Below are 253,601 nucleotides of genomic sequence, written 5' to 3'. Positions count from 1 at the left end.
AATCACATATTTTTGGGCAGAGAAAGAGAGAGTTATGTGGTTGGTTAGAAAAACACACAAACAAGATTTCTGCAGGTTGCTTTATTTGCTAATGAGATCATTATCCAGTTGGAAAAACATATTTCACCCCAACATCAAAAGAAGAATGTGAACGTTTGTTTTGTCTGCGGAAAACAATGTATATTTTAATATGTTTTTTGCACTGTGACACTATTTTCACCACCTTTCCCCCAAATTGTCCTTATTGTACATTAAATAAATTATTTTCATATTGAAGATAATCAATAAAACTAGATAATAATAATAATAATAAAGACATAGTTTAAATTGTAAATTATTTATACATCATTGTAGTATTTCTGGGTCTATTTAATTAAAAAATAATAATTACTTGTTCATAGATAGGATGGTTTATATTACTGAATTACGTTTTTTCCACTTTAAAGTAATGAGAATTTTAGGGCTAAATTTACATAATTGTCTTGACAGTAATGTCAAAATGCAAAAAGCTTATTGGTCCTAAAATAGATTTCATTGTCTTCATGCAAAATATGTATTTTTTTATTTTGGGCTGAATCATGACCTTTCAGGATATTTCTTTGTAAGATTCACCCCACCGCTAAATGACCCATGATAGTCTTTAACTAATCATACACAGAAGCCTGACCTTGCACATATATGGGGTCATCAGAGCTCTCATAAATCTGCTAACAGACATTCAGATGTCAGAGCCCGGTTTCCGGGATAATTCCCAGCTTATTCCCAACAAAAAAGATACCAGGACTGCACTGTCAACCTCTCTCTGTGCCCAACAATAAAGAGGCACTAAAAATACCAACAATCTGCAAGTGAAAGAGACAGGAAAGAGAGATGACACTTCATTTGTGAGAGTCTTGTGTGAGTTTGTTTTATGCTTACTACTGGATACACTGAAGTCAGTGTTTGAGCTATTGTGTTTGTCATTTAAATACAGATTGCGTGTATACCCTTGAGTATGTGTGTGTGAGCATATGGTGAGGTCGAAAAGTTTCAGATCGCATGCAAATCTGGGATTGAAAATCTATATAAAATCTGGAAATTTTTAGGATTATAAAAATGAACCAAATAAAAGCTATGATGTACAATGAAAATGTTTTACTATTAAAAATGATTCTGCTGATTATATAATTTGTTAAAAAAGTGCTGAATTAAAAAATGGAAAATAAAAGCATTTCCACTGATGGCCTCAGACTTTTAGACCCCACTGTATGTCTTTTTCCTGCGGAGCTGTGCATTGTGAGTAGAGTAGAGTTGTGTGTGACTCTTGACCCTGAGCTGTGCTGTGCAGACGGCCGTCTCCAGCTCTTCTCAGCTACTTCCTGTCCATACACACCCCTCTTCCTGTCCATAGAGTGAAGCTATTTTAAAGCCAGTGAAGGCCTGGAATGGCATAAAAGAAGCAAAGAGTGGAGACGCTGACTGTGTGTGTGTGTGTGTGTGTGTGTGTGTGTAAGAGAGGAAGGATTCTATCAGCTTTATGGCTGTGATGATTGAGGAAATCAGGAGAGGACGAGAACAATGACCTCACTGTTCTTCCTCAATCCTCTTCTAATAAGGAAATTACAGTTTTTTTTCAAAAGATTATTTTTGTAATTTGTTGATATGAGAGAGCTGATTACGAAGACAAAGACCTAAATTAACCAAATGTAGAATGACCCAGTTTTACCTTGGATTTGCCAATAGTAATTTTGTTATCTTAAAGACATAAATAAAAATGATTAATTATAAAACCATTATTCATTCCTTTAAACTGTTTTTCTGCTTTAGAATATTAATGAGTGAAGAAAACTGCAGTGCCACAGAAACATCAGAAGCAGCAAACATAGTGGACACAATAAAACCACACAGACATACATTAAGGTAAGTGTCAACTATATAATGAAGGTACATTTTGACCAAAAATATATAAAGATAGAGATATGGAGATATAAAGATTAGTTTGTTTTAAATTATCCTTATCTTATTTCATGGGCAATAATGGCAAATGTTCAGTAGCTTTTGTGGAGAGATCAGCGTTCATAGAGCGTTCAAGTTGACTTCTGAAAAGATTTTGTTCTTTTCCTGGTAGTTTAGTGAAGTAAAGCAGGTTTATTTTGTTTACTAATGTTGTGTGGAGAAGGCCGGAAGCAAGTGGTTGACATTAGCACCATCATGCTCTGCACACTTACAGAACAAACACACTCATGCATCACATGATCTTTTTGAAAAGATCAGTCAGAAAGGAATGTGCAGAATGTAGAAATGATGAAGTGTGATAAATGACCAACAGTGTCACTTTGCAAGCTGGTGATTTCACAATGAAATGCAAAGGGAAATGCAGTGTACTGTGTAGATATTTCTGAACAGGAAGAACATTTCAGAAGTTTTGTAACTGTCCTCTTAACGTGGGATTAAAGCTGTTTGTCAAGACTGATGGGTATAAAGTTACTTCATGTTTGGCTATGAAGTGATATATTCAACATGCATTCAAGATAATTCATTAGAAAATGTTCATGTTTGTACCCATATTCCATTTGAAATAATTGTGAATCTTAAATTTTGATCCAAAAAGGTTTGTATAGAGCTTTTCACAATACAAATGTCTCCAGTGCAGTTTTACAGAGAATATAATTGGTGCCCTACAAACCACCATTGTGCAAGCCAAAAGACCACAAAAAAAAAAATCCCTCTAAAATTAAAACAGACTTTTTTTTCAGAAAATGAGCAGAATCACAGCAAAATATATATACAAATAAGAACTGTAACCCGAAATCAAATGCACATGAACAATAGACATATCATCACGATGATAGACGAGATGTTTCATCATGTCCAACACTTTCTACCTAAATGTTGACATGCACAAATATTTTGACAAGAGAGGCAGTGACCTTGCTGTTGTGTAATATGGTTGTGGAGAGATGATTGCATTAGTGGTCTCATTCATGTACACACAGTCTAAGAGGCCATTGGCCGTCATTGTGGACATTGTAATCAAATTCACCTCAGGAATCTGCCCCAAACTAACACGAAAGAGAAAAAACACAACATGGAAATCATAGACATCACTTGAGCCCAAAAAAGGGCAGTTAGACTTTTCAAGGGTAAGTACAAAGGAAAACTATGTACAAAAACTGATTTCAGAAAGACCAATTATTGCAGAATCTACAAGATAGAACTGAGATACTCACACATGCCACATTCTACCAGCATCAGATAAAGAAGATGCTGATTGTCAGTCTTACATAAGCCAGGCTGAGAGAGAAAGAGAGGACAGTCTGTCTCCTCCTGCCTTTGGCCCTCAGGGTGGAGGGAACCGGCTGATTTACCGTCTCTTCAGTCCCCTTAACAAGCACAGCAACCCCCCCCCCCCCCCCCCCCCCCAAAAAAAAAACCGCAGGTTACACGAGGATCTTCACCAGCAGTGATTCACAGTGGTAATTTGTCTATGTTTTTAGGATCAACCGTAAGCCCTGAATGTCCGGGACTGGATGTGATATTAGAATTTAACTGTCTTACCATCATTTTTATTTATTTTACTAGCTTATTTTGTTTATAAAGATGATATTCTGCAGATTAAAATATAAGAAGGCAGCCAGAAAAAAAAGAAGAGGAAGGGAGGAATAAAAGAGAAGACGGCCTAACAAATAGAGCTCCTGCAATAGACAGTTATTCTTAATAGATAGCTGTTGGTGATGTTCTTTGCTGAAGTTTTCCTTACTCTTTGTACGTTCTGAAATGTTCTGTGAATTTGCATTCTAAACACTGAAGATGGGAGATAATTAAATGCTGCTGTCACCGGCAATGAATGCATCTGGAATAAGTGATAAACAAACAAAACCTTCATTTTATCACAGGTAATTGCCTCTAATCTAGTTTTCAGATTTGTTTTTTTTATGGGTTGGTTAGCAGTGTGACACATTGCATCAATTTATATGAATTATTTGTGCTACCTTGTTGAAATATATTCCAGAGATGTGTTTCTCAGCAGATCAAACTGAATTCAGTTTTTTCTTCAAGTACCAAGAACACATATTTATACAGGCTCAGAATTGAGGAAGTTTATTGCTCAGGGCGATATTTAGAGGTAATATGCTTTTTGGTCTTAATGCTGGCCACCAGAATGTCATTTTATTCCATTATGTGGCTTAATCAAACTTGAAATGCCAAAATTAAAAATGCTGCTGTTATTTACTCACCCTAATGCTGTTCCAAACAAGAGTTCATAAGCCATATGACAGTTCGGCACCATGAACTTACTTACCCAAAATTAAAGTCTATATTTTTGGATATACTCTCTCAGATCAAATATAGCTCTGATGATGCAGGTTTGGTGAAATGATGAATCAATAATGTTTGATGTTATTGATGTATTTGACAGCTCATGATCGTGTTATTGAAAAAACTTCTTGAAGATTCTTTAAAAATTCTCTTTTATGTTTTTCACAGGTTAAATGCGGCTTTAGAGCCACATGAGGGTGAGTAAATAAACACAGCATTTTCTTCGCTTTAATACATCAAAAACTCACTAGAATGTGAATGTAGAAACAGAAACTTCTCCAATAAAGTTGCCTGTTTCACTCTGTCAGGTGAGAGGTGGATGCTGTTGCTGGGATACTGTTGCCTGGATACCATTGTTTCCATGTGTGGCCTGTATCATTCTGTGGTCAGATGAGACCCTTACAATTGTGTGACGTCAAGTTCCAGCCAATCAGCACGCAGGATGAGCTGAGGGGTGCTTACATAAGTGGTAAGAGCACACAGCGCGAATACAAATGATCTTAGCGCACACACAGTCTGAATATTGATCAGCCAACACACACACAACAGTGCTGCACTGAATTAGAAATGTTTCCAGCTTTAACAAAAGAAGGAAATTAACTAATTCGTTTTCATTCATACAAACCTTGACTTCTAATTACGTGTGTGTGTGTGGTTGAGAGAGAGAAATTCATTCACATCTTCATTAGCACATGAATAACCATTAAAGCCTTTAACACACTTCAGTCACTCATCAAAAACAAACAACTCACAAGCTCAAAGCACCGCCGACTTGAAAACCTTATAATACACTTCCCATGCCGCAAACTCATAAAAAACTTGGCTGACAACACTCCTGACATCTGTTAAACTAACCGTTTTCATATTACATATTATAGTGAGCCAAGAAAGAGCTCAAATAATTATTTTTTGTACGGTAATATCTGTTTTGGGATGATCTGATCGCAAGTTGCTTACATTTAATATGGGTGCAAATGGGGTCCAATGTGTCTTTTGATTGTGACTCACACCGCATTTGAGGGGCTCAGGATGTGTGATCATGATTGTTTTCTCACTACAGATTAAGTCCTGTCCTAATGAAGCTCTGTGCAGCCTGAAGCTGGAGCTCCGGATATCAAGGAAGTCAAGAGTACCGGATCTTCACTGATGCTTCAGGAAATGTGTGAGTTATCCTGTTGGACCTCTACAGCAGCTGGCATACTTGTCTGATGGACAGAGTGATAAAGCGAGATGATTTTCGTGAGGTGCGTAACCCATGTTTTGCACACACTGTAAATTATACAACAAATAATTGTGCTTCTGAGCTTTTCAAAGTTCATCAGAAATTAATACTTTTATTTAGCAAGGATGAATTAAATTGATCAGAAGTTACTGCAGTAAAGACTTTGACATTGTGACCAAAGATTTCTATTTCAATTAAATGCTTTTCTTTTGAATTTTATATTCATCAAATAATCTTGAAAATGTTTCCACATCACAGCATTGATAATAATAAATGTTTCTTGAGCATCAATCAGCATATTAGAATGATTTCTGAAGGATCATGTGACACTAGAGAATGATGCTGAAAATTCAGCTTTGCTATCACAGGAATAAATTACATTTTAAATTATATTAAAATAGAAAACAGTTATTTTAAATAGTAATCATGTTTAAAAATATAACTGTTGTACTGTATTTTTCATCAAATGAATGCAGCCTTGGTGAGCAATGAAAAAACGGTAAAAAATCTTACCAACCCCAAACTTTTCAACTGTAGTGTTATTAGAGATTAAAGAATATGAAAAGAAATTGCTTGTTAAGATTTTCAGTTTAAGAATTGAAACATGTTGTTAGCACACTGTTCCTGCTAACAAAAAAAATTATAAATATTTATTCCTTTCACCATTTTGCTGAATTTCGTGCCAAAATCTGATGACGAGCATATGGCTCGAAACATCTGTTTGATGAGGAAATTAATAAATATTTTTAAAAGCAACATCATGTTTTGATTTTGCCTTATATTTTTTGTCTCGTACCTGTATTATGTTTGGATGTGTGTGCTTCACTGCATTTCCTCAGTTTCAGAATTACCCAGTTGTGCACATACGACACATAGTGTGTGAAAACACATGAACACAATATTCACACAAATCCACACATCAAACACACATTCAGAACATGTTCAAGCAACCTCATAGCTTTGTAATATAAAGAAGGATGTTAGATCGGAAAAGAGTAAAGTCTGAGTTTGTGTGTGTTGAAGGTCATTTTGAAGGGCAGTGGAATGTTATCAGCACTGGTTCTAATGTCAGGAAGACTTTTTTTGAGTTATGTAACATTGTACAATGGCATTCCACACACTGGACAATAAATGACCACTAAGCCTCTAGGAAACAATGCAAGGTGTGTGTGTGTGTGTACAGTGCATGCATGTGTGATATCCTCTGCATTTTTAACTTGGTGCCACAAAACTGCAGCAGAGAAGTGAAACTAGGTTAAGATCCCACTTCAGGCTGTCTGTAAAATCTACAGATCTGACAGGTTTCAAGGAACTGTGAGAAAGGCTTGCCTGCGTATGCCTGTGTGAAGAAGTGAGAGAGGTGTTGAGAAGATGCTAACTTCTGTCATTCTTTGGGTCATTAACATTCTCTCTATCTTAACTCTTCTCAATATTGAACGTTTTAGCATTTCGGACAATGGCGATATAAATTGGGGGTGACTTTGAACCAATCAGCTGTGAGAGTGAGGTGTGTTTCTCTCTTTTTTATTTTCAACAGTGAGAATCCAGGCCGAGTCCTTTGGGATCTCTCTGCTCATATCCAATTCACTTTAACACAAGCCGTCCTTTCTGCTCTGTCTCAAATTTATTGTTTTCATCTCTCTGACTCATCTCTCTCTCTCTATCCTTCTCTTTACCTTTCTATCTTGGTTAAATATTCTCTTTGTATGGTCTTGTCTGGGTTGTGAGTGACTCCTTGTCATTAGTTTTAAGTCAGTGGAGGCATTTCCACAAATGAGTGATGAAACGCTGTCCAGCTGCAATCCTCTTACAGTCAACTGCTGTTATCTAGTTTACAAGAGTTGCACATTCACTGCATACAGAGTATACTCAATATCATACTGCAATGTTTTCCAGTAAAAATATTTGCAGGATAAATGTATCTAATATGCAAAAATGCATGAGATATTAAGGAAATAGTACTAAAATTGGATGGGAACCATGGAATTATTCTTATATAATTTACTTATTTTAAGCATGAATGTCCTTAAATATAGTTAATATTATCAATGTAAACATGTTTTCGTCATATATGTGACCCTGGACCACAAAACCAGTCATAATACAAGTCACACAGGTATATTTGTAGCAATAGCCAAAAATATATTGTATGGGTCAAAATTATTGATTTTCATTTATGCCAAAAATCATTAAGATATTCAGTAAATATCATGTTCCATGAAGATATTTTGTAAATTTCTTACCATAAATATATCAAAACTTCATTTTTGATTAGTAATATGCATTGCTAAGAACTTCATTTGTACAACTTTAAAGGCGATTTTCTCAATATTTAGATTTTTTTGCACAGATTTTTAAATAGTTGTATCTCGGCCAAATATTGTCCTATCCTAACAAACCATACATCAATGGAAAGCTTATTAGTTATTAGTTAGTTAGTTAGTTTGGAAAATCTTATTTTAACACTGGTTTTGTGGTCCAGGGTCACATATTTGGCTTATACCATTTCCATCCATTTATGTGGTTTTAGAATATAGTGTTTTAACACTTTTAAATGCTGTATTGACCAATCAGCATCCAGAAATGGAATTATCCATTTAATAATTATAATCTATTCCATTTTATTATAATTTTCTAATTAAATAATTGAAATAAACAGTTTTAAAATGTAAAAAGAATGAGTTAAAAAAAGAATCATGAATAATGAAAAGAAGTAGTTTCAGCTAACCCATCGCTTCATCACAATCTCACCTTCCAGTTAGGCTCATCTACCATAACTCCTTCAAAAACAGCCAGAAACCTTGGAGTTGTGATTGATGATAAGCTGAATTTCTCAGACCACATTGCTAAAACTGCCCGGTGTTTCAGATTTGCATTATACAATATTAAGAAGATCAGGCCCTTTCTCTCGGAACACACAACTCAACTCCTTGTTCAGGCTCTTGTTCTGTCCAGACTTGACTATTGCAATGCTCTCTTGGCAGGTCTTCCAGCCAATTCTATTAAGCCTCTACAACTAATCCAAAATCCCGCTGCAAGATTAATCTTTAATTAGCCGAAAAGAACGCATGTCACACCTCTGTTCATCAATTTGCACTGGCTACCAATAGCTGCTCGCATTAAATTCAAGGCATTAATGTTTGCCTACAGAACCACCACTGGCCCTGCACCCCTTTACCTAAATTCATTACTTCAGACTTATGTGCCCTCTAGAAGCTTGCGTTCTTCAAGTGAACGACGCATTATTGTGCCATCCCAAAGATGCACAAAAACACTTTCACAGACTTTTTCATTAACTGTTCCCATCTGGTGGAATGACCTGCCTAACTCAATCAGAGCAGCCGAATCCTTACCCATCTTCAAGAAACGGCTAAAAACTCATCTGTTCTATCTTTACTTGAGCCTCTAACTCTAGCACTCTCTATTCTAATTTTATTCTATCTATGTCTTTTTTTTTTTAAATCTGTACTGCGTTAGGCTAACCAAGACTTGTAATAGCACCTGCACGTTGTTGCTCTTTTATTGGTTTTGATTGCTTCTTATGTCCTCATTTGTAAGTCGCTTTGGATAAAAGCATCTGCTAAATGATTAAATAAATAAATAAATAAATAAAGTAAATAAAAAAGAAGTATAATAAATAGTGAAATAAGACAAAAACAAGAACTAGGTTTTGCAATTATATTGATTTTATGTAAGCCTGTAAATGAGGTTTGTTTAGATGACTGTTGGGAACAAGAACAAAACAGTTGTGCAACTATGGAAAATCCTCAATGCAGTTTTGTGTTTACTTAAAGACATTAGAGCTATACTGTGACAAGAGCTTAATATAGACAACCAGTATAATAGGATTCTCCTCACCCTATCCCTGATTCTTAAAATCATTCATAGTTTCTTTTTTCCTTCTTTCTGTCTTATCTCACTCATTTTGTGCTTTGACCTTTTCAGAAATGCATAGTAGTTTAAGGACTTATAGAAAATACATACATGCCCTGAGTGTTGTGTGTGTGTGTGGGAGAGAGAGAGTCTGTGCAACAGCATATGTCTATGGCTTAACCTCATGTCATGTTTGACACGGTCACTTTCACGGTCTTAACCATGAAATGCACTCAAACACATACCATGCATCCGGTCTGTTGTCGTGTCAGTCAGGGCATAACCAATCTGTCCCTCAATCATTCTCTCTATGTGCAGAGAATGTGAAAACCCATCAGATATACAATCCTCCTGATGCTCACTAAGATAAAACAGCTGTTGTACACATATGCTGTCATTTAAGCCAGTCCAGCAGATTACATTCCGTTTATAATGGGTTTTAATAAGTGTATATAGAAATTGAGAGGTTGTAAATATATGTTTGAGAGGAGCATGTAATCTAGCATATAATACAAAAATATTCAGTTTTCACAATAAGTGTTTGGACATGCTTACAAAATGCTTAAATGTCATTCTGTTAAATAACAACTTATCAAATCAATTGATATGTAAACAAATGATGTTAGACCTTTTCTGGATCTAGCTACTTCTTTAAAGATTGTCAGTGTAGCATGACCAAATCCTATGAGCCCTAATTGGTGTTCATTTATGCTTGATTCATTGTACTGAATCAGTTTGTTCGGACAGTTTGCATTTTCATATCTTGTGCAGTGTTATTTTAATATTATTTATATACTATCATAATATGCTTGTATATTAATATTTTGAAGTAACTTTATTTTAATTTATATTTTAGCATTTTATTATTTGTAATTTTAGAAATGTATGTGCTTTGTTTATTTATATTAGTATTTTTTCTGAATATTTCTATTTATCTATAATTATTTTCATTTCAGGTATTCTTAGTCATTTTATTACTCAAACTTTATTGAAACTTTATTTTAGTTAGCTGCCAAGGGAATATTTCAATTTTTTTGTTTAATATTTATATTTTGTTTTATTTCAAGTTTATGTCAATTACAGTTTTTAATAGTTGTAGTTAAAAATAATTCTCATGTAGCATTGGAGAAGTCTGATTCAAACTAGTGAATCGGTTTGTTTTGACAGTCCTCTCATGTACCTTTAGAAAGTGAACTGATTCATTTGGTCCTCTCTTATGTAGAGCTGAAAAGTCTAATTCATTTTAGTGAATCAGTTTGTCCTAAATAGTCTTCTTTCCCATATGCAGCGGTGGAAAGTTCAGTGAATCAATTCATTCAGATGTAAATGAACAGGGAAAAAATTATTGTTTTCATAAATTAGGGTACCTTTATTTGTAATTTACCTCTGAGTTTGATACTCTCACTCCAATTTGGATGATTCAGTTATTCATACTCCAACCTCAATCACTGGATAATTTAGTTTTTATATTTGTAAAAACATATTGCTCTTTTAAATAACTTCACTGTAGTTAGTGTTTTAGTTTGTAACTTGTTGTGTAGCTTGACTGTAGGTTTGATATTTTGTTATCTAACACGATGAAATGTAAACATTTTAACTGTGGATTTATAAAATTCATTTTCTAGCCATTGTAAACGGTCAAGGCAAGTCTTGCATCCCTGTATTTTGAACAGCAACTCAAACCTTTTCATCTTCATCACCCTTGAAGATTATATGAGCATAAAATGTGTATATGTGTGTGAGAGAGAGAGTCAGCGCTTCCATATGCACAGACACGACACACACAAACACACACACCTTTCACGGATGCCCCTGCCGAAGCATCACGATATGTCTCTGCTCTTTTCACTCCCACACTCGTCTCGTTCTCGCCGCAGAAGTCTGAGAAACACTGAATCCTGGGAGATTCAGAATCTTAATGACTCATCATGTTTGAAAATCTGACACATAGTGGCTGTTCAGCTAAAGATGTCGGCGACATCGGTTTTATCTCGCTAGCTGCTCTAGACCACATTCGGCAATTGTCTTCTTTGAGAAGTGCCAATGCTTGTGTATAAATGAACAAAAATCTGCATATTGTGGTGTGGAGATTACATTTATAATTTACCTTCCTGTCAGCAGCCTTGAATATCAGTCATTGCAGTCATTTTTATCCTACATTCACACACACACACACACACACTTAGTACCAAGATGAGCCAATGCATCAGTCACAGCTACTCCTCCCACTCCACCTGTCAACCTTCCATCCTTGCCATCTCTCCATCGCTCTCTCTGTTTCTTTCAGTCTGAGTGCTATATTAGCATATGCGCCACTACCTTATAAACATTTTAAATGGAAAACTGGAGCAAAACTGTACGTCTTTCTCTTTTTGTATGCATAATTGTGCCAATCTATGTATCCGATTCGATACTCCCGTCTGTCTGGCCTGATTTCATGTCATGCATTTTACATCTCAGGTTTGGTAAAGTGAGATTTCACGCTCTCACATGTAACTTATTCTGTTTGGCTCTGAAGCATCATCAGCACGTGAGGGTAAAGAAGCTATTCTGAGAATGGGAAGAGAGAGAACAAAGAAAAGAGAGAGACTGTGTCCCCAAAGATATCTTGCCTTCCCTGTAGCATAGAGAGAGATGAGCAGAGAATCATGTTTATTTTATAAGGCTCACGCTCTCTCTTTTATGTGTGTGTGTTTGTGTTAGAGAGAGTAACTTTGAAAAGAAGCTGAGCATTTGGAAGGAGAGGAGAAGACGGCAGATGATGTTGCTGGTATCATGGTCCCTGTGGTTTATTTGGACTGAGGTACTGAAGGCCAAAACGCTCCAAAAATGATCTAATCTTTTCTACAAAACACAGCTCAAATTACACACTACACACACACACACACAGACACGGCAGAGGATGACTCATCATTTATATGAAGTGATGTGAGGAAGATGGGGACATTTATCTCCAGAACACCTTATGGGAAACAACTATGACTAGTCATGTCGTTTTCATCGCCAGATACTTTCCCATCAAAGAAAGATTGCAGATGTGATCTCCTGAATATTTAAATTGCTTCAATGGGTTTAAATAGAGAGCAAACTGACATTTTTGCTGGAGTCTTTTGTTGCTTGAATTTTTCTTCTGAGAAATAGTCTTTTAGTAAAGATCTCATCCAGATCTGAAAGTGGAATGCCCAGATCTTCAATCAAAAGCCTGAGATCTCAATATGAACTCAAACATGTCCCATCAGATTCTTCTGAGACTAAATTATCTCTATACTTTTACTGTATTAAAACATAATACAGTAAAACATTTGAACGATTTTAGGAGTAACATCTGTTGATACATACACTACCGTTCAATAGTTTGGGGTCACTACAATTTTTCTTTTTGACAAAGATTAAAAATGTTATTCAGCAGTGATGCATTAATTTGATCAAAATTTACAGTAAAGAAATGTATAATGTTACAAAAGATTTATGTTTCAAATAAATTATGTTCTTCTATTCATCAAAGAATCCTGAAAAAATGTATCACAAAAATAAAAAATTTGTGAGCAGCACTACTGATTTCTACTTTGATGATAGAATTGTTTCTTGAGCACCAAGAAATATTAGCACCATCACATATTAGAATGCTTTCTGAGAGAAAAAACTTCACAAACTTCAGAAATTTCACATTATTACTGTTATTTTTGATCAAATAAATGCAGCATAAGAGACTAAAATGTAAAGAAAGCTCCTTTTCAGTCTCTTGAGCTACAAACAGACATCGATCGAGCAAAATGTCCTCTAGATTAATTGCAGGATTCCTTTCCATTTCATGATACGTTCACACTACAGTTCCCTACATTTCCATTTTTCTCTCTGCTGTTGCTCTGTTTTGATCTTCAGATTTGTATCTCAGAATAACAACTTGAGGCTAGTAAGAAACCCACTTCAAAGAGATATGAAGGCACGAGAGAGAGAAATAGAGGTTCTGTCTGGTCTATATGTCAATTTATGTCGAAAGGATGAGTTTTAATGTCTTATTTTGCATACTTACAAGAAGAAAAACATTTCTTTAGCTGGAGTTGTTCGGGTTGTATATGCTGTGTGCCTGACAGACTCAATTCATTGGACAGTATGGCCAGTGTGCTGATGAATAAATAATAGAGGCCCTCTGCTGCACTGTGCTTTGATTACTAAATATATGTATACAGATATCGATTGATTAAAGGTACAATCCAATGGCAATGATGTTTGTAAAGACTTTAAAGATGTGCTCCCACTCTCAAATCTACCTTTTGATGGGTAAATTCAACCCAGATTGTGTGTGATTTTCCTAAACATTTTAACTAATTGTCTGTCCTCAAAAAAACAACAAAAAAAACCGGAATAATACAACCTACAAGAGGTTGGTGTCTAACAAAATACTGTGATCTATAGGTCATTCTTATACAATGTGAAGCAGCTGTTTATCCAAATAACACACCAGGAAATTATGCATATTTATTTGACTTATGGATATCTGAAATCGCTCGCTTTTCATATATTTGATATTTCACAGAGCAACTGATTATATCTGACAGATTATATGAGACTCATTTCACTGCTCAAACTGATGCAACACCAGTTTTTTGATGAAAAATGAAGAGCGTGAGCCATGAAACGCATATAATAATCAAATTTTCCAACAGCAGTTTATTCTTTGGTGGCTTCTTGCTCTTTGTAGGGTATTTTGGGTTTGATTGGGCAGAGCAGACAGCAAGATCAGTGATATGCATAAAATGAATAGCTCTTTTGTCCAGGATGAAAGACATTTTTCTTTCTTTCGCAGGTTGGCTCTCGAATAAAAGGATCTGGTCTGTTATAGTGAATCAGACAGCTCTCACAGTCAAGATAGGAAATGCATTTTCTCCTTATCTGTAATTTGTGAAATTGCCTTTGTATGGCATTTTATCTTTCTGTCATCTCCAAAAAGAAGAAAATATTTTTTGTGTGTGTTGGTGGGATTCAGATTTCTTTGATGTAGGTTTAGAGCCATATACGCTACACAAGGTTTGTCATCCACACAAATCAAGTAAATGACCACTGAGATTTCACAAAATTATTTTCCAGCTGTGTTCACTTGATGAATAAAAATTAGTCACTACACACAGTGCCAGGCTACTTGAAACTGTCAATTCATAAAATATGACAGTTTAGTTGCTATTTTTGCTTGCCTGTTTATTATATATATATATATATATATATATATATATATATATATATACACACAATGCAATGTAATAGTCTATATAATTATTAATCGTTAAATTGTATAAGACAATAAATATTGATATGTTGTATGCTGTACAAAAAAAAAAATATATATATATATATATATATATATAATATATAGTACAGCATACAACATATAAATATTGTTTTATACAATTTAACGATTAATAATTATATAGATTATTACATTGCATTGTTTATTGCATTGTTATTGTTTATAATTATAGTAATATTTATTACTATTAATTATGTTGTATTTTATTTTAGGTGGGGTGGTTTGGAAAATGTTTTATGTTACAGTATTATATATATATATATTATAACCATTATTGAGGGAAATTCCTAAATGTCCATTCTTACTTGGTTTGGTTTATTTTGTAAAAGCAAAGTAACATATTTACCAAAAAATAAGGTCCCTAAATGCTGCCATTTTGAATCTTTTTTTGAATTTTGTCAACATCCTGATTAACTTACCACTGACTCAGAAGAACAAGGAGCTGATGGATCTCTGTCATTATATCTTTAACTCAGTATATCGATTCTCCCCTCATTATCTTTCATTCCCTCTCCCTGCAGATGTGTGACATCCGCTGCTCGCAGGATGACGAACCTGTTGACTCATTCACCCCCACTCATTCATAAATAATTCTTGACCAAGAGAATCCAGAAAAACAGACAGGTAGGACTGAGAGAAGAAGAACCTGAGAGATGCTGTGTGCGTGAGTCAGAAGAGGGTTGCAGCACTGCAGCGGTTCCTGTAACGGCACTGGTCAGGCTAAACACACCCATCCAATCCATCAGCCTTCATTCATCCTTCGCCCATCCTTCCATTCACACAATCAAAGCAGCGGGGAGGGTGGGATGGAGAGAGAGACGCTGCGATAGAGAGAGCATCTGTTTCTGCAGAAAACGCAGGGGGGAAGTGGCGGAGGAGGAGGAGAGAGAGAGTGTATCGTGCCTTCGGAGAAGAACGAAGAGCTACAGAGAGAGAGAGAGAGGGCAGGGAGGAAGGTGCGCTTCTCTCCAATTGCAACACTCTCTCTCTGTCACATTGACATGTTGTCTGTTCAGCTCCATCTCATTCTGTCTGTCTCTCTCTCTCACACACACACACTCACACTTACACAGTGGTGGTGCTGCAGAGACATGCTGTGAAATCCAGCAGCATCATCGGGACGGACTCGCGGCATCAGCACAGCGCTGATATCATCGGTCAGCAGTGACAATCATAACAACCTGGACCGAGGAGGACGACAACACAGGTATGGCCACAGGCATGCACACACACACACACACACATGTGCTTGTCAGGCAACAGATATCACAGATTTGCAATGTTGTAATTGCTTCAGGCAACACAGAAGAGCTCATAATGATGTTTTCACCTTCTCGTCCCTCTCAAAGGCATCACTCTGGGGTCCGCAGAGTGCGCGGGCCGGCCAGAGGCCATGAGGCTGGTCCATAATGCAGAGAAACAGTCTTTCTCCTTTAAGAAGTGCTCTGCCTTCCAGTTTGTCAAGAGGAAGGTGAGTGTGTGAAAATGCTGGGTGCAGAACATCTGTGGCTTGTGTAGATTAAAAGTGCTGTTCAGTTGGAGACGTGTCCTGGTGGGTAATGCACATGCTCTGACATGTTGCACAGTGGATGAATTTAGTTTGAATCGGGCTCAAGTCATTTCCATAGAAATGTTTTAAGGGTTTAAAAGTATTTTTCTCTATGGAGGAAGAGAAATATGTATATTTATCTGTTTATGGATAAAAAATATATGCATGTATGTATGCTTGTGGTTATTTGCAGTCATTGTGTTTATGATTTTTGGATAGGGATACAAAATTTAGTCAGTAGTCAATAATTATTTTCATGTTATGAGCAAAATTAAAAGTATGTAGTATCTTATATAAGTAGGTAAGTAAATAAAAATGTAAACAAATAAATATTGAAATAAAATAAATATTATTAAAATATATATTTTTTTAATCTAAATAAATAATAAAATATATTAAAAAAATTATAAAATGTATAGATAAAATATGCAAAAATATATATAAAATACTACAAATTACAATGAATCATTTTAAATGCCAGAAATTAATTTAGGCATCAAAGCATTATAATGTTCACTAGGAAACATGTATATTCATTTTGATATTTGCAAGATATTACATTTAACAAGTGTTTAATTATTTAGTTGTTCAATTATTACTGCTTTAAAAAAATAAATAAATAAAATTTTTTTATTTTATTCAATTAGTATTGCTTTTAAAGATTAAGTGAGCATTAGATGACAACAAATGGAAACCTAAATGTACAGATAGAGGAAATGTCAATATCCAGTATCAATCAATATTACAATATCTCTAACATCAGCCAAAAGCCAATATGGTTGTGGTATATATTTCATATATACATAATGTGCTGTTTGTGTCATGGCTGTGAGATTGACTTTCAGTTATAAATATGAACGCAAGTTTTTCAATCTCATTTGACATTAGTGTTGAGATTATTTATGGATTTCTTTTGTTTGCAATTGAACAAAAATGAAATTGCTATTCCAGCTTGATTTGTGACTGTCGTTATGGCCAATCTGAACATGTTTGGAGTTATTTATTTAAATATAATATATTTGTTTTGGTTATAGGCGAGAAAGTGTGTGTGGTTTGGGATTGAGTCCAGACTCCTACATACACACACAGCAGATGGAGTGTCAGAGAGTGACTCAGTGAGATGGTTTTGTTGGATTATGATGTATTTATGTGTACACCGAGACTGAGAGAGAAAGAATCTTCTGGAGTGCCAAGGTTGATGTTTGTCTTTTGTAGGTCAGCTTGCAGTGTTGTCTCGTACGTGTGTTGCATTAACACAACTGGAGGGTGCTGTGTGTTTTGATTTGTGGGTTTGTTAACTTGCTCTGTGCACTGAGCAACACACAAACACAAACACACACACACACACACACTGTTGTTTTTCTCTAGTGACTAAAGTTTGGTGGGTTGCTGAGTAGAGCCTTTATTTGCAGTGGTTTATTTACTTGCCACTGCTTCAGTGTTTGATTCCTGTAAAGAATGATTTATGTGCAGATCATAACAATAACACACTGACATGGCTACTGCATGTCAAATGAGATGAGATGAGACAAGATTAATATATAAAATCTTTGAATATATGCTTCAATTTCTTGTCAGCCAAAATATTATATTTGTTCACTAAAACTCACTAAATGTAATTAATATGACATGGCAAATTATTGATTAAATTGAATTGAGATTGAATTTTATTATTCATATTTTTTTATTTATTTTTTTATATTTATTATTTCTTTTAAGAAGAGAAGATTAAGGTCTTTGAAGCTTAAGCAAAGAGACTCTGAATGCTAGTGTGACAACATACGATGACATAACTTTGAAAATCCGATCAAAGAAGAGAGACAGGAAGAGAGCAGTGAATGGTTAGGATCTGTGACTATATGCTGTAACTGTTTATGTATGTGAGACATTGACATTTTCATTCATTTCAGGATTTTTTTTCTCCTTTGTTTCCTTCATTCTAAAAAAAGACAAAGGTTTGATCGTATAGAGCTTTGAGATTGTTTTCTCATCTGGTTGTTTGCCAGCTGTATGAAATGAAGTGAGAAGTGGAAATCTCTCGGCCTGTGCTCGCCGTGAGGTGCAGGATTTCCTGGGGCCTAGAAAATTGCTTTTCACTCAAGGGATTGAAGTAATTAAATACATTGTAAACTACAAAGAAGACATACGATCCTGTGCCCTGCCTCTTTTAGTCAGGCACTGCTGGTGATTTGGAGGATGCCTTTCAGATTTCATTGTTTAGCTTGTAAAGACATACACGGGCACAGCCCTGAGACGCCTCATTTAATACAGGAACAAATGCACCAATCCAAAATTCATATTCACATTGCCTTAAACAATTCAAGATGTTTTCACATGATGAAAAATTATAATTGTCTACTTTGAAAAATATGGTGTTTGACAACTGGGTTTCACAAGAGCCTTTTGCTGCAAAAAATACTCCATCCCACATGAAGCAAAATCACAAATAAGATCTCTTTAATATTAAATGGGGTGTAGATTGAAACTTTCACTTATGCAGTGTCACATGTCTCATCTGCAGTATCAGAAGAGATTTTAATGTCACAAAACTGGAAAAAAAAGTCAAAAAGACCAAATAATTTGAGTTGTACTAGCCATACATTCATATAAAATTATTTCTTTATTTAATGTTATTTTATGTCATATTATTTTTATACTTTACATTATTTTATCTTGGGACTATTAAGAATTATATATTTATATAAATATAAATTATTTAATTTCACTTTCATTGTATTTTACATTATTTTTAAAGTCAGGTATTCTTAGAAGTTTTCAGAGGAATATCAGATGCAAAGGTGGTTCTTAAGACAAACTTTCTGAGAATGCCATTAGATATCCTGAGCTATAAACACCTTCCTCTGAGATTTTATATCTACATCCAACTTAGATGTTGTTAATACAAAACATGGTTTCATAAGCATTTCATGGAATTTGTTTCCTGGACTTAGTGTGTTAGGTTCCTACTCCAGGTCAAGTTAACCACCAACTTACTGGTTACCAACCCTTGAGCCTTTTAATCAACTTCTACCACCACCCATTATATAATGCACAGATGTAAAACTCTTTCATGTTTTGCCTCTAGGTGCGCAGGTGGATGAGGAATCCGAAAGTTAATGTGGAGAAGGTCCAGGCTAAGGACTTGCTGTCTCCATGTCCGAAATGTCAGGAAGGCCAGGACCTGTGGTACACACACTTCCCAGCTCCTTACGGCTGCTGCCACTACAGTCCTGGAGGATATTACCTCCCTCACCCCCCCAGCCCTCTCTGTCAGCCCTGTGCCCCGTGCACACCTTGCCAGACTGACAAGAACAAGACATGCAAGGTCAGAAAACTGTCTGTTTATTAACTTTTCGGTCATCTGTTAATTGTTTATTCATGCATATATTCATTCTTCAGGAGTGATTCTAAACTTTCAATCTTGAGCCTTGCTTGACAGACAAGTTTTAAATAATAATTTAAAATTACAGTGTTGTATATTTTTGCTGTTTTATTGGAACTTAGAGCTTTCAGATAAAAATTTAAGAAACTTTTAAACCAATTAAAAGATGATTCCCAAGAAGACATTTTAATGAGAGAAAGGAAAGCATACAAAAGGCTCCATGCTCCATGAGATATTCTTTAATTGCCAATTTTACCTGGATATATAGCAAAATACCCACTTGCACTTAAGTTTTTTTTTAAAACTTCCCCTGTTCACTTAAATCTGACTTTGTGATTATCTAATTTGGGGTTTTCAAACTAGGGTCCACAAGTGGGTTTTAGGTGGTCCATAGAAAATTTGAGAGAAAATAAAAGGATTTTTATTAAACAATTGAACAAATGAGCAAAAAATTAAAAAAGAAGTGCTATACAAATACATTTCAATTGAACTCAAAATGTTTCTATAATATATAAGATATAGAACACCAATATTTTATAAGAAAATATATAAAATACAAAGATTTTATAAATAAAAAAATATATATACAATAAATAAGTAAAACAAAGAGCTATAGAAATAGAAATTGAAGAATTGATGTAATTAACTTTTTGTAGTGATTCGGACTGAAATAACCTCAGATATCTATTCTGTTGCATTTTACAGCAGATGTGAAGAGAATCGCAATCATAAACAGGGTCTAATCATTTCTACGCCACCCATACTTCAGGACCTAAAAATGCTCTTAATATCATTTTTTTCCCCCCATTTTGCTTGTTTGTTCTGATCGCTTGCGGTGCAAGATTTTAATCTTAGCGTGCCGTAGGGATGCATAAGAGGCTGAGCATGTTGTCTTTCCATTTAGCAATGCTAAACAGCTTCCCAGGGTTGGACTAGGTTAGCTGAGTTGAGCGCTCTCTCACTTTCTTCCACAGTTGCTCCCCTGAATGTTTGATTGGCTCTCAGAGACAGTGAGTATTAGAGAGATGACACACAGCTCAGGGGAGTCTGTATCTCAGTCGTCCCTGCAGAGAGAGAGAGAGAGATCACACATGACAGCATTACTGCTCTCTATATGTGCCCTCAGTTTATGTAACAGACAAGCAGTTTGAAATACATTGTATTGTATGTGTTGTTATTTAGGAAGGCATTTGTACAGCAAACTTTCAGAAATGTGCTGCGGTACTTTAACTGCAGAAGCATATAATTTGATTAATTACACAATGGCATGAAAATTAATAGTTTGGAAGCTAACATAATGGAAATTAAGAGCTAAACTTAGGCATTGCTCAGTGAGGAATAATGTTAGCTTACATAAGGCGTCAATTTGAAATTTTGATGTCATACCGATTTCTGTGATTTGTCAAACATGATGGAATGTTTTACAGTGACACAAACCAACTAACATTACAAAACATCACAGAATTCACTTTATCCATTGCTAATACTTCAGTTAAATCAGGAAGTAACAGGCTTTTGTTTGGACATTGCAGAAGACTAATGGAATGTGATGTGAGGACACAGCATAAATCTATAAATTGTGTACCAAATTGACAATTAAAACATTATTTAAAAAAAATAAATGTGTGAAACATTTTGAACAGAGAAAGGAAAACCTGAAGAAACACCTGAATATTCTTTAATAAATTGCCAGTTTTTAATTTTACATGGAAAAATCCTTACTTGCACTGAAAATGTTTTTGAAAATATTAAAAATTTCAGGTTCAATTAATCTGATATTGTGATAAATAAACTAATTCAGGAGTTGCAAGAGGATTTGAGAGTGTAAGTTGAAAATTTCAGAGAAAATAAAATGCATTTTATGAAACATATTTTATGAAACACGCAAGCAATATGAAACGTGAAAAGTGCTATACAAATAAGTTTTAATTGAATTGAAATTGTTTCTGTAATATATAAGATATATAAAACAAATATAATATAATAAGAATTTTAATTCAAAGATTTTTTGACACATTTATTGAATATTTTCATATTAAAATTCAATACAAAGTAAATAAGTCTACATTTTTATTTTAATAATTTTTTAAATAATTTGTTTTACTTTTATTTTTATAATATGACACTTTTTTTACAGAGCAGATTTTTTTTAGTAAAGGGGTCCCTTACAAGTCATATTTAATTTTGAAAATGCCTGATCTAACTAATATGATTTCCATCTTTAAAATTTTAAGTTCATTATTTTATGCAACCTATTAACCTAGTTGTATTATATCTTGCTTTCTCTTATATGTTGGTGTATTTGCAGCACTATAGATAGAGAGACAGTGTCGATTACATAACAATGGCTAAACTTGTAGCCATCTGAGGTTGGTTGAATTTTGTGTTTGATTGATTTGATAACCTCTTGCCTACTTCTCCTCTGCTTTGCCACAAACAGTTCTCAAATAACCAGAGAACTAATGCCTGAGCTGTCTTATTCATGAATTCTGTGTAGGAGCAACAATGGGCGGCTTGTATATCAAGGTTAGTTTGGGTTAAAAATATATGTGTCCTGACAGGGAGAATGGGAGAGGAGAAGAGGAAATATTATGGGAGAGTGAAAAAGCGAGAGAGATGACACATCACTTTGTGTCCAGTCGGTCTCGAGGCTGAAGTTATGTAACGTGTATCACGGTGCGAATGATGGAATCGCAGGAACCTCAGCGGCATCAGCGTCTATGAATGACTGAATTCATTCAGCAACCTGAGAGCAATATCAAATTCTGTTCATCCTCATAACCTGCCTTCATTATCACTGTCAGCTCAGATCTACCTCTAATCAGTCATCCTTTTAATTATTATAATGCTAAAGCAACAGCTGAGGATTGATTTTATAGTTATAGTCCTTCCAAACTCTCCCCCGGTAACCCAGGCTGGTGATGGATCTGTATTATGTTTCCTTTGTTTTGTTTTATAGACTCTTTAGGAGGAACATGATCGTGTTTTACAGTAGATGTTGCCTGGAAGGATTTTTATTTCATGCCCTGTGAAAATATGGAGAGCAGTGGGGCTCCTTCTCGCTCTGCATGGGGGTATGTGTGCTTGTTTTTGTGTGTTTGTGGAATTAATGTGGCAGAAAGATGCAAGGAGCGGGGGGTTGCGCCGATGACTCATCGCTCATGAGGTCTGCGGATCACACAAACGCACACACGCAGGGACAATTTTTATAGTGCCAGGTTTCATCAGGTTGAAATGAGCATGAAGTTTGATTGACCACATTGCGCTGGCCTTCAGTGCTTCAGTGAGCCTGAGATGAGATCCTATGTGATTTATTTGGAGGATCTGCTGAATTATTATTGTATGAAGCAGATTGTTCCCGTCGTGATGATTATATTAAGTGCCTGATTGGTTATGACTGATTAAACTCTTCAGTGTAGAGGGCCTCCTCATGTCTGTTTATTAACTTTTCGGGTATCTGTCAAATGTTTATTCATGCATATATTCATCCTTCAGTAGTGATTCTGAGATTTCCAGCATCTCATCTTGTTCGACTGACACATTTTTATAATACATTAAAAAGTGGGGGTCCATGGAAAATTTGAGAGAAAATAAAAGATTTTTATAACAGTTGACGAAAATAAGCAACAAATGAAAAAAAGTAAAAAGTCCTATACAAATAAATGAATTTTTGTATTATAAGAAAGAATATTTAATACAAAGATTTTAGGCAAATGTAATATTTCATATTAAAATACCAAACAAAGTAATGAAGCAGACTGTTCCTGTCATGATGATTATATTAACTCTCTGATTAAACTCTTCAATGTAGAGTGTTTAAAGTGAAGTCAGCTGACAAAATTAGACATTTTCAATATCTCATTTGTTTATTTTAGACAGTCATATAAACAGTTTGTCCAAAAATGTAAATTCTGGCATCATGTACTCACCCTCCTCATGTCATTCCAAACCTCTATGAATTTATTACTTCTGCTGAAAAACAATTATACATTTTTTAGAAAGTTTTTATCTTTTTTAGATTGAGTCCAAAACAACACTGGAACCCATTGACATTCATTGTATAGACAAAAAAAAGCAAAACAAAGAAAGCCATAGGGTAAAAAATGACATGTGGTCTTGGCAATGGGATTAAATGGAGCACAAAAAGACATTTGCTCAAGTTGCCTTTTTAGATTTATCCCCTGAGAAATGGTCATATGTCGCCTTTAAAGGTCTGATTCCATCTAAAGTCAAAATGAACTTAACATTTCTCATTACGTTCTCCCAAAACTTAGTAACCTGACATATGTTAATATTCTAATTTCATGGCTTTATTCTCTTCTATTTCTATTTTATCTAAAGAGAAACGTCTGAGACAACAATAAAACTTAAACAAATGTCTCCTGAGCCATGAAAGAGCAAATTTTGAGCTATAAAATGTTTCCCTGGGCAAACACAAGCACAAAAACATACACTTCTGCCACCATCTATCCACAATCCAGAGCATGTGTCATTAGTTCTCGTAAATTTAAAGCTGTTTTGAGGTCAGTGACTGGAATTCCAGAGCTTTGACTCGCCGAACGAGTTTTGACAAACCGATCAAGCAACGGTTTTCCTAACCCTGCTGAGATGCTGTGGACTTTGTTAGTGTGATTTTACAAATCACTGAGATTCTGTTTTTTTAGAATGTTTATTTTTTATTTTGCTTACTTTTTAATTTTAGTTAACGTTTTAATCATTTTGTTATGTTTTTGACATTTTAATTAGTTTTTATTAGATTTTGACTTTTTTTCTTTTTTTTCAGTTATTTAATACGTCAAATTAAACTAAATAAAACTGAGAAAGCTGTTTTGGGAACTAGCTGAAATAAAATAACTTTTACACTTGTTATAATAACTCAACAGCATTTGTGTTGTATAAGGCATCATGATTATACAATAATGGCTTCTGGACTGCCAGCCAATTAGCAAAGTACTATTTTTATCTGTTTGTTCACGCGTCTCGTCTCTGGCACTATAAACCTTTGTCCCCAATGAATCTCTAGTTGGGGTTAATGAGGTTACTACTAGGTTACTAATGGTTACCAGGTTTCAGGGGAAAACACGCCACACAGAAGTGCTATCACCAGAGGCCCTTCTAAAATGGCAACATCAGCGTCAGCTCCAGTCAGAGCTCCTGCTCTGGTTCAGGTGATTCTTTATCTCTGTTTTGGGCCCCTTGACTTTCGCCTGGCCTTTAACTATGATGTTGCATGCAAACTTTGGTGCTGTGCCAGTCGAGGGTGGCTCCAAGCCAAATTCCCTCTCACCTTCCAAGCGTGGGCCAGCGGTGTCAGCTGGGTAGAAGTTCTTCTAAGGAAGTTCATGACCTTCACCTACTTTAAATATTTTCCGTTTATCGTTTTGAAGGAGCAATTATATTTAGAGAGCTTTGTACTGGTGCAGAAAAGGCCTGAATCATTCTGTAATCTTTCCTGAATCGTTCCGCAATCCTCCTACAAAGAAGCACAGCGGGCTAATAGATTTTAGGAGGGAAGTAATACTTATTCTGTGGGAATGGAATACTTTCCTGGTTCAGAGCGGGTTTAATTATGCTTACTGGATTTAGCGTGTAGGGCTTTACTTCCCTATACTTCAGGGACAAAAATGACCACTGTATTGAGCTAAACCTTTCAAAGGTAAAAATTATTCATAATTAAAATGTTATTTTTTTTCTTTTTTCTTTTAATTGCAGGGTTTGTCTGCATTTATTAATATAGCTTAATGTGAAAACAACTTAGCTTTATGGTATGTCATGATTTAGATAATTTGGGTTGGACAGACAAGACTTGCACGCTAAAGCGCTCATAAAATATTTTTAGCCTTTATAGAAATTAATAAATGGTCATTTATAATTAATAAATTAATAAATTAATTACAAATTATTTTTTAAAAGTGCAACTCTTATGGGCATGAAAAACTGCATGCTAAAAATGTTGTGTAGAATAGATTGAGTTTGATGTATACACTTAAATATGATATATTGTAATATATTGTATAAAATATTTACACTACTGTTTAAAAGTTAAGTATCAGTACTTAAAAAAAAGAACATTACTTTTACTCAGCAAAGATGCATTAAATGGATTCAATTAAATTAATGGATTAAATTAAATTCAATTCAATTAAAGGTGTCAGTAAAGGCTCATACATTGTTACAAAAAATTCTAATAACTGCTGTTTTTCTTTAAATTCATCAAATAATCCTGAAAAAGAAAAATATATCCACAAACATATTAAGCAGAACCAATGTTTTCAATTAATCATAATAATAATAATAATAATAAAAACTGGCATAATGGCTCCTGAAAATTCAGTTTCTCCTTCACAGAAATAAATTGTAAAATATATTTAAAAAACATAAAAAATATTAAGATAGCATTTAAAGGGGTTATTTTAAATTGTAGTAATATCTTACAATATTACTGTTTTACTGTAATTAAAGTGTGTAATCTTTAAATTGTGCACATATTATGAATTCAGAATAAATGTTAAGTATTTTAGTAAAATTAATTAAAAGTGTGAACTATGAAGTATGAAAAATATGAAACCTAAATTGTTTAAAATATGGCAAATGGCAAAGAAAGTACATTTACTTTGGTATTATTTGAACATATTTAATGCTTGGTTATAAATGTATAAAAAACTTTTTTTATAATTAAATAAATACTTTTATAATGTTGACTTTCAGTAGCGTTTGTTCCCAGCTGGGTTTCATGATGGGATGCAGAGGGAGGAAGCCTTTTGGGAATTCCACATAGACCAATCCCATACAAGAGTTTGGGTTTAATCTCCTCAAACAGAGTTATAGCGTACGATTTATCCTCCCTAGCTACACGCATAAACAGACACAAACACACCCCAGGGCTTCAAAAATATAATGACTTTGTATTGACTAGAAAATCTCTGCCTGGTAAATACTGTCAGAGAGATTTTAGATTACAATAGCAGTGTAAAGCCTTGCATGCAAAATGCCAACTCACACACTGTTTGTAGGACAGGGGAGGGAAGAGTTGCTGATTAACCTTTTTTTTATCTTAACATTTTCTGTAAGTGCACTTACATAATCGGCAGCTTTTGATGTTGAAATATTTGGGCCAGGCTGAGTGTGTGCAGAAGACTAGGCCCTTAAGAAAGGCTAGTTACAGTTCCAAGATCACCATTCCCTGGAATCTGTGCTTCATTCTTGGCATCAAAGGCTAAAGAGCAAAGTGAGTGTGTGTCCTTCTGATTATTGTGGATTATAGAATAAGTTTGAGTCGCTGCAGTGACGTCTTTCACTGACCCTTGAGCTTTTATCAGCACAATTACACACACACACACACTTCATTTTCAGCTGTGTCTTTGAGTCAAATTTAGATCTAGTCCTATGACCTTTAGAGGAAAATTTGCTAAACAGACACTTTTGAATAGGTATTTCTTTTATCCAAAAATAGGTATTTTATCCTGTGAATCAGGTGCTAAACCAACGCAGTCAGCTCATGAAAATTAGCTATTAGCGTAATATATTCTTAGTGAATTTCACCCCTAAAACTTTGATTTGAGGTGATTTATGTCTCGATTTACTTGATTATTTACTTACTGAAATAAGCCTATGACAAGAGCTACAGCATTGATGACAAAATGCTTCTATTTATACTTTATTGTGCTGTTTTTGCACATCATGCTTACTCATGCGAGGTATTGTGGCGTAGTACTTTAGCTGGTAACTAAATGTTGTTTTTTTTAACCCTGCAGTATAGAATTTAAGAAGTGGATTCTTTGCAAGGGGATATATTTTTATCATATTTGAGGGTCCTTGTCATTGAAAGTTTGGAATCCCCTCAACTAAATGTCTTATTACCACTACTACTAGGCCATGTCAGTGCAATAGCTTACCTCATTTGTGTTTTTCAACAGATGAGAAAATGGAAGATGCTCAGTCGACATCACAATGATAGTAAGGTGAAGGAGGCCGAATCAGAGGGGCATGTGATCTGCCCCTGGACGATGTCACCACTGCTGGGAAGCCCCGTACTGCTGGAATGTTGCATCTGCAACGGACCCTTCATCACTTACGGGCACGAGGAGGCATGGCAACCACGTCAGCGCACACAGGTCAGCACACAAATAAATGTCTCATGCAAAAATGTATGAGTATCATTGCATTAGATATCAAAATATACCGTACTTACCGTAATTACAACACAAAGCACACTTTTCAAGTGCAATATTTCACAAAAATAAGTTACTAAAGCTTGTTGTCAAACATAGAAAACACATTTCTGGAAGCATTGTTTGTTGAATTTTGTGCTCATTTCCCATTCTTCTTCATTCTTTGTTGCCTGAAATTAATTTTAGCCACTTAGCTGTTTACACAAGATAAAAGAGCAGTGAGACACATGGGATAGGAAAGTTTAGCGTAGGTGCACGTGCATAGATGTTAATACTATTCCTCACATATTTCAGTATTCTGTTAGCCGGCTCTCCAGGGAGGTTATTAAAGAAGTGCATTTGGGAAATTGCTCTTTCTGTCTTTCTCTCTCTCTCAAGCTCTTGCTCACTTCATGTAGAAAGCTTGCAGCTTGGGTGCAAAACTGTAAGCCAGATGTCACATGATTTCATTTTTTGCAAGTTGTAGATTAAGACAGATGTGACAGTGTCCATCTGAAAGTCTTAATTTAACTCTGATGAGTGTGCACGCATGATAAAACTGTTTTAAAATCTTTCATCTGACTAATCTAAAGCACATTATTAGTGAACCAAAGTCCTAATTCTAATATTAAGTGTTACCACTTTCAAGGACCAAGGCCTCGTTCTGTCATTAAACTCGTGTATAGGTCAAAAGAGACATGCGGTACTAAGACAACAAAAGAGTGTTTTCATTGAAAACACATTACACTGACCTACATTACTTCTTCTTTTTTCCCCAGGCAATGGACCTTTACTACCATGGAGACCCTGAGTCTGATTATTGCTGTCCGTCTGACACCAGTAAGTTTTTCTCCACCAGTCGTTTCTTTCATTCATTTCCTTATTTCCGTACTCTCTCCCTCTCTTTTGTATATCTTTTCTCATTCATTCACCTTCATAACTCTTTCAGGATCTTTCTGCTTTCTGTCATTGCACTTCCTTCTCTTTCTTTTTGAGTTGTTTTGTTTCTTCTCCCTGTTTTTCTCTCTTGCTGGTATAAGCATAACCCATAATCACCTTGATCCATGTAGGCTTAGAGTTGAACCTTTAATAACTATTTTTAGGCAAGTGCTCAAAACAGCACTTCTGTGAATAAAACACTCCTACACTATTCAATTACAAACACCCAATGCCACCCGATAATGGTAGAAACGCACCACGAATATTTATCAAGTGCTTCTTAACATGCATTGTATGCGCTAAACTACCCCTGACACTGATAATGAATTATGATTTTATGTATATGGGTGATTTTTATTTACTTTTTTACTTTATTTTCCCTAGGATGATTTTAAAGAAAACAAAACCATTTTAGTTTTAAAGGATAGAACATTATTTGCCATGATTTCTCTATTTTGGGCTTGTTTAACATTTCTCATCAAGGACTTTATAAAAACTCTAAATATAAGATTATTTTTATTTTGCACTTCATAAGAATTAAATGAAAATAAATAATATTATATTTAAAATACTGTATATTAAACAAAAATATAAAATGTACATAAAATATTGTTTTCATATATCATTTGGAATTTAGGTGTACATTGTCATAATAAAGTTTTAATGTTAGACCAACCACTTTAAAGAACAGTTAACACTACTGATCAAAAGTTTGGGGTCAGTTTAATTTATTTTTTAGTTTATTTCAAATAAATGTTGTTCTTATGAACTTTCTATTTATTAGGAATCAATCACAGAAATAAATTACATTTTAAAATATATTACAATAGAAAAAAGTTTTTTGAATTTGTAATGATATTTCACTATGTTTTTGTTTTACCATATTTTTTCAAATAAATGCATACTTGGTGAAAAAATAAGAAAAAAATAAATCAGTTTCTGTTTGATGTAGATGAGAAGTGAGCTGTTTTTATTTTTCATGATTTCAAGTAGACCAAACAGCCCATAATTAATGACTCACTCATAAATGGTCTGTTGCTGACGCTATGGATAGATATTACAGTCATTTAAAGCTTAGGGTGATAAGCTTATCTGAAAAAGGGCAAATGCAAAAAATACTTTTATCTTATTTCTGTGAAAAGTTTTTTTAAGTTTAAGTTTATTTATTTGCAGGGGCAATGCACATTAATAAACATAACTGTAAATGTGCCATAATTAGCCCAAAAGGCTATTTTTCATCTGTAGACCCCAGAAAGTTAAAAGGTCACCCTAAAAACAAAGACGAGAGAGAGAAAAAAACTTACAGAAACATAAATTCTCTCTCTCTCTCTCACACACACACACACACACGCAATTAGTACAAGGAAGTCTACTGTCAAGAATACAATACTGATGTTGACAGTGCTGAGTTGTCAGTAACCATTTTTTAAGATGAGACTGAAAAGAACCAAAAGTATGTAATCTTCTAATCGTTGATGGGTTGGAGTTCCATTCCCTTGCAGCTTTGACTGAAAATACAGATTGACTGAAATGACTTCTTTTGAGAGGAATAATACAGTCCCCTCTTTCCCCACCCCTTGTAGATCTGTGAGCAGTTGTTCTAATATTCACAAACAGTTTTAGTGGTGAAGTCAAGCTATGTATAGTTTTAAACAGCAGACAAATATGTACGTATTTGACCAAGTTATCCCAGCTTAGCAAATTGTATTTTTTTTTATATTGAACAATGATGAAACTGAACTGATTTCTTATCAAGAGTTTTTAGTGATTGTTAGTGATTGACTCTAGTGGTTTCAGAGTAGTAATACTAGCTTGCGACCAAGTAGCTAAACAGTAATATGAGAAATAATCATGGAATGCATATACATCAAAGCGACCTCAGACGACATATAATCACGAATAAATCTAAAATTTGATAAACTAAATCTGACCCAGTTACAGACCATTTTAACCTGCGCCTTAAATGAAAGTTTGGAATCAATCAGAACACTGAGGTACTTATATTCAGATACAACTTGTAATCTTTCCCCTGATACAAATACATCTGGCACTACACTTAAACTCTTATTTTTGGTAATGAACATACACACTGTTTTAGTTTAACTGTAAGCAGTCTACTGCATTTCCCTTTTTGTCCTATCATAGTTTAACACTGAACCCAGGACAGGTACAGAGAGGACAGTGTCCTGAGTGGTCAGCTGGATAAAATGTGATTTCCCATTTAACGAAACATGCCAAAATACGGAGCACCCTGGAGATAAGGGCAATCACTGACATTTAGCTGTCACATAATTGAGTAATGTAGTACAATCCCTATGAAGGCACAAGAATCTGTAACTGCAGTAGCTGCATCTTTAATATATTTGTTTGTGTTCATATTATATTACTCACAGTTTAAATTGGTCTAAATGATCTCATAAGCTCCAGAGTTTCTCTTGACAGAGTCACTGCAGGTCTGTTAGTGTACGCACATATTTGAATACATTCATGTGAATGTGTGTGTGTGTGTGTGAAGGAAATTGCATAATTCTCTTGAAACCAGAGTATGATCCAAGATCACATTAGTATGCATAATGTTTGGGTCCTGTATTGAGTGCTTAGCTGCATTTAAATAAGATTTTACGTAATCCTCATCTTCCAACATAAATAAACAAAGTGTTTGGACACTTAGGACTGAAACCCTGTTGAACTCTGTGTGCTCTCTCTGTCTCTCTATTCTCTCCCAGACCTCTATTCACTTCCTATTTACACAAAGAATGAGAAAAGACCAGAATCTGGATGATATGATGAGCACAAGGAGACAAGGGGAAAAGAATCTAATTAGGAGCATTGAACTGAGAATTTAAAGTTGAAAAGTTTCAAAACATTTCGTAACACTGTTGTGAAATATACAGAACTGCAAGGAGTTTAATGTATGACAGTGACTATACACAAAAACACACAGCAAAGTTGTTAGAATTTTATACAATTGTCCAATCACAGTATCTTTGGGCCAAAACAATGTAAATTTTTACATTTACTTTTACAATTTAGCTATGAATTGTGATTATTATTTTATTTTATTAGATTAAACCTTTATTATAATATAATATAATTTTAATTTCATGCGTTGATAAATTGAAATTACATAAACAGCAAAGTATCTTTTGGCCAAAACAATGCTTTTATGTTTTTTGTTATATTATATATTATATTAAATTATATTAAAACTATTGTAATATAATACTAATTTCTGTAATAATTTCCAACCAACTATAATAATAGTTTCCATTATGACTTACCTCATACAGTGTGACAATTTGCCCCAGTCTTAAAGGGTTAGTTCACCCCAAAATGAAAATTCTGTCATTAATTACTCACCCTCATGTCGTTCCAAACCTGTAAGACCTTCGATCATCTTCGGAACACAAATTAAGATATTTTTGATGAAATCGGAGAGCGCTCAGATCCTCCATAGACAGCAACGCAACTGAAATGTTCCCAGGTCCAGAAACGTAGTAAATACATCGGTAAAACAGTCCATGTGACATCAGTGGCTCAACTTCAGTTTTGTGACGCTATGAGAATCCTTTTTTGCGCAAAGAAAACAAAAATAACAATTTACTCAACCATTCTTCTCCCGCGAGTTACGTCTTCCACCATTTTAGAGAGTACCTAAGAACGTATTTGATGTAATCTCATTCAACATTGAGTGTTCTCGGGGGAGAAGAATGGTTGAGTAAATTGTTATTTTTGTTTTCTTTGCGCAAAAAAAGGATTCTCATAGCGTCACAAAACTGAAGTTGAGCCACTGATGTCACATGGACTGTTTTACCGATGTATTTACTACGTTTCTGGACCTGGGAACATTTCAGTTGCGTTGCTGTCTATGGAGGATCTGAGCGCTCTCCGATTTCATCAAAAATATCTTAATTTGTGATCCGAAGATGATCGAAGGTCTTACGGGTTTGGAACGACATGAGGGTGAGTAATTAATGACATAGGCCTAGTTTTTATTTTGGGGAGAACGAACCCTTTAAGATTGTGTGTTTGAGTATTTTGTGTGTGATCATTTTCATGCTTTACTAAATTGTAATTAATGTTGCAGAGGTGTGGATAATTATAGGGGGTGTTTGCTTTATCAAAATTCTCTTAATTAGTACATAAAGACTACAAAACGTTTGGGCAAAAAAAAAAAAACAAACAAAAAAAAGTCTCCATATCCACATTAAAAGTCTCTTTATCGGTCTCAATTGAGTTGCACTCGCCAATGATGTCCAAAAACTGTGTGCAGGTAGAGTTTTGACCGACAGCCCCTATGTTCATTTAGCTTCAGCTTCTCATGAAAATACAGCAGCACATTGTTGGAGGGCTGGAGAGACTCCGCCCCGCAGATATCCGGTGTCAGATCAAGCCCTGATGGAATGCGGCGGATTGAGAAAATTCTTTCACCTCCAAAATTTCTCATCAAGCGTGTCTGCGGCACTTTACGCTCTTTCCTGACCTTATGAAAGACCAAACTTCTCCGCTGTCATGTAAGTTGAACCTCGCCGAATTTATCGCGGAAGAATTGTGTTATGGAACTCTTTTTATTTAAATGCCGTTCCACTGGAGGTGTCCGCTTATAATTAGGGTGCACTGGAGACATCTGTAGGTGTGTTACCGTAGGGGCAGTGACCCGGTTTTAACACCTTACTCATATCTATATCGATTTAGTCTGATACAGGCACTTGGCTGTACCTTTGCCAAACATAAGGAACGCTAGTCTCGGCTCTCATAAGACACTTGTCAGGATTTACAGCGCAATGAGAACTTCAGCGGAACTTAAAGGTTTGTACTTTTCTCAAAAACCCATTAATCATAATAAACCAGTGATATGTATAAAATAAACAATAGGCCTATATATAGTTTACATCGGCTAGCGGTTTATTTAAACATCTGGAAGGTGCGTTCAATCTTTTTCTACCATAAAAAGGTTATTCAACAGTATTACCCAATTACTTACATGTTTGAGCAACATGTTGTAAGCAGAATAAAAAAAAACTAAGTGCATGTTGTTTATTGTAGTCTTCATGTTGTATTATGCTTTCCATGCACTGAACAATGTAAAATAACTTCCACAACTTTTTGGGATGTATGCATGATATATATTTACTCAGTATTGTTCGGTTACTAGTCCTAGTCATTTCTTGTACTAATACTAGCGTGAGAACAGCTGATGACTCCAATGTGTTTGTTGTAAATTTCTACAGAGTTAAGTGCCACGAACTGCTGTATTAAAAACTCTGCTGCAAAATGAGATACATTGTAATTACAAGCATTAGGCTACATCTTAAGTGTAAACAATTTTATTCAGTAAGTAAGTGTAAGTTACATGTGCAAAGATAAAGCAGAAAAGATTCGGTTGATTCATCACAACAACTCTCATCCACGTGTGCACATCAGTCAATGAGTCCCACTGCAGCTTACCCCACAAAGCCCCATTTTAACCGTCGTGACAGATGATGCATGAATGAGACAAAAGCAAAGGGACTCGAGCCAAACTTTAGCACTCACTGGAAAAGTACTGACTGGATTAGCGGTGAATAAACCGTTTCTTTTGTGTGGGGTCTTTTTAATGAATCGACTGAACTAGTTCACTAAACAGTCGGTCGGAGCCGTTATTGAGTCTACTCACAACTAACTCACTGACCGAATAACGTTATTAAAATGTAGTAAATGTTAAATATGTGAAGCATTTTAAGTAAATTTCCACACCGCGATGTCAGGGCATAACAATATCATGACGTTCGACAAGAACCGTTCGAAAGAACCGATTCTCGGAAATGAATCGAACTTAAAGGAATTCATTGCTTCTAGGAAAATTCAAGCATTCGTCTGCTTTCTTCCCTTCTGTCATTTTAGAGCCGTATCAGGAAATTTACATAAGATCATGAAATGCCCTAGTTTGCCACAGTTATGTAACTCTATAGCCTACCCCAGCAGACTATTAATTAATATCGTTTAAACTTACTCATTCAACTCATTAAGTTATAATAAAAGCTAAGCCTCAAATAGACTTAAACTCATAAATGGTTGGGTTGTGGCAAAAACCGCATAGTTTAAGATAAAGTAGCAATGAGAATGTGCAGCGAGACTGTTTGTATTACGACAGTGTTCTAAGGCAGGCAGGTTTGTTTATAAAAGAGAAATACAGTGATTCATTTGATTTCATTCAATTTTGATTGAATCAAATCAAAATTTGATTCAATTTTGATTGAATCAAATCAAAATTTGATTCAATTTTGAATCCTTTTGACGTTCCTGTCAATAGAACATGTAGTCCTGCTCAGCTTGTTAGATCCGGGAAGATCTTGTTTTCAACTGTATGTAACATAACATCAGATTTTGTGGCGTTACGTTCTCGTGTGCCCTTCACTCACAGCTGGCCCCTCATAGACGTCACAGCTGACTCCGCTAGAACCTGCGGTATATACGCCAGGCCACGCCCCCGCAGACAGAGACTTGCGTCAGGACACGCCTCCTCTCTAAGAACGCACGCCAAGCCACGCCTCTTAGCGGAACACGATCTAGCCTCCTCCCCCTGTCTTTTAAATAGTTGGAACAGTTGTGTAGGGGTTCAGTAGCGCTTTGTGTCGTTTTGGTTACGGGCCCGGAGTGGAAAACTACAGCAATGACAATCCAAACAGAGACGGGCGTCCCAGCTCCAGACTTGACCTACTCTAAAACAAGAGGACTAGTAGCTAATCTCAGTGGTAGGCTTTTTTTCTTTCAGATGAATGGAATCTCCTGAGCCAACTTTAGCACAGAATGGGAAGAATATTAAGTGATCTAGCTTTTTAATGGAAATTTTCTCTCTCTCTCTCTTTGCTTTTTCTTTTATGTGCAGCCTTTATGAAACAGAGAAAGATGGGACTGAATGACTTTATCCAGAAGCTTTCCACAAACTCTTATGCATGCAAGCAGTAAGTTTATTTTATGCAAATCTGTAAAGAAAATGTTAATGTTTACATTTATTTCAAATATGCATTCATGTATAAAGAAATTGTATGTATTTACAAACTTATTACAAATATGTGTTTATTCACAAAATAGAACATAGGTATAAATATATATATATATATATATATATATATATATTTTTTTTTTTTTTACTTTTTTAACATTTTATTGTTGTTAAAATAATTATTGCAGTAATATAAAATTATAACTATAATAATATAACTATAATTATAACTTCTCATATTCAGACATTTCTCTTTTTTGTTTGCTAAGTTGGTTTTGTTAAAACCATGCATCTAATCATCAGTGGTCTTTTCTTCCTGCAGTCCTGAGGTTCAGTCCATCTTGAACTTGACACCTCCACAAGATGCTGAGCTGATGAACAGCAACCCTTCCCCACCGGTAAATCTGTTTATTTATGTCACGAAAGCATGTGTGCGTTTATGCATCATGCATCTTTCTACAAAACAATATGTGAATCATTTTTGCCTAATCATCTTTCTCTCCTCTCCAGCCAAGTCCTTCTCAGCAGATAAACCTCGGCCCTTCCTCCAACCCCACCGCCAAACCGTCAGACTTCGACTTCCTCAAGGTCATCGGAAAAGGCAGCTTTGGAAAGGTTCTTCTGGCCCGCCACCGGAGCGATGAGAAGTTCTATGCAGTCAAGGTGCTGCAAAAGAAAGCCATCTTGAAGAAGAAAGAGGTAGGGAATTCACTCCTTAGTGACAGTTGCTTTGGGCTTTGGAGAATGCATGTGTTTAATAACAGCATAGTAGTTCTAGATGGTTGGTTGACCTCTTATCCTGACCTCTAACCTCTGACCTCAGGAGAAACACATCATGTCTGAGCGCAACGTGTTACTGAAGAATGTCAAGCATCCTTTCTTGGTGGGCCTGCATTACTCCTTTCAGACTGCTGATAAACTCTACTTTGTACTGGACTACATCAATGGCGGAGAGGTATGTTATCTCATTTGCATTTTTTTAAGTTACACACAGTAGGGAGTAAAACAATATTTACAAAAGAGAAAATAAAATAGTCAAAGATGTTGGAGACAGTGAGGTAGATGCAGACAGAAAAGGGATATCCTGTCATGAGAAGCAAAGAGGAGCGGCTGGGCTCTGAATAGGAAACTCTCCTCAGGAAATGGCTGGGAGGGGAAAGTGTGTGAGGTAGGGGAGCCAGATTTAGCAGCTATGATGGTTTAGATTCGGTCTAACTCAACAGATGTCTCTGAGGGGCTGCTGGGGGGTGGAGGGGGGTACGTTCTCATTTCCTGCCATTGTTCGGGATTGTGGAGTCTAGAAAGCCTTGATTAAGTATGTCATTCAGGATATGGAATTCACAGCCTAATCAGTCTCCTCTCTCTCTGTGTCTTTCCATAGCTGTTCTATCATTTGCAACGGGAGCGATGCTTTCTGGAGCCGCGTGCGCGGTTCTATGCAGCCGAGATCGCGAGTGCCTTGGGGTACTTGCACTCACTGAACATAGTGTACCGAGACTTGAAGCCTGAGAACATTCTCTTGGATTCTCAAGGACACATCATCCTGACCGACTTCGGCCTGTGCAAAGAGAACATAGAACCCACTGGAACAACATCAACGTTCTGTGGAACACCAGAGGTAAATAACATTCACTTTTATGCAGTTGCTTTCAAACAATGCCATTGCATTTGCAGTCTGTAAGCTAACTCATCTTGATGTTTTTCCTTCTGTCTTGCAGTATTTGGCACCGGAGGTGTTACACAAGCAGCCGTATGACCGGACGGTGGACTGGTGGTGTTTGGGAGCAGTGGTGTATGAAATGTTATATGGCCTGGTGAGTTATTCCAGCAAAATAAATTGATTTCATGCCTTTAATTGAATGTATTTAACTAATTAGTTTAACTGAATTGGAATTGCCTTGAGTACTTGGCTTTTTACATGATTGCTGATTGCTTTTATGTTTTCTCCACAGCCTCCGTTCTATAGCCGTAACACAGCGGAAATGTATGATAACATTCTGAACAAGCCACTGCAGCTCAAACCCAACATATCTAATGCTGCCAGACACCTGCTGGAGGGCCTGCTGCAAAAAGACAGAACCAAGAGACTGGGCTTCACTGATGACTTTGTAAGTGTCTTGCAATTTATATATATATATATATATATATATATATATATATATATATATATATATATATATATATATATATATATATATATAATTTATATAGTTTTTGCTATTAAATGCATCAAGTCCTGATAGATATATCATATTAAATAGCAGTTTTGTTGCTCTTGTATCTAATGTATCTTCTATTTCACTTTTGTAGACTGAGATCAAGAACCACATGTTCTTTTCTCCCATAAACTGGGATGATCTAAATGCCAAGAAGCTCACGCCGCCCTTCAACCCCAACGTGGTACGTTCTACTTCTCTTCTGTGTTGACTTTGAGTTATTACCACATAGCACTGGGTGTTATAGATAAAAAAGGACCTAGTCATTCTGGCTGATTTGTGATAAGATAATGCAGAGAATCCTGCTATGCAAATATAGCAGCTTCTTATCAGTTGATTTCAATTGTGTAATTTTGACGTGTTTTTGTTTCAGACGGGGCCTAATGACTTGCGGCACTTCGACCCCGAGTTCACCGACGAGCCGGTGCCTAATTCAATCGGCTGCTCCCCAGACAGCGCTCTAGTCACAGCCAGCATTACCGAGGCGGCCGAGGCTTTCCTAGGCTTCTCTTACGCCCCTGCCATGGATTCCTACCTGTAGCCCATCGACGCAGAAACGCCATCCCATAGACTCTTACCTGTAGCTCATTACCATGGAAACGCTGTCCCATGGAATCACACCTGTAGTGCATCACTATGAGAAAAGCAAACCCTGTCTCATTTCCCTGCCTCCAGATAGGGGACATTTGCACATGGCGTACGGCAGCTCAAAAGGCCTTTGTTAAAAGGCCTGAGTTTTACACATTAAAAATAGACTTGTCATCTTCATCGACTGCATCCAAATGCACGATTTCTCCTTCGCTTTCACCCCGGGTTGTGTCAGAGAGACAGATGGGGAAAAAGAGAGAGAGAAGATTGATGCTGATGGACGATTGTTATTAGGGCTGGGTAAAAAATATCGATTCTCCGATTTTAATCGATCTTCAGTTTAACGCAACGATATCGAAATCCCCGAATCGATTCTTAATGCGCGTGCTTCACGTAAGAGGATATGAATATTCACCTCTCGTCCTGAAGGTGTCGCCATCTTTCGAATTGCTCCACTAAAAAAAACAACTGTGTGCACCCTATTATTAATGTAGATGTGTATTTCAGTAATAAACTTAAGTAGGAGAGTTTCAGTTACCAGCATTTATATCAAAATATGGATCCCATGTCTGCAAAACTAACATTTTAAATGAAATATTGATAGCTAATCGATATCGAATCGAAATCGAATCGAATCGAAACCATAAAAATAAGAATCTAATCGAATCGCAGAATTGGTCACAATACCCAGCCCTAATTGTTATGTACTTTTCTTTTCTTGAGATTTATTTCCAGCTTCTTTACTTTTATAGGATTGTCAGTGCTAGACTTCATTGTTTTGGATGGATTGGATGTGTGTGTGCGTGCCTTCGGTTTAACACCCCTCCACACATGTTTGTTTAATCTAAATCATGTGATCTGGCACGTCAGTCTGTGTCAGATATAAATACAGTCAACGTGACGCTAAAACCACTAAAATATGTCAGCATCTGATGTTTTTGTGATCTTTGAGTTGCGCATCTGGGATCAAGTTGCACATTTATCTTCCTAATTTAAAGAGCATTTTTTTTGTGTGTTTTACTTGTTTTTTTGACTCAAGTGGAAGGTGCTAGAGGGATGTGCTGCTAATGTGTGTAGATACACACTTGGACCAAGGAATCAGACGCCTCTGTTTTACCTTAGTCTTCCAGCCTCCTAGGATGTACAGTAATCGTACAGCTCAGAAATGGGCCAGTTTGTCTGAACATCACATTCCATGGAATATGACTGTATGGTTATTTAAGTTTGTTTGTATATTTTAAGGTCTATGTATTAGTTTTAATGTATATGGAACAAAAACTTAAGGTATGCTTATATGTAACTATAAATGTACTGTAAAATTGTAAAATGTTTGAATCATGTGACCTTGTTTGGTTCGCAATAAAACTTTATGGTTATTTTCCCCAAAAAACATTTGAATCTGTTTTCTTTAGTTCTGTAGATGAAACTAAATCATTGGGTCATATAATGGAACAAACATCATTTAAGAAACTCACATGCCATGAAACAATGTCATTAGTTTCCTCAGCTAGCCAAAGGTTGCTTTTAGTACAGTGTTGTGCGTCATTTTACTTTCCCAACCCAGAGCACACGCCATCCCTGCACATTGAACCCCATCTTTAACCAGCCATAATTTTAATTTCTCTGGCAGCTGTCAATGTTTGTATGTAGTAACTGCAGCTCCTTGAACTGCTTTTCTGAGACCCGGCGTAATGGTCTGAACAAGTTCACTGGAAATGCTGCACTTGAGGTCTTAAACTAGGTCACGCATCAGTGAAATGACTGGTAATTTGTTAAAGGTAAACCTGAGCACTGCTTTTAAGAGATTTCAGAGACATGCTATGCAGGATACACACACAGGGAATTAATTACTAGCTGTAAAGATACTTTGGCTCAACAGGCCAACATTGCTATGTAACTGATAATAAAAGGTTTCTAAATATAACACTTATCAATAACCTACAGATATGTGATGTGGTGTCATAAAATCCCACAATTTAAATATGTTTATGTTTTATAAGGGACTATGCTGCATTGCAATAAAAAGAGTGCTGATAAATAGAACGGAGTGAGTTACTATCTTAGATCTCTTATCCACTAGCGCCCCCCAATGTTGTTTTTGAAACGATTGGACACATATTTTTCTCCTGAACATGATCAAACCTTCAAGAAAATGCAGTAAAATGTGCTGCTACAGTAAATACATGCAAATGTACATGTAATGAAGTTAAACCAAAGTACACTATATTGCCAAAAGTATTGGGTCACCCCCTTCTAATGAACATGTTTGACTACTTTAGTAATTTCTATGAATACAAATCTTAATGTTTAAGCATATAATGATATTCTAGGGAATTGTGTGCTTCTAATTTTATAGCAACAGTTTGGACAGAAACCTTTTCTATTCTAACATAACAGTATCTCTGTGTGTAAGGCACGGTTCAGAAAGACATGATTGATTCAGTCAGTGTGGAAGAACTTATCTGCAGAAAGCCAAGTCCTGATCCCAGCTGAACACCTCTGGTGTGACTTTATATGCAGACCTTGAGCCACAAACTCATCACCAAACACGTATTGCATGTATTTACTGTAGCAACACATTTTACTGAATTTTCTTGAAGGTTTGATCATGTTTGATCAGAAAAATATGTGTCCAATCGTTTGTATAAATAATTTCATTTCTGTTCACTTTGTTTGGTGTGACAAAATATTTTTTTTTCTTTTCTTTGCCAAAAATAGTTGTGGTGGTTTATGAGGATTTTCACGTTTTCACAGTTTAAAAAAAAAAAAAACTCAAACTGAGCTACGCACAGTCTTTGCCGTAGAACTTTTAATTGTAATGTAATTACAATTATCTGTCCAGTAGATGGCACTATATTACAATAGAAGATATTCTGGAAATAACCATAAAATAACACGGAGGTCTTTAAAAGTCTTAGGTGATTATTTTAGAGACAGTACAGTACTTCTCTCAGTCTATAGTTATGTCTATATATGTAGGCCACGGAAAGGCACAGCGTCAGCTACTTAAGTATTACACACCACAGCAGTTTACATACAGTGTCTGATGACTCACCCAAAGACTGCTCAAACTAAGTTTATCTGTGACACAGCAGACCGCCATATTGCATTTCAGCTACATTATCACAACCATAAGTTAACTTTCAATCTGGTTAAACGTTATATAATATAAGTTATATTATACAGTATATGTGTTTATATATTGTTACAATCTATTAATTATGTATGCGATTAAATTATGTGGTGAACTTAAATTAACTATAAGTGAACTATTATGTGGTAAATCTGTCCACTTGATGACTGTCTAAATCAGTGGTCTCAAACTCAATTCCTGGAGGGCCACAGCTCTGCAGAGTTTAGCTCCAACCAGCTCCAAATCACACCTGTTTGGAAGCTTCTAGTGATCCTGAAGAACTTGATTAGCTGGACCAGATGTGTTTGATTAGGGTTGGAGCAAAACTGTGCAGCGCTGTGGCCTTGAGTTTAAGGAATTGAGTTTGAGACCAATGGTCTAAATCAGGGGTAGGCAACGTTGGTCCCGGAGTGCCAATGTCCTGCAGAGTTTAGCTCCAACCCTGAAAAAAACCTCACCTGCCTGTAGCCCTAGTAATTCTGAAGACCTTGATTAGCTTGTTCAGGTTTGTTTGATTAGGGTTGGAGCTAAACTCTACAGAACAGCCGCACTCCAGGATTGCCTACCCCTGGTCTAAATGTACCCTAATTCACCCAACTGAAGACAGCTACATCTCATGGTAGGGCTCTATTTTAATGTGTAGTAGTGTACATTATACACTTTATTGACCACTAAATTGACCATGAATGCGAATCTGTTATCAAAATTTTTATATTCCATTATATAATTCTGATATCACTCGCCCATTACAGTACAAAATGGGTAACATATGAAAAAGCAAGAAAAATATAAGATGAGAAGCAAAACTACTCGACTATGTATGAATGGAAAAGAAAAGTCTGGCTTTGAGGCGGTAGGTGTGAACTCTACCCTCGAGAACAGCTGTGAAGTCACAACGGAAGTGTTTGTGTACCAGCTATTTGTGTGTCACCTGCACAAATTAAGATGCAGTCAGTTTTCTTATTTAAGATGCATGCTTTGTCCCGAAGTTGTCGACATTTGTATTTTGAAATAAGGAAAATCATTTGCATAACCAGTGAGTCATGCACCAGTCTGATCAGTCAGACTCTTTTCCACGAATCTCTTGAACAGTTATTCCTTTCCAAGAACTCAATAAAGTGGTCCATGACAACTTTTTGTATGCATGTTGATTCAGCTTTGCAATATACAAGTCTCAAACATATTTACTGAACGTATTATTTGCAACATTTCTTCTGCCGAATAGCTGTGCGTTCTTAGACCTGGATTAAGTAACGTTACTCAAGCAGGCGGGCGATAGTTACATTTAGATGTCTCTGAAATGAAACAATGATGTGTTAATATTCAGGTAGGTTTTGTAAGCATGACTTTAATCATTTAAAAATATTTTCTTCAAAATGCTGCTCCGCCATGACAGATTTGACCTGAAAAGGAAAATCTCAGCTGGTTTCCAGAACGTTCTGGAAACAATTAACGTTAAGCCCCGTTCAGACTATACGATTTTGCCACGATCTGTTGTCGTGGGGATTCGTAAAAGACAATGGGCGTCAGGACTCACGATTCAATCGTTTCATCTCGTGTAGTGTGTCATAGTGCACGACACCTCTGCTCCAGGACCTCAACACAGAAAGACTAGCATGTTAAAAAAAATTCCGTAGAACACAACAAGTTCCAATAGGAGCACAGAAGAGCCTTTGTAAAAGCTTTCAAACAAGCCGAAACTCTTGCTAGGTGTAATTTTACAATGGAGGAAATGTTCGTGGAGCTACAGCAACAATACTCCTGCATTTATGATGAGGGACTACCGTGACACAGAGAATAAAAACTATTTTACCTCAGTTCTCTTTGACAGTCCATACCATCCTCTTCATGCAATCCAGATTTGCCTCAAATTTAGGCCCTGGCCCGAGACGCCCAGACCCAGCACGTGTCCAACATCTTAACACAATTTTGAATTTGAATGAACTTTTTTCCCCTTCTCTAAAATCAGATTATACTGTTTCAGCTATTAAAATAGTTCAGTTTTGTATGCAATGGCAAAGTGATTAGCATATATTTTGTTTTGTTTTTTTATTAAGTTAATTTAGGAAAATGTTTTGAGCGTTTTTTTGTTTTCATTAAAAAAGTTTTTTCTTAAAGTAAAGACCAAGCGTTATAATGTATTGCAATACTGAGGTGCAGATAATTGCCACTATTTGCAATAAGTAGTATATGAAAATCCTGCTATTTTAACAGTGTAAATAGCATCTATCGCTAAGAAAATATGTTATTTTCGCTGTCTTAAGTGATTCTACAACATTTGAGAGATATTGAGTTAGAAAATACAGTAAATGAAGTGGCCTATAAGGTGATTAGTCTGATTAACATCACACACAAAGAGACATATACTCAAATTGAAGAATTCTGTTTCAGGTTTCTAGATTCTAGGTTTATGTTTATCATTGTCATATTATACATTTTGCGTTCTGCTCTTTTTATGTAGTTTTCAAATATTTTAGTTCATACAATAATATATATTTATTTCAATCCCATACTGAAAAAAATAATAAATAAAAACCAGCACATAATTTCTAATGGTTTTACTGATTTATAATGAGAATTGTATTGGTTTTAATGGAAACTGTAATGGTGCCTGTTGGTCTCTACTGGTAATTTGTCGTTTAAAAAAAAACACTAAATCCTATAGGATTATAATGTACACACTACAGGAAACATTATTTAATTAGTTTAATGGTTAAAAGTTGATAGTTTGTAATGATATTTGTAGTGGAAATCATTAGAATTTCTGTGATGGTTTCTATTGTTTTTGTCAGCAGGGTCACCATGGGTTTTGAGATGTTATTTGCCATAAATGCGACAGGATTGCTGCAATATTGTGAGATATAGCCACTGTTTGTACTGTAGTTGTGGTGGGCCTATTTGGGAGAAAATCCAGGGCCGTTTTTTACTCCCAGTCCATCCCTGCTTACTATTTCCCTCAGACACATTCATGATAATTACTTTTGCTGGGGCTTTGCAGCAAGCTTCAGCCTATTGTGTGTATTTGAACGCAGAAGTCTTCAGCTGCGCTGACTGCAAGCGTGCTGCTGCTGCTGGACACTCTTTGACAGTCGCGGCACGGTCTCGTGTTGTTTCCACCAGCGCAGCAATTTTTTTCATCACTAATTGATGGATGTCTAAAATATAAAAATAAGGAGAAGCCTAAGACAGGCCCGAGCCCCGGCCAGAAAATAAACTACAAAGAATGTTCCCAAAACGTTAGGAGAACTGTGTTCTGTGGTTGCCAGTTCCCTCAGTTCACCACAAAATATTCTTAACTCCCTCAGTGTTTAAGGAATCAGGTTTTTAATCGGTCGTCCCGATTTGACTCGTTCAGTCCGAACCGGTTCAATGATTCATTGAATCAAATAAAAAGAACTGAACTCTCGACTCTTGAATGAATCAGACACCGCAACAGCTGGCAACATTCTCTACGTTAATATTCTGCAGTCTTCTTCACTAAACTGAAAGTTTCCACCGCATTATTTCGACGATGAATTTCCTAGTGTAACAATGCATATTAATTTATGAACACAACGCTGATTAGTTCCGCTTAGTTCTTCAACCCCTTCTGCTTACTTGACACTTTCGGTCTCGCTGTTTTGCTTTGGTCAGTGTAGGCGGAGTTTACCTTCCAAAACAAGGAACGTGAGTGTGTCGACACAAGGACAGACAAGTTACTGCCACCGGGAGGAGAGAGTCGAAGAGCTGCGATGATTTCATGGACAGCTTTCCCTGTTATTGACGTTAAAAAGGTAATGTTGGCATCAAAACGCGGACGCTCTGTTTGAATGGTCTTACTAGTTAAAAACGGTTCTACTAGTTGATCCTCGCCTACAGTAATGGCACTGAGAAATCCAAGATGGTCAATGGCTGTGCATTCCTGATTGGGACATGCTGTTATACTTGTGTGTTAACAACAGCAAATAAAGTTGTTTATGCATATTGTGGTGCTCCCATTGGCGGCTTTGTTAGTAAGTATAAGCTTCCATGAACTGGAGAACCAGTTTGTGTTTTTAAGTTTTTCTGTTGGTTTAATCCCAATGAATACCTTCATTGTTGTGGAGGTGTCATGGTCGAAGGTTCTGAAGGTTCCTTACAAATGTGTTCTATCATATCTGTGTTCTTTTCATTGCTATTATTATTGCTGGTGGAATGCATGATCACCTGATAGGGTACTATGAACCTATTCTTAAGTAATCGTTGTTTAATCTCCACCTACTTTAGTTGTACCACAACCCTTGAAGAACATGGACACATCTGAAGAGTTCATAAGAATGACTTCTGATCCTCAGAGCAAAACATGTCTACAGAATCAGGACACACACAAATATGAAGAGAAAAGCCCATCTGCAAAATCAGGTAGGTACTCCATCACACAGGTAACAGAAAAAACCTTCCCAATTTTTATTTTTTTGATGTCAAAATCTGCATCCAGTCAAACTTGACTAAAACAGATTTGTCACTTGACAGAAAATCTTTGAAATAAAGTATACGTTTTCCTGTTATGTTCATAAGTAATCATTTGTGTGGTAATGAATTAAAATTAGAAGCTCTTTCTGTTGTAAAGTGTCAATGCAAATAATTCAAATGAACTAGTAATGACTATGACTGACAATTTTTCTGATTATTATAATTCAAAAATTAAATCTAGTTGTGTTTGTGGTGTGGTGTGTTTCACAACTTGGTTAGAAATGATAAAGGTAATCTAAAACATGCTGCTTTAGTTGTGTAACAGTTATGTAATACAAATCATAATTTAATGGAACCCTGTTATTAATATTGTAAATTTCTTGTGACAGCTGTGATGTTGTAATTAAGCAGTCATATATAGTCAGATATATTGGAGTTAATAAAAGGTGATTCGTGTGCAAACTGTTTTATCGTTGATCTGGGATGATTATAAGGTCTGCAATACAGCAATTCAAACACTTGCCAGTGCTTAATGTGAAATTGTTTGCACGCTTTAAAAAAAAAAAAGGAAAATGTACTGGTAATTTTCAGAGGACATTTCCATTAATCATAAAACACAGTGCAGTGCAAAATTCAAAACATGTGCCCTATGTGCCCTATTTTTACAGATTTTTTGTAAGGAACATTTTTTCAGTATGGAACAAACTTTGAAAGCCAAAGCCATGTGAAGTGAATGTGAGATTGTGTGTGCAATAATTGCTGTGAACACAATCAACATTTACATTTATTCATTTAGCTGACGCTTTTATCCAAAGCGACTTACAATTGCTATATATGTCAGAGGTCGCACGCCTCTGGAGCGTGGGGGTTAAGTGTCTTGCTCAGGGACACATTGGTGTCTCACAGTGGATTCGAACCCGGGTCTCTCACACCAAAGGCATGTGTCTTATCCACTGCGCCATCAACCAAGCGATTCTGAGATGACTGATTTTTGTTACATACTGTAACATTCCATATTCATTAGTTATTTTGGCTGTACTGTAGTAGTTTGAGAATCTTATTAATGTATTTACATACTTTGTTATGGTGCTTGCATGGCATGTATTATACATGTATTATCATGTAATTATATAATATTATTCACAATATCAAATGTCATATATTGTACTGTCCTCTCTCTCTCTATCTCTGTAGGCAATGGTGCAGCACTGGTGTTGTGTTCTGTGTCTGTGGCCTGCCTAAGTGGGTTGATGATGGGCTATGAGATGAGTCTGATATCAGGAGCATTGCTTCAACTCAGGGATGTTTTAACTCTCTCCTGCCCGCAGCAAGAGCAAGTCGTTGGCTCTCTTCTGTTTGGAGCCTTCCTCCTCTCCCTGGGTGGTGGCACCATCCTGGACCGCTACGGACGGCGGTTCTCCATCATCCTCACGGCGCTGCTGTGTGTGTTGGGTACACTTCTGAGCGTGTGTGTGGTGTCATTTTGGGCGCTAGTAGTGGGGCGGATGCTTGTCGGCATGGCGGTTGCGCTGTCAGGCACAGCGTCTTGTCTTTATGCAGCAGAAGTGGCACCAGCCACCTGGCGTGGGAGGTGCGTGTGTGTGTATGAGTTGATGGTAGTTTTAGGGATGCTGTTGGGTTTTGGACTGAGCTGGGCTTTCTCAGGGGTCCCGGATGGATGGAGGTTTACATTTGGTGGTGTGCTGCTCCCTGCTTTGCTGCAAGCTGGCATTATGCCGCTTTTGCCACAAAGTCCGCGTTTTTTGCTGGCCCAGCAGCGTGAGAAAGAGGCTCACGCAACTCTCCTCCGTCTTCGTGCAGGAATCAAAGGAGTAGACACGGTGGAGGACGAACTTCAGGCGATACGCATGGCATTGGGGGCGGAACGCCTGCACGGCTTCCTGGACCTCTTTCGTTCTCGTGACAATATGGTTCAGAGACTGCTTGTTGGTGCTGCGCTGGTTTTCTTACAGCAGGCTACGGGACAGCCCAACATTTTAGCATATGCGTCGACTGTTCTCAGCAGCGTGGGCTTCCATGGGAATGAGGCGGCGACTCTTGCATCTACGGGGTTTGGTGTGGTTAAAGTGGGCGGGACCATTCCTGCAGTCTTTCTAGTGGATAAAGTGGGGCCTAAAGCCTTTCTATGTGTTGGTGCCGTTGTTATGACATTGTCAGCAGCAACACTGGGGGCTGTTACTATGCAAAGCCGCACACATGTTTCTAGCCTATGCAGAGGCCCCGTTAATAAAGCAAACCTCACAGTTTTTGGGATGGGAGAAGAGACTGATTTCCAGACAAACACTCCACTGGGTTTGTACCAGTCTTCTTACCATGAGCTTCAAAACAAGCACAAAACAAATGCTTTCCTCACTAGCATTAATGACACTAAGGACCACTGGATTTTAGACTACACTCCTGATCATAGGACAGCATTAATGGAACTGGCTTCTGAGTCAGAGGTTTCTGAGAAAGACAGTTCCAAAATTGCACTTCAATCTCCTCACGTTAATGAAGAGTCACCTTCTCTGAAATGGATCTCTCTGGTCAGCTTGCTGGTTTACGTAGCTGGATTTTCCATCAGCTTGGGACCAAGTAAGATTCAGTCTCTGTTCATACTGTCACATAAAACAAAAACGTCCTGTTAAAGGAATAGTTTACCCAAAAATTAAAATCTGTTGAAAATGTACTCACTCTCAGGCCATCTAAGATGTTGATGAGTTTGTTTCTTCTGGAGAAATGTAGCATTATATTACTTGCTCACCACTGCGTCTTCTTCAGTGAATGGGTGCCGTCTGAATGAGAGTCTAAACAGCTGATAAAAACATCACAATAATCCATAAGTAAATCCACACGACTCCAGTCCATCACTGTTTGTAATAAATAAATTCACCATTAAAACATTTTTAACCTCATACAGTTGCTTCTAGCTAAAATATGAGTCCTCTATTCATAATACTGCTTTCTCCGATGAAGAGACAAACTAATACTGAACGGCCTGAGGGTGAGCCAATTGTCATTTTAGGGTGAGCTGTTCCTTTAAAGGAGTGGTCCATCCGAAATGAAATTCTGTCATCAGTTAATAACCAGAATCTTCTTTGGATCACAAAAGAAAGGTTTTAAATAATGTAGTTATTTTAGAACTTTCAGAACTTCTCCATGCAGGTGCAACAACTTTTTATATAAAAATCATTCAAACCAATTCATTGAAACTATCAGGCTCAAAAGAATGAATTTATCATGAAATTGTTGAAATAATAATGAAAAGAGTAGCCAGGATAATCTTAAAAAATAATAATTTTGTGTTTTATAGAAGAAAGAAAGTCATTCAGATTTGCAACAAATGAGGTTGATTAAATAGTTTTTTAAGGTGAACTATTCTTGTAATGTTGCATTTCTGTGAAAAGCTTTATAAACTTATAAACTTTATACATTTTTCATTGTCTCCATCTTTTTTAAACTAAATTTATTTCTGCCTTTGTGTAATCATCAATCTGCAGTGGTTCATGTGGTTTTGAGTGCGATCTTCCCGACTGGCATCCGTGGAAAGGCTGTATCCGTCATCTCTGCCTTTAACTGGGCCACAAATTTGCTCATATCGATGACCTTCCTTACTCTGACAGGTAACACACACACACACACAAACACAGAGTGAATGGTTATTTACAGCTATGAGATCAGTAGATCATGGTGGCCCACTCAGTGTATTTATCAGTATCTGGGTTCTGAAGGTCATCCAATAAAACCGAGAAGATTGAGGCTGTCTCTAGATAACTAGTTAATTTGTGTGTTCTCTTGTGGTAAGCAATTGCTGATTTGACACTTTTGTTCTCTGGGTCCTTGATCTGACACTGTTAGGAGGAAAATATTATAATTAGCTAGCATCACTGTTACTTTTTCTCAAACTTAAGGTTAGTGGTAAACTCCTAAGCCTAAGTACAAAATCTGTCTCTTACTGTTTGCTACAGAAATTAATGTCATTAAATTTCTAAAAAGAGTGATAAAGCCTGACACAATAATGTCTCTTCTGGAGTTATGTAAGAGCGCAGTTAATTTTGCCATAGATCGTTAACTTACAAGGTAAAAAGGATGAGTTGTTTTGATTCAATTACTATTCTGGAAAAACAATGGATTGATTATTAATGTTAGAATTTAACCCAGCATGTTGTTCATATAACCTATAAGCCTTGCTCTAGCTAGCCTTAAAGTGATATAAATCAAAGGTTTTCAAACAGGTCCAGGGACCTCAAGGGGCCTGCAAGAAGGTTAACAGAGGGTCCACAATGGGATCTGTGGAAAATTTGAGTTAAAAATTAAGCCTGTCGGTGTTAACTCTAAACCTTCTCTGGAATAATATTTGTTGTGAGGTCACTACATATTAACATGACATAATAATGGGTTGAAAAAAGAAAGATAGGCTTAGTAAAATGTTTTTATTTTTCATATACAGTGCCCTCCATAAGTATTGGAACAGTAAAGTCAAAATTGCTCTGTTGGCTGTGGAGTCAAGACATTTGCAAATATGATTAAAAGATAAATATGAGACAAAACTACAGAATATCACATTTTATTATTAGCCGTTTCAACACATACATGTTTTACCAAATAAAAAGAACAGCACTTTTAGAGTTCATCCCACTCATTGATAAGTATTGGGACAGTTGAACATAAGGCAGATATAAAAGATTAAAAGCTATTATTTAGTTGCAGATCCCTTGCGCACAATCACAGCAGTGAGTCTGTGACCCATAGACATCACCAGACTCTTGTTCTCATCCTTTGAAATACTTTTCCCAGCCTTTAATGCAACCAATTCCAATTGTTGCTTGTTTTGGGGATTTTCTGCCTTTACTCTCCTCTTCAGCTGGTGAAATTCATCTTCAATCGGATTTAAATCTGGAGATTGACTTGGGCAATCTAAGACTTTCTATTTCTTTGCCCTTATAAATTCCTTGACTGAACTGGCAGGGTCATTGTCCTGATGCAATATGAAGCACTTCCCAATGAATCTGGTGGCATTTTCTTGAATATTGGTAGGCAAGATGGTTTTGTACCCTTCCAAATTCGTTCTGCTACTGTCATCATACATTAAGTCATCAGTAAAGTTGAGAGGGCCTGTTCCAGAGACAGCCATGCATGCCCATGCCATGAGACCACCTCCACCATGCTTTACAGATGAGGCTGTATGCTTGGGATCATTGCAGTTCCCTTTTTTTCTCCACATTTTTGCTTTCCCACAAACACAGTTCCAAAACTCTTTTGGCTCACCTTTGTGCTTTTTTGCAAACTCTAATCTTGCCTTTCTATTTTTGGTGCTGGTCAGAGGTTTGCATCTTGCTGTGTAGCATCTGTAATTCTGTGTCAAAGTCTCCTGAGGACAGTAGGTTATCAGAGCATCACCCCAGCTTTCTGGAAGTTGTTGGTGATTTTACAGACACGTCTTTTAGGATTCATTTTCACAGCTTTTATGTCATCAGCTACTGTTGTTTTCTCAGTCGATCAGGTCGTTGTTGGTTGCTGGTGTCGCTGGTGGTTTCCAAACTCTTGATTTCTCCATGCCCTTTGTTTTTGTTATAGCTCTATCTGACTTCCTCTTTTCTTTTAGCATCCAAATTGCTTGCTTTTCTCTCAAAGTCAGCTCCCCCATCTTCATCCTGGTTTGTGTGTGTCATCATCGAATGCAGATGATGCATTCAGAATGATGCGAAGATTCAGAATACAGAAGTAATGGATATAACTGATACGACACATCCCTGCTTTTAATATCTGAAGATTTAATGCAACAGGACACAGCTGATCACTTAGAGAGACCTGTGAGGCAATTGTTACAATACATATGCTCACATCAGATAGAGAGATGAAACTCTAAAAGTGCTGTTCTTTTTATTTGGTAAAACATGTATGTGTTGAAACGGCTAATAATAAAATGTGACATTCTGTAGTTTTGTCTCATATTCATCTTTTAATCATATTTGTAAATGTCTTGACTCCACAGCCAACAGAGCAATTTTGTCTTTACTGTTCAAATACTTTTGGAGGGCACTGTATATTATCACATGTATTTATATTACATATCAGATGATTAGCTGCTGGCTCTATTCACCTCTTTTTACCCTCTTATTATCCTCTGTGCTTGATTAAAAAGCATCAAACTCAGGAACTTAACTTTCACAACTGCTTATTCATCCCATCTTAAAGTAAAGAAAGAAAGTATTTCAAGTACTTTCCATAGCATTCAAGCATTTTTATACTCAAGCATATATGGCATTAACCTAAAAACAAGCAAATAACATAACGCTGAAACAGGTAAATAGCAATATCAGTATCCAAAACACAATATAAGCAATGTTTTGTTCTCAGAAAATGATCGCAAAGTGTGGATGGAGTTAGGATTGTGTTTAGAGGCAGTCTGCCAAACATTCATTTGCCACCTGTGGGGATGTTCCTGCAGAGATGGAATGAAAACACAAAGAAATACAAACTTACAAAGTTTTGCACAGAACAATAAACAGAAAGGAGTGTTTTTCAGAAGTTATTTACTGAAATGTGTTGTGGTTGTAGAGAGGATCGGCCTGCCCACTGTGATCTTCTCCTACGCTGCTATGAGCTTCGTTTTGGTGGTGTTTGTGATTGTATTTGTGCCAGAGACGAAAGGCAGATCGCTGGAACAGATCTCTAAGGAGCTTGCCATGAAGTAAGCGCGCACACACACACATGCGCAAATACCTCTCGTGTTAATGATCCCATTGACTTGTGTTGTTCTCATATTAAGTTAGTTAGTTATGATGGCCATACATCCTCTTTTTCCCAACATGCCTAAAATGTCTGAGTTTTGGCTGTGTTATCCTCAAACTTGCTGAAGTGGGTGACTAAAAAGTAGTTAGGCGTTGTACATTATCAACCAGTTGTGGTGTGCAATGCAAGAAGGTGGGATCTACAGAGAACGGTTAAAGCAATGCAAAAATCAAGTATATAATATATGAGAACTGTAAAAAGCATGTTAATTGGAAAACAAACTCAAAATCTAGATATTTTGGGTGATTTTGAAATCCCAGCCTGGACATGTCCGGGAGAAAAAGAGGGCATATGGTCACCCTAAATTAATAGTGTTTGTTAAGGCATCAATGCTTATTAAATGTATTAAAATTTAGCATGGAAGATAAATTAATTAATTAAAATAAGTTATTACATTTATTAAATAATTTTATTTATTTGTGAATGTTTTAATGTATTTATTAAATCTTTAATATATATGGCTAAAAAAGTCCTACGGATTTACAATGAAGGAGAGACTTATGCATACAGAATACAGAATATCATGTAGACTTGGGATGATAAACTGTTTTTTCAGAAACCTGTTCTACAACAGTTACACACCCTATTTGGCTAAAAATACTTTATAATAGTGGTGTGAGGGTCAAAAACATTCATGCACCTAATTTTACAATACTTGGCACTTGCCCCACATTGCATGCCTCAGTGATTTTTGTTTTAAAGTGCATCGTAATGATCAGACACGTGACTTGTTCTGTAGGAATCACCTGAGCAGCAGACTGTTGTGTGATCGAAGAAAACACGAGGCTACAGCACAACCCTCACAGGAGGAAAAAGCCCTCGCAACTATTTGACTTTTTACCTAGATGAAGAGTGGAAGAGCACAAGGGTATTGCAAACAACTGATTGTTCTTGGTGCCGTCTGGAAACCTACAGGACAGACAAACCTGTGACTGCACTTTTCAATGTATTGAAGAGATAAAAACTAATTGATGTTGTCATGGCTATAATTTAGCTTAATAAACCTCCATGGCATGATGGGTCAGTTTAGAAGAGTTTATATGTCAATCTGATTTATTTGTATTCTTTTTTTTAATTTTAAATACATTTGAAGTAGTTTTGGTACAGCTTACTGTTATGAGACACTTTGGAAATTGTGCAATCATGACCATAATCATGCCATGACAAGTCAAAGCCAAGTTCTGTGGCCCAGCCACATGTCTGTGTTTGTGTGCTGAGCACTACTATATAGACAACAAGTAAAGGTGTCTCTCAGGCAGGAGATGCCTTCATGTAATCAGGTTACACAACTGCAAATCGGCATGTTATGTAATATTACTGAAATTACTGAATAAAACTGAAATTTTGTTCATTCAAAATATATGTGATTTCCACATCTTGTCTCTTGGTTTGGCTTAAAAACACTTTTTTTAATTTATTTAATGTTTGACAGAATTAATTAAAAACACATTTGATGATTATAAAACAAAAATAAAAGTTAAGATCGCAGAGATAAATGTTATTGGGCGAATACGAGGCATGATACATTTCAGTAAGTTGTATTTGATCTTTTATTACCTTCTAAAGTTTATCCATGTTTTTTTCCCGCACTATATTTTTAATAAAGATGAAAAGATGATTGGTTTACTCACGCCAAATATTTTTGTCTCCACTGAGGCAGCTACACGAAACGACCCACACACAAGTCCTCAGAAAAAAAAATAGAAAAAAAAATAACTTTTTTTTTTTTTTTTTCACATTCACTTTTTGAGTTAGAATATGAATGGCCTAAACTTGTGTGGATGAAATTTAAACGATAAAATAAAATAATTTAAACATGATAAAAGCATGAAAGATTAATCAGATTAAACATAAAATAATTACAAAACTACTAAGTGCAGCAGTGGACATGCAGTACTTTGTGAATGACCTGTGGGCCTAAATATGCGTATTCCTCTTGCACAGACACAGACACAGTTGCGTAATATAGGGATTATTTTATTTTGTTTATTATAAAATACAAAAGTTTTCACATACTACATAAACATATGAACCAACAACTCCTTCACAACCCAGAGTGTTCTTGTCCACAGTATACACCAGATATATACATCACCTGCTGTTTAAATGTGAAGTGTTTGCCCTTTAACTTCTTGCTTCTGTCTTATATAGTATCAATAAAAGAGCTCCAAAGATGTCACTAAAATCAAATTAGCTAAAATTTTCAAGAAGTTTCAGTAAAACGCGATGCTTAAATGTCACTGCTTGACAAGGTTTTACTTTGGTGTCCATGCATTATATAATACAGTTAATTCAAGTGTTTATAAACTACACAATGTCAGCAACACAATGTCAATGCACTAATGGTCCTCTTCTGAGCATTAAGAGGTCATCATTAATCAACGTGGGGTCCGAACACCAAAGTCAAGGTTCAAAGGCATGACTCTGAAAACACACGACCCAGACCCGCTTGGACGTGAAATGGCAAAAGCTGCCTTGGAGACACATACAGTACAACAGTTACAAGCCTTAAAACATTCAATAATAAGGTGCTTTTAATTTCAAACCGGTGCCTACGTGTGTGTGTGTGTGGTTTATGACAGTGTTTTCTGACACTCAAATAGCAGAGGATAAATCTCCTCCACAGCGGACGCCACGCTCTGCACATTTGGTCCTAGAGAGAGGGAAAGTTGGTCATTGATAGGATAAGATCTAACATTAGTTAGCTTTTCGTTTTACAAGAAAACTGGTACTAAACACTGGGTTGCATTAATTATAAATTTTTATATTTGTGTGAAAATGTTTACATGCAGAAATCATGAAAGGATTCTTAAATAGGTTCACACTTAAATAGAAAATAAAATTCTGATTCAACTCAAACCATGCAAAAATATTAATAAAGTAAAAAAAAATTAAGATTTTTTAAAATCAGACCTAGAAATGTTTTATCTTTTATTATATTAAGTAAAATATGCTACAATATTATTTAACAGCCTATTGTCTGCACATATAATAACACTAAGACAATAATTAATTAATATTACTGATGAATAAAAACATTTAAATCTTATTTAATATTTGCTCATATCCAGACCTTCACGATTTACACAGCTGGAGTCCTGCGGGCTGCCTTTAATGTAATTTGGCTAAATAATTCTTACTAATGCAGTAATCTGTATGAGCTCTATAGAGACAAGCACTGAAGTCTTGGTAATTTAAAATTTTGAACTTGACACTGAAGTCATGTTTATTGGTAGTTTTCATACAAATTCATTAAATATTACAGACTGGCATTGTATTCAAAGGTTCTTCAACTGCCCAGAAGATTGCAGTACATTCCAGATAAACCCAGATTATGGTAGTGAAAATGATACTGAGCGAATGCTGTGTGAGTGGTTTACCTGTAACCGTGATACTGCCTGTGGAAAACACCTGCACTGTACTCCTGAGGTTTTTAATTCTGTATGACACAGCAGGATGGATCTCGGGTTCATAGCTAAAAAATACACACGGGCACAAATATAGTGATGAGACCTGCAATCCTGCTGTAGGAGAACATGCTCCTTGGCATGTTTTGAGATTGCTCAATGCTGCATTCACCATTAGAGAGCACTGTTCCCCTTTTTTAGACCCTTAAGGTTTCTTTGGAGTCGGCGTTAACATCCGTCTCTGGCGATCCGATCACAAGTGGTCAGGCGAGACACATTACTGTTCACAGCTGGTATTAACATGCATCTCAAATGTGCCTCCTGTGACCACTTGTGACTGGATTTCATTGATGGGAAGGTCTCAGATTTCATCACTACATCCATCACTAACTGTTTAAACCTGTATTTAACTCTGACCAGTTGTCAAATTGGCCCAAAACGGATGTTAATACCGAATATAAACGAGCACGAGCACAAATTATACGTTTACAATGCCACGCCATTGTCTCTTAATTGCTTTCATTAATACTAGCCATCCACAACACAAATGCACATACTATTAAAATACATGGAGTACTTGGAGTTTGAGAACACCATGAGAGCAAATATAATGTCTTACCTGGCAATAGGCCGGTTATTCTTAGTGAACTCAATGAGACGAATTTGAAAAGGCAAGGAGCACACCGCCAACACATTGACAACCTTAAAGTCCGAGAACCTCACCTGCAAATGAGATTATAACAATAATACATCATTCAGAAGTTCTACAAAGCTGTTTACAGTAGCTATTAATCAATTTAGACACCTTGAATCCAATCTTCTGTAGGCAGCGGGCCAACCGTCGAGCACCTAGTTTGGCTTCTTCCTCACTAAACAAAAATAAACATGCATGAAATTCACCAGATAGAAAAAAGATAGGATTTTAGAAGACATTGATCATTTCAGTAGCACAAACAACTCTTGGCTTATTAGTATTCTGAGAATGGAAAAGCAAATTTTAGTAAGACCTTGTTGCTCCAGTGCAAATAATTTTCCCTGATGACCATATAGAGGCAGTGACACGTGGTTTCCGCAGCTTCATCAGGACTTTCTGGAAAAACATCCACAGAACATAAGCAACAACATGCGTTAATGATTGGCCATATACTGATTAATACTGCTGATACTGATGATTTTGAGCAAAAGGTGAAAATGTGATGGCACTTTCCATGAATTGTGTACATGTTGTTGTCTCATTACATAATTTTTAAGCTGTAAGGGACAAAATGCATGTTTTGTAATAAAAACACTTGACATGTTAAATGATTATGTAACACAACTGACATAACAGGACAAGTTGCTAGTCTTCAAAAAATAAATAACATCAATTAGACCCTTTCTCCTGCAAATCTTCTCATTTTGTTTCTCAAATATGTGACCCTGGACCACAAAACCAGTCATAAGTAGCATGGGTATATTTGTAGCAATAGCCAACAATACATTGTATGGGTCAAAATTATTGATTTTTCTTTTATGCCAAAAATCATTAGGATATTAATAAAGATCATGTTCCATGAAGATATTTTGTAAATTTCCTACCGTAAATATATCAAAACTTAATTTTTGATTAGTAACATGCATTGCTAAGAACTTAATTTGGACAACTTTAAAGGCGATTTTCTCAATATTTAGATTTTTTTGCACCCTCAGATTCCAGATTTTCAAATAGTTGTATCTCGGCCAAATATTGTCCTATCCTAACAAACCATACATCGATGGAAAGCTTATTTTTTCAGCTTTCAGATTATGTATAAATCTCAATTTCAATAAATTGACCCTTATGACTGGTTTTGTGGTCCAGGGTCACATATGTTAGCCACATCATCAGGCTTAACCATTCAACTCTGTTACTTGTTGCAATAAAAATGATCAAACAAACATTTGTTCAAAAGTTGATAACTTTTAAAATTTTTGAGAAAGATTGAAAAGACTAAAATCACACAAATTTAAAGTGTTTTAAATTGCATTTAGACATGAGTCAAGTTTTGGACTTTTGGTAAGTAGGTTTTGAGACAATAACATTTATACATCATTTGAGAGATGCATAGTGATGACGAAGTGAGTTAATTTTTTTTTTTTTAGAGTTTAAGGCCATAATAATACTGTTTCCACTAATCTTTCCAAGCTAACATATGTAAATCCAGAATGCAGGTACTCAAGTATAACAACTCATCTCCAAAGGTCTAATTTTCTAGACTTACTCCCATTTCAGGCTTGTAGATGACATTAGATCCCTCTAGGCCTATGGTACGCAGGTTTAGATGGCACCTGGTTCTGAAGACAGATACGACATTGGTAACGATGATATCAAGCGCCACATCATTACTGGGTTCCATGGAGATGTTTTAAGCTTGACAACCCTTTTAAAGATGCATGTCACGTTACAAAACAAAACCTGCAAAACACATAAACGTAAGAATTTTTCTCCAGGAACTGGGTGGTTTTATGTTACATTTTGATGTTATGTAAAGCCTGTCTTAAATGACTGGAGGTAACCAAATGTTATGTAGGTTTAATACCCACAATAGCTGGTGATTTATTAACTATGACCATTGTGATTTAAAAAAGGCACTTCACCCCAGCATTACAATGGGGTACGATCCCTGTAATAAATGCACTCTAAGTCACTTTGGATAAAAGCATCTGTTAAAATGACTACTTCTATGTACTAAAGTGAGTTTAGCTGCTGAGATGCCTAACGTTACTTGAAAAATACCAAAGCAGCCATTATTTTACATACTCTTAATTTTAGCATACAAGCTGTGTCCACAAAGCACTGGCACACATTTTGAACAGATCAAATGACAAAAAGCAACTCCGAGGAAATTAATTTACATTTCATTGTAAAATATTTTATTTCATCACAACTTAAAGCAACACAGGCATCAGTAGGAGACAATAACATTAAACGTGCATGCTACCTATTTCAGCACAAACAGTAAATAACAGAGCTGCACCGTTAGAAGTAAATGTCAATATGCATGTTTTAGATGTTAAGTTAATAACTAAATAACTAGCAAACACACTGAGCTAATAAACTTTTACTTACTTGACTGATATGGGGAGTCAAACGGTGCGTCCGAGAGAATCTTATTATTATAAAACGTAGTGAAACGATCTTAAAACGAGCGTTTAAATGTTTTAAAATCTATAGGAATAAAAGTAACAGTCGGAGAAACACCAAAAGTAAACAAAAGCGTCAACACACAAACAGCAGACAACCGGCGATTGTTGTCAAGGATGCCTCAGTTCCTCAGTTCCTGTCCGTTCAAACACACTACAGCGCCTCCACGCGGATGGGAGGAAATCAGCGACACGAGTTTTAATGTAGAACACACATGTTGCTACAGCCTACTAGTGCCATCTTTTGGTACAAGAAACATTAAAACTTGATCATGATATTGAATTAATAATCAGAATGTTAAAATACCCCTCTCATGGGCCAAATATGTCCCACCCATGTTTACCTGCCGTTAGTTAAGATGTCTGTTTTTCTCTAAGCCAGATGTTTATGTGTCGGGGTGAGGCTGCAGGTAGTGCCTCAATATAAACATCTGGGAATACTGATTGATTCTAAACTTACATTTAAAGCTCAAGTTAAAAAGGTTTGTTAAGTGTAATCTCTATAATTGTAAGTTTATTAGAGATTACATGTCATTAGAGGCAGCTAAAATGTATATTCTATGGTTATTTCTCTTGACTTATTGTTTAACCACCTGGTCTCAGGTGAGTTCAGTGACTCTAAAACCATTAGAGTCCTTATACAAACGTACACTTAAAGTCTTCGATAAGAAATCAGGTCATTATCATCATTGTCCAATACTGAAAAAAATATAATTTGTTAAATTGGGAAAACATGATTAAATATGCAAATGTATGTTTGATGTATAAAATTATTTATGGTTTATCTTCTCCCCCTCTTGGTCAGTTAGTTCATATCAGAACAACTGATTATCGCAACAACTGCTTAGACGAAGTAAATTTAGTCAGTCTGCTTTTTCTGTCAAAGCTGGACAAGAATGGAATACTATTCCGACAACTATAAGAGATCTAGACACATATGCTTTATTTAGGGTTCAACTGAAGAATTGGTTAATCAGTACTCAGATTTGTCAACACTGGAATCTTATATCTGCTAGCCATCCTATTATTGTTTGTATTTTGTTTGCATTGTTTTTAATTGATCCTATATTGTTTTCAATAGACTACTGTATGATTGTATTGTGTGATTATTACATTTTCTATTATGTATTTTGAATCAAATTTTCTTTAGGGTGACTTGTAACATCTTGTCCAGGGACTACGGATGAAAAATAGCCTTTGGCTATTTCTGGTACATTTACAATAATGTTTTATTAATGTACAATGCCCCTGTCAAACTAAATAAAAAAATAAAAATAAAAAAACTTTACATATATGTCCAAAACAAAAATAACAAAACAAATAGGTAATTTCTATAAGACTTTTTAAATAATGTTTTTATGCTTTGTCAGCACATTTTGTCCAGACACACAATTTACTTTTCTTTTTTTTTATCAGGCAGTATCAAAGGCAGCCTTCATCCTAAAGGCCCTCTTTCCATTTCACCTGCTGGGAGTTAAAAAGCATTACAAAGACACAGGTGAGTCTTATAGTTTTTTTAAACGTTTTTTTTTATCATTTTAACTCACTGTGCTTATTTTCTGTCACAATCTTGGTGAATTCCATCTCACTGGGATTTTATTTTTTATTATAATTACTCTAGAAAAACAAAAGGGCTGCTGCATTTAATATACAAATATGGGTAACATACTATGAAATATTGTTTTGTTGTAAACTCATTTGCAGACTTTGTTGAGAGTTCACTAGACGAAGCTGACTATCAGTTTGAAGTGTAGTATGATGTCATGCGTCCACTGAAGTCAATGCTATTTGTCAATGGGCATATTAAATATTTTACACTTCTTTTGTACCCAAACTCGTTACACCATTTTGAATCAATCAAGTGATTGACAAGGAGACACATTTTGTAAGAAAAGTTTGCACTCCAGCATAAGTGAATGTCTCTGAACATGTTGAACTCCAAAGTAATTAACAATTGCTCTTACAATCTCCCCTAAAAATTGTGCATTGGCCATCTGTCCATGCGTCTGACGGTATCGTCCTGCACTGTGTTGTGTCCGACACTCTTTTTTTCCGAGATATTATTCACAGCTTTCCACGGCTGTGTTTATTTTGTCCTGTCTCAGGTCCAGGTTTAAGGGGGTCAGCAGCTTTTGCCCGAAGTGGACACATCTGGACAGAGAGCATTGTTAGCGGTTTTGCAGTTTCTGGAAAGGTGACAGCAAAATTGAAGTAGCCACTCTGGCATGACTTGGAGAAAAGGATATAACTGAGGGTTTTCAGCTGTCTAAATGGACCTTCAGCACTTTTAGTGAATGAACTTGTGACACCTAGATTATGCGCTGAACCACCCTCAGATAAATCTAATTTACCTGATATGATACTAACAGTAAAGTCCCTGGACGAAAGTCAAGTTACCTTCAAGTTATAGTGCTTTAAACAATACAGATCATTTCAAAGCAGATTCACAGTGATAAACAGGAGATAACAGAATCAATGATGATTAGAGAAGTTTAGCATTTAATCACTTACTCACAAATGGATCCCCTGCAGTTAATGTCCAATGCAGTAAAAGTCAATTTGTTAATAAGAAACAAATCCACCATTAAGACATTTTTAACTTCAAACCACTGTTTCTGGCTAAAAATATGAGTGAACTATCCATAATATTATTTTCTGCAGTGAAAAATTGTCTCATCGGAGTCAAGAGAGAAATATGCAGAGAACAAGCAATGTTTACCATTGAAAACAGTTCTAAACAAATGTGTCGGTGGATTTAGATGTGGGAGGAAAATAGGGGGTGGATTTTTTGAAAAAGCATTATTATGGACTATGTGCTCATATTTTGTCCAGAAGCAACAGTTAAAAACATCTTAATGAGGGTTTTTTTTCTTACAGACAGTTTTTTGCTTCACAAAATGTTAATTGATGGACTGGAGTGTGGATTAATTGTGGATTAATGTTTTTATCAGCTATTCGGACTCTCATTCTGACGGCACCCATTCACTGCTGAGGATTCATTGGTGAGCAAGTGATGTGATGCTAAATTTCTCCAAATGTGTTCTGTTTAAGAAACAAACTCATCTACATCTTGGATAGCCTGAGGGTGAGTACATTTTCAGCAAATTTCCATTTTTAAGTGAACTATTCCTTTAAATATCGATTAAACCACAAAGGCAATTTTACTTTCATCCGTTCCTAATTTTTAATTCCAAAGCGTTTACCGAGCCATTCTGATTTTACTAATTTGGGCTCGCCTGAACTCTGTTGCACTCTAAGACCCTTGACTCTCTGTCCAAACTGGATGTTTCCCAAGCAAAACAGCACAATAGCTTCAGAGTGATTTAGTGCTGTTGTTTGGTTCCTCCTTGGTTACCAGATAGGCTTTGTGAAATCTCAAGGGCCTCTCTGGCAGAAATATACTGAAGTAAATAAAATAAATTGTGTGTGGAAAGCCCTGTAGAGATGTCCAGAGCTGTTTACTATAAAGCTTGAGATTTAAAGCAGGTTAGCGCAGTGTCAGACCACAAGCGACGTCTGCTGCGCCCCCTGCCGCACTGCAACTTCAGAGACTTAAGTGTGTTTATAGACTATAAAATAGCATCATTGAAATTCTCTTCCTGAGAGAAATAATACGTTGTTCATTAAGATAGAAGATACATAAACAGACAGAACAGGCAGAGTAAACACATTCCTCCAGGGCTCCTCCATGAGCCCTGCCCAGCCTCGACCACCAAGATCCTCTCGGATCATCTGTTCTCCTATCCGCTCATCTTTTGGATGGGGGAAAAAAATAACCATTGCTTTTACTCCAGTCGATTCCAGAACCATCATTCTTGTTTACCGCTCTGGAGGTCAGAAAAAGGAAGTGCTGTCGCTGTTATCTACACTGTCAAACAGCATAAACACAGCCCGATGGCTTAATACCAGCATGACGCACCAATTGCATATTGCACTAGTACAAAGGATGTTAAAGGTCGCGCAGGACTCGGGTCTGAGGTTAAGAAAGGGTCGGTTTCATTGGAGACTGTTTGGGGTTAGATGAGGTGCATTGGACGGCGTAAGCTTGCAGGAGGATGTGAATTCTGGAACCCTTTAGAACCCTTGTAAAAGTAAAATCAAATGCATCTAGACGCCTCTTTGTCTAGTTTGAAGACAGAGATGCTGAAACGCCATGTCATATTAAACATTGTTTGTGCTGTTGGATGTGTTGCTGAGGTAATGAGGGCGATTTGTAAACAAGGTGGGGTGGAGCATGACCCTCCACTCCATGTTTACACTGGGCAGAAATCACAGGCACCAAACACTGGGATTGCTGCGCTACAGTAATGCATTCTGGGTAATGATACACGTTGGGGAGCAGCCATCTCAGATATTCTCTTCTTTACAGATGAAAATGCTTTTGGCCTTGTTTTTAGAGCTTTATCTCAAGGGCTTTCAGCTAAATAAATGAAGTAATGTGCATAAAACCACTTCCAGTAATCAGGTCTTCCTCAGGCCACCAGAACAGGAATGGGCGTAGTGCGGTTTCACATTTAGATCACGTGAGTGGTGATCCAATAACATAAAGGTAATGTGTTACTAAGCAGATACTTAATGTGCAGTTACTGTACTTTTGGGGACTTTTCCCCAAACTGATTGAATTCTTTCAATGTGAAATTATTTTGTGACATTATTTTATAATTGTTTTAATGGGAAAAGGTTCTCAAACTGTGGCATAGAGGTTGCGATGAATGTGTATGTTGTTATTTTTAAGAATGTGAAAATATTTTTTGGATACAATAATTAAATATACACTTTTTGTACTTTAATAATAATATAATTTATTATGCATACATTTTCTATATAATTACAAATGATACATTCCTACGTCACTTGAAATAATCTCACATAATGTTTTCATTTTTTTATCAGTTTGATAATTTCCTACTACATTTTCCTCTTTCCTTGACTTTGTGCAAATATATACAGTATAAATCAGCCAAAATGTGATGTTTCCTGATAGCTTGTAAATAAAGAAGCAATTTATGGAAAAACTTCCCAGCTTTGTGAGCAGTTGTGCCATAAACTCATAGAGAGCGAGACTTCTCAGATCTCTGCATCTTTATCACATCTGGCAAAGCAGAAAAGAGAGCAGGAAGAGAGTGCAGGACTGAGAAAGATAAAGTGATATAAAAAAGAAAGAGAGACAACCACAGTCAGAGAGAAAGACACACACACCTGCTCTATGCACTGGTTTATTTTCTACAAGTGATTTAAAGGCAGTAAATTTATGGTGTTTCAGCACTAAGCCGTAGAGAGCAGACGTAGGATCTGAGTGTGAGAGAACGGACTCTGTCTCAGCCATAAACACAGATCTGGGAACTTCCATGTGTTTATATCATCCATTCTTACCAGCTAAATCACACACGACCATCGACACACACTGCTTACTTCTACCACAAGTTTGCTGATCAGTGCTTAAATGTAGTTCAATCATTTACATAAGAATCAGCTTCTTACTCTATTAAATCCCAAAATGTGTCAAATAAATAAAATGGAATGGGATTGGTGAAATGGGAAAATAGTGACTTATGCCCTGTCCAAATACCCACAATTGAGTTTTTTTTTGCACTTGACCACTTCACAACTTGACGTATTTCCTGTATTTAGGCCCAAATGTTCAAGTGAGCATGAAGACCAGTAGTGTGTGTAGAACTTTTCATTACCTGATGGGACACACTTTTAGTGTTGTAAAAATACAAGTTTTTACCGAGATTTAATTTTAATTTCAATACTTTTCATTTTAAAATGTCTAAAAACTTCTAAATGTCTGTTCAGTAGTCCCTATAACAAATGACACACTTTAATTTGTGGTGCTTCTAATTAAATGATTAAAAAGCATTTGCAAATATTGTGCAAAAATAAATATACTTCTCTTTGCACCAATAAAACATGCAACACTGTGTGTTACTACCAAATTATTTGTAATATCTCATTTTGTATTAATATTTAACTTACAATGGAAAGGTTTCCGTGACCTCTTGTGAGAGATCTCTGCAAAAAGTCTCACAATTTATTTCCAGATCATGATGCATGATGGGATACGCTAAGCTTCATATAGCGCTCCGGAGCGGTATTCAAGATAGTGTGTGTTTAGGGCACTGCGGTTTGGTGTTTTTTTTAAGACCTGGGATAGTCTTGTGCACATACTTCCGGTCGTGTGCACGCGTTCTCATGTGTCCAAGACCACAAGTGTGGATATTTGGATATGGCATGCATTTTCAAAGCAGTTTCTGCTATTGGTTGACTAATCAGATGGTACCGCCCCCCAACTCACACCATTGGTTAAGCCAGTGTTGCTGTTGTTGGTTTGTTTTGGATGTTCAACTTCAGACAAACAGAGCAGTGTTTTTATAGCGCCAAAGTACTTACACGTTTCAAGGTATCACCCTTTGAATTGCTTGCTTATTTGTCTTGCCATATTATGATAGGATACAAGAAAGTATTTTAACATTCAATAACTACTGAATATTTTTAGCTATTTTTTAAGCCATTTGAACGTCATTGACTCCTCACCTACTTGCCACTATGGATATTTGTCCTTCTTCTCTGCGGCATTTCTGTTAAATGCTCATAAACAGAAAGCTCAGGCTTGGTTGAGGAGCTGGCACAGGTGAGGATGGAGGTCAGAGGTCAGCTGGTTTCAATGGCGATGGAGTGCTTGGGTGTGGTGCTCTGGCTGTGTTTGGACTGAGCCAGAAAGGCAATGAAGATGTGTTTATAAAGACGAGCCTCTCTCATCACAAACACCTCTCTCTTCTCCTCTCTGCCTCTCTATCTTTCTCTCATCCTCTCTTTGAGATAAATAAACTGCTAAAAAGCGGGAGGGAAAGGCCATGACGTCAGTCTGGCCCCTAAAACTGTGAGTGATGTCACAGCTCTCCCTGACCTCTGCTGTCACTCAGGCTCGAGTGTTTTTATGTGAGGGCTTCTCCTCTTGAGTTCAACTGCTCAAAAAATAACAAAGCTGGACACTTTTTGTAAATCTACTACATCTTGCACAGTGGAACTAAACATGAGTTTGTGCCACGTATGCACTGCAAAGTTTTGCGAGTGACAAACGCATGAGTTAATGCTGCATGTGTGTGGATGGACTGCAGGAGTCCTACTTTCCCAAACTCGCAAAGTTTGTTTAATATTTTATAGCACCATGCCTCAAGAGAACAACCATTGCCCAAAAAAAGAGTGAAATCACTGTTTTTATGAGCTAGTTATTCAGTCTTGTTCTGTAGACATTTAATAAATTTAGTGTAGAATTGGTTGTCAGTATCTCTTTTTTGTGTGTGTGTGTGTGTTTTTTCAGGAGTAAATTCGGGTATACAATGTTGTTGTCAGTCTATCGGGCTTTTGCATCTTAATTTGTTAAATGTATTGTATCCTGGGTTATTTTGTTCAATGTTTGTTAGTTAGTTAGTTAATTAGTTAGTAGTAGAGATAAAACCATAATCGATTTGGCAAATATTTTTAATAATATGGCATTTTAAATGTGTAGCTTAACAGTTAGATGGTGAGTATTTAGATCACAAAAACTTTGTGTAAATAACAATTATTATTAGTAGTAAAATATTCATAATGCTACTTTGCACTATACTATAGCAATTAATTAAAAACTGATTACACATTATCAAAAACTTAAAATTATTTTTGTAGTGGTCATAAAAAGGCAATATCTGCTCTAGTTAGTAGTTTGTCCTCAGATTTTGTTATTTCAGAGTGTACATTTGTATACAATGGTTATTATTCTTATTTGCATATGTACATTACTGTTCAATTTAAATTTTTTGTATAAAAATTAATACTTATTTAACAAGGACACAACTGATCAAAATTGAGAGTAACAGCATTTACTTTGTTACAAATGATTCTATTAATCAGCGAATCCAAAAAAAATCTTTTCAACAAAAATATTAAGCAGGATACTAATGGCTGCTGAAATTTAAGCTTTGCCATCACAGGAATAAAATACATTTTAAAACGCATAATAAAATGTACATGGATATTTTAAATTATAATATTTTACAGTAACAGTATTACAGTTCTACTGTATTTTTGAGCGAATAAATGCAGCATTGTTGAGCATAAGAGACTTCTTTTAAAAAATATATAAAAAATAGATGGTAGTAAAAAGGCTGTTAATGATTAGTTGTTTTTTGCTAAATGACTCGCTGTAATAGTCTCGCACCTCATTATTTTACACTGTTATGCTATAGAGCCCATGGTAAAGTGGTAGTTACCCTGTGCTAACCCTGCTCTTTATCCGAATGTTGCGTTAAATGTAGTGTGAAAAATGTTTGTGTGTACAGATTGTGATTAAGCAGTCAGAAGAAGATTGATGACTGTATTTAGCAGTATAGTATATATGTGCCCAGTGTGCAACCTCTGTTTTAATCACTATTAAAGATAAGGTGGTTTGCATGGCATGACATAATACAAGTTGCCAGTCAGTGACCACGCAGATGAAGTGTAAGCGTTCCCTAGCTGGGGTTGTACAAGATTTTGTTTTCTTTGTACTGGAAGTTCCAAAATATCTGTGGTCTAGTGAACCCCAGTGAGTGACCGAGGTGGTGAGACAGTACAGATAAGTCGGTGAATGACTGTTTGACCTCAGACACATACGTCACTGTCTGCTGCAGTAAAGTGCACACGTAATGAGAGTGTGTTACGTTTACAGGGGGTAGTGTGTTTAAGTTTTATCCCCCCAAAAAAACTCTAAAGTTATAATGCAGTTTATGCTGGTGATTCTTGGTTAATTTCTGAAAGATTATTTTTAGCTTTTGTTCCAGTGTATGGCCTTTATATTCTCTCTGTGCTTGTTTATGTGTTTTGTATTTGTGTGTGTTTTAATGTTGGCCTGTGTAAGTCAGCCAAAGGCTGGACCGTTTTAGAAAAAGAATTCCTAGAAAAGAATCCTTCATCATTGTCATGGCAGCCAATCAGAACGTTCCTGAGCATAATGAACGTAACGGTCAGTTGACACAACAATTCACTTCTTAGATCTGAGGATGTTATTAAAACTCAAAACCATAACCAATAAAAATCTGTCATATATGTGAGTGACCCCAGCAGAGAGAGATTAATCATTAGACTCATTCACATGAGAGTTATATTTCTCCTCTTAAGTTTCATATCCTGTTACAATGCGTGGGTGACTGCATGAGTTCAGCAACCCTCTTTCTTTCTCTCTCTCACTGTATTTGCATGAATTAGCCAATGTATCACAAATCTTTTAATCAATTGGAAATTATTGAATTCTAAACTTTGAACATCTTCATATATATTATAAATAATTTTATTAAAAATATATTTATATTATAACAATAGGTTATACAAATTTTATACAATTATTTCTTTAAAATTACATTTTAATAGAGATATAATGGGTATGCATTATTAATTAAATAATTTAAATTTATTATACATTTATTATAAATTATACACAGATATTGTAATACATTTAATACATTATTTAAAATGATAATGTTAATTACACATTTAAAATTAATCATTTTAATTATATCTATATCTATATATATTAAACAATATACATAATTTTATACTGTTATTTCTTTACAATTATTACAGTACTAAATTATATAAAGGTAGTGTATATTATATACATGAACTGCATAAATTAAAGTTATGAAATATAATTATTAAACAATGTATTTGTTATTAAAGTACTGTTCTAAAAATATAGATGTGTGTGTGTGTGTGTGTGTGTATATATATTAGAGAGAGAGAGAGAGCATTCCATAGTTATGCTGTAATACAAACGTTTGAAACTGTATAAGAAATAGTTTCTTTTACTATGTCAGTATTTTGACGTGTTTAAACATTGTCAATAACTGCACAGGCTTTGAATGAAATCCCAATCATCCTCCTTGTTCTACATTTTGTCTTGAATGGCATATTAAACAATATAAAAGTGCAAACGGTTGCATTACAGCATAAGCATACAGAATCAGGGTAAATAACTTATTTTGAGCAAATGTTTTGTTTCATCTTTGTGCTGGATTACTGCACCTATGTAAATGTCGTTAAAAGATTTTTACAAGCCTTGATACAATGCCATTTTTTTCTATTCTGTTACAAGAGAAGAGAGAAAATGGTTTTGTTTTAGGTGACTAAAATAGGCTAAATAAATGATTCATGTTCTCTGCATCCCCTGCAACTCTTTCTCAATGAGAACAAGATGTTTAGAAAGCAATGAATGGGAAAGATGATTATAAAAGTTGGATTTTCCAATTCGGCCTCAATCAAAGCCAGATTTCCAGCATATCCTCGTCTTTACCTTCTCTCTCATTTTTAAGTTGCTTTTCGTCATCTTTAAAATGAGAAGAACTGCACTTTCATCCACCAACTGCCTGTGATAACTGATCCATCATGCTGAATGTGTGTGTGTAGCGTGTGGGTTAAAAGTTATCTGCGCAGCTGTGTATGGATGAGAGACTGCACATATGCATTAACCCCTCTCAGACACCTGTGTGTGTGTAGACCAGATAGATGAATGAGAGACTGTAAGGAAAAAGACACAAGGGAAGCGCATATACGTTTATTATCTTTAATCATGAGGAAAAGAGATAAGAACCATCATACTGTCAGTAAAATGATAGATTGAAAGCTTTCTTACACAAATACACGTGCATGCAGACACGCACCACATCCATTCCAACTGTATAACACTCCTTATTTCCTTTCAAACACTTCTCTTGTGTGTCAAACAGGTCTTGTGTGCCAAATCCATCTATACAAATCTATGAGGCATTCAATGAGATTAAAATAGCTAATATTTCATTATTTCCAGATAAACATGAGCAACTAAAAGGAACAAAGCAAAAGATGCAGAGAACATTTACAGAGGGACTGGAATAGATACATGCTCTGAGAGATAGTTTGACCTTTGACCCGAGGAGGTTTCCTAAGAAGTGTAGCTCAAACACTCAACTTGTTTTCTTTCCGCCACAGACACTCGGACTGAACTCTGTCCACCTTCTTGACAGGAAAAACTCTGACCGGCTGCACCATGAGCGAATATGTGGATGAATCAGATAAACGAAGTTTGAAATCTGGCCATGATACAGATTTACTGCGCAGATTTACTATTCGCTGACAGTTATCAAAATATTTGGCCGGAGCGTGTAGTGGATACTGAGGTTACATTGAAGAGAAACTGGAGTGATGTTTAAGGGTAAAAATTCACGTGTTGGCAAGATATTTGACCATTTTTTTTTTCATTTCAAGATTATGTTTGGAATGGAGCAGGTTGTTACTCTTGAATCTCCATTTGAGTTTGAGTTTAATGCAAATTAGTTTAACATCAGTGCTGACTGGTTGCAAGACTTGAGAACCAATGAATTCAGAGAAATTGGTGAACGTAGGAAATAACCAGTATATGCAAATCCTCCCAAACAGCATAAGTAAATTTACAATCATAAAATAAATGTTCTGTTCTTTCAATCCATTCATTACAAAAAGAGCAATTGTTAAAATCTAGACCAATTTTTTTTTTATTCTCTGGAAGGATATATTCTGTTAAGGGTTTTAAAGAGGACTTCCTTTGCTTTTTTGGTGCAGTTGGCAATTTAAAATATTTAGTTTCTAATTTCGCAGCTTAATTTTTAGAAAAACATTGAACATTTTAATTTTTATTTAAGGAAAAAGGATATAATTCTTAGTTGTGTCTCGATGTCATGTTGAATTGAACACACAAGCAAAAGAAAGAGTGAATATTTGCTAATACAAAGGTATTATACTGATTTTAATGGGTTAGTTCACCCAAAAATGAAAATTATGCTGTTATTTACTCACCCTCAAGCCATCCTAGGTGTATATGACTTTCTTCTTTCAGACGAATCCAATCGGAGTTATATTAAAAATTGTCCTGGCTCTTCTAAGCTCTATCATTGCAGTGGGTGGGCGTTTCTGTTCAACAGTCCAAAACACGTAAACATGCCTCACACGGCTCCAGGGGATGAATAAAGTCCTCCTGTTGGGAATCCATGCCTTTTTGTAAGAAAAATATCCATATTTCAAATGTAATAAACACAACTCTCTCGCTTCATCTAACTTTCATAAGCGGAAGCCCTTCCGGCAGATGACGTAGGACTTCTGTGTTGTGTGAAAAGTGATGAACAAAACAAAACGCCAGTCACAAATTAGAAGCACAAAACGTGGATTTGTAAAGAAAAATGTCAGAGGACTAAATTTGCACTGTTGAACACTACCACCCGCTCACGCCATTATAGAGCTTGAAAGAGCCAGGACAATTTTGAATATTACTCCGATTGTATTCATCTGAAAGAAGAAAGTCATAGACACCTGGGATGCTTTGAGGGTGAGTAAAAATCAGCGTCTGATCTGTGTGCGTACATGTCTTCAGGGGGCGTGGCTTTGGACGGCAATTGCAGGGAGGGTGGGACGTTCGCTTTCAGTGCTATCAGGCTAAAGTTGGCATTTTCCAAGATCTCCTACTGCACCTTTAATTTGTAGCTAATTGCAGCAACATTTTTACAGTAAAGAAAGTCAGGGGGTTTTGGAATGACAGCAGAGTGAGGAAATGACAAAATGTATTAATTTTGTGTGAACTGTTGCTTTGAGAGACAGCAGGAACTATCGAGATGTGTGTATGTGTACAGGAATGTCATTAGCATGAGTGTTACTCCACACTGCATGAGTTCAACTTCGTTCATCTGCTAAATTCTGTCATGTTTACAGAGCGAGAGAAGCGTGAAAGGACCATGGGGAGGAATCGGAAAATGTATAAGGTGTTTATATGTATCTGTGTGTGTGTGTGTGTGTGTGTGTGTGTGTGTGTGTGTCTGACTATGTGAGTGCATGTGTGTGTGAGTGAGTGAGAGAAAGAGTCATTATACATGAATCACTCAGTCTTGACTGTCCCCAAGTGTTGGCGTTCAATAAAACGCTTCAATCATCAGTCATTGCTCACCTCATCTCTGTACAACAGAGCTTAAATACCTAATGAAGTTTCAGCTCCATAGAGAGAGCGTTTGTGAACATGGGAAGTGTCGTAGAACGCCTGCAGCTGGTCTCTTGAGAAGCAGACACGCACTTAACACTGTGCTAGACAGACAATAAACAAAGATAAAAACGTAAATACCGCCAACTAAACAAAGTAGTAACAAATATGTTCAAAGGAAGAAAGATATCTAGCAGTTTAGCTTTTCAGAGTCACTGTTAATGATATTGCATTCCATGGTAAAAGCAGATGGAGATAAAGAAATACTGGAGAGAACAAAAGAGGTGGAAAACATATGACATTGTGTTTTAATGACCCTCTTCAGTTACTCTACACACCTAAACATGCGTGTGTGTGTGTGTGTGTGTGTGTGTGTGTGTGTGTGTCTGTGTGGGATTACTTGGCAATACTTTGGTGACAAAATTAGATAAATCAGACAAAAAAACCTTATATAAAATATTAGTATATGGTACAATACTCTTGAAAACTTTGGAGTCAGTAAGATTTTTTAAAAGGAATTGAATGCTTTTATTCTGCACGGATGCATTAAATTAATCAAAAGTGTATTTCAAATAAATGCTTTAGTTTTGAACTTCCTATTCATCATTGAATCATAAAAAAACATGGTTTTCACAAAAATATTAACCAGGACAACTGTTTTCAACATTGATAATAATAATAAATGCTACTTAAGCGCCAAATCAGAATGATTTCTGAAGGATCATGTGACACTGAAGACATCACAGAAATTACATTTTAAAATATATTCAAATATTTTAAATTGCATTAATATTTCACAATACTACTGTTTTTACTGTATTTTTGAACAAATACTGCTTTGATGAACAAAAGAGATGTCTTTCAGAAACATTTCAAATCGTACCAACCTCAACTTTTGAACGATTATCTTGGGTAAATGTTTGTGGTGTTTAATGAAATATGTTATTGATTGATAGACTTCAGCGCTTACTGCAACATCTTCTTGAACCATTGCCTGCTTTGATGCACACGTTTAAGGTTCACACACACACACACACACACACACATACACACACATACACCCCAGGGACCACTTCTCTCTCCTCATTTTCCTTCCTGTAGTAACATCCTTTTGGAATGCATTAGAGCACATTAGACCAACCCCATCTGACAGAGCGATGAAGGATTTTGAAGTGGCAGTTCTGGGGGTTCAGTCTCTGCTCTGAAATGCAATTAATGCCCCTTCAAGATTTACAAATACTGCTGTCCATGGGCAAGAACTCTAAGCCACAGATTCAGATCAGACTATTTTAAATGGCATTTTAAAGGAATAATTCAGCCCAAAATTAATATTTTGTCATCATTTCACCATGTCATTTCACCATGCTCCTGTGGAACACAAAAGAAGTTCTGAAGAATTACTTTTCTTCCATGTGGTTAGTCCGTTATGAATGAGGACTGGAGCTTTCAAGCTGAACACATTGATACAAAAGCACCATTAAAGTATCATATGTGACTTGTGTGAGAGATTCCAATTCTTGTGAAGAAAAATAACATTAGCTATATGTGAGGAACAGACTGAAATTTAAGTTTCCGTTCACTGATAATTGTCCTTTCCAGTGGTCTGTTGCAGAAGTTCATGTTGAATTTGAGAACCAGGGCTGCATTTCCTAAAAGCAGTGTAAGCCTAAATAGATCACAGAGACCACTGATGACAATGGTATAGTATAGAAGCCATCTTTTAAAAAAAACAAAGAAGGCCAGGTCAGTCTGATTAGTGAAGTGCATCTTCCAGTTTGAAAAGTTATGAATCCATTGAAAAGTTTTGAATCAAAAGAACAATTGACTTATGAATGATTTATTTAGTAATGAATTTTAAAACGGCACATTTACAAACAATTAATTTATGAATAATTAATTCACTGATTCATTTAGAAACCGTTCAATCAACAAAAATGAATTTACTAACAATTAATTTATGTATGATTCACTCACTTCTCTCACAAACTCTCATAAACATACCATAGATAAATAGGGCTGATATTGAAATTTTCAGTGGATGGCAAATTAAATTAGGTTTTTGGAGTATTGTTTTCTTAAATTGACTCATTGTTTTTGATGTTACATTAGTTTTTGTTTGTTTGTTTTTAGAGATGTGTGTTGGTTCTAGGTTTTTAGAGGAAACCTGTTTCACAAAAAGTGAACAATTTTACCATTCTTTAACACCAGCACATGGTGGATTTCTTTAGAACTCAAATATTAAAGATTTGTAAAATGACACTGTTTAATATAGGGACGCCACAGCCTCTCTGTGGATGGAAATCTATAGAAAATAGAGAAAGCCATGTGTGTTTGTGTGTGTGAATAGGGAGGCAGTCATGTTCGGTATCATAATGTAGGAGTATGAGACATATTGCATTAGAGGCAGTCACCATGTCCTCGCTATCACTGCTGCGATAGGGCTTCTCCCTCCAGTCTGCCTCTCTGCCTGGTTATCAGCTCCATGCCGTGAGCTCAGTGCTGCAGATGCCCAAGAGAGCTCCATCTGAGCCATACTGATATCAAGGCTTCCTGGGAGTGGGTCAGAACCAACCTCAGATCCGCTCATTACCATAACATTGTTTGGCAGGCACTGTTTTCAGACAAATTTTTGGTGATAACACAGTGTGGGGAGTTAATATGGGAGCAAACGCACACACGTATGAATGCAGAACCCGTCACATTAAACGGTAGACATTAAGATATGACTTTTCTATCAGAAACCTGACCCTGGACCTCTGACAAGGAGGAAAAAAAAGCTTCATCTATCCAAATCTTTCACTCTAACATCTCCCTCCTCTCATTTTTATGGCATGATATTAATTCCTGTTTGTAGACGTAAACAAGTGGTGTCAGGCTTGTCAAACAGACTGATGGAAGTATGATGCTGGAGTATGAGATTTGTATGTGTGTTTGTATTGTTTGAGCTATGAGTCACAGATGCAGCATTACGAAACGAGCCAGCTCTCTTCCTTTCATTATCCTGCTAATGGGCCGACTGGCAAAAACACAGCCACTAATGTTGAGAAATATCAGACGTACAGTATATGTGAGAGCAAAACTGAAGTTTGTCAGCGTTAGTACCATAGTTTAGGATTATTTGCATCAAATATAGTCTCTTTTTATGCAAGCTTATTTCAACTTGTGTACTGTTTTTAAGAAAAAAAAAACATTTCTGAGTGGATGCTAAGAGCTTTCCTATACAACCCGAATTCTGGAAATCTTGGGACATCTTTTTTTTACATTTTAATAAAATGAAAACTTTCAAATCACATGAGCCAATATTTTATTCACAATATAATTTTTTTTTAAACTTGAGAAATTTTACACACTTATCCACTAAATGATCTCATTTCAAATTTGATGCCTGCTACAGGTCTCAAAAAAGTTGGCACGGGGGCAACAAAGGGCTGAAAAAGCAAGAAATTCTGAAAAGATTCAGCTGGGAGAACATCTAGCAACTAATTAAGTTAATTGACATCAGGTCTGTAACATGATTAGCTATAAAAGGGATGTCTTAAGCCTGATTAGGACGGTAATTGTTTCTCAGGGGGACGTACGTGATTTTCATTTACAGGGGGTAGTTGGTGATTTTAATGCCGTCCAAATCCAGGATGTCTGTGTTTTTCTCTCACCACCCCCTGTAAAAATCCCCAGCCGAATTACCTACTGTTTTTTGACAAACACCAAGGTCGTGTGGTAATTTAATTGCCGTCTGAATCCACATCTCTGAGTTTACGAGAAGAAATCAATTCAAAATTCAGCGTTTAAACCCTTTTTGAACACTCCCGAACACCGTACAGTAACTGTTGTACTTTGGTATTATTTGCATACATATTTATTTCTTTAATGCTGGAAATTATTTAAAAGAACAATACTTAATAACTGCTCCACCAGAGCGAGTGAGAGCAGAAAGAGAAGAAAAGCACGTAAACATTCGAAATGGGTCTTTATTATGGCAGCAGCAGGTATGCAATACAATTTTAAAATGTGTATTATAAACGGATATATAGCTATCGCGTATAATTATATACAACTATAGTGCGTATTTTCCTATTTTTAAGCAGGAGATTTAAATAATCAAATAATAAATAGGATTATACTGTTACAGAGGAGCCTTCCGTAACAGTATAATCCTATTATACTGTTATATATACATTATAAAATATGCTTGGAATAATAAGAATACATTTGACATAAGTATTTTTAAATACATCTTACACAATTATAAGAATAAATTTGTAAATAAAATTAATTTTATTTACAGCACACAATCATGTTACTGGCCACGTGATCAGCGCGTTCTCAGGTTCGCAGGATCACAGAACTCACTCCTCCACTGTGAATAAATCACCATCCGAATCCATGAGTTTTATCACTGTGATATGTAAATTTATTTTTACAGACATCCATATGAGAAACAATTACCGTCCGAATCAGACTTTAGAGAGGCGGAGTCTTGTAGAAGTAAAGATGGGCAGAGGCTCTCCAATCTGTGAAAGAGTGCGTAAAAAGATTGTGGAATACTTTAAAAACAATGTCCTCAAGGTCAAATTACAAAGGCTTTGCAAATCTCATCATCTACAGTGCATAACATCAAAAGATTCCAAGAAACTGGGGAAATCTCTGTGCGTAAGGGACAAGGCCGAAGACCTTTGTTGGATGCCCGTGGTCTTCGGGCCTTCAGATGACACTGCATCACCCATCGGCATGATTCTGTCATTGACATTACTAAATGGGCCCAGGAATACTTCCAGAAACCACTGTCGGTAAACACAATCCAACGTGCATTTCAGTAGGACAATGCAAAACCACATACTCCAGCTATTACAACAGCACGGCTTCGTAGTAGAAGAGTCCGGATCCTGAATTGGCCTGCAGTCCAGATCTTTCACCTATAGAGAACATTTGGCGCATCATTAAACAAAAAATGTCAAAGACGACCACAAACTCTTCAGTAGCTGGAAACCTATATCAGGCAGGAATGGGACCAAATGCCAACACCAAAACTTCAGAAACTCACAACCTCGATACCCAGACGTCTTCAAACTGTTTTGAAAAGAAGAGGAGATGCTACACCAGGGGTGTCAAACTCAGTTCCTGGAGGGCCGCAGCCCTGCAGAGTTTTGTTCCAACCCTGCTCCAACACATAAAACATGTAGTTTTCAAATAAGCCTGAAGGACTTGATTAGCTGGATCAGGTGTGTTTAATTTGGGTTGCATCTAAACTCTGCAGGGCTTCCAGAGTTTGACACCTCTGTGCTACACCATGGTAAACATGCCTCCGTTCCAACAATTTTGAGACCTGTAGCAGGCATCAAATTTGAAATGAGCTCATTTTGTGCATAAAATTGTTTCACTTTAAACATTTGTTATCCATGTTCTATTGTGAATAAAATATTGGCTCATTTTATTTGAAATTCTTTGTTTTCATTTTATTCAAATTTAAAAAACGTCCCAACATTTCTGGAATTTGGGTTGTACTATTATAGTTTTTATTAATATTTTAAAATAACTTTATTTATTTTATATTTTCAGTTTATTATTCTTATTTTTTACGTTATAATTGTTGTTTAATCTTTTTTTTTCCTTTTTAGTTTAGCTTTATTTTTTATTTCCAGTTTGTAGTTTTAGCTTATTTCAGTTATTGTCAGTTATAAGTTTTTAATCTAATATTTTTATTTTATTTTAATTATTTTATTTCAGCTTTATTTCAAAATTAATTTCAATTTTAATTTCAAATTATCAAAAATGTTTTAAGTTTTATCTTAGTAAACCATAATAAAATATTTGAAAATATATTTTTATATAATAAAATAAAAATGTTTAACTATAGTTTATATATAAATGTTAATTTTTTTTCAGCTTTATTTCAAAATTATTTTCAAAAAATTATCAAAAAATGTTTTAATACTTTTAGCTTAGTTAACAATAATAATCCCAGTGATTGCTAGGGCAATGCTATGATGGTGTGGTTGTTTCCAAGGGTGTTACTATGTGGTTGCTAAGATATTCTGAATAAATAGGATGCGTTGGATGGGTGCAAAGGGTGTTGTTAAAAACAGTTAGACAGCATTTCACCGACTAGATAAATCTGAACCAAAGGGTTCTTCCACAGCCTAATAGTGAAGACATGAAGAGACTGAAGAGATTTGAAGAGAGTGACACACAGGATATATCCAAACTTTTGGACACAGGAGGTTTGATAGTGGAATTTTGCTGGGAAGTTTGGGGGTTGTTAGCTGTCTGAGCTGTCCTCACTGGTATGTACTCTCATCCTGATGATAACACGCTCTCTGTGGACACAGAAACCTTTAGCTTTATAGATTGTACTGGCTCGGCTTTTTAAATCTGTCCCATGTGATACCCTCCCACAGTACTCGCATGCACAAAGATTGCATCCTTCCATCTACGCCTCTGTCTTCCTATCTGTCCATCTCCGTCTCCATCATAGTTTTCACAGTATGAAGTTTCATGCACCTGGTGATTTTGAGCATGTGTGTGAGTATAGACTTTAAGCGATGAGAAGAGGAGCAGTAGGTTGAGTGTGATGAAGCTCATATAGAGAGAGAGTCGTTTATCTCTGGCCATGTGAGAGATATAATGTAAATAACCTCAGCCTCACATGATCGATTTATCAGACCTTCGGCTCAATCTCCCATAAACACAGCTTTGGGGTGACCCCACATCTGTCCAACCGTCCCCACATGCACAGCTTTAAGTTGAACCCAGAGTGTGTGAGTGTAAGAAAGCCTGCCTGCCTTTTATATAAACATATCTTTAAAAGAACTGCCTAGTGAGAATTATTACATTTTGAACTGTTTTCCAACTGGATAGAACTGCAGCAATTAAAAACAAACACTTTTTCACACAGGGCTATGTGGGTTTGGATTTTGTTTTCCCTTCATAAAAAAAACCCTTCATTTTAAAACTGCATGTTGTGTTTACTTGTTATCTTTGATTAATATTTAAATTTGTTTGATGATCTGAAACATTAAAGTGTGACAAACATCTTAACCTTTCTACGTGTACTGCGTTAGGCTAACCAAGACTTGTCGTAGCACTTGCATGTTGTTGCTCTTTTGTTGTTTTGATTGCTTCTAATGTCCTCATTTGTAAGTCGCTTTGGATAAAAGTGTCTGCTAAATGACTACATGTAAATAATATATGGACTCTGATGTGTGTGTGCACGTGTGTATTTCCATGGCTTCATGCACTTTATCTAAATGTGGAATGTGTTTATTAGAACATTATTTTGAATGTTTATGTTTGTGTCTGCTTGAAAAAAAATTGCTGTTCTAAGGAATAATTCAGCGCATCACAGGTTTACAATAGATACACCCCAAAGATTAATTATTGTTTCCATCTTCGTGCAATAACTTACAAACACTGTATCGTTGACCATTGACAAGCTGTAAGGGTTTGACTTTGTATTGAGCAACACCTGCCAAAGAACCCAGCAAGACAGCATCTCCCTTGTATCGTTTAAAGTGATTTTTCTTTGCAAGTATTTATGTCCGGCGTTGTTGCGTCCTCCCTAAAACTTTGTGACAAGGCAAAACACTTGTGCATTCCGACTATGGACATTGACCTTGGCAGTTAGCAGCTTCAATGCAGAGGAGTAACACCGCCACTCCCAGCCTCCCTACCCCAAAACACACACAAACATAAACACAAGCCACACACACACACACATCCACAAATACAACACATACACAGCTGCAAGTCATCTTGATAATATCTGACAGCCGATCCATTCCAGGTCAGCATTCATCCCAGACTGCACTCCATACCCTCGTCTCTCTCCTCGCTTGCGTCCGTGTCCCTTGTGACACAGTAACCATCCTACTACAGGTCAGCTGCATAAGATGCATACTGACATAACTGTATATGATTATCTAAACAAAAAGCTACATCTTCGCTAACCAACAGATTTGTCTCGTACATTCCAATGTATTGTATGTGTCAGGCTTCCTCTTTTAAAAACAGAGTCCTTAAGCAGCATTTAAAACCACACCATCCATCTATATTAAACAGTTTGACGGTTAGAAAGTCTTTCATGAGGTGTTATGTTTTTATTAAGTGACTCCACAATGTTTGACCCAAGAGCTGCCTAACTGGATCATTTGTATTCAAGTCATAATAAAAAATCATATTTTTTTGTCTTGTTTTGTTATTCTAATTCATCTCTTTATTTTTATCAGGGTTGTCACTTAAATTTTTTTGCCGTCCTAGAGTTTAGTTCTGACCTGGAACCGCCATTTGTTAGCTGCCACGTTGCAGCGAGTGTCGTTGAAGTACATGTAAGATTAAGTGTGTGTCCAGTTGCTATTATCTGTCATCTTGCGAGTTGGGTGACCGGCTCTCCTTTTTGTCTGTGAGTGTGTGTATCTCAGTATTAGAGTGTGTGTGTGTGTGTGCTTGAGCTCTAAGTCGGATGTGGACATGTGAGTGTCCAGTTTCCAGTAACCTTTGACCCTATACAGCTAATTAGTGATATCCCCACTAACACCACTGAGAACTTCACATTCTGCAGCATTTGCTCAATCATTTTTCATTTTTCTCAATCATTTTTGAGACTGCTGCTCACCTGTTGCTGTCTGTCATCGTTACACCAGAGGAACTGAAAGAGAAATTAAATGCAGTTAGTGATTACAAAAGATTTTTGAAATAGATATCATATGTGGTCATTATTTCCATATATATTATAAAATGCATGCAAAATGTGCATTTTGTAATGCCTATGCTGTCATTTTTATTTATATAATTAAGATTTTATTTTATATTAACAATAATTTAATTAAACAATATCAGCACAGGCATTATAAAATGTATGTATACATATATATTTTATAGTTGATTGCTCAGAGTTTGTATATTAAAAAACAACAGTATATGGTTATGGCCATACAGTCTCTGTTTATTATTATTATTATTAACAACAACTTTTAGAATTTTAGAATTTGATTGGTCATCTATTTTTTTATGCATTTTTTTCACTGTAGATATTTGATTATGGATTCTCCAAAATGTGACAAATATTATATATCAAATGATAAATGTAAATATGATTTCTGCAGGTCATGCCTGAGTTCATTTTATAATGTTACTGAATACAGTATATGAACTGTTCTGTATTAGGCTGACTGTTTACCTTTCTGGGTTTTAGTGTCAGGTAAGATGAGAGAGCTCAGTCTGAGAGTGACTCTGGAAAACAGTGGCTATTTTAAGCTCTTCACATAATACTGCACCACGACAGGACGATTAATCTTATATCCCGCTTTCTTATAGCCCACCCACCAGGGAAGAAGAGAGAGAGAGACTCACAGTCAGAAAGACTTTTTTCCGTATTGCCGTATCCTCATGCTTTTTATATACCTGCACTGAGCATCTGTAAAGGTTCTTTCAGTTACTTCAGTTGAAGATAATTGAAAACAACACACTTTGATTTATCACACCTGTAATCTCTGTACAACCTGATATGCCACTGCAAGAAACAAGATCTGTCCATTCATCTGTCAGGTTAAGAACTATGGCAAGGTTAAAATACCTTTGGTAATTTGCTGTGGTAGAGAGAGAGGAGGGATGCTGTTTGTGAGACACCGGAACTCTGAGGTGTCAGAGGGCAGATCTCTGGAGATTCTCTCTCCTTCTTTGGTAATCTCTAAACTTGCAATTAGCACGTGGACGTCTCGTTCTTTTTGTAATTTTTAAACATTCGTTTAATCTGTGGGTCATAAACTAAGGGCATCTAAGGATGATGGGCACTAACTAACATGCTGAGAGGAGAGCAGATGCCCCGTGTGTGTCGTAGCAATCATCACCTGATTTAAAACCACTCTTGAGTCGCCTTCAGCCGCGCCACTTAGAGCTCGCACAGATCGGGATGTTTTGGCTTGAGTTAGTCGGTTGTATTAGAGACCGGTGTGGGGTACCATTAAAAAAGCAAAACATGGGGTTTGGGGACGCGGAGTATCCATTTCACGTGCCCCTCCGGAGGCGCCAGTGGGCCATTTGAGACGCTTCTCGTGGGATCCTATTAGAGGGCATGGGTGCTGAAAGCTGCACGGACTCTCCCATGAGCAATGTGCGATTACGCGTGGGGTCACCACTGTATCATTTTATGAATCCCACTGTTCCAGTGCGCGCACAACCGTTATTTCCGGTCAGAGACCCACCATTAAATTCCTCAGTCAAATGCCACCTGACAACTCCAAGGAATTCAGAGAGCCTGCACAAGTGATGCTCAGCCTGAACACAAACATTTACGCCTGTCAGCAGTTAGGCTATAAAATATAAATGTGAAGCTATTTTACTATTTCCAACAGATAATACGGAATACAATACGTTTAAAAAAAAAATGCAGAATTAAATTTTAATGTAACGTTTTAATAATAATAAAGTAAAAACGTTTTTTGAAAAAAAATGCTATATAGCTATTTGCATAAATAATTGAATCTAAATTGTACTGAATAAAAGGAAAGCAATTGTTACAGTTTTTTAGTTCTGATGATTAGACATCACGTTGAAATTAAGAATATATAAATTACATTTCAAAATTACGTTTCTTAACGAAACGTGTGTGTAATATAAATATATTTAATAATATTTTTTCTATTTCTATTTATATATATTATATAAATAATATAATATAAACACCAAATAATTCAGAATAGACTAAAAATGCACCGTGATTAAAAACCTACAATTTGTAGGCCTACCAAAGATTTTTCTGTTTCTGTATACATGCATGCGTGATAAATAAACAACATAACACTATATCACTGCAAAACTGGAGCACCATTGTGATTATCTGTGCAGGTTTAGAGTTTGCTTCCACTAGGAGTTTGTTGCCGCGTGCGGGGGTTACGCCCCTGAGCGCGAGAGATAAATGGTAACATCCTTTAGCTCGTGAGTTACAAGTTTTACGCTCATCCTCGGCTAGCGCAGGACGCGTTTCTGCTCCGAAGGCAGTCGCGTTATCTCCAGATCCATTTAGAGAGCCACAAGCTTACTTTCCTCCACTACATCCTCGTCTCCAGTTCAACATGTCCACCGGCTCCATCAGCGATTTGGATGAATTTCACGAGTCTGAGCTGCTGGATGGTCTTTTGAAATTCGGTTCCGGTAAAGATCCGGGGACATCAAACGAGAGCACGGAGGACAGTTCCAACTGCGAAGGGGCATCGGTTACAGAATTAACTATGAAAAGGCGCAAATCAACCGCCATGCGTAAATCGGCGCCTAATGGTGTGGCCCAAGAGGGCAAGCAGGTCCAGAGGAACGCGGCGAACGCGCGCGAGAGGGCGAGGATGCGCGTGCTGAGCAAAGCCTTCTCCCGGTTGAAGACGACGTTACCGTGGGTTCCGCCGGACACCAAACTCTCCAAGCTGGACACGCTACGGCTGGCCTCCAGCTACATCGCGCACCTGCGACAGATACTCGCCAACGACAAATACGAGAATGGCTACATACATCCAGTCAACCTGGTGAGAGAGTTTTAAAAAAAAAAATTAAAAAGAAAATAAATCCCAGTAAGCAAGATGCGTTTATATCGATACAGTATGTGCAATGTAACATGCTTTCGTTATTATAACAACATCTCCCCCCCCCCAACCATTTAACAGTAATTTCTGTAATTTCTATCCGTTTTTATGAGTTTTCACAATTTCAGTTCGATTTTATTCAACGTTCCAAAAGTTGACTTTGGCAACACTTTGAATTTACTTACGAAATGGAGGCAAAAATGTAACTTATTTTCAGTTTTAATGCGTTGAATTGTTTTGAAATTACTTTAAAAGAATTGGAGGCAGTATAAATGGTACATTATCATGTCTAAAATACTTAAGGCATGTTCTGAAAATTATTAGTCCTTCAGAAATTAGCTATACATAACCGATACCATCTTGCTCTTTATTTAAATAGTTTATAGACGGTTATAGTACTTGACAAAATTGTATGGAATATCAGTGTATATACTTTATGGTTATGTTTACCACATATAAATTTAAAAAGCAAAATTAAGTTATCAGTTCAAAGTTATTTGGTGTGTTTACCGATTTTAATTGAACTTTCATTCATATATTTCTCCACAGACGTGGCCATTTATGGTGGCGGGCAAACCAGAAAATGAACTTAAAGAAATGCTGAATTCTACACGTTTATGTGGGACTACTGCTTCCTGAGACACCAGATGGACTTAAACATGGACCTATTTTAATTTAAAAAAATAAAATAAAATAACACGTCATCTCCTATCTACACACACGAGTGGGAATAACTGGGGACAACATCCTCACTCGCATTCCTGTAAAGAGATATTGATATCTATTTAAATATTCACACGTGGGCCTTGCTGGTTCAAGGCAACAGTGTGTGAGTTTATGCAACTGTTTTCATAAAGATTCTGTCATCACTCTTTTATTAAAAACACAAGAAATCATTATACATAGGCTTTGGTGACGCAGAGTGTCATAACATCACGCGCCTTTGCTGTTGGCATTAGAATAATTGTAAATAAAAATGTTATAGTTTCAAGTGGTGCAGGTTACCTCTTTGATCGAGCATGGACAGAGAGTTGGTGTTTATTCACTTTGCTTTGACCTGTGTGAACCTTGTTATCATTTCGCCCCACCTTTTTCTCTCAAGATCTCTGGCGAGAAGACATGTCACCCTGCCACCCTGCCTGCAGAAGATAACATGATTAATTCCCTTAATCGGAAGAAACGTAAAGCTTCTCTTTATCATGATATATCTGTCATCAGATAAGCATGGCTTTAACAGTTTTGGAAATCAGAGCGAGCGCTTGTAAGTTAACAGAGATCGAGAAACTTCTCCAAAAGCTCTTTTAATTCCCTCTGATTTTTATTTTTTAAGTAGTCAGGCCAAAAAAATGTAGGCTGACGTGGTCCGTGTTTAAGGTCAGTTGTTTTTTTAGACCAGTAAATCGCGCGGCTCTTAATCTCACTGTGCAGCCGTTGTTTAATTTCGCACGGGGTTGTGACCGATATGTTTATAGCGCGCGGACAGATATTTATGCGTCACTCCTCTGAGGGGTGCGAGAGCACGAGTTACCCGGAGTTACCGATGATGGGACGCCCGATGTCACAGCTTAGAAAAACATTGCCCCCGCGTATATAACTGTATTCCACATTAAACCAGTCATCGCTGTTCTCGCGCAGAATTACAGAAATCCGCGCGGTGAGACAAAATGGTTTGATGGCGCAAGACAATAACAAGCCCGCCGCCATCATCCATCACGCGCTGTTATTGTAAGGAGAGGCTGAGGGGTGATCTGTGCGAGACTGAGAGCGAGGGAGGCTTATGCACACACACACACACACACACTTGGGCAATAAAGCAGCTCTAAACATTGTGAAACCTACTGATAAGTCTTAAAATGAAATGATTATAGGAATAGCCTACTTTTTCTACTCACACAGTTTAGGCCACACTAAAGGCCTTTTATTATTATGTTTTGACTTTTTTTTTTTAAATCAACAACAATATTTGGTATTTTTTGAGCATATTTTAATGGAAAATCTAGACTGACGTGAAACATTTATTATTAAAATAGAGCTGTTATGACGCCAATTTGTAGGCATGCCCTGAAGGCTAATTTGGGTACCCTCAGAAATTTCCTTTGGCTTTTTAGCATGGTGGTTTATTAATGCATGCGATTTTGCGTTAAATCACACACGGTTACATATCAAACGCAAAAACATAAGTTGCTACCAATTCGTCAAGAAAATTAATTCAGTAGTGGTCATTTGTAGTCCATATTTACTTAATTGGAGTTTTTTAAAATTTAAGTAGCCTATGGTTGACCGTGTGCAATTTATATTGTAAAACAAAACACAAGTATTTTCAAGTATTGTTAGCAAAAAAAAAAAAACATTTTCTTTTTAGTTTTTGGACTCTTTAGTTAATGGGCTACATTAATATTGTTCATCATTCATAATATCATCGTATCCACTGGCAAACAGGTATAGTTGTGTAGCATATTTTATAGGCAACAATTGGAGCAGTAATTTGAAGATTTCTGTGACCATCGATATTTTTTTTCATATTGCGTATATTTTTATTTTTTTACACCAAACTTTTTTTTATTTTGGATTTTGAGTCCGCTTTTTATAAAATTGTCTGAGTCAATTAAAGTGGTATTTTCTGTGTAGACTTTTAGAGGCACTCCAGAGGATGTAAAAATATTTATTTCTCAGGCTAAGTTTTATGGGACATCTTTTTCTCACGGACGTTGGAAAGCTCCCCTCATCTCCCCTAAGAGAATAATACAGAAAGATCTTTTCTTTCTCCCCTTCTTCGTCTTCCTTTTCTGTCATCATCGGAAAATCAAAAGAAAGTCTTTTCTCTCTCTCTCTCTCTCTCTCTCTCTCTCTCTTTTTTTTAAAGGAGTTCCCCTTATTTCCTGTGTTAAGCGCATGTTCATCGTATATATATATATATATATATATATATATCAGCACGGATAAGTCGAGACGCTCCATCACCGCAAGACCACCGCAGAGAACACTGAACACTGGCCGGGTCAGCTGCGCTCTGCCCGGCAGCGGGAGGAGGAGGAGGCAGGGAGGATCGGTCATTAGAAAGATAAAGTGGACCCTGGATTCCCATGCGCTGCGAGAATATGGCTAATTGTTTTGTTGGACGGTTGCCCAAAGCTCTCTTTTATAGTCCTAAAGTCTCTTGAGAGGGAATATTGGCATGTGGTCTAGATGCAGATTACTAAAAACTGCCAGATGAGAGTGCGTGTGTGTCAGCTAAAGTTTATGATGAGTCTTTAGACGTTGGTTTTAAACGGCTAATGTTAAACCGTTCGTGCCTGGATTGCATCTGAGCTGGTATGTCACCCTTCACTCAAAACTCCGTCTTTTTAGGCTAATAGTGTTTTCCAGTGGCTTAGCAACTAACAACTTTTCCAGTGGCTTATACGTGACATAAAACAACACAGAAACTAAGTGACCAAGAGCCTTTAAAATGTTCTTTTGTGAGTTTGGGAGAAACGGCATCAATCATTACAGGTTTCAGGTTTCAGCACCAAATAGGTTTCAGCACCTAGACACTGAACAGCGACTGAAGAGCTCAATCAGTCTCACTCACTACTGTAGGTTAGGTTACATCAGAGACCTGAAACCCACCATTGCAGCATTATGTAATCTTTTTGCTGGCTGGATTAGGACCAAGTGCACCGCAGAGTAATGAAGGTACAAATAGGCTACTTGCAAATGTAAGAGTTTGTTTCACTGTATGTTGGTGCAAGAGAAGCCTATAGCATATACTAAAAAAATTCAACCAACAAAAACGGAAAAGCTTTTAAAATAAGACGTTTAATGGTCCTACATTTTAAGTAAATCCAAACTAACAACCTGCACTGATGTTGATTGGCACTTTTTGGACCACTTTGAATTATTACTGATGGAGATTGAAACTCTGTAAACTCAGAAAATCGTATAAATTATTGTTCCATCCATTTGTAAATAAAACCGAAACAAAGTTTATGACGTAATATCCTGTTTTTTCCCTTCATTATTATCTCTAATGTTAATGGTGTTTGAATATGAATTAATTAGGGATCACTAATTAATTAATATTACCTATTAATGACTATTAATTATTAGCAAAGGCTTTTTACATAATATTGGGATTTTTTTTGGGGGGGGGGGCTGTATATTATTACACTGTTTAAAAAAGTTGTTAATAATACAATGATAACTGTAGTACTTTTACAGAAAAAAAATAAGTGTTACTTGCCGCTTCTTTGTAATTATTTGTCAAATTTACTAGCAATTTCTGAGACAAAATAGTTTCAAAGTAAATCCTACATCAATTTTTAATAGGCCTATATTTTTTTAAATAAACTTTAATCATGTATTTTCGTTCTTAGCTTGTATTTTAGTTTTTTGTTTTCTAATTTTTTTTTAATCCTTACTGCAGTGTGTCGTTCAGTGAAAAGTTCAGTGCTAGCTGGACACACTTTCATGCAGAAATGCAATATTTAAACTGAAGGTCGACCATATCCTGCAGAGGGAGCTATAATACAGTTGTTCACAGTACATCTAAATTGTGTCACCAAGAGTTCAAGAAAATGGCCATTGGGTGGCAGTAAGACTGCAGACAGTCAACTACAGTATGATCTCTTATTCCTTTTTGCTTGGCTTTACATGGCAATCGTGCATGTATGCATATCTGCATATATGCTATGAAATGAATAATTAAAAAAAAAAAAAAAGATAAAGCTGTAAATTCACACTCCAGAAGAACATGAGTACATGCTTGTAGAAGTCACCCCCCCAAGTTTAGTCCCACAGCTGTGTCTGTATGTAGTGTGTTAGCAATGCATTTGTGTGTGCCTGTGTCTGGTGAATCAAGGCTAAACTACTTCCATTTTAGTGAAATTGACCAGCCTCTCAACTGCCCCCGCCACCATGTGCACAGACTGAAGAGCTTTAAATTCAACCCAGAAGCCTACTGCACATTAAAAACACACAAAGACTGTCCTTCATCTCTTAAGTATTTAATTAGAAAGTGTATTTTAAATTGAAGTAAATGCGTGTGTATTTTGACTCATTTGGATAAGTGTGCAGCCAGGGGTGGATCATAGTGAAGTCTTGTAAACTCTGCCATGATGAAAGTGCAGCGAATAAATTGCTCAAAGTACCACACAAGGTAAATGTTACAGGAACACGACCGTGAGCGTGTGTACAGGGTGTGAAATGTTTGTCCAGGTGGGGGTGATTACTGATTGAGTGGTGCGGTAGAAGAGTAATTCACTGCGGATCCTGTCCTTTGAGAATAAGCAGGTGTTTTTTAATGTTTGAAATATTTTTGAGGCAATATTAAGGGTTCATTACAAGTTAAATTCAGCTGACAGCCTTTGTGGCATAATATTTATTACCACAAAAATGATTTTAACTTGTCCCTCATTGTCTTTAAAAATACACAAGTTTGAGTTTACAGTGAGGAACTTGAAAATAATAGTGAATGAGTGCAATTCTCAGAGGATTTTTTAAATTTTATAAAATTGCTTACATTTTCTGTGCATTATTTGAGGTGTCAAGTTGTTCTCATAAACACTTGGTTTAAATCTTGATTAAATACACATCTTTTTAGCCAAGTATTCACATAATGCTTCTCATAAACCTACTACATTTATATCTGATCAAATAGTTCCTCAGTTTTTGCATCCCTGTTTCTACCCCAGGATCTTCATTAACTGAATCCATGATGTTTACAAACCACATATGTATTATTGTACAGCTGTATATTATGGACATTACTTTGACACACTCATCTCTTAATGATGACAGAATACTTCCTTAAACATGCATTTTGAAAGTGATTCCAATGATATCGTCCTCTGTATTGTTATAGTTGTGGTGTGGATTCTGCTGTTCCTTTAAATTTACAATATTATTTAAAAACCATATCGTTATCATTTTAGTTATTGTCTTGGTGCCAACTGGCCTTCACCCACATTTTTGAACCCAGAGTATTTCTTAAATGTTTGTCTTTCTCATTTCTCTCTGTCCAGTCTGCCTGCCTACAACGTTTGTAAAAAATTATCCAGCACTGTAACAACTACTGCTGTTTCTGCACCCACTTTCTTTAACTGAAGCTCAGCTGTGTGTGTGTGTGTGTGTGTGTGTGTGTGTGTGTGTGTGTGTGCGTGCGCATATGTTACGGTGTATGCTGCTCTCTGCCCAAGCGTACACCTCCCTGATAGCCACACGGATCCAATTAAAGCTGGAATTCCCAACCTAAAGACTGGAATCATTCACATCTCCACCTCCGTGATATTCCAGGGTGTCCCCAACCATGTGCTCTGTGTTTGTACGTGTGCATAGAAGCGTCAAGTATGCATGTGTTTGAGAGTACTTCTGCATAAGCATGCAAAAGTGTGTGTGTGTGTGTGAGGGGAATTCTGAAGATAATTGAGAGCGTGTGAGGTTCCCACTCTCCAGCAATGAACGCTGTAATAAGACTGTTTGGGCTGAGACAGGGAGAATGTCTGATTTTAGCGTTCCTTTAAACAAAAGTGAACAGTGCTCTCATTCAAAACAGATGGTGAAGGTCAAATCGAGGAAACAGTGACAGGAGTGAGTGAGGGAGAAAGAGCGACAGACAGATGGAGAGAGGGAGACAGAGAGGGAGGAGGACAATAAAGAGACAGATCGAAGAAGAGGTAGAGGGGAAGTGAGGTGAGGTACTAAGGAAACGAGAAACTTACTGAAAAATAGTAGTGAAAAATAAACTCAGCTGGACTTTCTGATCCTTTGTGGGACGGGAATGTTTATCCACTGTACCTGGATAAATGAGAGAGAGATAACCCTGATTAGTCAATCACTTAACTAATCACAAGGTTAAAATAGTGCTTAATGTTTTATTTTATATTTATAATACATTTATTTTAATTTATAATGTAGCCATATGCTTTTATGTTGCCTTGGTATACTTAGTATTGATGTTTGTATACATTGTAAATGATGCAACGTGACTTTGTACTAATAAACTATCATTATAAGTTCCTTGATTGAGTGCTTCAAGTATTCATGCTTGTTTCTTTCACTGCGTCTCCGTTTGTCCACCCATGAGGCCACGATGCCCTTCCGGAGCGGCCAAGGATCACCTTTCACGCGACACCGGATAACAGTCTCCCTCCCGCTATTAATATTTAATCAAGCACCGCGCCCGCTGCGGACAAATGATTTTTATTTCTGACTGACGGCGGCCGCGGGCTCGAGTTACACGCGTCACGCGGGAACGAGCCTCGTGTCCCCAGTGCTTCTGGCACGGCGCACATAATCCGCGCCAGTGCACGCGCTTGCCGCCAAAACCCATCAAGCGTTGCACTGCAAGCACGAGGACGCGACAGTTTCATTAATTCTGGATTAAGGATACTTTTCGTCTAATTTATATGGATTAAATTAGGTCTACATATTGCCCCTTGCCTGCTCATTGACACTGGAGTGTGTAGAGAAATCTGTGAGGTAAATTGGCCTTGTTAACAGTTGGAAGCTGGTATAAATGGGCCCTATAAATCAGGATGTACTGTATTATATTTTACATAAATGAAAAATGAGGAGGAATAGATGTAAAACGTCCAACCAAGTAGTTCAGTGGTTCCCAACACTGCATGTTTTGCATGTCTCCTTGAACACACCTGATTCAGGTCATCAGCACATAAGTAGAGACTCCTGAAATTGGTGTGTCAGAGAAAGGAAACATGCTAAATGTGCATTGTTGGGGTGCCTCCAGGACCGGGGTTGGGAACCATTCAACTAGTTGATTGGTGAGGACATGAGGTTCACGATTTTATCAAGATTCTAGTGCTTTCAAATGACTAATCGCGAATAATCGCATCCAAAATACATGTATATATTATTATTATTATTATTATTATTATTATATTATATATTAAATATATAAACAACATATTTTTCTGAAATATATACATGCATGTGTTTGTATTTATATATACATAATAAATATACACAGTAAACATATTATGTAAACAAAAACTTTTATTTTGGATGCGATTAATCATTTCACAGCACTACTTTATTCATATTTTTTATTTTGATATTTTGATATTTTTCTTAATGTTCAGCAGTGCTTTAATTACAACAGCGCACATTAGCAACTTTTAAAATATCTTGATTAACTGATGATGTCATTCACATATCTGCCTTCTCATCAATTAAACTCCATTTCCCATGATGCCTCAAGAGACACAAAAGGTCACAACTCAGGCAAGTCTCTTGTTGCAAATCAATACTGGGAGTTATTGGCCGGGAACAGTAATTCATTAAGTGCCATATCAGATGCAGCCTAGTTTGGCACGTAACTAAAATATATCACCAAAATCAAATGTAATGAGAAATGCGTTTCATACTTGGAGAGTATCTCTTACAATGACGTGTTCTGATGTATAATCCACTGTATCTAATCTAATATTCAAATGGCCATCAGTATTTATGGTTTACACTCTACTCTTTAGGTCTGAACATCTGTATTAAGTTCAAATGGACATGGAAGTGTCTACAGAACTGTAAATGTGAGTATCCAATGTCATAAAAATACGATAAAATATCAAATGTAACTCCATTTACTTTCTATAATACAAATTTTATTTTATAATACAATGTTTTATCTATCTATCTATCTATCTATCTATCTATCTATCTATCTATCTATCTATCTATCTATCTATCATTTTGTTTTTCGGAACACTTCTTTAACTACCTGTTTACTTAAAATAAAAATTAGTGTGTGGGTGTATGTTATTTGCAGCCATATTTCCATTGTCTGGTGGTTTCTAGCTTCAGGCGTTGGTATGTCTTATTCTGTCCCATTTCCAAGTGTTCATTTCACTCGCTCTCTCTCTTTTGTTTCTGTTCTTTTCTTTTCTCTGAAGCTGTCTGTTTTTGGGACGGGCCAGGCTGAAAGGAGTTTTTTTTTTTTTAATCAGATAATTTACTAACAGAAACTAGAGACGTTCAGGGACCTGTGTTTGCCAGAGACACACCGGAGGATTACGGTATGACCCCACAGGGACGCTCACAAATGTGCACACAAACACACACCTTTATTCTTAAACAGGCATGAAAACAAATGTGCACAATCAGGAATAAATGTTCTGAAACACAATATTTATAACAATGAGGTTAACATCCCTTATAAACAGAGGCATACATATTGTCTCTCACACACCTGGTGTCCCTGTCTGTACCTGTGAGTTTGCTTAGCAGCTGTTGGGGCATTCAGAGCCAGGATGTCCTGCACCACAGATGGTGCAAGTGTGGTTTAATAAATATAAGTAATGATTTATTACATTTATGAATTTGGTCAGAAGCCTGAAATATTCATGAGTGAGATGTTCTCTCTCTCTATGCTTTTTAAATCCTGAATTTTGAAGTGATGCCAAGTACAAATACTCAGACTGTGTGAGCGCATATGTGTGTGTGGGTGAAGGGGACGGGATCATTTTACCCCAAAAATGTGGCAGCTACACAAAAGCATCCCATCCGGCTGGACCTGAGGGACCAGAGGAGGGAGGGGTTACCACGGTGATGGCAGAATCCAGGAAACTCGAGATGACATAAAAGAATGCATTAACAGAGACGGAGAGAGAGAAAAAGAGAGAGAGAGGTAATTCCAAGAGGGCACAAAGAGGTAAAACAAGTTAATCATTTTGAACTGCTGTATGAATGAGTGCATGATTTGTGTGTGAGAGGAAAAGGGTGGGTGTGTGTGCATTGTTTGTGCCTGGGATCCCATGTATTTGGGGCGTGTTTAAGGACACAGTGCGTCAGGTGTAACATTACTTTAGACCGATTCTGATCTGTTCGCAGCACGTAATAAAAAAATGCACATAAACATTATAGTTATACATGCAGGGTGTGTGATATGTGACTTCTATGAATTAAGATGTATTAGAAAGGCAGGGATTGTTATCAACTTCAGTGTGTATTGTCATTAATTTGCATCGTTCTAAACCTGTATGACTTCCTTTCTTCTGTGGAACACTTTTCTTTTCTTTTTTTTTTAATTCATTGAACATCATTGGGGTCCAGTGTTGTTCAGACTCCCAGTGTTTTTCAAAATATCTTCTTATTATGTTCTGCATAAGAAAGAATATCATACAGACAGTGTTGGGGACAAACTAGTTACGGTAACACTTTATTTTACGGTGTTCTGGTTATGTTACATGTACTTACTATTATAATAACAATAAATGATGCACAATTACATGCAAGTAACCCTAAAACAAACCCTAACCATAAAGGAAGTACAGGTAGTTAATCAATATTACTCAGTACTTAAATGTGTAATTACACTGTAACAAGGACACCTTAAAGTGTAACCCTTGTTACATGTAATGGCGTTATATAATTTAATTACAAAATAAATGTAACTAATCTGTTACAGTTACTGTGTAGCTAGTTACTTATGAAAATGTGAAAATCTGAATATTTACATACACACACAGATTTGATTGATTTCTTACTTAAATTGCATTGACTTTAAAAACATGAGACACAAATGTTTAGGAGATTAGGACAGAATAGAACACAATCTTATTCAATAACTTTTTATTTTTTCTATTTGGGTTGATATATATGCTTTATTTTTTCCAAGGCATTGTTAGATGCCAGTGTTTCCTGTCATAGCTTTGCAAAAATTTGATTTCAAAAACAGTATCATAGTTATTAAACTATATCTTATGATTTGAAATCAGAATTTAACCTCAGAATGATCTCAATGTAAAAAGAGGAAGTCTGATTTTGTAAAAAGTGAAGTGAAGTGACATACTTCCAAGTATGGTGACCCATACTCAGAATTCGTGCTCTGCATTTAACCCATCCAACGTGAACACACACACACCGTGAACATACACCCGGAGCAGTGGGCAGCCATGCTGCGGCGCCCGGGGAGCCGTTGGGGGTTCGGTACCTTGCTCAAGGGCATCTCAGTCGTGGTATTGAGGGTGGAGAGAGCGCTGGACATTCACTCCCCCCACCTACAATCCCTGCCGGCCCGAGACTCGAACCTTCGGATTACGAGTCCAACTCTCTAACCATTAGGCCACGACTTCCCCAGTTAATCAGTTGCATTACTTTAATAAAGTAATTGAAATTGTTACACTACTTATTACATTTTAAATAAGGCAACTTGTAATCTGTAAGCTATTAGATTTCCAAAGTAACCTTCCCAACACTGCGTACAAGATTTGGAATGACATGAAGGTTAATAAATGACGACCAAATTTTCATGTTCAGAAGAACTAAACCTTTAAGATTAAATCTTAGACATACCACTTGCTGCAGGACATAATAATCTTCATAAAATGTAATGATAATAAAATCAGTTTTTTTTTTTTTTTTAATTCTGACTCACAAACACACAGGCATAAAAGAAACCGGAGCTTCTATTAGCTAATGAAAAAATCATTAGCACTCCCTTGATAGCATAAGCCTTGACCTCTTGAATCAAGGATATGGATTGGTCTTTGTCAGCCAGGTTCAGGTCACAATTGTTCAGTTGCGGCCTTGTTAAAGAAGCGAGGGCATTATTTGAAACATGAGCCTGTGCATCGACTGCCTCACTGGGGTTAAAACAGCCAACTCTGTCATTATTAGCACACTTGACCATCACAGTGGCCTTTGGATCACAATTAGCTCTTTTTTATGTCAAGCTAAAATGGCTTGTGTAAGTGTGGTTAAACCACCCTTACACTTGAATAGTGAAGGCTTTCATATTGTTAGGCTAATAGTGAAACTATTTGTACACTGCGTTTAAGGAATCAGTTTTGTTACCATATGAACATAAAGGGACCAAACATTGTAAAAATAATGATGGTTTTCAAACAGATTTTGCACTCCCTCATTTACCACAATATTGTTAAGTTATTACAGGCATTTGGCAATAAATGATAATCCATTTGTTGTAACCTAAGGAATTAAAATGTATTCTAGTGAATTGCTTTGTTCAGACTGTTTATTCCAGTGAGCTCAACTGGTTCAAAATATGATTCACTAATTTATTACGTCAACACTCATTCTGTTCTCTGTCTCCCACTTAAATGTCCATGGCAGCCATAATTTCCACCAAAATACGAAAGTCACTACAGTTCTTGCTTTTACTGTAATTTTTGTTATTTTTATGATGAATAAGTTTTTATTAAACTTAAACTGTATAAGCAATGGTATTTTGAAGGAAAATATGATTACATGGTCTATTTTTGGTGAGGTTCATGCTGCATTTCATGGCTTTTGGGTGGTAAAATACATTATAGTTAATGCTTTTATCACAATTTTTATTAGTTCCCATCTAAAGTTATTTATCCAAATATTTCTTTACAGTCACGCGACATACAAAACTTGAATCATTTTTAAACAGATCTGTTTCAAAATAACAGTCGGACATCACTAGTTTGTAGTTAAGGTTATCAATCAAATCGGTGGTCAGTGTAGCACAAAAGTGTTTGTCCAGCGGTCTGCTCCTCTGCATCCTCTGATGACAGAGTGACTCCCTCTCTGGTTTGTGTGTCAATGCTGGCGCCAATGCTGGGGGGATTGGTTTTGTGTATGTATGCGTGTTTAGATATATGTGTGCAAGTCAGGGAGAGGGCAGTATGGGTTTTTGTATTTGAAATGGTAAATTAGCAAATTCCAACCCTCCCAGTAAAACCTTCCCTTTGTTTAAATCTTAATGTCATCGTAAATTAAAGGGTTGATATCCTCCGCTTCACATTCTAGGTTTTTTTTTTTTTTTTTGTCTCTTGATCTTTGTTTCTCTTACTCTTTCATACACACAAACACACCCACACACATGAAACACAGGAAATGAATTCAGGTGTCAGAATCCAGCAGGGTTGGTTGGTAGACGGTGACTAGTTAAACAATGGGTCGGTCAAAGAGAGTTACAGGTCTCTGAAGATGGTTCTGTTAGACAGTACCCATTATTAAACAAAGACATAACCAGTGATACTAATTAGTTTCTAACAACACAGCTGTGTGCTCATCAGTATACAGTGGTTCCTCACAGCTCAGAACAAATTCATTCTGTGCATTTTGTGTAATTTGATGCTTTGGAACTTTCAAAAATGAAAGAAAACGTAGTTTTGGTCATTGTAAATGAAAGTTGCATGTCCCTGAAGTAGCAACAGATATTTTTTCTGTATTGTGACGTACAGCTGAGTAAAACAGATTATTGAAAAAGAACAATGTGTGGTGGGGACTTGGTTCAATCCATCGGTTGTTGATTGAATGGAGGGAGATGTGAATGTGAGCTTGCAGTCCATTGTGAGAAAGGAGCAGGACTGAAGTTCAGTATACATCACCAGTCAGTTTCACCTTTTGATATTTTAATTACAAGGTCAAAAACGTTAAAGAATGAATCATTCACAACTTTAAATTACTTTACATTTTTGTGGTGCAAGAAAGGATATCCAAGAGCCACGTGTGCAAAAAAAATAAAAGATTATACCAAAGATCAAATGATTATTTCAAATGTGTCTTTGTGCATAGAAGGACCACCAAAAATATAAAAGGAACTGGTAATTGTGATAATGCAATGATGTTATTTCAAATTTAGTAATAATTCATGCAAGTTACATATGTGACCCTGGACCACAAAACCAGTCTTAAGTCGCTGGGGTATATTTGTAGCAATAGCCAAAAATACATTGTATGGGTCAAAATGATTGATTTTTCTTTTATGCCAAAAATCATTAGGATATTAAGTAAAGATCATGTTCCATGAAGATATTTTGTAAATTTCCTACCGTAAATATGTTGACACTTATTTTTTGATTAGTAATATGCATTGCTAAGAACTTCATTTGGACAACTTTAAAAGCGATTTTCAATCCATCGGTTAGATGGATAGATTTTTTTGCACCCTCAGATTCCAGATTTTCAAATAGTTGTATCTTGGCCAAATATTGTGCTAACAAACCATACATCAATAGAATTATTTATTCAGCTTTCAGATTATATATAAATCTCAATTTCGGAAAATTTACACTTAAGACTGGTTTTGTGGTCCAGGGTCACATAAGGATCCTATCACATTATTTTGTGGGCCTGAGTCGAGGAGGTATAATTAGAAAGTGATATTTGAGCGTCATTTCCAATGCATGCTCAATAAATGTGCATAATCTGATATGGTTTAAAGTGCCTCAAAGATCTCGCCAAAGTCAGATCCGTGCTCTAGGAGTGGGAGTCATGAGTTTGATTCTGGCTTGTTTTGTGTATTAATCTCAATTTGACTGTCACCCCATAATTTCCTATAATCTCTGTACTGCCTCATCTCTGTAAAACCGACCACCACCAAAAAGAGAAATTGCACAATGTCCCTCTAGGCTGTCCTGAATTTAAAAAGTATGTAAAGTTCCAGTTCGTGTCAGGGTAATTCTGAAGAAGAGCCAAGTTACTTTCATTTTGGACAAGTTTGAGTGCCTTGTAAAAAAAAAAAAAAAGAAAAGTGTAAAATGGGAAAGGTGAGTTGTATTAACCCCTTGTCAAGAGACTGAGTGAACATGAAACATCTGGAGAAGTCTTTTGAAAGTTTTGATTAACTTAAAAAAATAGTTTTGCTGTGTTGATTAATTAGAGCACAATTTAATGCTGTTTATACTTAATGTTATATATAATCGTGATTCACAGTTTCCCACTTTGTGCAGCTAAAAGGCCAGTAAAACATACAAAAGCTGATCGTGATATAAAGCTGAATCCAAAATTTGTGCAATCAGTGTCCTTCTACGTTTTAGTCAGACTGATTTATTGAAGGCTCTGGCTTTGTCTTAATTTGGTGTCTCAAGACTCTTGCCGGGCTCGTAATTGTCAATTTAATTTCACAGTGACATTTCACAAAATTTTTACGGTCATATTTGCAGGTGCAGGTCATTGCTATGAAATGTGTATTTTTTTTATTGATTTTTTCCTGAGCTGGTCGGGCAGACCTGTTTTCTGTCACTGCCAGCACTGAACTATGAAGTTGGGAGTAATTGGGGACCTTTCAAACATGAGGTCATTAGCAGTGGAGATATACCACACCTTGAATCAAAATGAAAACATTTCTGTTGATATTCGTGCTGGAAGTTTATAATTAAAACTCAGAAGGCTAATTAGTTGGATTATTAAGGCATGTTGAAGGAATGTGCCTCTAATGGAAAATAGAAACATGTGAACCGCTCTGTTTTCTCACTCTTTCATGCAGTTATTTTCTGATCATCACTCTGCTAATACAGTGTTTATTTCCCCTCATGCGCTCATTAGCAATGAAAACATTGTGCATGCTTTTACTCGTAGAGTTTGGACAGAAAAGCATTGTATGTGTTTGTAAGCTATATCAGGGATTCCAGAAAGAGGCAGAGTTTGAGATCAGCAAGTCGAATATTATCCTTAGAGATGGTCATTGTTGCCAGGATATCGAAGCCAGGGCCGCAGTCTCAAAGCATGCTGGGAGTTGCATGCATTCCACTGTATCCACATCATTTTGGGGGTTGTGGGTAAGATGGGTTCACTGTCTGATCATGACTCATTGGTTAACAAATCATCTAATTCACTTTCAGTTTTTTAGCTCTTCACCATGACTGCTCATAAACTTTAAATTGTGGTTGCCAATAATTTGTATATTCTGTGAGGACACGCACATGCAGACTTCAGTCACCAGAGAATAAGTCAGTAGTCAGACACAAGCTCTATTGGCAGCCAAAGATGTGGTTTTGTTCAGTTCACCAGACTAACGTAGTAGAATGCATTCATATTCTAGCAGTCATTAAAATGGCAGTATACAGATGTTGGTTATGTCAGATCATTTCTTCTCCACCTACACAAACATACTAATTCTTTATGAAGACATCATTCTCTAGTATATAACCTTTCTGCTACCTTTCCAGAGACATATAAATTGCCAGTGTAATTCCAGTGTCTGAGGGTTTCTTCCAGTCACAGATGACCAGTCAGGATCCAGTCTGGCATGAAGGAATGATTTGGAGTGCTGCTGAGCCATGGAGGTATGTTACTAATTCACCTTATTATACAGTACATTATTGACTACTCATTGAGTCACAGTCTGACTCTAAACCATGAAAATTTCCTGCTGAAAAGACCACATTTGCTCCACACTGCGACTAAAATGGTCGCAAAAGTGACAAAGAATAAACAGTTGTGACTAGATTTAACATCTAGACTCGTGCAATATTTGTGTGTGCATATGTGGTTTTGTCAGATATCATGTTAGAGTGTTTCTTGCATGTTACAATGAAGCTGTGATGTCTGATTGGCAAACAAATGACTTTCTCAGTGAGTATACAGTCAGTCAAAAGTTTGGAATGTTTAGGAATTTTTAAATGTTTTTGAAAGATGTCTCTTATGCTCACTAAAGCAGCATTTATTTGATCAAAAGATAGTAAAAACAGCAATTAAAATAGAAAAGTTATTTTAAATTGTAATAATATTTCACAATATTGCTGTGTCTTTAGTATTTTTGATCAAATAAATGCAGCCTTGGCGAGCATAAGAGATGACTTTCAAAAACTTAAACAAAAAAATAAAAATAACTTTTCACCTGTAATGTGAATATAAATATAGTGGTACATTCTAAAAAAACATTCGCTGTTTTTACATTTTGGTTAAGCAGAGTGAATCCAGTTATAAAGTTGAAACAGCTGTAATGTAATCTTTGTTTAGGAATAAGACTGTAAAGTGATTGTCATGTTGGAACCATATTCTGAACAACCAGCTTGAGAATGTAAATTTGACAAATAAAAGTCAATTGGCTTGTAAATGTTTTACTTTTGAAGCCAATGGCTCCGGCTGCATCTTTAAGGTACATGTCAAGCTCTTTATTCATTTAGCACTAAGCTTGCCTTGTGATACTTTAATGGAAACTCCATGTGTCCATGAGAGAGAGAGAGAGGTTCTTTAGGTCCAGCCGACATGCTGAGTTAATGGAAGTAATCCTACACCTAATGAAATAACAATGGTGCTGGACAGGACACACACGCACACAGACACACAGACACAATTCCTCTCTGTCGCTCTCCTTCCCCTATGTCTGTCTCTCTCTCTCTCTCTCTCTCTCTCTCTCTCTCTCTCTCTCTCTCTGTCTAGCTGTTCGGATATGATGTGCCCTCTAAACTCAGATTATGTGCAACTTTAGATCATGCATCGCCGCTGTGACCTCCAGACAGCGCATAGTCACAAATAAAAATTGGTTTAATTGCCGGCACAGACTTTATTTCCACATTTCTGTTAGTTTAAGGAGGATGGTGAAAGTCTTTAAGTGATTTGACCTTTGCCCTTTTAGTCGATGATACCAAATTTGATAAAAAGATTGTTTGTCTGTGTGTTATTTGTTTGCTGCTTTCTTAATGAAGGATGAAGTGCTTCAGTGGGATTTAAAGCCTGGCAAATAAAACTCTGCTCTGTTAATTCCAAATATTTATGATTAGACCCAGAGTATCCAGTCTCTGCAAAAAACAGAAGTCAGAGAGTACACAAACACATAAATACACACTCTCCCACATCTACATAGACATGTCGGCTTATGTTCAAACTGACACTTACAATAAATGAGTCAAACGGAAACATATGCATTGTACTGTATGAAGAAATGTCGTGAACAATTTCCAGAGACAACTTCACTCTCTCTCTTACATGCAAAGACATATGGAACCTGATACCAAGACGTCTACATCAGCAACAATTCTAAAATAACAAACATGTCAGAAGTATTTCTGTCACACTCTCCTCTGCTCTCTCTGCCTCTGCTGATTGTTTCTGACTCGCTGAATTCACTCTGTAAGTGCTTCGGATCGTGAGCGTATTTTCTGGGCTCCTTTCTTCAGGTATTAGCAAAATTTATGAGGTGTTAAATATTTCCTTTGTTCCACGAGCAGGCAGCTGCTGGAACCATCAGAGCCCACACGGCCAGGCCGAGTTCATTAGCCTGCTTAAGGAGCCTGTCTCTGGGGCTCAGTGACCACAGTCCTCCCCTGCCTCCCTTCTCTACACTTATCAAGAGTACGGTTACAGCACTTGAAATACTAATGAAATCTATTAAATAATGTCTTTTCATTAGAGTCTGCCGTTGATGCATGAATCACTGTTGAAAATGCAGAGGAGAACTACTGCACAGTCAAGCTACAGTACATCAATTACACTCGAATAACAGACACTGGCGCTTTACAGATGAGACTCGGACAGCATGTTTGCAGAGCACCAACAAGCCTTTAGAGATGATAAACACTCATATTTAATTATACAAAGTTAATCACTGTCACCACGGAGACTTCAATAAATGTCCACCTGCTGCTCTCTGTGCCATAACTTGGCATAAATTTTAGTTCATTAACTATTTAGACATTAACATTAGAAACATGAAAATTTGGTCATCATTTATTCATCTTCATGTTCTTCCAAACTTGAATTCTTGGTTTCTTCTGTGGAACACAAAAAAATTTTGCTCTATCATTTCTATCATTCATTAGCTAAAAAATTAATTGTTCAGAAAAGTGTTCTTTATCATTATCAACCTTAATATGAACAGGCCTTTATACTTTGAGTATACCAACTGAGCAGTATGGATTAATTTTCTTTGAAGAACATCTGAAACATTGTTCAAAACACATTGTTGTGGTCCACAAACGACAAAGCCATAAGAGTTTGCACGACATGTGGGTGAGTAAATAATGACAGAATTTTCATTTTTGTGTATACAGTGCTTCTTAAATCGCTATAAAAAAACAATGTGAGACCGCAGATGAAGATTTCACGCTGCACTTATTGTTTTTCATGCACTTATTGTGCAATATCTGGGCAACATGGGCTTATGTGCGCTGTGGGGGAGGGGGGCATAAACCGTGAGTCTTCACGCCAGCGTGGCAGATGCAACCCCATTCGTGCCCCTCTCGGTGTATTTTTATTCTTTGTTTGACAGGCATCTTCTGGTTCTACCGCGTCAGCACAGTGCAGTATGCAGCCAAAAGTTTGCACAGGTCTATAAATAAGACCCCGCTGAGCGCATGCTAGCCCCCTGACACCAAAAAGTACGGCCTGCCTGCACTTGCTCTTAAAGACCTTTTGTACTGATTTAATTTTGTTCTTTTAATTAGTAGCTATCAATTATCCAGTTCCTTTGAACGGACTTTTGATTCCACTAAACTGCACTTAAATACAAAGTGCTTTTAAAATGATATGAGCAGAGGTGTGTGCTTGTCTCCCTTGTGTTTTGAGAGAGTGGGGAAATGTTGTTTCTTTCCTGATGTTTATGGAGCCAAATTCTCATGCAGCATGTGGAGTTAAGCCTGCAGATCAACAGCAGCCCCCTGCTAGTTACATTCCACTCAACAGCATGAAATTCTTGTTTTCTTTCTGTAACAGTGTGTCAGTCAAACGCGGCCCAACGTGGCCCTCAGGAGCATCATTTTTCAGTGCTTGAGGAGGAGTCTGGCTAATATAGCAGTAATCGCTGAGCACATTCAAGAAGCGATTTACTTCATAGTGGAGCTTTATTGCTTTCTGTTGCACTCTTTTAGTCTTTCTTCTTCGCTCATCGCATTTCTTTGATGCAAACTACAGATTTAGAGGTCAGATGTAAAAGAAAAAAAAAAGCTATTACTTGCCCACAGTCTCTTCACTCCCTGATGTGTATTGCTCTAAAACCTATACTTAGACTAAATTTTTTTTTTTTCTGCACAACATCCACAGAGACTACCTGGCCATTATGTAAATATTTTTTTCCAGGCCAATTTGTGGCTAAGGGTGGGCATTTGCAGTGCAAGTTCTCATAGTCAGTGAACTGCAACCATACAAGCATCAATAACTTCCATGCAACTTGTGACGTTTTCCTGTTTCTTACTTACAGCTGGCTGAATATCAGCGTGACTTTTCCACCCTCATGTTAGGACATGTTTTAAATATTTGACTGAATAAACCTGAGCTATTTTAGTGGTTTGGCTGCTCTAAGTATTGATAAATGTTAATTAGAGGAGCTCTCTTTTTTTGCGGAAGTGGAAGTCGAATACGAGAGTGAATCTGATCCCAAGACAAGGGTTTGACTTGGTTGTTGTTGTTTGGCGGTGGTAAATAAAACTGTGCTGATCACTCGGACGAAACTATTAATAAGAGCCTCATCCTGGCCCTTGTGCTGTGCCCCAATACTGGCTTGGGTGCGAGCCAACAGCAGCAACCCGCATGGCAGCTGCGCGCATGCGCATCAATGAGCGCTCTCGCTCCGCCGCTGCAAGAGAACTTTAATAATGAAGTAGACCACGGAGTGCGCGTGTGCTCACGTTAACTTCAGGAGCGTAAATTAAAGGTGAAAACACGGCTAGTGCAAGTCAGCGCTCCTCGGAGTTTGGGTTATAGTGGTTGGAGCGTTTCGCTCCGGTGCGGCCGGTGCAGCTCTCATGAACTTAGGGAGGACTTCCCCGCGAGCTTCACTGACAGCGCGTGCACTGACTGGCGCGAGCTGTTCCTCGCGCTTCACGCAGCTCGACCAATTGAATATTTTTGGATGAGCATGTCAACAGAGTGAATGCGAACGGACCTTCTGGAGAGTTTGGAAATCGTAGCAACGCACAACTCATAAGAGTAAGTACCCATTGTTGAATAGCCATAAAAGAGCGGCGTTTTTGGAATAGTTTAAGAAGTTTTGCTGAATATTTTATGTAGCAGTTTACAAGCGTAAGAGCAGTTTGTTGGAGCACCTGCTCACGCCTGATACTTTACCGTGATTTAAACGTCTTAGAAAATTGTTGCTCATAAAAGGTGAACTAAATTTGAAGTTATAGCTCAGACAGTAATTTAGACCACCTATAAAACCTATTGCTCTATTTTTTGTTTGACCAATTATCACCTTAAAATGTCTACATACGAAATGAAAACTGCTGCCTGAAAATGATTAAATAGTCAAAGTGGCTCAAAACTTTTCATTGTGCTTTATTTGGATCCTTTTTTTTTGGATTAAGATGATCAAGAAAATCTATTTTAAACGTTGAAAACTCGAGAAATGACAATGTAAAAGGCATCACTGTCCTAACATTTCCCCCATCCATTTAACTGTGTTAGCATGTTCATTATTCTCGATTACAGGGATTTACATTCATCTATTTCAAACTGAGTTACAGAAGCGCACCAGTTTGGGCTTTATTTTTCTTATCATTTCATATTATTGTACTTTATGGACGAAGTGCATTGATTATATTCGCACATATTCAAATGGTCTTTTGAACAGTAGACAAACAGTAGATTTATTTATTGCAACTTTTTTTCTTTGAAAGCCTACTGAATAGCCAGTGGTTCTGAGTTTGTTGGGTGATTCCCGTATCCGTTTGAATCGCGCGTCCATGTCCGTTTTCCCATGCACGTGGAGTTTGTGTTTGTATTTGATACGGAGGAAACGGGAATATCATCCCGACATTGAAGTTGCTTCACTGCGCGTTGGCCATTGGTCGCTTTCTCGCGCTGTCGATAGCAGCTCGAGCCGATACCGGAGAAGGAGACCGGATTAGATTACACATTTAACACGAAATAATTCACAACACACAGGTCGCTCAGGTGGCTGGTAATAAGATGGAGTGCACTAGCCAACAATTACATAAGAGCACATCAGTGACCTCCTCTTTGGCCATCTCCAGGCCTCAGATTTTGGGGAAAAACTCGAGACTGTTTCACATCTATTTTTAAAGATTGTAGGACACCTTGGTTGATGGATTTACGAGGCACAGTTTTGGACTGAATACTGGGACATTATTTTAAACGCTTTTTTTAAGTAGATTGTAGAGTCTCTAGATGAAATCTAATAATAGCCTTTGTTTTGATCACAGACGTTTCTCTTTAGTGGATGAGTAATTCAATTGCAAAAAAAAAAATAAAAAAATTTATTTTTTTCTTAAAAACAAGAAAATAAATCCTGAATGTTATTCTGAGAGTTACACAACTGTAAATGAGTCTTGGTGCATTACTGCTTTTGTCAGCCATGTTGACTGTATGTTGTCATTAGCCTAATTAAAAAAAAAACATAATTGCAAGAGGGTAGTCATGTAGAATTATGGGTAAGGGTCAAAGGTAACCACCCGTGGTGGTTTGGATGTAACATTACACCCTGAATGTTAAAAATGTCTTTTCAAGATCTGTGCACTTGGATGCCATTTTATATTTCACAACACTTAACGACTACAACTAGCATAACTATGTAGTAAATCCAGTAGCCTCAACAGTAAAATAAATACAATAATAATGCATACGTTTTGTCAGGAATGTAGGCTTACATTCTTGAAAATTAAGATTCTTAAATGGTTATTTGTGGCATCTAAAGTATCAAAAACATTTTTCACTACGTACAGTTCCTGAGTTGAGCTGTGGTTCTTTGGAAAAGAAAATCTGTCTTGCACAGAGTGGTTTCTGAAGAATTAAAAGGCTCTTCTAGCTGGAACCTTTAAGATAGAAGTTTCTCACGTGATGGAGGAGAAAACATATTTAGGCAATGACATTAAACCTGAGGCCTGTCTGTCTGTACAAATAAAATAGTGAAATCCGTTATAATAACAATGAATAATGAATCTTATGCCTTCATTTAAAAAATCCCTTTAGACAAACTCTTTTGCTCAATTGAAAACCATTTGTTCCCGGTCCAGTTTGTTTATTAATAGGCGGTATGTTTTGACCATGGAGTGAGCGCTAATGATTTAAAGGGAGGAAAACTTTGGCGTATTTGGCTTTCCTGTGCGTTGCGCTCGTGCCGCGGCTCTGTCGAATCGCGCGCTGAATGCCGCGCCACTAAAAGCTCCGCGTGCTTTCTTGACAATAGCAGTAAAGCACGTTGGCGCGCTTTTTTATTTTGAGACGGAATGATCTTCTCTAATTGGACTGTTTACAATCCCCAGAATGTTTCCTTGTATATTGTTTTCATGTTTGACTTAATCAAATGTTTTGGTCTGGGACAGTTGTTGCATATCAGTGGCTTTTGATTTGAAAATGTGTGTGTTGACAGAAGGGACATAAATTTCAGCTCAATGGTTCAGTTACATGGTTAGTGTAATGTGTCTTCTGCTGGCTCTCCTTCTGTTCATTGTGTGTGTGTGTGTGTGTGTGTGAGAGTGTGAGTGAGAGGACAGTAGGCTCAGAGGGCACTGAGTGATAACAGTAAAAATCAATGCTGCTCAGCTCATTCCCCCGCCTGAGCATTAAAGGCTAGAATTTCAGAACACAGCTTCACCAAGCAAATGAAAAATTCAAATGATCTGCTCTTCAAACTGTGCCCTTCAACTCTTTCTCTCCCTTCCACACACACACACACACACAAGCAAGCTTGTATACAGTGCATATGCTTGTGGGGACTTCCCATTTACATCCATTGTTCTTAGTGTAGTAATGTAATCCATTGTAATTGATATAGGTTACCATAAACTAAAGCATATTCCCAAACAGAAGCATCATGACCATTCAAACGGGCCCTTTGGGTTTTTTAGAAAAGTCAAAAATTGTTTCAATGAAGAAAGAAACAGGTGTTTGTCTAATGATTTAACAGAAATCTTCTGTTCACATAAATTTGGGCAGTTCGAGTTGCATACAGCAAGAATGCATGCTGATCACAAGCTGTCACGTTAAAAAGCAGTTTTGCTTTAGTCGTTAAAAAAAGTATATGCTTTTAGCATTAGAACACTGGTCTCCTTTCATGCTAAACAAAAATAGCATTTCTAGATTTTAATTCAAGATTTTATTTGGTCAATTTATGAATCTTTTCTTTGTGCATTTCCATAAGGAGGATTTGCTCCACTAGCTATTCCTAGCTTTAAAATTGCATAGTAAAGTTCATTTGGTTATTAATAATTTTTTTAATTCAAAATAGCCAGTTAATTTCAATGTTAATTTATTAATTTATTTACAGTTAGTTGTTCTTGAGATATTTGTTAAAAATACAGCAAATCGCATACAGGTTTGTAAACCACAGGTCTGGTACCTGCAGCAGTACAGAAAATAAACCCATTCTTCTCATCCTGAGGCTTTCAAGGTCTTACAAAGAGTTTTTGAATAAAAGTGCTTTTCATTACTGAGGCCTCAGGAGGTTTCAAAGCAATTTACAGAAGTTCCAAGCTTTTAAATGACAGGGGAAGGATGGGAAGAGAGAAAGATAAAGATGGAGGTTGGGATGGGGGTGGAAGGGGCTTCAACGGGGGACTCAAAATCATAGATGTTTTTAGGGACTACTGCCATGCATCACCGTGACCTGGACAGCTTGGCTTTTGTGTGTACTGTATGAGTGCATTTGTGTGTTACATTGATTACATTTCTCTCATCCCATTGTTTAATGTTTACTTCTGTAAATGATATTTACTTCAGCCTAGCTGGCTATGATACAGTGAAGTTACCAGACTTCTTCCTTCCCCTCCTACACACACATACCCACTGACACAAAGGGAGAGAGAGAGACAGAAACGAGAGAGGGATGCCTATGAGTTCTATTGTGTTTATGGCAATTTTAAAGCATCCTTCATTTGCAGGTGTCTGGACTGTAGTCGAGGGGAGTGGAAGTTCAACTGATGGAGAATACACAGGAGCTGAATGAACAGACCGTAAGTGAACTACAGCACACACTATTCAGATGTGTTTCACAACATTACGGCTTTAAGATTATCTTCTTCTCTTTCATTGTCTGTGTACTGAATTCATCACTCCACTAACTCAGAAAATTCTGAATTGGCCAGTGTGTTAGTATCATTTGAAGAGTGTGTATGTGTTGTATATTTGGATATGTGTGGGTAAAATCCCATCCAGCTGACTCGCTGTACCAGTGATTCTCAATCAGGGGTGTGCAGATCCCAGGAGGTACTTGGGAAGATATTGATTTTGCTTTGTTAAACCTATCCACTTTATTTTTAATGAAAGTGCAGGTGTGATGATTTGTAAATTGAATGTGCAAGGCTTCAGTAATGATAAACACACAGGTTTGTATCGTTTTACCATTGACTGCACTGTCATTCTTCTAGTTGACATATAGCGGCTAATGAATTCAAAGTCTCATTCGCAGGAAATAGCTTACATCGAAAAATAAGGAATTATTCCAAAAATTTACTGTACAGGTCCTTCTAAAAAAATTAGCATATTGTGATAAAGTTCATTATTTTCTGTAATGTACTGATAAACATTAGACTTTCATATATTTTAGATTCATTACAACACAACTGAAGTAGTTCAAGCCTTTTATTGTTTTAATATTGATGATTTTGGCATACAGCTCATGAAAACCCAAAATTCCTATCTCAAAAAATTAGCATATTTCATCCGACCAATAAAAGAAAAGTGTTTTTAATACAAAAAAAGTCAACCTTCAAATAATTATGTTCAGTTATGCACTCAATACTTGGTCGGGAATCCTTTTGCAGAAATGACTGCTTCAATGCGGCGTGGCATGGAGGCAATCAGCCTGTGGCACTGCTGAGGTGTTATGGAGGCCCAGGATGCTTCGATAGCGGCCTTAAGCTCATCCAGAGTGTTGGGTCTTGTGTCTCTCAACTTTCTCTTCACAATATCCCACAGATTCTCTATGGGGTTCAGGTCAGGAGAGTTGGCAGGCCAATTGAGCACAGTAATACCATGGTCAGTAAACCATTTACCAGTGGTTTTGGCACTGTGAGCAGGTGCCAGGTCGTGCTGAAAAATGAAATCTTCATCTCCATAAAGCTTTTCAGCAGATGGAAGCATGAAGTGCTCCAAAATCTCCTGATAGCTAGCTGCATTGACCCTGCCCTTGATAAAACACAGTGGACCAACACCAGCATCACTGACTGTGGGTACTTGACACTGGACTTCAGGCATTTTGGCATTTCCCTCTCCCCAGTCTTCCTCCAGACTCTGGCACCTTGATTTCCGAATGACATGCAAAATTTGCTTTCATCCGAAAAAAGTACTTTGGACCACTGAGCAACAGTCCAGTGCTGCTTCTCTGTAGCCCAGGTCAGGCGCTTCTGCCGCTGTTTCTGGTTCAAAAGTGGCTTGACCTGGGGAATGCGGCACCTGTAGCCCATTTCCTGTACACGCCTGCACACGGTGGCTCTGGATGTTTCTACTCCAGACTCAGTCCACTGCTTCCGCAGGTCCCCCAAGGTCTGGAATCGGTCCTTCTCCACAATCTTCCTCAGGGTCCGGTCACCTCTTCTCGTTGTGCTGCGTTTTCTGCCACACTTTTTCCTTCCCACAGACTTCCCACTGAGGTGCCTTGATACAGCACTCTGGGAACAGCCTATTCGTTCAGAAATTTCTTTCTGTGTCTTACCCTCTTGCTTGAGGGTGTCAATGATGGCCTTCTGGACAGCAGTCAGGTCGGCAGTCTTACCCATGATTGCGGTTTTGAGTAATGAACCAGGCTGGGAGTTTTTAAAAGCCTCAGGAATCTTTTGCAGGTGTTTAGAGTTAATTAGTTGATTCAGATGATTAGGTTAATAGCTCGTTTAGAGAACCTTTTCATGATATGCTAATTTTTTGAGATAGGAATTTTGGGTTTTCATGAGCTGTATGCCAAAATCATCAATATTAAAACAATAAAAGGCTTGGACTACTTCAGTTGTGTTGTAATGAATCTAAAATATGTGAAAGTCTAATGTTTATCAGTACATTACAGAAAATAATGAACTTTATCACAATATGCTAATTTTTTGAGAAGGACCTGTATATCAGCACTCTTGGAATGTCGTTTGACCAATCAAACTGAAGGACCAGAACTAACTGTAGCATCAATTATATTATTATATTTTATTATACATTACTTGATTGGATAAAATTTCTCAAAGTATTAATTGTGTTTTTCAAGAAGGTGTCTCCAAAAGTGAACTTTCTGTTTATCAAAGAATCATGAAAAAATGTATCATGTTTCAACAAAAACAATGTTTTCAACATTGATAATAACAAGAGAAGTTTTCTGACCATCAAATCAGCATATTATAAGGATTTCTGAGGAATCGTGTGACACTGAAGACTGATAGCTGCTGAAAATTCAGCTTTGCTGTCACAGGAATAAAGTACATTTGATTTTTTTAAGTTTTCTTAAATTGTAATAATATTTCACAGTATTGCTGTTTTTACTGTGTTTTTGATCAAATAAATGCAAAAGAGACTTCTTTAAAAAAAAAAAAAAAAACTCTTACACCAATCTTTTAAACATGTCTTGTCCCTCAGTTTGAGGAAGAGCCACAAATTGCATTGACAGAAACTGACAGGGACAGTCTTTGTGTGTGTGTTTATATGTTTCTTTACAAATCTTAGGTATTCACATACTGGCGTTGAATTTGTTTCTCGAGAATGTTTCTCCAAAATTGCCCCAAAGGAAAAAAGGAAATGTTGAGAAGCACTGATCTATACTACGTGATAATTGAAAAGTTTGATCGTGTGGTTTGAAGTGTGAGAGTGTTTGTGTGCATGAATGAGTGTGTGCGGAAAGGCCACCCAGGTGTGTACTGAGCAGCATTAGGTCTTTAATACACAACAGATGTGAGCTGAAGTGTCAAGCACAGTAGCCATATGGCCACCACGAGTCACATACACACACAGTGACAGTACAACACACACCCCGCTGAAACCATTTCGGCCTGTTTTCAGTGCGTTTGTGATATGAGACATTCGGATAATTTTGTTTTGTGGAAAAAAGCTTCTTTAAAATATTATTTCAATAACATTCAATTGATGATTAAAACAGTCCTGCAGATGTGTTGCAACATCTCGTGCTTGTGCTTTTCATACGCGTGCTTGAGCGTTCTGGAAAAGACAGACAGGCATCCATAATCCAGATGAGGACAGATACTGATCTGGGGGTGTTTGGGGTAATGGAAGGAGAGGAAGAGGGAGATTGAGGTGTGGGTGGAGGGGGGTATTTTGTGACTCAGGGGATCAATGCTTTTGGTTCTGGAGGAAAATAGCAGAGTAAAATGAAAAGGGGGGTGTAGCTGCAGCCTTTTCCTCTGGTGCAGTCTGTGCCCCAGAGCCCCAGAGCAGAGACCACAGACTGAGAGAGAGGACTCAGGTTACACACACTCACACACACACCTACAGAGAGGGAGGAAGAGGGGACGAGGCAGAGAGCGGAGAACAGAAAGCACGGCTTCACGTTTACATATTTACACCTCCCAATTTAAGTGTAATCAGCAAATAACCACTAACAACAGACAGTACAGGGTCTGTTGTAAGCTATTAAACTGACGCAGTAATATTTATGAATCTTCTGTACTGTGAAAAAAGTAGGTCTTGCTTTATAGCAAAACAAGCACCCTGTCTTTAATGACAAAACAAACAGCAACTGAAACGAAGATATGAACTGAAGTCTGGCATTTTGCTGACGTGAAAAGGCTTGTTATAGGTTTTTCTCTTTAAACTTGTTACAAAATTCTCATGTTCCTGATGGTTATTGGTTATTTACACCTGTTGCTTGTCTTTTACACTGTAAACCGACTTGCATCTCACTTGAGTTAGCAGTCTTAATTCACTTGTTCTGACCATGTGTAGAAGATACACATCAATTTAAAACATATAACATTTAACAGCTTGGTAAACTAGTGTAGCAAGTGGTGCTTTATGTACAATGAATGAAGATATTTCAAGTTTGGGTATCGGGGTTTGAAAAGGATGGTTAAACACAAATTAAGCTCTATAATTACAGAAAATACACTACCGTTCAAAGGTTTGTGGTCACAATTTTTTTCTTCATTTAGCAAGCAAGCACTTAATTTATTACACTAAAGTGACACTAAAGACTTTTATATATAGGCCTATAATTTTCTTTTTTCAAATTAATGCAGTTTTTGAATGTTTTTTTCTGTATCCTGAAAAAAAATGTATCATGGGTTCCACCAACATATTAAGTAGCACAACTTTTAAACATTGATAATAAAATGAAATGTTTCTTGAGCACCAAATGAGCATGTTTGAATAATTTCTTAAGGATCATGTGACACTGACGACTGGAGTAATGGCTGCTGAAAATTCAGCATTGCCATCACAGAAATAAATGACATTTTAAAATATATTTGCATAGAAAACTGTTTTTTAATAGTAATAATATGACTGTTTTTAGTGTATTTTTTTATCAGATAAATGCATCCTTGTTGAGCATAAGAGACTTTGAAACACATAAAAAAAAAATCCAATGCTAAAATAATGCTAAAATAATTGTGACTTGTCCCTCAGTTTGAGAAAGAACCCCCCCCCCCCCCCCCCAAATTGCATTGACAGCATACAGTGCAAGTCTGTAAAACAGCCGTTGTAAGTTGTCCCATAGGCTTCCACTGTAAATGCATAGCTGTTAAGTTTTCTTCAAGATCCTTCCAGATCTTGTGTTTTAATACAAATGTTAGGTATTCCAGTACTGACGTTGAGCTTGATGAGACTAAATTGTATCCAATCATGTTTGAATCAGTAAAAGCTGTCAAAACAAAGCTGCAGGTTTGAGCAGACTGTATTAGTTCCTGAAACTGGATGTAGATGATGTTTTTACAGTCATGCAGAGTCATTAATTAATAAACACAGAGATTATTTGACGATTCTCCTGGATCTTAAAAACTGCATTAAGTTGTGGAGAACAATGGCACTAATGTGCATAATGATGGTCCTTGTGCGCAGTTTTGGGTTGAGTCTTTCTGACAGCTTTGGGCCCAGCCTGAGCACATTATTTAAAAAGCACATCGACATCTGGGAAGCAATTCATCATTTAATTAAATGCTCCTGAAACCTGGCCTTTTGTTAATGAGATTAATTTAAATAATTAACGAAAAGCTGACACACAAGAACTCATGAATAATTAAGCAGCATTTTTTTCTGCTGCAATCAGAGGGGAAGGGAGCACTTTAATGCTAGAGTGCTTTTTTATATAAAGTTTCAGTTCATTTCTTAAGATGAAACATACACACACTCCAATGCACACGTATAGAAACTTGTGTGTGTGTGTAAACACTCTGGTTGCTGTACAAAGATACATGAATCAGTGAGCCAGTGGAAGAGAAAGACAGCATCATTCATGTAGTTGCACACATATACACACTCATTCAAAGCTGCGAAGGTGTGTCTGTCTATAGGGCTTGGCCCGGTGTCCAGTTTCCCTCTGACCCCTTTCCCCTGGCAGAATATAGGCTACCTTTCCAATTTCATACACCAGGTTGACATGCAAACGGTGCAGTCCAACATATGGGCTGCTGCTGTAACTGGTGATTTTAGTGGATCGGACTGATCAAAAACATTTTTATATTTTGCTGATTGATATGATGGGTTTAAAAAGATATAGCGTGTAATGGAGGCATCATGCCAAAATTAGCATCTAGTAATGACATTGCAGAAATGCATTGTTTGTATTCAGGCATTTTTTAATTTATTTTAATATATTAACTCAAAGTGTTCACTAACAGGAGGTCGCTGACATAAAGATACCAGTATTTGACTGGTCATGTGATGTGAACATCACATGACCCACTCCATGTGCAACAAAAACGCTATCAGTGGTATAAACTGACCAAAAAAAAGTATTTATAAACATTTTGTACTCAGAAATTGCTAGTAAATTTCACAAATAATAAAAAACAGTTAGTAACACATTGAATTAAATGTGAAATTGAAAGTGAATTTTGAAGAATGAAGTGGTTGTAAAATATCCTCCAATAATCTTTTGTTTATACCTTTTAAAATGTAAAAGTTATATTTAATATTAAATTATATTTTAATATTAAGTTATAATTTAATATTAAATTATATAAAAATTATTTTACTGATATACTGGTAAAACATCACTCTTATGTGAGTGTTTTAAACATAATTTTGTATGTAAAATAATTAATAAGACTTACGAAGAAATATATAAAATTGAACCAAATAAATATATGTGCATAGGCTATATTTAAATTATATACAGAGAGAGAGAGAATTTTATTGCATATACTACCATGTTACATTTTGACAGTATTTACATAAATTATATATCATAATAAAATCAGTGTTGTTGGTTTGAATTGATTAGTTTCTAATTGAGAACGAGGATGTTGAATGGACTGGTCCACAGGAACAGGTTTCATGTGTGTGCTCGTTCTAATTTTAGTTTCCATTTCTTATTTTCAGTGTCCGCAGGGAGTTTGAATGTTCTTTTGAAAATATAACTGCATAAACTACTGTCACCTGATCGGAATACCCTGAAAAACATGCTTGTTGTGTGTGTGCGCATTACATACAGCCCTTAGCCCTGTCACACACTCTGTTCTTTTCTATTTCCTTTTTCTTCTTCTCTCTTCCTCTCTCTATTGCCTTCCCCTACCTTTAGAGAAGAGCGTTTCAGGGAGGGGACACATCAGATAATCTTACACCTCCCAGGGGCATATGCTGAAATGTGTGTGTGTGTGTGTGTGTGTTGGGGGGCGAAGGGGTGGGGGCACAGGTAACAATGTATTTTACATGAAAGGAAGAGTATAAAGTTACAGCGCTGATAACCATAATACTGAAAGCACAAAAAAAAGAACAAGAAAAGGGGGACTGTTTTCTGTGTGTTGGTGCGTGTGTGAGTGTGTGTGTGTGTGTGTGTGTGTGTGTGTGTGTGTGTGTGTGTGTGTGTGAAGCATCTGTACCCTGCAGGCCTGGAATCTGCATATAGAAGCAAGCAGAAATGCCCTTTGCATTTAAAATGTGGAAAAAAAAATTCACTCAGTAAATTTCACAACTAATTACAACCACTTCACATATAGGCACCTTAAACCAGCCTAAACTGGTTTTCTTGTCTTAGCTGGTCTCTAGACCTGGTCATGGTGGTCTGCTGACTGTTTTAGAGGAATCTTGGCCACATTTCACCTGGTTAGGCCAGGAGAGCATCTTCAACAAGCTCAACATGTTAATGTTTTGCACCATACTATAATATTTGGCAAAAGTATTTGTTCATGAATATATGAATAAATATTATATCTGTATAATTTCCAATTGCAATTTTTTTTATTAATAAAAACCGAACATAAAATGTAATACATACAGTGCTGGGTTGTAACTTATTAATGTAATCTGAATTACATAATCAGATTCCAAAAATTAAGTACTTGTAATTCAATTATTACATTTTAAAATGGTCATAATCAGATTACAGTTATTTTTTTATGGATTACATGATAACATATTCACACAATGTCAGTAAATTATTTAAAATGCATTAATTCTCAATTTTTCTTCTTTACTTTTCAAAAAATCCTACTGTCTGTTTTACCATTTAGATTTGACTATGTTCCCAATACGGAATGGTCATGTAAATGTCATATAAATAACTTTGCGATTCATTCTTCTTAATTTGGGGGAAAAACAATATGTATGAAACAGTTATGAAATGTATTATAGTTTACGAATGGTAAGTTTTAAAAGAAGTTAGACAAAAAGTAATTAAAAAGTAGTCCGAATACATTACCTAAAATGAGTAACCTAGATTGTTACTAACTACAATTTTTATCATGTAAAATGTAATAAAAAAAAAAAAAAAAAAAAAAATATATATATATAATAACTAGCCAAATAACTGGGTCAAAATTAACAAGCCAAGAGAAAAAAATCTTTATTGAGACAATCTTAAACCAGTCAGGACTGGCAAAGCAGCTTGGACTGGTTTAAGATTTTTTTTTTTTTTTTCAGCAGCGTGACCTTTGCTTGTTGCTTTTCGAACCGTCTGCCAAAGAATTACTAATTTCACTTCATAAATCTATAAACGGCGTACAGTTAAACAGTCTTAGATCATTGTTCACCAGCAGGCCTCATTGGGAGCTGGATCCTGCTGGGCTGCTCTCAAACTCGCTATTAACTGCTCTAAGAGCACAGATGCTGCTGGACAAGGAAGTAGTTATAGTCCGAGAGAGATTTACAGTAGGCTTAGAGCAGCGTACGATCAACCGATCACCTGCTGTCCCTGAATGTGTCAGGCTAATTTGAGGAGACCATAATGGGTGTGTCCGTACTCAGCACAAATCAAAACCCAGAACCAGAGAGATGAGCCTAAACCACAGGCACTTTTCTGAGAGGGGACTTAATGCTCCAAGGTCATTTGTCGAATCGCACATGTACGGCATATACACTGCTGTTTAAAATTTGGGATCAGTAAGATTTGTTTTTTGTAAGAAGTTATACTTTTATTCAGCAAGGATGCATTTTATTGCTCAAAAGTGATAGTAAAGACATTTATAATATAAATGCTGTTTGAAATGCTGTATTTCATTCTTTTGAAATGTGAATGCATCAAACAAATCCTGAAAATGCTTCTTTGTTTCCACCAAAATATAAGCTGTTTTCAACATTGATAATAATAAGAAATGTTTCTTGAGAAGCAAATCAGTATATTAGAATGATTTCTGAAGGATCATGTGATATCAAAGACAAGAGTTATGTTGCTGAAAATTCAGCTTTGCCATCACAGGAATAAATTGCATTTTAAAATATATTCAAATAGAAAAGTTTATTTTAAATTAATGATATTTCAAAGTATTACTGTTTTACTGTATTTTTAAACAAATAAATGCAGCCTTGGTGAGCATAAGAGACATCTTACTGACCCCAAGCTTATCAAAGGTAGTGTGTGTGTGTGAGTGTGCGTGTGTGTGTGTGTGAATATGAGTTGCTGGTTGCACACTCCAAACATTCTCGCCAAAAGCACACGCTACATCTGACACACACATGTATATGTGCAGGCGTGCTCGCACACAGGTCTGCATGTGTGTTTTCAATTAAGACCCAGATACCTACAAGCAGTTTTGGGAGGGGTGAACCATGTAAATTGATTGTGAGAAGTTTATAGACTTGTGGCACTCTTTGATCCTTCCTTTTGTTTTACAGTACATTGTGTTTTAATATTCATATACATATTCAAATGTAAAACATGAAAAAATATACAGTGCCCTCCAAAAGTATTGGAACAGTAAAGACAAAATTGCTCTGTTGGCTGTGGAGTCAAGACATTTACAAATATGATTAAAAGATGAATATCAGACAAATGTCACATTTTATTATTGGGTGATTCAACACATAGATGATTTACCAGCTAAGAAGTTGATTGAACTGATGACTTAATGTATGATGACAGTAGCAGAATGAATTTGGAAGGGTACAAAACCATCTTGCCTACCAATATTCAAGAAAATGCCACCAGATTCATTGGGAAGTGCTTCATATTGCATCAGGACAATGACCCAAAACACCCTGCCAGTTCAGTAAAGGAATTTATAAGGGCAAAGAAATGGAAAGTCTTAGATTGCCCAAGTCAATCTCCAGATTTAAATCCGACTGAAGATGAATTTCACCAGCTGAAGAGGAGAGTAAAGGCAGAAACTCCCCAAAACAAGCAACAATTGGAATTGGCTGCATTAAAGGCTGGGAAAAGTATTTCAAAGGATGAGAACAAGAGTCTGGTGATGTCTATGTGTCCCAGACTCACTGCTGGGATTGTGCGCAAGGGATCTGCAACTAAATAATAGCTTTTAATCTTTTATATCTACCTTATGTTCAACTGTCCCAATACTTATCAATGAGTGGGATGAACTCTAAAAGTGCTGTTCTTTTTATTGGGTAAAACATGTATGTGTTGAAACGGCTAATAATAAAATGGGATATATTCTGTAATTTTGTCTGATATTCATCTTTTAATCATATTTGCAAATGTCTTGACTCCACAGCCAACAGAGCAATTTTGTCTTTACTGTTCCAATACTTATGGAGGGCACTGTACATGAAGTTAGGTGTCTGTATGAATGTAAAATAGTAGGAATAAGGCACGGTTTTGGCTGGTGACCTTGACAGTAAGAAAGAAAGAAACTTGGTAGATTTGGAGAGAGTTGATCACAAGGACAAATTCAAAGAGGAAAGTTGCAGTCTTGGTTTTATTAACTCCGTATTGAGCAATATTGAGCATGACAGAGAGTAAGAACCAAGATAAACTGCCAGAATGGAAAAGAATGCATTTTATGTGAGGGGGGGGGATTTTTGCTATGTGTATTACTGACAAGTTAGAGGATGTTGTAAGCTCGTAATATTGAATCAAACTAATGTGTCGAATATGGTACGTTCACATAACAATATATATTAGTAGGTGTGACTTTCATAATCCTTTCAAATTTTAAAATGTATTATGTAAAATTCCTTTGATAGTAAAGCTTTTCAGCAGCCATTACTCCATTCTTCTCAGTTCTCCATTGCTCAAAATACATTTCTTATTATCAGTGTTGAGAACAGTCATGCTTCTTGATATTTTTATGGAAACCGTAGGGTATATTGTGATTTTCGTTTTCTTTTTTTCCATTCTACAACTTGTTTTTTGTTATTCGTATTCTCCTGATTCAGTGGGCAGCATCTGCAGTGGAGCAAATAATTCTGAAATGGAAACAGTAGCTTCAAAAATCATGGGCAGTGAGGTCATCACATTGAGCAAAATAGCTTCAAAATCACTCTCAGACTGAGACTGCAATGTTTTCTTCATACACTTAATGAGAAACTAATGCATCAATGGTCTCCTCTGGTCTTTGCACAGGTGAAGAAATCTACCACTGATTCCCATGCTCCAGACCCAGTAGACAACAGGTAAAGTGAACACACATTCACACACATATTCTCCCCTGGAATCCATTTAGGGTATTATTTATGAGTGCCAATGACAGTGGCCTGTGGGAGTGAGTGATTTTGTACACATAAAGACAGACAGGGAGAGATAAAGAAAGAGGGATGGTAAAGTCATTGTGTGTGAGTGGGTGTAAAGCAGACAGCTTCACCTGGATAAAACGTGTGTTAGAGTTCTGTATACTTTGGGATGCGTTCCGAAATTTCATGCAGATGTTTATGCTATAAACCGAGAACAAGGAGCAGCTCGGTTTCTATTTGAAATTACATTATTATAGGAGCTGTCTTTGTGCATTTGTCCTCTGGATTAAAGTGTCTGCTAAATGCTTCAATGCAAAACTATCTTAGCTTTTTTTAAACTTCTTGTATAATTATTACGCATGGCATTTTTGTAGTTCAGTGGATTAATGCATTGGATACTGAATGCTAAAAATAATTTGACACCAAATTTCTTTTTTTATATTTTATATATATATATTCATGTCATTGAGAACATTAAGCAGCTTTTTATTCACTCTGCAGGTTGTTTAACATAGTAACGTGAAGATACATTGTGGTTTTGTTCATCATATTTTCATGTGGATGAATTAATGTGAAGAATATTCCATATATGTGCTGCTACATGGAATTCTGGAGGAAAAGACAACTAGATCCTAGATAAACATGACCTAGATAAACTGCTTTCCAGCTTTTTGCGGTAAAAACTCTTAGAAGATGCACAAGTTGGGACAGATGTTTTCTTTAGCAGATGGTTTGACACATGAACGAGGGTCATATTATCATTCTTTCAATGCGAGAGCCAGTTTTTGCTCACATTTTCTAGTTAGTGAATGTTACGGTCATTTCGGGGAAAGAAATTAATACTTTTATTTAGCAAGGATGCATTAAAGATTCAGCTTTGCATCACAGAAATGAATGACATTTTAAAATATATTAAAAGAGAGAACTGCTATTTTAAATTATTATAATATTTCAGAATATTACTGTTTTTACCATGTTTCTGATCAAATAAATGCAGAATTGCGGAACATAAGAGACTTTTTTTCAGAAATATTAAGAATTCTTACCAACCCCTGACTTCTGAATGTTAGTGTAAATGTATTAAACGTCTATTTTTGTCTGTCGCAGGGCCTTGGAGATGCAGGATCTAACAGACCCACAGCACTCTGTTAACAGTGGCAGTGACAGCACGTCCAAACTGGACAAAAACATCCTCAGCAACAACATCACGACCAATGGAACCGGAGGTATGAAAGAACGACAAATCAAAGAGCCAGTTTGATTTGTAATGAGCAAGCAAGCAAGAAATTAGGAGCGTACATGAGTGAGCGAGCGACATATTAGCTGATAAATAGGGCCTTTCAACCAAAGCATTGCTTTGAGTACAGGAAATCAGCTTTAGCGCAATGCACTCCGCGCTCATCGCTGTGGAGTTTCTTGCTGTAATTGAAAGCAGGGTTCAGTCGTGGTGTGTGATGTTCGTATTGCAAGGATAAAGTGTTTCTTGTTCTGGTGGTTTTGGTGCCGTCCAGAGTGGGTTTGGTGGATTAGTGGCTATATTGTGTGTCGAGATGCTCTGAGCTCACACTAACCTCAAAGGTCAAACGCTGCATACAGGCCTAATTAAAACAGACGAAAGCATGTATGTGTGCAAGCGTCTTTGTGCTGAAACGTTTTCCAGCACTTCTCCGTGCGTGTTTCAGCAAGAGCCTGGTGCACAGCAAACTATTTCCTGCGTTTAAACTCTCATTTTCTCTCTGATGTCAACACACGCTTGCTCGCTTTTCTCTCCATGAGGAAAACGCTGAACAAACGTTTTAAGAGAGAACGTTAGGCAAACATACACATGGCTAAATAGACTCTCAACACCCTAGCAAGCGAGCGTTTGATGTATGGCTATGACTGTGCGGTACACAAGAGAGGTAGTAAAGTTAAGGGACCCTGTGTGTGTTGTGTGTGTGTGTGTGTGTGTGTGTGAGCTCATCTGTTTTTGACATGTAGCGGAATAAAACAATAGCAGAAGACTGAGAGAGTAAAAGGAGCAGAACTCAGTAAATCATTTAGATTAGAGCTCAGCTAATGATTTTAACAGCTTGACATACACATGCATTCTCACACACACACTGGGATTGTGCTTGTGCCAAAACAACGACATATTCAACATTCTCCTCTGTCTACCTCATCAGCTCACGGCCTAGACTGAATCCCTCCATGCGCACACACACACACACATACATACACACAAGCCGCCCACACAACCACCCACACACACACACACACATCTCAACATGAATCCCACTGCCAGTGAACCCTCATTCATCTTACTTTAGAGGACTTCGCTTTCTCCCTCACACACACACACACACACACTGATTCAAGACGTTTTTTCTGCAAATGCGGCAAAATATGATTTTGGAAACTTCATATATGATTTATATTAAGTAATTTCTTAATATGGGAACCCCAGGAGCGATGCTGTACTATTGGTAAATGTTTGTTTTAATGAAAGTGAATTTCATTATAATGGAATTCTATGGGAATTTATCAACTTTTTACTTTTCAGTAATGGTTGTATTCTTTGCTATTTGTGAAATGTTATCTTGTCTTATACAAGAGCTTTCCATAGAATCTTACATTTTACAGTGGCCACCAAATGTATTATTTGGACACTTTGGTCACATTTAAAATTCACAAATTTCATTGTATTAGATAACAAAATATCATCTATCAAAATGAGATTTGTACCAATCTTATGCTGTTTTCTCAGACCTAACATCTCTTTTTTTCAACTATTTAAACTGCAGTTACATTTAACCAACTTTTAGTTAATGTAAGGCATTTTTTCACAAACATTTGACAACCAATAAATATCCGAGAACATTTTGTCTTCATTTTGAGCACTTTAGCTATTGTTTTGATATTTAAAACCTAACAAATGACTTAAAGTTTTGCTTGAAAATGTTGAAAATATTTTAAAATATTTATTTATAAATAATTTATTTAAAAAACGATTTCACAGTAATGTGATTATATCAATATAAATGATAATTTATATATGAATATAAATTATATTATTATAAATTGCATTTATTTATTTTTAATATTAATATAAACAAATCTATACAATAAAAGCAATCTAGTGACATTCAGTGTTTTTAAGTGTTATTTAAGTGTCCATATATTTTTGGGTCTACCTGTGTATGTGCTAAATTCATAATTTAAAAAAATAACTGGGTAATACAGTCCACTATACATCTGACTCCGCCCCCAGGAGAGAACATGACAATTCTAAACACGGCTGATTGGCTGCTGGGCTGCAGTACCCCGCCCACTGCCCCAAGTATGAAGAACGATGGTATACTGCATGTGTTTGTGGAGTGTACATATATGATAGCACGTGTGTGAGTGTTTGGGTACAGTGCTTTGGAGGGTTTGCTTTAGTACTTTCAGAGTTTGTTTGATTTTGAGAGGTTTGAGAGGAGTTTGACAACTGACAGGATGCCTTATATCTTTCTTGGTCTCTCTCCTTAAGTTAAATCTGAGCCTCTGAACAGCAGCGAGGCTGTGAGCTCGGCGGGAGACACTGGGCTGGACACTTACACTGGGTCAGGTAAGACATCCACACACACACACACACACTCACGCTCACATACACTGCATTCAGAATGCCTGCTGTAATCCCGCTTGGGAACTTGCTGAAAGCTCTGAGCCCTCAATCTTTGTACTGCCCTTGAGCTAACGTCATCAGAGCCACAAACTCTTTATTTAGATCAATGTGCTCACACACAAACACACACACACACACTCAAAGACTGAGAAACCCTCTGTCCATGCGCTCCCCTGCAGAGAAGGTTGAGGCCCTTGCTTGAGCTGACAGTGTGATGTCTCTATAGAGAAGACAACAGCATGTTCCTCTATATGCACTGCAAAAAACTTGTATCCTTGTATCCATTTTCCAGGAAAAAGTATTATTAAGACAAGATGTACTAGGTAAGTCCAAGGAATTTAAAACCAATACATAGGCGTAGTATTTTTTTTTCTTGTGTTAAGTATAAAAAGGTTTTGAGTTAATGAAAAAAAACACGAACATATATTTTTACCCCATTGGTAATACATTTATTTAAAAATAAATGAGGCTTGAATAAATATATACTCTATAAATGCTTGTTTGGAGACTACATCTATAAAATATCTATATAGACTAAAGAGTATATCTATGACTTCACTGTGTGTACTTTAGAAATGTTACTGACAAATAAGACAAAAACACTGATTAAGAAAAATACTTGAGTGTGTGTGTGTGTGTGTGTACATATATAAAATGTAAAATAAATAAATAAAAAAGCCTCAGAAATGGTGTTTTACTGAAATGATTGGGACTGGGAAACGTTTCAACTCAGGAAGGGAATTATGACAAGCAAACGCCAAAATTAGTTTTTGATTTTTGCGTCTCAAGAAGAGAAGAGGAAGAGAGGGAAGGCAGGAGGAGGAAACTAGGACATTCTTTAATGTAGAAAGAAGATTTTTGAGAGAATAGTTCCTGTTACTTTTTTTCTGCTATTTCTTAAATTGAATCCAGCTGGTGAGAAAGACTGTGAGCTGTCAATCAAAACTCTGAGTTGCATGTGTGTGTGGATTTAAATTGAAGGCTCTTGGCAAAATCTCTTCAAATGGAAGAAGTCCAACACACATTTTATTTTATGGTTGTGATATGTAATAAATTACACATTCAATGACAATGACAACTGACATGCAGTACTGACTGCTGATACATTCCAGTAAAGTGAATGTGTGTGTGAGCCATTGTGCGTGAAACCGATTCAGTCTCTCTAGCTAATTTCTTTATTTTTTCTTCTTTTGTTTTTTGTGTAGTTATAAGCAGCAGTGGATTCAGCCCTCGGCCGGTTCACCAGTATTCACCTCCTCTCTACCCCTCAAAGTATGACACCGACACATTCTGATTTATAAATGTACATGCAAAAACATCTAACCATCTTGACTGGGGTCAACACAGTGATGAACCAGACAAATTAACAATGGCGGTTGATGTCAAAAAGGCAGCCGACCCTTGATCTAATCAGATAAATGCTGAATGTTGTGATTTTGTGTTTGATTGGCAGGCCTTACCCCCACATCCTGTCTACTCCCGTGGCTCCTCCCATGTCTGCCTACACGGGCCAATCACAGTTCACTAGCATGCAGCAGTCGACAGTTTACACGCCCTACTCTCAAACTACTCCACCCTACAGCCTCTCCACCTATGGTAGGTCCTTTACCTTCACTTACATAATGATGGATGACATATGTGTGTTGTTTATTCAGTGTGTGATGATGATATAGTCTAGTTTTTATAATAGATTATGTGATTAATGTAAAAAAGCATTTAGTATCAATCCAGTTTGATTGACAGGTCCACTCTCTTGATCTTGAGCTACAGATTTGGGGGTGATGTTGCCAGGCATAAAGACAGAAGGAGGGCTGACACAAACCCAATCAACCCTCCAATCAGGGCTCAGCTATAGCCCTGGATTTACCACCCCTCAGCCCGGACAGACAGCATATTCACCCTATCAGATGCCAGGTGAGCATGTTTATCCAACCAAGTATAAGAGACTGTAACTGTATTAGTAATGCTGCACAGCCTCAAATGCTGTACACTGTAGAATGTACAGTTGTTATGCAAAAAAACTTGTCAGAATTAAGTAATTAAAGGAACAGTTCATCTACAAAAAAAAAAAAAAACATTGTCTGTATTTACATTATATATTTATAAATTGCTTAAGGCACATATAATTAAACATTTTTTTAGAAACGCTGTGTAACTCTTGCCATAAAACGACAGTTCATAGTAGCCAGGATCTGAAAAAAACACCATAAAAGCAGGAAAAGAAGTCCATATGACTTAAGCACTATATTCCAAGCCTTTTGAAAAGATATGATTGCATGTAGTTCAAATTTGATGCCATTTGATTGACTTTAACATGTGTACTAACTAAAAACTAAATGCAACATATTATTTTGAAATGTGGATGTGATTACCAGTGTTGTTATTGCTGACTAAAACTATTAAAAACATGTTGTTAATTAAAATAAAGCTGAAATAATAATATTAGAGAAACTTGAACTAAACAAAAATGAGTGTTCAATGTTTAAAAAACGAAATATGTTTAAATTGAACCACTAAAGTTACTAACTTAAATTAAATAAAAACTAAAACTGAAATAAAAATAAATGATATCCAAATAATAAGATTTGAAAGGAACAACCACTAATAAAAATGACAAAAGCACATAATAAAATTAAAGCACTAAAACTAAAAAAATTCCAAAAAGACTTGGAATATATTGCACAATAAGGCTTATAAAAACTTTTATGATGCATTTTCTGCATTTTCCTGTCCTTTTTGATGCTTGACAGCCTTTGGTCCCTATAAACTGTGGTTGTATGTCAAGCACTGTGTGTGGATTCTTCAAGAAATTTGTTTGTGTGTTTCTGTACTGAAGAAAAAATAACAGTATACAGGTTTGGAACAACGTGATAGTAATTAAGGATAGTATTTTAACATTTGAGTATTTTACTATTTGGCTTTTCACATTTTGGTGAGATCTGTTAGTCGTTGACTCACACTGGCTTTTCTCTCCCTCAGCAGGGTCAGGTTTCACAACCTCTCCTGGTCTCTACACATCCAACAACTCCAATCCAGGCAACTTCACCACACAACAGGTACGGTCACACATGCACAGATGAACACACACATGCACCAATAACGTCAGAGTCTTTTTAAAACAGCCTAGGCCTCAGAGAACAGATCGCCATCCTTCATCTGAGAGAATTTATGCTTTTAGGACTTAATGTTTCCCTAAACTTTTATGATTAAAAGTGCTGCCAAAGAAAAGGACCCAACTACACTTAGACTCCCACTGATGAATTTAGCTGTGTAAACAAAGTGAGGTTCTGGCGATGGTTGAAATGGAGTAAGCAGAATTAGGATGAAATGAGAGAGTGAAAGCAGTAGTGGAGTTTCGCCGAGAGCATTTTACTGCAGCGCTCATGTTCTTGAGCGAGTGAGTCAGTGACCGTTTTAGAGTCCTCTCCCGTAAGAGATCTGTCAGTGTCTGCGCATGTAAAACTCTCTCAAAGATACAAGAGAAATCAGGGAGTGATAAAAAAGCTCAGTGTGGATGAGCCAGAAATCTGTTTCGTTCCAGTCCTGTTACTTGATATTTTTTCTCTTTATTATTCCCCTGATAAACTCCCTCTCCCTTTCTTATTCATTCATTTAAGAAGAACATAAAACCTATATTCTTTCCACATTTTACTAAATTATAGAGGGGAGTGGGGGGAAGTTGTCACACTCCAGTGTTTATTTCTTAGAGTAGATCGACTGTACATTGGCTACAAAAAAAGCTATTGATTATTTCCACTGTTACTGATCAAGAAAAAAAAAGTTCATTGAACATACAATGACCTTTTGTTATATTTATTATTTTGATTTTGTTCATTTGTAGCAGGAATATCCCTCCTATACAGCTTTTGGGCAGAATCAGTATGCTCAGTATTACTCCACCTCCTCCTACGGTTCCTACATGACATCTAACAGCTCATTGGATGGCACAGGTTCAGTTTCCACCTATCAGCTGCAAGACTCCACCCCCATCATGACAGGACAAGCGGCTGATCTGAATCCAGGTAAGCGCCCAGAACATCCTAGCAATCGCATAGCAGTGAGCTAAAAACTCCTTAAAACACTTAGTTTTGAATCTAGCAAAAAAACCCTAGCATCATGGAAGCATCTTTTGCGCAGGCAGTGTTCTTCAGCAAGTGTAAAAAACAAGTTTTACCTCATAAACATCAAAAATGGGATCATTTTAGTTTAAAGTTAAAAGTTTAAAGTGAATAATTCCAATAGAGCAGCAAATGACGCAGTTGAAAGTTAGAATGTTGTGTTGCAAGGCTTTTGGCACGAAGGTGTAATGTACTGTAGTTGTTGATTATGTTAGTAGAGCGATGGTGATTGGGGGATTTGTCCAACTGGCCCAAAATTCAGTGGGGTCCTAAAGCTGCATTTCTCAGTGATTTAGCTTGGCTGCAGTACAGCAGGGCTCATTACAGTAAATTTGCTCACACGCATAGACACACAAACATTGTTCTATCAGATGTGCCAATTTCCCACCTTCAATACTTATGTAAAACACGGTTTTTGTTAAATAAAAAACAAACATGAGAATGTACAAACTCAAACATTGTTGTTTTAGATCTACAATATCCTGATTAAAAAGAAATACTGTGACAGCAAAGCATTATCTTTATTTCTTTGATTTACAGGACATATAAAGTATTAAACCTCATTCACTCTAAGAACGATAACTATAAAGATAACAATATTAGCATCCACACCATTGGATGATATTGTCTGTTTATTCCAAGCGCACGCTCGTCTGCTGCTTTAAATTCTCGAGCTCCTTATAGCAGGATAGTTTCTGATTGGGTGCCAATGTACATTCTGAAAGTGATTCCAACTATATCGTTTCTCTGTGCCTTTATTGTTATAGCTGTGGGGTGGACTCTGCTGTTCTTTAATACTGAGAACTATTTTTAGAACTATATCTTTATCGTTATCTTTATAGTTATTGTCCTTGGTGTGAACAGGCCCTTAGGGTGAATTTTTGAAGCTCTACTGAAAGGTTCATGATTACATCAGAAGCATACATATTCAAGCCACTGAGCAAGCTTTTAGGAAGCTTTGATGTGTGTCATAAATGTTTCTTGGTTCTTTTTTGCAGGTGAATTTGAGGCGGGGCAGAGCCCATCCACGCCAATCAAGGAGATGGAGGACAGGGCTTGCCGAGGGGGTGGGGCTAAAGCAAGGGGGCGGGGCCGAAAGAACAACCCCTCCCCACCACCTGACAGTGACCTTGAGGTATGTATAGATAGATAGACTACATAATCTCACTACATAATCCCTGTGTCATCACTATTTGTTTACTGAGATCAAACATGTGTCTGCATGTTTTTACAGAGGGTGTTTGTTTGGGATCTGGATGAGACGATTATTGTGTTTCACTCACTCCTCACAGGCTCCTATGCACAGAAGTACGGCAAGGTGAGTGCAAACACACGTACTATGCACACATATTAAACACGCTTTCCTCCGCTATAGTGACAGTGAGCATCTTCCTGTGATTCCCGATTATTCTTAGAAAGCAGACAGTGTGTAAGGTTATGTAAATGCTTTAATTAGTGTTGTTTTATCTGATAATAGTCAGAAGTAGTTTAAGAAAAATCTGATCAGTACACACAAATCTGACTCTTACCCTGATTTCTTTCTGCCAGTGTGGCAGTGTTCTGGTGGCCTAATTGGTGTTGCGTGTTGGTTTACATTTTGACATAATAACCTTAATTTTAAGTCACGTTAGTTCAGTTTTATTCTATAATTGTGTTTTCATAATGAGCCACCTTTTGTTAATTAGCAACATTTAGAAGTGCATGTAAATGGGCCGTTTTGTTTTTTTTTTTCCTTTAAAAAACGCACACACAGTAAAGAAAAAAAAAGAAAAAGGTGTAGGACCGAATATTAGACTCCCACAACTGTGCACTTCTATCATACGCAGAGCGCAGAATAACAGAGTTGTTAGATTAGGCACTGTGATGGCCAGACTCAAGAAGTGTGAAGCGTCAGACATCTTCTGACACCTTCCCTCATTTCTTGTCGTTCAGTTGGTGAGAGACATAGAGACAGCTGTGGCTATTCACGGCTCTGGGTCTATTTCTGCAGGCTCTGTGACGATGAAAACCCAAGCTCAAGTGCCAGCACACACCGATCTATAGATCAACCATTGAAACTATTGTGAAATTACCGAACCTCAGAGTTCAAAAGTGGGAAAAGCAGCTCTACACCATTATGTCCTGAATTGTTTATTTTGATTGAAAAAAAATTGACTCGATTATTTTTTAACATATGCTTAGATTAAGTTTAAACATTTTCAAACAGTTGAATCATCATTTCCAATCTCTGTCAGTTTCGCCATTAACTTTGTGTGTGTGTGTGCTTTTCTATTCTCGTTCGCTGTCTCAGCCAATCACCTCTGAGCCAACGAACTCCATCACATATGATGATTTTTACAGCTGGGTGCCCTCCCCCTCTCTCGTTCTTTCACTGAGTGTGTGTGTGTGTAGTTTGAAGGGTGAGAGCGTCTGATATTCTGAGACAAGTGTAGGATCTGTCATCATTTGATGGAAACGTGGAACATTTTATTTACTGAGCAAAATGTACATTTAAAATATTAATATTGAGCCAAAACTGCAGAATTAACCACTAATACAACCTGTACTCTTAATAATCACAGATTTTATTGATATTCCTGAAACACTCTGGTTAAGGTTTGTTCTATTTTTATAGATAATTTCAGTAATCTTTTTTTCTAAACTATTAATGTTATATTGTGTAATAAATATTTAAAAATTGTCTGATATTTAAAAAATCTGTTTTAACAAATGCTTAAAACGCTTGAAAGGAAGACAGAAAGACAAAGAAAGAAAGAAAGAAAGAAGGATTTGTATTTTGATAGTCTGCACATTTGGGGTTTGTTTTCTATAGTAAAATTTATGATTTTGAACTCCAATATGAGGGTTAAAATGAAAGTACTTATGTTATTAGTTCTTCTTTCATTGACTTGCACTGAATTTTCAGCTTTTAAAATTGTCATCAAAGATGACAAAAAATCAAAATGAGGTTGTTGATGGATGCAACGATGTAATCATTTTTGCATACTGATTTTTTTCTGTTTGCATGTTAAGTTTATTATCTGTCTTAACTTGTTCTTTGCATATATTTAATCATTTACATTTATAGCCGCGTGTACACTGGCTCCATTTGCCATCTAGATTAAAAGTTTTACTGAGCTGAGCTTGTTGCAGTGCATTCTGGGATTGCCTTCTCTGCAATAGCCTCTACATTAGGAGTGTCCATGATGCCTTAAAATGTCAAAAAAAAAAAAATGCATACACAGTTCAAATGTTCCCAACTGTTGTCGGGACACTGTGTTAGGTTTGTTATTGGTGGTGATGATGATGATGATGATGATAGTTAGTAAAAAGTAAAAATATGCTAACAATTAACATTTGAATTCTCAGGACCCTCCTTTAGCTGTGACTCTTGGTTTAAGAATGGAGGAGATGATCTTTAATCTTGCTGATACACATCTATTTTTTAATGATTTAGAGGTAAGCAAACTGCCCTCCTCTTGTCCCATTTGTCTTCATTGTTTCCTCAGTCTTTTTCCAGTCATAGTGTGTTTATGTGACTGTGTGGCCCCCTGCTGGTTAACAATAGTAACCCCACTGTGTTTGGATAGGAGTGTGACCAGGTGCACATTGACGACGCCTCTTCAGATGATAACGGACAGGACCTCAGGTGAGTTTATCAGCTGAATGATTTGATAGATTTAACAGTATTTAAACTTTGATTTCAAACTATTCTTTTAAAGACACCCAGTACTCATTCAGCTGTAACAATAAAAGTCCTAAAATATATCTTAAAATATGTCTGAATATGTATTTTACTTGTACGTAAAACAAGATTGTTATTGTTATTATCAACAGTACTTACAGTTTTGCCACTGATGGCTTCCATGCAGCTGCAACAAGTGCAAGTCTCTGCCTAGCAACAGGTGTTAGGGGTGGAGTCGACTGGATGAGGAAGTTAGCTTTCCGATACAGAAGAGTCAAAGAGTTGTACTGCACTTACAAAAACAATGTGGGAGGTATGATCTGATTACAAGTTGAAATATTTTCAGTCATTTTTACAGGAATAATTCTAAATCTCCATAGCTGTTATTTATTATTATTTATATACACTATTATAGTATTTATAAGGGATGGCCATTACTGAGCGCTATAAACACAATGTGTGTTTCATTCATACTGGACGCCAGAGGGTGCCCTCACGCAGAAACTGAACATATGCATCACAGAGGTAACAGAACTGATGACATTCCAGGAAATCCCTAATATGAATAAAGGCATTGCTATTGCTGTAACTGAATAAAAAGAAGATATAATGTAAAACGTTTTAAATGATGAAATGTAAGGACAATAAACACTCGCCTGCGACAATATATGGTATATTTTATTATATATATACAGTGCCCTCCAAAAGTATTGGAACAGTAAAGACAAAATTGCTCTGTTGGCTGTGGAGTCAAGACATTTACAAATATGATTAAAAGATGAATATGAGACAAAACTACAGAATGTCACATGTTATTATTGGGTGATTCAACACATAGATGTTTTACCAGCTAAGAAGCTCAGCACTTTTAGAGTTCATCCCCCTATCTGATGTGAGCATAAGTATTGGGACAGTTGCCTCACAGGTCTTTCTAAGTGATCAGCCGAATCCTGTTGCATTAATTCTTAAGATATTAAAAGCAGGGATGTGTCATATCAGTTATATCCATTACTTCTGTATTCTGAATCTTGCATTCGATGACACACACAAATCAGGATGACGATGAGGGGGCTGACTTTGAGAGAGAAAAGCAAGTAATTTGGATGCTAAAAGAAAAGAAGTCGTCAATTAGAGCTCTAGCAAAAACAAAGGGCATGGAGGAACCAAGAGTTTGGAAACCACCAGCAACCAACAACTACCTGATCGTCTGAGAAAACAACTGTAGCTGATGATAGACAAATCATAAAAGCTGTGAAAATTAACCCTAAAAGATGTGTCTATAAAATCACCAACAACTTCCAGAAAGCTGGGGTGATGCTCTGACAATCTACTGTCCTCAGGAGACTTTGACACAGAATTACAGATGCTACACAGCAAGATGCAAACCTGACCAGCACCAAAAATAGAAAGGCAAGATTAAAGTTTGCAAAAAAGCACAAAGGTGAGCCAGACGAGTTTTGGAACTGTGTTTATGGACCGATGAGACAAAGATGAACCTTTATCTAAGTGATGGGAAAGCAAACGTGTGGAGAAAAAAGGGAACTGCAAATGATCCCAAGCATACAGCCTCATCTGTAAAGCATGGCGGAGGTGGTGTCATGGCATGGGCATGCATGGCTGTCTCTGGAACAGGCCCTCTCAACTTTACTGATGACTTAATGTATGATGACAGTAGCAGAATGAATTTGGAAGGGTACAAAACCATCTTGCCTACCAATATTCAAGAAAATGCCACCAGATTCATTGGGAAGTGCTTCATATTGCATCAGGACGATGACCCAAAACACCCTGCCAGTTCAGTAAAGGAATTTATAAGGGCAAAGAAATGGAAAGTCTTAGATTGCCCAAGTCAATCTCCAGATTTAAATCCGATTGAACATGAATTTCACCAGCTGAAGAGGAGAGTAAAGGCAGAAACTCCCCAAAACAAGCAACAATTGGAATTGGCTGCATTAAAGTATCGTATACTTAGTATCGCTTTTTATTTAATTTTTTCATTTATATGTTTATTATTGAAATGTTGTTATATGCATGTGTCAATTTGATTTAATTTCTTTATTTTCTTAAATATGTGGGTAGATAGTATTTATAGAGTTGTAACTTTTTAGTTTTAGTTACTTTTTCTTATTTGTAAGTCGCTTTGGACACAAGCGTCTGCTAAATGACAAAAGTAAAAAAGTAAAGAGTGTAAAGACCATCGACTCTACCGTGCGACTCCACCAGGCAGGGACACCGGCAAGGGATAGTAGTAGAGAGTCGGACTTGTAATCCAAAGGTTGCGAGTTTGAGTCTCGGGCCGGCAGGAATTGTAGGTGGGGGGAGTGAATGTCCAGCGCTCTCTCCACCCTCAATACCACGACTGAGGTACCCTTGAGCAAGGCACCGAACCCCCAACTGCTCCCCGGGCACCGCAGCATAAAATGGCTGCCCACTGCTCCGGGTGTGTGTTCACGGTGTGTGTGTGTTCACTGCTGTGTGTGTGCACGTTGGATGGGTTAAATGCAGAGCACGAATTCCGAGTATGGGCCACCATACTTGGCTGAATGTCACTTCACTTATATCTGTCTTATGTTCAACTGTCCCAATATTTATGCTCACATAAATATTCATACGCTCTCTAAAAGTGCTGTTCTTTTTATTTGGTAAAACATATATGTGTTGAAACGGCTAATAATAAAATGTGACATTCTGTAATTTTGTCTCATATTCATCTTTTAATCATATTTGCAAATGTCTTGACTCCACAACCAACAGAGCAATTTTGTCTTTACTGTTCCAATACTTATGGAGGGCACTGTATGTGTATATATATATATATATATATATATATATAGTCAGGTCCATAAATATTGGGACATCGACACAATTCTAACATTTTTGGCTCTATACACCACCACAATGGATTTCAAATAAAACGAACAAGATGTGCTTTAACTGCAGACTGTCAGCTTTAATTTGAGGGTATTTACATCCAAATCAGGTGAACGGTGTAGGAATTACAACAGTTTGCATGTGTGCCTCCCACTTGTTAAGGGACCAAAAGTAATGGGACAGTTGGCTTCTCAGCTGTTCCATGGCCAGGTGTGTGTTATTCCCTCATTATCCCAATTACAATGAGCAGATAAAAGGTCCAGAGTTCATTTCAAGTGTGCTATTTGCATTTGGAATCTGTTGCTGTCAACTGTCAAGATGAGATCAAAGAGCTGTCACTATCAGTGAAGCAAGCCATCATTGGGCTGAAAAAACAAAACAAACCCATCAGAGAGATAGCAAAAACATTAGGCGTGGCCAAAACAACTGTTTGGAACATTCTTAAAAAGAAGGAACGCACCGGTGAGCTCAGCAACACCAAAAGACCCGGAAGACCACGGAAAACAACTGTGGTGGATGACCGAAGAATTCTTTCCCTAGTGAAGAAAACACCCTTCACAACAGTTGGCCAGATCAAGAACACTCTCCAGGAGGTAGGTGTATGTGTGTCAAAGTCAACAATCAAGAGAAGACTTCACCAGAGTGAATACAGAGGGTTCACCACAAGATGTAAACCATTGGTGAGCCTCAAAAACAGGAAGGCCAGATTAGAGTTTAGAGTTTCTAATCAGATTAGAGCCAAACGACATCTAAAAAAGCCTTCACAGTTCTGGAACAACATCCTATGGACAGATGAGACCAAGATAAACTTGTACCAGAGTGATGGGAAGAGAAGAATATGGAGAAGGAAAGGAACTGCTCATGATCCTAAGCATACCACCTCATCAGTGAAGCATGGTGGTGGTAGTGTCATGGCGCGGGCATGTATGGCTGCCAGTGGAACTGGTTCGCTTGTATTTATTGATGATGTGACTGCTGACAAAAGCAGCAGGATGAATTCTGAAGTGTTTCGGGCAATATTATCTGCTCATATTCAGCCAAATGTTTCAGAACTCACTGGACGGCGCTTCACAGTGCAGACGGACAATGACCCAAACCATACTGCAAAAGCAACCAAAGAGTTTTTGAAGGGAAAGAAGTGGACTGTTATGCAATGGCCAAGTCAATCACCTGACCTGAATCCGATTGAGCTTGCATTTCACTTGCTGAAGACAAAACTGAAGGGAAAATGCACCAAGAACAAGCAGGAGCTGAAGACGGTTGCAGTAGAGGCCTGGCAGAGCATCACCAGGGATGAAACCCAGCGTCTGGTGATGTCTATGCGTTCCAGACTTCAGGCTGTAATTGACTGTAAAGGATTTGCAACCAAGTATTAAAAAGTGAAAGTTTGATTTATGATTATTATTCTGTCCCATTACTTTTGGTCCCTTAACAAGTGGGAGGCACATACGCAAACTGTTGTAATTCCTACACCGTTCACCTGATTTGGATGTAAATACCCTCAAATTAAAGCTGACAGTCTGCAGTTAAAGCACATCTTGTTAGTTTCATTTGAAATCCATTGTGGTGGTGTATAGAGCCAAAAATGTTAGAATTGTGTCGATGTGGACCTGACTGTATATACAGGTCCTTCTCAAAAAATTTGCATATTGTGATAAAGTTCATTATTTTCTGTAATGTACTGATAAACATTAGACTTTCATATATTTTAGATTCATTACAACACAACTGAAGTAGTCCAAGCCTTTTATTGTTTTAATATTGATGATTTTGGCATACAGCTCATGAAAACCCAAAATTCCTATCTCAAAAAATTAGCATATCATGAAAAGGTTCTCTAAACGAGCTATTAACCTAATCATCTGAATCAACTAATTTACTCTAAACACCTGCAAAAGATTCCTGAGGCTTTTAAAAACTCCCAGCCTGGTTCATTACTCAAAACTGCAATCATGGGTAAGACTGCCGACCTGACTGCTGACCAGAAGGCCATCATTGACACCCTCAAGCAAGAGGGTAAGACACAGAAAGAAATTTCTGAACGAATAGGCTGTTCCCAGAGTGCTGTATCAAGGCACCTCAGTGGGAAGTCTGTGGGAAGGAAAAGGTGTGGCAGAAAACGCAGCACAACGAGAAGAGGTGACCGGACCCTGAGGAAGATTGTGGAGAAGGACCGATTCCAGACCTTGGGGGACCTGCGGAAGCAGTGGACTGAGTCTGGAGTAGAAACATCCAGAGCCACCGTGTACAGGCGTGTGCAGGAAATGGGCTACAGGTGCCGCATTCCCCAGGTCAAGCCACTTTTGAACCAGAAACAGCGGCAGAAGCGCCTGACCTGGGCTACAGAGAAGCAGCACTGGACTGTTGCTCAGTGGTCCAAAGTACTTTTTTCGGATGAAAGCAAATTTTGCATGTCATTCGGAAATCAAGGTGCCAGAGTCTGGAGGAAGACTGGGGAGAGGGAAATGCCAAAATGCCTGAAGTCCAGTGTCAAGTACCCACAGTCAGTGATGCTGGTGTTGGTCCACTGTGTTTTATCAAGGGCAGGGTCAATGCAGCTAGCTATCAGGAGATTTTGGAGCACTTCATGCTTCCATCTGCTGAAAAGCTTTATGGAGATGAAGATTTCATTTTTCAGCACGACCTGGCACCTGCTCACAGTGCCAAAACCACTGGTAAATGGTTTACTGACCATGGTATTACTGTGCTCAATTGGCCTGCCAACTCTCCTGACCTGAACCCCATAGAGAATCTGTGGGATATTGTGAAGAGAAAGTTGAGAGACGCAAGACCCAACACTCTGGATGAGCTTAAGACCGCTATCGAAGCATCCTGGGCCTCCATAACACCTCAGCAGTGCCACAGGCTGATTGCCTCCATGCCACGCCGCATTGAAGCAGTCATTTCTGCAAAAGGATTCCCGACCAAGTATTGAGTGCATAACTGAACATAATTATTTGAAGGTTGACTTTTTTTGTATTAAAAACACTTTTCTTTTATTGGTCGGATGAAATATGCTAATTTTTTGAGATAGGAATTTTGGGTTTTCATGAGCTGTATGCCAAAATCATCAATATTAAAACAATAAAAGGCTTGAACTACTTCAGTTGTGTTGTAATGAATCTAAAATATATGAAAGTCTAATGTTTATCAGTACATTACAGAAAATAATGAACTTTAGTTTTTTTTTTTTTTTTTTTTTTTTTTTTTCATAATGATTAAGTATATTTGTAAGCCATTTCCAATCAACATTTATAACAGAATAGAATATATTTTCTGCCTCATTCTGTGATAAGAAGCCACATCAGATCACAAAAGGAAGTTATTTCAAACACTTGACTAATGTTGTGAAGTAAAAACAAGTTATAATGTTCTCTTTTGTTGGACAACACATCCAATTCTGAGAGAAATAAAATGCACGGAAATTATTTAAACGCAAAACCAAAAAAAAACGCCATTAAGCATGCATTGAACCGTGGATGTCTTACCGAACGGTTTAATATTACATTGAGAATTGTGACATCCCTACTATTTATTTATATTCATTAAATATTACATTTTCTTTTAATTTGTCATTTTTTCTTTTGTTTCTTTTGTTTATTATTTCAGTTATAATAATTTTAGTACCTCAACTTCAAGTAATTTTATTTTAGTTGTTTATCAAGGCAACATTTCTCATTTTTATTTTAGTTTTAGAGTTGATTTTAATTAACAATAAAGACACTATTCCATATAGGTATAATGATGAATTGCCCAGATTAAATTAATTAAATGGCTCTATAGCATTCTGGGGTCCCACAATGCAGCGTGATATGTTTTTTTTGTGTGTGTGTGTGTTTTTTTAAAGACAAAACATGACCAATCCTTATTTTTTTAAAGTGATGTTTTAATAATTTCATGTTTTAACATTCAAATTCTGCCTAATTAATGAACTAGATTGTGCCCATTAGTAACCCCTGTTTCACGCCATAATATATGCTATATTTATGAAAGTGGCGTTTTTTTTTATGATCTATTTCAGGGTTGCTGGGACCGGCTAAGAGGGAGGCGTGGCTCCAGCTGAGGGCAGAAGTTGAGGCTCTCACGGACTCCTGGCTGACCTCTGCGCTCAAGTCCCTGTCAATCATCAGCTCCAGGTCTGTCTCTTCATGCAGCATCAGCCTTTGTCAGGACTATAGCTTCACACAGCAAAAAATCACAATATCTGTCTCTCTTACCCAGGAGTAACTGTGTTAACGTCTTGGTGACAACGACACAGTTAATACCTGCGCTCGCTAAACTGCTGTTGTATAGCCTGGGCTCAGCGTTTCCTATTGAAAACATTTACAGTGCAACCAAAATAGGTGAGTTCAGATACAGGTCCATACAGCAGACTTTATTTTCATTTCATTGAACTGTTTCATTTCATTTCATTTCTGCAATCAAGGGTGATGTAGAGTTGAGTCTGTGTGGAACATGCTTTGGCTCACATTGTTGCATTAAATCATAAATCAGAACAGATCAGGATGACCAGGTCATAACGTTCACATTCACTCTGTCTGATCAAGTGGAATTGAACCTGATTGGCTGATCTGTCATCATCTTCCAGGGTTAAATTATTATTTTGTTCCGCTTCTTTATAAACAGCCATCTTCATTCACAATGAGTTTATTCCACTTTCTATTCTGAAATGCCCTATTTGATCTGATATGTTGCTTACAAATAAAAGTACAACTGCTTTCTTCAAGTTTTAAATGTAAACCTGAACTCTGGCCTTGTGATTTGGTTCGTCAAGCGATTCCATAACTATAATTACTAAAACTTAAATATATAACAATTAATTTCAATTAAATAGAAGAAAACTGTATCAATTTAATCAAATTTAATTTAATAATTTAATTAATATTTTAATTATTTTTCCATAAAATACAATTCAAATTTTATTTGTACATTTGTTTTTTTTTTTTAAGTTACTACACTACACACTTTTATTACAATCAAACAAACAATAGCTAAATAAAAAACTGAGAGAGACAAAAGCCCTATTTAAACGGTGATTGTTTCTCATGGGAATATAAGGTATTTTCAACATTTGGGCTAGTTGATGATTTTATTGCCATCCAAATCCAAAATGTCAGTGTTTTTTTCCCAGCACTGCATAAAAAGTCCTGGCCATATTACCTACTGTTTTCTGACAAACACCAAGTTGTGTGGTAATTCAACTGCAGTCCGAATCCACATTTCTGAGTTTACAAGAGGATCAGTCTAAAAGTTGTTTTTAAACACTGCCAAGTGCTGTACGGTACTGCTGAAAGGCTGGAAACTGTTTACTAGAATAATATTACATCATTGATCCACTACAGTGAAAAGAAAAAAAAAAGAGAACAAGAGGAAAAAGAAAACAATCACATAGATGTTTGAAGATAGATAGATAGATAAAACATTTAGTTTACAGCAGACAGTCATGTGACACAACTCGCTCCTCCGCTGTGAATAAAGCGTGAGTTTTTGACTGAGGGGCTTATGTTTCAAATCCCGTCTTGAGTGACCCAAAGCCCGATTCCACACAGTTACAGAACATGCTCATTGCCATGGTTACAGCAAGAACAAAATATTTGGGAGGTTAGGGTTTGTCTGTGTGCAAGAGCGACTCTCGCTTTGAATTCATGTCGTTTTCACCTTCAAATTGAAACGGAGTCTTTTTTTTTATTTCTGCCCTCAAATAATCATACTCCATAATCATGTGGCTTGTTCGTAAAGCGGGTGAGTTCTGAGCTTGTTAAGGTTCACATCTGTGCCTTGTTTCCGCAGGTAAAGAGAGCTGTTTTGAACGTATAGTATCCAGGTTTGGCACTAACATAACGTATGTTGTGATTGGCGATGGGCGCGATGAGGAGCATGCAGCCAGCCAGGTAAAATCTCCCGTCTGACCCCAAGCCTCTGACCTGTCACCTTGTTTATGTTGCAGGCAAAGAGAGTTGCTTTGAGCGCGTAATGCAGAGGTTTGGCAGGAAGGTAGTGTATGTTGTAATTGGGGATGGTGTAGAAGAGGAGCAGGCTGCTGCCAAGGTAACGACCCGCAGGTGAACCGGAAGCAGTGTGTGACTTCTCAGATTGGACTTCCTGCCTGTGTATGCTGTAGAGCTTTAGATGAAACTGATCGGCAGCTTGTGCGCTTCATTTATTTCCTCATCTGTAGTTTCCATGTGGATGTCTGTAGCGGTTGCTTTTTCCCTCTGATCATCTGAGACCGGCTTTTCTTTCTCAGATCCTAAGCCATCTAGAACAGAGCTATTCAACTGAGGTTCTCCCAGCATCCCATAGCTTCGGGTCAAGTTAACCTCCTGTAGATGATCTGCTGTGATGCTGAACCTAAAGACCCAGTTGAATACTTGTGTTCTAGGAAACCACTCTGCAGCATTTCTAAACAAAAGTTTATAAAGTGTACAATACTGTTCAAATGTTTGGGTTCTGGAAATCTTTGTTCATCAAGGATGCATTCAATTGATCAAAGGTGATAGTAAAAACTTACTGTATACATTGTTACAAAAGATACCCGTTTCAAATAATTGCAGTTCTTTTGAACTTTCTATTTATCAAAGAATTCTGCTGTTGCAGTTTCCACAATAAATATAAAGCAGCACAACTGTTTTCGACATTAATAATAAAATGTTTCTTGAGCAGAAAATCAGAATGATTCCTGAAGTATCATGTGACACTGAAGTCTGGAGTAATGGCTGCTGGAAGTTCAGCTTTGACATTACAGGAATAAATTATATTTTAAAATATATTTAAGTAGGAAACTGTAACAATATTTCACAATATTACTGTTTTGCTGTATTTTTGATAAAAATGGATGCAACCTTGGTATAAGGTTATAAGCATAAGAGACTTTACTCAAAAACATTAAAGACCCCAAACATTTGAACAGGCAAAAACAAAAAATTACATTTACATTTTGATTCTTAAATTACAAATGATTTTTTATTTCGCAAGACTTCGCTGAAGGATTTGTAAAGGGTTTATTTGAAATTTCTAAAACATTGTCGTTAATAGTCAAAAAAGTAAATAACTTTCTAAAGATAAATGAGTAATTAATATATATATGTATATGCATACTATTTAGATTTACACTTTACAATAAACTTAAATTTGTTAACATTAATGCAATAGATTCTACATTTCTGCATATGTTAAAACAACATTAAATGAATAATAAAAAATTCAAGGCTATAAAAAGAAAAAATTGTTAATGTATTATAACAATAACCTGTAGTGTAATTAAAATGAATCTTTATCTAGATTAATAAATGCTGTAAAAAAAAAAAAGGATAGTTGTTGACAAATTTAACCTTTTTGTAAAGTGTTACTGTTTTTGATCTGATACAAAAAGTGTTTGTAAATGCTTTACTAAACTCTTTATAAACCCTCTTTACTACAATAATGTGAGTAATGAGAGGCTGTTGTTTTGTATTATGAGTTTTTTTTCTCTGTGTGATCTGGTTGTTGGATCTCTCACCTCATTTTCAGAAATGAAGAGAACTCTTGAGCTGTAACAAACAATAATATTAGACAAACCCTGCCTGCATGGATAATGCTAGAAAATGTTGAAGCAAACGTTATTTTCTGTTTTCAGACGCACTCACAGTCAGTCTGTTTCTCCCCACAGCACAACATGCCCTTCTGGCGGATATCCAGCCACTCTGACCTGCTTGCCCTCCATCAAGCACTGGAATTCGAGTACCTGTAACACTCGACACCTGTATCATAGGCCTTTTTTTGTACAACTATTTAAGAACATGAGTACACTGCAATCTCTTTTTGTTGTTGTCTTTTTGATTATTTGTAAGAAAACTCTGGCTTTTAAGATATTTCTGCACTGTCTTAAGACTAGGACAGACTAGGATGAGGGAAAATGGGATTTTAATGGTCAAACCAGGCTTGTAAAGAGCTTACTAAGGTCTTACGTCACACACACTGCATTTCATGTCTGAATGAGGTGAGTTCTTCGTCTTGAAACCATGTATCCTCATGTATCCTCACTCATCTACAGGACTAACATTATCTCTGTCTATACGGTAGACTTCATCTCCACTTAAACGACTCAAGCGCTGTACTCTAATCAAGGATAATTTAGAATAGACACATAACTCATGTAAATTATTTTACAGTAACTAGATTAAAGGACGCTGTTTTCACATGGTATCGTTTTGATTGTGTTTTTTGTAAGTTTTTGGCAAAAAGTCTGTGTATAATTTGTTGTGCCTTATAAGATGTTTTTGTGTGTCAGTTTTTATTTTGAGAATGTATGTAGATAAAAAAATGTAAACATTTGAGATTTTCTTTGTGTTTTTTTTTAAGTATTTAATCTGCTGTCAATGCTGGTGCCTCTGAAGAAATCCAGAAGATTTTTTCTTTTTTTGAGAGGAAACATTCATTTGCATTTTGGTTGAAGTCGTGACAGTTGGAAAGAACTGCGAAATAAAAGTCGAGTATGGGGGGGGGGGGGGGGGGGCATCTTTTAAAGCGGTTTCATTCTGACACCATTAGTTGCAAAGCCATAAGCAGGCATAGTGCCAAGTTTTTTTATTCAGGGAATGCACCCCTTTTTTTTTTTTTCAAAAACTGTTTCCAACTGTTTTCAAAAAAATGGAAATTGTGTACTTTTTAAACTTAATTTTAATGACAAACATTTATGTAACTTTTAAAGCTATACAATTGGGAAAGTATAGCTATTATGGGTAAAGTGCATGTCATAATGCAACAAGACTCCGGTCTTGCATTAACTTTTTTTGTACACTAAACTTAAGATACATTTTAGTCCTGGTTCATTTAGCGTTCACATTGGCATTGTTAATGCCGAATCTAAAGATGCAAGACATAAGATGACGTCGCACCGTCGCAACCCGATAGGCCATCTTTTAAGACATTTTGCGAGCTTGCAGAGCATGCCAAAACAACGCCGTGACTACGTTAAATGAGCTCGTTGTGTACATATGTTGGTACTTTTACCAGCTTATAAAATGTGCTAAATCAAAACTGCGCCAGGAATTCCTCCATTACATACACGAAGATGAGCTGTAAATAGACTGGTCCGAACAGTCAACATGGCTCGGAGGAGAAAAATCAGGTACGCTGGAGCATTTTGTGCTTTTTAGGGTCACGTCTTAGAACTGCACGTCCTGTTTTGGTTTGGTTTGTCCTGCTTTCATGTACTCTGTTGGACCACACTAGACATCGTTTGAAGTTGTTTAGTGCACAGCAAGGTCTGGATAGCAGTGGTCACACTCATCCAAATGAACCTCAGTATCAGAATAGCACCAGGATTTGCTGGATTTGGCTCAATTAAACCAAACCTTTAAAAAAAAAAAAAAAACCCGACCTAACACTCCATAAATTATCAAAAACGCCAAATTAAGTATCAAAAAATTAGTCAAGTATCACTTTAAGTATCATACCAAATTAAGCATCAAGTAGAATTTGCAGCTACTCGCCTTAATGCGTCAGTGCACAAAGGTGTTGTTTTGAAGTTCTAAAGCCATGTGAATAAAGGCTTTTTCCACACTACTCGAGTGCCTTGGATTGAGTTTGATTATACGAAAGAATCCCGCATCGATTAATGGAATTTTTTACACCCCAGCAGCACTTTTTGCATTAAGTACTTTAACTTAACTGAAGTACCTTAAAATGCTGGACAAGTGTTTGAACTTCACTCCGTACCAAATAGGTTTAAGAGACAAAACTACCATTTCTGAATTTAATTCAGCACTTGCATGAATTGCTACAACTTCCATAGTTTAAATAAAAACACACAAGTAAAATTTCCAAAAGATCTTTTATTTGGCGCCTTATTTCTTACATTTGAAGTACTCCTCAATGACGTCCTTAGCCTGGGACTCTTTGCCATAGTCCTGCGGATAGAGACATGAAAACATTAAATGCATGTTAAATCTTTAACATTTATTCAGTTTTAGAACTGACATGACTCAAATCTAATTACAACAGGAAACAAAATATACATCCCGTTATTCAGTAAATTTAGCTTGTTGCCCTTCTAGGGACCTCAAGAATCAAAACAGGACCAAGAGGCTCGTGTCCAGGCGGTCAATCTAACTAAGATTTCAAAACTAGACACAGGGCATGGAGAGTCAGCATCTGGACTGGACTTGGCTCAAACAGCCAAATCTGAAGCCCTAATATTCTTTTAATAAACACTAATTGTAAAATCCAAGGTATTTTACTGCTCGTTTTCGATTAAAGGAAGGAAGTAAATTAAAAACAGACTCTGAGTGTGAATAGGACTACAGTCAGACACCCACCTTAATGACTACACAGCTGCAGCCCACCACCTTGCGGGGTTTGCCCTCTCTGTCAATCTTGCACAGACCAACCCACTCACCAAGCTTCTTATTGTCATCAACCTACAAGAGAGCACAAGAGACAGTATTCATTTTATGGCTACACTTAAGCAGCGATTTGGGCGTTTTACTTCAAATCGGGCTTATGAGTCCCAAATAAAAAGTTCTTGGCAATATTCAAGAGAACACTTTGCATTTTGGACTTTCATACAATTTAATGGCTAATAAAAAGTACGTAGATCAACATTTTCTGAAGCAAACATGAGTGTTGCCAGCCATGAGAATAGGCTTTAGCTAATTGCAGCAGTTAAGATGTTTCTGGGTGGTCTGAATCAAGAGACCACCACCATGTCTCTAGATATGACATGGTTACCACTATCAGTGCCATTTTATCAACCAGGACAGGGTTTTTTTTAATCCTGCTCCTGGAGTCCCAGAGCACTGCATATTTCATATGTTCCTCTTATCTAAACCACACAATTCAGTTTGCAAGTGGCTCTCAAAGAGACTTTCAGAATCAGGTCCATTCAATAAAGAAAACACAGTGCCATGTGTCTCCAGGACCAGGACTGAAAAACCACTGGGCAAAGAAATAAACCCTCGAGCCCAATTGCAGGTAATAGCTCAAAAATAGGATAAAATCCCTTGTTATAAGGAATTTTAATGATATGGGCTACAGTTTAAATCCTATGGAAGCTTATTTCTGCCAAGAAAAATAAGAGGTAATTGCGACTTCCCACAATTTTCTACTGTGACAATTGCAATCGACTTCATAGAATTGTCAAATTGCAAGTTTATACCTAGCAATTTGAGGGTGGGGCAATCACCTTATGCATTTTTCTTTGTGGTGGAAATTAGCCCTGATAAATGTTTTTCTCATAGCCTCTCCTCACCTTGATGAGGTTGATCTGATGCTCGGCACAGAGAGCCTCCACCAGCTTGACGTACATGGGCTCGTCACAGTTTGCTGCCAGAACGCAAAGATGAGCCTGGCGCCTGTCAAACAAAGAAAGACCACGATGAGCCTTCAATCTCCTCAAAAAAGTATGACTGATCACTTCAACAGCATCTCAGACAGAAATTGGGTAACAAATGGCAGTTATCCTCAGAGACTTCAGTAGAGGGAGCCAAATCATCATCATAGACACGCAGCAACATCTTCCAGTATTTAAAGTAGTCACTTCTTACTTGTCGAGGGCCTTGGCGGCCTCACGGATACCGCGGGCCAGACCGTCGTGGATGAGTGCGGTCTTCAGCACTTCAGGCAGAGCGGTGTTGACATCCATCACACCTCCGGCAGCGATGCTATTAGTTGTACAAAAGGATGTTATTGGGGCGTAAGAGTCAGGTGTGCACACATGCATTTAACAACCTGCGGCTTTTCAGACTGGATGTCTCACTCATGATTAGAGTGAAGGGGTATCCGACTAAAGACTCAAAGTTCATCATAGCCGAGGTCACCATAAGAAATCAAATATAAAACTTCAATGCTATAAGGCGTCATTGTTAATTTAGAGGTTATAGAAAATATTTAAACCTTGTATGGCTTCATATAGTGGCACCAGTATAAATGTACATGTATATAGACGTTCATAGATAGAGAATACCATCTAATATATTCTCTTCCGTTACATTTAAAGAGAGTAGGAATCTATCAAGGTATTCAATGAACAACTTGAATTAATCATATGGCTTCAAAACACGTTGAATGATTAAATAAGAATCACGTGGGCTACTATTAGATAGTTTTGTGCCTCTTTTGGAGATTGACAGCTTTTGGTCACCGTTTACTTTCATTGAATAGAAACATGCCGTTTTTATTACTCTGAGAAATATGGTTCCTAACCATTAGAAAGAGTAAAACTAATTGAATCAGTTAAATAAAGCCATTCAGTACACGCATATTTATTGTTCAGTAAGTGCATACTGAAGAACACAATCACTCACCCTTCCTCGGCCATTATAGATTAGCGATGGATGAGAGGATAGATTTCTGAAATAAAGGCATGATATAATCAATATATTAATATCCGTTCCTTAGGCTACACCTTTGAGCAGTTTAAACGTAGGATGCTGAATATTTAAGACCGATTCTATCAGAGATAACAGAAACTCGCCCTACCTTCCCTCCGACTGCGAGTAAAGAGGACGTCATAGCGTCGACAACATTGTTTTAAGCGCAAAAGGCCCCGATGGTGTCCAATTCGCTGCCTGCATTGTTTTTTTGTTTGACCCTCGGTTAACTTATTGTGTGTTATTGTTTTTATTATTTATTAGAAAATAAATTGCTCGACAACATTTTAAGACTTCTGTTTTATATTTCTGCCTAATCCACGACGATGGCGCAAACATCTGAATCCACCACTAGGTGGCGCTGTCTACTCCGTTCATTATTTTGTGCCTCAGTCAGTCAGTAGCCTTTACGCCAAAACGTATGTGGACAAATGAATTGAATTATTATTGAATTGTAAAGGGATTGAATAACAAAATTTAAAAGTATCTGAGAACAAATATTAGAGCTTCTCTTAAAATCAGAATTTTATTAACTGTATTTACTTTTAACCAGCTAACGTTAGTGTCAGTGAGATTATCATACATTTTGGTACGCACTTCAATCAATGCGTTAATGTGCAGTCTCGGTATAAATTCCCCCCATGCAAGTTTAGGCATGATGTCTGGTGTGTGTTTGTGTGTGTGTTTGTGTGTGTGTGTGTGTGTTTGTTTGTTTGTGTGTGTGTGTGTGTGTGTGTGTGTGTGTGTGTGTGTGTGTGTGTGTGTGTGAGAGAGAGTGTGCTTGTGGTAGGTGGGGCTGTCAAGTGAACTGTCACAACTTGCTTTCCTGGTCCTTGAGTTGGCTGAGATTACTTTTGTTTTAAAGGTTCAAACAACTTACTGAAATACCAGTCTGCTTCTCCAGCCACTTTTATTACCAACAAACCTTTTAGCACTTTCAGAAGATGTCCATCACAGTGTATTACAGCAGTGCGAGTGGCTCTAGAGAGGTGTGTATCTGTATTTCTGACTTCTCAGGATGTGTCTTGCAGTTAATACTTGCTTTATTAAACTAGATGATATACAGTAAACTGATATTTTTAAGAGTACCTATTTTTTGTATTGACATGCTAGACAGTCTTATGTCAAATTCGATTAGTGAAGTTAACTCTACAGAGGGTTGTGTTTGCAGAAAGACAAAAAAAATCCTAAATGGTGAAAAATATTGTTATGACAAGAAATCTGAAGTAAATAACTAGTTGTTCTTGTCACATGTCTTAAAAAAAGGAAGAGAAACCACAGTTCATTGGGAGTTGTCAAAGGTTCATTATTTTCCATCTTTGTTTCTTCAGGTGAAGCAACATCAGTCTGAGATTCTGAACTTCCTGGATGCCAAGAAGATCAAGTACTTTGCTGTGGACATCACAGGAAGCGGAGACTTGAAGGAGGAGATGAGGAAGAAAGTGGGAAACCCCTCAGCGATGCCCCCTCAGGTCTTTAATGGAGACAAATACTGTGGGGTAAGTCTCATCTAGTAGCCTTGTTTTTGATACTGGTCTGTAGATCAAGAGAGAAAAATTGCCTCTGTTTCACCTGCATCAACTCAACCTCAAATCAGAAATGGTCAGTTGATTTAATCTTCTAAAACCCGATAGACTGCATGCTGGCATTCAAATGTTTTTACATTTTGCATTACACACTAAACTATGTTAAATCTATCAAATGATGTGACTTAAGTTCAGTATCCATGAGTTTTTCTGTTAATTATGAGTATTAAGTCATAATTCACATATTCACATAGTCTTTTGCGGTTATTAGGAAAAGCACATAATGTTCAGGCTATGATGTGTCATAAAGCATAAACAGAACACGGACATCTTCAAAATGAACTAAATGTGTCTGTTTGGGTTTTGCAACAAGCATGTTGAAACGCTGAGTCAGTTACTGAGAGATACAAAACAGGGTGTAAGTGTTTGTAGTGTATGTTAATGCTATTAATTTTGCTGTGCAAACAACACTTGAAACATAAGAGTTTGTATATAGGCACAGGAGACCTGTCAGGCTCGTTCAGTTTCTTCTAAACTCAAACACACCCTTCCAAACACTCCCATCGACTATAGATGTTTCCACTGCTTGGAATGCACCAGTGCTTTCTTGTGATAGTCTGCCGCTCTGGGGAACATCTTGAGATTGTGTTGTGATGCTCAGAACAGTACACGCTGTTTACAAATCTGCAAGAAATCACACAGCTCAGATTCCACACATGCAGTGTGTCTGGATGTAGTTTACCAGTAATGCCCACGTAAATGCTTTTAAGGACATTCAACCGTTCTCATATTTCTTATTTGTAAAGACTACATAAAGTTGCTTATCATCTGTGTATGTGTGTATTTTAGGACTATCAGAAGTTTTCTGATGCAATGGAGGATGGGAAACCAGAGGCATTCTTCAAACTCTGAGCTACTATTGGCACACTATACTAAATCCTTGTATTTTTTAAGATTATACATGTTAAGAAGATACACATTTTACATCATTAAATAAAAATAAAGATTTTCTATCAAGCATATCTGATACATTGTTTCTACAAGTGCATCACCTTCCTTATTTGGCCACTAGGGTGCAGTAATGTCTCGAATACCTAAAATTGAATTACTATTGGTGCATTTAATCCACCTGGTGCGTTTTTAAGCAGTGATTCCTCTTAAAAGTTCTAAACCCATGACAGTAGCTTAATAGCTTATTAATTATAGTTTCCAGGTAGTGTTATATTAGGGCTTCATTGCTCTGACTTATCTTTAATAATCATAATCAAAATTGATGTGTTAATTTAATTGATAATTTAATTTCAATTAAATTGTAATATTTTAATTACCATTCACTATTATGTATGCAATACATGCAAATACATGCAAACAATAAACTGGCAGAGATTCAGATGAAAAATTTTGACAGTCTGATAGATTTAAAATAAATTAAACAATGTGACTAAGTTCATTATCCATGAGCTTTTCTCTTAATTATTTCAGTAGTAAGTTATAGAGACACTGATTGAACATAGAATCTATTTTATTTTGGAGGTCACATTTTACCTGAACCTTACCTTTTAGCTTTGAAATTAACTAATATATTATTGTGTATGATTATGTATTTATACAAAAGTCGTTTGAAATCAAATAATAATTGGCAGACCCTCTAAGGGTTGTGGACCCCCTATTAAAGACTTTTGTCCTGTGTGTCAAAATGTTTGTTATTTGAACACTGTATCTGTCCATTTTATTAGTATTCAACTCATGTAGCAAACATCTGTACCTATTTATAGAGGAACAACATTTTCTCATGCTCTCTACATCAGCCTCTTATGCTAGCTAATGCAAAAATGCCACATGCAAAGGCATGCTGGGATATCTGGAGTGTTCCACTGACTGGACTTCTTCAAAAGTTACAGTATGCACACATTATACTATATTTGGACAATTAATCAAGCATAGCATGCTTAAGAAAATATATATATATATATATATATATTTAAATTAATTTTAATTGTAGGATGCCAGTTGGTTTTTATATTGTTTTATATGCAATATTTGCCTAAATTGAGACTCTTGAGAAACACAAGAAATTATTAAAGCAGTTTTTGAATATGCTTTATTAAAAATTAGTTTTTTTAATTGTTCATTTCGATTCTGAAAGTAAACAACAGTAACTTAATACATACATAAAATTCCATTTTACAGAATGTGTATACATGTGTTTGTGTGAGACGTATGTAAAACATAATTGTGTCCTGAGAATGGTGTGTGTAAACATACATGCTTATTCATGTGGAATCATTTAATGAATGGGTGGGAAGAGTGAAGCAAGAAGCGTATATCACAATGAAGAGTAAATGAAAATGCAGAGAATGTAGGTTTGGGGGTGTTTCTGTTTTGTTTGGGAGGTTTTCATTGTGGCAGTAGATTGTCGAAGAAAATCTAGAGTAGACTGTGTATAAGCTTAAACATGTTCCACAAAATCAACTTTGTGAGTAAACCAACTATTCTCCCCAGCTTTGTATGATATAAGTCACTATATAAGTTACATAAATGGGTGAGGTGAAAGTTGAGGCATCACAGTATGCTACATGCTAACATACCCCTGAGAAGAAAACCACACTTGAACACACAATTAAAGAGGAAAAGACTGCGATATGAGTTCTTTAGAATGTTTTCCAGCAGAAGGAACAAAAGAGATGTGAAATTCCAATAATAACACATAAGGTGTTCAAATACTGATTCAGGACCAGTTTTACACTCAGAAAAGCTTTGAAGAGCCATTATGTGTCGTGGAAACACTGAGTTCAGATTAGCTCTGTTCTGCTGAGATCTTACTTCAGGTCAGGATTCTATTTCCTGTTTTGAGGCTGCTTGGCTTTTGGTCTGAACGTCTTTTTACAAATAGATCAAAGCCTGCGGAAAGGACAACATTATATCAAATTCTTCTGCTGTTTCCCTACATTTCCTTTTGGCCGTCTGTTTGAGCTCTTTAACAAAGAACAACTTACAAGAGATGTGTACATGCAACCTTGCATACTTATTACTCTCTTTGTGTAGATTAACAATATAAGTCTTATGCACACAAACATAAGTTCACTTTCTATCCCTGTATCACGTTATAAAAAGCAGAACAGGCTTTTCATGCACCACATGTACAATGAATGAAACATAACAGCAACACGTACAAATAATTAATTAGGCCATAGAAAACATATGTATTCACCCCGTGTTTGAATAAGGAGAAGTTTGTTAGCTGGAGGGCAGCGTGTGATTGGCAAAAGCATTGCTGGCAGTAAGGGCTTCAGACCAGGGGACGGATGTTACATCACAGGAAAAAGAGGCAAAACCACAGTGTTTCAGTCTAGAGAAATGTCAATGACACAGTCTAGGATTCAGAGTCCTGCAGAGAACAGAATTTAATTCAGTTAGATGTTAATCCTATTCTGCAATCCATAACAATATCACAATGAACCAGTGTGGAGCCAGTAACACAATATGACAAAAAGGCGTCTTAATAATCAATATTTTCATCTTGCTGCTCAGTACAACTATCTAAACATCCACTATGAAAACTGCATAATGTGTTTCATAGAATATATTCTGAATTCACTTTATTTTTCTTATTCCAAATTGTGTTTTTAAGCATAAATCTAACAAAATTAATGGTTAATGGATAAAATAAGAAAATAAATAGTCAAAAGGAGAGAGAAAAATCAAATATATTCAAGACATAGGATTTATTAACTTTTTATTATTTGTTTTTAAAAAACTTTCTTTTTTTGTAATTAAAAGACAAGCCGGAGTGTGTGTGTACCTTTACAGGGGGCAAACGGAGGAATGAGAACACTGTGTTTGTCTCTTTAGACTGGAAGAAATCTTCATAATCCTGCAAAATGATAGAATGATAATGACTGAGGAGAGGTTTTTTTAGCAACTGTAACTGTTTTTGTGCTGTTTGTCTTTAAAATTGGATATAATATTGACATTTTATCTGTCATAAATATCAAACCAAACTAAATAAGAGAACCTGCTGATTCAGATCAATTAAATTATGCCATTTAACATCCATTAACATAATCTAAAATCAAATGACTTCAAATCAGATTGTTTATTAATGATATAACTTTATTCAGAACAATTCTCCAAATTAAACAAAAGCACCTCGGTCATACATTCTTTTAAAAATACACAAGGATAGATGTGTCTTGCCCTCCGTTAGTGTGAAACAGTTAATAGACTTGAAGGAACCGGATCCACTGTTCTGATTGGCTAAAACAGTTGTTGGAGGCGGTGTCTAAGAGTAATCAGGATTATTGTGAGATTACATCAATTGGGCACTCAGCAAAATCCAGACACTTCCATGAGTCAGTCACAAAATATACAAACCTTACCATAACTCAAGTGATGAATCATTTCTAAATTAAGATTCAAACTGTCGTAAATGTCTTTCTGATTCTTTATCCTTTTATGGCAAGAGAGTCACAGTGGCATATTACACTACAACTCTAACTGATAAATAGAGAGTGTGAAGGTGTGAATGTAAGTATTTGGGTGTGCTTTGCATGCAAAATGTCTTTTTTGAAACTTTAAGATTTGTTTTTGGAAGAACAGAGGCATGAAAATGCCTTACCCTTTTCACAGCCTTATATAGGGCATCTCATGCTTCAATGTGATTGGCTAGAGAAAACACAATTAAATACCACACTAGAATGTAATTGGCTGGAAAAGAGAAAGGTGCCATACAACTTACACCATGGATCTTTGTTTACATGTATTGATTTTTAATAAACATCCTCTCAAACCAACCCAATGTGGACTCATTGGCCAGACAGAGAGCTTTTAGCTTATCATTGATTTAAGTGTCTGAGAGGAACAGAGTATTACTTCAGCAGAATCCCTCAGACAGCTAACAGAACCAAATTAATACGCATGAATTGAGGTCTGTGGTATATTGATGCAGATATAACCAATGTGCGAGTATCTAACAATAAATTTGCTTCTAATAGAAGATTATTGAACAAGTTAAGTGAACATGTTTTAATAGGAGAGGGTGCATCACCTGTCCAGTGTTTGATGTATCAAGCATAGTTTCTAATGAAAAGTATTGATGACTCACGCCACAGTAGTGGTCTCCACTGAAGATCTGAGGGGGGAGAGGATTGCCCTTTTCAGGTCGTTTCTCCTCAGGAATGTTCTGGTACATCCAGAGCCTCTGATCCTCCAGCATGGTGATGTCAACCTCCTCGAAGCTGATCCGGTTGGCCTCCAGAAAGCCCACGATGGCCTGCTGACGTTTCTTCACCTGAGGAATCACACAATGGAGTTCTTTGATCAATGATCGGTGATAGATATTAAATGATCTGTGTTACCAAGCTTATTAAAGGCTACTGTCAAACTTAAGAATTTACATTTAGGAGTGTATGAGTAATTATTCATTCACACACTGTAAAAAAATATAGTTGTTTCAACTTAAAATAATTTGTTACCCTGCTGACTTACAATTATTAGTTTAGTCAGCTAAAATATTCCAGTTGTCCCTTAAATTAACATTGAGCAACTTAAAATGTCAAGTTGACCAAACAAACATTTTTTAAGTCAGCAGGGTAACAAATTATTTTAAGTTAAAACAACTTTTTTTTTTTAAATATTTTGTTGTGTCATGCAAAATACATGTTAATAAATTAAAAGTAAATAGTTTGCATTTGTTTTTGTTTTCAATTTATTGCTTTTAATGTTAACTATACATTTTAAAAACATTTTATTGAGTATTTAATTGATATCAAATATAAATACGATGTAGTTTATTCAAAAATGCTTTGTGCATTTTTACAGAATTGCAAAATAGTAAATATAGTTTTGATTGGAAATGCAATGGTATTTACTAATTAAAAGTGTTATTAACAAATTTTGTACTCATCAACCTTGTAATATTCAGCCTTGAAACATTTTGTGTTGGCATGAGTAAAAGTATAAAGTATTAATATACAGTTATACATTTCTGAAAACACAGATGGAAATTCCCATTAGTCAGATGTAGGAGGAGAGTATGGATTAACAAAAAGGGATTTATTTGAAACCAAATGTAAAACACACAGTTGGGACTTCAGACACACCTTAAAATATCCCTAAAATTTCATAGAATATGACTATGCATTTAAAGCACATCAAATATAACGCAGAAAACAATGAACGACTTTGTGTGTATGTTTCATTTGAGTGTCTATTTGTGTGGTTAAAAGGTTATTTAACATCTGTTCTCTGTCTGGTGTCCTGTGTTTCTGAATCTTTCCCCATATTAACATTAAATAAACATTTTGTCCTTATCTTACACACATGTCTGTCACCCTCTGCACTCATCTCTCCGTCGTACTGTTTAAAAACTCAATAGTTCCATTCCGGTGCAACAATGCCAAGTACATTTTCCAAAGAATAAACATGTCTTTCTTTAAATTCCTAGCACTTGTAGTTAATGAATGCATTAAGAAGTGGCAAACAGAGATGAAAAGTCTTCCAAAATGAGAACATTCCTTTTATAAACATCTTCCTCAAAAGCACATCACAGTAGAGTTAACTGATGCTTCAGTTTTAACATTTAAAGAACTTTAAAACTGGAACACATTTTCACATTTTAGCTATAAAAGCAGGTCGGAACCATGTATCTGGAGCTAACAAAATACCTTAAAGGGTTAATTCGGTCATAATTTACCATTGTTCCAAACCTTTCATTACATGAAAAAAAAATCACCTTCTGTGTTTCACAGAAGAATACAGATTGAACTAAAACTAAAACCATAAAGTCATTACTTGAAATAAAACAAACATGAATAAAATAAAAACAAACTTAATAAAAAACAAAAAAAAAACAGTAAACACTATACAGACATATTAAAAAACTAATAAAATGACAAAAAAAAAAGCAACAAAACAAAAAATATACAAATAAAATCTGATTTATTTATCTGGTTGTATAAATAGTACAGTACTAAAATAATACTGGTGTGTAAATAATGACAGAATGTTCATTTATGGCTTAACTATCCATTTAAGACAAAAAATGAAAATACAAATATGTGTGTAGAACCTTAAATCTTTAAACTACTAAGCCATTTGTATACCTTTAGCTGATGATATACATGCATTTTCCCTCAAAAGGCTCCAGAACCAATACTTCTTCAGTCTGCGCACCTAACTACAGAATATGAGGCCTAGTTTCAACAGCTGTTTGAGAGGGCATGACTTACAAAAACACACACACACCTACACACCCTAGTTTGGCAGTACTGAAGTGTGTTGTCCAGAGAGAGAGGTTTTGGATATAACCACATTGTGGAGGAGAACAGATGGAGTACAAAAAGTTCCCTGCCTCACCTCACCTCGCTTTGCCTATCTTTATCTCTCTCTGCTGACTTTGCAGAGCGTGTTGCTGGGCGGCCACTGCATGCAGAGCTGTTTAGATGAATTCTGTCACTAAACACACACATACACACACCTGTGCACATACAAAGCACAGTTGAATAAAGATTGATACTCAGTGATGCGTTGATGAGTGAATCACATATCTCTCACACACACATATGCACATGTTTGACTGCAAAAAAGAAAAAGAAAGAGAGAGAGTGAGATTCTTTGTAAAGATAGAGCAGCTCTCCATTAAGCATTAAGCCCTGTCTGTGCTTTTTAAAAGCTCTATAAAACTCCTGGCCTGATAAACAGAGAGCAGGACAATAGCAGCTCTAGCCTTGTGTCGAACCAGCGCAGCCACACAATGCAGCTATTGTTTTATCCTCAAAACAAAACACTGAAGACATAGCCATTCTCTGTCTATATGATTCATTTTAAGAACTCAACTTCTCTATGTCTGCAACAACCTGTTAGTTAATTAAGATAATAAATAATCACGAACTGTGTTTTCTGTAAATATTGCCAGTAAATCATTGTTACATCGTTAGACAAGTGACTGTCTTTTTTAGTGACTCATTTCTTAATTCAACCGAATCGTTCAATAACGCTGATACGCTCCGGAAGGAAAACCAATCACCTGTCTTTGTGTGCGAGTTATTGAATCATTTGTTCAACCAATTCATTCAAAAACGCAGATTCATTCATTAAGGATGCACAGCAATTCTGTTGATGTTTTGCTAACTTAATGTTTTGAATTACCTTTTTTCTTTTTGATTTTAATTTAAGTTTTAGTCATTTTGTTATGTGCTTTTGTCATGTTTATTAATTTATTTTAAAATACTTCTATTTAGCTTTAGTTTTATTTCAGTTTTAGTTTTAGTTTTAACTTAACCTCCTGAGACCCAGCAAAATAATCCAGGGAAAAAATTGAATTTTTTTCATGTCATTACATTATTTAATGCATAAAAAAAATGTAAAACGATTTTTTGAAATTATATTTCATTCATAAGTTATGCTATGTCCTTGGTAGAGGACATCGAGACTCAATTTAAAATAAATAAATAAATTAAATAAAATAATAAAACATGCATAGGCAAAAATAATTGATTCTTTTAGTTTTCAGGATTTTTTTTTTTTTTTTTTTTTTTTTTTTTACCAAACTTTGCATAAAGATGAGTCTCAACTATGTTATAACAGAATGATTTGATATATCATTTTTCTTTATACAAAATGTGTTTTCTCATTATATACAATGTATCTATAAACTAAATCTAATTTGTATATTAATGTATTTTTGGGGCAACATGTAATAGTGGGAGTAATAATTGACAAGATTTTCATAATAATATATAGTATTTCATAGGAATATGGAAATATAATTTCTTTCTCTATTAATTTGTTATGGCTCCCAATATGCGTAATAAACATACTTTTAGTCCCGGTATCCACATATGAGGACATGTATGAAATCAATATCCTGTTTCGTAACAGAAAGTCATATTTTGATTTGAAACCCCATAACATTTTCCTGAGAAACTCACAGTTTAAAAATTAGTCAGATTTAAATGATAATTACAAAATAGTATCATATTTCCATAAGAGTGACACTAAATTAATATTAGACATGTTTGAAAACCAAGGAAAGGGAGTGATCATGGTGAAACATCCAATCATTTGGTATCTCTGAAAAGCCCTGAATGTGCTCTGTACAGGACATCCAGTCTTAAAACTGTGGCATGTATAGTCTCAGAGAAATTCACTCAAATCTAATGTCCTCATATGAGGATGCAGGGTCTCACGAGGTTAAACCACTGATCTATAATAGAGAATCTAGTCATTTTATAGATCAGTGACCTAAACCAGTGGTTTCAACTTCAACTTATTTATTACCATTAGTTGCCAAGGCAACATTACTAATGGTTAATATTTTAAGTTTAAATTTTAATTTAATATTTATATTTTATTCTATTTCAGCGTTATCAAAAATAAATTTAATAGTTTTAGTTAACAATAAAACACTAGTATCTAATTACAGGATAGTTTACAGAGATATAACAGTGTTTGGTTTGTCATGTGATCACGAGGTGACCTGCTACATTTAAATTTAATTTATTAGGCTACTGATATGACTTGGTTTTGAATGTACATCCTTTTTACCTTTTTCTACTTTTTAACATGTTTTTAACTACATATAATTTTTACATGTGTAAAACTTTTGATTAAAAGATGAAGTGTGCTTTTAAAGAAAGACAAATCCCATGAGTGTGTGTCATCCTGTTTTGAACCAATGAGCTGAATGCACTCTTACCACTCAGCCTTTCTTAACACACTTACCGAGCCTATATCACTGTCGAGCCTGTCTCTCCATTAAGCTCAGCTGACTGAAAATCACTCAGTGAGCGCTCTCAGTCTCAGTTCTTCACATGCATGTGTTAAGTGCAACGGTTGGAGATGGATGAGCGGAACGAGTGGAAAAGGTTAGTCAGGATATGACCTTTATAATCCCCCTCTGACCAAAGCTTATGAGAGCTAATGTGAATCAGCGTGTGTTTGTGTAGCTGTAAGTAAAAATATTAACCCTCACTCATTTGATCCAAAAATCAGCCGCCATTTAGTACAGATTGGTTTCATCAGCCATCACTTGCTTCACATCCTCTTGACACAAAACAAGTTACAAAACAAGCACATGTAAACTGAGTGAACACACACACACAAAGTAAGTCTGTCCACCCATCACATGCCAGTTATTAACTGAAACATTTTCTTTTCTTTTCTAATGATCATCTTAGAAGAATGTCAGCATAAAAAAGATGTTTGCCTATATGAGAGCAGTGTGTGCTGAGACCACAGAGACTTAAAAATAGCTCTTTTTGGGTAAACAATCCGGGTCTTGTAGAAATAAGCAGATAGCGGAAATTAGTGCACAACTCATTTAGGCTATTACCTCATTCTGGTACTATTAGGTTACAGTGCTGAACTGTACTTGCCTCTCTATCTGCTAATATCCAAAAACACATGCTTCATCTCCATATCAAAGCTGTAAAATACACAGTGAGTCACTGTACAAACATCATCTGATAACCATCAAACACCAAATGAATGACATTGCAGGAAAATATGAATACAGTCGCCCCTCCCTCCTCCCAGTCTCTGTTTAGAGACTGTGATCTCCTCATTTAAAGAACTAAAAATCAATGTCACTGGACCAGCCTGCTAAAAGGATGAAATATAATTCCAGTTCTGAATGAATCAGGATATTTCTTGTGCTTTCACTGCAGGCTGTATAACAGAGCGGTTAAAACCGATCTGATCTGCACGCCAGTGATTGTGGCATTGGAGTTGGCAGTGGGATTGGCTTTTACTGTAAACATGCACTTTGTCCAACCTCTAAGCTTTATGGCTGTTTGCAGTGCACCGAGGTGGACAACAGCTTTGGATTATCTCAAACACAGCATAAACCATAACCACTGAAAAGCATTTGATAGAAATAATTTCTGAATATATAGATCAGAACTGAGTTTGGCAGTGGTTATGTAACTAATACATTTTAGAGTCACAATAAGTCATATCTATCCAGAATGTTCTGCAATGTGTGGCTTGAAAATACCCAAATGTACCACAGTTATGATACCATAGTAATATGCCTACTTTGTGTTTTTTGGAAAATTATTCTTCGAGTTCCACGTAAATGCCATGAACATGGATAATTGATTCATGGTTTACTGCCATTTGATTTAATCTGTACAGTGGTATCGCTTGCAAGAGAGGGTGGGTTTTCCAGGATGGGCTAAGTTCATGAAGTGGCCCGGGCTTACTTGAAAATAAACGCCAAAAATGTATTCTTATTGACATATTCATATGTAACTCGAGTGCACACAAAAACCTTACTGAGTGCAATAAATGTATCATGAAGCGAAGTTATTCATATAAATCTATGCAATACATTCTTACATCTATTTAACATAATTATTATATGGAATAGATTATAAAATTACAGATCAAAGAATAATAATTAGCTGTCTTTTGTTGTCATTCCTGGTAGTCTCCAGTTGTACAACACGCAACTCTGAAATGCGCGGTGTAAACATGTTACTCACCGCGACAGACCCGGAGGAGGAGGCGATATACACTCTGATGACCATCGTAATCCTCACTTGCCCTCTCGCGGAAGAATGAAACCTGGGAAATGTTGCGCTCTCCCTTTCTATAGACTTCTTTGGACCTACGGTGACGTCAACGTCACCCTTTGAAATTAAAGTGAGTGCGCGCGCCCGGTGTTCTATAATAAAGCCGCTCGCGCTCCATCAGCGCACTTCTCTCGGGAGCGCGAGAGACTCGCAGCGCTTATCCTCTGGCTCAAGCTCAAGACGTGAATCATGGGAAATGTAGTTTCCATCTCCTACAAAAAAACCGAAGGCTATTCTTGTGTTATTCGATTATCATACGTCGAATACCTGAATGCAAATCCTCCTCTCAAGCAAATATAGCCTATTACTGTCACAGTTAGGATTCCTGCGAAGCGTTATCATAGTGAAATGATATGAAAACCTACAGAAAATAAGGAAATATAGGGAAAACATTATTGCTATTATTCGTTTGTGTAGCTACGTAGAAAGGTTTTGCTTCAGTTGGTTTTGTAGTGTTGTACAAAGTAAACAAAAATGTCATTAGAATCCTTAAATGTTCTTAAAACTTTGAAACTCATAAATATTACCAAGGACGGCATAGGACCACCAATATGCAAAATAAAGAAATAAAGAAAATAAAAAATATTGCAAAAAATTGGATGACACTGCATTGCATTTTATTTTATTTTATATTTTATTTAGATATTATTAAATTGTTTCCACCTACCCACACACCCACACACCCACACCCACACACACACACACACACACACACACACACACACACACACGTTAGTTTTCTAAAACTTCTGTGAATTGTGGGGACTTTCCATAGACTTCTATTACTTTTAAACTGAACAAATTATATTTTCTATCCCCTAACCCTAAACCTACCCCTTTCAGGTAAACGTCATTTACTATTTACAGCTGGCCGATCCCCACAATGCCAAAAATTTCTGGTTTTACTGTGGGGACATTTGGTAGGCTATATATATATATATAAAATTTAATTTAATTTAAATATTTTAAATCAACGGGAGACTTGTGGATGTGGCTTTATTGTGCTTATTTTCAAAGATGTATTATTTTTTAATTTTATTTATTATTATATTTACACATTTATTCGGTCATTTGCATGTTTGTTCTTACTGTTCTTACTGTGAAGACATAAAATATATATTTTAAATCTAAAATATTTTTAATCAATGGGACTCAAATTTTATTATTTGGATTTTATTTAGATATTTATAAATTTAATTTAGCACTGTTTCTATTGAAAATTTATATTTTAACTATAATAATATTTTCATCATCTATAATTTATCTATCATGAGAATGAGAGAAGAATGAGAATGAGAATGAGAATGAATGAGAGAATGAGCTTTATTGGCCAAGTATGTTTACACATACAAGGAATTTGTTATAGTGACAGAAGCTCCACAGTGCAACAGAAAGACAGCAACAGGACAGGACACAGCTAATAAAAACAAAATAACAACAAATAGCCAATAACCAATGTACAAAGCAGCAGAAAAAAAAAATATATATATATAATATATAATATAGACAACTATGTATGTACAGGTCAAGTATGTGCAAATTAGAAATGATAAAAATAAAAATAAAATAAGTGAGTGTGGTGAATGGATAATGTATTAGTTGTGTGTTCCACGTTTATTGTTGAGTGTTCATGAGATGTATTGACTGAGGGAAGAAACTGTTCCTGTGTCTGGTCGTTCTGATGCACAGAGCTTTGTAGCGTCGACCAGATGGTAACAGTTTAAAGAGGGAGTGTGCTGGGTGTGAGGGGTCCAGAGTGATTTTACCAGCCCTTTTGCTCACTCTGGATAAGTACAGTTCTTGGAGAGTGGGGAGGGTTGTACCAATGATTCGCTCAGCAGTCCGGACTACCCTCCGTAGTCTTCTGAGGTCAGATTTGGTCGCTGAGCTGAACCAGACAGTTATTGAAGTGCAGAGGATGGATTCAATGATGGCGGAGTAGAACAGTTTCAGTAAGTCTTGTGGCAGGTTGAACTTCCTCAGCTGGCGAAGAAAGTACGACCTCTGCTGGGCCTTTCTGACAATGGAGTCAATGTGAATATCCCACTTCAGGTCCTGAGAGATGGTGGTGCCCAGGAATCTGAATGACTCCACTGTTGTTACAGTGCTGTTCATGATGGTGAGTGGGGGGAGAGCAGGGGGGTTTCTCCTGAAGTCCACGATCATCTCCACAGTTTTGAGCGTGTTGAGCTCCAGGTTGTTAAGACTGCACCAGACAGCCAGCTCCTTAACCTCCTGTCTGTAAGCAGACTCGTCACCTTCCTGGATGAGGCCGATCAGTGTGGTGTCATCTGCAAACTTCAGGAGCTTGACAGAGGGGTCTTTTGATGTGCAGTCGTTGGTGTAGAGAGAAGAGCAGTGGAGAGAGAAGTGCTGATGGTGCAGGTGCTGGATGAGAATTTACCAAGCTTTACTAACTGCTGTCTGTCTGTCAGGAAGCTGTTGATCCACTGGCAGATGGAGGTGGGGACGGAGAGCTGGGTTAATTTATTTTGAAGGGTTTCCGTGATGATGGTGTTAAAAGCGGAGCTGAAGTCCACAAACAGGATCCTCACATAAGTCCCTGGTCTTTCCAGATGCTGCAGGATGACGTGCAGTCCCATATTGACAGCATCATCCACAGACCTGTTTGCTCTGTAGGCAAACTGCAGGGGGTCCAGTAAGGGTCCAGTTATGTCCTTCAGATAAGCCAAAACCAGTTTTTCAAATGATTTCATGGCTACAGACGTTAGGGTCACAGGTCTGTAGTCATTAAGTCCAGTAATTTTGGGTTTCTTTGGGACGGGGATGATGGTGGAGCGTTTGAAGCATGAGGGGACTTCACACAGCTCCAGTGATCTGTTGAAGATCTGTGTGAAGATGGGGGCCAGCTGATCAGCACAGATTTTTAGGCAGGCTGGTGACACACCGTCTGGACCTGGTGCTTTCCTTCTTTTGTTTTTCATGTGAGTGTTACCGTCACTCTATAGTGCTATCATAGTAACACCAATCTGACTCGAAACTCGCTTTTTAATATCTTTCTGACGGTTTTTTGCTCCTTTTACCCGCGCCTGACGCCTGTCTGTCAATATAACATCAGCCGAGCTCAACAAGTGGCGACTGACAGGGGCGCGCACGTTGCCATGGAGAAGCGTCACTATGACACCGGTAGCAGAAGGCGAGGCGTGGATTCAGAGATTTCACCAACTCCTTCAGTAAAGCACATATTCCTCTTCAAAAGCTACAGTCTCCGCCATAATCGACCTCAGATACTGCTTGTTCAAAGGACAGACGACCAAACCACCGCCTTCGCCCTCTCTTTACCGTATCGGATAAGGTTTTGCTAGTCGTTTGGCGTCGTCTCTACAGTTCAAGAGTGCTGTGTGTTGTCCTAGTTGCACGATATAATCCCAGCTAGCTCGTCATGTAGCTGGCTAGCGAGTTTGCGAGCCGTTAAGCGAGCCACATTATGAAGAAACTGACTGTATAGATATGAATACTTAGAAGGGCAAGGAACTGGTAAGTAACGTTACTTTTAATATGATTTCACGCGCGTTGTTGCAGTGTACGTTCAGCGTTTGCTATTGTTTTTGTCTCTCGGAAAACACAAAGTACGAACAATCAGGTAGTAAACAAGAAACACTAGAAGCTTCTTAAGATATACACGCACGTATTAAGATACAGCCTTACATTGTTTTGTTTTAAACGAAGACACGTTGACCGCTTTTTTATTCACCTGTAGTTGGACTTACTGTTACATTGTTATATGACTTAACGTTACAATTCTGACTTTGAAAATCTCTTTTGTTACGTTATGTTATTTGGCAATACCAACTATAATATCTCCAATATTGTTAGTTCATCACAATATTACGTTATATATTTCCGAATATAGCCTATATATTTTTATATCATCACTTTAGGCTCTATTTATTCAGCTTTGAGTCAATTTTATAGGAATATCAACCAAACTGATTGACATTTGTTGCTCTTATGGTTACTAAGGCCATTCAAACTGGCCTGTCAAGTGCTTGATGCCAGCATGTCATATATATATCCAAAACACTGTGAAATGGGCTCCTCATTGGCAATATATATATAAAAAAAGGTTCTTGTGGCAGGGTTCGAACTCGGGACGCCCATAGCGCAACAACACTGTATGTCGGCGTGCTGCCTGCAAGGCTATCAGCACCAACATGAATGCATGAATGCATTAGATTTTGTTTATTAGTAATAGTAGTAGTATTTGAAATAGACAAGTAGCAAATGGGGCTGATATTTATTTGGTGAAGGCCTCATAAAACTCAAGATTTCCTTAATTCAGATAGTTGAATATTAACTTTAAATATTTGATCCTAACTTTAAATAATTTTTTTGTTTGTTTTTTTTGCAAATATTTAGATTTCTGGCACTTCATAATGAGTGTCATAATAAACATTTTACCAAAAAAGAGGGAGGTGAAAGGTCAGGCAGTAATTGAATGTGTTTAGCATGCCATTAAAGAATGAATGAAATTATTGGCCACTTACAAAAGGGCCGACTCAATCTCCATGGTGACGGTGACCAGAGAGGATATCAGGATTCTGCTGGTTCAGGGACAGAAAGAGGAGGACTTGCCAGTAGCCTTACAAACAGGTCATAAATCAAGCTTTTTTTATGAGGATACAACCAATCTCCTGTAGCTCATTTTTGTCTTTTATCCAGCTCTATTGTTTGGTGATACCTTATTTGTACTTCTGATCTTTATCAACTATTACACAATATATGCCCTGATTTGATAAGACAATGTCTGGTTAGAACATAATACAAGTTGAATATGCAGTCTAAATGGCTTAGTGTTCGAGACTTGCTCAGTTGTGATTAAATAATAGTAATTACGTAATTTTATGGCTGAATACAACAAACATGCTGTGGCTGTGGCAAAGATGCTGTTAATGAGCAACAAACATGACAGTGGCTTGATGCAGTCCTGATGAACCCTCTCAGACAGCTTGAGTGCTTAGTGTCTGGTTTTATGTCACGATTCGCTGAAGGCTCGCACACACAATCTAATATGCAAACATACTGTGCCATAGCAATCATGCCTTATCTGATTTGTGTGTTTGGATGTATGCATGCTGCTTATTAATTGTGAGTGAAGCACATATTTAGTCCAGTCTCAGTCTGATCGGTCTCGATCTTTGTGAACTGTATTGCAGGGAGAGACATGGACTTGCATGGGGATAATCAGGAATCAGAGCACAGCCGATTGTCTCACCATAGTGATGGGAAGATCTCGGAATCTCCTTTTCTATCTGGAAAACTGGAGAAATACCGGAAAGACATCGAGAGCTCGATTGGGGATCATGTGCGAACCAGAACTCGAGAGCCAGCCAGAGACCCAGACCGGGATCGGTGTTCAGATGGAGAGCGTAGCAGTCCCTCTTTCTACTCTGATGATTATGAAAACGTCTCACACTCGGATCGGTCTCTCTCGCCGTCAGCCTCTCCATCTCCACAAAGAAGAGGGAGGTCTAGGAGAGTGTCCAGCAGCCCCTTACATCGAGCAGGTATGCACACACATTATATGTAAACATACAAGTCTGAAATCATATTGAAAATCTATGTAGAAAAATCTAAGTCTAATTTAATCTAAATTTAAGGATTTTGAAAAATTAAAACAAAGAAACTTTATGATGTAAAATGAGGAATAAATATCTAAGATTCTGCACTATATCTAGGTCACTAATCTAATAAGAATACTCCTTAACATGATCATCACAATTTGAACAAACTTGTGGAGTTCATATAACTTCAGCACAGTACTATATTTATGTAAAAAAAAAAAATCTTGTTTACTTCTCCTTTTCACACACCATAATGGAACAAATTCATCTGCTATTCAGAAGGTCAAATCATTTCTGTACACCTTCTGAAGCACATGAAATTAGACAGATGTTTCCTCTTATCCACCAATTACAGGTATAATGTAATTAACATAATGATCAAGGTCATCAGCAACTGAATCCTGTGGTGATTGGGCATGGCCAGCTTTTTTTTTTTTTTTTTGTGGCTAATCATGTTTCTTGAGACCCTTTGATTGCTGTGATTCAACCCAGGATCTGAGGGATGGGCGGCTGTGTGATTTTCTCACTCAAAAGATACTCAGTTGTGCAATCATATAAATGAGTCCTTGGTGCATATATCTCACGAGACTTGTGAAAGACATGGCCAGGTCACATTTCACTCCAAAAACTAAAAGAAATAAGAAATCATATTTTGCCTGAACAATATAAAGCCAAGTTTGAGGACCAAGATTTTTGCCTTACAACAATGTATCATAGTTTCTATGATTGTAATACCATAATGCTTGACAATTAACAGATTTGAAAAATAAAATAGTAATATAATTTACAAATAATATAATTTAAATGTAGCCTAGATGTCCTTAATTGTCACAAAAATAATGTCATGATGCAACACATCCTAATGATCCTAAAAATAGGTTTCTTCTTCTTTGTGCAAAATGTAATTTCACATTTGTATTTTATTTTGTTATTTGAAGTAAAATATAATCTATTAACCTTTAAATTGACTGAAGCATTGTTTAAAGAATTAGAGAATAACTGTTATGTTCTGCAGTACCAATGATGACCAGCAGATTGCACAAGAAACATTTAGCATCAAGTGTCATGTGAATGGAAAATCATGTTTTTAAAAAAAAAATTATTAATACATTTATTCTGAGGTTGCATTAAATTGATCAAAAGTGACAAAGACTTTACATTGTTACAAAAAATTCTGTTACAAATAAATGATGTTCTTTTGAAATTTCTATTCATCAAATAATGTTTCTTGAGCTCAAAATAAATATATTGGAATTATTTCTGAAAGATCATGTGACACTGAAGGCTGACATTTTAGCTTTGCCATTACAAAAATAAATAAAACACACACACACACACATATATATATGTGTGTGGTTCTATATTGGTTTTTCTTTTCAGATGTACGTAAAGGTGTGTCACGCCGTCTCCCGCCCCACTCCCATCATCATCAGCAGCGGTCAGGAGGCATCCGATCCCAAACTTTGAGTAAAGATGCTCCATCCAAAGAAGTGGACCCGGTCACCAAACGCATGCTGTCTGCCCGCTTGCTAAAGATCAACGAGTTGAAGAACGCATTGTCTGAGCTGAGGCTGCATGCAGACGAGTTGCAGCGTGAGAACCGTTTACTGCGACAGATGCAGCTCCGGCAAGAGAAAGCTCTGCATCGCTACAATGACACAGAGAGCGAGATCTCGCAGCTGTTGTCTCGTCATAACAATGAGACTCATGTACTGCGTGAGAGGCTGAGACGCAGTCAAGAGAACCAGCGCACAGCTGAGCGCAGCCTCAGGGAAACTGACGTCCAGCTCCAGCGCTGTCGCAGCCAGCTGCAGAAACTGCAGCAACTCGCAGATGACCAGAATCTTGGTGAAAGGGAGGAACTCTCACGAAAACTTACGTATACTCAAGGCAAATTACAAGAAAGTGAACGCAGAGTGAAGGTAAAAGAAAATACAATCAATCACACTGTCCAGGGCTCAACAATAAGGATGGCTCGCTGTCCCAGGGCAAACTGTCACTTGTTGAACTTGCAATATATCTTACATTTTGCAAACTTAAACATTTGGTTGTGAATTCTGCCTGTCAACTTTTCAAACCTGTAACAAAGGTCAAATTATCCACTGGCTAAAAAAGTGGTTTGACCATGTATGTCATAATTAAGTGTTTAAGAATTAGTTTTTTTATATAATTATAATGTTGTTTTTTCTTTTTAGGAAAACTTAAAATTTGATTAACATTTTTATTTATAGAAATGAATAATAATAAATTATATATATTTTTAAAGAAATTATTATTTTACTATAATTCAATAATTATTATTGATTATATAATAACATTTACACCTTTAATTTAAATTTATAAGTTTAGAATTTTTTGTGTGCATCTTAAGATAATGTCTTTGCATACGATACAAGTGATATCCTTCTGCAAACCTTCTTATTTTCCTTATATGTTTACTTTTACCATTTTGTTGAATAAATGAGTTTGAGCCATTAAAATGCATAAAGCTGTTAACAGAGGAAATGAACTGTTAGGGGCTACTGTTGATTATAATATCATCATCATCCTTCGTCATGCAGTCAGTATGCGTTTATGCCTTTTTATGACTCTGTGTGTGTAATCTATGTAATGTGTCATCAGGAATTGGAGAAGAGCATGGAGCTGAGTAGCGGGAGCTTTCAGAGGCAGCTAGCTAATGAGAGGAAGAGAACCCATGATGCACAACAGGAAGTTAAAGCACTACAGGAGGAAGTGGAGAGGCTTTGCACTAAACTAAAGGTACCAAATACTGTACATAAAACACCCACAAACAGGGTTCCTACAGGGTTTAGAAAAATATGGAATATGATTGAAGTATTTAAGTATTAAGTATTTCCAGGTGGAAAAGTATGGAAAATATTTGTTTCCAGACTTTTGCCCCTGTTTATTTTTTTTTTAAATAATAAATTAAGAATTTAATGAAAATAAATTTACCGTACAATTTATCATTCATGGGAGCTGTTTAGTGATTCTTTAGTGACTGACAAACATATCCGAATGAATTCATGGTGCACTCTTTCATTATGCAAAATGCAGGTTATAAGCATTTTGGGTTTCTTCTCACAGTATTCTTAGCACCGTATTACATGGCCTCAAGGACCTTTGCAAAAACAACAAATATACAGACTTCTATGTGCACAAACCATTAAAGAAACTATTAACCCTTGTATTATGTTCCGGGTCAATTTGACCCATTTAGATTTTTGAGCTGTCGGAAATACCAGTTAACCTGTGATGTTATTCTTGATATTTTGTTACTTCTTCTCATTTAGGGCCATGAACATGCATGCAAAGTGAGGATACACTGATGTGTTTTGAAGTTTACACAAATAATTTTCTAACGATTTTAATGTTCGCGGGTCAATTTGACCCACTTTTTTTTTTGTTCCAAGGCAACTGTACAGACCCAAATTAAATATATTTATTGGGTATATATTGTTATGTTGGTGTTTTTCCTACCCTGGAAAGGGAAAATTTTGCTTTTCCTCACTATATTCAGTACTAAAAAGGACTTTCTCAGACAAAGATGGTAAAAGTGAACTATCATTTCTATTTTCAACAGATATGAAATACTACCCAACTTATCTTTTTCTTCAAGAAATTGTGTGACTTTTTCCCATTTAGGGCCATGAACATGCATGCAAAGTGAGGATACACTGATGTGTTTTGAAGTTTACACAAATAATTTTCTGACGATTTTGATGTTCGCGGGTCAATTTGACCCACATGTTTTTTTGATCCAAGGCAACTGTACAGACCCAAATTAAATATATTTATTGGGTATATATTGTTATGTTGGTGTTTTTCCTACCCTGGAAAGGGAAAAATGAGCTTTTCCTCACTATATTCAGTACTGAAAAGGACTTTCTCAGACACAAATGGTAAAAGTGAACTATCATTTCTATTTTCAACAGATATGAAATGCTACCTAACTTATCTTTTTCTTCAAGACATTTTGTGACTTTTTCTCATTTAGGGCCATGAACATGCATACAAAGTGAGGATACACTGATGTGTTTTGAAGTGTACACAAATCATTTTCTAACGATTTTGATGTTCGCGGGTCAATTTGACCCACTTCTTTTTTTTTTGTTCCAAAGGAACTACAGACCCAAATTAAATATATTTCTTGGATATGTGTTGTTATGGTGGAGTTTTTATACCACCCCGAACTTTTCCTCACTATTTTCAGTACTGAAAAAAGATTTTCTGACACAAATGGTAAAAATGAGCTATTATGTATCTGAAAAAACTTTGTAAAACTAAGGTCCCGTGTCTACTTTCTCTCAAGTTACATGAAAAACTATTTTAATTAGTTTTATAATCCAGTCTTTTATATAGGTTAGAATGACACACTTGCATTTGTTCAAAGGCAGCTGCACAGACACAAAATAAAAACATTTCTTTTGATGTATGTTTTGTTATGTCTGTTTCTCACTCCCCTGTGAAAGTATTCCCACACTTTTGCTCAGTGTTGCAGCAGACTTTTGACAGAGACAGCAGGAAAAATAATCTCAAAAAGATTAACAGTCAAAGAAGTAATTTCAGAGATTATAGAGTCTGAAATTAGCTGCAGTTAGGGATGTATGGGATAAATGGATTGATATCCTGCCTCTAATGTACAATCCTGGACCACACGTCACAGTGGATGAACGCCTTGTTCCATTCAGAGGACGCTGTCCTTTTCGCCAGTACATGCTCAAAAAGCCTGCAAAATATGGCATTAAAATTTGGGCAGCCTACGATGCCAAATCTATGCATACAACATGCAAATTTACACAGGCAAGCCACTAGGTGAAACACCTGAGAGAAACCAGGGGATGCGGGTTGTTCTTCAAATGAGTGAAGGGCTGCAAGGTCACTGCATAACCTGTGACAACTTCTTTACATCCTACAAACTTGGTGAAGAGCTACTCAAGCGAAAGCTGACTAAAGATGCGAGGTGTGCCCCACCAAACATGACACCAAAACCAGCACCATGTGTGTAAAATGCAAGAAGTTCATCTCCAGAAAGCACATGCTTGCTTTGTGCACATCCTGTCAAGAGTGACTTTTTTATATTGTTCCGTCATCCTAAAGAACAAAAGAGCCCGTATAGGGAAGCCAGTTTATGGAAAAAAAAAATTAATTTAATTTCACAGCAATATTAAATTGTTTATTTAGGATGTTTTGAACATAAATGTGGAAAAAAAGAAAAAAAGAAAATGTTGAATAAAAAATTTAAAATGTTAAAAGTTACAGTAGTTTATTTTCAACATTTGTTAAAACAAACATGTTTAAAAAATTGTGGTTAAACATTTTTGAAAATCATACTTTTTGTTATTAATTGTTTGCAATGTCTGGCAAATGCTCATATTAAAATTGTTCTGTTCATACCTGATTCCTCCTTGTTTTTCATAATGTGATATTTAGGGAATTGCATTGAATTCAATTAGGGTCAATTTGACCCGCTCCATCAAAATCGTACCCGAAAATCGAACATAATACAAGGGTTAAACTTAGCATATATTACAATGCACACTGAGCCACCTATTGTGCCATCAGCCCATTTTGCAATGTGGTTTCATAGCCTCCACAAAGTATGCGTTAAAGGGGGTCGTCTGATGCCCATTTTCCACAAGTTGATATGATTCTTTAGGGTCTTAATGAAAAGTCTATAACATACTTTGGTTAAAATTTCTCAATGGTAGTGTAAAACAGCACCCTTTTTACCTTGACAAAAATGGCTCTTTTCAGAGCAAACCGTTTTGTTGCCTTCTCGAGGGCACAAAAAAAGTTTATTTTGTACATGTAAAAGTCTGTATTTTTGTTTTATTTATTTTTTTCTTTGTGTTGTCACTTTAAGAAAATCAATAAAAAAAACCTGAAAAAATATAAATATTTACAGATGACTGTGGTATATACAAAATATATAGCTGAAAATAATGCTCTAAGAACCATTTATGTGAAATATGGTCTGAAAATCTACTGAGAGGTTTAGAAATTCAAACCTGGAAAGGTATGGAATTTTGAAATGGAAAATGTGTAGGAACCCTGCACAAATCAAATGCAGATTTTAATTAGATTTTGATTCATTTAATCACAAACCTATCATGTCATAGTTGAATTAATTTTTTGCATCTTATATCAGGAGAAAGAAAAGGAGCTGGATGCTCGAAACATCTACGCTAACAGGATGCTGAAAGCTCCTTCCAGAAAAGAATTAGAGAATGGCAGCAAGCGAAAAGGTAGATCTAAGTCCCATTGCACAGCTGTACTAAGCACCTTCCTCCCATGGCCTTCTTACACACTTAAACATAAACACTCAAACAGTTCATAGTTATTATTAGCAGACAGGTAATGACTCCACAACAAACATCTTCCTATGGTGATTATATTCTCGTGAGATTCACTAGTGACTCCAGCTTTAATTACAGTGGTTACTATGGATTAGATATATCACTTTGACATTCATATAACAATCTTCATTCAAACAAATCAAGTGTTTGAATAGAAATTGTATGGGCTCTAAAGGGTCGAGCATTACATTATGTCTGTGTGCCTGTAACGTATGCATTTTGCCACATGTTTGTGTTTGTATATGTATTGAAGTCTCCAATACAACCAGCACTAAGGCAGTACAGACAGAGGACAGGACGTCCTCACTGGACTTCCCATCGCCGCCTCCAACTCTTACCAACGAACTCCCACCTGACGACCAGACCGATGATTACCTCTCTCTTAAGGCATGTATAATCTGCTCAGTAGAGATCTTATAAACTACATTCATTTACAACAATTATTAATTAACTATATATATTTAATTAATGCAAAATAATAATAAATAGATATAAATAAATATTTTTACTCTGAATAATTGATTTGATTTATTTACATGTAATATTTATAGACATATCTGTCTGCAATCTTGGATTTTTTAAAATTAATTAAATAATTAATTCAATATGTCTTTTCTGAGCTCATTGAACTTCACAGTATTTTTTCTGTGAAGGATACAAATAATGTTGCCTTAGTATTTGGCTTAAATAATCTTTTGGAATCTCTTGTCATTGAGCTATCATGTGATGCTTCAAAATGCAGCCTCACTAGGTTTTGGAACAGTGAGCTAGAAACCTCAGCACACAATAAAATGTCTCTCAGATTTAATCCTCATGAGGAAAGAATATATTTATTTCATTTTTTGATGGTTATATTTGCAGTTATTCTTTTGTTAATAGATTGATTTAGCTTGTTAGTTGGCCAGAGGAAAACTGGCTCCCTGACTGAGCCTGGTTTCTCCCAAGGTTTTTTGTTTCTCCATTCTGTCACAGAGGGAGTTTTGGTTCCTTGACACTGTCGCCTCTGGCTTGCTCAGTTGGGGACACTTGATTTCTAGCGATTATCGTCAATTTGATTTCACAGATACTATTTAAACTAAACTGAGCTAGACCATGACATCACTAAATTCAATAATGAAATGCCTTTAACTGAAAATTGAGTGTTTAATCTTATTATTATACATTACTGACACTCTGTCCTCCAATTTGATACTGTTAAGTGCTTTGACACAATCTGTATTGTTATTGTATCAATGATGCCAAATGTCATTGGTTCTTGTGTGTCTTTTGACTGATTGCGACCTGCCAAATTTAAACATCACGAGGATGAGAAAATGCTGACAGTTTTCATTTTTGTGCAGACTAAAATAATATTTCATTGAGCAAACTTTGTGGAAATGATGAACATTGTGTTTTATTCTATTCCAGTCCTTTGTTATCCATTTTCTTCAATAATATATCAGCAGGATCAGCCAGGCAGGGAGCAGAGACCTAAGGAAGCAAAAGAATGGAAGATTCAAGAGTTTTGGAGGGAAAGAGAGAAGGAAAGAGGCATAGAATCTGAGATGGAACGAACCAGGGAGAAGGAGAGAGAAGAGGAGCCAATGCATGACAGAGAGAGAGAAATGGATCTGCTGAAAGACAAGGAAATGCAAAGACTGGATCAACAACACAACACAAATGAGAAGATCTCAAAGGGAAACAGAGGTAAGTAACTGATTATAGATGCCATCCTGCTGTCTCAGTTAAAAACAAATGGACATACACAAACAAATTGTATAATTAACATAACAATTTGAATAAATTAAATACTGTTAGCTAAAATATAGTTAAAATAGAATACCTAAAAAAGAAGCTCAAATAACTAGTTTTCAATCATGTACAGATGTGTAGGGTGGATGTTTGTCAAATATTTAATGTACACAACAGTTCAAAATATTCTTATTCTCACCAAGACTGCGTATATTTAATCAAGACAGTAAAAACAGTGATATTGGAAAATATTATTACAATTTTAAATAACTATTTTTTATTTTAGTATATTTTAAAATATAATTTAATCCTGTGATTGTACTGCTGAATTTTCAGCAGCCATTACTCCAGTCTTCAGTGTCTCATGATCCTTCAGAAATCATTATTAATGTTCAAAACAGTTTTTTTTTTGTAGAAACAATGATAATTTTTTTCCTGGAATAGAAATTGCAAAAATAGAATTTATTATAAATTCATTTTTTGTAACAATTTAAAAGTCTTTACTGACATTTTTGATTATGAATGCATTTGATTTTGAATGCATCCTTGCTGAATAAAAATATTGGTACTGACCCCAAACATTTGAACGGTACTCGACTTGTTGAAATGCATGCTTGCATCTACAGTAGTTCTGTTTCTTTTAAATAGGCCTGGACAGAAAGGAAGAAGATTGGAGGATTGGCCTGTCTGTATCTCAAAAGGAGGAAGAGAGCAGGAAGCAGCGTGAATGGGAAGAGGAACAACTTAAAACAAGAAATCTGGAGATCCAGGCCGTCAATCAAGAGAGCGCAGAAGAGGAGCGTCAACGTAAAGAGCAGCTACTGGCTAAGATGCATGAGATCGACAAGCAGACTCAAGGTCAGGACTCAGACTTCTTTTCCGATGACACAGGAAGTGTCCGCTCTCCTCCTCGGTTGTCCGAGCAACGGAACCACAACGGTATTTTCAAATTCACAGAACCTGAAAAGAACACAAACACACTGGCGAGTGGGAGAAGAGCGGGTGGTCTCCGAACACATGGACCAAGTGAGGATCTTGATCTTGCCTTTGGCAGCTACGCCCCTTCTTTTGGTAAATCTGCCCCCCGTGCTGGTTTAGGTGCACGCAATGCAAATCAGACACCTCGAGAACTAGATGAAGGGCTGGATCTGGGTGGCCTGGTCAAAGAAAGGAAGTCCAACCTCATGCAGCAGCTTTTTGGTGCCTCTGCCACACCACCTCCTTCAGATCCATCCAGCAGGATGGAGATCCTAAGCCCCCCTCCAACAAGCCAGTTCCCATCAGCACCAGTGGGTGGACGCAAGAGGGACACAGACACACCAAATGGACTAAACATCAGTTCTCTCCCCAATAATAGGAGCACTCTGCAAGTCTCCAAGAGCCGACCCGCGGTCAGGGCCATTACGTCATTTGATGATGACATAGAAGAAGTCACACTCTGAATAGGGCACTTTTATACCCAATACGAAAGAATCAGTTTTTTTTAAAACACAAGGAAAGAATCCAGAAACGTCTGATATTTTGTTCTGAGCTCCCTTATGAAGTAATCGCTGATTAAACAATGCTTAGTTTGCTAATATGCCTCTTTTTTTCTAACATTTCCGACAAAATCACAGAGGAACACTTTTTTTTGTGAAACTTTTTTTCATGGTTAGGTTTGCATGATATATTTAAATACTCCCCTCCTATACATTTTGCATCTGAAAGGGAGAATCCTACAAATGCATATACTTCAGTAAATTCTGACAGTAGTTTTTTTTTTTTTTTTTTTTCACCAAATAAGGGTCTGTTCTGGTGCAAGCTTTTAGCAAATCTGGGCCTAAATGTAAAAAAAGTCACCTGTAGACAAGTAACCACAGTGTAATAGATGGTTTAAGTCAAACTGTAAGAGTGATAATCTTACCCTTGCTGATGTAATCAATAAGAGTGATTCATATCAAGAATGTACGACCCGTCAAATAGGGAAAACAACCGTTGTGACTTGCAAGTCGTCTAAACTACTTATACCTCAGTGGAAAATTTAGAAGTTTATCAGAGACACTTGAAGGGATTTTAGATACTTGTTTTTTGAATCTGACTCATAGTGACCTTGATGATCAAGTTTTGTTTTGGTGGCTAATAAAATTTGAAAATTGTGTGGGGGGGTCAGGTATTTTGTTTAATAAAAATAATTCATAAAACCATTTCATGTCGGGTTAGTAATATTTAAGGACTATAAAACTTTACATTGTGCCCTTGATCGGTGTGGGAGACCAGGTCATTTGTGTGTTTTTATTGCTGAGAAACTCCCTTGATTACCACATGAAAGTTAAAGTTAATGTTGTATTTGGATTTTCTCTCCATGTTACAAGAATGTGATAATTAGAGCTAGAGGGTGTATGCATTCGCTGATAGTCTTGTGTAAGATTCAGTTTGTCTGAAAAGAAGAGCTCTGCACTTTCAGTACTGATATGAGTGTGACAGAGCTTTGTCCTCTCAGAGAGCCACGCTGCGGCTTGACTGACTCAGGCCTGGGCTGTGTCTTCTCCCACACAGCACTTTGTCTCTCTCCCCTCTCATTTTAGATAAATGTTAATGTCAATTATGTGACAAGAGAGTCTGGTTCATAAGATACAGTAAAATTTGTAGTTTATAGATTAAACGATGAGACAAATACTCAAATTATATGTATATCTATACAGGACACCCAAAAATATGGACAGTTACAAATGTGTGAATTTCTTTGCATTAGCAAAATATGCAGCCAAGTGGCATCTTCTCAATTCTAACAAACCAGTCTTAATTTGAGATTTGTACTATGTAATATTTTTAAAGCTAAAATGTTGATGCTGATAAGTGTCTCTTGATTTGATATTTTATTATTTAATACGGTGATTCTATGTGTGGTACAAGTGTACACATATTTTTGGGGGCCACTGCACTTTTTTAATGTACATGGTATGATCCTTTTTACTTTAACCATTTAGTAACCAAAAAACTCTGAAGCAATTTGACTTCCACTTGAAATCTCAGTTAATACAGTGTCTTTATTTGTCTGCTTATACGTGATGTTTTCATTTTTTCTAAATGTGGGGTTATCTGTGAGAATTTGTCAAGTAGTTGTGTTCATTTTTTTTTATTGTAATTAGAAGAAATGTTTTGCTCTATATAAACTGTAGTAATTTGGTATTTATTAAAGCATTTCAGGGTTTCTCAAGTATTGAAATACTAGAAATAATGTGGTTGATGTTGCTTATTGTGACTTTTTAAAGAGGGATGTCAATTTATACAAGCGAAGATAGATTTACAATATACTATAAACACGAATCGAATACTTAACTGTGTTTAATTTTAAAATACTTTTCATCTCGAGGCCACCGTTACTCAAATTTTTTAAAAGAACAAAATCTGCCACTAATGTAGTACTCACTGGTGAGTTTTATTGTTCTGTCAAAATTCTCACTGCAAACTGACTGAGATCTATCAATTGCCATGCTTTAATGGTGATCCCTCAATCAGTTTTCCAGAGCACTGCAACATGTTACTGTATAGTGCTAAAATGGTTCATTGTGAAAGCAAATTCTATTATTTTATGATATTACAATGGCTTGAGGTTGATTTTGTGTTTTTTTTTTTTTGTTGTTGTTTATCTGACTTTGTATTGTATAGTAAATTTTGAAATAGTGATCCTCGATGAACATCAAATACAGTTTTTATGGTTAAAGTGTGTTTGTTGCATCTTTCCACAAGCTTTAGAAAGAGAGATGTCATCAACATCATACACACTGGAATACGCATAACCATTAGTCAGCACATGACATTGTGTATGGGGTGATCTCTAGAATCAGATCCATAGATGTGTGTGACCTAGAAATATATGTTTGCTACATGAACATCTTTTGTCATTAGCAGGAAACCTCTGATTGTCTTCTCTAGAGTGGCAGCAAGCTTCTAGAGGTACATGTGTGTTGTGAAGCATGGTAGAATGTTAACCATTGTCAAGTTACTATAGAATGTCATCCATTGTAAGGTCGTGGCAGAGATGTGGCCATTGTGGAGGGATGCTATTGTGAGCTTGTGGACGAATGGTTCTGTGTATTTAACCTTCACATGACTGTCATGTGTGAATCAGTTCTATTAATAATGAGTCAATTATAGGTTTATAGTGGGAATTTTGTGACACCTGTCAAGAAAAATGTCATATTTCTGTATGTAACATTTCACACATAAAGATGTTTTGCCATGGATCAGAAATGCCCAAACCAGGGCCTATGGGCTAAAGTTGGCCATGATAAACTTTGATTTAGCCCGCTATGTCATAACACAAGAACAGGCAAAATAGGAGGAAAAAACATGACATTGAAGCATATATTCAGTTATGGTTTATATTTTGTTTTTGCATTGAAATGTTAAAAAGCAATGTTACTAACATTGATTAAAATACCTTAAAATAAAAAAGATATTTAAATTTTTCTTTATTTAATTTGGTTATAATTGGATATAATGCAAAATGGCCCTCAAACAGATTAGATTTTTGGCCCTTTTATATTATAAGTTTGGGCACATTTAGGCCTGTATAAATAATGAACCATGCCACAAAGATATTTTTGCCACATATATTCATTATTATTATTTATTAAATCATGGCAGTATTTATTGTATTACTTTTAATATATGATCATTTTAAGGTTTTCGTTAATTTTCTCTTTTGATTTTGGGGTGAAATGTGGACATGTCTGTGACCTTTCTGTGCGATTTATAACTTTAGGTTGTAATATACCAGTCACTTTCAACATTAATTTCCTTAATTAATTCATTCAAAATTATTACCAGGAGTGATACTGAAGTCAAGGCGTCAGCTGAGGTAAGTAAATGTTATTTTAATAAAAGTAAGTAAATGGTATTCCGTTATTCGATAAGTTGCAGAGTTACTTAGCACATTAATGGACACCATTTGTCTTTTTCAGTGTAGGCTTGCATTTGTTTTGAGGCCGCGCATACATTTCCCAAGCAGCCGAGCGTGTGGTGTCAAGCGTGGATTGGTGCGTCGTCGCTTTATCCCCCTCTCACGCGGATCTTTAAACCCATCCAATACAAAGCGCTGTCATTTGCATACAGAGAGCGCGTAACCAATGAGGGTGAGCTGCTGAAGAGCTTTCCTAAATTCAAACCAATGTCTGAGCGCGTTATATTAACATATTTGCCTCGCAGACCAATCGCTTTGAGGAACGGTGGTTAAGTGTGGACCGAACTGACCAATGGACAAAGACGAGGGTAGAGTCTGAGGTCTGCATAATATTAACATGTTATTACCAGAGGTGTTTTAGATATTGATCCTGTATTCGGTGGTAGTTAAACTCACTCCCCCACCTCACAGGTCCATACCTGCTTTTCTAATTTAATAAGACAAGTGACAGGAAATTTTGTAAAAATGCCCAAGAGGAAGGTAAGCCAGTTTTACTTTGAAATCCTCACATATCCTTGATTTTCCCTGATTTTTTTAAGAAATAGCGGCTCGCGTTTCAACGACGAGAACGTACGCAGCGTCGAGCAGGTAAGACGAGGATCAAGTTTTTAAAAGCGTTCTATCCTAATCCGCGCTGTGGAATATGGAATCCTGCAAAAGCAATGGAACGTTCGGTCATCTTTGCATTCGATCATCGTCACACTTGCTGATTTCCTCCATGATAGTTGGCGGTTTAATAACCCAATGCCTCTTTCGCTGTGAAGTCGCTACTTTGTGCGCACTTGTGCTGAATGTCATTTTGCGGTGATGCTTCAGTCGCTCTCGGTTGGAATCCAAACCGAGCGCTCTGCTCCGATACTCGCTCACCTCCATTTTAAGATGTTCGTTTTTTGTTAACGTTAGCTCATTTTCTTCGATCGATAGAGGTCCTCATTATTTTTGTATAGCCATGTTAGAACCGACAGGCTCTTCCTCCACCCCCATTGCGGAGCGGCAGACCCGTATGTAACCGAGCGCTCTTTCAGTCACACTCTTTCTGTGACGGTTAGACAAAACAAAACTTGAACTGTGGACTTCGTTGGGAAAAAAGAATAACAAATAACAATACTAATATAACAGTACGCTTCATTATTTAAAATGCTCAAATGATGCTTTATTGATATTGATCCACTACAGTCCACCGAGCTTCACCATCCAACAGCAGCGGAAGGCGTCGAATAATGCCTAGCATTGTGAGAAAATTAAAAATCCATTGAGACTGCACTCTTGTTTTATCAGGAAAATATGTTCATGATAGAGGCACTGAAGCGTGATTTTCCCTTGGGGGAGTGTCTCTTTAATTAGTGAGGCTAAACAAATAATGGACACTTTACAAGAATGGGCGCCAAAATAAAGTTTGCCACCAAAACAAAACATAATTATAAAAAATTAAGTGCGTTTTAAGTTTTTTAACTGAGGTACATACCATCCAGACAAAGTTCAACAACAGAAGGTCAGATTTATTTTCTATTCAGCTTATAGTATTGGTTTAAAACAATGATTTAGTTTTTCCCCCTCAATTTATAAACACACACACACACATATATATATATATATATATATATATATATATATATATATATATATATATATTTATAGTCAAAATTTATTACAAAATTCAAAATAAGAAAATGAAATGATATTATTTGAGCGTTTTTCTGCCATGGTGTAAATATTACCTTTTGGGTGTCAATTTAGTTTTTTTTTTGTAATGTATGTAGCAATATTGCAGCTAAAATGTGGAACATAAATAAATATAGTATGTTTTTGGTCATTAAAATATTTCATCACAAAGAATTGACTATCAACAGATTATGTCAAAATGACGTATGATTTAATGGTTGGATACAACTGAGAAGGTGTACACCTCTGAGGTGAAGCTACTTTATTAAATAATGGTTGATAACATATCTATTGTTCCCACAACAAGAAAATATGAGATTTGTGTATCTAATTCTCTCATGTATATTATGAAATGTAATAAATACAGATCTATATTGGCAGCCAGTTTATTTGAGAGTAGATGTGGCATATTAAATTGTGCCCAGACTGTTAGTTAACAAAACCGCAAACTAGCAGAGCCAAATTTCCCAACACACCGTAGGCCTGTGTAACATCTGTGACCAAAGCAGTGTATCCGATTATACCAGTGAAGTCTGACAGACAAAAGCTACTGAACAGTGTGTATGAACTGAGATGAATTAGCATTATCTTTGCTAGTGTCAATATTTATCAGTTAAAAAGATAACCTGTTAGCATCTAAAGGGTGATAAGTACTTTGTCTCAGAAGTCTTTTCAGAATCTTATTTAATCTGAACCTCTCACATGAAATAAAAATGTATTTGTGTGAAGAAATGTCTGTATGTACAAATGTTGCGTGTTTGTTTTGTCTGTACAGTCACCCGAGGGAGCAGAGGCCAAAGACGCCACCAAAGTTACAAAGCAGGAGGTAAACCACCATTCACATTTATTTCTTTTTCAAATGTAGACCTGTTAACAGTGCAGTTTAACCATTGTAAATATCAGTTTATGTACATACTTGTTTGACTGACATTGCTGATACCAAAAAAATCAATAACAAATGTCATTGTGGTTTAGCTATTGCAAATTTGATCACATTTCTGCACACTTTCAATGTTTCTTCTTCTCTTAGCCCACTCGGAGGTCAGAGCGTCTTTCCTCAGTAAGTGTCTTTTCTTTCTTTCCATATGCCCAGATGTCATTTGCATATCCCCTAGAAGGGTTAAAAAGCTGTGGAAACCAGTTCTAGGAACGAGTTTGTCATAAACATGAGCAACATAGTGCTATCATATGCCCTCTAGGTATCCTCAACTACAAACACATTGATATTGTTTATGTATTATTCAACGATACAGTTTAGATGTGTTTGCTTTAGTTGAACTTGTACCTAACTACTTTATTATTGTGTTATACATAAATTTACCACTTATTGTGGCCTTTGTGATATCGGTTATGAAATCCTCATACTGTTTTTAACGTCTTTCTTCCTGTTGTCTTCTTTCAACCTGTAGAAACCAGCTCCTCCTAAAGCTGAACCAAAAGCCAAAAAGCCAGCAGCCAAGGTAATAGCTCTCTTTTCTTATATTCTGTCTCTATCTTTGTGACATTTTAGCATGTGTTTGCATGTGCTTTGCATTGTAGGTAAGTTCTTTCCTGAATATATGAAAGCATTAGTTTGTGTGTTGTATGGACGATATTAACTTTTTAATAGTTTCCACAGTACAGAGAACTGGCGTGATCTGGTGCTGGCCAGTGTATTTTGGAGCAATTAAACTGATTTGGGACAGAATTATTTAACTCGTTGTCCCATTTGTGTTTTCTGCACAGAAGCCATCCAATGACAAAGCGGTAAAGGAGAAGAAGGGCGGAGCCAAAGGAAAGAAAGAGGAGAAAGAATCTGCGCCCACTGCAAATGGAGAGACCAAGCCAGAGGAGGTGCGTTAACTCTTTTTGGTTGCTAATACCATTGTGTAGCATTTGCAGTAAGACCAAGGAAATATCTATGTGGCCTTAATAGAGAAAGTGTGAAATTACTCATGAAGAGCACAAATGAAGTATGACCATAATTATATTTTACTCCTAAGCCTTTATAGATACATTACCATTCAAAGGTTTGGTGGTGGTAAGATATTTTCATGTTTTCCAACGTGTTCTCTGAGACTGCATTTATTTGAGCAAAAATACAGTAAAAGCATAAATATTGTGATATGCTACAACTTAAAATAAATGTTTTAATTTGAATGTATTTTAATAAATATTCCTGTGATAGCAAAGCTCCATTTTCAGCAGCCATTTCTTCCGTCTTTAGTGTCACGTGATCCTTCGGAAATCATTCTAATGTGCTAATTTGAAAATCATAAAAAAAAATCAGGATTGTTTGATTAATAGAAGATTCAAAAGACCAGCATTTATTTAAATATAAATATTTTGCAACATTTTAAATGTCTTTACTGCTATTTTTGATGAATTAATGCATCCTTACTGAATAAAAGTATACATTTCTTTTAAAAAAAACTTAATCTTTATTGACCTCAAACTTTTGAAAAGAAGTGTAGCCTATATCTACTTTTAGTTCAACATTGCTCATTTAATATTGCAGTTGCTGTGTAGCTACATTTGACATGAATCTTGTCTCCCCTTCCTCAAAATGCTCTGAGATTACTTGAATCGTCCTCCAGGACATGAAAATTATTTTCATAGAACATTTGTTGTGTGAACGAGAATGAAAGAGCAGACGTGTGAGGTGGGAAAGAATGACCTAGTTACAGGCATGTTGTGGTGAAGTGTATTCTGGAAGATTTGTACTAAAATGACTGTGAATTGGTGGTATTCATGTAAAGTTCAGATGGGCTGACAGTGCCAATGACAAGTTTGATTTTGAGGGTGTAATATTGTTGTAAAAATAATGCAACTTGAAGGATAATATTCCTTATTCTTTTGTATTAAATGTGTTGCTGCATCAAATTAACTACTGTAAACCAGCTTGTACTCTTGTAATCTTAATCATGAATCTTTGACCTTCAGTCAAATTCGTTGAATAATCACGAACAGTGTATTTCCATCCTTTTTTCCTCCTTGCTTTTCAAATTTTTGTGTGACAAAATGAATAAGGAAAGTTTACACATCAAGATTTTTCAGTGTTCTGTACTAACATGAATTACATTATATTGACCAATGTCTAAACATCTTTTCATATATCCCTTTTCATGGCTTCTGAAACACCTGCATGTGCCCGAACCCCCACTCACACACACATGCACAGATCTGTGTCTCACGCTCATCTGTCAGTGTGTCATCATGGAGAAGTTCCGCCCCCTCCTTCCTGTCCATCCGAGGGCAGAGTGAGAGTGTTAGAGTAAAGGGTATGAGAGTTTAAAGAGTGCAGTGTATGCTTGTGAGCTCGTCGCCATCAGATCAACCATCTCTTTATCTGAGACTATCAAAAAAACTGAATTAATTACATTGTGAATGATTGGTAACCAAGGTTACCATAATGTTCAGTGCATTAATTTTGATATTATGGATCACAACTTAAGGATTCTGAAGTGTGATATTCCAGAGTGGACCCAATTGCAAAGAATAATCAGTTTTCAAACAGGTTTCCTGAAAATTCATTGGTCACATAAACACATTGGTCAGTCTGTCCACATAAGGTTAGGATAGAAGAAAGTATTTAGTTAAAAATACACACTTTACCTTGAATTGAATTAATTCAAAATTATGTTGATTTCCTTATAATTACGTGAACGTAAGGATATAAATGCACTTTTCTATCTGTTTTCTTCAGTTGTTTATTATGAAGGAGGTTGTTGAGTTTAAAGGAATAGTTCACCCAAAAATGAAAAATTGCTGAAAAATGTACTCACCCTCAGGCCATCCAAGATGTAGATGAGTTTGTTTCTTCATCAGAACAGATTTGGAGAAATTTAGCATCACATCACTTGCTCAACAATGGATCCTCTGCAGTGAATGGGTGCCGTCAGAATGAGAGAAAAACATTACAGTAATCCAAACGACTCCAGTCTGTTAATTAACATCTTGTGAAGCCTAAAGCTGCATGTTTGTAAAAAAAACAAATCCATCATTTAGACGTTTTTAACATCAAACTATTACAAGTCCTCTTTGATTAATACTACTTTCTCTAGTGCAAAAGTCATCTCGTCTGAATCAAGAGAGAAATATGCTGAGATCAAGCACAATGTGCAAGCGAAAATAGTTAAGGATAAAACACCTTAATCCTACTACAAACAAGCAGCTTTTCACTTAACAGGATGTTAATCAGTGGATTAATTTTGCCGATTACTTGTGGATTATTGTGATGTTTTTATCGGCTGTTTGGACTCTCATTCTGACGGCACCCATTCACTACAGAGGATCCATTGGAGAACAAGTGATGTGCTAAATTTCTCCAAATCTGTTCTATATCTTGGATGGCCTGAGGGTGAGTACATTTTCAGTTGTTTTCTTTTTTTATGTGAACTATTCCGTTAACAAATGATTTCATGATTTCTAATATGAGGTAAGTTGTGGTCATCATTTGTATGTGGGTTTGCTCATACTAACTGAGTGGCTTTGGTTCTGTCTGTCTGACTTCACATCAGGTATTTTAATAGTTTTTGAAAAGCTAAAATCCTATCAAAAGTTCTTTGCATTAGGAAATCATATTCTTTTGTTCTGTGCTTTTTTTCCCTCTGTATAGGAAACTGAGCCCAAGACTGAGGCTGAGGCGAAAGAGTGATTCAAATTGTTTTCTGGAATAACAAAGAACATTTTTTATTCCTATTGAGTATTTTGTAAAATGCAAACTTTTTTTAGACTTACCGTACTAGATTTCCTTAGCTAAAAGTTGACTCGCACTCCCCGCCGAAGCACCGTACCTGTCTCCTTCTCTGTCATCTGACAGAAAGATAGATTCATTTCAAGGAAAAGCAACAGTTATTCTTCAAAATTTCTCCAGCAGCTTGTCTGCCAAATGCAGCCACTTGGAACATGTCACATCGTACATGTTAAAAGCAACCAGTTCATCTTTTGCCACCAGAGCGCATATCCTTAGCTCCATATATATGGTCACTAAGGTGCAAGTCTTTGGTGTGTATTGTCTTTGAGTCTTGTTATATAATTGGTTAAATAACATAAAAAAGAGCGAGAGATACAGAAAGAGGGAGCAAATGGGGATGAGAGATTTAAATAGTAACCCTTTATCTCCTTTGTAGCATTTTGAGGTTCAAGTGTGTTCTTTTAAACTGAATTAAACATGACCCTTAACAGTGGCATAAATCCATAGCAATAAACAAGTGGTGCTTTGTGCTAGAAGGTTAGGAAAACTCTTCAACAACTGAATCAGAAAGATGTACAAGTCCACAGAACTGGTTTGAGATACTCTCTGTAAAAATGTTTTCAAATAAAAGATTAATAAACGGTCAATTGACTTTTGTGTGCTTCTTATAGTTGTTGCTTTAATGCTCTACAAGTACTAGGCTGCCTTTATTCTCACACAAATAAAAGTTCAAAGCAGCCTTAGTATCGGTCTAATATTTTTGACTAATTTTAGAAAAAAATTGTAATTTTATTAAAAAAATAAATTAAAAAAACACTTTTTTCCAAAATAGCTCAAATAAATAAATGTAATTAAATACAATATTGGAACAGCAATGAAAAATGGTCATATTAGTACCAATCTTTTCTTTGTTTTTAGTTATACATTTGTAATTGGATTTGAGTGAAACTTATTATCCTTTAATAATGCTATTAAAGGCCTAGCTCACTCTCAATTGACTTTTCTTTATAATATTACCCTTTTTTTATTTGTGAATAAATGAAATCATAAGCGTGTTATTTAATCATAAACACAACTATATCACTTAGTAACAATTGATGCCACTTTGAAACTGCAAATGACGAAATTCACATATAAAAAGATGATTTTTCCACTGTGGTTAATATTTTCTCAATTTATTGTAAAATTATGTTAGATAAACATCTGTGAATAAAAACAGGTATTTAACTTCTCAATGATACATCAAAAATCCAGATGTAAAAGCATGTGTCTTCCTCAGGAAATATTTAGAAAGAATATCAAATGTCACGTGATTTAAAACAGCATATTACTGGTTACTATAAAGACTGTGCTATTAATTCCAAAAATGCAATTCATAGGGAGAAAGTGAAAAAAAGAAAAGAAATAACAGCAACTCTATAACATAGTTAACTTTGTGGAAAACTCTTGAGGGTCCAGGGAGTTTAGTCTAAAGGTACAAAAGCTTTTTGGTGTAGTTCTTTATACACAGACGCATGTGACCCTAAACACACACGCACACACTCACTAAATACAACTGCTGATGTCAGAAAGTGAAAGGTCAGCAATGCCATGGGGAGGCAGGAACAGAAGAGGAAATGAATGGACTAACAACACTCGTTGGTCTGGACTCCTGTCTTTCTGCAGGCCCAGCCAATAGACCAAAAGCCCCATATAGTAATAAATCTGTTTAATGATCACACAAGCAACATATTTCTGAATTACAGAAATGAAAATGCGTCTTTCTTTCTTTTTAAGTGATCTGGTTGTTTTAGAGGATCTACACACTGTGCATTTTATAGTGTTACTGTTTGTGATAAGGATGCCTTTACAAAGTAGACCCACTGAATTTCATGAACAGACATTTAAAATAACACTAAATATTAGTGCAAATGTGGTCTAAATAAAAAGGGACAGGGAACTTCATTCACATTATTCTTATCATCCACATTGCTCAAGTTTAAATAAATTTACCATAAAAATCTCATATCTGTAAGACCAAATAATAATGCATCAACAAAACAGAGATATATGTATTATAGAATGAAGTATAGCACAGATTTATGTGAGTAATTCTGACAGAATTGATGTGGTTGATGCATACTTGATTGTGTCCTTCACTTTAAATATTTTTATAAGGCCAATTTTGACTGATTGTTATAAGAGGTTACTCTTTGTGAAATGTTTTCATTAATAATAATTATTTTAGGAAATTCTAACAATCTGGAATGCTCTGTTGAATCTACTGAGATCCAAGGAGGCACAGATTTCCAACTTGATTTATTTACCCTTATAACCTTTGACCCATGTTTGGCCCCTGAACTCATCAACTGAAATGGTAGTCCTGACCTCCAGTGGCAAGAAAAAAATACTGCACGGCACGCCATTGATCACAAAATAACACAACATTCTTCCATTTTAGAATCTTTAACCCAGTATATTTTAAGAAGGTGTTTATGATTTGTATTTTTAGTATTCTGAATCAAAATGAGTCACACTTTGAGTGTTTTTTTATTGTCTGAACCTACTTGTGAAGTTTAATGCCTACTCAGCCACTTCACCAGATCACCACCGTTACTCAAAAGTGTGATAAATTGCATCAGTTTTTCTTAAGTAGCCTCGAAGCCAAAGCTTCTATATTCATGTAATTCTTAAGTATCTGACTGCTTTTCTCCTCCACATATACTCCCAGTCTCAGTAGTTTAGCAAGCAAAAAAAAAAAACTGTTAAAAATAGTCTATAAAACTATGTTATTATTTTCTTTAATGGTTGCTGGGTTATTAAACATCAGTTTGAACTCTCATTTGCATCACTTGCAAAATACGGTCAAAGCAAAAAAGTAGGTTTAGCCTCTTGAACTTCACAAGCATTGGCTGTAAAACAGCTGGTGGTGTTTATTTAACATGGATAACTAATTAGGGAACTTAGTATTTAGACTGGTTAGATCATGAACTCCACCACTACTGTACTCAGCACTATCCTTACAGAATGTTAAAACTCATCAGGCCTTTTCAATGTCGTATGACTTAGGCTACTCACAAATAAGTTTATCTAAATTTGGTCCGTAGGACATATACTTCAGCTAGCTCGTTTAAAGCAGACATCCTCACTGCTTGCTTATGCCTTTGATTGCTTAGATAGGAAGAAAAAATGTATAATACTTATATGTAATGAATATAGTGTTGTGGACAGAAGTATTAAAATACTTTGTCAATACTTTGTCCAATAACTGTGCATTTCACAACATTTAACTAGACATGGACACAGAGTCTGTATATTTTTTCTGTAAAATAGATAGACCTTGAAATATAAATATACAAATAAGATCACCGATGTACTATTTTGTCTGGTGTTGTCATTAGTCACTGGATTCCTGTAACTTACAAGGTTTAATTCATTACATTCTCCCTGTTTACAACCCTTCCCCCATTTTACTGCCCGCTCGCTTTTGGGAAAGAAATGGAGGACTTCCCAATCCAAATCACAACCGAGAGAGGGGGTGGGTTCCTTGGAATAAGTCTGGTTTAAGATTAAAACAAATGGACTTTTATACACATTACAACCACACGAATACCGGGGTAGTATTCAGGTGTTTGATAGTGAGCTTCAATATGCTGTTGTGAGAGAAACATGGTGTAAGATCCGAGCTTCCCTGACTGCAAGGTCGACAGACCGAGGAACAAGAGGCGCCATCAAAGCTCAGGGTCTGGGACTTAGCAGACAAATAACCGTAGCCCGAATGAATAGTTAAATTATTGCATAAAATGAACCACCATTGCCTATTTTTTCCCCTTCAGCGTTAGCATCGCAGCCTCCCTAACAACACAGTCCTGCGCGTACGTACTAGACTCTACTCGTGTATTCCTGCGCAAAGGGGTTGTGCTTTTTGGAGGGAGGGGGGGGGGGTGAGGAGCGTAAACTGAAACCCAAAATATTCACAAACGCCTTAAGGTGCATTAAACCACACGTTTTAGAAACATCGTTACTTATTCCACCCCAAACGCCCCGGCGCCCGGGATGTTTGTCCTCATCGACGCGTGGCACGTTGTGGCTAAGAGGGGACTATTTTGCGAGAGCGCGGAAGCCTCGCGCGACGTGCCGGATCTGCTTTCTGTGTGTGTTGGGTGAATGGAGGCGCAGCTCTTCCTGGTGAACAAACACTGACAACTATAGAGCAGCCTAGCGATACCACACACACCTTCTCCTTCACCCCCAAAACAACCCTAAACATGGCTGCTGAGCGTAAACACATCGCGCAGTTGAAATCCGGTGAGTAAAAGGGATTGAGAAAGGTGACGTTGGAATATTTTTATATACATCTGCCTTTCCCACCACGTCCTTCTTGAAAGCTAATGTAGCTCATTCTCCCCCATCTCGCAGAACTGTACTTCCTAATAGCCCGGTTTTTAGAAGCTGGACCTTGTCAGGACGCGGCAGAGGTGGGTGATTTTGCAATTTAGGACTATAAACGACATTTCTGGAAAAGATCGAAGCGTAATTTGCTATTTTTGTGCTTTTTTCAGACCTTGATACGGGAGGTTCAGGAGAAGGAGGTAAGCAGCGCGAGCCCTACTCGCGTCGCATCTCGCTGCGCTGCACTTTAGGCTGTTAATTTCACGCAGATTTCATATTTATGCTTTAAAAACACAAAACCGACCACCTAGAATTTACCTAGACCTATTTAACACGGGTTTTCCATTACAGCTGTTACCCAAAAGGATTGACTGGACTGGCAAAGAACACCCAGGGAGTTACGAAAATTTGGTAAGGGATCCCTATAACCGAGAGAAAACTTTTTAGAGCAAAATAAGAAATTGAATTTCCCGCAATTTTTAAATCAGGAAAAAAACTTAACCCGAAAACACGGGCAAAAACCAACCTCAGGGTTAGAAAGGACCGTCAACGGGTGAACCCAGAGCCTGGCCTGACCTCAGGGATGTGAGTTTGGTCACAGTGCTGTCCGCAAGATGTACATAGATGTTAAATTTGATGTAGAAATAAAGAGACGTCATGACTGTGGTGCTATAAGGGGAAGCGGAGGGAGGAGGGACCAGTCGCCAGAGACTGAACGCGCTCTGCTGCATGTAATACAGCTATAGTCAGGGTAAAATACTCCTTTTATCTTGCTTTATTTCATTTAAACTAAGCTTTTGGAGCAGGAAGCAACACAGCCGGAGTCGTACAGGATCTTAGCAGAGTACTGGGGATTTTTTTAAATGTGTTCCTTCGGAGGAAATTATTTTTGAACAGACAGCACTGAGAGACTTCAGGCCGATAATACAAACGAGTACGTATTGATTAATTTATTAATTACGATATTTAGAAAGGTAAGTAAGTGATTAATCGGATTATTTGCGTTTTTTCAGTAGCTCGCCTTTTCATCTAGGAATATCACTCGAGAAGACAGGTTTGATTTCGCTTTCGAAGTGAGAGGAACAAAAATATCTTGATTGTAAAACTTAGTGTGTTTTATCCAGCCCCTGTTATGGCCAGCCCTCAATATATATGAGTTGCGTAACTAATAGACTGAACTGTGTTAATCACGCAGGCTGTTACTGCTGTATCTTCTCGTCGGGAAATTCGCACACATTGTAGCGATAATCTGTTATTTTGTCGCGATTGTCTCGAGCGCCGCTACGCCACTAGATCCCAGTCAGTGTATTATAGTGAGTGAATGCGTGTGTGTGTGTGCATGTGTGTGTGTGTGCATGATGATTTCACTGCCGCGTGTGGAGATGTTAAAGCCCGTGTCTGCAGATACAGATGGGTAGGAATAACGCGCACGAGACTTTACCGCCTGATGTTGGCGCTGTCAATTAATTATTATTTTTTTGGTCAGGTCTCGAGTCCCTCGATCAATATGTTAATGAGCTATGCAATCTGCATAAATTATCATTATTCACAGATTAAGTAATGATGATAATAACAATATTGCATTAAAATTGTAATGAAAAATAAATTATATTTTAATATCCAATTTTTTTTTTAGTAATTACTGTTTCGTCCGCCAAATAATTAATATGTAATACATTAACAGCAAAACAGTATACTAATTAGGAACAATAATTAATTAACAAAACTGTAGATATATTTAGATTTTAATTTATAATTGGTGTTTTAATACGCATACCCTGATTCACTTAATGTTAAACATCGCTTTGCTCATACAGTCATTAGCTAAGCGGTGTGTGTGCGTGTGGAAAGATATGGAATGTGTGTGTGTGTGTGTGTGTGTGTGTGTGTGTAGACCAATAGGATGACGCTAAATGCAATTAAAGCCACATTAATTACTGGTCTGCCTTTGGAAGCTGGATGTGCTGAACAGGCTTGATAAAAGATGCCCGGACATTTTAGGGGGGGAGAACATTTTACACTGTAGATTAGATTAATCTCTAGGGAAAATATGGAAAGATAAAAAGCGCTTTGCAATACGGCAGTAACACTGTATTGTTTTAAAACGAAGTGTCGAATATAATCCTCTATAAGATTGTAATTATGTTATTATGTGAACGTTTTTTATGTGTGGGCTGTCTATGTCTGGTAAATGCCTTTTTAAGTATATACCTTTATTTGTTCTAATTAGTTTATAAGTACACATTCATTAAGATAATTTCATGGCGATACTGGTTATTTTTAACGAAAGCATTCACATGATATGCTTTGATTAAATTTGAATGTAGTAGTAGTAGTAGAAAATTTAATGATCGAATTATATAACTGTAATTATATTTAAAAAGGTATTTATGTAGATCAGTGTTAAGATTGTAAATTAACTGCAAGGTTGAAAAATGTTTGCATTATACTTGCACAAAAACATGTTCTTGCATTTTTGTTTCCTTTTTTAATATCTAAATTCTATGCATGCATTATTATAACACAATAATTGAGCATATTGTATATTATATTTGAAATATAATTACAAACATATTTAAATACAAAAGTAGATCCATTTGCCTTAATGCACATTTGTGATTGTGTGTATAGGTCAAATTGTACAGGCACATTTCTCCAGATCACCTGTTGCAGGTGTGTGAGCGAGTGAGTCCTCTTTTAGAGAGAGAAGTGCCAGCCAGTGTACCTGGAGTTAACTCACTGCTGGGAGCTGGTCGCCAGTCAGTGCTACGTACAAACAAGAGTGAGTGTTTTTATTTGCAGATTAAATGTATTCAGCAAGATAACCGGTTTACAGCCAACTTAAGCTAAAAATTTTTTTTGAATGTCTTTTCTTTTTACAGTATTAACACCATAACTGCTGCAAAGCAATGTAATAATGAATTGATCAAATGTGTAGTGTGCCACTGTTTTTCCTATGTAAAAAGCTGAAGACGGCGAAAAATCTGTACATTAGGCAAATTCATTAAAGGATTTAACTTAATCTTGTTTACAAATGGCATCTCACGACTGAGTCAGATATATATATATATATATATATATATATATATATATAAGCAAGTATGTAAAAAAGAGGAATGATAATTGATCAGTTGTGGTGGAATTAATTATAATGCTGCCTTCAAATTAAAACGGATTCCATAGCAATTAAAACTTCAGCATGTCTATAACATTATCAAGAATACTGCAACTGGCCTTCATAGAAATAAAACAAAAGCATATAATTACATATTGCTTTGCGGTGGATGTGTGTGTCAATACCAGTTTGTGTATATGTGCCTAGGGATTCAGTCAGTTCTACATTGTATATTTAGTGACAATCCCACGTGTTTGTTGCAAGGTTGTAAGCACGTGGTATGGAAGGGGTCCGCCCTCGCAGCCCTGCATTGTGGCAGGCCACCCGAGCCACCAGTCATCTACGGAAGCCCGCCCAATATTGGTAAGTCCTCTTATTGGTTGTTTTGTTGATGTATTCCAGTGGAAGATACAACATTCATACACACCCTCATACCTTTTAAAAAACAGTTTTTCATTGATTTGATTATTAAAATAGAATTTAAATGTTCAAATAAAGAAAGTAGAACATTTAGAAATTTGTGGACCATACATTAAAAAAATGTTATTTGTTGTAAATGAAATGGTTATATTAAGAGTTTACTTAGGAAGCTGAAGATTCAAATGTATTTGCTCTGTGTGTGCTATAGTGGAAACAATATACAGTCGGAGGCTGAATGGCTCATATCGGTTGGGTCAGTTGGTTCCTACAGCTGTTTACCAACATATGAAGATGCACAAGAGAATTCTGGGACACCTGTCATCTGTGTACTGCGTCACCTTCGACCGCACCGGTCGCCGCATCTTCACAGTAAGACATCTGGTTTTATGACAGACTAGACTAATTAAATTTAAATGAGCTTTCCTGAAACTGAGGATATGGAGAAAATGTAAAGTATTGTGTATGAATTGAACTGCACAGTTTTTTAAAACAGTATGTTTCTGAAATGTTATAATTAGTATTTGAATTGCGAGCCCTCCCTTGGTTTCCTTTTTGAGTACAGTATTCTGGAGTGTAGTATTACATCAGGTTATGGAATTTTTTTTTTTGTGTGTGTATATGTGCTTTCATGTGTATCTGGAAACATATTTGAATGGTTTGACCACAGAGAGAAGATATTTTGTACATATTAATTTATTGTTGAGTTTTATTGTGAGAGTTAATTGGATGTTTCGAAGAGTTTACTGCAATATCAGCTTTTCAAAAGAGATTTCAAAAACGTTGAAAAAGATTTATTTAAGTGATAAAAACAGTCAGATAATGATTGCAAGCTTTTGAGTTAGTTTGAAAACACTTAGGAATAGGAAGTGTTGTTCTTGGACATTCCAAAAAAATAAGGGAAATTCATGATTTTGATTTATTTATTTTTAGATTTGATTGAATTAATATGAATTTTTCTAGCTATGCTAAGCTCATTTTTTTATTTATTAGCTATTAGCTTAGGATAATTGTTGCAAGGATACATATTTGATATATAATCTCTATAAAATTATATATATTTTAAATACTTATCCAGTGATCACAAAAAACTAGGATAGAAATAGAAATTTATTGGTCAGAATTTGTGGAAACCTTGTTTACAATGTATGGTGTGCAACTCCATATATCCCACATTATAAATGTGCATTTACAGTATATTTAAAATTTAAATAAATTCTGGAATATCTATGTGTTCATAAATTTAGTGTACTGATCAAGTGGTCTGAAGAAACAAAAACTGTTGTGCAATGTAGTAGATTTAAATAGCTTTGTGTTGAAGCCAGTGTGGCTTTAATTATTCTGTATGCCTCATTAAACTGTATACATACAACTCTATGCCTATATCCATTATGGAATTTAAAGGGATGTCACTAAAGGTTTTAGGGTGTTGTTAACGTGTCATAATAATAAAACACTTAAGGTCGAAAGCTTTAAAACTGAAAAACCCCCAATGAACATGGCGGTCTCAAATGACCCATTGAATGGAGGATCTGATCGCTGTTTGGTCCAGATGTCTGAGTGGGTTTGGGTTTTTAATGGTTCTGAAAGCAGCTGTGGTTTTATGAGTTGATCAGGGACTTGCCCGTCAGAGAGTTATTTGTTCACACTATATGTAGGTCCTGTGGTTCAAAACTGCTGTTCTATAGTTTATCATGGAGTACCATTAACAGATCCATTGACATAACTTGTGTTTATTTTACATGGCATAATGATTTGGATAAAAGGATAAAGGAATATTTGTAAATGCAGATTGCTCTTGACATATTTTGTAGTGTCGCAGTATCCATTTATGGCCTGTTTTGATGCATCTGAGTCATTCATCATGTACATTGTGTATTTTGCATGCATTTTGATTCGAATGTTTGGGACCACTAGTAAAAAAGATTATATTTTACATATTTTTATTACAGCTTATATTATCAGCATAACAGTATGAGTCTCTAAGTATTTGGTTGTCCTCTTCGGTCACATGCAAGCACTTGAGCTGCAACTCCACAAGTTTGTGTAAAACCTGATGATCATGTTCTCTTGCATGATTTGAAGAGCATGTCTGTACACATGCTCAGTGTCAGAAATGTATGTGTTTGATCAGTGACCCAGGAATAGTGAAGAAATTGAAATATTTCATGTCCATTTTACATCAGAATTTTTACTCTGTTTTACATTTTTGGTTACACTTTAGTATAGGGACCATTTCCCACTATTAACTAGTTGCTTATTAGCATGAATATGATGAACATATTGGCTGTTTGTTAGTACTTATAAAACACATATTCTGCATGACCATATTCTACATCCCTAATCCTACCCAATACTGAAACTTATAACTACCTTGCTAACTATTAATAATTAAAGTGTGATGACATTTTTCAAAATCTCGAAACTTATTTACAGGTTTAAATAAAAAATGAAGTCTTTGGGCTTTTTAAAGACTTTGCACACTACATTCAAAAGTTGGGAGTCAGTAAGATGTTTTTTAGTTAATACTTTTTTCAGTAGGGATGCATTAAACTGATCAAAAGTGACTAAAGACATTGTTACAAAAATGTTCTTTTTTTAACTTTCTGTTCGTCAAAGAATTATACATTCTAAAAATGTATAATGTTTCCACAAAAATATTGTTGTTATAAATATTGTATTGTTTTTCAGCATTGCTAATAATAAGAAATGTTTCATGAGCACCAAATCAGCTCATTTCTGAATTCTAAAAATTAAGCTTTGCCATCGCAGGAATACATTACACTTTAAAATGTAGTATTACAAATAGAAAAGTTATACATTAGTTGTAATACATTATTTCTGTTTTTACTGTATTGCTGCCCAAATAAATGCAGACTTGGTGAGCATAAGAGATTCTTTTAAAAATATACAAAAAATCTTACTGACCCCTAACAGTGTGTCCTTAATAAATCGGACTCTATGGCCCTTTGTTGGAATTTCAATGAGTAGTTCTTTTATTTCGTCCGATGTTGTGCTACACTGGAAACTCTGTCTTAATTTCCTAAAAGGGTATTTTTAGACAGTGAGCCTTCTGATCTCACAGGGACAGATAATGTTTTGACTCTGGGATAAGTGTAGAGGTCAAAGGTCCTTCACATGTTCTGCCTGGGTAAGCATACTGTTGCTTGGTGACATCATCACATCCTCAAACTTCTCAAAGATTTTTTGAGTGTGTGTGTGTGTGTGGGTAAGTGCACGTGTTTTGATTCAGGCGTTTCTCGGACATTATCTCACTCTCAGCTGTAGTTAACGTTTGTCAGAGCTCTGTAGGATCGTGCTTGTGTGTGTTTTGCTGATGTGTGTTTTTGAGTGTGCACTCTTGGGTTCCATTTTACTCTGCAAGTTTTTAATGCTCCAAAAATGGCTGAACAGCAAGGATTACTCCCCCTCTTTCTGCCTCTCCCTCCCTTTTCCCTCTATCTCTCCTAGTCCTGTTCTCTTTGTCTTTTCCTCTTTCGATCGGGGTCTCTCTGTGTTCTCTCCTTCTCTTTTTTTCTTTCTATAGGTCTTTTTCTCCTGGCGTAGGGGGGCGTGTCTGTGTGCGCATGTTGAAAAAAGTGTTTCTTTTATGGAATTGGCTGCGAGCCACGAATAAAATCATCTCTTTCATATTCCTGAGCCATTAGCCAGTGTGTCATTGGCATTCCGTCTGTGTTTAACAGATCTTCGGGAATGTTTGTCTCTGTGTGTGGCTTGGGGATCATTTTTCTTTGCTCAATTCGATATGCATGTGTGGCCTGCTAAAATCAATGTTATTATCACAGTTAATTCCAGTGTTTCTGGAAACAACTGTGATATTTTCATGTTGTTAAAATCACGTTTACGAAATAAGGAAAATGGCAAGCTTATTATCTTATGGGAAAAGCATCTTTCAATCAAGCTGTGAATGAAAGATGGGGTTCAAGTTGTTGTAGATAGCGCTTGCTTTTTTTTATGGTCCTCTGCCTGTTGTCATGGAAATGCAATGCCACAGTGCTGCATTTTTAGGTTAAAAGCATTTTTGATTCACCTTGCAGTAAATTCACATTGGACTCGCTAAATGTAGCATTAGTAACATTTGTGTTGGAAGACAGTTGTAATGTTTCTGCAGGAAACATAGGGATGATATACACTCAAAAGCTTGGAGTCAGAAATAATTTTTTTAAGTCTCTTAAATTGACCAAGACCATATATATATATATATATATATTTGTTTTTTTTTTCAAAAATACAAAAATGAAATATGTGTGATATGAAATACTGAAATATGTGGGATATTTGATATAAATGTTAATAATATATTTAATATGAATAAAATTTAAACTACAATGTAAAACAGTTTTTTCTATTTTAATATTTTAATATAATGCGATTTATTCCTGTGATAGCAAAGCTGAATTTTCAGCAGTCATTACTCCAGTCTTCAGTTTCACACAATCCTTCAGAAATCATTCTAATATGCAGAGATATTTAAAATTCTAAAATCAAGAGATTTTTCATCTTTTTATTATTATTATTATCAGTCTTGAGCTGATTGATTTTTTTTAGGATTCTTTGATGAACAGGAATTTTGAAAAGCAGCATTTATTTGGAAAAAAAGTGTAACATTGTAAATATTTTTACAGTCATTTGAGCAATTTAATGCGGCCTTGCTGAAAAATGTTCAATTTATTTATTTTAAAAAAATCTCACTGACCCCAAACTTTTGAATAATACATACTTAAACAATACATACATAATAAAGTACAAGCATATTAGTAAAATTTTGCATAAGATAGCTTTTATGTAAGTTTGGTCTGTTCTCAATTATTGTCCACAAAGCAGCTATTTGGCTATTCGTTAACATTATCCAATAGCTCATATTATGTAGAAATCTAAAAGATAAAAAAGATGAAAAAGAAAGTTATTTTAGAGGAAGAGGGAAGGTATTATTTTTTGTTTTATTGGTGTAACATGCACTGATGAGTTGTTCACAATAAGACCAGGAACAGGAATTCAAGTAATTAGTAAATAGAGTGCATTTTGATTTCATGCTGACTTTATGAGCAAAGTAAATTTCCAAAGTGGTTTTGGATGCATAAAACAATAGGGTTGATTTAGGGTGACATCAGTTTTGTTTTTGGTTATTGTTTCTCACTCTTAGGTAATGTGCTTCTCTTGGCGCAGACTGAACTTGTTATCTGAGCCTATGTAATTGTATTAAGTAAAGTTAAATGACTTGATATGCCCATCTTTAGAGGCCCAGAGGTGATTGGTTTAACTTCAGATGTTTGGCTGGAATCACTGCTTGAGTTAATTAATTTGCAAAACACTTGACTAAATTCTAGTGGATTTTATTTGGGTGCACAGAGACCAAACTTTCTAGACAGAACTTCTGAAGGAAGGCTGAGTGTGAAAATCATTCTGACGCACGACTTTGGCAGGGTCTGAGGGGTTACCATTTGTGGTGTGTATCCTCAGGGTTCGGACGACTGTTTGGTGAAGATCTGGGCGACGGATAACGGGCGTTTGCTGGCGACACTGAGAGGTCATGCGGCAGAGATTTCAGACATGGCTGTGAATTATGAGAACACCCTGCTGGCAGCCGGCAGCTGTGATAAAATGATCAGAGTGTGGTGCCTGCAGACCTGCGCCCCGTTGGCAGTACTGGAGGGCCACGCGGCATCCATCACGTCATTACAGGTGTGCGAAACGTTTACATTCACATTTCAGTGCTTCTAACAGACACAATGTTATGAGACATGCATGAGAATTTCACCATTACAAAGAATTCTGTGTAAGATTTAACAGTATTTCTTACAATAAAAAAATCGTACAATATATATATATATATATATATATATTTTTTTTTTTTACAGTGAAATCAATCTAGGTCTTTTTTTGTGGTAACACAATAAATTACTGCGAAAGACGACCATATTGCACACCATTCAATATAATAGTGTAAACAGTCACCATTATGGTGATTCATGTTCCCTTTGGCTGGGAACTTGGACCTTTTAATTAATTTTCTCCCAGCCAATGTTACAGAACACAATTGGTTGTACATTGAGAAAATAAACTAAGCATTGCCATTTATTGTTTTATGTTATAATGCAAAACCATAATCTTTTATGAACAATTAACCCTAATTGTACTGTTGTAAGGAGGCAGACTTTTATTATGACTTGTCAACCAGGCCAGCAAAATAGTTTATTTCAAATTGATTTGATTAGCGCTTTTCACAGTACTCGTTGCTTCAAAGCAGCTTCACAGAAAATACTTGTTTCAATTTTGCAATTAGCAGTGAAATAAATACTACTGAAACGATACAACAACATAATTTATTCAATCGGCAGTGCATGTTAGGAACCTAAGTGCCAGCATGGCACATTATACATAGATTATTATAATACAGACATGGCTAATTATTGTGTGTACAGCTCAGTGCTGCTGTGTTACAGTCACTTCATGATCCTGTTCACTGTGATGTCAAAATATAGTGTTACTTAATTATAATAAACAGCAGAACTACTGTAAAAATGACTGGGAAACTTCTAGTAGCCAGAAATATACATTACTATTAAAAAAAAGTATCTTATGGTCACAAAGACGGCATTTATTTAATCAGAAAAAACAATAGTATTGTGAAATTGTTAAAATAAATGTTTTCTATTTGAATATATTTGAAAATGTAGTTTATTTATGCGATGGCAAGCTGAATTTCAAGCAGCCATTACTCCAGTCTTAAGTGTCATGTCGTCCTTCAGAAATCATTCCACTATGCTGAATAAAGCAGTTGTGCTGCTTAATATTTTTTTGTCAGGATTCTTTGACGAATCAAAAGTTCAAAATCTGTTTATCTACAACATTTATTTCAAATAAAGCTCTTTTGTTATAGATTACAGAACATACATAAATAACTGTCACTTTTGATAATTTTTCTCTCTCTCTCTCAGAAAAAACAAACTCTTAATGACCTCAATCTTTCACATTAAATTTACAATATGTGTTTTGCGGTGTAAATAGGCATGCACAATCACACACCAACTCATAGAGACAACGTCTACTATGTTGTAATCCTGTTTCGTCTGTGTGTGTGTGTGTAGTTTTCTCCCCTGTGCAGTGGCAATAAGAGGTTCCTGTCCTCCACTGGAGCTGACGGCACCATCTGTTTCTGGCAGTGGGATGCACGCACGCTCAAATTCGGGTGTGTTTCCTTCATTCTTGCACTCATCTATGGGGTTTTAAGTTTTGCAATCTTTTCTTTGCTATTCAGAGCAAGTATTTAAAGATCTTTTCGGTTAGCTGAATTCATACAAAAGAAAAACATGGAATTGTAGCATGCCATTATCTTTTGAAGTTATGTGAAATATATGTTTCAGTGTTTTGATTTTTCATTTGTTATTTTTGCAATTCCATTTGAATGCAGAAATTACACCTTTCATCTTTAAATAAGGTCACTTAGAGAATATATTCTGGCACTCATCATGTTTCTGTGTGTGCAGGCAGCGACCCAGCAAATTCATCGAGCGGCCCAGACCAGGCGTGCAGATGATCTGTTCCTCTTTTAGTGCAGGTAGGCCAGAAGTGTCAAAGCTCTTTTCTCACCTCTACCAACTCCCGTTTTATCAGTTATACTTTATCATTCATAGCCTGTCATAGGAACCCATGTGACAAATGCTTTTGTTACAACACTGAGCTTGTAGTAAAATTTGACGTTTTCAGAAATGGGAGAGAAAACATTTTTTAGTTTAGAGACACTGATCAGTGGTATCTGCCAGTTTGCATAACTGCTTTACCATATGACATATGATACTGTTGTGATCTTATATAGCATATATGATAGCAAATGAAATAAATCTTGTGAGAAAATCTATATTTATTAGGGCTGTCAACGCAATGCACTGTCCTGTGTAAATGGCCCCTAAATCTTTCTTGGACAGATTGACAAATTTGATTAAATGGATTGCTGTGGACTGTAGGCCAGTGATAAAATTAAAGTCAATAGTATGGAAGTAAAAGAAACAATATTGACTCTAATTCACTTTATCAATGCTTTTGTTTGCCATTATTACCTTAATTTTGGGGCTTCTCTGGGGAAATATTTATATATGTGATGATTAATTGCAGTTAATTTTATTAATTTATCTGCAAATTTGTAATTCGACTACAAAATGTAATCAGCTGACAGCCATGATATTTAAGACTCATGCTGTTGATTATATGAATTCATGTGCTCCCATAGAAATGTGATATTAAGTGATTATTTATTCCCATGTTTTCATTGTACTGAAAGCTGATAGCAGATTATAGAATGACAGCGGATCGTTTTGGCTTAAACATTTTTCTGCAAGTGAAGCTATAAATATCCTGTTGTCAGACAGATATCACAGACTTTTTAAAAAGAGAGTGTTCAGCACTGCAGGAGCTCTTCAAATACACATTACTGAAGAAAGGAAACACTGAAATGGCTTTTACCCAGATAGACACATACACACTTACACAAAGATAGAAACATATTCTGAATTCATTTGAGCAATTTGAGTTTCTTGTTTATGAACGCAATATTATGATTATTGCTGATATTTGCGAGATTGTGCCTGCATTAAAATTGACAAAACGTTTGTTAGTGATGGACTTTTTTCTGGTTTTTATGCTCATTAATGCTGTGTTATTGATGATGATGATGATGTAATTTTTTTAATGAAATGATTTTTGATAATATTTCAGGTGGGATGTTCCTCTCAACAGGCAGCACTGATCACATCATTAGGGTTTATTACTTTGGAGATGGACAACCAGAGAAGATATCTGAGCTGGAGTCTCACACTGTATGTAATGCTTTTTGTGTGTTGTTGGCATTTTGTGTGTGCATACTGTTTACACTTTTTAATAATATAGTGGAACCAAATATAAAATGCAATTTCGATTTTTCTAACACCCTGTCCAAGCTATGAAACAAAATACTAAGCAGTACTAAATTATTATACTATTTTGTAAGTTAGTAATACTATAGAATATATAAATGCCATATATATGATCATATTTCATAAGTCTAATAGTTACATTATATGATACTTTTATCATGTTCAGTACCGTGTAATACAATTCAACACCCTCCCAGTGTATGTATGTGTGTATAATGTACTGCTGTTAAAATAACATGTTAATTTCTTCAATTAATATTTTTAAAGGGATAGTTCACCCAAAAATTCTGTCATTAACTACTCATCCTCATGTCGTTCCAAACCCATAAGACCTTTGTTCTTCATTAGAACATAATATATTTTTGATGAAATCTGAGAGCTTTCTGACCCTGCACAGACAGCAACACAGCTACCATGTTAAAGGCCCAGAAAGGTAGTAAGAACATTAAAATAGTCCATGTGACATTAGTGGTTTAACCGTAATTTTATGAAGCTACAAGAATATTTTTTGTGCTCAAAGAAAACAAAAATAATGACTTTATTCAACGAAGTATTTAAATGTAAATGTAAAAAAACACTAATTTATATTGTTGAATGCCTATATTTAGTCATCAGAGGCATCAGTATCAGTGTTAGTTTTGGTATCTGTGATACTTGCCTTCATTCACAGTTCTTAGTAAATAAGCTGGCAAATTAAATAAATATAAAATATACCTTCTTTATGTTGTTTCTACATTAAGTTGGCAATTCAGTGTGAAAATATATATGATTACACATTTTTAATTGTTGTGTTTAATTAAAGTAAAATGTGTGGTTAATTAATTAATTATAACATAAACTATCATCTTTAATTGATTGAAACCACTAACATATATATAACAACTTCAACCTAAAAGAAATCCTCTGAATTTTTTAAATTGTGTGTATATTGACATCTTGTTTTAAAGCACCTATTTTTTATTCTCTTTACTGGATTCACTGCTGCTGGAATTCATTATTATTTTGAGGTTTCCCTCATGTTTTTTAATGACTTCATCTTTTTCCTCAGGATAAAGTCGACAGCATCCAGTTCTCCCATGGTGGCGATCGGTGAGCAACACTGGCTCCATTTATCTGTGTACATGTGCGATTGTGAGAGAGAGAGTGTGTGTGTTTATATGTCAGGTTTGTTGGATTAATGGAACCTGGGGGTTCTTATAATTATTACAAGCTGGTGTTGTCAGCAGAAAAAACACCCTTGTTCCCAACACACACAAACGTGCGTTTCAGATACACATCGTACAAGAATTCAAGTGCATGAAATGTCTTTCTACTTAAACAACAGGCATGTGACACAACAGCTCTTTACTAAGTCACTGCAAGCTCTTTTATGTTCCTCACTCGCTCTACTTTAATGAGCAAATGTTTTTGCATTGGGGGAGGGGGAAATAGCGAGTGTGACAGAGGAGAAGAGGGAGAATAGGAGGAGTAAGGGAGAGAAGGAGAGTAATAAGATGGAGAGGTCTGTAACAGGTCCCTAAGGAATTAAAAAGATGGATGTTCACATGAACAGATTCTTTTGCACTGAAGGAGACAGCATCCAGTGTTACATATATAAGGAGGGAAGAAACCTCACCAATCAATAGAACTGCAGAGTGTACTGTCAAAAAGAAGAAAATCATGTCACAAATGAGTAGATTGCACACAGTAGCAGATGATGCACAGTCTTATTTAACAGAGTAATACACTCCAACTCATTTATAGATCCACGCTACCTCATAGAGTAATAAACATGTTGTTGCACACTTATCAGCTCATTAAAAATGACATAGTCACAACCTCACTATCTTTCGGTGTAATGCAATTTTTGCTTTTTATATAGTCAAATTGTATGACACTGCTTCAAAAATAATTTTCTTAGTCATTGTTTGTGCCTTTTTTTCCAACACAAATATCTAAACATCCCTAGATAAATTTACTTGAGAAGAAGAATTGTGTAAGATATTAAGACTAAAACATGATAAGATTAAGATTAAAATATGTCGTAACAATTTTGTGAGGATAATGCGGTTAAAACAGGGTAAGATTTTTTTTAACGTAATATGTATGATTAATGTAATATGTAATAATTTTACTTCTCATTGTTTTAAAGATGTTTAGATATTGTTACTGGAAAACAATACATTACTATTTGAGAATTAGAATTTTTTTGCTTTTTATTATTGCACATACGCATAATTTATGTAAATGTTAACACATTAATACTACGTCTTCTCAATACTACCGCTTTTACTCAAATACGAAACAGGTGTTTATGAAGGTCCTAAAGGTATAGTAACAAATACTAACCATATCAATTTAAGGGTCAGAAAGAGGGAAAATTGTCATAACTAAATTATGAGTGGTTTTTAGTGCAAAACATTGGTTTTTTTAATCGCAAGAAAAAAATAAAATAACATTTTTGCTGTAGGAGCACATAAGATGCCTTATAGAATAATACATAGTCAACATTACACGAGCCACATTCTGTACACTGTTAAACAAAAACCCTTCATCATCCAGTTAACTTAATTTGGAGGTTCGAGTAATTTTCCTTCTTCTGTAAGTAATAAAAAAATGTATTTATCATTGTTGTACCACATTTTACTAAAGATTTTAAGACAGCAATGAAGTTTTCAATTTTAGTGGATTAAAATTTTATCAGTGTGCCTCATTGATTCCTTTTCTTGAAGCCTCAGAGTATGTATTTGTATAGATTACATTTTTGAGTATAAACCTATGCGTGTGTAGGTTTGTGAGTGGCAGCAGAGACGGCACAGCGCGGATATGGCAGCTGCAGCAGCAGGACTGGCGGAGCATTCTCCTGGACATGGCTACTAAGCTACCTGGGTAAGATAAATGTTCAATGTTCAAATGTATGGCTTGATTAATTGTGCATTAATGTTACATTTTGTTTGCTAAATAATTGATCGTTAGCAACATAATTACTTTGCAGCCCCGTTAGGGCAATTGATTCTAACCACACAGGAGCAACTGAGATGAAACCTGTAAAACCACCAACAGAATCACAACAATGGATTCATATTCTATCTGGAAAGCCAATTATCTTCTTAACTTTAAAAAACAGTACAAAACTATAAACAAACAATTGCCCCCCCCATAAATTAGTCTTCAGTTGCTCTTTTCTCCATCATGTACTGATAAAGGTCCCATCAGTCCATAGAAACATAAACATGTTTAGTTATCTGCATGCTCTATCTTAGACAGTCCTAGTCAAACCTTATGGCATAAAAAAGAAAAACAATTACAGTAAGATTCTTAGACATTCTGTAATTCATGTTCAGTTTTAATTCCAAATTTCACTCAGTTATTCTGGCAATATCATGAATGAATGCATGTTTATATATGTCTTTTTTTTACTGGGTTGTCTCTCATTGCTCTTGCTCTTTAAAAGTAGGCCAGCTGTAAAGCAAGTTAGAAATGTCACACTATTTTATATAAAGTACTTTTCTTATTTCTGTCTTTTTAGCAAGTACAACCCTCCACCTTTAGAGGACAAAGTTACCAAACTGAAAGTGACTATGGTTGCCTGGGATTGCAATGACAACACAGTCATTACCGCTGCAAACAACTTGACATTGAAAGTGTGGAACTCGTACACAGGGAACCTTATTCATGTATTGATGGTAAGAGTGCAAAGATCTCTCCACAATGACTGAAAGGAGGCAATATGTGATGAATAATGTTGTCGTTATGGCATTCACCCACAGGGGCATGAGGATGAGGTGTTTGTGTTGGAGCCACATCCATTTGATTCCAGAGTGCTTTTCTCTGCTGGGCATGACGGAAACGCCATTGTATGGGATCTGGCAAGAGGAGTCAAAATACGCTCTTACTTTAACATGGTAAACTAAATGGCTACACTATATTTCTTTAATCATATTGCATCACATGTTTGACTAAAACAAATCTATGCAAATCTACTGATTTATTGATGTTTATTGTGCACCACAAACATCCTTTCTCTACGTGTGTGTGTGTGTGTGTGTGTAGATCGAGGGTCAGGGCCACGGTGCTGTCTTTGACTGTAAGTGCTCTCCAGATGGGCAGCACTTCGCTTGCACGGACTCCCACGGTCACCTGCTCATCTTTGGCTTCGGCTCTAGCAGCAGATACGACAAGGTATTGAATGCCAATATCTGTCTCAGATGCTATGTTCAGAATGAAATATTAGCATACTATTTGCAGCATTTTGCTCTCTCTTTAATGAATAGTGTGTTGTCACATTGTCACATGACCTCATAACATTGCATGTTTAATTCAATGATTTCATTTTAATTCTAGTTTGTTTTTGTCATTTTTATGAGCTTTTTAATATTTCTATTTACTTTTAATTCAGTTTTAAAATTTTAAAAGTTTTAATACTTCAACTTAACCTTATATATTTGAGTTAGTTTATATAAAATTTCTAATATTTTATCATTTAATTTTAATATTCATATTTTATTTTATTTCAGCTTTATTTCAAATACTAAAAATTCTAAGATTTTAATAGTTTTCATTTTAGTTAACAATTGCAACAGATAAGTCGATAACTTACCAAAAACTGATAAATGGACAGTGTCAAGATATTCTGTATTTCGTTGGAATACATTAAAAAATAAAAAAATTATTATTTTAAATGCTGCAAATAACTTTAAGCATCACAACATAATAATGTACAGCATAAAAATATGTTCATTGTGACGTGCTAAAGATTATATTTAATAATGTTATTAAATTAAAAAGATTTTTTTAAAGTGAGGTTAGATGACAGAAATGGTAATCTAAATATAAAAAATGGGGAAATGAGCATGCACAAATAAATAATCAGTACTGGCAGATGTCAGTATTTAAAAAAATTTCTAATATCAGTCAATAACTGATATGATACTAATATGTAGTGCATCCGTAGCAGAAGTAATACGAATAATAAGGTTCTGTGTTCTGAACAGTCTGAAGCTCTTTTTGTCTTACTCAGTTAGTATATGTGTATTTGTTGTGAATGTATCTATTGATCTGTTCTCTAGATAGCAGATCAGATGTTCTTCCACACTGATTATCGGCCACTTATCCGTGATGCCCATAACTTTGTGCTGGACGAACAGACCCAGCAGGCACCTCATCTCATGCCACCGCCATTCCTGGTGGATGTGGACGGGAATCCTCACCCTCCACGCTACCAGAGACTGGTTCCTGGCAGAGAGAACTGCAGAGAGGGACAACTCATACCCCAGATGGGGCTCACGTCATCAGGTAAGAAACGCAAACAGACAGTGTCTCTTTGGTCCCTTTCTGTGTTTTTATTACTTAAAGTAATTATTAGCCATTTGTGTATGCAAACATACACCTGCAAGCTGTCACTGAACACTAATAAAGTGTTCAAATGTCTCTGTGTTTGTTTCTTATTTCTTCACTCAGGGCTGAATCAGGTGGTTAGTCAGCAGGCTGCAGAAGGCTCTAGTCCTCTTGATAGTATGATCCAGAGACTACAGCAAGAGCAGGACCAGAGACTGGGGTCTGACACCAGAGCCAGCAGAGGTAATTAGGGCTGCAACTAACGATTATTTTGATAATCGATTAGTTGGCCGATTATTCTTTCGATTAATCGGATAAAAAAAATATTGACAAAAAAAAAACACTATTCCACATTCTGCCCAATGTCCTTCAAACAAACGTGACAACTGAATGCTATGAAAACATACAGTGCTTAATTTATTAGACCACTTATCATAATAAAGAGAAAACATATTTTAGAAATTTGTCAAAAATTTGTTTAAATTTAAAAATGTTATTGTCATTTATTGGACATAATAATAAAAAATGTCCTCATAACAGCTTGCATTCTTGCTGGTATTGTTTATGTACTTTTTGACTGCAATTGGGTATCGCGAAAAAAAAATACTCAAATAAAAAATACAAAAAAAAAATAAGTGCTCTGGTTTTCTTTCATAGATAACAGCAATAATGATATTATAGCATTAAAAATAGCCTACTACTGTTACTAAAGAGCTTACACATATTGGAGTACTAACCAGTACAGAAAGCCGAAAAATGATTTTGGTTATCACCAATACTGTTACTTTAGAGCAGCAGTGGCACAAACCTTACATAAACACATTGTTAAAAAACTTACATAAATTTGTTAAGCATTGTAAAAATTGAATATAGTTTAAACCTCTATTAAAAATTTAAATAATACAGATAATAATAAAGACGAATAAAAACACAAACTCAGTGTTAACCAACAGGTAAGAGTAATGTTCTGCAGGAACTACTTTGATCACAGTCACCTCGTCATTTCTTTATCCTGTAAAAGGCCGTTATGGAGCGTCTCATGTTTATATTCAGACAGACAATTACACGCTGTTATCCCTTTAAAGTTCCTACTCTCATCAAATATTTTAATTTATTTTAAACCTTAAATTAACTTTCAACAACAGATAATTCAGCACAATGGATATGTTTGCGCTGAAAAGCCTATTAATTGTCTCCCTCTCTACTGTGTTCTGTCCGTCTGACGCGCGTGCGCGCGCCCGCCGCGCCGGCGCTCATTCGGTATTTTAAACTTAACACAGACTGTCAGGACGGACCTTTATGCAAAAATGGAAATGCTCGCGTGAATTTGTGGCATTTATAGATAAGGATATGACCGTAAACTGAACGTTTTTGCGCTGAGGACGCACACGCATCTGTCAAAGCGCCTAACAGGGCAAGCCATTACTCTTATGCATTAACTTAAAGCTTAAAATAAAGAATTATCATGTTTTGGGCAGCTTGGATCGCGTGCTTCTCCGGCAGAATCTCATTCTGTTTCCTCCACTATTTTTAGATGCATTTTGTCCATAGAAATGCATTATTCAGTGCCGTAATTTGACTAACCAGCTGAAGTTGGACGTGCACTGTGGGCAGACCCGATTAATCGATAATGAGAATCGTTGTCGATGATTTTCATAATCGATAATAATCGATTTTATCGATTAGTTGTTGCAGCCCTAGAGGTAATGTACACATTTTTTGTACTGTAGTAGTGACACAATGGTAAAATGTTTGATACCAATCAATAGTGAAATTTCATTATTCTTGATACCAATTTATTTTTAACATTTATTAAATTACCTATAAAATTAAGAGTACTTTGTACTATGATTATACATTTTATCAAACTAATAATTACAAAATTATCACACATTATACCTGTTACACATTATACCAATATTATTTATATTTATATTTTTAAAATGCTCATGAAGTGACTCTCGAGTAGTTTTAGAGATTATGTTCATGTGTTATGAAATATTTTTTAATTTGTTTAATTCATTTTTGTTTTAGTTAACAATAACACTGAATAAGACTAAAATAAAATAAAATTATTCATCAATTCATCAATTATTCAAGTAAATTAAAAAATACCAAAAGTATTTAAATGTAATACTTTTATATTACATTTACCTTCTCGTGTCTTCTTTCTGTTGTTTCTTACGGTGTAATGCCAAAAGTATTTAAATGTAGAATAACAATTGTTACATTATATTACAAAAAAAACAATAAAGAGCTAATTAAAAAAAAAAGACATTTACACATGCATTCAGCAGTCTACAGTTACAATTGAAAAGCCAGACAATGTAATTTGTCTGTATTTTTGAATTGTTTTCCAAAGTGACTATACAAAGAATAGTGTCTTACTAACCCCCAGTGAGCCAGCTGAAGTTATCACTTCTGTAAAGTATAAAAATGTCATCAGATGATCTCTATAAACCGGTGGGGGGTGATTGTAATACTGTTAACAGTAGTGTTGACGCTGGTTGCGTGTCTGGTTTGTGTGTGTAGGATCCGTCAGTTCTCCCACAGAGGTGTCTTCTCCACCTAACGTGGGTCTGAGACGCAGTGGACAGATCGAAGGTGTTCGCCAGATGCACAGTAACGCTCCACGCAGTGAGATTGCCACCGAGAGAGACCTGGTGGCATGGAGTCGAAGGGTGCTCGTTCCTGAACTATCACCAGCTATAGCTTGGTAAAGCACACATTCAAATACAGTGGACTCCAAAAGTCTGAGAATGCATTTCAAATCTGGCTTTCAAATGTAATTTTGATCCTTGAAAAAAGCGGAAAGGATTTAAGAAATAAAAACAAACAAACCTTATGATGTAAAATGTCGAAACATTTGTATATCTGTTGTATTTAATATTTTGATAGACACCTGCAACTCAAACAAGACCTTCTCGTGTCTTCTTTCTATTGTTTCTTACGGTGTAATGCAGTTTGTCTGTCTTTGTGTGTCTATTTGTGAATGCAGTAAGCAGGAGATTTGGCGTGCAGCTAAAGGAGAAGAGGAAATCAACGTCTACAGGTCAGAAAGGAGGAGACGCAGCATACACAGCCAGTACCACAGAGAAAAACGGGTAAATGATCATATATGATCATTAATTTGAAAATATATACAAATCTGGATAAACATGTCTGCCTGACTGATTGATTGGGATGAAATGTACTTTGTGTGCAGCATCATTCACCACCAATTGTAAGTGTTGCTAAAGCCTTAGTTGCTGTTTAACATGCAAATTAATGTGTGTATTTCTCATACCAGCATGCTATAGAAAATTCTGTGGAGGAGGGGCGCCGTCACCAGGGTAACCAGCATAACTACCATACACGATTGGCCGTGGAGGAAACAAGTCGACAGAGTGAACCCAACGAGGAAGAACACAGTGCTTCTGAGGTACTGTCAAAAGATGTCCCTTTAGGGAAAAGTAAAGTCAATGTAACTGCCCATTTAATGAACTTACACTACCATTCAAAAGTTTTGGGTTGGAAAGATTATTACAATTTAAAATAACAGTTTTCTGTTTGAAAATAATTTAAAATGTCATTTATTCCTGTGATGGCAAAGCTGATGAATATGAAGTTCCAAAAAACAGCATTATGAAAGCCTTTATTGTCAATTTTGATCTATTTAATGCATCCTTGCGGAATAAAAGATATATTACACCGTGTCCTAACTACACGTGACGTGACAAGAAATTTGGATGCCCACACCAGATGTGATGCAACACCACGACGCAACAGAATCAATCAAATAGCACAACCAATCAAAAGCGTGTGTGAGCGGGCTTTCTCTGGAAGCTCACTGCACTTACAATGAAATGGATATAATCTAATTCATAAATATCAAACCTTTTTAACATCATTAAATGTACATACTGAGTGAATGATACCATCTTTGTCATGGAAAACGCTTGTTGGTTCGCATTGTGTTCTCAGTTTTAACGTACATGTTTGCTTGAATTTATTTTTAAGATCTGAGGTAAACTATCTGTTGTTGCTTTCTGTATGGCTATAAGGTCACGCAAAATGATATTCAAACTCACATCAGACATATTTAACTTTGAATAAAGCACATAATCAGTACCTGAGATTACCACGGTCATAGTTTGTATGTTGTTGTTCCAGCCGCAAGTCTTGGAAATAGAAACCATTTCTAAAATACTAATTTCATGTGTCGTCATCGCTGCTAGTTAGGACAAACTCTGATTAACATGGAAAAGATTGCATGTCGTTACTGACCCCAAACTTTTACAGGTAGTGTACATGTGGATGATTTAAGAGAAAAATATATGGGACTTTCACCAGGAATTTAGTGAAACGGGAGAAAAGGTTTTTGACTTACAGGTGGTTGAAATATTAAAGGGCCTAGTGGCACTAATTAAAAAGGAAATGTAATTTCATTTCCTTCCATTTCAGAGGCGGCACAAGTTAGACTGTCATAGATTAATCATTTACTATACAAGAATGTGTATTACGGAATAGGGTCAGTTTTAAATTCATATTGACTTGAACATTTAAAACTGAGAATGTTTCATTTATTGTGGTGATTGTCTTTTTACTGCCATTGTGTCTAAAGTGTTATTGTTCCATCTGTAGTGTTAAAATCTCTGTAAGAAGTGTGAGTGGTCCATTTACAGTGTTAATGTTGCATCCATAGCAAGTTTCTCAATCTATAGAACAAGCTATAACAAATTCACACTGTCAACTGCAGTGCATCATAATTTTCAGCATGAAAAAGATACATGACAATTTTTAAAAAGAAATGATCTACTTCTCACTGAAACAGAATGATTGAACTGTGAAGATCTATTGTGAAGATCTATATTTTTTTTTTTGGTAAATAGCAGTTATTGGTAAGTTTGGATAGCAGTCATTCTGCTCACTTTTCAGACAATCGTCAGATTGTTGTTAGATCATATTTTGTGAATATTTAATACACTCTGGTTTTTATTCAAATCAAGATTTGATGTAAATAGGCTTGTTTGTTAATATTTCTTACTTTGCAGTTGTTACACTGCAAAAAAAAACCTTTTTTTCTTAATCAGTAGTAAATAGGGTTTCCGCAATGCGGAAAACACGGATGGAATCATGGAATCCAGTCATAAAAATGGAATTTACTGTATAACGTGGAATGTCATGGAATTTGCCAAATTTTGAATGGATACATCAAATGTTGGTCTGTACACTTAAATCAAAACGCGATTTGGACTAGTGTCTGTTAATATTAAGCCACAAAAATACTATTTAAATATGAATCCTGCATGTTCTGCATGTGTGAATGAATAGTGCAGACACGTGGTTTCATTTAACACACACATACTGAAGAAGTGTGACACTCGCAGTGTTTTCAGCCTCTGCTGCCTCAATGAGTACATGAACACATGAACATAATCTCTAAAACTACTCGAGAGTCACTTCATGAGCATTTTACAGTTTCTTTTGAGTAAAATTATCGGCATATCTCATACAAACAGAAACCTAAATGTCTTCACAGCAACCCGTCAAAATAAAAGTTCAGTTTAAATTGAAGAAACTGACAGAAATACTACTTAAAATGCTACTAAAGGAATATTTACCAGAATTTATTTAGCAGAAAAATGTAAATACACAACACCGTATTTCTGAAAAGAAAATAATGATTTACTTTTTTTTAATAAAATCAAGTAATTAGAGATGCTTTTGATTATTAATATTTAATGAAACCAATAAAATGGAATCCAGAGAATTAATAGAAAACAGAATTATTTAAAAAATAAATCTTAATTTGAGAAAAAAATAAAACATTTAATAGGGCCTTAAAATGTAATTTTTGTTAGGCTTTTAATAAATTGCTGTTTAATATTGTTAATTTCATGATTTCAATTAATTAGACATGCTTTTTGATTCATAAAATTTTATTTAACCATTAAAAAATGGAATCCAGGAAATTAACAAAATACCTGAATTTGGAAAAATATAAAATGAATTTCATAGAGCCATAAGTATTGCCAGACAAAAATGCTGAATTATAAAATGGATTTTCTGGAGTAGTGACATCAGACTTGTTGTGTATAAAATGAAAACTAAATTTCCAGTTGAAAATATAATACATTTTTTGTTGGAACTGTTGGTGTGTTCTGAGAATGGCATAAAAAGAGTGTGGTAATCTTCAGTCTGATTGTATCTGTTGTTTTTTTTAGGGAGAAACCGAAGTAAGACCTCCGAGCAGAGAATCATCAGATGAGGAAAGAGAGGAAAAAGAACCCTGGCCTGATGATAACAGCAGCTCCAGGTGAATGTTTATTACACTCAAACTTCATTTGATATAGTGCCATATATCTGGCATGCACATACGTCAGCCAGAGCCACACATATATGCTGGGTCTGTTTATAATTACAGCGATTACTCCAGCGATTACTCAGACTGGACAGCAGATGCTGGAATAAACCTGGAACCGCCGAAGAAGACCAGCGTGAAGAAAAAGAAGAAGAATGCCAGCAGCTCAGAAGAAGATGGAGAGAAGAAAAAAGACTCCAAGAAGGAGAGGAGGAAAGAAAAGCAGGACAAAGAAGGAGCACTACCAAAGAAGAAGAAGCCAAAGGAGAAACGGAAGGTCAGTGGTCCTTTGTGTGTTGTTTCAACTATGGACTCCTCAACATGCTTGTCAAGCTCACTAGTTTCTTGAATTTGTCCATTGACAATGGTCATTACTTTAATGAGTGACTGGAGAGTTCTGTCATTCTGTTTTTATTTTAGTTTCCATAAATCATTATGAACTGATCTCATTTCCACCGTATAACCATACATTTTTAAGCTGGAAATGATATTTTAAACATTTTTGGAATAAAATGACAGATTCTTTTCTCTTGCCATAGCTAATTTCATAGCTAGTATTCAATGTATCCCAAATACACACAACTGAATAATATTTTCACACTTTCTGCATAATTTTACAATTACATCTTGACTGGAAATTACATTAAACACATTTTCTGTGAAAAACTTGGTTGAAAACCTTGATCCCCCCCCTCTCGCTTTGTATTCCTCACACATCTCATATTTCATCAAGTTCTTCACTGATGCTGTTGTCTCCTTGGTAACCAAGTGCACAAACTTTTGAAAGAACTTTATTAATGGCAAATATTTTGCTGTGGTGGAAATGACACCATAGCCGAGTCATCAGTCTTTATTTGAGTAAAAATATGACTCATTTTTATGTAATAAAAGTTAAAATATTTTATTTAACTTCTTGATGAGATCATCATGGATCTAGAAAGTCTACATCTGAGACTGTGATCTTTTTTTATCATTTAATTAAAATAGAGAATAATGTATGTAGAATTATGTCCCCCCTGGGACATAAAGTTAATTCCATTGACAGTTTCAGTTCAATTTCAGATTTGTGTGAAAATCCTGCTCTGTTTTTAAGTTACTCTGAACTTGCTCTATATATATATTTATGTATGTGTGTGTGTTTATATGTTCAGAGGATACCTGAACTGCAGAACCAGGGTTTGACGTTAGAGGAATGGCTGCCCTCCGCCTGGATCACTGACACCATGCCACGGAGATGCCCCTTCACCCCACAGATGGGCGATGAGGTACAGAACACATTCTTCAGTATATCAGTCTGCTAAAGCATAATAAAATGTGGAATATTATTATTTATGTGGTGTGTGGAAACATGCTTATAACAGTAAGCTGCTTGTTGTGTTTGTGAACAGGTATATTATTTCCGTCAAGGCCATGAAGCTTATGTGGAGATGGCCAAAAAAGACAAGATCTTCAGTATAAATCCTAAAAAACAGCCCTGGCACAAGTTAGAGCTCAGGGTAAGTCTTCAATGAAATGAACTTTAACCTCACAGTATTTTTATGCACATGATAAAACATCAATGAGAGGTGGTGTACAGATGTAACTGTGTTAAAGAAGATGTGCTGTTCAGATCTAGAAACGCTCTTCATTAACTGCAAGCCGTTTTATTCGCCGCGGGAGTTCTGCTCGTTCATTCTCGTGAGTGTCTATATTCCACCCCAAGTGCACGTGAGCACAGCTTTACAGAAACTCGCTGATCTGATCATAGACACAGAACAACACCCGGACTCTGTTTTAATCATTCTCGGGGACTTTAATAAAGCAAATCTCTCCCGCGAACTGCCAAAATACAGACAGCACATCACATGTCCCACTAGAGACAGTAATATACTGGATCACTGTTACACAGCGATAAAGGATGCACATCACTCGGTTCCACGAGCAGCTTTAGGACTCTCTGATCACTGTTTGGTCCATCTTATTCCGTCCTACAGGCAGAAACTTAAGTCTGCAAAACCTGTATTAAGAACTGTTAAAAGATGGACTAATGAAACAGAGCGGGATTTACAAGCCTGTTTCTCTCTCACTGAACACCTCTCCACACAACCATTAACACCTCCAGCAACCCCCCTCTCCCCCACACCTACAATTAAAATCAGTGAAGATGACGTGTGCCAGGTCTTTAGAAAGAACAAAAGAAGAAAAGCACCAGGCCCAGACAGTGTGTCACCAGCCTGCCTAAAAACCTGTGCTGATCAGCTGGCCCCCATCTTCACACAGATCTTCAACAGATCACTGGAGCTGTGTGAAGTCCCCTCATGCTTCAAACGCTCCACCATCATCCCCGTCCCAAAGAAACCCAAAATTACTGGACTCAATGACTACAGACCTGTGGCTCTAACATCTGTGGCTATTAAATAATTTGAAAGACTGGTTTTGGCTTATCTGAAGGACATCACTGGACCCTTACTGGACCCCCTGCAGTTTGCCTACAGAGCAAACAGGTCTGTGGATGATGCTGTCAATATGGGACTGCACTTCATCCTGCAGCATCTGGAAAGACCAGGGACTTATGTGAGGATCCTGGTTGTGGACTTCAGCTCCGCTTTTAACACCATCATCACGGACACCCTTCAGAATAAACTGACAAAGCTCTCCGTCCCCACCTCTGTCTGTCAGTGGATCAACAGCTTCCTGACAGACATACAGCAGTTAGTAAATTCACATCCAGCACCCGCACCATCAGCACTGGAGCTCCTCAGGGCTCCGTTCTCTCCCCACTGCTGTTCTCCCTCTACACCAACGACTGCACATCTAAAGACCCCTCTGTCAAGCTCCTGAAGTTTGCAGACGACACCACACTGATCGGACTCATTCAGGACGGTGACGAGTCGGCTTACAGACAGGAGGTTAAGGAGCTGGCTGTCTGGTGCAGTCTTAACAACCTGGAGCTTAACACGCTCAAAACTGTGGAGATGATCGTGGACTTCAGGAGAAACCCCCCTGCTCTCCCCCCACTCACCCTCATGAACAGCACTGTGACTGCAGTGGAGTCATTCAGATTCCTGGGCACCACCATATCTCAGGACCTGAAGTGGGACAATCACATTGACTCTATTGTGAAAAAGGCCCAGCAGAGGTTGTACTTCCTTCGCCAGTTGAGGAAGTTCAACCTGCCACAGGAGCTGCTGAAACTATTCTACTTTGCCATCACTGAATCCATCCTCTGCACTTCAATAACTGTCTGGTTCAGCTCAGCTACCAAATCTGACCTCAAGTCCAGAGTGCTGAGCGAATCATTGGTACAACCCTCCCCACTCTCCAAGAACTGTACTTATCCAGAGTGAGCAAAAGGGCTGGTAAAATCACTCTGGACCCCTCACATCCAGCACACTCCCTCTTTGAACTGTTACCATCTGGTCGACGCTACAAAGCTCTGAGAACCAGAATGACCAGACACAGAAACAGTTTCTTTCCTCAGGCAATCCATCTCATGAACACTTGACAATAAAACACGGAACACACAAATCAATTTATTCACCATACTTGCTTGCTTACTTTTTTATTTATTTAATTTTTTCATTTCAAATTTGCACATATCAGACCTATACACACATAATTGTCTATATTATATATTGTGTTTTTGCTGTTGTGTACATTTGCCTATTTGGATATTTGTATTATTCTTAATTATCTGTGTCCTGTCCTGTTGCTGTCTCTCTGTTGCTCTGTGGAGCTTCTGTCACTATAACAAATTCCTCGTATGTGTAAACATACATGGCCAATAAAGCTCATTCTGATTCTGATTCTAAAGAAAATGGTTTGTGATTGTGTGCCTGCAGGAGCAGGAGCTGTTGAAGATAGTGGGCATTAAGTATGAGGTGGGTTTGCCTACTCTGTGCTGTCTGAAGCTTGCATTCCTGGACCCAGACACTGGCAAACTGACGGGCGGCTCTTTCTCTATGAAGTGAGTACTGTCTGCATGAGTCACAGACTTATTCACCATGATCTTCGCTGAGTGGCTTTTAACCTGTGACTCACATTTCTGTTGTGGTCTTAGGTATCACGACATGCCTGATGTCATCGACTTCCTGGTACTTCGGCAGCAGTTTGATAATGCAAGACAGAGGAACTGGATGATAGGTTAGTGTGTGAATTGAGGGCATTTCTGCACAGATATTTATTTTTTACTGGTTTAAATGGGTCAATGACACACAGGGATATTCGAGATGATGAAAAGGAGAAGTCTTTATAAAATCTAGTTCAAAATGCAAGTGCTAAATTCTTAAAAATGTCATCTTTGTGTTCATCTTTTTTTATTCATGTTGTAAAAGAATAAAATCTACCAAAAATGTTGACTAAAATGTCAAAGTATTCAAATAATTTTCTTAGACATTGAACAGATGTGGTAGTACACACTTCTTTTTGCCTTAAATAACGTTGCCATTTCATAAAAACCTCTTAAACAACTTACTGTCCTTGACACAGTCTTTCTATTTATCTATCACTAATTGTTAATACATTTTTAGTTGTAATAGAAGAGCTATTCAAGTAATTGTCTGTATTAATTGTATTATTAACTTTTTTTAAAACTTAATTTGTTGTTTTCTGTTAATGAGTTGATGTGTGTGTGTAATTGTGTCTGATTTGAGATGGATTTATTTTGTCAGGTGATCGTTTCCGGACAGTGATCGATGATGCCTGGTGGTTTGGTACGATTGAGAGTCAGGAGCCTTACCAGGCTGAATATCCAGACTCTCTGTTCCAGTGCTACAACGTCTGGTCAGTTCACCATGTCCATCTACACATCTTTACACATGTTATAGAGCAATTCAATTATTGTTACATTGTGTCCTAACCAGGCGTGAAGCCACGAGACCACAAACAGCATACCCTGTTCGTTCTACATTAACCTCTATTGTATGTTGTCTTAACCACATTAGCAAATAGCCAGTTTAAAACCAACAAATCTTTCTGGATTTAATTGCTTCGAACTTCACTTCCTCTTCGACGTTGTATTTAAGACTAAATATGGGTTATATGGAGGTTTAGAAATGAATCCATACTGAGCTTCGTGTGGTGTTGCTCATATTTTTGAAGGGGGTGGGGGGTTTGGGCTGTAATAGTAGACGACATAATATTGACAGTTTTGTGTTATTGTGTGATGCAGTTGGGATAATGGAGATACAGAAAAGATGAGCCCATGGGACATGGAGGAGATTCCCAATGAAGGTATGATAATCACAATCTCTACAGCTGTCAGTAAAATAAAACAACTTTGTCTATTTAATGAATGTTGAATTATTATATGAATAAATTTGCTTTAATTTGCCTAGAATTAAATATATTGCACAATTGTGCCAAAAAATTGCAAGTTAATGTAGTTTTTTTAGCTACACTACTCTTCAACTTTTTTTAAAGAAATTAATATTATACTAATAAAATAAAATCTGACAAAAGCAAGGATGCATTAAAATGATCAAAAGTGACTTTTTACATAGACTTTTACACTGTTACAAAAAAATATTTTTCAATAACTGTTGTTCTTTTTAACTTTCTATTTATCAAAGAATTAAAAAAGTGTATGTATTTTATATGTATTATGTATTACTTGTATGTATTACTGTTTTTACTGTATGTTTGATCAAAGAAATGCAGGCTTGGTGATCATATAAGGCATCTTTCAAAACTTTAAACAATCTTACTGATCCCAAGCTTTATATGAATTATGACTTCAAGTATGATTCAACTGGATCAATTAAAATTTAAAAAAATTTCCCCCCATCATTTTTAAATTTGAGATTGTTTTGGGTGTGTATTGAACCACCTGTGCTAAAGCCACTAGTCTGCAGAAGTCTCTCAAAACAGAATGAAGCTGTTGTAAGATCACATTAGATAAAATGCATTAACTGTGTAAAATTGAATGATGTTAAACATGTTTAATTAATCTCATAGCACATTTATTTTCACACCACTAATAAAAGCAAGCACATGTTGAGAAATATAACACTGCTCTGATTTCATACAGGGTACCACACTCCCTGAGTGCAGTTCCTTCGAGTGGCTTTGTGACCTTTGTTTTTTTGTATTTGTATTTTTAACATTTTCATTAAATAATAGAGCATGTTTATTGAGCATACGTTTCCTATTGGGAACTCTTGGCAGGTCCCCAAAATGCCACTGATTTCCAGTTTTACTGTCCTTGTGGTGACATTTGGTCCCCATAACGTAGGCAAAACCTGCATGCACACACACAAACATGGTAGTCGTCACAGCAACCATCAGATTGAGAGTATCAACTGTTCTGATGTCCAGCTGGCATTGTTTTAATAAGTAATCCAAATGGAGTTGTGATTGTCTGTCTCTTGTTTTCCTCCATCTCATTTTCTCTGTCTGTCTGCAGCAGCATTTCCTGACGAGTTAGGTCTGAGTGTGCCTCTAACTGAGGAGGAGCAGAAAGCCTTATTGTGCAAGCCTCTAGAAGGAGAGTGGGGCTCACGCACACGTGATGAAGAATGTGACCGCATCATCAGGGGCATCGACCAGCTTTGCACTTTGGGTATGACGTTATCATATCTCAATATTCTTACTATTGTTGTGTCTGAAACAGATGGAATATAACAGTGGTTCTTTCTCTCCTCCAGATGTGGCTGCACCATTTGAACTGCCAGTGGACTTGCAGGCATATCCAACGTATTGCACCGTAGTTGCTTACGTCACAGATCTGAGCACCATTCGACAAAGACTACAGAACCGTTTCTATAGGTCAGCACAAAGTTAATGGACATGACAGTCAAATACCTGTGTAAACACTTGATCCAAAAATCAGTGTGTACTTCTAATGTAGATTATATCAAATTATATATGCATCTGTTATTTGCTTGCTTTTGTCAGGCGAATGTCATCGTTGATGTGGGAGGTACGCTACATCGAACACAACGCTCAAACCTTCAATGAACCAGGCGCGTTCATTGTCAAAACTGCCAAATTCGTATCTGACCTCATGCTACAATTTATCAAGTAAGTCAATCACAAATAAAAATTATAAATAAAACTTAACCAGTGGTGTTGAATTAGGATACACAATATATTGATAGCAAATCAGTTATCGATTAGTATTGAACCAATTGAATGAAATTGATTTTAACCGGTGCATCCCTAGCATTTATTTTAAAGCCATGCGTGGGATTGATTTTGACTGTCTGTCTCTATCTGTGTTCTTTAGGGACCAAAGCTGTACATCTATTACTCCACTGTATAACAGTATGAAGAAAACTGCTTTCTCAGATTCAAGCGATGTAAGTGTCATTGAAACACACACTCGTAAACCAAAGAAAGAAATTTAATACATTATTATAGTGCCTTTAAGACAGTTTTTTTTTTGCTGCCTTGCAAGCACTTGGAATTCATGTAATGTAATGTAAATGTGTGTATTTTTATGACTTGATTGACACCTTTTTCCCAACCTAGGATGAAGATGAGGATGAAGAACATGAGGCACCTTGTACATCTAGCCGCAATAAGAAGGTAACTTTAACTGATATTGTACAATTTAGAAAGATAAGACTTGATTGTACATCAAGATTGTTTACATCTGGCTAATTGCGAGTGTGTTTCTGTTTCAGAGGCAGCAGCCTATCCTGAGGAGTCTGCGCAGTAAACCATCATCAGACCCTCAGAGCTGGAAGGGACGCTGCAGAGAGCTGCTGGAGCTCATCTTTCAGTGTGAAGATTCAGAGCCTTTCAGACAGCCTGTGGATCTGGAGGAGTATCCGGTAACACACAGACACATGTAGAAAACACATTCAAACAGAACTGTAGCTTATACCTGTAACTTCAGGTTGGAATTATGAGTAATGCCATAGTCACCAGTCAGACCACCTGTTGTTTGTTGACATATCAATATTTATTACCTTTGGACAAACAAAAAATCAAAAACGCATGACAGAGTACATATTTTCAGGTAATTTTTCAGGGATTTTTACGTAACTATAGCAGTGTCAGCATGTATACACATCATATGTGACCCTGGCCCACAAAACCAGTCATAAGGGTAAATTTTTTGAAATTGAGATTTATACATCCTCTGAAAGCTGAATAAATAAGCTTTGCCTTGATGTATGGTTTGTTAGGATGAGACATATTTGGCTGAGATGCAACTATTTGAAAATCTGGAATCTGAGGGTGCAAAAAAAAAATCAAAATATTGAGAAAATCACCTTTAAAGTTGTCCAAATTAAGTCCTTGCATATTACTAATTAAGCCATGCATATTACTAATCGAAAATTATGTTTTGATATACTTATGGCAGGAAATTTACAAAATATCTTCATGGAACATGATCTTTACTTCATATCCTAATGATTTTTGGCATAAAAGAAAAATCAATAATTTTGACCCATACAATGTATTGTTGGCTATTGCTACAAATATACCCCAGATATACCCCAGCGACTTAAGACTGGTTTTGTGGTCCAGGGTCACACACATATATATATATATACATATATATATATATATATATACACACACACACACACACACACACACACACACACACACACACTGCAGAAATCTTTTTTTTAAATTAATGTTTTGTCTTGTTTTCCAGTAAAAATACCTATACATGCTTGAAACAAGTTAAATAAGTAACTAGATGATTGTCAAATAGTTTTTTAAATCACAAACCATAAAAACAATTTGTCAATTGGTTAGGAAAAATAAACTAATCATTTATTTCAGTTATATTCTAAAGTATATATAATAAATATATATAATATAATAGTTATATTCTCTTCTTATCTTATCTTTTTATGATAATTTTATATAAACTACCATTTAAAGGTTTAGGTTCAGTAAGATTGTTTTTTTTATTATTCAGCAAGGATGCATTTTTCTAGCCTTGATGATAATAAGAAATTTTTCTAAAGCACCAAATCAGCATATTAGAATGATTTCCAAAGGATCATGTGATACTAAAGACTGGAGTAATGCTTGCTGAAATGCAAACTTTGTCATCACAGGAATCAATTAAATTGTCAAATATATATATATATATATATATATATATATATATATATATATATATATATAAATAAATGATAGCAGTTATTTTAAATTGTTTAAAAAATCACAATATTACTTTTTTTTAATCAAATAAATGCAGCTTTGGTAAGAATAAGAGACCCCAACCTTTTCACAGGTAGTGTAAATCTTGTTTAAAGAATGTTTGGGTATTTGTATTGGAAAACAAAACAAAAATACTGATTAAGAAAATAATTTTTTGCAGTGCACTGTCTACTTATATGCCCTGTTCATCAAAAATACCTCTCTCAGGACTACTTGGACATTGTGGACACTCCTATGGACTTTGGGACTGTGTTGAAGCGCCTGTTAGAAGGAGAGTATGACACTCCCATGGATCTTTGTAAAGATGTACGTCTCATCTTCAGCAACTCCAAAGCCTATACACCCAGCAAAAAGTCCAGGGTATGAGATCATGTCCAATTTTGACATGTTGTAATGCTATAGCCAAACCAGTTCATCTAGTTTATTTAATACATGTGTGTTTTTGTGTATGCAGATCTATAGCATGAGTCTGCGACTGTCCGCTCTGTTTGAAGAGCATATCAGTTCGATCCTGACCGATTTTAAAGCTGCTCAAAGTCTGCACAGTGAGCGATTCACCCGTCAGCGGCTGCAAACTGAGCGCTTGACCAGACAGTCTGTGAAAAGGAGGAGGAGTTCTTCACCTTCAAGCTCCGCCTCTAGGTACAAATAGCATCTGATTGGTCATTGCAGATTGTTATGTTCCAGAATTTATCATTGTTTCTAAACGTTGCATACACATTTTCTTTTTTTCTGATTTGCAGTCCAGAAAGGAAGCGTCGGGTTTCATCTCGCGCTCCTCCTCGATCAGACAATGCAGCTCCACCCACTCCTGCTGGACCTTCCCGGGCTCCTTCTTTACGGCAAACACATCCACAAATCAACGGCAAGGCTGAGCCTCCTGTTGTCCCCGGTCGGACGCGCAGCTCAGCCCGCTTTGGAACCCAAATCACAGATGCACCCTCTACACAGTCAGCTCCTCCCCCTCCACCTAGCCACAGTAAGACCGCAGAGCCCTCCTCTAGAGTCCTGCGCACCCAGAACTCATACTCTATTGGTGCCTCCAGAGAAACCGAGAGCTCTGCAGTTCCCCACACAAATGAAGGCGGGGCCAGAGAGTCTCGCAGGAAACTTCGGACACCTGTAAAACTCACACCAGGTCAGTTACAGATGAGTGTTTGTTGTGAAAAGCTGATGTTATTATGGGAAAGAGGATTTTTGAATGTTTCCTGGAAACCTTCAGTGCACAAACAGTGTAGTTCCCGTAGGCCTAAAGTAATCAATCATCTCTTTTCCGCTCATTAAAACTTTCCTTAAATGGATTGAAAACTTTCTTTTACACTGATTTTGTGGAAAATCTGTGTAATTTTGCTGATTTCAGCAGTAAATATTGTTAAAATTGCTGAGATTAATTTGGCAAATTATTATTATTTTTTTTAATTGTTTTTTTTTTTATTTTTATTTTCTGTATTGATTTGGCATAAAATCGTTGAATGGTAAAATGCGAAAATGAACTCAAAGTACTTCTGCATAATTTCCCCCCCCTGAAATTTACTTCTGCAGATTTAAACGTTTGTAATGTTTTAAACTTTTTTTGTGTTTTGATTTCTAATTGTCTTTTTATATCTATATTTTTCCTGCACTAATGTGGGGGACTATCTGTAGATTTTTCTAGATATAAATGTGGTAAAACATTTTAAACTGAACTGAGAATAGATTTAAACGTTGTGAAATGATTGAACCTTTTTTTATAATTATATATAATTATTTAAGGGAAAATCTTTAGAATTTTTTTTTTTTGATGTGATAAAAATGCAATTAGAGTATTACACACTTAATCATGACTAAAAGCATAATAAAAGTAGTCAGAATTAAATTTACTAAAATTGATGTGACGTGTTGAATGACAGCTATGTGAAGTCTATATAAATCTGTGGATCTTTCCATGGGTCACCATGGGTTTGATTACCAGGGAACACACTTGCTGATTAAAAAAATTGTAATGCATTATTAGCCAATTTGAAAAAAAAAGAAGCATCTGTTGAATGTATATATGTGAATGTTTCATCTGTACTTATATTCTCATTCTCTCTTAGGTCCAGTCGATCACAACTCTTCTCCTCAAAACAGTTTGCGTTTGAATGGTCATAGTCAAGTGACTCTGGGAGTGGTACGAAGAGGCCGGGGCCGACCCAGATTAGACGCACAAATACAAAAGCCAGTAGAGGTACCGCCGCCCCCACTGCCCCAGGCCTCTGGAAAAAAGAGAGGGAGGAAAAGCAAGAAAGAGCTGGACTCCCTACGAAGAAGCTCCTCCCACGAGGAGGAGCTTCTTCTGTCTACTGGTGATGAGGGCGGGGGTTCTTCTACAGCCCAGGACAGTAGTCTTTCAGATTCAGGGGTAGTGACTCCAGAGTGTCCCAAACCACGGGGTAGACCACGAGTCATCCGGACGCCAGATACCCCAGCACCTTCAAGCCCCAAAGCTCTCAGAAGGAGCAGTCGGCGTGGAAACGAAGAAGCCATGCTCTCTACACCAGGCCCTGCCCAAAGGGAAGAGCCTGACATTTATATGGAAGAGGATGGGAGCTCGAAAGGGCAGATGAGAACGCGTAACCAAGGCCGAAGGACAGCTTTCTATAACGAAGAAGACTCTGAGGAAGAGCAAAGACAGCTTTTGTTTGAGGATGCCTCGATTACTTTCGGCACGTCAAGCAAAGGGAGAGTCCGCAAGCTCACCGAGAAGGCCAAAGCCAACCTTATTGGCTGGTAACAATGCCAACTTTGCATGTCCTATGCGACACAACCCCTTATCCTCGCCCCATTGGGAGCGGGGAACCATTCCTGCTGCTATCAGACTGTCATGATTATCTGAATCTTTCATCTGACTCTCAAAATTGATTCTCACGTTTTGAATCTTTGACTCTTTTGGTGACTTCAAGAGTCACGGCCCCTTGAAATCCCCCACCTTATACATTTTCTTCCACAGAAAATCACAAATGCAGTTAAATACTGATTTTCATATGCACTATTTGAATGCCAGTGAAAAAAGGTACTTATACAGTCTTATGAATCCAAATATCTGATTTCATCTCTCGAGAAAGCACTTATCTGAGGACGTTTGAGTGTGTGTGAGTGTGGTATAACTTGAGCTTTTACTCTGTCTCGTTTCTTTGAACTGTTAATTTTATGCATTGTTTTTACACGGTTGTTGCTAAGGGCAACAAATCAAACACTTGTTCAAAAAAATCTATTTTTAACAGATCATTGTGTAAGTGGCTGTAAAGCTGTAGTGGAGTGCAGAGAAGGACCTCATAAATCGCGTTGTCTTTTTAACGTCTTTCTCTGCGAGTCAAGATCAGTGGCAGTGATAATTCACGCATGTTTTTATATAATTAGCAATACCTTGTGCCTTTTCATACATTTAATACATTTTGGCTCCTTTGTACTCCCCAGTTTGTGTGAGAGTGTGTTTGATGCTTTAGCACATTGATTCATCCAGTACAAACGTGTGTTATTGATCTGTTGCTGGGATAGAGATTAGTGAGCAGCATATCTACCCATGACCACTCTGTGTGTGTGTGTATGTGTGTGTGTGTGTGTGCGCATGTTTATGTGGTTTATGAGGACACAAATTTGTATAATGACATGGGTATGACAGAGGTATTACAATATGAAGGTGGTTTATGAGGACACTGCCAATCTCCCCGTAATTCAAAAGGCTTAAAAAACATACTAAATGGTGTTTTTCTGAAAATCTAAAAATGCACAAAGTCTCCTGTGAGGGCTAAGTTTAGGTGTAAGGTTGGTGTAGGGCAATAACACACACAGTTTGTTCAGTATAAAAACCATTACGCCTATGGAGAGTCCCCATAAACCACAAAAACCAACATGCATGTGTGTGTGTGTGTGTGTGTGTGTGTGCGCGCACTTGCGTTGAGTTCATGCAGTTGTTGAGGTGTGTAATAGTAGTGACATTATCACTCCACACCTGTTTTATCAGGCTCGCTAAATGCACTGTGATCCCTAACTAGAACCTAACTAGAATTTCAAAATACAGTGGCCACAAGAAGTGTTTGAACACTGAAAACAACAGTTTTCAAATGTCTGAATGTCATTGTATTAGAGAATGAAATATCAAAGCAGGTGGCATCTGCAGATAAACGTTGGTAGAGATTTTCACAGAACTAACTTCACTTTCCATGACAGTTTTTGAAAATATGTCTTGACAATTTATTGTTAATTTGGAAACTAATTATGTGATTAATTAATGATGAATAATTGTTAATTAATGGTAGTTATTTTTTAACAGCTGTCTAAAAATTGCAAAAATACTTTTTAAACGTTTTAAACTGATTTGACTGATTTGTCAGCATTTTAATACTCACCTAAGCCCTTTGTTTGATTAGAAATACAGTAAAAATAGTAATATTGTGAATTATTATTGTTATAACAAAGTAATTTTAAAATATTTAACATTTTAATATGTTAATATGTTTAATATATAATCAGTGATTTCTTTTTAAATATATTTTAAAATGTAATTTATTTCCGCGATGGCAAAGCTTGATTTTCAGCAGCCATTACTCCAGTGTTCAGTGTCACATGATCCTTCAGAAATCATTGAAATATGCTAATTGGTGTTCAAGAAACATTTCTCTAAACTATCAATGTTGAAAACATTTATGCTGCTTAATTCTGATGACAATATTTTTCAGGATTGTTTGAGGAATATAGAAAGTTCACATAAACAGCATTTATTTGAAATGGATCATTTTTGTAACATTATACATTTCTTTACTGTGACTTTTTCAATTTAAAACATCTTTGTTGAATTAAAGTATTAATTTCTTTCAAAACATAAATAAGTAAATAAATAAAATCTACTGACCCCAAACTTTTGGAAGGTAGAAACAATTACTTATATCTACTTCAATTCATTGAAAAATCATGATCAAATTAATTTGGATTAATTCTTAATCAAACCACAGCCGTACTTTTTTTTAAACCTAACAATATACCCATCAACAAATGAGTTTCTGTGAAATATTTTGCTTTGTTCTAAAGTGCCTCTTAGTTTGATATTCTGATATTTAATGCAATGACATTCATATATTTATGGCATTTCTCATATGTTCAAGTGCTTTTGATGCCACTGTTTGATGCTCCTTCAAACCACTATTTGCAGAGTTATTATAATGAGTGTGTAGTGAAGTTCATTGGCTCACTGTCTCCACACTCTGCCTGTAGTTTCATCTAGCCCGGAGAGCAGGCCTCTTTCTCTGTATTAGCTCAACTCATTGAATTACTGTGGAACTGCTCATTTCATTAGCAGAGAGGACTTTGTTTTTGCCCGATCACATTGAAACACTGTGTTTGATATTTCCTGTTCTGATGCATCGACTCGGCTTCAGTAGAAACCGCAGGGCAGCGAATCACACAAGAGGCAGTGTGCATGTCGTATTCTGTGTTTTGAATGTGCCTTGACTTTTGTGTGTATGTACATGTCTGTGTGATGTAAAACTGAAGAATTAAGGTATTGTCTCCCACCTTGAAGTCCAGACTCACATATGCAGCATAGTCTCGTTTTGAGAAAGCCGGATCACATTTAGTCTGGTTTGTCGACATGTGATTTTGTAGGTTCTTGCGTACTTTCAGCAGTTGTGGTCTGGTTCATTCATTACGATAGAGCTAATCCAGCCCATAGCTTTAAAACTGGTTTGATGAACCAAAGCCTTTGAACGAGTGTGTGGTTGTTTGATGGGAACTTATGTGGCTGTTTTATATGCAGTTGACGCATGTCTGAGACTCTCGAGTGTATGTGATGTCCATTTCTGTGTGTGTTTATGTACAAGCCCCATGTTTTATTGAGCTGGTGTTTCTAATCTGTTGCTACATGAAAACTGTATTATATCTGATTCACGACCCCTCTATTACCACCATACTGCACAGGAAGTGACATCTCACGGACTGATTGACAGGTTATAGAGTGGAGATCAAAGATGGATGCATGTTAGTATATTCTTTGTTCTTTTAAATCTGAAGTTACAGTCATGTTTGTGGGGTCAGGGTCTTTTTCCCCTCTCCGGTCTTATATCCACAGACTGAGAGGTCTTTCTATGTTAGTTTGTATACTTTTATATAAAGGAAAAAGTGTAAATAAAGATGTTAAATAGAATGTATGTGTAGGGTGTACTGCTGTCACATTAGTTCATACTGATATTTTAAGGAAATAAACATTTGTTTCCACACACTGTCTTGTTCTTTCATTCTTTAACGTATTTTTTGCTTAAATTTGAGTCAAGGGAAACCTGGATGTATCAGGGAAAATTCAAATTGTGATTTCCAGGCCTTAAACATTGTCATCAAAATAAAATCTTTAAAATCACAGATATTTCTGTTGAGAATTTAAAATTATGAACACTACAATGTAAATTTTGCTCTTATAATTGCAAGTATTGGTATCTTACATGCATCAGATTGATATTATATGCCATTTCCTAAAATTTCTAGACATAATACACTAAATGTAACTTTATGAGAGTCAAGATAAAATGGTTGATAAACCATTTCATGGAGAACAGCGCCCTCTTTTGTGCATTAGTTGGAACTGCATGTGCAATAAACCTCGTTTTTAAGCCTTAGGAAAATGTACCAAAAGTCCAATTAAATACATTTAATTTTATATATATATATATAAACACACACACACACACACACACACATATATATATATATATATATATATATATATATATATATTTGAATGTGCTGACATATATTTATGTGACCCTATTCCTTGTGTTTTATATTCTATAAGACGTTTACTCAATTGCTAATACACTTTCCCTGAAACTTATAACACTTTATCAAAACTATAACCACAGAATAATAATTAGCTACCAAATCAACTGTATGAATGAGTGCATGAGCACATGGTGTAAACCTACAGGGTTTATAGCCTAGTTTTGAAAAAGAAAAAGTATTTTGGCTTATGATTCAGGATATTTGGCTTATAAAATGGATATCAATTGAGAAAAAAACCCCCCCTGTAACATAAAGCAAACATGCGGCATCCGTTCCTGACGTGGCGGCGCGAGACGCGTGCACAACTCCTCTCGTGGGCCGCAGCTATTGGACGCGCGATGTCTAATGATGTTCAGCTTTAAGGCGCAGGTGTCAAACCGAAACTACTCGCATGTAAATATCATATTCAGTTTTCAAGGCAATGCTTACAGAACGCATAACAAACTGAGAGTTTCGGTGAGCTCTTCCTGTTATCAAGTTAAAAATAGTTTCTGACGGTTGTGAAATCTGTTTATTCATTGAAGTTCTTGTATAAGGTAAGATAGGCCTACATTTAACTGCAATTTGTTCAAGAAATATTTTAGAATAAATATAGTGTAGCAGTATTTTAGATGTTTAATTTCTTTCAACTTTTAAAAACACGACAGTAACAATGTGCTGATGTGAAATCTGTGTGATGTTGAACGCACAGGCACTGATGCCTCAAATCACTTCAGGTGTGATCGTGCAGCTGACGCTCCTGCTGTCAGCTCTACCTGCGCAGTATCTCATCTCCAAATGGACCAGCGGCACCGAGACACAACGACACATCGCTACTCAGAGGTAAACACACGTGTGATACACTATTTATTAGCCTATGTATTCTATCCTCTCTTACACACTACAACTGAGAAGTTGGGGTCAGTAAGATTTTTTTTATTATTTTATTCAGCAAGGATGCAATATGTTCATCAAAAGTAACAGTCATTTAATTTCTTTTTAGCTTTATGTTCATCAGAGAATCCTGTAAAAATGTATCAGTAAACAAAAAAATTATCAACATAATTGTTTTCGACTTTGATAGTTATAAAATGTTTATTGAGCAGCAAATCATCATATTAGAATGATTTCTGAAGGAGTATGTGACACTAAAGCCTGGAGAAATTACTGCTGGAAATTTCACTTTGACATCACAGTAATTAATTACATTTTAAAATGCTTTAAAATAGGAGCCAGTCGTTTTATTAAACATGTCTTTATTGAGAAAGCATATAAGACAACAGAAAAATCTTCAAAGATTTTTTTTAAACTGTCTTCCCACCCTCAGCATCCATGTTCAGTTACACAGGGCTAAATAAAATAAATAAAACAAAAGGGGAAATAAATTTTACTGCACATGGGCTAAGACAGACAGATATTACCACATCAAATAAAGTACATCACATTTACCTAAATCACTGGATTGAGAGGAATCTAACATTTCTTGTATTACTATTTCGTTGTTTTCAAGGAATTTTATAAAAAGGTCCCATATTTTATAGCAATCTTTCAGTTTACCCTTAGTACTGTATGTCAGTTTTTCCAAAACAAAACAGTGTGATAAATCTTTTAACCAATAGGAGCCAGTCATTTTAAATTATAATGATAGGCCACAGTATTACAGTCATTTAAATAAATGCAGCATTGGTGAGCATAAAGACTTCTGTCAAAAACATAAAAAAAATCTTCTGATCCCATACTTTTGAACATTAGTGTACATGCATACAATTTTAGCCTAATATCTTGCTTTTTACTGAAAATTATTTAATGGACACTGCATTTCAGGTTTAGTGGTCGGGCGTTTTTAATCAGCTTCTTTTACTGATTAAAAAAATTAATCTCCCAACTACAGGTCACACTTTAGTTCTCATTATTTATTATAATTCTCACTCACAACTATTAACTATGACTGCTACATAGCCATAATTTGTATTTGTCTAGGAACCAAGTTTCTTGTATAATTATAATAATTTATTTTTTTTGAAAGATCACGGTGAACAAACCATGTCCAAATTTTTGATTGCTACTGTGCTTCTCAAGTATGAAGTCGAAATATTTCCAATAGTTTAAAATGTATTTTAAAAAGTTAAAATTATAACACATGACACTGTATGATGCTGAAATATTCCATTACATCTTTCATATTCAGAATCCTTGACACATGGGACTCCATAAGAAAATCCTACTTGAACACAGCTGCTTGGGTTGACTGGCTAAATACCTGGATTCCCAAACTACCGTAAGTCTATGCTGATCCCTTTTTAAAAGAATTCTGATTCACTGGCGGTGAGGTGGGATGTCGTGTCACATGACAGGTCCTTCGGAGAAGAAGAGGAGCAGTACCCAACTCTGGAAGAAGCTCTCGCGATCGAGATGATGATGCATGATAATGAGCACGGATACTTTGCAGGCAATGTCTCTGAATTATCTCACAGCAGTCATTTAGATCTGCCATTAAAACTTTCTTTGTCTGGGATATGAATGTGTATTGTAACAGAACATGATTATTAATTTATATGTGATCAGTGTCAAAGGAGGTGCGAAGCCCTAGGCCGGCATATGTGCTGCACCGTGTAGGTCAAGTAGTGATGGAGACACAGAATCAGATGGTGGGGGTGATCATGGGATGGGATGCAGGACTCAGAGCCCCACCAGAGTGGATCAAGAGAAAGAAATATTCAGACTCAGAGGTTTGTAAAGTACATAAACACTGTTTTTATTTTAATGGAATAATTCTTAAAAATAAAGGTTCAAAAAGTGGATTTTCAAAGGGATGCCATAAAACAGCCAGTTTTGTGTTCCCCAAAGAACCTTTCAGTGATCAGTTCTTAAAATAACCCCTTTCTTAGTGTGAAAAGCATTTAAGTAATCTATAGAACCTTAAGAGTGTAAATGTTCTAACATGAAACGTGTATTTGTGTGTAGCTGGAGAGAGCCAAGGACACTCCTCATTACAGAATTGTGTTCAGTGGACCGGATTCTTCATCAATACTGATTGGATACATTCCCCAGTATAATGTCAAGCTCTTTCAAGGCTTTCAGGTGCAGAGAAATCTTTTACCTTTATTTCCTTCTTTTAACATTTGTGTTTTCTTGATTTCTTGAGTTTCTTAAGGTTGTTTAGATTCCAATTTAATCAGTGTTTGTGTCTGTCTTGTGCTACAGCCGGACATTCCTACTCTAGAGCACTATTTTTCACACTTCGATGGGAAAAAGTTTGTTATGGAGGAATGGTTGCAAGAAATCTACCCTCACGACTGAAGGAGTGAAAACTTGAGGTCTTAAAAACACTTTGAAATGCTTGGAAACACAGGCGTGATGTCTGCAATCCTTTATTGACAGTATTGGTTATTGACAAAAGGAAGCAAGTAAATTTGAGATATATATCTTGTTTACATACCCCATAAACATACAGACTGGGTAATTTCAGTTAATAAACTTAGTCTTGTGGAATATATGTAAATATATGTTAAGCAGCTTTCTCGGGGCAGAACTAAAAAACACAAAATGCTATTTTTAGTGTCACTTTTATATTTTTAAAATGATTAATGTCTTGCACACTTTGCAAAGGATATGTAAAGTTGTGAGGAAAATGAGTGTGATGTTAAAAATGAATTCTAGATGAAATGAAATGTTTTATAATATGCAATTAGATCAAAATCCACACATGTTGATCTGACTCAGATGGGTTCCAGAAAATGAATTAACTTTTAATATGATATAGCCTATTTACACAAGAAAAACAGAAGGATTTGTTGTTTAAAACAGTATTGAGAATGTGGTAAATAGTGTTCAAAGCCATTAATACAAACATGATTTCTTATTAAAGCTTAATTTATTTGAAATAGGCCTGCTCGAAATGGTTTGTCTTTACTTCTTAAAAGCCACCAGTCTATGTGCCATTCCCATAATTCTTTGGAAACCGCCGAGTACATGTTGCTCCTCCAAAAACACATCTTCATAATAGTAATTAATAAACTTAAATGTTTTAGTCACATTAACGACAAGTATGGGAACTAAAGTGAATGATAAAGTGAACTTGTTGCAGGAACATGAAATCTGGCAGGTATGTAACTGTTCATTAACAAGGGCCTGTTTCATAAAACACCAAATTATTTTACCAAATAAGCCAGGCTTATTTCAGTTAGTCTGACTTATTTTGAACCAAATCAGCTGACAATAATCAGACTAACTGAAATAAACCTGGCTTATTTGGTAAACTTGTTTTATGAAACAGACCCCAGTAGATGGTTGTTTGTCAATATTTAGATTTGCCATCATAAAATGTTCGTCCGATGATAGGATGTCCTATCTGCCTGTCAACCTATGTGTCTCCGCGCAGCCAATAGCGCGAGTTTGGGGCGTGGCTATTGTAGTAGGCTGAGCCGGAGGGTATTTAGTTTGTTATAGAAAGCCACTTGCCACAAAACTTCGGATTCCGTTAGAAGTCCGAGCTAATTTCTAAAACTTACCAAAATACACAACGGCAGACAACAAGTAAACACGGTAAAACAAGTGTAAACATTGGCTGTGGTTTTACAAGATGGAGGACTTTGATGGAGTGCATGGGTTTCAGTCTACACTTTTCGACAGGTAAGCTAATTAATATGTTAATGACTTTTTATTTGAAAGTAGCAGCCTGTTGACACATACCTTCACTTTTAAACACATGTAAGAGTTTGTTTGTGATGTTTGTGACACGTGAAAGTGGCATTTGGAAAGGTTGTTTGAAAACATGCTGTTATTTTGTAGTTCCACTAAGTTAGATGACACTAGCAGCTCAGAAACTGTAGGCCTCCTTGGGCTTTTTTCCATTTGACTCTTGACAGAGTTTACATGTGGCTTATATTGTGTTTTAAACCCCGTTTTCTCTTTATGATTTTCAGTCTTTGATTTTTTTTTTCCAGTATAGTCTGTCTAGAGATGCTTGTAATCATGATTATGGTTTTGTGCTCATGTTTGTGGTCTTTTCCCACCCATTATGTTTTTTTAAATGGTTATTTATTGCTTGCTGTCTTTTAGGCAAAAATAATCTAGTTGCTCAGATGCCATGTTTCTTAATTTAATTTAAACCGACTGTATGTCCCCTCTAGTTGTTTATGATCCTCAGGCTGTTCTTTTTATGCAGTCCTCTTTGCTTTTAGTTTATTTCCTTGGCTATCTACAAAAGTAGCTGCTGCGTCAAACCTTAGTGTTTTCCTAGATTTTCCTCCTAATGGCTTTGAATCTGCTTAGTTTCAAGAATGTCAATTTCAAGAATTGACATCTATTACCAGGGCAGGTGGTAAACACTCAACTTTTATATTTTAAAAGAGGCAGAACAGGGTATGAATGGCCTGTTTAGTGTCAAGATCGATCATCTGACAAATGAAGTGTAAGAGAATGGGTGTAGCATCACAGAAATAAATAGCATAGTTCACACTATTGTACATTTTTCCCCTACATCCAGTGCGAGTTTAAGTTTAGAGAGAAACCATGTTAGAGGCAGTGAATAAGATCGTTCTAGTTGTCTAGCACCTGTCTAGACATATGCTGTTGGAGAAACAAACAATCATGTCATCCATTATGTATGCAAGGCACATTCATGCATGTATTCCCTATTCAAACACGGGCTCATCTTTCTCCTTCATTACACTTTCAGAATTTAACATTGTTTTCTATCAATGTTTGGATCAAATTTTAGCATTATCCTTTGAGTTGCACACAGTGCTATTCAATATATTCTGAAATTTGGATACTTTAAGTTAAAACAACAGTAGGAACAAATGGTAACTTTATTTTTAGGCCCTTTTGTGAATATCAGTGGTCCTCTATGGTGCTCACTTCACAGGACTATGTGTTTACAGGTTAAAACAGCAAATAAAAGGAATTACTTGTACTATTACTACTGCTAAATTTTCAAAATTTCCTCCTGTTGCTGTCCTTCGGACGCAATTCAAAGGTCACAAACACGCGTGAAGAGGCAGAGACTAATGTAACCCCAGTCTTCTGGTGTAGTGTTAGAGGAGAGCCAGTCACTTCATGCTGGCCGCTGGTCCACTCTCGGGATTCCTCCTCACGTACAAGCAGTGGCCGTCCCAGAGCTTGTCCCAGAATGCAACACGCCTCGCTGGCTTTTAGCCGGGCATTGTCCACGGCTTCCAAACATACTCGCCGTCTGCAGAACAGACCAAAAAAGGTTTAGACACATTTTCAAATAGGTTTATTTATTAACAAAGCTATGTTCAGGCTAACAGTGGAGGTTGACATGAAGACTGACATTGTTCAAGCATTGTTCACCTTAACAAACTGAGACTTTCCGCACTGTGACTGTAATAAGGGTCACCAACACACACGATTTTGTCGAGTTTTTCAATCAAAACTGAGCGTGCTTGTTGCATCTTTTCAAAGTCTGAATACACCACAAGCACCTGCACAGACAAAAAGGATAATTAAAGAGTTAATCTATTACAAAATAGGTCAAACAGGACACATGCAACAACTAACCATGTACCTCAGCTTGCATGTGGAAGAGCTCTTCCTCTCTTTGTAAATGCTTGGTCACAGTGATGTTTTCTTCCTGTTTGGAAAGAAACTATTTGAATTGCTTGTTCTCTCTTTGTTTGGAAATACACCAATTTGAACGATTTAACACCTTGACATCATGCTGTCTCACAGTCTGTAGTATGTACTCCAGTCTTCGGGTAACGCTGTTAGTCACGTCGTTAACATTTTCTTTACTGTTTTTGACGCTGATGGTGACGGTGGCGCGGTCCGGAGGACACGATAACTCCGCGCAGCCCGTCATCTGAACCACTCTTGCGTTGCTTTGAGCGTGTAAAGATGTTTGCTTGCGGCCCCGGTTAAACACCGACTCGTTTTCGTCTCGGTAAACATCACCAGCGTTCGGTGAAACTGTAGCAAAGACACGAGACGGGCTGTGCGCCATGTTTGTTGGTAAACCAACGTGGAGCTATAGCAACGTGTCCAGTGCATGTTGGGAAATGATGTTATTGTTGTAGTCACACCGTGCTGTACGTAAAAAAACAGCAATATCTGAAATGTTGGTACGTGTTCGCAAGATCGTAGTTCAGTCTGCACATTGCAAATAGTTAGAATCGTTCAAAGAGTTTAAAACATGCTTCATTTTACTTTCATAGAGTTTGAAAGCAATGGTTTGAGAAGTGACCAGCAGAGGGCAGCACAGATCAACAGACTAAAGACCGCTAAAGAAGATTTTTTTAATCAGAAAATAAGATCGACCTCATTTTGTTGTCTACAAATGAGTCAATTCCAAAGCACTATTTTAATTGAAAATATTTGAAGTATTTATAATTTAAAATAATTGTATATTTATATTGTAAATAGTAAAGGCTTTGTATGTGATATCACTATAGGTAAATTAATGCATACCCATAATAATATTGTCCTGTTTATAGCAAAAAAAAAAAAATCTTAAGCTATTATTATTTAGGTATAAGCAGGACAATACAAATAAAGTCAATATATTATTTAGGCTGACCTGTTTAGTTTACAAATTCTTAAATATTTTTGTAGTAATTTTAGTTATAACAGTAATGAAACCAGCAGTGATTAATAGCAGTGTATCTCTTAACACGTTCATTTTGTGTTTTTTTTTAGGATCAAGTAAATATTAGACATGCTATTTTAAAACATTCATATTGCTTATAAGTTTTGTTTGTTTTATAACCAAACTTATTTACTGATTTCCAAATCTGACGCCAACCTTTAATAGTTTACCCAATTCAAAACATAGTTCATCCCAATACACTAATTGAAAACATATGATATTTCATAAATGTTTGTATTATTAAGCACAAAAGTTTTCGAAATATATTTTAATGTGACATCAAAAAGAATGGAATATTATTATTGTTATATTCTGATTATTATTGTACATATTAGAAAGAAATAGAGGCAGATATGATCCATGCATGGCCACTGAAGTCCTGTCTGTTTGTTTGTATTAAACCGTAAAGTCCTCTGTCTAATCTTGCTCTGAAAATGTATTTGTTGATATTGTCTCGGGTTGCGCATAGTTCTATGTTAGCTTTTTGAAACTGTTTATCTGATGATGTGTCTTTGCCAAGATACATGCAATGGCTTCTTTTATTTGCTTAGCCGTGTGGGCTCTGACTCTGGACCGCCGCCATTCTGTTGAAGGAAGGAATATTTAATGTTCAAGCTGGGATCGTGGGTGCAGGAGTGGGGTTTGGAGACACTGAGCGCTTCAAACGGACTGATAAGCGATCTGATAAGTTGCGTACGGAAGCGCAGCAGTCGAGCTGTGGAAACAAGGAAACAAAGCCAATTCCCAGGAAATGAAAAATAACAAACTCTTTATCCCTCTCTCTCTGTGGCCTATATGAAGTTAAAAGACATGACCTCTGTGTCAGCCGCAGTGAATCTGATCTATTTAAGGGCTTTAACATTTTAATACAGTACATTACTTTAACATATTAACATTAAGATTTATTTTGGTGTTAAATGTGATACAGTGGCCTTCCCCCCCCCCCATTTATAATACTACAAAGCTATGTAAATTCACCAAGAAATAGTTTCAGTAATTTCATTTTCATCAGAGATCACCTGCATAGTCCACCTGTCTGTGATGTCATGTGACACCTCTGTCCACCTGACCTCTCTCTCATTGATTGGCAGTGGTTGGTCTCCAAAGTGCCCGCTTGCTGTGAACCCTGGGAAAATTCGTCTTGACTTGTCTTTAGTGTTCCTGGACATGATTAGAGACTACAGCAGGGGAGAGTGGGTGCTGAGTCTGCCCGAGGGCATGAATGTATGTATTTGTGTGTCTTTTCCCATGTGTTAGCCCTGTGGCGCTCCAGTTTAACTCGGATATGTCAGGGACATTAGGAGGCTCTAAAATTCTGCTTGTTTAGACAGTTTCAAATTAATCTAAAGCATTTTAGCGCGATGCATATTTTGTGTTTTGGATGTTTTAGTCAAATAAGTTTCAACAAATAAAGTATTAAAAAAACCTTTTTGTTTTGTTTTATAAACTTCATTACTAAATGCATGGAAAATGCTAATTTCAAGACTGAAATTTTCTTGTAAAACTTACTCCACTTTAAAAAATAATTTTTAGCAGTGTATAAGTAAAAAAAAAGAAAAGAAATTTAATAAAAGTTCTGCTTGCAGTTCACAACATTTGGAGCCCCCCCCCCCATGGCCTGTAAATACATATTAGCTCAAATAAACAAACTCATGCACGTTTCAGTGTTGCATGTCATTTGGTCAAATTTTTATACACACAATCTCAATTTTCACTCAGTTATTACTCTGTTTCTTGTTTACATCTTCAGAAATATGAATGACAGTTTACAAATACATTAATCTTTGTGATGGACATATTATCTAGAATATCAAATTCAGATCAAAGTCCTATATTGTTCTACATAACATGTTCATTTTGTAATGAAAGGCTACAAGGGTACATGTTGAAGTTATTAAAATATTGTCAGTTAATACACCATGTTATAAAAAGAACTCCCTTCACATTTTTTTTTTTTTAAAGTTTTACTTATAGGTTTTACCTCTAAACGGGTTTGTAGACTCGTTATACAGTAAAACAGCTTGATTCATACTAAAGCTGGGTAATTATTTAGTTTTTTTTCAGAAAAAGCATGCAGGAGATTTTAAATATACTTTTTATTCTTTTATTTTTACCACTTGTTTTGCTTGTCATGTAAATTGAAAGAAACGTAATACTGTTGCGTCTTTTGCAGTAACACGTCAATTATGTCGACCTGTCAATCATGATAAATATGATTGTTTATTCAGTTCTGCCTCATTAAAACTGGTTTGTTAATGCCTCACCTTTGGTTCTGACCCACAAGGGCTTTCTATCGAGGCAAGGGCCACTGCTGAGTCACATCTGGGCAACCGCTGATGCGAAATTAAGTGCTATTAAGAGTATTCAAGTAGTTTAAGATCTATGAAATCTCTTTTAGTAAGCTCTCAGCTTTCTGTCTCTTGTCCGTTTAGTTCTCCCTTGTGCTTTCAGCGTCTCTCTCACCCTCGTACTCTCTTTCTTTCAGTCTCGCTCTGTTATGCAGAAATGTGTATTTTAAAGGCTGCTTGGATTTCAGAGCTCTATTAAAAGTTCAAAGCTGCAGTTTACTGCTGTAACAAGAGCTACTCCTGATCCAAACACTCAGCTAATGAGAGAGAGCCAGCTGCACCCCCACCTCCCACCCTGTGGCCTGTGGCACCCATATATGAATGTGTTTTGATGCATTATTGTGTGGATAAAGGAACCGCTTTATAGATCGTAAGCATTTTTTCTTTCCGTCAATCTTTAAATAGTTCTTTCACCATGTCCGCCATCTGACTCGGTCTCTCTTCTGTTCTACTGATAGACTGAAGTTGTAAATCTTTTTGATAATGGAAAATCTTTGCAGGACTTCTCCTTCTTTAGTCCCCACTAATCTGAAGCTGCTTTTTTATTGTCTTTCAGACCCTTGATACATTTTAACCACAGAAAGAATCCTGTGTGGGTTGTGGTGGGAGTTTCTTTAATAGTTTAACAGTATATTATTCCAGTGTGCATCTATAACAAGAGTGAATTATCGTTCTTCTGAATTCCAGAACGTCACAAACAAACAAATAAACACAAAAAACTCATAAATCCAAGGCAATCGAGTAATTCACATGGCTTTAGAATTTAAAAACAACACATTTGTGCACCGATGCGTTGTGGCTAAGTCGCCTTCATCAGGGTATCAATTTACAAACACACACAGAGTAAATTTAAGCAATCAGTTCATCACATGACGTAGTCACCGGGACAGGTATCGAAGTAACAAAAATCCAAACAGCACCGATTAATGGATTTTTTACACCCCAGCAGCACTTTTTTGCATAATTGTGAATAAATAAATAAACACATTTAAAGGGGCCTTGTGATTATTTGACAGGGGGCTTGGAGGATGATAAGATGAGAAGCGTGTGATTTGGCTGGCCACGATTCTATTGGGAAAAATTGAGCGTGACCCACTGAGTGAGGAATGGAATTAAAGAGGCCGTTTTGAGATTCTCCGGCCCTGTAACCTCATAAGACTGGTTCACCACACTAAGCTTTTTTATGTGATTATTAAATATAAAAATAAAATGTTAAAGAGGAAAATACACATGTGAGGTCATCTGGGCTCTTAGGAATGGTCTTCTGGACTTCTCTTTAGGACTGTGTCATTTTTAATGCCAGAATTGATTTTACCAGCTAAGGAGAGTTTGGTACATTTGCACTTTCACTGTCTAGCAAAAGATTCAGTAGGAGTTACACTGATTTATTGCACATTCTATTCTGGTTACTCAAATACTTGATTTTGGATTGGCTATTCATTGCATTTTGTGTTCAGATGTTTTTGTATAGTGACTCTTGTTTCATATCTTCTGCATCACTCCATGGTCATTTATTTAATCATATAATGAAATAATTTCAATGAGCAAATCGCCAGTCATTGTGGCAAAATAACCCTTTTAGGATGATACAAGGCCTTGATCAACCTGTGGCTTTTATTTTAAAATGTTTTGGTCATTTCTGATCTTTTTTTTTTTTTTTTAAATTTTCTTTTTTTTATGTCTTTTTAAAATCACTTTTATTAGTTTTACATCTATTATTGCAATTATAACATGTTGTTCCTGCCAATTTGTTTGTTTCTGCATTATTTGGGAGGCTTTATTTATTTATTTTTTGCATGTATTATTATTATTATTATTATTATCATTATATATTTTTATAAATGCAGTTTTCTATTCATGTTATTAAAAATAATGTTATAAATTTTTTAAAAGTAATTAAAAAGTTAATTAAGTTTTCTGCATTATTTGCCAGGTTTAATATTTGACATTTTTATTATTATTACTATTATTATTATCATGAATCAGAAATAAGAAACCTTTTGTAAATTAATTTATAATAAAAATAAATGGTTTGTTTTCAGCATTTGGCAGGTAATAATTTTTAGCTTTTGCCCTTTTTAAATTGTGTAACTTGCCATCTTAACCATCTACAGTTGTGATAAAGAAATTGTAAGAGTTTTAAGTGGTACCTTCAAAGAGTAACACTGGTAGTGCTTCCAAACTCTATAAACATGTTAAATTATCATAGCCAACCCTCCAAAGTGGTGCCCTCAGTGCTCATTCACAAGCTAATGTTCATTTTACAACCGCATATCCTCGCCTTGCCTTGGCACAGCCAAAAAGTCCAGTCCCTCTCATCTCGCTCTCATTTAAACACTTTGGGTTTAGCCTGACTGAGCAATTGGCTCTACAGGGCACCACATGCCTGTTCTAAAACCCAGACCTCCGTGAGCTACAAGAAACTACCACAGCAGAGTCGAGCCAGCGCAGTGCTGCTCTGGGACACGGTGAGGCTTTAACCCAGACTCCCCAAGCCAAGATGGTGCCCCTGCAGTTGATCTGAGCCTCTACTGGGGTCTCATTTAAACAGGTCCAGTATTTTGTAATGGATCTGGGCGAAACCTAGAGGATGAGCCATGACATTTCTGCCCACAGATTGAGTGGAGATGAATGGGAATGTGTGTGTGTTTGGGTAAGTCGTGGCAGTGGTGTATAATAACAGAGTCGGGGAGGGAGATTAATGTGTAGAGTTATTGGTGTAATGATGGAGTCGGCTCTCTGGGCTTCAGCTTCGAACAGATGAAATTAATGAAGTACCTATTCACATCCAGGGCTTGTGTGTGTGTTTGTACTTTGTGACTGGTGAGGTTGCAGTGAATGAGTGGTGTATTTTAGACAGGGGTTGGCGGAGATATTTGGGTTGGTTTTTGGATGGCAAAAGTGTACCTAAGAAATCCTGAAAAAAAATGTATGTATCTGTTTACATGTGTTTACAAATGTCAAGAAGAGAGTTAGTGGGAATATTATAGAGTGTTTAATAATGAGAATCGCTGGGAATTTGATGATTCAGGTTCCTCCCAATGATTCCAGTTCGTTAATGTTTCAGTTTTATGGTTCTTTTAGTATTTTTAAAGTTGCCATGAAATAGAAATTCATGGTATCTAGTTTTGATCTGATTGTGAACAATTCATCTATGCATACGTTTCCTTTTTTGACCTTGTAATCCTTAATTTTCAAATTTTCGTTTTCAGTCCTCTGGTTCTGAATAAAATAGTGATGCGTGTGTGGTAAGAATATTCTCTTGTGAGTAGACCAATAAGGTGTTGACAGAAATGCCTTCTCCCGCAAAACACACATAATAGTCTACCCATCAAAACCTTGAATTCTCCTTCCTCTGGTCTTTGAACCCTTAAGTGTCAGCTGACCCCTGGAAGCCGGCCCTCAAAAGAATGATTGGCAGCTAGATGCTGGGGCTGAATGAAAAACATTTGGGTCCACAGAAGGAGAAAAACAATGAGAGAAATACTGTCATAAATATGATAAAATGGTTACTGTAAGTTTCCAGACAGTCATTAAAAATTTAAGTGTGTAAATTGTTGGATAAAATATTTTTTATATACTAAAATACTTTCTTCCCATCTTAATTTGCAAAGCAAGTAAACTCTAAGCAAGTCATTTGTAGGATGATTTTACCATAAATTTTAAACTCTGTGGTTGTGTAGTGCTATCAACACATTTTGAACTGAGAACAATCCTTAAACCTGTTGTTTTCCAAAGGAACAACATCTATACCAATTCACTTTTTATTTGATGCCAGTCTCTCAGGTCTTCAGATATCTGTAGTTCTGTGTGGTTGTATTCACCAAACCACACAGGGAGCATGGCCAGCCTCTCTAAGCAGGCGTTTTAAACGGCCGAGGTGCAAATCTACTGCCCATGCGCCAAGCGGGTGTCAATTTTTCCTTGGCTGACTGACGGACTAGCAGATCAATAAAGTTAATTTAAAACATTCACACTCTGCCATCTGAAATCAACCATTTAATGACTCTCTGTTCCAGTAAAACTGCAAAAAGGCCCTTCGGATTTACAGCAACAATAAGAGGGAAGAGAAGAGAGGGGGAAAAACACGGTCACCAAATGCAGTTGGAAAATGCAAGCATAAAAGACAAAAGAGAGGAAACTCTGGCCTTTTGTTTTGTTTTCACCGCAGACCGAGTGGTTTAAGACCTCATTATTGACAGTAAAGGAACAAACGTAGATGAAAGGTACAAACACAAGTCTCTTGATCTCTGTTTTAAGAAGAAATAGACCAAATGGAGGGATAAACCGTGCTGTGGACTGTAAAAAAGTTTATTGATGTGACTTTATATACTTTTAAAATGTTAAGTGTGTAATTTCTGCACCACTAGCGTCACCAGCCTGAATGGGCAAAAAATAGGTTTCAAACAGGCTTCCCTGAACATGCCCTTTTTTGCCATTGGTCAAACAAATAGACAGTCCCACCCCCGAACTCACATTATTGGGTGAGTTAGTGTTGAGTTGTCAGAATGGTCGGGTTTAATGTTTTAATAGTGCCATAGAGTTAAATTTTTTACACTTTTTGGGGAAATCAACCTACAGATGGTTTGCTATTCTTTGCCTAATAAGATGGGATAGAAGTCTAAAACGATTAAAATAAAAAAGGGTCAATTCAGTTTTTTTTGGACAAGTGAAAATTTATTTATGACCCTGGACCACAAAACCAGTCTTAAGTAGCAAGGGTATATTTGTAGCAATAGCCAACAATACATTTTATGGGTCAAAATGATCGATTTTTCTTTTATGCCAAAAATCATTAAGTAAAGATCATGTACCATGAAGATATTTTGTAAATTTTCTACTGTAAATACATAAACTGAGTTTTTGATTAGTAGTAGGCATGGCTAAGAACTTCATTTGGACAACTTTAAAGGCAATTTTCTCAATATTTAGATATTTTGCACCCTCAGATTCCAGATTGTCAAACAGCTGTATTTTAGCCAAATATTGTCCTGTCCTAACAAACCATACATCAATGGAAAGCTTACGTATTCAGATTTCAGATGATGTTTGATGATAAATCTCAACTTAAAAGAAATTGACACTTATAACTGGTTTTGTGGTCACATTTTTCTGTTAATCAACTTTAGGCCACAAATGCTGTCAGTTAAAGGATTAGTTCACTTTTAAAAAAACTTTTGCTGATAATTTACTCACCCCCATGTCATCCAAGATGTCCATGTCTTTCTTTCTTCAGTCGAAAAGAAATTAAGGTTTTTGATGAAAACATTTCTCCATATAATGGACTTCAATGGGACCCAAACAGTTCAAGGTCCAAATGACAGTTTCAGTGCAGCTTCAAAGGGCTTTAAACGATACCAGACCATGAATAAGGGTGTTATCTAGCGAAACGATCAGTCATTTCAAAAATAAATAAAAAAGTTTAAGTTTTATAAGCACAAATGCTCGCCTTGCTCTGTTCTGTGATGCGCGTTCGTGACGTCACGTAATACGCAATTACGTTGAAAAGGTCACGCTTGATGTAGGCGGAAGTACCGAGTCAGTGTTTACAAATGTGCGGAAGGAGGACCATATACACATATTCAAATGTCTTTGTGTCAGTTTATCGTTTAAAATGCCCATTTCGTGTGCGTATCCTGGGTGTTTCAATATTAAAAAGCCTAAAAGAACATTTTGGATTTTACGTCAACCGTGACCTTTTCAACGTAATTGCGTATTACGTGACGTCATGAACGCGCATCACAGAACAGAGCGAGGCGAGCATTTGTGCTTATAAAACTTAAACTTTTTTATTTATTTTTGAAATGACCGATCGTTTCGCTAGATAACACCCTTATTCATCGTCTGGTATCGTTTAAAGCCCTTTGAAGCTGCACTGAAACTGTCATTTGGACCTTGAACCGTTTGGGTCCCATTGAAGTCCATTATATGGAGAAATGTTTTCATCAAAAACCTTAATTTCTTCTCGACTGAAGAAAGAAAGACATGGACATCTTGGATGACATGGGGGTGAGTAAATTATCAGCAAAAGTTTTTTTAAAAGTGAACTAATCCTTTAAGCTTAATTTATACCCAACCCAGAATATTCCTTCAAGCAGTATTGTGGCACAAATTCATGTACCTTCCTGATCCCACTGACACACTCCATGCGTTCCCTCTTAGCAAAGTGAGCGCAGAAGCCCTGTGTTTTTTATCTTAACATTTTCACCATGTGCAAATACACCTGCGACCAGCACGTTAAAGACCTCACATCTTTACAATGCTCTAATTGGCCCTCGTGTTCGTAAAACACTGTGAGAATGAATTACTTAACTACATGCTCTTGCCTTTGGCGTCATCTGCTCTGGCCCTCGGTTGTTTCTAATTACATGTGCGTTACTTTGAAATGATTCGTCTCTTCTAAAACAGTGAAGTCATATTCTAGACTCCTCCGGTTTTCCAGTGAACCTTCCTACATGAGTTTTTGTGGCTGGAACAGGCACGGTTTGCCGCGATCGGGCCCTGGAGAAGACCCTACCTCCTGCAAACGCTTTTCCTAATGCTGAAGACCACACGACATGCACCATAAACACTCGTTACACCATCCGTCATGCACAAAAAAACACACACGCTCTCTCACTCACACATAGTCTCTACAGGACCTCAGGGAGACACGCATTCATCATCATCCGCAACACGCCGGAGATAAGCCTGTGCTAATACACACTAGCCGATGACTGGTCGATGTTTATGAAGCGAAATGACAGAACTTCCCGTTTTCACCTTGACAATTAAATTAGCCGAACGAGGGATGGAGGAGGAGGAGGAGGGAGGGCTGAAAGATGGATGATATCATCTGCCTCCCTCTCTCTCTTTTTACAGTGATGTCTTACTTTGGCTTTACATTAAGAGAAAATCCATTTAACAGCTGTGCCTGTTTTAGCGAGATCTTGGTGGAGTGGACTTTTCAGAGATAGCATTACCAGCTCTCTTTATTTTATGTGTCAGCAGAAGAAAAGCAGCGTATCTTAACAAGCGAGCATGGAATCGATTAGATCTGGAGTCTTTCTCGCTCGGTTTCTTTTGCACTTTCCTCCTCTTTCACAACAATAATGTGTCAATTTTCACTTTCCTCTCTGCTTCTTTTAATGCAATATTCCTCATGACTCCTTGCTGACAGCACACATCCCCCCTCAGACGGACGTGTGTGTTTTGTTTTGTCGCTGGTTTATTTGAAGAGCCTTTGCGGGGTTCGCAAGCCAGTTTGAACGTATATTAGCATTATGAGGTGCTGTTATCTCGCTAATTTGGTTTAATTTGATAACCGTTTGGCAGATTTGTCCAAGCTTAGTCGGACCAGCTGTATCTGCCCTGTATATTTTGGTTGTATCGCAGGAAATACACACCAGGTTTTTGCATGCTGTCTTGTCTGAGACTACCGACAACGAAAAACTTTGTAAGAATAAGACTTATTTTGAGGTCACAATTTACATGTTTATTTTTTATTACAATTTGCCAAAGTTTTTCCTTTTTTAAGCATAAACTTCAGCACTTTTAAACATGTCTGTCTGTCTGTCTATCTATCTATCTATATCTATCTATACATTTCTGTTGTGTTTTCTAAAAAAAAAAGTAAAATTTATAATTAAATCACATTTTATATATATAACATTACTAAATAGCATAACTGCTAACAGTACTACGAATAGAAAGTAAGTCTTTGGCTGCAATAAGTAATCCTCATAACAGATTTTGACTGTCATTATTCTCTTAAATTTAATTCTGAGTTCTGCAGCACATGTCCAGACTTTAGATTTTTATCTAAATGAATGTTAAATCAGACACTTTGAGATGAAAATACAATTTCATATGTAGCGCTGCCAGAGACAGGGAGTGGAGAAGGAAAGATAGAGAAACAGGGAGGAACGAGAGCAACTCGAGCATCTGTTTCTTGTTACGGTCCACCTCACTCAAGTTTTCAACATTGAGCTTCAAATCATGTTTCCTTCAGCTTCTCTGGTGAGACTGGTCAACTGAAAGAAATGAGGACATTGAGTCTCCGACTGTATTTAATAAATGATGGAGAACGGTAGAATGAAAAATTGGAGACATTTTTTGTTGTTGACTAATTTATAACAGGTTTTATTTATAAACAGTAAGTCAAACTAAGTTAATCGTGTTTTTCTCTTTTTCATAAGGAAATTTCCATCTATATTAGGATTCTGTGAACTGATAAATCTGTATGTATGTGTGAGTGTGTGTGGTCTGAGATTGTGATTGGTTCTGTCATTCTGTGTAGGAAGTTGACTCACCCCCTGTTTCCTCTTGTCCTGTCATTCTCAATTTTGACCACACTACACCTCTTCAGAATGAACACTGCTCAAACACACATCAGTGAGGTTTTACATACGTATCCGGTGAGAATCAGCACATAGCAGAAATAATATTTTTTTTATGGATAACTGAAAGACAGTTAGTGGTAATATAATGCAGGATCACATATTAGGAGATGATTGTAACACTTTGGATTTTGCTCATATGTGACCCTGGACCACAAAACCAGTCATAAGGGTCAATTTTGAGATTTATACATCACATGAATGCTGAATAAATGAGCTTTCCATTGATGTATGGTTTGTTAGGATAGGACAATATTTGGCTGAGATATAACTAATTGAAAATCTGGAATCTGAGGGTGCAAAAAAATCTAAATATTGAGAAAATCGCCTTTTAAAGTTGTCCAAATGAAGTTCTTAGCAATGCATATTACTAATCAAAAATAAAGTTTTGATATATTTACAGTAGAAAATTTACAACTAGATCTTTACTTGATATTCTAATGATTTTTGGCATAAAAGAAAAATCAATAATTTTGACCCATGCAATGTATTTTTGGCTATTGCTACAAATATACCCCAGCGACTTAAGACTGGTTTTGTGGTCCAGGGCCACATATAAGACTTTTTTCATACAGTTCTGTAAAATCTCCATAAAAATCTTTGGCATATTAGCAGTTGCTCAACATAATGCATAATTTAGTCAGTTTGGGATCCAGAAGTAACATTCATGCTATAAAATTATGATGGTATGTAACATGTTACAATAATTTGTATTATTATTATTTAATATTTTGTTTAATGGTAGCTTATACACAACACATTTTATAACAAACTTATTTTAATATTAAAGGCTGACTTTTTTTTGACAAAACAACATGGAAACAAGTATCTTTTGAAAGAGGGATAATTGATTGGTTTTGAATAATTGCAATAATTTGAATATTGAAAATAGAACAAAATTACTTAAGACATTTTTGCTTAAATTGTTCTGGGAGGCAGAACATTGAGTTTGTTGCATTAATTTTGAACATGTTTTAAGCCTTACCCTGCTCTCCCCTGCTTCAGTAAAACATGCTTTAGATACTTCAAAGAAAGCATGCTAAACAATTTCAGACATCTGATTTAACAAGCATCCAGCATCTGAGAAGTCAGGTCTCATTACAAGCAAATTCTAACTTTGCCACTAGAGCTGCATGCCATTTGTTTCTTTGTGCCCTTTAGGTCCTCCTGGACAACCTCTGACCTCAGCTATCCACACCATTTGGTGCTTGTGTACAGGAGGTCTCAATGCTTGGACACACACAGACTGCCACTTTAAAAATATTTTACAGACGTATCCATATAAATATATATTGACTTGCTTTTGACAAGAGACATTGATAATCACAATTGTAATTTCCCAGAAGTTGTTTTTTTCCTAGCTCAGGAGTCTTGATGGAATTATTATAAAAATGGCTAGATACAAATAAGGTGATTGTTAACATACAGCGCAAATTTGAGCACCAGATTTGACTTGTCTTTGTTTTGTAGGGCTGCACAAGTTGGCCAAATTTTTTTTATTATATATTATTAAATTAAAATAAAATTTGATTTATTATTACTAAATAAAAATATTTAACAAACTAAGAAATATTACTGTTAAAAAAAAATATTTATACAAAAACATTCATAAACTGTACAGTTACCACACTGATATTTGTGGCTGTCTTTATTTCTATGTCACTGCTGTGTGTGTGTGTGCACGTTGTGTGTGTGTTCACTGCTGTGTGTGTGTGTGCACGTTGGATGGGTTAAATGCAGAGCACGAATTCCGAGTATGGGTCACCATACTTGGCAGTATGTCACTTCACTTCACTTATAACTGAAAATATCTTGTTCTGACATATCTTAAAATATGTCAGTGTCACTGTCATGGGTCAAGATGCACACTTTAATGTTTTCTTCTAAGGCATTTTTGTAAAAGTTGCTTAAATATCTTAATTTAACTAAGGCCTAGTCCTGGCTTAAGCTAAGCACCGTTTGTGAAACTGGGCCCAAGAAACTCAAACATAAATCTTGGTTTACTTTCGGTTTAGTTCTCCTTGGGAAACAATTGAAATATTAAAGAGATTAGATTATTCCCGTTTGTGAATGTGTCCATATCTGAAATTGTGTGTCAACTATGTGTTCAGACTCTGATGTGGGTCTGAGTTTGTGTGGTTATATTGGCGCGTACGGTGGCAGGTGTGTAAGAGCGATTGGCGATCTGAATAGAAAGACGAACGTACAGACACACATAAAGAGAAGCTTTGATATATTATACCAGGGAAATCGGAGGGAGGTAAAGTCAAGCTTATTGTCCACAAACACACACACATACCCGCGCTCCAGCTCTGATCTGATTCTGTTGGATGTTTTTAGAGCTTACACTCACTTCCTTGTAAACATACCCACGGCTCCTGTGGTGATAGCCGGCTTTGACCCGCCGCCAGAAGAGGGCCTCACTGTCTTCACGGAGACAGAGGACAGCGGGGCACACACACATGCGTGCACACACACGTGCACGCTCGCACACTCTTTCAACTTCACATGTGGCCTTAGTGTGTGCGTGTGATCGCCATGGATACAGAACGGGTCCCGTTATATGGCTCTGCTGCTGCTATGGATATAAATCAAATCCCATTAAAACACCTGGAGAGGGAGAGAGAGTGAGCGAGGTAGGTTGGGAGAACTGTAGGGCACACACCCTTATGATTAAGCCCCTGGCTGGTGCAGGGTTTGCCGCGGTCCACTGAACACACAAAATCCACACATACTCACCCTATACCCAACAAGTTTATGAGAGAGAAACTTACTGACAGTTTCACTATACAGAGTGTGGGAACGGCAGACCAAATGGAGGAAAGTACACGGTGGAGGGAGGCTACGGGAAAAGAATGGCTGAAAAGGAGCAAGTCAATTTATAGCAATAGTTCAACCAACATTAATGTCGTTCCAAACCTGTGACATTCTTTCTTCTGTGGAAGGTGAATAGAGATGTTAAGTAGTATGTCCTTGCTGCTCTTGTCTATGCAACAAAGATTGACAGTCACCAAGGGTTATAAAAGGAAAAGGAAATGTACCATAAAAGTTGTCCAAAAACTTTATTCCAGATTTCAGAGGCCATACTCAGAAAACATACATGTTTTTGATTCACCAAAAGGAACCAGCTTATAAGAATCATTTGTTCTAGAATCAGTTTTGTGAAGCCACTGACTAAGTATTACAGGAAATACTGTCAGAGTATTTTTATCTGTTTCTTCCACATTGACAAACAAATGCACATTAATGCATCGTTAAAGGAATACTCCACTCCATTTTACAACTCCCCAACAGATAAACAGTTGAGTTTTACCATTTTTGAGTCCATTCAGCCGATCTCCGGGTCTGGCGGTAGCAAATTTTCTTGATTATTACGCCGGAATGAGAGTATAGTTCCTAGCCATATCAGCCTAGAAAATCGCAACTTTTCATTTTCCGTCGGTCTTAGTGCACAATGTAACTACAGAAGAGTCAAGTTTTAAATAAGAAAATTATCGAAACTCTTTAGTCATTTTTGATGACCAAATGCTAATGGTCTAATCCGATTCAATGATCTATGCTAAGCTAAAAGTGCTACCGCCAGACCCGGAGATCGGCTGAATGGACTCAAAAACGGTAAAACACAACTGTTTATCTCTAGGGGAGTTGAAAAATTAGCCTATTTCCAAAAAAAGTGGAGTGTTCCTTTTAACGCAACTGAACTTAATGAACTGAACTTTTGAATAAGATCTGCTTCCTGTTTCCCAACTCTATTGCGCTAGAATGATGTAATTATTACTGATTGTAACTCCTATGGACAAACTGACTGTATTCTTCTAAACCACATTCATTTTTAACTCCGCTCCATCTGAAGGAAGGAGCACATCTTACACAAACTTGCCATTTCTTTTAAATCCTGGTTTAAATTAATCATTTATCTATATTTCACAATTAGATCCAGTGAGTTTCAAATGATCAAATATATAAATTACATTTCACACAGTCTCCAGTTTTCCGCAGATCCAGATGATCGAGGTGTTGATGGGTCAAATTTGGCTCAGACAGGCCTTGCATTCTCCATCTCTCTAACACTCATTTTGTCCTCCTTTTCTTTCCTTCCACCCTGCACATACTCCTCCAGCGGCAGTTGTGGCTGTTAGACATATGGAGAAAATTGAGGGAAGTTGAAAATAAAAGGAAAAATGTGAAATAAAACGTGTGAGTGAACCCTCTCCTCAGGGCAGGGTAGACCTATGCTGGCTCTCAGATCACACAAAACCTCTTTAACAACGGCAATAGAATTGGTTTAAAATGCAGCAGAGAAATGTCAGACACTTGGACAAGTTATTGCTGTCATACCAATTGAATGATAAAACACATTTAACTTATTTAAAAGAGGTGCTTGTATTTGATTTGTTGGTGCTCCAGTGTTGTTATTTGTAACTAACACTAAATCTGTAAAAAGTAGTTTCCAGTTATTGAAATAAAGCTGAAATAAAACAGAAATATTAGATGAAAAATTAAAAAAAATTAAATGGCATCTTTAAATATGATACTGTATTTTTACATGTTAGTAGATAAGAGAAATGAGAAACTAACAGCAGCTTTTGCATCTACAGGTGGGTGATGCGAGTGCGAGAGGTTAGGCCATGTTCGCTCTCTCTCGGTTTTACACACTCTCACAAACACACACACAGGCAATCTGTGGTTTCTCAGCAGGATGCAGAGATTATTTTATCACTGCAGGATTCCGGGACATTCCTGCTGGACTTCCGAGCGTTGGTGGGATAAAAGCATAAGCGAATCCCGCCGCTCTTACTTGGATTTCACTCCCCGGGCAACGCTTCTGTTTGGCCAACAGGCTGCGGGCCCCAGGCCGGTGGTGAGAGGCAGGTTTTAAAGGCCTGAGTGTATTTATAGTCATTTCCCAACATCGCTGCACAACTCCAGCACAAATACATTACAAATTCACACTCCTATTGCGCTGAACACACACACAAACCCCAAAATTTTACATACAAACATCAGAGTGAAAAGACTAGGAGAAAAATAGCACAGTGTGTGTTTGTGATAGTGTGTTCCGTGGAGACAGGAAGTGAGTGAGACTGAAATGGTGAGAAATTCTGCAAACCTCGATGGGGTCCTACAAAAACAATATTAAAGTTTTGGGCCCTCTGATCATTTTCCATTTGCACATCAGCCCTTTTCAACTGGGTAAAATGAGTCCGCTTCAAAGGCACAGTGCAGATGAATAGAAGCATAGAGAGACCGCTGACCCAGCAGTGTCAAAGAGAACAACACTATACTTCACCTCTGACTCAATGATATTCACTACAGTCCTGCCATATGCAACTCTCATCTAATTCAGGACTATTATATTATATTATTGTATGACATGACATGATCCTGGACCACAAAACCAGTCATAAGTCGCACAGGTATATTTGTAGCAATAGCCAACAATACATTGTATGGGTCAAAATTATTGATTTTTCTTTTATGCCAAAATCATTAGGATATGAAGTAAAGATCATGTTCCATGAAGAAATGTTTTAAATTTCCTACCATAAATACATCAAAACTTAATTTTTGATTAGTAAAATGCATTGTTAAGGAGTTCATTTGGACAATTTAAAGGTGATTTTCTCAATATTTTTTATTTTTTTGCACCCTCAGATTCCAGATTTTCAAATAGTTGTATCTCGGCCAAATATGATCCTATCCTAACAAACCATTCATCGATGGAAAGCTTATTTATTCAGATTTCAATGATGATGCATACATCATGTAATCTCAACTCAACCCTTAAGACTGGTTTTGTTGTTTAGAATAACATATTATATTATATTTTATTATCAGTTCTTCCATATGCAGCTCTGATCCAATTACGGACAGTTAAATGTTGATTTTTATTTGTGATCTATTCTATTCTATTGAACATGATTTTCCTGTCATATGCAGTTCTGATCCAGTTCAGGACAGTTGAACTTGATTGCCACCTCTATTCTATTCTATTCTATTCTATTCTATTCTATTCTATTCTATTCTATTCTATTCTATTCCAGTCCAGTCCAGTCCAGCCCTTCTATATGTAGCTCCGATCCAATTCTATAAAACAGGGGTGTCCAATCCTGGTCCTGGAGATCTACCTATCTGAAGAGTTTAGTTCCAACCCTGATCAAAAACTGTAATTATCAAGTGCTCATTCAGATCCTAATTATTTGTTCAGTTGTGTTTGATCAGGTTTGGTGTTGAACTTTGCAGGAAGGTAGATCTCCAGGAACAGGATTGGGCACCCTTGAAACCATAGTATCATAGTATCTGAATCCTCACTACTGTTAATGTTAGGCCCAAAACATGTCTCCATGAATGTTTTTTTTTTTTTTTTTTTTTTACACATTAAATCTATTGGTGAAAGTTGTTATATAATCAACACCATTTGTCAGTCAGCTGCTAGTATATGTCTGTTTGTGTGTGCTGCGCTGGCTAGTGTTAAATGATGGTCATGGTTAGCTGACCATGAGAGGAACTGGACCGAATCGGTCAGTGAGTGAGAGACTTCGCTTATGGCTTACTGTGAACACGCACACACAAAGCACATACAGTATTCTTAGCATAACAT

General features: G+C 36.5%; 13 protein-coding genes across 25 annotated transcripts; 9 read left to right on the top strand and 4 right to left on the bottom strand.

Annotated features, from left to right (window-relative positions):
• The first annotated feature begins 15,624 nt into the window (after positions 1 to 15,624).
• LOC306859788 (serine/threonine-protein kinase Sgk1) lies at positions 15,625 to 39,892 on the top strand. Of its 5 annotated transcripts, XM_079401045.1 has the most exons (14): positions 15,625 to 15,906; positions 16,049 to 16,170; positions 19,334 to 19,573; positions 27,547 to 27,744; positions 28,560 to 28,620; positions 35,588 to 35,663; positions 36,027 to 36,102; positions 36,215 to 36,403; positions 36,528 to 36,659; positions 37,086 to 37,322; positions 37,423 to 37,518; positions 37,657 to 37,812; positions 38,015 to 38,104; positions 38,294 to 39,892. In XM_079401045.1, the coding sequence occupies exons 2-14, from the start codon at positions 16,093 to 16,095 to the stop codon at positions 38,459 to 38,461; spliced, it is 1,797 nt and encodes a 598-aa protein (XP_079257171.1). In that variant the 5' UTR covers positions 15,625 to 15,906; positions 16,049 to 16,092; the 3' UTR covers positions 38,462 to 39,892. The 5 variants fall into 5 exon arrangements, with proteins under 5 accessions (XP_079257171.1, XP_079257175.1, XP_079257173.1 ...); XM_079401049.1 differs by lacking the exons at positions 15,625 to 15,906; positions 16,049 to 16,170; positions 19,334 to 19,573; positions 27,547 to 27,744; positions 28,560 to 28,620 and adding exons at positions 33,105 to 33,233; positions 33,415 to 33,528; XM_079401047.1 differs by lacking the exons at positions 15,625 to 15,906; positions 16,049 to 16,170; positions 19,334 to 19,573; positions 27,547 to 27,744; positions 28,560 to 28,620 and adding an exon at positions 33,105 to 33,233.
• A 5,147-nt stretch (positions 39,893 to 45,039) lies between these two features.
• On the top strand, positions 45,040 to 54,492 carry LOC306860044 (solute carrier family 2, facilitated glucose transporter member 12-like). Its single transcript, XM_079401577.1, has 6 exons — positions 45,040 to 45,414; positions 45,887 to 46,021; positions 47,267 to 48,667; positions 49,573 to 49,695; positions 52,634 to 52,766; positions 53,607 to 54,492. Exons 2-6 carry the CDS (start codon positions 45,910 to 45,912, stop codon positions 53,698 to 53,700), a joined length of 1,863 nt encoding a protein of 620 aa, XP_079257703.1. The 5' UTR covers positions 45,040 to 45,414; positions 45,887 to 45,909; the 3' UTR covers positions 53,701 to 54,492.
• Positions 54,493 to 54,825: 333 nt separating this feature from the next.
• LOC306860043 (TATA box-binding protein-like 1) lies at positions 54,826 to 59,602 on the bottom strand. Of its 2 annotated transcripts, XM_079401576.1 has the most exons (7): positions 59,363 to 59,602; positions 58,515 to 58,708; positions 57,282 to 57,364; positions 57,080 to 57,143; positions 56,894 to 56,997; positions 56,248 to 56,342; positions 54,826 to 55,520 (listed from the first exon to the last, which is right to left on the bottom strand). In XM_079401576.1, exons 2-7 carry the CDS (start codon positions 58,647 to 58,649, stop codon positions 55,441 to 55,443), a joined length of 561 nt encoding a protein of 186 aa, XP_079257702.1. In that variant the 5' UTR covers positions 58,650 to 58,708; positions 59,363 to 59,602; the 3' UTR covers positions 54,826 to 55,440. The 2 variants fall into 2 exon arrangements, with proteins under 2 accessions (XP_079257702.1, XP_079257701.1); XM_079401575.1 differs by lacking the exon at positions 54,826 to 55,520 and having other exon boundaries at positions 55,997 to 56,342; positions 59,363 to 59,583.
• A 23,768-nt stretch (positions 59,603 to 83,370) lies between these two features.
• Positions 83,371 to 86,332, top strand: LOC306860097 (transcription factor 21). Its single transcript, XM_079401627.1, has 2 exons — positions 83,371 to 83,940; positions 84,547 to 86,332. The coding sequence occupies exons 1-2, from the start codon at positions 83,500 to 83,502 to the stop codon at positions 84,634 to 84,636; spliced, it is 531 nt and encodes a 176-aa protein (XP_079257753.1). The 5' UTR covers positions 83,371 to 83,499; the 3' UTR covers positions 84,637 to 86,332.
• Positions 86,333 to 104,214: 17,882 nt separating this feature from the next.
• Positions 104,215 to 143,436, top strand: LOC306859685 (protein phosphatase EYA4-like). Of its 4 annotated transcripts, XM_079400855.1 has the most exons (20): positions 104,218 to 104,571; positions 108,483 to 108,554; positions 119,486 to 119,535; positions 120,700 to 120,818; positions 122,843 to 122,911; positions 123,104 to 123,181; positions 124,444 to 124,510; positions 124,692 to 124,834; positions 125,009 to 125,152; positions 126,218 to 126,294; positions 127,080 to 127,260; positions 128,355 to 128,491; positions 128,591 to 128,674; positions 130,705 to 130,794; positions 130,926 to 130,984; positions 131,173 to 131,333; positions 137,913 to 138,027; positions 138,113 to 138,234; positions 139,682 to 139,782; positions 141,540 to 143,436. In XM_079400855.1, exons 2-20 carry the CDS (start codon positions 108,522 to 108,524, stop codon positions 141,618 to 141,620), a joined length of 1,911 nt encoding a protein of 636 aa, XP_079256981.1. In that variant the 5' UTR covers positions 104,218 to 104,571; positions 108,483 to 108,521; the 3' UTR covers positions 141,621 to 143,436. The 4 variants fall into 4 exon arrangements, with proteins under 4 accessions (XP_079256983.1, XP_079256981.1, XP_079256984.1 ...); XM_079400857.1 differs by lacking the exon at positions 122,843 to 122,911 and having other exon boundaries at positions 104,215 to 104,571; XM_079400858.1 differs by lacking the exon at positions 122,843 to 122,911 and having other exon boundaries at positions 104,452 to 104,571; positions 126,221 to 126,294.
• A 250-nt stretch (positions 143,437 to 143,686) lies between these two features.
• Positions 143,687 to 146,379, bottom strand: LOC306859683 (small ribosomal subunit protein eS12). Its single transcript, XM_079400853.1, has 6 exons — positions 146,351 to 146,379; positions 146,176 to 146,221; positions 145,417 to 145,533; positions 145,122 to 145,224; positions 144,190 to 144,291; positions 143,687 to 143,781 (listed from the first exon to the last, which is right to left on the bottom strand). The coding sequence occupies exons 2-6, from the start codon at positions 146,187 to 146,189 to the stop codon at positions 143,719 to 143,721; spliced, it is 399 nt and encodes a 132-aa protein (XP_079256979.1). The 5' UTR covers positions 146,190 to 146,221; positions 146,351 to 146,379; the 3' UTR covers positions 143,687 to 143,718.
• Positions 146,380 to 147,024: 645 nt separating this feature from the next.
• LOC306859684 (SH3 domain-binding glutamic acid-rich-like protein 3) lies at positions 147,025 to 149,460 on the top strand. The gene is made up of 3 exons (XM_079400854.1): positions 147,025 to 147,230; positions 147,573 to 147,740; positions 148,617 to 149,460. The coding sequence occupies exons 1-3, from the start codon at positions 147,186 to 147,188 to the stop codon at positions 148,677 to 148,679; spliced, it is 276 nt and encodes a 91-aa protein (XP_079256980.1). The 5' UTR covers positions 147,025 to 147,185; the 3' UTR covers positions 148,680 to 149,460.
• Positions 149,461 to 149,850: 390 nt separating this feature from the next.
• Positions 149,851 to 159,509, bottom strand: LOC306859334 (SH3 domain-binding glutamic acid-rich-like protein 2). Its single transcript, XM_079400338.1, has 4 exons — positions 159,254 to 159,509; positions 152,872 to 153,057; positions 151,570 to 151,641; positions 149,851 to 151,155 (listed from the first exon to the last, which is right to left on the bottom strand). Exons 1-4 carry the CDS (start codon positions 159,296 to 159,298, stop codon positions 151,141 to 151,143), a joined length of 318 nt encoding a protein of 105 aa, XP_079256464.1. The 5' UTR covers positions 159,299 to 159,509; the 3' UTR covers positions 149,851 to 151,140.
• A 2,953-nt stretch (positions 159,510 to 162,462) lies between these two features.
• On the top strand, positions 162,463 to 176,718 carry LOC306859150 (lebercilin-like). Of its 2 annotated transcripts, none has more exons than XM_079400033.1 (8): positions 162,463 to 162,841; positions 164,521 to 164,871; positions 166,309 to 166,850; positions 167,551 to 167,688; positions 171,080 to 171,176; positions 171,541 to 171,674; positions 172,733 to 172,973; positions 173,667 to 176,718. In XM_079400033.1, exons 2-8 carry the CDS (start codon positions 164,529 to 164,531, stop codon positions 174,458 to 174,460), a joined length of 2,289 nt encoding a protein of 762 aa, XP_079256159.1. In that variant the 5' UTR covers positions 162,463 to 162,841; positions 164,521 to 164,528; the 3' UTR covers positions 174,461 to 176,718. The 2 variants fall into 2 exon arrangements, with proteins under 2 accessions (XP_079256159.1, XP_079256158.1); XM_079400032.1 differs by having other exon boundaries at positions 172,730 to 172,973.
• A 1,543-nt stretch (positions 176,719 to 178,261) lies between these two features.
• On the top strand, positions 178,262 to 184,952 carry LOC306859585 (high mobility group nucleosome-binding domain-containing protein 3-like). 2 transcript variants are annotated; one of them, XM_079400685.1, is made up of 6 exons: positions 178,262 to 178,443; positions 180,401 to 180,451; positions 180,656 to 180,685; positions 181,035 to 181,085; positions 181,351 to 181,458; positions 184,223 to 184,952. In XM_079400685.1, the coding sequence occupies exons 1-6, from the start codon at positions 178,429 to 178,431 to the stop codon at positions 184,259 to 184,261; spliced, it is 294 nt and encodes a 97-aa protein (XP_079256811.1). In that variant the 5' UTR covers positions 178,262 to 178,428; the 3' UTR covers positions 184,262 to 184,952. The 2 variants fall into 2 exon arrangements, with proteins under 2 accessions (XP_079256811.1, XP_079256812.1); XM_079400686.1 differs by lacking the exon at positions 184,223 to 184,952 and adding an exon at positions 182,786 to 182,995 and having other exon boundaries at positions 178,302 to 178,443.
• A 3,507-nt stretch (positions 184,953 to 188,459) lies between these two features.
• On the top strand, positions 188,460 to 228,125 carry LOC306860004 (PH-interacting protein-like). 3 transcript variants are annotated; one of them, XM_079401513.1, is made up of 39 exons: positions 188,460 to 188,587; positions 188,699 to 188,757; positions 188,842 to 188,871; positions 189,023 to 189,082; positions 191,303 to 191,453; positions 192,051 to 192,149; positions 192,415 to 192,575; positions 197,685 to 197,906; positions 199,313 to 199,413; positions 199,712 to 199,782; positions 200,937 to 201,037; positions 202,182 to 202,222; positions 203,903 to 204,001; positions 204,642 to 204,798; positions 204,883 to 205,017; positions 205,166 to 205,294; positions 206,182 to 206,407; positions 206,573 to 206,692; positions 208,982 to 209,165; positions 209,448 to 209,553; positions 209,739 to 209,870; positions 212,656 to 212,747; positions 212,856 to 213,069; positions 213,944 to 214,057; positions 214,181 to 214,288; positions 216,614 to 216,738; positions 216,832 to 216,914; positions 217,442 to 217,553; positions 217,942 to 218,003; positions 219,178 to 219,330; positions 219,416 to 219,536; positions 219,666 to 219,791; positions 219,997 to 220,069; positions 220,242 to 220,298; positions 220,397 to 220,546; positions 222,108 to 222,260; positions 222,355 to 222,542; positions 222,644 to 223,038; positions 223,976 to 228,125. In XM_079401513.1, exons 1-39 carry the CDS (start codon positions 188,548 to 188,550, stop codon positions 224,650 to 224,652), a joined length of 5,427 nt encoding a protein of 1,808 aa, XP_079257639.1. In that variant the 5' UTR covers positions 188,460 to 188,547; the 3' UTR covers positions 224,653 to 228,125. The 3 variants fall into 3 exon arrangements, with proteins under 3 accessions (XP_079257639.1, XP_079257638.1, XP_079257640.1); XM_079401512.1 differs by having other exon boundaries at positions 219,175 to 219,330; XM_079401514.1 differs by lacking the exons at positions 188,460 to 188,587; positions 188,699 to 188,757; positions 188,842 to 188,871; positions 189,023 to 189,082 and adding an exon at positions 189,555 to 189,605 and having other exon boundaries at positions 219,175 to 219,330.
• Positions 228,126 to 229,075: 950 nt separating this feature from the next.
• On the top strand, positions 229,076 to 232,546 carry LOC306859939 (uncharacterized protein). The gene is made up of 7 exons (XM_079401360.1): positions 229,076 to 229,222; positions 229,378 to 229,508; positions 230,854 to 230,943; positions 231,020 to 231,114; positions 231,231 to 231,394; positions 231,630 to 231,746; positions 231,870 to 232,546. Exons 2-7 carry the CDS (start codon positions 229,384 to 229,386, stop codon positions 231,963 to 231,965), a joined length of 687 nt encoding a protein of 228 aa, XP_079257486.1. The 5' UTR covers positions 229,076 to 229,222; positions 229,378 to 229,383; the 3' UTR covers positions 231,966 to 232,546.
• On the bottom strand, positions 232,022 to 235,741 carry LOC306859938 (interleukin-1 receptor-associated kinase 1-binding protein 1 homolog). The gene is made up of 4 exons (XM_079401359.1): positions 235,339 to 235,741; positions 235,198 to 235,263; positions 234,984 to 235,114; positions 232,022 to 234,861 (listed from the first exon to the last, which is right to left on the bottom strand). The coding sequence occupies exons 1-4, from the start codon at positions 235,630 to 235,632 to the stop codon at positions 234,603 to 234,605; spliced, it is 750 nt and encodes a 249-aa protein (XP_079257485.1). The 5' UTR covers positions 235,633 to 235,741; the 3' UTR covers positions 232,022 to 234,602.
• Positions 235,742 to 253,601: the final 17,860 nt, after the last annotated feature.

The sequence above is a fragment of the Barbus barbus genome (genome assembly GCF_936440315.1).
Source record: "Barbus barbus genome assembly, chromosome: 40".
Lineage (NCBI taxonomy): Eukaryota > Metazoa > Chordata > Actinopteri > Cypriniformes > Cyprinidae > Barbus > Barbus barbus.
This window is presented reverse-complemented; position numbering and strand designations above follow the sequence as displayed.

Excerpts from the sequence above, each read along its gene's own strand:
- LOC306859788 (XM_079401045.1), top strand. The coding sequence starts at position 16,093 with ATGAGGCTGGTCCATAATGCAGAGAAACAGTCTTTCTCCTTTAAGAAG. Across the intron at positions 19,574-27,546 it reads ACAAGAACAAGACATGCAAG|ATGAGAAAATGGAAGATGCT; the intron begins GTCAGAAAACTG and ends GTTTTTCAACAG. Across the intron at positions 37,519-37,656 it reads ATGAAATGTTATATGGCCTG|CCTCCGTTCTATAGCCGTAA; the intron begins GTGAGTTATTCC and ends TTTTCTCCACAG.
- LOC306860044 (XM_079401577.1), top strand. The coding sequence starts at position 45,910 with ATGGACACATCTGAAGAGTTCATAAGAATGACTTCTGATCCTCAGAGC. Across the intron at positions 46,022-47,266 it reads AAGCCCATCTGCAAAATCAG|GCAATGGTGCAGCACTGGTG; the intron begins GTAGGTACTCCA and ends CTATCTCTGTAG. Across the intron at positions 49,696-52,633 it reads GACCTTCCTTACTCTGACAG|AGAGGATCGGCCTGCCCACT; the intron begins GTAACACACACA and ends TTGTGGTTGTAG.
- LOC306860043 (XM_079401575.1), bottom strand. The coding sequence starts at position 58,649 with ATGGAACCCAGTAATGATGTGGCGCTTGATATCATCGTTACCAATGTC. Across the intron at positions 57,144-57,281 it reads ATTTGCACTGGAGCAACAAG|TGAGGAAGAAGCCAAACTAG; the intron begins GTCTTACTAAAA and ends ATTTTTGTTTAG. Across the intron at positions 56,343-56,893 it reads AATAACCGGCCTATTGCCAG|CTATGAACCCGAGATCCATC; the intron begins GTAAGACATTAT and ends TGTATTTTTTAG.
- LOC306860097 (XM_079401627.1), top strand. The coding sequence starts at position 83,500 with ATGTCCACCGGCTCCATCAGCGATTTGGATGAATTTCACGAGTCTGAG. Across the intron at positions 83,941-84,546 it reads ACATACATCCAGTCAACCTG|ACGTGGCCATTTATGGTGGC; the intron begins GTGAGAGAGTTT and ends ATTTCTCCACAG.
- LOC306859685 (XM_079400855.1), top strand. The coding sequence starts at position 108,522 with ATGGAGAATACACAGGAGCTGAATGAACAGACC. Across the intron at positions 128,492-128,590 it reads CACCTGACAGTGACCTTGAG|AGGGTGTTTGTTTGGGATCT; the intron begins GTATGTATAGAT and ends ATGTTTTTACAG. Across the intron at positions 130,985-131,172 it reads GATAACGGACAGGACCTCAG|TACTTACAGTTTTGCCACTG; the intron begins GTGAGTTTATCA and ends TATTATCAACAG.
- LOC306859683 (XM_079400853.1), bottom strand. Across the intron at positions 145,225-145,416 it reads GCCGCCAAGGCCCTCGACAA|GCGCCAGGCTCATCTTTGCG; the intron begins GTAAGAAGTGAC and ends TTTGTTTGACAG. Across the intron at positions 143,782-144,189 it reads GCAGCTGTGTAGTCATTAAG|GACTATGGCAAAGAGTCCCA; the intron begins GTGGGTGTCTGA and ends CTCTATCCGCAG.
- LOC306859684 (XM_079400854.1), top strand. The coding sequence starts at position 147,186 with ATGTCCATCACAGTGTATTACAGCAGTGCGAGTGGCTCTAGAGAG. Across the intron at positions 147,231-147,572 it reads GTGCGAGTGGCTCTAGAGAG|GTGAAGCAACATCAGTCTGA; the intron begins GTGTGTATCTGT and ends TTGTTTCTTCAG. Across the intron at positions 147,741-148,616 it reads ATGGAGACAAATACTGTGGG|GACTATCAGAAGTTTTCTGA; the intron begins GTAAGTCTCATC and ends TGTGTATTTTAG.
- LOC306859334 (XM_079400338.1), bottom strand. The coding sequence starts at position 159,298 with ATGGTCATCAGAGTGTATATCGCCTCCTCCTCCGGGTCTGTCGCG. Across the intron at positions 153,058-159,253 it reads CCTCCTCCGGGTCTGTCGCG|GTGAAGAAACGTCAGCAGGC; the intron begins GTGAGTAACATG and ends GTGATTCCTCAG. Across the intron at positions 151,642-152,871 it reads GTGGAGACCACTACTGTGGC|GATTATGAAGATTTCTTCCA; the intron begins GTGAGTCATCAA and ends ATCATTTTGCAG.
- LOC306859150 (XM_079400032.1), top strand. The coding sequence starts at position 164,529 with ATGGACTTGCATGGGGATAATCAGGAATCAGAGCACAGCCGATTGTCT. Across the intron at positions 164,872-166,308 it reads CAGCCCCTTACATCGAGCAG|ATGTACGTAAAGGTGTGTCA; the intron begins GTATGCACACAC and ends TTTTCTTTTCAG. Across the intron at positions 166,851-167,550 it reads AAAGTGAACGCAGAGTGAAG|GAATTGGAGAAGAGCATGGA; the intron begins GTAAAAGAAAAT and ends ATGTGTCATCAG.
- LOC306859585 (XM_079400686.1), top strand. Across the intron at positions 180,686-181,034 it reads GGTCAGAGCGTCTTTCCTCA|AAACCAGCTCCTCCTAAAGC; the intron begins GTAAGTGTCTTT and ends TTCAACCTGTAG. Across the intron at positions 181,086-181,350 it reads CCAAAAAGCCAGCAGCCAAG|AAGCCATCCAATGACAAAGC; the intron begins GTAATAGCTCTC and ends TTTTCTGCACAG.
- LOC306860004 (XM_079401512.1), top strand. The coding sequence starts at position 188,548 with ATGGCTGCTGAGCGTAAACACATCGCGCAGTTGAAATCCG. Across the intron at positions 188,588-188,698 it reads CATCGCGCAGTTGAAATCCG|AACTGTACTTCCTAATAGCC; the intron begins GTGAGTAAAAGG and ends CCCATCTCGCAG. Across the intron at positions 220,547-222,107 it reads TGGATCTGGAGGAGTATCCG|GACTACTTGGACATTGTGGA; the intron begins GTAACACACAGA and ends TACCTCTCTCAG.
- LOC306859939 (XM_079401360.1), top strand. The coding sequence starts at position 229,384 with ATGCCTCAAATCACTTCAGGTGTGATCGTGCAGCTGACGCTCCTGCTG. Across the intron at positions 229,509-230,853 it reads CGACACATCGCTACTCAGAG|AATCCTTGACACATGGGACT; the intron begins GTAAACACACGT and ends TTTCATATTCAG. Across the intron at positions 231,115-231,230 it reads TGAGCACGGATACTTTGCAG|TGTCAAAGGAGGTGCGAAGC; the intron begins GCAATGTCTCTG and ends ATATGTGATCAG.
- LOC306859938 (XM_079401359.1), bottom strand. The coding sequence starts at position 235,632 with ATGGCGCACAGCCCGTCTCGTGTCTTTGCTACAGTTTCACCGAACGCT. Across the intron at positions 235,264-235,338 it reads TGAGACAGCATGATGTCAAG|GAAGAAAACATCACTGTGAC; the intron begins GTGTTAAATCGT and ends CTTTCCAAACAG. Across the intron at positions 235,115-235,197 it reads TCTTCCACATGCAAGCTGAG|GTGCTTGTGGTGTATTCAGA; the intron begins GTACATGGTTAG and ends TTGTCTGTGCAG.